Raw genomic sequence first — 288,358 nt, forward strand, 5'->3', positions numbered from 1 at the left:
GGCATCACATTATTCTGTGGTCATCAGACTGGTGGCTACCACAGCTAGGCACTACCGTCCAGTATACTCAGCAAATAGTCTTGGTTTCATGATGGACATTCAACTCACCTTCACGAATCAGGTAAACAAGTTGGCCTGTACATGCTTCAACATACTACGTATGTTAAGAAATTCCCCCCTTTGCTACCTGATTCAGTAAGACATACCGAAGTACACTCTCTTCTGTCACTACTGGACTATGGCAGTGCCTAATATCTGTGCCTACCAAAGTACCTTCTCCAAAATGCTGCAGAATGTTTAATCCTTAAAGTTCCGAATACAACTTCGGGGTCTAGCAACCTCAAACCTTAGATTGTCTCCCCAATAAGAAACAGGGAGCCTATTTTAAGCCCTTTGCTTGGACCAAAGAGCAAAATACAGCTCAGGCCCTTCTACTTGAGAAACATCTTCATTTTCTACCTGCCTGCAAGTCTCCTGGGATCCTCCTCTCAAAGATCACTTCAGATTCTCATCATCCACAGGGTACATGTGGGAGGACGTCCCTTAACCTATCTTACAGCGACTCTTTGGAACAAGCTTCTATCTAAACTCAAGCACCTCATTAATCATTTTAAGTGCTGCAGGTAATTAAAAATGTGGATGTTCTAGTTTGTCCTTCCAGCAGTTGGACCCCTTCCTCAATCTCTTAGCGCCAGGACACCCCTTTTGGGTTATCACAAGCTTTAAAAATATATAAATAAAGAAAATCTAAAAATCTCACACATGAAGGGAACTGGAAATACACATTGAACACGGGATTTGTTTCTAGGAGAAATGACAAAACACAAGGGAGAAATCCCAACCAGATTGAAAAGCGCCAATACTGTGATTTTATTTTCAACTGTTACAAAAGTTCACAATTTTCATTAGCTAGTAATGAGGTCAGTAACGAGGTTTGCATTGCAAATAAAGATAACCCTTTGTCAAAAATAGACAAATACAGTAAATTTAACTGTGTTGGAAAGAAGCCACCAGATTGTAAAATTATTTTTAGTTTAGAAAATGCTAACTAAAAAGAGAAAGCTATACCACTACTTACAGACATCAATAAAACAACATGCATATAAAAAAAAATCACCAAGTCAAATATAGCTGTTAGTTATAGCAGGACAACTGTCAACCTAAAGTTAGCAAAGAATGCTGTTGATCTTTTATCAAAAACAATAAAAAACAACTAAAAATAATTAATAGTTTGAACAAAAGACAATGCTCCAACCAAGTTAGCAATTACTCTTGGTCGTAACCTTAAAGGCCCAGGTTTGGCCATTCTGTGGGAAGTCGTGTTATAGTCTTTAATCTGTCAGGATAACACAGAACTTATCCTGCTTGAAGAAAGGGCCTTAGCGGCCCAGGCAGTTTGTAAACAGAGATAGTCATGAGACAGGTAAGGCATTGCCTTTTGTGAAGTGAGCCGATTTTCTGTTTAAATGAAACTCTACTTTAACATCCCATGTGCTGTCTCAAATGTATGGAACAGACTTTAGAGAGGATGGGTAAGACGAAATCTCCATTAAAATGTTTCAGAAATGTAGATGCTGAAAATGTATTGTCAGCCTGTTAAAGGGAAGATCACTCCAACCAATGCAGTTTTTGTGCAGAATATGTAACTAGCACTACCTGTAAATTTGTAAGCAACTGTTCTGCTAATCTATTAAAATTGTAGGAACTGGTGACCATGAAACATATACCATTTGAATTACTATAGCTCGACCTCTAAAATATATATAGCAAAAATCAATTCAAATGTACAATTACAAATAGTGTGAAGCATTGCATCCCGTAGCATGAAATTACGGTAGGAAATCAACTGCTCTTGGTGGCTACAGTTTTTTGTGCTGCTCGCCAGCCAGAACTGTAGTATGCGTAAAGTCTCTTTTTTTTTCTTCTTTTTTTAATAAAGATAACTGTTCAGAACTCAGGGAAGTAGGTTTATTGCGGGAATATCAGAGTGTACACTATTCCATGATATTGAATTGTTGCCCCAATGCAAGTCATTGTGTCTGGCTGTATTGCTTTAAAGTTTATTTAAATGTACTTCTTCAAATGCACACCAGATCGTACTTCCCTTCCTTTTCTTCTAGGTTATTACACCACCGAACCATGTGGACAGCCATAGCTCAAAACGAAATCACTGCATTATCCTCCAAGAAATACTTTTATATAGTGAATTTCTTCTAAATTATGTTCTAGACTTATTGCCCAGTAATTTGCATTTTCGGGTAAGAGGCTGTAGATAATAGCCCCATCTGATTAGAAATGTACGCAGAAGAAGTATATGACTTTCTTAGAGAGATGTTAATTGCACCATTATATTCTGTAGTGCTGTCTTTTATCTACATTTTCATTTGAGATGCTGGCCAAAGAAGAGCTCACTTTCTGAAAAAATAAACTGCAACACAATGTGTCAATTTACAAAGATTACTTCAATTTCGAACATAGCTCTAGAATGTATATGCAGCAATGGGTTGGATTCAGCTGTAGAAAATTAATAATGTCCACAAGACTTCCTGTAACACAAAACAGGGAGGGAGTTTGGTAATAAGCTTCAGCTTGTAATGCTACAGAACATTTACCACCCAACAACTTGCAACTGTATTATCGGCTGAATACTAAGTCAACATTTAAAAAAACCAAAATCTACATTTTTTACCAAAAAAAGTCAGTGACTTTACCATACTTACAAAATACAAATAGTGCTTTTTACAGGCGATTTTACATGTGTTCAATTAACAGTATATAAATACAAGAAGATCCAGACTCTTTGTACACTAAAAAATGATTAATCTGTCAAAATATTGCTGTGTGATTTTTAGGTCACAACAGGCACAATAGGAAGTGGATTTACCAATATGTGTATTTTCTGTATTCAATATTGCACCATTGGAAACATGGCTTTGTTAAAACAGTAAATAATTTAAGCAAAACTGTAACTAAGGTTTAATATTTACATATAGATGATACGAACTAGACTTCTCAGGAGGACTCTAGGAGAGTTTGAATACACAAAAAATGACTACACTGAGTTGTGTAGGGTCTTTATGGCTCGTTTCCTATAAGAAAATTATGGTGTTTTCTTCTGATGGAAAAACAATATGAAATTGCAGTTTTGTTTTCTTATGAAAGCACAGGCAGGAATCAAAGTGTTCGCCTATTTCGCTGCAAAACACATCAATTTGCGTGTTATACACTTTAAAATGCACAAAACAGATATTTCTCTGATTTTCGAAGCCATTTCTGCTGAAGAATTACCTTCTGCTTTACAGACTTGTAGAGTAGACCCTATACAGTCCTATAAAAAGATCAGGCGGGACATGTGATTCTGTTTCCTAAATGCATTTTTGGTTTCATGTTTTGTTCACTGACTTTATCTTCCCCTACACCTTCTTCCAAATATCAATGTAACAAAGGCATTTACACAAGTCAGTTTTAAAAAAAATACTGCATCACTATTGGGGAACTTGTTCACATTACTGGATACAGTTTTTAGACAAGAAATAAATATGCTGTAGGTACTGCCCTTTTCCTTGTGAACAATCCATAAATACAGTAAGATAATTGGGCTGGTCTTCTGCTGACACTATAGTGTGGGTTTTAATTTCTTCTTTTTTGCCTTCATGACAGGAGGTAATGAAATCTTGAAAGCAGTCCTGAAAGGGAGAGCAAGAACATATATGAAATCATCCTCTACACCACCATCCAGCATTACAAAAATTGCAGATAGATACATCCTTCTAAATCACAATAATGGGAACAGCCACACAGAGGCACGAGGACCTATGTTGTTGGAGTTTACCCTGACAATAACATCGGAGAACTACCAATCCCATCTAGTATGACTATATTTTCTGAGAATTCATAGATCACACACCCCCTTTTGAATTCCAGTTTCCCACCCTCTCTTCAGTATTGAGGATCAACACTTCATTCTACAGTCATATTATTATTGTAGACACATTCCTTACTGACAGTGACAAAGACCCACTACACACAATAATACATTTTGGTACAAAATCATAATGTAGTAGTCAGAGATACCAAAATAAGAAAGCCCTGCATTCTTTGCCGTAATTCACTTTTGTTCTGACAAATCTTCAAATTTTATTATATGGGGCATGTAAAGCAATCTCGCCAGGCTTTCTTTCAGTGAGAAATGAACAAGACAGCCTGGTATGATTGCATAGAATTCTGGTTAGTGTGGCAGCCAGGTGTGGTCCTGTGCTGAAGCAAAGACACAGGTTAGAAGTTGAATGGAGGCACATTAAAATGTACTTGTCTGAAGCAAGGTTTTATCCCAGGAGAAATGATAATTGCAGCTAGAAACTTTTTATCTTCGCAAGGGCAGCTTTAGGCAACTTAAGACAGACAAAATATTCAACTGTTAATTAGATTGTACTACATCCTGTATTGCAATGCACATCCATTGAAACTATACAACTTCCAGGCTGAATCTGATTGTGTTAGTAATAAACAACTACCATTTAAGATCCTAAAAATTACAGGAGATTTCACAGCCTCTGGCCATCAATTATATAAATTTGGTCACAATTCTTACCTAGTCTCAATTATTTACCAGTTCATTTTTATCTTACAACATTCCTTATCATGTCTAAATTCATGTAAAGTTTACAATGCGTTTTTCTCTCAGTTGGTGTATTTTTGTGTTTAATGTTCTGCTTTTAGGTCTTGCATTGTTTTACATGTTTGTAACTGTATTTTATAGAAGTTAGTTGCAGTTTCTTTATAATTACTTTTTGTCATTGATTTGTAATGGTTTCATTTTTGTATGTCAGTTTTATTATGTTTTTTAATGGGTTATAATTTGTCGTAGACTTTAAGGCCGTAATGTATTTATTTGTTAGCTGTTTAACGCTTTATTTCACTGATAGAGGACGAGTGGAGTTTGCATTATTATTGAAACTTCTGAAATGCCATATTTTTTAAGTTTGACTAATTTTACAGGTTCAAATAATGTCGACTGAATACATGACTTTATTTTTTAAATATTTTTTTTTCAAATGATTTGTTTTTGTCGGTTTAAAATAATTGACAGTGCAGAGGAAGTCCTTATGGGGTAACAGAGAACATCACGACCAAGTAGCACCCTTTTGTATGAACATATTTAAAATGTATGTTATACATTACAGACAAGGCAATGTAGATTGTTGTTATAGTTTGTTTTTTTAAATAAAATTTTTATTGAAAATTGTCATAGAAACAACCAACAGAAATAACATTACATCTTTGGCTCAATCATATAGAATACATTGCGGTCAGTCGATAGAATACCATGCAAAGTAGAGCAGCCCTGAAATACGGATACATCTGAATGCAAATGAATCATACAGTTCAGGCATTTGGAATGTCTTCAAGCAACAGTATTGGTCAGCATATAGGTAGTAAAAGGACCCTAGATGTCCCGCGGGCGGGACACACTTGGCAATTCCTCTGCATAGCAGGTAAGTTGGTCCCGGCAGTATGTTATGTCCTGTAACCAACACGTCAACTGCGGCGCAGGGTGCCCATCCCAATGTAGCGAGACTCTGCGCTTTGCCAATTGCAGCACCAGTGCCACAAATTTACGACATGTAGGCTTAACATGAAGCACATGACCTAGCAAGCAGATCCTCATAGTACAGTCAATAGGTTCACCAACCATTTTCGTCAGCGTGCCCGTGACCTCACCCCAGAAATTCGCCATCCTCAAACAGGTCCATGCCAAATGTTGAAAGTCTGTGTTATCAGCCCCACAGCGTTTACAACAGTGCGAGTTGCGCAATCAGTACTTACACAATTGTACTGGCGTATAATATACCTGGTGGAGATATTTATAGTGAATATATTTAAGATCGCCATTTGCAGCAAATTGCCCCGTCATCTGACAGCAGACCTCCCAATCTTTTTCTGTGAGTGGGTGCGGCAGGATAGCATTCCACCTGGCCAGTGAGCCTCACTCCGCAGGCCCCTCATCCTGTTGTGAGGCATTATACAATCTAGAAACCAACTTCGCACTAGTTTGCGTGGTGTATAAAAATTGCAAGGCGCCTAGCACCAGCGGTTCATCCGTGAAGCTGGAATAATGTGATTGCAGCGCAGCCCTCAGCCTACAATAAATGAAGGTCAACATGGGAATGTGCTCCCTGTCCCCCACAAAATCCCGAAGGCCTAGAAACCGCCCACTTGGAAAGATGTTGCCCAGAGTGTGTGCCCCAGGAGTGTGCAGTGCTTTAAGGGATCCGGCCTCCCCAGTCACCGAAATAGCCATGTGATGATCTAGCGGCATCGCTGGCGCATATAATGGCAGCCTCCCGGACCGGCGGGCAAGCTCCTGCCAGGCCAGATAGGTACATTTCACTGTGTCTATTTCACCCCGTTCAAGAACTGTGGTGATATTTGCTATCATTGCCCTAAGAGGAATGGGATGCACCCGCCTCCACCGCAACATGCGGTGTAAAGGGGGGAGCATTCTGCCAATAATAGGCATAGTGTGCCTGAGCACACAGGTAATACAAGTGCATGTCAGGTATAGCAAAACCCCCCCCCCATCTCATACGGCCTCGTGAGAGTTTCCCACCGTATCCTCGGCTTCTTGCCCCCCCATGCCATCGTAATTAGTAATGATCGCAGCGTGGTAAAAAAATGCTGTGTGAGGCGAATAGGGATATTCACAAAAATATATAAAAATTTCGGCAGGACCACCATTTTAATGAGGGCAACCCTGTCGGCAAAGGTAAGGGGCAGCCTAATCCATCGGGATATCTGGTCTTCTAGCCTCGAGACTGCTGAACCATAGTTGGTGCTGAGAACAACCTGAGGGTCCTTATGCACCCAAATGCCCAGGTACTTAACGGGCTCATCAGTCCATTCTAGGGGATAATCAAGTTCAACCTGCGTAGTGCTGTCTGTTAAGGATAATACAACTGATTTGTTCCAATTGATGGCGAGGCCCGAATACCACTCAAACCACACATACTCACGAATCAGGCGCGCCATGTGGATCGCTGGCTCACGCACATACAAGACCATGTCGTCCGCATACATGGACGCTGCCAATGGTCGCTGCAGAAAATGTAAAGCAGCCTCAGCATGCCTCTGCCGCAGTATGCATGCCAACGGCTCCATCACCACCGCAAAAAGCAGTGGCGATAGAGGGCATCCCTGCCGCGTACCGCGTTGAATGGGCAGCGGGTCTGAAGTCTCACCGTTAACCCGGACCCGGGCCACCGGATCCGTATAGAGTAGTTTAACCCAATTCGTAAATATGTATGGTACCCCCATAAGGTGCAACACCGCAAACAGATAGCTCCAGGCAATGGAGTGAAACGCCTTCGCGGCATCCAGTAGGACAGCCGCTGCCCGCAGTTTGGGCTCCAGAAGGTGTATCACCGCAAACAGAGTCCGAAGATTGTGCGCCGTGGAACGGGCCGGGACAAACCCTGACTGGTCAGCACCATCACCGAGATTAGAAGGCGCAGTCTGGTTGCCAGCACCTTCGCAAGGATCTTGACGTCAGTGTTCATCAAGGAGAGGGGCCGGTATGAGTCACAGCTGTCGGGCGTTTTCCCAGGCTTCAGGAGTGTTACGATTAAGGCCTCTCGGAGCAAATCGGGAAGCCGCTGTTGTTCATGCGCTTCCGCAAACATGGCCTGCAAGTGGGGCACCAGTAGATCCACATATTCCTTATAAAATTCTGCTGGTAACCCGTCGGTTCCAGTAGCTTTACCATTGGGCAGCGCAGCGATTGCCTCCCTGATCTCATCGGACGTCAGCGGGTGCATCAGAAAGTCTTGCTGTCTCCGCGACAGCCATACCAATGCTACATCATCCAGGTACTGAGTGATATCGTCCTCAGTAGCCGTCTGACAACCACTATACAGCTCCCTATAATGCCTCACGAAAGCTGCAAGGATCCCAGGCGCATCACAGTGAGTCTCCCCTCCCTCCACTATAGAGTGCACTGTACAGCTTTTCATGTGCGGTTCTGTAATTCGCCTTGCTAAAGCGCGCCCAGGCCGACCCCCCTCCCCATAGTATCTGGCCTTCCAGCGCCGAGACATATGTCTCGCTTCCTGATCCGCCAGATCATTGTACGCCATAATTTTAGAGCGCATGGTCGCCAAGGTAGTAGGAGCCGGCCTCTCAGTATAGTTTCGCTCTAGCTGCCCCAGCTAGAGTTCTAAACGTCGCATGGAATCCCGCAGCGACCGAAGCGCTCCTGCCTGAAGGCCTATACACACCCCCCTCATTGTTACCTTAAAGGCCTCCCATAAAACGCCTAAAGTTTGCACTGACCCCACATTCTCCGTAAAGTAATGCTCAATAGCATCACGCACACCTTCCCGAAATATCGTCGACTGCAAACGCCATTGGAACTGCGGTGACAGGTACGTGGGTATGGTCATAGTAAACCACACCGGGGAGTGATCAGACAGTGTGCGAGGAAGATGTGCCACTTGTGTAGTCCAGGCACTGACGTCTTCCGTTGTCAACCAGTAATCGAGCCGCGACCACGAGTTGCGAGCATACGAGTGACAGGTGCCTTCCTGCGCTGCTGGGTGCCGCAAGCGCCAGACATCCAGGAGACCCAGAGTGTGCATACCAGTTCGAATCGCATGCGCGGCCTTTTTAACGGCAATGTCTGCGGTGGTGCGCCGATCCAAAGCAGGGTCAAGCACCGCATTAAAATCCCACCCACATACAATAGCAGCCGCAGGCAACTGATAGACCTTGTTCCAAAGCTCATCATAGAAACCAGGGTCATCTACATTCGGCCCATATACATTAATTATGGTGACTAACGTTCCGCACAACTTGCCTTGTATAATTATGTATCGTCCATTAACATCCGCATCTTCATAAGTACTAACAAAGGGGACGCCCTGTTTTATTAAAATCATAACCCCACGGGCATAGGACGAATAGGAGGAGGCGAAACGAGCACCGGCCCATTTGGTGGATATCGAAGAGGCAGCAGCCCCAGTGAGGTGCGTTTCCTGCAACAATGCCACATGTATTGCATGACGATCAAGATACGCCAACACTTGTCGGGTCTTTTTGGGGTTATTAAGACCCCAGACATTCCATGTAATCCAATTCAGTGTGCCTTCAGTGTGCGGCAGTTATTCTAATTAAGGTGCCGCTCATTTTTTAATCACTCTACCTGCCACAAGGAAGGATCACGGAACGCTGCTCACGGAGGGCGCATTGCCACTTGTCTTGATCACGAAGGGTCGTGCCGCTGGTGGGAGCTTCTCCGCAATCGGCGGACAGCCTGCACGCTCCCAGCGTGCACCAGACTCCAGGGCTACCTGTTGGCTTCACCGGGGGACTGCGAGGACCAGCAGCCCCTACATCCAACAGCTGGTGCCTCTTCCCCCGGAGGCCACGCCCCCCTCAGACGCCTACTTACTTTTCGCGACACCCGCTTCGCGGGTGCCGCTCATTTTTTAATCACTCTACCTGCCACAAGGAAGGATCACGGAACGCTGCTCACGGAGGGCGCATTGCCACTTGTCTTGATCACGAAGGGTCGTGCCGCTGGTGGGAGCTTCTCCGCAATCGGCGGACAGCCTGCACGCTCCCAGCGTGCACCAGACTCCAGGGCTACCTGTTGGCTTCACCGGGGGACTGCGAGGACCAGCAGCCCCTACATCCAACAGCTGGTGCCTCTTCCCCCGGAGGCCACGCCCCCCTCAGACGCCTACTTACTTTTCGCGACACCCGCTTCGCGGGTGCCGCTCATTTTTTAATCACTCTACCTGCCACAAGGAAGGATCACGGAACGCTGCTCACGGAGGGCGCATTGCCACTTGTCTTGATCACGAAGGGTCGTGCCGCTGGTGGGAGCTTCTCCGCAATCGGCGGACAGCCTGCACGCTCCCAGCGTGCACCAGACTCCAGGGCTACCTGTTGGCTTCACCGGGGGACTGCGAGGACCAGCAGCCCCTACATCCAACAGCTGGTGCCTCTTCCCCTGGAGGCCACGCCCCCCTCAGACGCCTACTTACTTTTCGCGACACCCGCTTCGCGGGTGCCGCTCATTTTTTAATCACTCTACCTGCCACAAGGAAGGATCACGGAACGCTGCTCACGGAGGGCGCATTGCCACTTGTCTTGATCACGAAGGGTCGTGCCGCTGGTGGGAGCTTCTCCGCAATTGGCGGACAGCCTGCACGCTCCCAGCGTGCACCAGACTCCAGGGCTACCTGTTGGCTTCACCGGGGGACTGCGAGGACCAGCAGCCCCTACATCCAACAGCTGGTGCCTCTTCCCCTGGAGGCCACGCCCCCCTCAGACGCCTACTTACTTTTCGCGACACCCGCTTCGCGGGTGCCGCTCATTTTTTAATCACTCTACCTGCCACAAGGAAGGATCACGGAACGCTGCTCACGGAGGGCGCATTGCCACTTGTCTTGATCACGAAGGGTCGTGCCGCTGGTGGGAGCTTCTCCGCAATCGGCGGACAGCCTGCACGCTCCCAGCGTGCACCAGACTCCAGGGCTACCTGTTGGCTTCACCGGGGGACTGCGAGGACCAGCAGCCCCTACATCCAACAGCTGGTGCCTCTTCCCCTGGAGGCCACGCCCCCCTCAGACGCCTACTTACTTTTCGCGACACCCGCTTCGCGGGTGCCGCTCATTTTTTAATCACTCTACCTGCCACAAGGAAGGATCACGGAACGCTGCTCACGGAGGGCGCATTGCCACTTGTCTTGATCACGAAGGGTCGTGCCGCTGGTGGGAGCTTCTCCGCAATCGGCGGACAGCCTGCACGCTCCCAGCGTGCACCAGACTCCAGGGCTACCTGTTGGCTTCACCGGGGGACTGCGAGGACCAGCAGCCCCTACATCCAACAGCTGATGCCTCTTCCCCCGGAGGCCACGCCCCCCTCAGACGCCTACTTACTTTTCGCGACACCCGCTTCGCGGGTGCCGCTCATTTTTTAATCACTCTACCTGCCACAAGGAAGGATCACGGAACGCTGCTCACGGAGGGCGCATTGCCACTTGTCTTGATCACGAAGGGTCGTGCCGCTGGTGGGAGCTTCTCCGCAATCGGCGGACAGCCTGCACGCTCCCAGCGTGCACCAGACTCCAGGGCTACCTGTTGGCTTCACCGGGGGACTGCGAGGACCAGCAGCCCCTACATCCAACAGCTGGTGCCTCTTCCCCCGGAGGCCACGCCCCCCTCAGACGCCTACTTACTTTTCGCGACACCCGCTTCGCGGGTGCCGCTCATTTTTTAATCACTCTACCTGCCACAAGGAAGGATCACGGAACGCTGCTCACGGAGGGCGCATTGCCACTTGTCTTGATCACGAAGGGTCGTGCCGCTGGTGGGAGCTTCTCCGCAATCGGCGGACAGCCTGCACGCTCCCAGCGTGCACCAGACTCCAGGGCTACCTGTTGGCTTCACCGGGGGACTGCGAGGACCAGCAGCCCCTACATCCAACAGCTGGTGCCTCTTCCCCCGGAGGCCACGCCCCCCTCAGACGCCTACTTACTTTTCGCGACACCCGCTTCGCGGGTGCCGCTCATTTTTTAATCACTCTACCTGCCACAAGGAAGGATCACGGAACGCTGCTCACGGAGGGCGCATTGCCACTTGTCTTGATCACGAAGGGTCGTGCCGCTGGTGGGAGCTTCTCCGCAATCGGCGGACAGCCTGCACGCTCCCAGCGTGCACCAGACTCCAGGGCTACCTGTTGGCTTCACCGGGGGACTGCGAGGACCAGCAGCCCCTACATCCAACAGCTGGTGCCTCTTCCCCTGGAGGCCACGCCCCCCTCAGACGCCTACTTACTTTTCGCGACACCCGCTTCGCGGGTGCCGCTCATTTTTTAATCACTCTACCTGCCACAAGGAAGGATCACGGAACGCTGCTCACGGAGGGCGCATTGCCACTTGTCTTGATCACGAAGGGTCGTGCCGCTGGTGGGAGCTTCTCCGCAATCGGCGGACAGCCTGCACGCTCCCAGCGTGCACCAGACTCCAGGGCTACCTGTTGGCTTCACCGGGGGACTGCGAGGACCAGCAGCCCCTACATCCAACAGCTGGTGCCTCTTCCCCTGGAGGCCACGCCCCCCTCAGACGCCTACTTACTTTTCGCGACACCCGCTTCGCGGGTGCCACTCATTTTTTAATCACTCTACCTGCCACAAGGAAGGATCACGGAACGCTGCTCACGGAGGGCGCATTGCCACTTGTCTTGATCACGAAGGGTCGTGCCGCTGGTGGGAGCTTCTCCGCAATCGGCGGACAGCCTGCACGCTCCCAGCGTGCACCAGACTCCAGGGCTACCTGTTGGCTTCACCGGGGGACTGCGAGGACCAGCAGCCCCTACATCCAACAGCTGGTGCCTCTTCCCCTGGAGGCCACGCCCCCCTCAGACGCCTACTTACTTTTCGCGACACCCGCTTCGCGGGTGCCGCTCATTTTTTAATCACTCTACCTGCCACAAGGAAGGATCACGGAACGCTGCTCACGGAGGGCGCATTGCCACTTGTCTTGATCACGAAGGGTCGTGCCGCTGGTGGGAGCTTCTCCGCAATCGGCGGACAGCCTGCACGCTCCCAGCGTGCACCAGACTCCAGGGCTACCTGTTGGCTTCACCGGGGGACTGCGAGGACCAGCAGCCCCTACATCCAACAGCTGGTGCCTCTTCCCCCGGAGGCCACGCCCCCCTCAGACGCCTACTTACTTTTCGCGACACCCGCTTCGCGGGTGCCGCTCATTTTTTAATCACTCTACCTGCCACAAGGAAGGATCACGGAACGCTGCTCACGGAGGGCGCATTGCCACTTGTCTTGATCACGAAGGGTCGTGCCGCTGGTGGGAGCTTCTCCGCAATCGGCGGACAGCCTGCACGCTCCCAGCGTGCACCAGACTCCAGGGCTACCTGTTGGCTTCACCGGGGGACTGCGAGGACCAGCAGCCCCTACATCCAACAGCTGGTGCCTCTTCCCCCGGAGGCCACGCCCCCCTCAGACGCCTACTTACTTTTCGCGACACCCGCTTCGCGGGTGCCGCTCATTTTTTAATCACTCTACCTGCCACAAGGAAGGATCACGGAACGCTGCTCACGGAGGGCGCATTGCCACTTGTCTTGATCACGAAGGGTCGTGCCGCTGGTGGGAGCTTCTCCGCAATCGGCGGACAGCCTGCACGCTCCCAGCGTGCACCAGACTCCAGGGCTACCTGTTGGCTTCACCGGGGGACTGCGAGGACCAGCAGCCCCTACATCCAACAGCTGGTGCCTCTTCCCCCGGAGGCCACGCCCCCCTCAGACGCCTACTTACTTTTCGCGACACCCGCTTCGCGGGTGCCGCTCATTTTTTAATCACTCTACCTGCCACAAGGAAGGATCACGGAACGCTGCTCACGGAGGGCGCATTGCCACTTGTCTTGATCACGAAGGGTCGTGCCGCTGGTGGGAGCTTCTCCGCAATCGGCGGACAGCCTGCACGCTCCCAGCGTGCACCAGACTCCAGGGCTACCTGTTGGCTTCACCGGGGGACTGCGAGGACCAGCAGCCCCTACATCCAACAGCTGGTGCCTCTTCCCCCGGAGGCCACGCCCCCTAACTGTCTCACTATAAACTGACCAGCCCCAAACGCAACGCGGGACGCGCGCGGGGAGAAGCGCGGGCGAAGCCCGGGCCAAGGGCGGGCCCGTTTAAGCCCGTTCAAGACCGGGCAGGACTGGACTGGGCCACCCCATTTGCAGTTCGTGCTTTAATATTCTGCCAATGTCATTTCACATTAACTTTTTACTATTGGCTTGAGAATATTCATTGTTCCTCACTATCGTAATAATTCTCACGGTACAATGTCCCCGAGAACCACTAGGAACACAGTTAAAAAGCAGGCTCAATCCGCTGGTGAGGTCATTGGCCCAATTGACCAATTTATAACTAAAGCCAACGATGCTATTGAGCAGGGCATTATCCTACTGGATCGGAGGATCTCACAGGACTTGATGATTGCCAGACGCTCTTCGATGGGCCTACTGGCCACTGCAAAAAACCCCTTACGTCCTGTTGATCTACCTCCTCCAGTGACAGTGCATGCAGAAACGCACACTGTTCCCTGTACAGTGGACCTTTCTGCATCTTTAGACTTGTCTGATTCCCATCTCTCCCTGGAAAAATCTCCTGCTATTTTTGTTACTCAACTAGATAACACCCCCTCTTCCTCAATGGCTAGGGGTATACGAGAAGGAGCAATCCCTAAAAAATCAAAGAAGAAGACAACCACTAAGTTCCCCCATTCCACCATTCTTCCTGTTACAACCATCCCTGTAACTCCTCTTGCCTCTAATTTTCCCCCGCAAAACCCTAACCCTTCATCCCTCCATCATTCTCCTTCACTGTCAAATGTTCAAATAGTGGATTCTATTCCTGCTAATCTGAACATTAGCTGCACCAGCTCAAGTAGCAATTACAGCGGAGGAGATATGGTAAATGGTAATCTTACAATCAATGCATGTAGCAACGACAGCCTATTGCTCACCAGAATTGGTGATCTATTTAAATCTCACTTGGAACCCATAGAAAAGGCCCTACACATGGTTCAGTCTCAACTTACCCAACTGTCCCTTGCACTATCCCAAAGTACAGGAAACAAGAAGGATTCCAATTTGGCGAAAGGCAGGCCCACTACTTCAAACACTCCAAACGCCAAAGCGTTAAAACCTGGAACCTCCGCGCAGAACCCCAATTCTAACAAACAAAAAGTCCCTGAGAAGCCTACTCAAAATTATTCCCTAGCATCTACAAACAAGCCGCAACCACCTCCTAAATCCTCTAACCCTTTACCACCCCGCCCCGTAACCAATCCTAAACCAACAGCACCTTCCCTACCAAACCCTCCTTCTTCCCTTCCCACCTCTACAGCCCCCTCTCCCGCTCCTGTCCAATCCAATAATGCTACTGGATTCAACACCATTCCTAATAATCGTAAGAGAAGGATTCCCCCTATCCATCTCCCACCTGAGGCCTCTCCATATGTAGTAATAATGACCGTGGTTCCGGAACTCCTCCCAAACCAAGATGAACCAGTTTGGTCCCTAAAAAATAAAGTAATATTCTGGTTGTCCAACAATAGACCGCTCCCAATCTTTATGGACAACAGAGTTACTACAGTGCGTAGAGTGCCTTGGTTAGGCAACCTACCAAAAAACACACAGGGCGACTGTATTATAGTAAATTTTGAAGATCCAAATACAGTCGAGCATATTTGCTCCTGGGGTGATCAAATCTCTACTGAAGGGATAGCTACCCATAATTTGTCGTATTTCTATCCCCCTAATACACGACGTAACGCAGGTCCTCCGTGGTCCTGGACGAGGGTAGGAAACTGGGGCGGAATCAGAGACCGAAACCAGTGGTCGGGGTATGGCTTTAGCAACCCACCACCAGGCCACTTTAGCAATTGGAGAGGTCCACTACTATCCAATCGATACGATTGCCTGGATATGGTGGACTGACTACCATCTCTACCCATGACAGACAGCAGTTACAACAGCGTCTTTCCTAACCCAAAAGACCCCTGTAAGAGCATTCGGGCGGCTGGCTCCTTCTCGCCATCTCTGTATGGTACCCAGCTTGAGTCTTCCCCTCCCCAGTACACCCTGACCCAACAGCAGTCATTTTCTCCCCACCAGGTCGCGTGTCACACCATGTCAGCTACCCCCGCAGACCCGCTCCCAAATCTACAATCTACTACTCCTCAACCCAGTGAGCCTAAACCCAACCCTCCTCTTTCTGCTATAACCACTCAGTCCCCGTCCCAACTCCCACATTCCTCTGCTGAACCTCAGCCTCCAAATTCTACTTTTTCATCAACCCAGGACCTTCCAATTTTATTCTGGAACGTAGCTGGCTTAAGATCGAAAATCCATCTTCAGTCTTGGGTGGAAGTAACCAACAAATTTAAGTTAATCTGCCTAGAAGAAACTTGGGCAATTGACCCTATTCATATTCAGGGTTTTAAAACATTTCACCTCCCTTCCTTACCGTCCACTCATGGTAGATCCAAGGGCGGCTTAGCCATCTATGTTTCCAACTTAATTCCCTTTACGATCACGGAAGTTCCGTTAGTCTCGTCAATTTCTCAAATCCTCAAAATAGTTCCAGACAATAACTCCTGTTATTATCTCATCAATATGTATAATAACTCTTCACCTAGCGACTGTGTAAAATCTCTGTCGGAAATTACCTTGTATTTACAAGACCAAAAAGCTATGAATCAAGAGTTAAATTGTCATATTGTGTGGGGTGGGGATTTCAATGTGTATTTGTGTAACAATCATAGCAAAGGTATTTGTGGGCTTTTAGACGAGCATGATGTCCCCCTGGCCCACTTCACCCACAGTACAGTGGGTCACGCACTAAACACCTGTATTTTTGCACTAGAACTTGAATTCGCGAACATTTTAGTGTGTCCTGCTGTAGAGTTCAAGACGACTTTTCATGGTAGAGGTGCTACCACAATCATCGATTTTATTTTATGCTCTCAATCCCTAAACAACCGACTGAAGCAATTTACAACTGGCACCGACCCCTCAAGCGACCACTACTCAAATAGCATAACCATAGTATTAAATACTCCATCCTTAGCCTGCCCAAAAACAAGCCTCTTAGCGCAGCACTCTCTGGAGATGAATAAAATTAACGGTTATACTGTTAAGTGGACGATGACCAACCCCACAGAGATCACCAGTAAGATCATCCAAAAAACCCTTCCTTTAATCCACCACTGTCTGGAGACGTCATCTTCCCCCCAGCTGATCCTCTCCAGCTTTGTCAAGATATTAGAAGTCATCAGACAAGAGCTTACCCGTCCCCATAGGACTCACGACAATGATAAGGACTCAAGAGGGTGGTTTGACTCCCGTTGCCGTAAAGCGCAGCGTGCACTGAAAAATGCTCTACACAATCAGACCAGGGACCAGCCCCAAATCGCCTCCTTAAGGAAAAACTATAAGATGGCACAGCAATCCCGTAAACAGGAAATAAAAAAATAATCTCTGGGCCCAACTACACCAGAGCACTCTAACCAAGGACTCCACCATGTTTTGGAGAACAGTTAAGGCCCCTTTCCTAGCTGATGAAACCGCGATACAGCATCTAGATGTGGCAGTACCCGCTGATAAATGGGTAGCACACTACTCGCAGATCTTCGGGGACAACCCCTTGACAACCGAGGCTCCCAGACCAGATGCGGAAGCTCCCACTAGCAATAACATCTTCCCTATTGACCTCCACTTCGATCTAGAGGAGATAATCACAGCACTGACTGCCTCAAAGACCGGTAAGGCGCCCGGTCCAGACGGGGTCCCCTTAGACATATTTGTGAGCAATATAGATCTTTGGCCTCCAATTGTCACACAGGTCATGTCTGCAGTTACCCAGATCGGCCTTATTGATTCTTGGTCTACTTCTGTGCTCCTGCCCATTTTCAAAAAGGGAGATCGGGACAACCCAGCCTGCTACAGGCCCATCTCCCTTTTGGATTCCCTAGGCAAGATTGCCGGCAGACTAATCCTGGAGCGATTAAGGGACTGGGCCACAGAGAATAAGATCTTAACTGACTTACAGTTTGGGTTTCAGGAGGGCCTGGGCACTGTGGAACAGGTCTTAAACCTGACTTTACTCATAGGCAAATACGCTGGGGCCAAAGGCGGTAAACTTCATCTAGTCTATGTGGACTTGAGTTCCGCATTTGATTGCGTAATTCATTCCAAGCTATGGGCGATCCTGAAAAATCTGGGCATAGATCTTGCACTGCTGAATTTTCTCCGAGAGCTATACTCGGACGCAAAAGCTTGTGTGAGATACGGTATCAAAGGGGAGCTTACTGAATCCTTTAACATCGAAAAAGGCGTAAGGCAGGGATGCGTCCTTGCTCAATTCCTATTTAACATCTATACTAATGGACTGGAGCAAGCGATGCTAGCTGATAGCAAAGATCTCCCCTGCATAAGCTCCCGCCCTATCCCTGCATTACTGTATGCAGACGATTCAGTCATCCTAGCAAGGACACCTAATCAACTTCAGACCCAACTAGAAAAATACTGCGAATTTATGTCTTCTCTTGGTCTCAAAGTCAATAAGTCCAAGACTTTCGTTATGAATATCGGGAAGAGAGCCCAAAAATGTAAATCTCTCTTTATTGAGAAGACCAGATTAGAAACTGCCACTACCTACCCCTATCTAGGTATCCTTATTGATAACCACCTGTCCTGGAAATCTGCCATATCCAGCAAAAAATTGCAGTTTCAACGCACAACATCTGCACTGACCTCGTTCTCTAGGAAACTGGGTAAGCCCGCTCCTACTGTGCTTTTGAAGATCTACCAAGCTAAATGCATGAGTGTGGCTACATACGGCGCCGGAGTCTGGGGCTATGTGTCCGCAGACGAGCTACAAATTATAGAAAACTACTTTTTGAAATACATATTAGCCCTCCCCCGTAGTGCTCCTACTTACGGCACCCATGTGGAACTCGGTTGGGAGTATCTGACTGACATCATTAGATACCAGCCGATTCTACTATGGCATCGTATATGGACTCAGGAGCAATGTCATTTAACTAGGTCACTAATATCTGACTGTCTCACTTTGTCCCATTGGAAAAAGATTCCTTGGCTGTTATATGTTTCAAAATTTTTGACAGATTTGAACCACCCTGCATATTTCACTGACCCTGAATCTCTATTGGACATATCCAGAAAATCTTTGATAAAGCTATGTGCTGACCACTTAAGCGATCTTCGTTTGTGTTCTGAACTTGTCAAAAAGCCAAATGTTCATTTAACGATGGTCCAATCTTCTTATGGCATTCAACCTTATTTGTCATTTTTTCTGTCAAATTATGAGAGGTATGTTTTAACCAGATTTCGGTTTGATGTATTTTATCGCCTTGTCTCACTGCCTGTGCCCTTAGACTGGTCACGGGAACTAACAAACTGTCCCTGTGACGGTCTTACTCGCCAGTCAACTCTGCATGTAACCTTTTTCTGCGGTTTCTATAAATCCCCGCGGAAACGATGGCTGGTTCCATTGCTCCGACACTTAGGACTGAGAAGATGCAGACCGGCCCTTTTGGCACTTCAATACCTAGACACCCCGTACGTTGCCAAAACCGTAGCCTGCTTTCTCAAAGCCTGCTTGAAAACTAATTCCCAACTATTGGCAACTGTTTCCTAAGATTTTACTGACTACTGTGCTATTATTCTTGTATATAGAGTGTTAGTGTTTACTTGTAAAATGCTTGCCTTCCTTAGCAGCCAATGAGCAAACCGAATTTTTACTGACTACTGTGTTATTATTCTTGTATTTAGAGTGTTAACATGTAAAATGCCTGCCTTCCTTAGCAGTCAATGAGCAAACTGAATTTTTATAATGTTGTAATGTTTTAAATGTACTTTTTATGATTGTAAATTCAATCGAAATAAAGTTATTTTTTTTTGACTTTTTGAAGTTAATCTGCAGCGTAAACGCGTTGTACTGAGTGCATGCACAGACTACCCACCAGACCTGTATTCGACATGTAATCGATTGAATAGAAAACATTCCCCCAAACTCCCCCCCACCCACCCCAGCATCCCAATCATACTGGAGAGACCCATGTAACTGAACAGCAGAACCAGTAACTTCCACCTAGTCTCCTGCAGGCGGCTAGCCCACTTGCATCGACCACTGTCAGTCATCAACAGTGTGGGGTGCACCCTCTGACAGGACACCAGCTGCCCGAGTACCCCCTCAGCATAAGAGGGGGGGGGGGGTCAGGGCCCATTCGGAGCTCTCTCTATAGCTCGTCCCAACAAAATGGGACTACGATCACCTCCCACCAACAGCCCCCACAATCAGAGCTCATCCATTGAGGACCTTCACAGCACCACAACTCCGTCAACACTGGACTAGCAATGCTGCCCATCCAACAACCTCTGACCACGCAGCACATCCATCCAGCGTCCCATCTGGCGTGAATAATAGCAGAAGCGATCAACTGAGCAGCATGGACCAAATCTTTAAATATGTTCTTACCGTGGCGCAGTAATCATACACAAACCCAGCATCAAGCCAGCTCATCAGGACACATAAGCTAGTGAAGGAGTAGAAAAGTACCCCAACCACATAGAAAACAACACGAATTATGGTGTACAGTGTAGGCAACAGACCAGGCATACATATCTCAAATATCACTAGTCCTCAACTTCCACGTCGTCTCCAGCCACTCTGTCGGTTTCCCATCGTTCAAGCTGCTTGACAAATTGCATAGCGTCCTTCGGCGTCGTGAACAGTCTAGGTTTACTGCCCTGATGTATCCTGAGACGCGCCGGGTACAGCATGGCGTATTGAATCTTCAGCGCTTGCAGCCTCTTCTTAACTGGTTGGAATTCCCGCCTAGCCTGCTGCACCGCTGCTGTGAAATCCGGGAAAAGCTGGACCTCGGCGCCCTGATATTGTGTAGCGCCCCGCTCTCTCACCATCCGGAGCGCCGCGTCCCTATCCCTACAGTTAAGGAGCTTAACTATGATCGGGCGGGGGGGCGCCCCCGGAATCGGGCGCGGGGCAAGAGAACGGTGCGCCCTCTCGACCACCAGCATACTGGAGAAGTTCTCCGCACCAAAGAGAGTCTTAAGCATGTCCTCAATATACAGCTCCATTTTCCCAATATTGGTGGACTCGGGCACCCCTATAACTCGCAGGTTGTTGCGGCGGGACCTCGCCTCCAACTCCTCATTCTTCGCAGAGATCACCGAGAGTACATTTTCCATTTGGGCGCAGGACGCACCGATCCTCTCGACTCTATCCTCCGTGGAGGAAATGCGCTGCTCCGCCTCTGCAATTCGCACACCATGCTTGTCCAGCTTGGATGCCATGTTATCCATGCGGAGATTGAAAGCATCTATCCTACTGTCTATGGCCTGTAAACTTTTCTGCATGGTGAGCATCATCCTTTCGAGTTTACTAGTGCCACCCGCCCCCAGATCCATATCAGTCTCCGAGTCCATCTCCGCAGGCGGGGTAGCTTTTTTGACGCGTTTGGTTTCAAACGACAACTTAGGCTGCACCTGTTTATCCGACTTCCCCATCGTGGCAGAGGATAGGCTGCGCCACCGTCGAAGGCCTGCGCACAGTCCAGGCAATCTTGTTCGAACCCCTGCAATCGCAATAGAAGGATAGTATGCAGCAGAGCAGTTCACACCAGAGAGCGATAGCTAGGAGTATCCAAGGCACCCCGATCCTCTCAGCAAGCTGGGGCACGCACTTTATCACACTGCACCACTATAGTGCGCTACTAGATCTCCTACAAATGCACTGCGCACCAACAGAGATGGGCCGCTGAAAACGTGATGGCCAACGATCCGGCAGCAAACCATGGATTTCAACACACCACTCCAGCGTCTGTGCGCCCTGCCTGCGTCGCCAACGGAGTGCAGCCAGTCCATACAGCCCTCAAAGACAAGAAGAGCCCTCCTCCAGCCGCCGCCGGAGCTCGCGCCCAGACTTCAATATGGCGGATGCAGATGGACCCAGCAGCCCCATCGAAGGCACAGCACCTACAGCATCAGGGCAAGCCCGCATCCCCCGCGGTAGCTGGAGCGCTCCGTGTGCAGTCCCCCGCCTCAGCCGCGCCGCCGGTACACTCCCCGCCAGAGCCAGGACAGCCCCCCACAGCACCGGGAGATCACCAGTACCCCGCAGCGACGCCGACAGTCACCGCGGAAACAGCGCGCACCAGCGCCGGGCAGCCGCTCACTCTCCCTCAGGCTGGACGTCTCCACCGCAGGGACGCACACAGCGCCAGCAGCACCGCAGGCCGCCGCCCCGCTCCGCAGCTCAAAACAGGCTCCAATGTCACCACAAGCCCACCGCTGCCCAGGAGCCGCCACTTCCGGAGGCGCCAGCAGCCACAGCCACGCAGCGGAGCGTCTCGATGGGCAACGACTGTCAGACTCATCAGCGCACGCCGGCACCTCCTCGCGCAACACTAGGAAATGCGTGAGGAACTACACTTCCCGATGGGCAGTGCGGGAGGTGCGCAACGTAACGCGCGCCACGCCCCCAACACAAGACGTCAAAAGGCGAGAGGTCGCCGAGCACGGAGCCGATAATTCTTCGACCCAGGAGACGAGAAAGGAGACGCCGAGAGACGAAGGTTCGGACGAGCTCATCCCCCAGGTAGCGGCCCGAGACATTCGGAGGTTCGTCGTGACCGAGGTAGGAGTACTGTGGCAGTATTTCCATCGGGGCTCGACCCAGCTTAGTCGGAGACAAGCTCTTCGATCTATAGAGAATCCCAGGAGCGCCCCTCTGTTGGCGAGACCGGCTGGTCTCATGCAGGAGAGCGAACAAGTATTATAGAGATACTAGACTTACGAGGGCAAGCCTCGCTGTTCAAAGACAGGCAGTGTGTGAGCCCGAACATTGTTCAAAGAAACACGAGACCGAGAGGGTTGATACGCGCAACCTTCCGACAGAGCGGAGACATAGGAACGCTTAAGGCTTTTAGGAAGTTGGCGACGCGTGTTTCAGCCGCACAGACTTCAATTCCCAGGCAGACACTAGCAGTGTGCATCCGCACCCCGTGGTGGCCAGGTTTACACTTTTGATTTCTTCTGTTTATATTCCTAGACATATGTGCGAGTCAGGAGAGAGGGTTGGTCCCAACGCCGAAGGCATGGAATGAACAAGTGGGTATTGCTCCCCACGTTGATATTTGGTGTGTGTGTCTGTATGTTGATCCCTGCCATTTCTCCCCATGTGTGCCTTTCCTTGTCGTTTGTATTAGTGCCTGCAACGAAAAGACCACGACCCATAGCTCTCCCCCATATGTCCGGGCATTCCGTATTTTCCTTTTCAGGTGAGAGGGCAAGCTCGCGTTTACACAATCCTGCTAAAAGTAACGTGTATGGTTCCCATTGAGAAACTGGAAACAAAACGTCTTATGCTGTGTTCTATTGTCTCTTTTGCCTTCACAGATCTCCCTCCCTGCAGTCCCCACCCTTTCCTTCCCCCGCTCGATCACCCCAAAAGTCCGTGGTTTCAATAGCCGGACTTGGGGTCATCCAGAGGTGGGCCCCCATAGAGCATCAACACAGCCCCGGGGACATCGGAACGAGGAACCTGACAGAATTATCGGCCCACGAATTCTCTTATCCCCCTGGTTGTGTTAGAAGCTGGCCATGTCTACCTTAGACGACGTGATGGCGATGTTAGCGCAGATGCAGGTAGACCTAGCCGCCTCACGACAGGAAACAGCGTCATTGCACTCTCGTGTTGATTACATGCAAAGGAACCCGTTTAGCATGGGTAGCCCGTCTTCCCCTACGTCCTTAGTGGTTGAAGTGCCGGCTGCCATTCCCCTGGCCCCCCCTGAGAGGTTCCATGGTGACCGGAAGAAGGTTCAGGTGTTCATGACCCAGATATTGCTCCACTTTACTTGCAAACCGAAGATGTTTGTCACCAACCAAGCTAGGGTCGCGTTTCTCATATCCTATCTGGGGGGCGAAGCAGCCCAGTGGGCTGTCCCTATCGTAAGGAACGACGACCATCTGCTGTACGATTGGGACGCCTTTCACATGGCCTTTGAGAAAACATTTGACCGCCGAGACGTTTTCGGCGGATAAAGATCTAATGGAGCTGAAGCAAGGCTCTCTTGATTTGGTGAGCTACCTAAACCACTTTCGTAGACTGGTGGCCGAGACCGATTGGCCGGAAGCCAAACAGTTGGTCGTCTTTTACCATGGCCTCACCGAGGAGTTGAAGGACGTCCTGGCCCAAATCAAGCCGCAACCGAGCACTTGTGCGGCCCTTATCGAGTTGACGCTGCGGTTGGACCATCGCTTGAGAGAGCGGAAAGGCGAGCATACCCGCAAAGAAAGAGGTACAACAGGGAGTTATCGTACCGGACCGCCGGAGAAACCCCCTTCCAAACCCGAGCCGATGGAGATCGGAGCAGTGAGGGCCTCGTTAACCGTGAGCGAAAGGGATCATAGGCGCAAACAGGGATTGTGCCTCTATTGTGGCAAGAAAGGCCACTTCATCAGAGAATGCCCCGTGAAACCGGCATTTGGACGGCCACGGATCGGCCAGGCGGCAGTTGCAACCACGGATAAAGGGGAGGAAAACTGCCGTACCTGAAATCGGAAGGAGGGAAGGTTTCAGGGACACATACCATCCCTTCAGTGGATTTCTTTTCCTTTCGGGAAAAAGAACATTTTTTTATAAACATGCAGTTAGACATCAATAACGTGCTCCTCCCGGTCCGAGCCATGGTTGATTCCGGAGCCACAGGTTGTTTTATGGATAGGCAGGAGGCCAACCGACTAGGCGTACGGCTCCTCCTAAAAGACTCCCCCGAGCTGGTCTACGCCGTGGACGGAAAAGAACTGGATTCCGGACCCATACGGCATCACACAGCAGAGTACGAACTCCGGTATGAGGAGGATCACCACGAATGGATATCGTTCAACGTCATCCACGCCCCGCAGTACGGGATCATCCTCGGGCTCCCGTGGCTACAGAAGCATGAACCCAGGATTCACTGGGCCTCAAAGACCCTCCAGCTGAGGTCGGAATTTTGTCAAGCACATTGTAACCGCGAACCAGTGCAGCCGGCGGCGGTGCTAGCCATCATACACGGGATAGCCACGGCGGCTGAAAAAGAGACCAAGCTACCAGAATGTTACCTTGCCTTCCAAGAAGTCTTCAGCGACAGTAAGGCCGAAGAACTCCCTCCACACAGGGAATTTGACTGTCGGATTGATCTGGTACCCGGGGCGGTGATACCCTGTGGGCGAATATATGCTCTAACCATCCCAGAAAACCTGCACCTACGAGCTTACCTTGACAAGTACCTAGCACTCGGCTTTATTCGTCCGTCTAGATCACCTGCGGCATCGCCACTCTTCTTCATACCCAAGGCCAATGGGGAATTGAGATGTTGTATCGACTTTCGAGCGATCAACGCTATCACGGTGAAGAACCGATACCCCCTCCCGTTGATCCCGGTTCTCTTGGAGCAGGTGAGAGCTGCAACGATCTACACCAAGTTGGATCTGAAAGGAGCTTATCACCTCGTGCGTATGCGCGACGGTGATGAATGGAAGACGGCATTCAAAACGAGGTATGGGCTGTTTGAGTACCTCGTAATGCCCTTTGGGCTCTGTAACGCCCCGGCCGCCTTTCAGTTCTTTCTCAACGAGGTGCTGCATGATTTTCTGGACGTCTTCGTAGTCGTCTACATCGACGACATCCTCGTGTATTCCCTCACCGAAGAAGAACACATAACACACGTGCAAAGAGTGCTACACACCTTGTTCACAAACCACCTATTCTGCAAACTCACGAAGTGTGAGTTTCATGTGACCACCGTGGAGTTCCTCGGGGTGATGTTGACCCCTTCAGGACAAGTGATGGCGGAGAGGAAGGTGAAGGCAGTGGCGGACTGGCCCCGTCCTCAGAACGTGAAAGACATCCAAAGCCTACTCGGGTTTGCAAACTTTTACAGGCGATTTATACAACATTTTTCCAACACGGTCGCCCCGCTGACCAAGTTGACCCGAGTGAAGGTTCCCTTTGTTTGGACGGTGGCAACCCAAGGGGCATTCGATCAACTGAAACATGCCTTCAGCTCAGCTCCTATTCTGGTGCATGCCAAACCGGAGTTGCTGTTTTTTGTGGAAGCTGACGCCTCGGAAATCGCGGTAGGAGCGGTATTGTCGCAGAGACAAGAGAATACCGGATATCTGCACCCCATTGCCTTTATGTCTAGAAAACTAAACCCCGCAGAGCTGAACTATACAATCGCTGAGAAAGAGCTCCTAGCGATCAAAGATGCATTCAAGGAATGGAGGCATTGGCTGATGGGGGCGGTTCATCAGATAACCGTGTATACCGACCACCGCAATCTGCAGTTTTTGCGAGCAGCCCGACACCTTACACCGCGTCAGTTACGCTGGACGCTGTTTTTTGCGGAATATAACTTCATCGTAACATTCCGCCCGGGAGTCAACAATCGGAAGGCCGACGCCCTCACGCGGCAGGAAAACGCTCCGCAGAAAGAACCAGTGAAGGAAGCATCGATCATAGAACCTAGTCGAGTGGTGGGTCTCGTGGCCACGGACGACTTCCTGAACGGCGTACGGAGAGGGATCCGCAACACCACTTGGAGGACCTGGCTAAGGTTCCACCCCGAATGGAGAATCCATCAAGGCCTCCCGGTAAAAGGGAAGCAGCTACTTATACCCACAGGAGCATTGAGGAAGATGGTCTTCGAATGGTGTCACACCTCTCCCTGTGCCGGACATGCTGGGCGCACCAAGACCCTCGAAAGAGTGCTTCGTCAGTTCTGGTGGCCCTCGGTTCGTCCCGACATTCAGCAGTGGGTGCAAAACTGTTCCATCTGCGCCCAAATGAAATCGGACCACCAACCCGTACAGGGCTTGCTACATCCTCTACCCACACCAGAGCGACCCTGGGAGCGGATTTCAGTAGATTTCATCGTGGGACTCCCGAACGATCACGGAATGACTGCCATCATGGTGGTGGTCGACTATTACACCAAGATGGGGCATTTTGTAGCCTGCAAACAGGCTCCCACAGCGGGGCAAACGGCCATCCTCCTGCTAACGCACATCGTTAGGCTTCATGGACTTCCACAGGTCATAGTATCGGACAGAGGGGCCCAATTCACCTCGGGATTTTGGAAAACGTGGTGTTCCAAACTCCAGGTCACCTCTTCTTTGTCAACAAGCTTTCACCCCCAGACCGATGCCAAACCGAGAGACTCAGACTCTAAAGCAATATCTCCGTTGTTACGTGAGCTCAGCTACAGAGGAATGGGTGGAGTGGTTATGGGCAGCAGAGGTAGGGTATAATAGTGCCACGCATTCATCCACGAAGTTCACTCCGTTCTTTAGCACGTATGGGTTCCATCCCAGGTTTACTCCCCTACTCCTGCCCAACACGGACACGCGACGCCCTGAACTGCGCAACAGGCTGAAGGTTATGCGTAGGGTGCTTGAGGTAGCCAGAGGAAATCTGTTGAAGGCAAAGGAACAATACAAGAAACAGGCGGATAAACATCGGAGACCAGGGCCAGTGTATAGTAGGGGTGATTGGGTGTGGGTTTCAACACGTAACATCCGCTTCAAGAAGTATAGTGTGTTCAACCCCAGATACATAGGCCCATTCAGAGTGCTGGGGCATGTAAACCCGGTAGCAGTAAAGGTTCGTTTACCATCGCACTTTCGGATCCACCCCGTGTTCCATGTCTCCCTTCTGAAACGTGCCCACCAGCCTCGGTTCAGGTACTGCAGGACCAGGAGTACGAAGTCAAGGCCATCCGGGACGCGAAGACAGTGCGAGGCAGGTTGTGGTACTTGATCGCGTGGAAAGGGTACGGTCCAGAGGATGACTCATGGGAACCCGCCACAGCGGTCCATGCGCCCAGACTGGTCGCACGGTTCCATAGGCTGCACCCAGACAAGCCTAGCGGCCGGCGGTGATCCTCGGAAGAGGGATGTGCTGTCAGACTCATCAGCGCACGCCGGCACCTCCTCGCGCAACACTAGGAAATGCGCTAGGAACTACACTTCCCGATGGGCAGTGCGGGAGGTGCGCAACGTAACGCGCGCCACGCCCCCAACACAAGACGTCAAAAGGCGAGAGGTCGCCGAGCACGGAGCCGATAATTCTTCCACCCAGGAGACGAGAAAGGAGACGCCGAGAGACGAAGGTTCGGACGAGCTCATCCCCCAGGTAGCGGCCCGAGACATTCGGAGGTTCGTCGTGACCGAGGTAGGAGTACTGTGGCAGTATTTCCATCGGGGCTCGACCCAGCTTAGTCGGAGACAAGCTCTTCGATCTATAGAGAATCCCAGGAGCGCCCCTCTGTTGGCGAGACCGGCTGGTCTCATGCAGGGGAGCGAACAAGTATTATAGAGATACTAGACTTACGAGGGCAAGCCTCGCTGTTCAAAGACAGGCAGTGTGTGAGCCCGAACATTGTTCAAAGAAACACGAGACCGAGAGGGTTGATACGCGCAACCTTCCGACAGAGCGGAGACATAGGAACGCTTAAGGCTTTTAGGAAGTTGGCGACGCGTGTTTCAGCCGCACAGACTTCAATTCCCAGGCAGACACTAGCAGTGTGCATCCGCACCCCGTGGTGGCCAGGTTTACACTTTTGATTTCTTCTGTTTATATTCCTAGACATATGTGCGAGTCAGGAGAGAGGGTTGGTCCCAACGCCGAAGTAATGGAATGAACAAGTGGGTATTGCTCCCCACGTTGAAATTTGGTGTGTGTGTCTGTATGTTGATCCCTGCCATTTCTCCCCATGTGTGTCTTTCCTTGTCGTTTGTATTAGTGCCTGCAACGAAAAGACCACGACCCATAGATCTCCCCCATATGTCCGGGCATTCCGTATTTTCCTTTTCAGGTGAGAGGGCAAGCTCGCGTTTACACAATCCTGCTAAAAGTAACGTGTATGGTTCCCATTGAGAAACTGGAAACAAAACGTCTTATGCTGTGTTCTATTGTCTCTTTTGCCTTCACAGATCTCCCTCCCTGCAGTCCCCACCCTTTCCTTCTCCCGCTCGATCACCCCAAAAGTCCGTGGTTTCAATAGCCGGACTTGGGGTCATCCAGAGATGGGCCCCCATAGAGCATCAACACAGCCCCGGGGACATCGGAACGAGGAACCTGACAACGACAGTCACCGCAGGTCCCGAGCCGCCATTTTCTCGCTCAGGCCAGAGCGTGAGTCACACGGGACGGTTTCTGAGGCTAGAGCGCACCGCTGGTCCCAGCTTCCAGATCGATCCGGTGTCTGCAGGTAGGGAGATCGAGTACACACTAGTCAGCCAGAAAATAGATCAGAGAGAGGCAGGATAGTTGACGGATGGTGGCCCTGACCAGCAGAGCTGCACTAATGTGCGGCCATTTTGCTTCGGGCTCACTAGCGCCCCCCGGATTGTTGTTATAGTTAAGTTACATTTCCTGTAAGAAATAGTTTTTCTTGATTGGAAAATAATTGTGGTGACAAATTTATATCAAATTCAGAAATTGATTCATGCTCCCAGCTTATTTTTCATGAGTGCATTTGAGGGAGAGTGAGAGTTATGGTTCCAATGCTCACTAAATGTTGTGTATTCCGGTAGAGTTTAGGTTTTGAATCAGAACAATAACATTGCTTGAAGGTCTTTTAATGGGAACTTCAATAAGTTTTTATAATAAACAATATTGTCTCTCAGAGTAAAGGCCCTTCACTTTCCTTTGGCCTTTCAGTGATTCATATATTCACTCATCTAGGTATACATATTACTCTGTGGACCTGGCATTTAAATACCATTAATAGTTAATTTCTGATTGTGATACTAATACAAGAACAGAAGCATGCTTATGCACAAACACACTTCAGTTTGCAATATGATTATGAACAGGCAATAGGAATTTGAATGTCATGAGCACCGCTCAAAATAAAGTGGCAGGCGAACTGTTCGCTTTTCTCCAACCTCTCATATACCCGGCCAAAGGATATATGGCAACCCCTCCAAATCTTTCTACGTTCCATGGCTGCCGATTGCCAACCTATAAATGCGAATGTGACACATCCCTCTTCGCCATGCTCTGTCAATACCACCCTACGGGACACTCCCGAACACCCTACCCATGATTGCCCTGCTCCACAGCTCATTTCTTCCCCATTCCCTGGTTCCCTCGTCCTCCCCCGTCCCCCTAGACTAAGTCAACGTCTCCTCCATGTTTTTTATTTATGATGTGGTTGTTTGTATTATGCAACTCACTGCATTCACTATGGAGAAAATTAGTTTTTGAATTATGCTTTTGATATCGCGTTGCCTTTTTTCACAATTGGATTGGGTAAGGCACTTATATACTGCATTCTGCGACTGTATGGAAGGATATTCCATGTTGTATTATGTTATGATCCTCTCCTTTCTAGATAACCTGCCCGGTTGCTATATATGCTTTTTTCCATTCTTGGTCATGCAGTCAAGGTTTTTCATCTGATGTACCTGTGTGGATTTCCCCATTATGCCTTATAACTAAACACTGTGTAAACTATGGTGCTTGCTGTGTATATCTCCTAAAAACCAATAAAGACTTTTAAAAAAATACAAAATAAAATGCCAGTACTTACTCGCACGTGGTACAAATAGGGCTGAAGTTACAGAATACTGAAAGGAGGAGAAAACAAAGTTTAGATTAAACAACTGGAAATAACACTAACTAGTAACTTAACACAATGTCTACTGGCAGACTTACTGGACAGGCACACAGAACAGACGTATCCGATTTCAATGAGGTTACGATGACAAAAACAGGCAGCCCGATAGTCCACATGCACTGGTGGTGGCAGTATTAACTGGGCCCTTTGTTCTGGATCAGGAAGGAAAACCCACTGAAAGGGAAGCATGTTATTCACAAAGCAGAGTTAGTGATGCAAGGGCTTCTATAACAAGGATATAAAATAGTGGCTGCATTCAAGCAAAACTCTACCAATTTATGGTTGGATGTACAAAAGGCAGATCACAAACCAGGTGGTGCATTTTTCCACACAACCGATTTGCAAACTGCCATTCGTTTTTTGTAATGCCACTAGTGTGCTAATAGTTTGATTCTCAAAACGCACATTCATTGGAGGTCGCACAACCTCCTACCTTATTAATATAAACGCTGGAGGCACTTTGTGACCGTCTGACAATGGAGGAATGGACATCACCATTATGGCATTTGCAGTTAAGGTATGTAGGGATTTTTAATCAGCCCCTGCTTTGCAATTCAGAATGAGCCTCAAAAGACACTTTGTGAGTTAGAAAGACTTTCCAACTTGCCACATACCTTTGGTGTATTGTTACTTGTACTTCTGCAGTCACAAAGCCATTCTAATTTTGTAAATCACTGGCTTTGCGACCTCATAAGCATTCGACTGAGCCCTTAGTCCCCAAAACCTGACACGTGCTCTCCTTTTCGCCAAAATGAATATACGCAGTAAAAACGCAAGTCTATGCTTTCCTCTGCCATTCACAGTGCATTTATTTCTTCAGATCAGTTGCCACCTGCTGCGCTACACGACTTGGAAGACGGACTTACGTTGTCTGATTCAAAAGTGTCAGTTGTGGCTATAATACATCTATTTTATATGAATGTGCTCTCTCTAGAGACAAGAAAAAAACCTTTCCCCAGCTGCGGTTTCCTCGTGAGGGGTCATCGCCCCCCACCCGCCCGCCCGCTGCATCGCTAAACGTGAAAAATAAAATGGCAATGAAATAACTTAATTGCCATTTTATTTTTCACGGTTAGCAGCACAGCAGCCTGCAGCAGGGATTAGAGGGGGGAAGGGGTGTTCTCCTCTGCCGCCGATTTGTAGCAGGGGAGGACTGGAGGAGCATGATGGACCCCCCAAAGTGTGCATGTCACTTTGGCCGGCTCTCTTGAGCCAGCCAAAGTTACATGCTTACTTTGCAGCTCTCCACTCATCTGTGTTAGAAAGCTGGGTGGAGACGAAGCACAGGCCTAAAGGGCCTGAAGGAGCATTCAGCTAGGATGCTCCATCCAATCCTGGCGCTGCTCTCATGCTGGTGAGAGTAGCACCAGGATTGGTTAGTGGAACTTCCTGGAGTCTGGAACCCGTGGAGCTGATGGAGGAGGGATCGAAAAGGACTCTGGATGTGCAGCAGGCAAGGTAAGTGACTTTATTTTTTATTATTTGCCACTCGTCTTGCCAGCATGCATGCATAATTTCTCCCCCGCCTGCCAAACTGAAGCCCATATACGTGCCAGCCACCCTTGCCTTTTCCACTCCTGTTTCCTCCTTGATCACAAAGGGAGTCTACCAGTAACCAAGCTTTCTCTACAGGCCAATGACCTTTTCTCAGGATCATGCTTGCAACTTGGAAAGAAACTCAAGAACCAAAACCTCAGACAAACACCTTCTCCATCAAAAAGGGCCATCTGGTTCCTTCAGCCTAGTAGCTCAACTTCTTCCCCATTATGATATACAATCCTGTATTGCTCCTCTACCTGGATTGGTCATAATCTCTTCTGCTATATACAGCTCTTCATTTGGCACCCCACCACCCATCAGAGTTGTGCTATGTTAATGCATGTATTTCCTGGAAGATAGAGTCTGACCTTTAAAAGATGATGTAAGACTGCTTTAGTCTATTGCCATTAGGTATCATTGGGTGTTTTCTCGGTTTGTTTTAAGAGATGCACAGCAAGCTAGGTAGGTCCTAGTTCCTACATTAGGACAGGGGCTGTTTTTGAACCTGAAAGGCACTTACAGCAACCAGGACCAGGGCTTGTGCTTACCTAATGCTGGTAGCAGAAACAGATCTCAAGCAATCGAAGTATTGTTTCACAGGATGGAGTCACAGATGGAGTCAGTGTATTATTTTTAATTCTATATGAATTTCTTTGTCTCTATTCTCAGCCACATATAACATTGATTATATTATTATACAGTTTTTTCTGTCCTGTTGAAAACGTATTTTAGCTCAAACTTCAAAAAACATATTCTGAATGCTTAGGCCAGATAAATGACTATGCATGTTACAAAAAGCAGCAGAAATTTGCAACCATTTTTTTTGCAACCAGTACTGAATTTTCTGAACCAACTTATAGATCATTTTGTAAAATTGTGAGTCAGATTAAACATTAGGTCGACCTACCTCCTAAATATATATCAGGTAGGTTGCCACTTGTGACTCGCTCTGAATGGGCAAACTGACAAGGATAGTAGTCAGCGGGCCTCCAGGTCTGTGACTGATTTAAATAAAGAATATATATGTAGACAGTATTTCTTAAAAGAAACAAGTCTGCTTTTAAAAAAGAAATGTGTTTAAAAAAAAAAAGAAATATGATTAACTGAGCATTAGACCCTGCAACACACCTACTCCCCATAAAACTTTTTACAAAAATTCACAAACGTGAAAGGGTCTAAAATGAACCAGTTCTTTGGGAATCAGTTACCAATTCAACTTGGGAGTCGGAAACTTTTAAATGGTTTGTGACCGGAATTATAGTCATAAACCATTGACACACTGGATAATAAATCAGTATCCAACATGCTCCATCTAAATACAGAATCGGTATCCAGTCGCAGTCCAATTTTAGGAGGCAGTAAAACTTTACCAACTTCTAAAATTGGATTGGTACATATGGGAAAACCTGTTTGCAGCTGCATACTAGGATTGTTTGCAAACGTAAATAGTTTTGTACATCTGGACCTTTTTCTTATTTCATCAGTATTCCAGTGGAGGCAAACAATAATTAAACTTTTTCTACATAACATGAACGTGGTTTGCTTTTGTAAAGTGGTGACATCACTGTATCCTAGAGCAGAGCTTTAAGTGGGGACGGTCTTGCCGGTGCTCAGCACAGGCAGTTCTTAAAAGCAGGTGCTGAGACGGGTTCCTATGGGGCTCTCCCTTTTTGCCCTCAAAGTCAGGATGGAAAAAAATACATCCTACCTCTGCAGCAGTACCAACCTTCACTGCCTTTGATGTAACTTCAAAGAGACTCCTTATAGCTCTTTAACAGTTTCATCATTTCAGAACGGAAGCATTTTCAATATGCTATACTGCGAAACCACGGTTGTTGCTTATTCATGTTATGCAACTAACACCCATTGACAAAGCCAATAGTACTGGCTTGTTGTAAGTGTAATGTTACTTGCTCTATTATAGATCTGGATGTAATGACAGAAGTAGCAAAATACCAGTCGGACGGCACACTAAGCTAAGCATAGATTTTCAGCTTTGGTGCGGTTAAGCCACGCCCTTAATCACACTGGTCACGCCCACAATCATTCATTGGAGCAGCTGCGTCCCTCTGGATCCCCCCACAGTTGACCTTCCAAAAGAAGAAAAAAAACATAGGTTAGAAATATCTGGCTAGCTGCTGCCTCCAATCTTTCCACCTTCGCTTATCCACCTGCTTGTGTTTCTCTTTGTATCCCTAGGACAACCTGCGGTTCATCACCCAACTCTACCTTGATTCTTTACCAAATGTCGTCCTCTCACATATCTGTACCCCTCCCTCATCTAGTTTTATTCTTCTCTCATGCTTTCTGGTTCCACTTTTCTACTTTATTACACCTTTTCACCCTTCTACTTCCTTTCACCTCCTCATTCTAGTCTTTTCCTTTCCTGTTCATATGGTCTAATTGTAGCCCTCTATGCTCCTACAAATATCTTACTGCCCGTTATGATTGGCTCCTGCACTAATCCATATTGGTTTCAAGATGTTGCTTTTCTCAAACTGTTCTTTCTGGTTTACATGATATCATTATGTGATGGTTCTCTATCAGAAAAGCTGGGTATCTTCCTGCTGTTTTGCTGTACAGAATGCTGGTACCTTTTTGGTAGAGCAGAGCTTCACAACCAGGCCAAAAAAAACTATCCATGGGGAGTTCAATGCTTACATAAAATATTCTAATTGTTATGAAATATCTCCCTCCATTGTATGGAGCCATTGGCCATATACCTATCATAACAAGGAACAGTATTCAGATGTTATTGATGGACTCTTCGGAGAAATGAAGCATGGCACGTTTTAATCTGAACTGGGCTATACAAATGTCTAAACATTGTCCTGTTTCAAATACACCATGTTTCTTTCTTCTAAGTGGGTTTTCATGTGTATTTAGTGAGAAAAACAAGATAGGGTTGCTTACATTTTCTAAACAAATAAAATATATGTCCAAGCTTACCAGCAAATACTGCAGCAGGGATGTCATCTGAGGAACCTTCAGGTAGATCCCTCCAGTGATGTCACAAGCCTGCACACATTTCAAACAAATTTCTGAATTAATGGCGTGCAAAAACGATTAATTTGTGTAATGAACACATTTCATACTCCACTTACGGCATGCAGAAGCACAGTACAAAAAATTAGCAGCAATCGCTGCTTCAAAATTCACATTACATACTTCAAAATTCACATTACACAAACAAGAGTGGTAAAAAAGATTGGTAGAAGGAAAGTCGTTGAAAATTTGTTTTAAGTATTTTGTAGGTGGAAGCCAGCTGCTATGGTGCCACGGTAATGTATGGAGCCAGGCTCATTCAGGAGTCAGGATGGAGGCAGAGGTTTCTACAGGCGAGAAGGCAATTTTTAGCACTCTCTTCTGTGGGTCAGGAAATGTAATCAAGCTGAAAAGCCAGATTTACAAACTGGAGTGATAATCTCACAACACAGTTGCCATGTTATCTAGACCATGTCGCCTAAGACTTGTCCAAGACCACGAAGGGTGGCAGTGACAAATGAAAGTGTCTTAGCAGGGCCCCTTACTGGCCCTTGGGAGGGGCTGAACACAACCAAGCTAACTTAGGAAAACTAATGACCACAACGTTCTCCCTCTAAACATCAAGCTTAACCAGTAGAGCAGTCTTGAAGTTTGAAGTAGTCTACGGATGTAGGTCTCACTACTCTGATCACATTTGTTTACTCTGCTTTTTTCCCCATCATTCTTGTGATCTAGAAAGTGTGTTTGTATTCATTTACAGACCACATGCAAAGGTCATTACTCCAATAACTAAATGCAGGCAGATAAAACCCATCAAAACCCTATGTTAAACTGGATAGGCATCTTTTTCTGTAACTGTTCCCGATAGTTTTTAAGTGACTAGTCTGGCTGCTCTGGATAGTACTAGGTCAGAGACCTGCAACTGCATTAGCGACTAAGACGACAAAATGGTTTGCCTCCAAAGGAGAGCCAGCATACAAAGGTGTAAAATGACATGACAGAAGGCAATATTTACCAGTCATAATGTTAAGTGCTTAGTAGACCGTTTCTCGGCCAACACAGAAAAAATTAACTCCCCATGTTTTTGAGATTTATTTAAAAAGATGAAGGTGCCACACATTTTGCATACCTTTACCAATGGCTGAGGCATACATTTTCCAAAGAGCCAAAAGCCATCATTTTGCGAATGGACAGGTGAATCAGTCACAATAAACTCAGTACGCTAACCAGACCCTCTGGTGCCGCCACTACTGAATGTGGTGGACCTTCAGTGTTACTTTGTTGTTTTCAACTTGCAGAATGCAGTGTGCTGGCATGATACAGTCAACCTGAAGCCTCATGTGTTTATATAAGGCAGCAGTTTGGTTCTGAGGGTTTGGTATACCAGGCTTTCCAGCAAAAGTGTCAGAATGGACCCTGGCTGAATGAATGCTATTGAGTCTGGACAGGAATGCTAAAAAACACTGGGTTCAGAGACACTACATCGGAGCATTTGGAGCTTTATAGCTAAGCCAGAGCAGGGGCGTAGCTTGAGCAGTATGATTGGGGGTGTTTGAACTTCAGATTTTCCAACAATCACACTGGGACATCTTGTTGAAACACATTATATGAAAAGCAGGACATGAGGGGCCCTAAGAGGCAGTGGAAGAGAGAGGACTGCAGATGGTTAGGGGTATTTCAAACACAATATTTTTTCAAACTTATCAACTCTTTTATACGGCCTTCAAAACATAGACGAGACACCCCAAACACCCCCCTGGAGCTACGCCCCTGAGCCAAAAACTATTCATGCAATGATATGCAAACTACATAAATAAAAAGGCTGGCTACTTGAAGCAGGTCCCCAAGGTGTTCGACAGGGGCTGTATGTGATTTCATAGGAAAACAATTTCATTGAATACCATTAGTGAGTAACCATTTCACTGAAACGGTTTAATCGAAATTTGCATGATAATTTGCATTTACCATTTCAAAGAAACCAATTCATGGAATGTCTTTTTTTCGAAATTGGCTTTTCCATGCAAATTTGTTAAGGTGTAAATGCAATGGTTGCAGGTCTTACTTTCAAAACCATTTTTGTTGGAGGTATTGATCTCATTCCTTTACTTCAAGGGACATTATTTTGGATTTACATCTTCTATATTGTGAATTACTCTGGATGTTTTTAATTCACTGATCACACACCACGCCATAAAACCATCCATCCCTACCCCAAAAACACCTCACTATAGCTAAGCTTCACATATCCCAGACCTCTAAGCTCCACCCATCCTAAAAGCCCCTCACCACCCCTAAAACCAACCCATCCCTAAAGCCTACAAACACCTCACCACCTCTAAACGTCACCCATACCTGAACCCTAAAATAAGCCTTGCCACCCCTAAACAACATCTGTCTCTGACGCCTAAAAACAACTCAGCACCCCTATACTCCACCCATCTCTGAACCCTAAACAACCCTCACCACCCTAAACCTCCACCCATTCCTTAACCTTGAACCTTTTTCTACCCATAAACGCCACCCATATCTGACCGCTAAAACTACTCACCACCCCTAACCTCTACCCATCACTGAATCTTAAATACACTCACCAAAACTAAATTTGGCCCATCCATGAACCCTAAAAACACCTCAACACCCCTACACTCCACCCATCTCTGAACCCTAAAAAAAACAGCACCCCCAAACTCCAGCCATCCCTACTCCCTAGAACCTCACCACCACCTGTAAACTCCACCTATCCCTGAACCCTAAAAACCCCTTTCTACGCCTGAACTCCATCGATCCTCCTAAAACTCATCATCCCTTAACATCACCCATCAATGAACCCAAAAACCTCCCTCACTGCCCCCAAACTCCACCCAACTTTAATGTAACTTTGGATCTTTCCTTAAAATTATATTTCCTTTAAAATGCTCCCTTTAATTCTCGATTTCCATGTATTTCCTTAAAATTATCATCTCTTAAAATTAGTTTTCCATGATTTGGTTTCCGCAAATGTGGTTTCCCAGTTTGTTTTTTCCATTAATTCATATCGGTTAGTAGACAGACTCTCCACTTCCCAATACATATTTACCCAAGGCAGCTGTATGAGTGTACATAAGAGATAACTTTTCTGTTGTTACCTAGTAATCACTGCATTGTCTGATCTGCGCAATGAACATCCAAACTCCTACACTTTGTTCTTAAGTGACTGATGTTATTATGTACCAAAATCAAGGTCTGTAAAGATTTTTTCAAATGAGTGTTTTATGCCACAAACCAATGGATAGTTCTAAAAACAAAACTGCACCTGCTGAAGGAGTCCTGAATGTGAATCTAATACGCAGGCGTCAATCAAAACATTCTGAAATAGAACAGACAGTGGGGAATATCATTAAAAATTGCAACAACAAGGACAGACAGCATTTGCAAAGACCAGTATTCACATACATTAAAAGTTAAATTCCATTGTGCTGGTTAAACAGACATTATGTCATATGTAGGCATCAACGAAGCGCAGAAGCCTAAATATCGGCAACCACAATAATGAGAAGAGAATAATATAACGATCTTTGGTCCTCAATACTTTAGCAGAACAATATTAAGAACTCCATATTCTGGTAGATCCTGCCCGAAACTTTACCTCAGTGTTTTATGTATTTATGGGAATTTCTTGGCCGCGCACTGTCACTTTAGGGGAGTCTCCTGCCACTGGAATCTAGCACAGGCGGTAAGGAGATCGTCCACTACTTAATGAATTACTTCACACTTGTCCGAAAGTGGGGCTTTAATGGTTTTCTTAAAGGTTAGTAGATGCTTAATGCTGCAGATGGCAAAGGCAGGATTACTGCAACGTAGGGCTTCCGGTACCCTGAAGGCAAATCCAGCCCATCTGACCAATTTTGTGGACAAGATCACAAATAAGGCTTTGTCACCAGACCAGAGTGTTCTAGGGAAAGATTTTTTTTTTTTAAATGTGTCCTTCAGAAATCAGGGGCATTACCATAATACATTTTGAGCTTTAGGCAATATGATCTAAGTAAGATATGTTTATGTATTGAGAGTCAGTGGAGTAGTTGTCGATGAAAAGACACCAAATCATTATTTTCTTTTGCATAGAAGATTACTATTATAGGGGGATTTTGTATTTTTTTTGTAATCAGTGAAATTTTTGGGAAGGTCAATGTATACCGAATTACTGTGGTTCAATCAATCGTATAAAGGCATTGGCCAATGTTACTTAATCTGAGAAAGGTAAAAAGGTCAGGATCCTTCTAAGCAGACTAATCTGAACTAATAGATGTGGGTAACTTTGGTTATTTGATGATCCATATTTAGGTTAGGGTCAAGTATAATTTCTAGATCGCAGACAGAGGTGGCTTGTTGAGGACATAGGACACCTAAAGAGGGCAGCTAAAGTGAGTTCACTTGTTAATTGTGTTAAAGATTGGGAGAATATCTGATTGTGGGGTTTAGTTTTAATAAATTGCTTTTGAGATGCCTCTTGGTTCTCTGTTTATACTCACTTATAAGGCAATGGTATAGCTGCCCCTGCCTCACTGAAACGAAAGCTTTTTCTCCAAGAGTGAATCTCTGTTTTGCTAAAAATCCACATTAAAACCTTAAGCCTGAAACAAATGTATGTGAGAATATTGAGAATAAAAATATGGTCCTGCCAAAATATTGACTACTACAACATTGAGAAAATAAGAACATAATTATATTTTGGCCACAATACTCTGTGGGACAATATTCAAAACTCAATTCTCTGGTAGAGGAACACCGCCCGAAAACTTTCCTCGATGGTTCCGAATCTTGTCTTGAATGAAATCTGGTAAGAGCATTGAGGAATAACTGTGGGCACTCATGCCAGAGTTTTGTCTTCATAGTTCACAACAAATTCTCACACATGATCACTGCCGACCTCAAATACAACATAATTGTTGGGCCCAAAACACATTCCTCCATTAAAACATAAAAAGATGAAGAAAAAGGGAAGCTATGAAGGTTGCAGCCTAAAACAATGTTCACCTCTTTCAGAAATCCTCAAGGGAACCAATTGAACACTTTTATACTGCGAAAATACTCCTCATACAACTACAAAACTAGATTTATTAGATATTTTAAAAAGGATTAATTGCTTTATAGCATTCCTTCTCATCAAATTATGCTTGTCTGGTTGCTACCTGCAGATACAGAAAAGCATATGAAGACGAGAAGGCACACAGATAAACTTTTTAGTTAAAAAAAAAAAAGGAATAAAACTAGGCAAAGCATAGAGAGCTCTGCTTATCCCATGACCACACGAGGTGAACACCCCCCTCTTTCTTGAATGAGGGAAGTAAGATGGTGCTTCATGAATGCGAGTTGTAGGCTGAAAATACTATTGTGCGGGCTACCTATAGGGGCAAGACACTCTTTCATAATATAATGAATTAAAGAGGGTTTGGGGCAGCCAGCATGAAAAGCTGTAACAGTCTACCATCCAAAGCAATTGCCTGCTATGATGTGAAAGGAATGTCTGAGGGCGGAGGGGAGAGCTAAAGAAGCAAACCCAAGTGCCTGGGTTCAGGTGATTCTATCCATACTCACAAAGTTATTGTGGATCTGAATTTTGGAAATGAACTGGGTTCCTGACCCCAAGCAGTAGTCCCTACGATGCAGTGAACATGTATTCTATTTGTTTACAATTATTTTAGTGAAGCTGTGCCAGGAATCAGACTAGGCAACAAGGGACATTTTTCTACTACAAAGATTCCCATTCAAGTAGTGAAACCAGAGAAGATTGGAAACACTAAGTACACAAAATACATGAAAGTTTCAGGTTGAGTCCTTATCATCAACATATGAACTCAAGGATTTATAAAATAAATTTCGGGGAACTAATCGAAGGTTACTACTATGGAAGTAATGTTGATCAAGGAGACCATGACTGAAGCAAAAAAAGAGAAGGAAATGCAGGGTGCCTTAGAAAAGTAGATATAGTGAATCCAAGTATGAACAATCTGGGACTAAATAATGGTCTCTAGTAGGACCCTTATTATTCAAATTGACTTTACATGAATTAAACTAAAATAAAATGCTCAAGCAATTAATCTTTAAGAGTTCTTGGCACTGGGAAGCAAACCAATTGTTTCTGATCACAATACTGGTGGCATTGACTGCAACAGAAACTCCCAAGATAAGCAGTGCTTTCAGACTTCTCACCAGAGGACCCAAGGACCAGACGTTGAGTAAGGACACAATCATACCACAACTGAGAAAGTCAAAGGAAAGATAACATTGAAAAGGGAGTTAGCTTTCTTCCAGGGTGCATCTTTTATAGGGTTTCTGTAGAGATCTATTTCACACGGTTACCTCCACAACAATCTTCCCAAATTATTGACTGATTTGGACCTGCAAGTATCGCCCAACAACTTCCCCCAGAATTGGATGGGTTCCTGAGAGAGGGAGGTAGATGTTTATTTTACAAAACCCTGCAGGAAAGATAAGGCACTGTGCGGAGGAGTTCATCATCGTTTTAAGTTCTTATAAGCAATGTGAAGTACAACATGGCTTGGCGGTGCAAGGCATCATCTACCCATAATAACCTAGGTTAACAACTGAAACAAAAGCAAAATATCACTTTTTTCTCTATACCACTTCTAACCATCTCTCATACACCAACCACAACCCATCCCCCTCAAGTGCCCACCAACATCCCCAACCCTGTGTACAAACAATAGGTAACCAATACAATGAAAGGAAGTTTGTGGATATATTCCATTGGTAACCTGATCCATCTAATGGGTTACGTGATAATAGATTGTGTATACAACATCAATCCCATCATTTAAAGTAAAGCAAAATATATATAACCTTACCTGTTTCTGTGCTGCAAAGATCACGTTCATAAAGTTCATGTACTGTAAGGCACTATCTTCTGCGGCTTTAATGACCTACAAGGAAGCAGTGCCAGCATCAGTTACCAGTCTCTGGAACATATATATATTATGGTAAAGGGAGGGTGGAGCCGGGAAAACAAGCAGGATCGAATGTAAAGAAGACTGCCTTCAAATGTTAATGGTAACTGTATTTCACATATGTATCAACTGGCGTTATTTGGATTACTCCTACATACGGTCTCTTTTACAATGTTTGTAAAGTAAATCATATCATGATCAGAAGGCCATCCCAAAATACCCAAAAAATAAAAAATATTATTTTATAATCCAACAACCCTTTTTTTTCAAAATATGGAGCTCATAAAGACTTACCAAAATACGGGAATTCATTTCCTGGCCAGCTGCATGTTAAAAAGTGAAAACAAACATTTAGCTTTTAGCAAAGAGGATTATTCGGGACAACTAACAGCACAGACACAAGCTACAATGAAGTAGAACCACAAACAATGTCTGGCCCCACACCACAATTATCTTTGAAGATTCAAGTGTGTGAATCTATAAAAGACTCCAAGTTCATAAGATTCTGTGTAAAACTACAAAACAATTTACAGAAAATGTCACCCATCACACAATGAGGAGGAAAGTATCTGGCAAGGTCTGCAGGAGACAATTAAAAACAACTTTTCTTCAATGCATCTCACTCTTGAGCTCAAGCATTTTTGCATTATATTTGTATACTAAATCACAATATTGACTGATGTGCAGTACTGCCTTGGAGAACGTGGAAACACCCTCCAATCCTAAAAGAAGAACTCCTCTGCTCACCCTCTTTCAACCAGGACTTAAAAAAAAAAAACATATCTCCCTGCAGTAGCAGGTTGGGCAAAAAAGGGCATGGTTAACCATTTCCATGAAAATACCTTGGATACGCTTGATAAATAAAAAATAAAGTTGCATTAGCAGAGAACTGTTTACACTATTTCAATCATCTGCACTGCTAGTTGAGTACAGTTAGTGCTGTTTCCATAACTTAATTCAAAACAAGCATTGGCAAAGTCCACAGATCAGCCTATGCAAGAGGTATTGGGTTTGCCAATATGTTTTAGCCATGTTGTACACCGGTGTCGCTGCTGTTCCTCATGGCTAAAAGTGAGTGGAGTAGAGTGAAGTGGCATAGAGTGGAGCAGAGAGCCATAGAGTGGTGAGAAGAGAGATGTGTAGATTGGAGGAGAGTGCTGCAGAGTGGCATAGAGTGGAGTACAGTGTTGTAGAGTAGAGAGGCATGGAATGCCATAGAGCGGAGAAGAATGTCGTAGAGTGAAGAGACAAACAGTGTTGTAGAGTGGAGGAACACAGAGTGAAGTGCTGTAGAGTCGAGTAAAGTGTTGTAGAGTGGAGTGGAATGGCATAGCGTGGCTGGAGTAAAGTGTCAGAGAGGAGTATAGTAGAGTGGAATGTTGTAGATTTAAGTACAGTGTTGTGTCGTAAAAAGGAGAAGAGTGTTGTGTCAGAGAGTGGTGTGGCATAGAGTGGAGTGAAGTAGACTGGAGAGGAGCAGCAAGGAAGAGCGGGTCACAGAGTGGCATACAGTGGAGTGGTATAGAGTGGAGTGACAGTGGAGTGGCATAGAGTGGAGTGACAGAGTGGCGTGGCATAAAGTGGAGTGACAGAGTGGATGCGATGTCGTAGAGCAGAGTGCAGTGACATGTCGTAGTTTGGGGTGACGTGTCATAGCTTGGAATGACGTGTGGTGGAGTGGAGTGACATGTGGTGGAGTGACGCGTCGTAGAGTGGAGTGATGTGTCGTAGAGTGGAGTGACGTGTCGTGGAGTGACATGTCGTAGGGTGGAGTGACATGTCGTAGAGTGGAGTGACATGTCGTAGAGTGGAGTGACGTGTCGTAGGGTGTTGCAGAGTGGAGGAGCATACAGTGGAGTGCTGTTAAATGGAGTGGCATAGTGTGGAGTATGTATGGTATGGTAGCGCACTGCCATTACAGACAACACATTTTCAATTGAAATTAACATTAATTTGCAGAGACATACTGTTTTACTGATAACAATATACAGAACACGAACAATAAATGTGTGGAAATGTCATACCCTAGTGTATTGATTTGTTTTGATTGTAATAAAATGTTTGCTTCCATCACACTTCAGAATTACATAAAGATTTGCCTCATTTGTGCTTTCCTAACTCTGAAATATCTGAACAGTTAATTTACAGACATTAAAATTTTGTTTTGTGAAAGGAAAAGCTTTTTTTCTAGCACACGATTGTCACCTAAATCTTCTCACTTTCAAGTGATAGAAAGAAAAGTAAACACAAAAAGATGATGGACGGATTGATGAACATTGTCAAACATCACACCCAGTCAGAGATCTTGGTTTAATCCATCATTATTTTGCTTGCCAAACTATTCCAGTTTGGACCCAGCCATATGCAGATCAGCCTCGACCATGTTCCCCATGGGAACAGTCCAGCCCGAACTGCCAGGCCAGATCCTCCCTGGACCGGAAAACAAGCATCCTGGGACCGGTTTCGAGCATCACCCAGGCTAGCTTGAAATCGGTGGCGTGAGAGCACGGGATCCACGTCTGGGCATACCCTTAATGCAACAAAAAAGATGATGTATGGAATGTTGAACACTGTCAAAGATTCACCATCAGTCATAGTTCTGGGTTTAATCCATCGTGATTAGCATATGGCTGGGTCCAAACTGGGGTGGCATAGTGAGCAAAAGAATGGATTAAACCAAGATCCGTGACTGGGTGTAAGGGGATGAAAAGTTCCAGCACTCTGTCCATCATCTTGTTGTGTTTGTCATGTTCGCCCTAAGTGACCAAGGGTATGCCCAGATGTGGGTCCTTTGCTTACTGTCCCACTGGATTCAAACTTGCCTGGCTGAAGGGGTGAAACTCTGAAACTGGTACCAGGATTCCTATTTCCGGTCCAGGCCTGGCAGTTCGGGCTGGACTGTTCCCATGAGGAACAGGGTCAAGACGGATTTGCAAATGGCTGGGTCCAAACTGGGGTGGCATAGTGAGCAAAAGAACGATGGATTTAACCCAGATCTGTGACTGGGCGTAAGTGGTTGAATGTTTTCAGAACTCCATCCATCATCTTGTTGTGTTTGCTAGGGAAAGAAAAGTAAATACCAAGCTTCCTCGGAAGACAGAGTCTGAAATTTGGCATCTGCCGTTGAATGCGCAGCAAATGTGACAAGATGAGAACAAGATTTAAATGGCTGTTTACAGAAAGTGAACACTCATGGGAAAATACAGTAAATAGGCTAATCTCCATAGGAGGGCAAGCTCAAGTTGGAGAGCCTGAAACAAAGAAAGTCACCAAATAGAAAGTAAGCAAATGTGAGTTATAAAACACAAAACTAATGGTAAGCAATGAGCAACATGCATTCTCAGGGACGCTTTCAGAATGTTCTGAAGATGATGTTGACAAACCAGACAGCTGCACTGTCTGGTAAGCTTCGACCTAAAAATGGTATCCTCCTGTTTAACTTTACACAATCAGGAAAAAGTAATAAGGAAGGTGTGCACTGTACATATTGACCTAGTAGCTTAACACTAAAGTTACCTTTTAACTCCTTGTTCATCCTGTGAATATCTGCATCATGTGTTCAGGATTTTCTTTTTTTTAATAATTCAATATCTTTTCAAGCATTCTAACAGCCATATTCAGGCCAAGCAGCACTCTGAAAACACCACTGGGTGTGGTCAATAAAAGAAGGTATGGTTTGTGGTACAGAATTACTCTAATGCAGTATTTCACAAATGGACTGCCCTGCTAGGTGTGTCTGCCATAATAATTCTGCTAGAATTTTGATGCCCAACGATGCCGCCCTCTCCTACCTCACCACATTGAATAACTCCAAAATAGACATCACTCAAAGTCTGTGCACGCAAATGTGTTGCTAATGCAATCTGGAATCAGCATATCTTGAGACATCAACCACTTCTTAACAGCCAACAGTCTCAGACAGAAACTATAATTTCGACCACATCAAAAAGGTATGGATATACTATCCGGTCAGGACAGGGTCATGGAACGAAGGGTGAAAACCTATGCATGTCAGAGAAGAGGTGAAAGTCAATATGTGGTGTGTTTGGCAAAATGTAAAAAACAAGGGACTGCAAAGCCTGGTGTTTCAGGATTATACCTCCATTGCTTTTGCCTCCTGTGCCTACGCAGGGTAGCGAGAGAGAAGAGTCTAATGCTGAGTAGACGTTCTGAAGGACAAATGTACACAAAAGAACATGGACTGCGGACAAAGTGAGGGCTGTGCATATCCCAGACAGCTGAGGTATGCGGGAATTGGGTACATTTCCTCAGAACGACAGATATTAGTCCAGGATTCTGTTAGATTATTTTTAGACTCTAGGAATTTTCTTCACTTTTTTGTTATTCACCTTTGCTAATCCTCTAGAAATCATTGCAGTAATTGCTTGACACTTTATACCACTGAAAAGTACGAAATGAGGTACTATAAAAAGGGACCACTGTTGTAGTCTCTTACTTCTTAAAACGAAAGGATGGCCCAACTGAAGCAACTTTACTAGGGTCTCTGGCAGGCCTGATACAGTTTTCATGGTCAGGCTGGGCTGTCTGTTTTCCCAGTCCCACATCCTATCTGTAGTCTTTCGTAGGCTTCCATATTGATATCACATCCTATTTTATACATCATTGTATTATGTCTAAGCGCATCATCATGTTTACATTTTTAAATTTCTGTAATGTACATGCTGAAGTAAAATATTCTCCAACGTTAACCTCTGTCTCGTTGCAGAAACAGGGCACAGCTTATTCATGTTTCTCCCATGAGCTCAGGAATGTGTGTCTGCAGAGACTGCCTTTGGAAGAAGAGCCTCTCCTTTGTGAAGATGTACAAGACTCCATCTTCACTCCTTAATCTCTTCAAATATCCCCAAAAGAACAGTTACTTCTTAATGAACTGCATCCCTGGAATTCACATCTCTACTCCTTCTTCCCAAGCCCATGTGTCATTTACCGCGTGCAGATGGTACAAGAGTGCACACAAGCTAAATGTCCTTCTCCCAGCCTCACAGTGAAAGTTAGGATAACGCTTCTTGTGGCTACATGCGCTGTCTTTGTTTAACTTGATTTATAAAAGACATGCCTTCTAGCTCAGCCACCGGAAAAGCGGTCTTGTGTTGTATGCTGATCGGCATTAAATATTCACTCTAGATTCCAATCTTTACAGTTGTGGTGTCTTGCATTCTGGGGCACATTGAACCTTGATCAATGCTGTATTTTACTTCCTCACCAGCAGTCAAAGAGGCCATTTTCATTGCTTGCATCAGGGCCAATGGCAACGTTACTGATCCACAGCCCATTTACACAAAAGGGGGAAATAGAGGCAAGGTCTCTGGAACTGGAGATTCTTGAATCCATCCTTTCTCCTGACAGGAGAATGGACCATCATTTGTATTGATAAGTGTTTGCTAAAGACACTTCCTCAAGAAGGAATAGGATTTCCTGGTAACTCCAGAGGGAGAGCAATCAGCAGTTCCCACTGGAGTTGGAATACAGTGTCAAAGGTAAAGGTTCTGGGCACACACTGAAACGGAGGTTATTCTAAATTCCCAGTACTCTGACACCGTCTCCCCTGGTCCGAAGGCCATGGAAAATCTACCAGAAAGGTCAAATAAATTCTTGAGACTGGTTGTGCCAGCTATTAAGAGGTTGGCTACATGGCTTGAGAAAGGCTGCCAAGAAGAAAAACAAAACAATGCTACAGACACCAATGAGAAATTAGTAATAAGGAAGGGATAGTGTGCCTACCATGACATGGCACGCCCTTGCCTAGTGGGAGCAAGAATGAGTGCACTGCAAGTGTGTGGTTACTGCTAGCAAATAGCTAGCAAAGTCAATGGATGATGCAAAGCATTCTGTGTGGTGTGTCAGGGAACAGACTATAGACCTCAGCTGTGTACTGCTGGGATGGGACAGCAATGACAATATGTTCCTTGTTTGTGTAATAGCAAAGTCAATGTGCTTTGTGCAGTGTCTAACAGAGAAGAGGATGCAGAATCATCCATGTGTCGACAAAGGAAAAGAAAACAAAGCCTGAGTGCGACTGCAAGAGGCAGTATGGTTTGTGTGATTTGAAAGAGGCTTTACAGGCTGGGCAGAGCGGAGTCTGAACATAGCAAAGATCACACTGTAGGTCTTCTTTCTACTGTAAAGAAATGCACGTTTTAACTTTTCTTTAATTGGTTTCTAACCATACTGGATTGTTGGTAGGAAAGAAGACCTTTCTGAAGTATACACAAGAACATGATGTCCCATATGAATGAACTCACCCAAAACTCTGGGGTGCCATGAACTAAGGGATGCTAGATTTCTGTTGGAAATTTCACACATTGTGTTACTACCTAGGGGAAGGTGCGGTTGGTGCATTCTCCTAGGACACCAAAAAATCTAGTACAGTCCTGGTCCCAAAACCTTATATACCAGAAAGCCTTGTTTTGCAAATTCTGGTATCTAACTGTTATAGAGCAAACACAACCACCAGTTTTTTTTGGAAGGTGAAACATCCACATTGATGATGAAAACAAATGTATAATGTGCATTTGTACAATGCCTAAGCAGTGCCCACAATGGTATATATTGATGTTCATCTGCCTTAAACAGATCTCGGTAATTTGCAATTGGCACAAAGAAGACTGGATGATCACAACAGCGCTCAGGAGTCCGGGTACTTTAAGGCTACATGAAAATCATTCATCCACTTACACTTCGACCTCTTTCATTCGACTTTAAAAGGATACAGCAGAGAGCTTTCGCCAGTGATCCGGCCAGCAAGGTTTCGGTGTGATGCGCTTTCATCTGACCTGCTGAAACATTGTAAGTAACTCACAGAGCCTACCAAGTTTGCAGATTTAGATTTGTTTCAATAATTTATACAGTGCAAAGTATAAAAATATTCCTGCAAACAATAGTTTGCAATTTCACCCCTTATTAACCAGCCCTGGACCTATATAAATACACCAAAAGATGCAGCCCAATTCTTTATAAGTAGTAAGTAAGCACACAGCTATAACCACACATAGCTTGTCTTCAATGGTGTAATGAAGAATACTGGTGCTTTTTATTGTACTTCTACAGAAGTTGACCTTACACATAATCTGGTAAGAATTTTTGAAAAAGAGGATTTTTTCCATTTTACCATACTTAACAACAATTCTTGTGAAAGCTACTCTTAATCCTAGGTAGGGCAAAAAAGGGCAAAACCCATGCATTATTGTGTTTTGAATGGATGGGGAAAGAGCCTTCGTAAAAAAGTTTATTAACATTTTATTATCACACGCTTCAACACATGATAAATGCAGTGTCAATCTGATGATAACCACTGACCAATGAACTAACAGTCTGCTCAGAGACAACTAACTGAGCAAGATGCATTGATCGTGGAATTTCTGTTTCCTGAATACAATTTTCCAAAACATTTTCAGGATATTCACTTACGATACATTTACATACAATGAAACTCATCTAGTTGTTAACGCATGTCATTATCCTGAAAATCTAGCATGGGTCCGGCCTTCCTTGACCTACGTTGGATATCTTGCCTTAATGTCAATGCCATAATAGTATGGGAATATTTTGCTTTCTTTTGCAAAAGGAGAAAATCATTTTGTTTGTGAATGAGCCGAGCTAGAGGTTACATAAAGACACCAGCTAAGAGTTGTTCTTCTGTCCCAAGCCCTAGCTCCCTTGGCGTTTGTCTTGAGCTGAGCATACACCCAACACTCCTGCATCTACGGAGACAGAGCCTAGAGTTCAACGGGTTTGCCATGACTACTCGGAATGCAACCTGCACAGGGCATTCAGAAGCCAACAACAAAGGGGGTGTAATCAGAATGCAGTTTGAGTCATTGACTGGTGACTGAAAGATTTAGGGCAGTACATGAACTAGGCATAAGAGGGGTTTCGATGAACACTGTAATGCTAAAAACTGGACTTGGTCACGGCTGTTTGATCAAGCAGATTCTCTCCTGGAGAGGGCATTCCTGGACATATCAAGGACCATGTGGTCTGCTCCCACTTTTCTCTCACAACTCTCTTGATTGTTAAATGGGAATAGCGAGAGACACCACCCGGCCAGTAGCTTGTGAAACTTACTTCCCAAGATTTTATGGCTACTGGCTGGGCTATCATTTGCTAGGAAACTACAGCTGTCTCGGTGCTGTTACCTAGGAAGGGCTGCGGGATCAAACTAGGAATAACAATTGCTGGCTGCATCCCCAACAAGCCAGGGCAGCCTACTGTCAGGTCTCAGTAATACATCCTGCTGCCCCAGGCCAACAGAGATTTGTGGTTCAGGCCCATCACCAGAAACAAAGGCCAAGTAAGACTACCTTCAGCGACCAGAGCAAGAAGTCCGAAGAATGTAGGTTCTTGCGTGGGGTAATTTCCCACCTGACAAAACCTGATATTACTTTAAACCTGCAGGCAGCCAGGAATTGTAGTCTAGTCCCCAGCCTATCCTCCATTCAGCTCATGAGCTCCTTGGGTGAGCCAGTGCCAGCTTCCTGCATAAAAGTCTGAATTGGTGCCCCATTGTACAGAACAGTACTCCTTGCTGCAGTAGGAGTATAGATTAATTGCCCTCAATGTGTCTATATGCCGCTGTGTGCTTCAAAGCCTCCACCACATGAGCATTGCCACATGGAACCTACATTATCATATTGCGCTGGAAGATTATCTCTAATCTGCTGATGTACGTACTAGATACCCCCTTGTGCCATTTTCAATTGGATAACATTTACAGATATAATATGTTCCTGTTGTTACCTACTGCTGGTAGCTGCCAGCACAACCTAAACTGTCCGGAGTGATAACTTAGGAATGGTTATAGCTAGAGACATTTAATAGTCTTATTTCTGCCTTATTTGCACTATATATTAATTGGGTTATGTACTAACAAAGGTATTTCTGTTACCAAGTACTGACTATGTAATAACTGTTTTATAGCGTATTTGATTGCAAGCTCAAGTCATCTCCTGCAAACCCCAAGTCCTTGAACTGTACTACACCCTTACCATAGGCAAACCAAAGCATTTATGGAGCCTTTGAGCATCCTCTGCAATCTTTCTACTCTGTCTTCAGGCCATTAGGCAGCAAATGCAGGACCAGCTTCAGATTTGCTCGGGGCTCCCAAGTCGCTACCAGGATCTGGGGCATAGTCTGGCAGCAAAACAGGATGAATGTCCAACAGCATTCCCAGAAAGCAAAGATTGTGAAAGGATGGTGCAGGAATCTGGCCAAGGAATAAGTAGTATTATAATGCTTCTCTATGCGCGTAACGCAACCTTTTGTGGCTATACTACCCACTGGGATAGTAGAGTTGCAAAAACATTGGTACGTAGCATCAGATTTAAGTCTGAAATATTAAGAAAAGAGTATTTTTACATTTGTATGTATACATTATCGAAATGAAAGCATATTTGATGCATGAACTGCCTCCCACATGGGAGACGAGGAAGAACAAAATAAAACTGAAGGCAGAGTAATGCTTTTGATTATAAAAATAGGAAAGTACTGGACATACTAACTGTGCATGGGAGAATAAGTAATGCTATGCTGAATCAATGTGTGTCTAGATCTCCACTCAATCAACTGCACAGTTCCTAATAAAGACTCCAAAATTTGCTATGCCTCCTCAAAGACATTCAGCCTGGTCCACATCACAAGTTGTAAAGGACGCTAACAAACAGCCATGCCAACCCCCCCTCCCCCCTACAGGAGTAATCGAGGTATATCTATCACCCGCATAAAATCTGATGGCCTGTCTGGAGTATCAAAGTCTTAAAATTACATATCTAAATACATTTAACAGGCAGATCCTACTGGATAATGAGCCCTACACAAAAAATAGCTTTCAGATCTGCTAAATGACCTCAGATTCTTACTTTTTGTCATTAGATCTTTCACATCTTCCATGACGATCTCATTTGCAATGCTCAATAATTCATATTTTCCATCTTTGCTTCCAGAACAATTAGACTCAAGGAAGTCATTTGCAGAATCTCCTAGTAGTTCCCCAGTCTTCCAGTGTTTCCCAGGATAGAGAAAGCGGCTGTAAAAAGAAATAACAAACAGTAAAATTGCAGCATTTCACATGAAGCAATAAGATCATCAAGAGACTTGATTCTTATATTTTCTGAGTTCTTTCCATCTTAAAGGACCCATTTTAAAGTACATTTATATTAGAGCTTGATTTTCACACTGAATCAAACGGCTACTGGAACAACGAATAATGCCTTTAAAGAACCTGTTTAGGGTGGGTGGGGATTTTTAATTTTCCAGTCTGAGTTTATTTATTTTAATTGGGTTCAATAATAATTTTTGTTGTATTTAGTATAATTCTTGAATACAGTTCACACCACTTTGCAGAGGACGGGACCAAGTGGGGCTCACCATGACACATGCTTCATGTAACGAGTCTTGAGGTGTAACAATGTCTAGTGGCCATAGACGATCTGGAACTGCTGGTTTTCAGAACCACTGTGGAATTTCTGAATGTTGACTTGGAGTACTAGATGCGTCAGAGGGGAGTTCTAAAAGGCAAAGCCTTGTATGGGAAGTGTCATGAGCTAACAGGTTCAGGGCGGTCAACCACCCTGAACCAACTCGGCTGGCATGGGCAAGCCAGCTTACCCATAAGGTAGTCCAGTGCTTTCCATGCTGAGCTTTGTGGATTAGGCAGACCATCTATCTTTATTTTGGGTCTAGGCAGAGCATGTATGTTTCTCAACAATTTCAACGTATATTGGGGTAATGCAAATAGTAAACACTTTCTGGCACTAAACAACCTTATCTCATAATATCTGGCAAATGGTAACCTTCCCCACTCACTGAAGGCAACACACTCAAACTCATATTCAATTACTCCAATGAAGTCGGACCCCCACCCCCCCATCAACAGACTAGTCTGACCACTAGCCTATTTCCCCTTATCACTAATTTCAGTCAACATGTGGCAAAGCCAGATGACTTGCTCATCCACTGTAAAAGTTAATTTCATTCGCCCTACAAGAGCACGACGCTACCAAAAATCAAGTATCTTGATCCTTACAAAAGCATCCAAAATGTTACTTGTAACTATGAGAACATCATTACAGCTACTGTAGACAAACTGATGCCCCAGCAGTTCACAAATTATCACAGACTACCTTGATTCTCCAAATCCTCAACCTAAGCTAGAAGCAGGCTCAGACCGTGGAAAGTGAATGGAGTAAGCCAATACTGCCCTAATTATTATCCAAACTAAGAATACTAATGAAAGAATAAAAATAGGTAATCTTCTGTACGATATCTACTTATATCCAGGAGTAAATAACGTCCTCTGCCAACACCAGCAGTATATGAAAAACTTTGAGCCTCACATCCTGAACATTATGGACCCTATATAACAAATATGTGAAGAATTCTTCAAATATGTAAAACAGAAAATTCAATTGATAAAAAACAAGCATGGACGCTTTTTATTTTTAACATTTTGCGGGGGTGGGGAACAACAGAAGAAGGGAGGAGGAGTGGTGGGGAAACAGACAACGGGAGCAGGCGGGAAAAAGCAACATGAGGGAGTAGTAATTGCAGTTGGAGGACTGGAGTTGGGCAGCGGGATTGCAGACACATGAACGCTGTAAGACTGCATGTACAAGTTAAAAAAAGATTAATTTGTTTTAAAAAGAGTACCCACAGGAGTCTGCGGCTAGGGGAAGGACACTAGCTGCAGACAGGAAGCAGTACTTGGCCCATACTCCATAGCAGGGACACATACGAAGCCCCAGGAGGAATCCAAAGATTGGGAGGAGGTACTGACCAAAAAGAAGCTCGGAAACAAGAGTGAGGGAGAAGCCAAGTAATGGTAAATAAAGGGCGGGCTCTAAGACCGTTTTAAGATTTTTTGTTTACAAGATATTTCAAAAGCACTGGCAGGAGAAACCAAAAAGTCGCACCATATGCTCCTTCTCCTAGAAAATATTCTTACAGATGGTACACCTTTCCACCCACCGCTACTCAGAAATTAGCAACTTTCAGAAAAGACCTAAGACCCACAAACTATTTTGGCGACTCCATACCAACCAAAATATTTAAAGCCAATTTTCTTATCATTCAAGATACATGTTGTAATTTTATCAATGCCTTCTCAGATCAAGGTCTCATCCCAACTGCACTGAAGACCAGCCAAATCACATCCACAATCAAAAGGCTCAAACTCAATCCCACTTGAGCATCAAATGATTGACCTGTATCCAATCTACCTTAAGTTGGGAAAGCCATAGAAAAAGTACATTGGCCAACCAAGTAAACACCACAATATCTAACACCTCCTAGCCAATTATCAATCGAGATTTGGGATGGGCTTGAGCATCGAAAGAGCAACTGTGAACAATTCAGTTCGTATTCTGGACAGAGGCTATTCATGCTTACTAGTGCTATGCGAACTGTCAACACCCATCAAAATAGCTGATCTTGGAAGACTATTTCAGACACTTGACCACTGCATAGGCTTTCTTTCATGAGAAGGTCCTAAGATGGTTTAAATCCTTCCTGAACAGCAGGTCCCAGTTAGTGAAAATTGGATATCACACCACTACCACCATCAAAGCAATTTCTGGTGCTCCTCAGGGTTCAATTCTACCACTGACTCTATTCAGTTTCTACAAGGAGCCATTAAGCCTCACCCTAAATAAACCCAGGTGTCTTTTCTCCAATAAGCAGACAACACTCAACTATACTTAAAAACATCAACCATCATACCTCCACTCTAAGATCCTGCATGTTCTAACCACTACTATGGATGCAGGAGATCTTCTGTCTACTAAATCACTACTATAAGAATGTTTCCTCATCTCAAAATGTTACAAGTGTAGATTCTAGCCCAGACTCTTGGGACTTTCGAACATCTGAGGGTTTTTTATTAACACCAACTCCATCTGCCAAATACTTAGTCATCACTTTGGGCTAGACTATCCATTATTCCCTCATATCAACAAAGTGGCTAAACCTGCCCTCACCTTAAACACATCTATCACCTCATCTCCCCCAATATCTTAAAATAGCAGACTATTCCTGAGTTATCTCAAATCTAGGCTTTAGAGATGCCAGTATAGAAAGAGCCCACCAAACATTCATTGTCCCACTGAAAGCTAAATTTAGCTGTGAGACATGTTCTCAATGCAGACTACATTATCCCCCATACCTCACAACCTTCAATGGCTACCCATCTCAGTAAGAGCTACTTTTAAATTGGCTGCTTGAGCAAAGAACCATATACAACAATAACCTTCTCTATCTTCATGATCTACTCAACATCTTTGGTGGCTGAAGTGATCCCAGATGTCAATAAACACTTCTCCTTTAACCTAACTAATTCAGAATATCAACTGCATGGAAGCAATCCTCTGGTACAGCCACTGCAGCCTTGAACTCTTTACTTCCCAATCTTAAAACAGTAAATCCATTCTCTTCCATTAGCAGCTCAAAAATCATTATCTTTTCAGACAATTCCTAGATTAAGTTCTATAAATCAGTCTCTGAACTCTACAGCAAGCATGTTTATGTTTCAAAGTTGTCTAATTCTCTTCCCCTCTCTTCCTAACTCAATATAATTCTTGACATGTTAGCACTGTTGGAATGTAATGAGTCCTCAAAATTGCTGGCTCAGGTGCGCTATATTAAAATCAATAACATTTCATAGCCGTGGCAAGGCAAATGTGACAGTCACTTTTAATGAGTGAGTGGACTTGAATAGTAAAAGACTTTACGAGTCAAACAAGTTTGCGGAGCAATGTTGATGGCAAGCATTGTCTAGGCCCAGGAACTAGATCAGTCTTAGGACTGTTGAGGCGGATCATGCTGGGCTTCAACCATGCCTGATGTGGGACAAGCAGGCTCTAATCTATTGACAGTCTCTGTGTGCTATGTTTTTCCACGTAAAACAGTGTAGTTGTTAAATCCAATTTAGATTTGAAAGCAGTCTACTTATGAAAGTTGATGATCTGGATAAAGTGGCTGTGTATATGTTGAAATGGGTTGAGGGTAAGGCACATCTTTAGTGTACTCTGCAGAGTTTGGCTTGCGGTCATGTTAAAAAGAATAGGGTTTGATAGGTTAGCATGCATCGGTTTTGTTGTCTCATGTAATCAACACAGTGAAAGACGCCCCCCTACATTTGATCCAAGTGAGGAAGAGACATAATTTAAAGGTAGTGAATTTAAACATCCTGAATGCAAATCCTCACACAGGCATGGACAGATTGCAATACATGCAACTTAGGCACTGGGCCTTATTACCATCAAACAAGGAAGCAGATACTAGAGACCTGACACTATTAGAGACATTTTTGAGAATACATCTAGGTTCACGAGGCAAGGTGTCAGGTATCTATTAAATCCTTGGGAAGAATAAATGCAAACATGGATGGAGATACCAAACAAACTGGGAAAACTCTCTACAGACAATGACCACAGAAAGAATGGAAAAGGTTATGGAGAGATTTTCCAAGGCACTTTAAAACGATAACACCTGCAGAAATGACCTACAAACCACTCTTCCAATGGAACATGACTTCCAAGAAACTTCATCACATACACCCAGAGGCCGAACTCCTTCCCAAGCTGGAGATACAAGACAGAAATGGGAAGGCTCAAAACTAACCTTGTACTTAAAAGAAACTCAAAGTCAAATCAAGGATGTACTGGGATACCAGATCCCAGAAGACCCAGGATTAGTGTTTCTGGGATACTGGGGAAGAGTCCAAGAACATTAATTTCCCACAAACAGCAACTTTCTTGCAAATGAAGGGCCGCAAAAGTTCTAACTGCAATACACTGGACAAACAGTGAACCTCCAAACTTTTCACAGTGGTTCCAGAAACTGTGGTAATTTTTAGCTATGGAAAAATGTATATACAATCTCAGACAAGAAGAAAAGGCATACAGGAGAAAATGGGCATTACTATTTTAATACTTACAAAGAACTGAACATTTGCACTTAGTCCCAGTACGACTAAGTTTGTTTCAATTATCTGAAGATTAACACAGTTAAGATGTGGATTATGTTGGGTAAATTATTGCTTCTAAAGTAAAAGTTTATATTGAAGGACTGGGAGCTTCTTAGGGATAAATTAGCTTGCTCCCCTGAGGAACCTTTTTAGCCACAGAGTACAGGAATAAATCTGGGTTCATACATACAAAACAGTTTGCTGTTGGTGGGGTGGGAGTTAATGAGTACAAAATAAATTAAGGAGGTAAGTAAAGAAGTAATTTGCGCTTTAAATATCCTTTAAAACGTAATAAAAGAGACAAAGATTAAAAGGCATGCCTATGCTAAAGCAGAAATACAAATTTAACGAGCAAACAAAAGTTGGCAGAACACCAATATCATTGGTTGTTCTACTGAGATCAAATGAACCATTTCCAAATCGTACAAAGGCACTGGTGGAATAGATAGATAATTCCTTGTCTGAATATCACAGAAAGACACTTGTATTGTGCATCTCTAAACTGCTGTTTGTTTGGAGACATAAAAGGATGTTTAGGGGACCACAGAGAGATCACAAAATGTTTCAGAAAGCGCCTATTTACAAGTCTTAGTGTTCCCTACAAAGTGGCCTGTATATTCTTTAGGGTCCTTCTCAATTCAAGCCTATGGACTGCATTTAAAAAAAGTAGTAAAATACCAGACTATAGTTTTGTTTCAGATCATACCTTTCATTTGTGTGGCTGGCGATTATAGCAAGCTTGCTGCTGCGGCTCATAAATAAATGAGAATTTCCCATCACCATCACAGCATCGATGCATTTTGGCAAAGTAAACTGTAGAAACATGGAAAAGGATGAATTTGGTCAGTGAAAGTGTGATGAAACGATCTGCATTCAGATAAAATAATGAAGTGGCTGTCTTGGTACACTTTGAAGGTATTCCACAAGAATAATGTAAAATATATAAAATTTAAGAAATGCAAGTGAAAATAACTGAGGGTAAAAAAAGACTATGTTAATATAGGGACAAATGAAGTAATAAATGTACATTCACAAGTTTGTTATCTGAGTGCAAGTAGTAACTGGTATTTATATTCGACGTCGCAGAACAGGGGAACACATCCTGAAATGTAATGCTCTCATACTTTATAATTTCGATGTTGCTTCATTCAAAGTCTGTGCTCCCCGCTGTAGACTTTAGGATTATGCAGATAGTTCTGTTGATTTTAATTTGATACATCTCATGTGTCCCGAGAGATCAATAGTCAATTTGCAGAAAACATAGTTCTAAAACATATTTTGAGTTGCAATTATATGTCACACCAGATATGAGCAATCAATTTCCACAGACAGGTAACCTAGGTGTCATGTTTTGACATGGTCATCCCCACTTTGTCCATGTTAAACCCTCATCTACTTTTCATTTTCCAATGGTGATATACCTGATGTCAGTGCCTAAACTAACAAATATCTACCCAATGGGACCCATATATCTTCAGGTCTTGAGGTTCACGGGATCAATGAACCATATGTGACACTATTCTTGTTACAATACACCAACTCCAAAAATCAACTATTAGCTGCAGGTGCAGGATGCTTCCCCCAACATATCACTACCACTTATTTGGCCAACAGGAGAGCTACTGCACAAAATCAACAGAATGAGGTCTGCAAGACTCTTACTTTGCCCAGTAGTGCTTCCAATCAGTGTTTCGGAGATGTCTGACATTAAAAACACTTCTCATCTGTACTTCAGAACTACAAGGCACATTCAAGAAAAGATCATGAATCTGTTCTGTGATTGTGATACCTTGTTCAGCTAAGGTTCATATCAAATCCAAATAAGTGATGGTGCATAGTGTATCCTACAAATGAATTTAAAATGTATGCGTTGGTTTTCGATTTTTACACGTATGCGCTTTTTGTATGTTCACAACAGAATGTCCACTATTCTTCTCTTTGTTGGTAGTTCTGAGGTTTTTTCCCATAATGTTCGCACAACGTTCACCTTAAGAGACCTTAGATTCATATTATATTGTATCGTCAGAGTAAAGGAAACGCGAATCCAGATAAGCCCAACACACTCAGGTCTGTCTTCCCGCCCAGATCAGCAAGGATCATAGAAATTTAAAGAAGGCCTTGGTGAGGGGTACTGGGTTATTTATATAGGGATATGAGAATTCGGGAAGGATCACCATTTTAATCAGTGCATGATGTACTGTATATTGGTAGCTTGATTCATTAGTTCACACTATCCAAAAGTGCATCAAATGATCTGCCATAATTCTCCTTGTGCAGCTCTCCCCAGTTGTTGATGATATGTGGACGTTATCAGGCAGCACACTTCCATTCTTAATCCTTTGTTATAATGATGTTGTATCAGAGTGCATGCTAGTGGTACCACTGCAATGGCATATAGCAATGAGGACGGGGGTAACCGTGCCTTTAGCCCCTGGAAATGATTTATAATGCACTATTTAGTCTCACCCATACGGTGAAGCTAAATACAGAAGGGATATCCATCTGATCAGCTGTTCCACAAGGCAAACTTTACTGAGCACAGCTAACATAACATTCTACTCCAGGAAGTCAAAAGCCTCAAGTGTGAGAGTGTGTTCAATCACATAGGCAGTGAGAGCTGGGGCACTATTGCAATTTATCACTTTATGGACCTGACAGAATGCTTTCAAAGAGTATCCTTTGTTTTACTGGTAGCTAATCAAATTTATGCATGGCCTTAGAAATATGATCAAATGTGCGCAATTCAAGGATTAGCCTTATGGCTCTGTTCTGGATCCGTTGAAATCGGACAGAAGTTTGTCATGCAGACCCAAAAAATAGACGTTGGCATAGTCAAGTCTGGGAAAAATTATACTACCATTCTCATTGCCAAACATTCATGTGGGATAACACTGACGCGTCCCTGAGAAGTTTGATTTTATAGGCACCTACTGACACTACAGAATTAATCTGTGTTTCGAGAGAAAGTCCTTTCTCTATTGTGAAACCTACATTTTACTTCACCTTAAGGGCTAAGACGGAGAACTTGGCTTTCCAGAGGCTATCATCACGAAGAGATTCAAGGCCTTATCTCAGAATCTCTGTTTTTTTTGGGTTTGATTTGGTGCCCAGATGCACTACAGTAAATGCAGTGCATGTCACTAGTTGAAAGTATTTGTATTATTAGTCATGGTTAGTGAAGCCAGTGCTGTATATTTCTGGACACGTTTCAGGATATTTGTCCTTTGCTAGAGAGTAACTCTTAAATTTAGGGGTGTTGGAAATACTGCTCAACGTCTGCTCAGGTTTCTGTACCACCACACAGCGCAGGTGCATCCCAATGAGCTTGTCAGAACAATAACTCAAGATGAAGCCAACCACAAAAAAACAAAAAGTGGGGAGGGAGCTGACTGCCTGGTATACAAGCACACAATACGCTCAGATGTATTGTGGTAAATACAGTGCATAAAAACACTCACTTTAGTTGAAAGTCTTTACAGTGCTCGCGGTTGTTGCCACGACTTGCTCCATCCCCCCCTTTTTCATTCGATGAATCTCTTCAGTGGGTCGGTTGGAACAAAACAGGAGCAGAGCATCATCAGCATGTGACACACTGTCCAGGCCAAAGGGTGGGCGAGATGGATCAAAGGCTGCATAGCATACTAAACGGAATCAGAGATAACCAGGAGCATTGAGGAACTCCGCATTTCACCTCGGTCACTTTGGACCTGAAAGGTGTCCATGATAATGAATGGAAGAGAACCAAGCCGATGCAGAGCCCGAAAGGCCTATATCTGTCAAACGGTACCCATGGCCTTACAGAGAGGGAAAAAGAAGAATTAACAGAAGAATGGCTTCCAGAACCTCTTGTTCCTCCTGTGCCAAAAGATAAACCTGCACTCAACTATAACATTGTTTCAGGGTAAGGACATTTCAGGCACAGTTCTGAATTGCGGTGCTTGAAGCAACATAAATTTAAATTAAATTAAATTAGAACACATGAATGTTGGGAGCTCCAGTGAAGACATTGGAATAGCTCTAGGCTTATTATGGCTGGTATAAGCATTCTGCTCCAACATTCCAATGTTTGTCTCTGTTTCTCCCTTTTTAATTTAAAATGTTGTACCTTTTAGTAGGTGGAGGGTTCTATTGGCCTTATAGCCCTTCTGCCTTGGACTATACCACTTGCTAATCTCTTTGGTGTCGAGGACGGCCTGGAGCAGGACGGTTCCAGGCCGTCCTAGCAACCGTTCAAGGAAATACCTCTGGCGTGGGCACCAGAGGGATTTCCTATCTTTTATTTAAGCCTCGAGAGTTGGGGAAAGAGCTTCCCCAGCTCACGAGGCTGTGTATTTATTTTTTCTCTGAAATTATGATTGGTGCGCTGACGTCATTTCAGTGAAAGGAGCAGATTGGCTCATTTCACTTTCACTGCTTCTGCGCTTTGGGCATATCCCCCCCAAAAACCGAGCAAACGGGAGAGGTAGCATTGGAAAGGGAAGACTCTCTCCTCTCACCTTTTCAGTGGTACCTTTCCCTAGTGGATCGGTGCTTGGGGAATCCTGGAGGTGGGCGATCCCCAAGCTGAGATACACCCACTAGACCCCCCCCCCCCCCCCCCCATGGGACTATTTTTAAGGGGGAGCGCTCTCGCCCCGGCAATAGGCAAATACTCTCCTCTCCCAGGCCCAAATCAAGCCAGGATCAATGACAGTCGCCAGGGCCGGCTTTAGTGCTGGTGGCGCCCTCTGCGACAATGTTTGTTGGCGCCCCCCCAAATGACCACCTCCACCACGGATTCTCTCACTAGCACCCTTTAACAGTGACCAAGTCTCCATAACCACACTCTCTCAGATGCATTGAATTAGTTATATAGCGCCATTCATACCAGTGTAGGGTGTTTGAGCACTTTGCATCACACACACATTACACAGAAACAATCAATCATACGTGTGTAAATCAGTGTATAGGAAATGTTACATAAGCGAAAGGACTAAAAGTGTAGGAGTCACATGTCATCCATACTGGTAGGCAGTATAGTTTAAGAGTGCTTGGTGTGGAGAAGCACAAACTCAGAGTCGAAAAAAGAAACAGCGTAGTTGGGAGTTTTCTTTAATAAGAATCGATTTCTAGCCAAATTAACCCTTTTTACAACATTAATCAATGTTCTAATAATGTATACTTTGCAGTGTGTATGCAGTTCTAGGATGAAAGTTAATAGCTCACTATTCTATGTTAGGACTTTAAGTTATAACAAGTAACAAAAGGAGGTCTCTTTTGAAAGCAGTAACCTGCTGATCTGTTTAAATCATACACACTCTGTAATCTACTTGGTACACGTTCTTTGCAGCAGGCATATTAACCCTCTGCACTAACTTCACCTAAGTCAACACCTCAACTATCCAAAATGCTGATCTCTCTCCAGGAAGATAATTAATCACACGAGTTATCTTGACATTTATGTGAGGCCTGGTAATTGCCGGGGAAAGAAACGCTGCAGCAGGTTCTTCAAAAGCATAATAAACTTTCAAACACAGCGCCCCCAGGAAGCCAGCCACTACCCACATTGCCATATCCGATCTTTTTTAGGTCGAGGACTACCGGTCTGCCGAAGGCAGAACCGGAAGTCGGGAGATTTAATGATTTCTAGAGTGGCTATTTAGCCCGCCTCTCTTTTAGCTTCTCCTCCATTGGCTGGCTTCCTAAACGGAGGCCAGCCATTGGAGGAGAGAGCCGTCCCTCCAAATAGGCTCCGTCTTTTTCAGATTCGGGGGCGTGATTTTTGCTGTTCTTTCCACTTTTTAGCCACGCCCTCTTTAGAACAGCAGGAACACGCCCCCGAATCCGAAAAAGTTTTGGAGCTTCCATCCGCCATTTTTCAGGTATCGTTTCGTCTGGCCGTGAGGATCTTCTTGCTGTTGTGCACGAGTAAGGTAAGCCATCTGCGCAGATCAGAGGCTGCTGTCCGCAATCCGATGCCATTCGCACACCGCCGCCGACAAAATCTCAATTGCTGGTGTGCTACACGAGGTCAGTGATCCCCATGCAGTTTTATTACATCGGACCACCTTTCCAGCGATAGTCCGCTTTACAGTGATGCCACGATTTACCCCGCCTGAACATCTCTAGGGACGCTGCACCTGGACAACGCATGGCTCTCGGTCCTGGGGGTTGTGAAAATGTAGGTTTAAATTCACTTGTTGAATACTCCCTGCCTGCTGTGCCACACGCGACCCTGGGTTTACTAATGAAGCTTACAACGTTATGTATGTGACACACTTTCAAACTCAGGATAAGCTCTGACATTCTTTTTCCGTTCCCCCCCCCACCCCCGATCATATGCATGCGCAGATCAGAGGCTTCTGTCTGCAATCCGATGCCATTCGCACGCCGCCGCCGACAAAATCTCAATTGCTGGTGTGCTACACGAGGTCAGTGATCCCCATGCAGTTTTATTACATCGGACCACCTTTCCAGCGATAGTCCGCTTTACAGTGATGCCGCGATTTACCCCGCCTGAACATCTCTAGGGACGCTGCACCTGGACAACGCATGGCTTTCGGTCCTGGGGATTGTGAAAATGTAGGTTTAAATTCACTTGTTGAATACTCCCTGCCTGCTGTGCCACACGCGACCCTGGGTTTACTAATAAAGCTTACAACGTTATGTATGTGACACACTTTCAAACTCCGGATAAGCTCTGACATTGACCGTCGGACTGCCGACCAGGTTCCCTTCATTGTATAGTGGTGAGCATCAGGCTACTTGGATACAACCTCCCTGGGGTCTGGTGCACGCTATGCCTACCGTCTAGGCGGCACTGTCGGGAATGCATGAAACCCGATAGAAATAAACAGTCACAACGCACTTCTGAAATACATTGCAGGGCTGGTGCCATCGACGTTTCCCTGCATTTGGCTTGGGATCGCCAGGGCTGCTGGACCCCCCACTCCCCTGCTTCTCATAGCATCGCTATTGCTAGCTGCAGTCTTTAGCCCGGCCGCCAACATCCAAATCTTGGCTTCGTTGATGCAGTCAGGCTGGGTGGCAACGCACGCACAGGCTAGTCCAGCAGGTAACCCGATACATCCCGTCCTCCACAGATCCGGAGGCAGCAGGGGCGTTCAGCCACAGAACACCCATTACAGGCCCAACGCATGTCCAAGAGAGCTAAATCTATGGCCCATGTTCAGGTAGATACAAAATTAAATAAATGAGTCGTGTTTAGTTTGTATTATTTACCACTGCATCTCGTTTAAATATGTCTTCAGCCTGAACCAACACTGGGCACTCCTGACTTAAAAAATGAGGGGAGACTGCAACCGGTTGTATTTTTTTCTTTATTTTTAAAATTTATTTACCATCCGCGAAAATCTAAAGTGTTTAACCAGCACCACACAAGCGTTCCTTGCACATAAATAACTCTAGTCACCCTAGCAGCTCTGTGGAAAACCTTTAGATATAATTTGCAACAACTGCTGTTGTCATTTCGAAAATAAAAAAAAGGTTAAGGGTGGTGCACAATGCTCGCTGCATTTTGGCACTGTAGACCTTGTTTTCAGACAGTGCTTTTCTGGTATCAAGCATCCTTAATAATGTGCCTGCTGCGCCACTTGTTTTAGTGGAAGCAACCCAAGACTACATTTCCCAGAATGCATTCCTCTGACCGGTCCAACAGAGAACTGACTGCACAGAGGCCCCTTTCCCTACCCTGGCTCCACAAATACCCTATCCTGGCTCCACAGATGCCCCTTTCCCTACCCTGACTCCACAGAGGGCCCTTTCCTGGTTAACAGATGCCCCTTTCCATACCCTGCCTCCACAGATGCCCCTTAGCTCCACAAATCCCCCTTTCCCTACCCTGGCTCTACAGATGCCCCTTTCCCTACCCTGGCCCCCCAGAGCCCCCGTTCCTGGTTCCACTGATGCCCCTTTCCATACCCTGACTCCACAGATGCCCCTTAGCTCCACAAATGCCCCTTTCCCTACCCTAGCTCCACAAATGCCCCTTTTCCTACCCCCACAAATGCCCCTTTCCCTACCCTGGCTCCACAGATGCCCCTTTCCCTACCCTGTCTTCACATATACCACTTTTTCCCTGTCCTGGCTCCACAGATGCTTCTTCGTTCCTGCATGGACCGCTTTGCCTGTCCCTCACTCTCTATCTACCTCACTCTCTATCTCACTACCTCACTCTCTATCTACCTCACTCTCTCTCACTACCTCACTCTCTATTTCAATACCTCTCTCTCTCTCTATCTCACTACCTCACTCTCTCTCTGCTAATGCAATAGGTATCACATATGCAAAAAAAAGCTAATGACAATGCCATTTATTTAGGGATACAAAAATGATAAAACAATAATGAGCAATACCAATAGCTCTACCTATAATATTGCCGAGACCATTGCATTGTAAATGCTTGTTGTGACTGCAATTGTTCATGTCTCCACATCGTGTTTTGAGGCCTTCCTGTTGCAGGCACTAGCCGTACCCACACAAGTGAGGTATCATTTTTATCTTAACACTTGGCAAATGCTGGGTGGTAGGAGAAATGTGTGGCTCCCCACAGATTCTAGAAGTTTTCCTCACAGAAATGTGAGTAAAATGTGTGTTTTTATAGTGACAGTTTGAGGCTTGCAAAGGTTTCTGGGTAATAAAACCTGATGGGAGCCACACGTCACCCACCCTAGATTCTCCTATGTGTCTAGTTTTCAATATTGTAACGGTTTGCTAGGTTTCCCTAGATGCCTGCTGAGTTAGGGCCCAAAATTCACAGGTACGCACATTGGGGGGAAATGGGCTAGTTTTTAGTGGAAAAAGATTTAATGTGTCCATGTTCTGTTAAGGGCCCTTTCCTGTCATCAAAACTAGGCCTGCCCACACAAATGACATGCCATTTTTATCAGGAGACATGTGAGAGTACAGAATGGTAGAAATGTTGTTATTACTAATTGTATTTCTCTGCATTTGTGCCTTCCAAATGTAAGGCAGTTTGTAAGAAAGTAGACATTTAGATAAATGCCCTCTAAATCACATGGTAGCTTGGGCACCCACAAATTCGGAGATGTACAAATAACCACTGCTCATAAACTTTGTATCTCGTGTCTATTTCAGAAATACATTGGTTTCTATGATACCCATTTTTTACTCTTTTTAAATTTTACCATATGAATTGCTCTATACTCAGTACATAATGAAAAACCATTGTAAGGTGTAGTTAAGTTGTTGGCTATGGGTACCGCAGGTTCTTGGAGAACCTACAAACCTTACATATCCTCACAACCAGAAGGGTCGAGTGGACGTAATGGTATATTGCTTTTGTATATTGGCCATCATGACAAGAAGTCCCAAGTGAAAATGCTGTCACAAATGGCTTTTTTTGTACTCATTTTCGATTTTTTTTTTTATTTCAACATTTTAGTTTGTTTAAGAAAGCCTTGAGGTATCTACATAAATGACCCCTTGCTGAATTTAGAATGTTGCCTACTTTTCAGAAATGGATAGATTTCCAGGATCACATATGGGTTCGCCCTGGTTTTTATCACAAACTGGAAGTAGGATGAAAGCACAAAAGAAGGAAAAATGGGCTACCTCTTTGAAAAATGCCAAAACTCTGGTAAAATAAATGAGTTTTTTGATTCAGTTCTGCATGTTCCTGGTAGGCAGGAAAATGTTGGTTTTAGCACAGCAAAAATGCAGGTGATGTCATTTTGAGGGGGAAAAACAAGAGCTTTTTTGTGACGCACTTTTCCTATTTTTACCCCCAAAAACCAGTATTTTGCTATATTTTGGCTATTTACATAGTCCCCTCCTGGGGAAGTATTTGAAATAACACCCCCAATAAAAGGACACAAAAATCCAGAAAGCATCAACGACTACACTGACTGGATTTGAAAGTCACTTTTCAGGTTTATTAAGATTGGAAATTTACTACTGTAATGTAGTGCAAGGATCCAATGGTGCAGTAGGGACTACTTGATTACAGAATTTTTTATGGGTTTTACTAACATGAACAGCGCTTAAGCCTATAGAAATATATTCTGTGGTGGTCATATATGTCCTTATGTGTTCATTTTTATTATGCTGGCTCAGTGCTTCCTTTAAGAATCTTGCTACATGTTGCAGTTTTTTCTGACTAACAACACATTAGCATATTTGGACTGCGTCAGAACTTTGAGCACATTATTCTTGTAAACTTCTTTTTCTAGGGTGTCAGATCACGACATGAGAGTTGTTCTCTAGATGAAGATTACACTGTGACAAAACTGATTGTGTGCTGCAAGCTTCTTCCAGTGACTAGTATCTCAAAGTTCTACAGATTGGTATTTGGGTGAGATTTGCAGAAATTAATTAGGCAGCAACCAAGACAGGGCATGTGGTAAATATCTCTGAAGGTATTGGGGGCATTTTTTGTTGGAAAGTGGCGGGGCAAGATGGCGGTAGCTTAGCTGCAGTGCTCCTGGCCCCACGCCTGAATATCCTGCACCATCCTGCAGTATTCACTCAACATTGACAGTGAATGGATCCCGACCTGCACGAGGCTTGAAGCAACAGGGAAATCGCGCGCACTGCAGTGTGAATGGCCTGGTGGGAGCTGATCAACTACGGCTGGGGACCACTCCAGGCTGAGCCAAGATGGCGACAGCAGCGAGGCCCGCCGGGCTCCAGTGAGGAAACAGCGTGGAGCAGGCGGGGGTGGGCCAAGCTTGCCCCGATTTTCAGTACATTGGGTGGCTAGCAATTGCCAACCTGTATGCCAGGTCTGTTTGCTGCCCATTTTGACTCTTTCGCTGCTGTGTGAAAGCCCTTGAGGAGCAGGTGACAACACCTGGAACCTGAAAACTACCCTCTCCTCCCGGTGCGGTCTTTGGAGCACCTCCTGACCTCTGTGATTCTGCATCCCACAAACACTAACAGGGCAACGCTGGATAGTTAGGGAGGAAGGCAATGGAATTTGGCAATATAGACCTGGGCCAGATGGTGTAGTGGAGGTGAACACATCGGGGGTGGTGGCTGGCTTCTGGAGGTGATGACAAACCAGAAGGAGATCTACCAACACAGAGAAGATGTGGGGCCTTTTGTGGTATCTCTTAAACCAAGGAGGTCAGACATTTGACCAGCTGCAGCAGAAGGGGATTGAGACATTTAACTACAGGGCACAGTGGATGAAGCTTTTGCATCTAAGACCTTGGACCCACAATAAAGGGGACCTCACCCTGTGAGGCCGCAGAATGTTCACACTCCATCTGTGGGACAAGCACAACCAATTCCATTAATAAACCGCTTTTGCCACTCATACAAGAGGGAGGCAGAAAGGTCTCATCAGCCACTATACCACTATACTGGGGCACGCATTCAAGACCACATGAGAGGACCAAACCGGGACACCCAAATCATTCATTATTCTTTGGGGCTGCGGGCAAAGCCCCAGGGTCCTGCGACCTCAGCCAGCACTCATCGAGGGTGGTTGCATGTTTTTTTTTTATAGTGGTTGCTCCAGTGCCCATCCAGTGTACTCACAGCTCCATTTTTTGGGTGGGCTGCAGTGGCCCTAGCAAGCTCCGCTGGTGGGATTCAGCGACTACAGTTTTTGGTCGGAGCACTGCTGCCCACCTGGGGTACCCACAAAGTCTTACGTGTTGGGGGGCCATTAGGGGAAGGGAGAGCCCCCAGCCAGCGACCTGGCCAGCACCATACTCGGTGCTGGCTCGAGCCAGCACCATTCCATTGCCCCGGAAGAAAAGTTTTGTTCCCTGTGCTCAGGAGAGTGCTGGAAGGGTATGCCCGTACTCTTATGGGTAGGGAACCACGGTGTCCCGGAAATGGGATCTCTGGGATGCTACAATCGAGCTTTTTATAAAAAAAAACAAAAATCAAAACTCAGAGGCTTGGCTTGGGAGCATGTGCCCCTCTCCCAAAATAATACAAATGCACCATCCCCTCGGGTCCTGACCCACCCGGTGAAGGGGGGGGTTGGGGGGTCAGGTTTTGTAACGAAAGGTGGGATACCATAATTTATTTTTTATTGGAGGACACCCTCCCCAACACCATGCCTAGTAGCAGGCAGGGGATCTCTGTGGCCAGGCCCTGCGACCAACTGGCTGCAGGCGCCCATTGGCCATGCGCAGCATGGGGTTGAGTGCAAGGCCTGGCCTGTGGCCAGGACCTATCTTCCACAGCACAAGACTTCTCGCATGTACATCGCGCAGTTGGTCTCAAAGGTCATGGTCGCATTCAAGACGACTGACTGATTTTTTCCAAAGGGTCACAACACCAAAATATAAAAAGTATGCCTATTAGCTAGCTTTATCAAGGGGGAGGGGAGCGTATCAATATATTTGAAGCAGATCTATCATCTTTGTCCAAAAATCTCCAATATTTTCAATCAAATCTATTTTCCAATAATTCATTCAATGCAATGTTTAGTAATGGCGATTATTGTAAAAATGTATAGTAAAGAGGTCATTAAAAAATTAAAATCAAGATGTCCGAGTATTTCTTTTTTTTTAATCATTGATTTTATGATTGCATTTTGTGGGCAGAAAAATAAGACCATGTCAGTCTTTCTTTTAATATTTTTCATCCAGCAAAATGCAAAACAACCACAAGAGGGCCTTGCAGTCCAGCTAAAGAGCATAGAGCTCCAACTAGAAGTGTTGTTGAAAAATGTTAAGCCCTCCTGGAGTCATGGATTTAATGATCCAGGAGCCCTAATGTTTTTTTTATGTTGCTGGAGGAGCTGCTGCATACTCCCATTAAAAAAAAAAAAAGGTAAAAAACGCTTGGTGGTGCCACTGCCACATCTAGGGACATTACGAAGCTGATAAGAAAAGTGTAAACAGTCCTCGCAGGGAATTCTGATGTGCTCTGTCAAGGAGCAGTGAATAATAAATGAAGTGCTCCTGACACTCATTTATTATACATTGTTTTTTGTTCTTCTACCTGGGGGTCATAGTGTCCACCCTAGACACTTTTTTCTTTTTTTTAAATAATTATTCAGGACGGGCCGGATTCACACATCTTATAGCTAACAATTTTTAATGTTAATACTTTTAATGTGAATAAAGTGTAACAATATTCACGTATACGTCACTAGTGATAAGTAGTTTTGTCCTATATCATATGTCATGCTAAACTGCATAATTGTAAGGAGTTGAGTAAGTTAGTATTAAGTATTAATTCTGTACTAGTGGAGTGTATGTTCCAGACGGAGTGCTGTTTTATCCGTACCATAAGAGAAATGCTAAGGTAAGTCAAAGCCACACTCCACTTCCAACATGGCTAATATTATGGTAAACCCTCCTAAAGAATTCAAAATTTGCGAACATTCGTGACAAGAATTTTCAATTCTATTAAGGACACGGAGGCGAGGATTATGCTTCTCATTTTCTTTACTGAAAATTCTCAGCAGCCAATAAGAAAAGTAAAACAAAAAATACACACTACCATACCCATAAACCCTAGTGGGTATCACATGACAACCATAGAGTAGACCCCTATATAAGAAGCATAAGAGAATACTACATCCTCTTTTTTTGGTGTGAAATAACAGTAAGTCCAAAATAAAAACAGTCTGATATCTGGGAACAACGTGAAAGAAGAATCCATTCTTCATAAGGAAATCCACAGGCCAACGGGCAGCAACGAAAACGTGAAGTCAGCTTCAACGAAACAGCATTCCCTGGGAGACGACGAATACCCTCCTCAAAAGGTGAAAGGCAGCAAACTTTATTTGAGATCAGAACCTAAAATAGAACATAAAGCCGTAATACCACACTCCCAGGAAGAGATATAGCAGTAGGGAAGGGTAAAAAACAGCATAAATATACATTGCTGTATAAAACAATTCAAATCAGACAGTACAGTACTGATTATGGGTGGGATAATCCTCACCTCCGTGTCCTTAATAGAATTGAAAATTCTTGTCACAAATGTTCGCAAATTATGAATTCTATGTCAGGACCGGAGGCTCCGATTATGCTTGTTCAAAGCTGCGCCACCACAACAGATGCAACATTTACAATAGGTTTATAATAAAAAGTTTTAAATGTAGAGTCAGAGGACAAATCAGCTGCATTCATAATGTCCAACAAACTGACTCCCACAGAAAAGGTCTTGGATGCCATAGCACCACGAGCAGAATGAGCACCAAATTTGGAGACATCAATACCAGCTTCGCTCATGAGCCAACGCACCCACCGTGCCAGTGTAGCTGGGGTCACTGGAAGAAAAGGTTTCTGCAGACCAATCAGCAATTGACCCGCCATATCATGACGAAAACCTGCAGTACTCACCTCATAATCCCGGATACATTGTACCACACACAATTTTGGATTGTCAGGAAACGCAGGATAAGTGACAGAAGTGGTGTTACATTTAGTGCCTCTGGTGACCAAAAAAGTAACACCCTCCGAGAATCTGAGACCCGCTAGGGTGCGAATATCAGAAACGCGTTTGCAGGATACTAGACAAAGTAGCATAGCTAGCTTGGCAGAAAGCGGTTTACGAGACAAACACTGATTTACAGGCCAGGAGTCCAAGAAACGTAAGACAATGGAGACATCCCAAAGCTCCGAATATTTAGAACATGGTGGTTTTACCAACCGGATACCTCTGAGTAATTTACGTACTAATGGATGGTCACCAAGTGGCTTGCCCTCAATGGCCACGTGACCTGCCGAGATGGCCGACCGGAAATTATTGACAGTGCAATAAGCAAGGCCTGAAGCGGCTAAGGACGCAAGAAAGTTCACTACCAAGGAGACATCCGCTGCAGCGGGATCCACTTCCCGTTGAGAGCACCAATCACACCATCGTTTCCATGCTGTAGCATAACGTTTGTGTGTGTTGGGCGACCAAGCCTCACTGATAAATCTGGTAGCGTCTCTCGAAAGGCCTGGGACTTTCCAACGATCCCCGAAATTCGCCAAGCGAACAGTAGGAGCTGCCCTGAGGTTATCAACGGATGTGGAGATTGGAGAGGGTCTAACAACAGATTCCACCGCCGGGGAAGAAGAACTGGAACCGCACATAACATTTCCAGAAGTACTGGGAACCACGCTTGAGCCCTCCACAGAGGAGTGATCAGAACCAGTTCCGAGCGATAACATTTGGTTCGGGCCAGGACCCTTGGAATCATTACAAACTGAGGGAATGCATAACAAAGCGCTGGAGGCCACACTTGCAGAAAAGCACCCGTGGCTAGAGCCTCCGGATTCGGACGCCAGCGGAAGAACTCTGGAATCTGTTTGTTGAGTCTGGAGGCAAACAGATCGATCTGACAAGGGCCCCACATCGTGTTCAACAATCGGAACACTCGAGGGTGAAGCCTCCAATCGCTGAAATCCCGGAGATGTCGGGAATTCCAATCGGCAACTTGGTTGCTGCACCCTGGAAGGTACTCCGCCACTACAAACAGTTTGTTCTGAAGGCAAAAGTGCCAAAAGTCTTTGGCAATCTCCGCTAGAAGATGGGACCAGGTCCCGCCCAACTTGTTGACATAACAAAATCTGACACGTTGTCCATGCGGAGAAGGATGCAACAATTTGTCTGACTGGGCGAGAGGCACCGAATTGCAAAGGAGCCCGCCAGAAGTTCCAGGCAATTGATGTAGAGATTCAATTCCTCCGGAGACCAACGGCCGCCAGTGGACACTTGACCGCACCGTGCTCCCCAACCCCATCGACTGGCATCGGACTCGATCACCACCTCCGGGGTGGTGCCGAATAGGGCTCGACCGTTCCACGATTCCATATGGTCTAGCCACCACAACATCTCCCACATTCGCCTCCTCTGAGAGAGGAATCTGATCGGAATATTTGAGGCCTTTCCGTAGATGACGCATCTTGAGCCGTTGAAGTGCTCGGTAATGAAGTGGACCCGGGAAGATCGCTTGGATAGAAGAAGCTAACAACCCGACGACCCGGGCTACAGACCTCAAGGACACAGTCTGCTTGTTCAAAATCAACCTCAACCTCAACTCTCTCTTGATCGATCTGATCTTCTGATTGGGCAAGAGGAGTTGACAAGTGATGGAGTTGACTAGGAAACCCAGGAACTCGATAGACTGAGATGGAATCAACACAGATGGAATCAACACAGATTTCTGAGGGTTGACCAAAAAACCCAGATTCTGCAACAGATCTATGGTCCAGGCAAGATGCTGCATTACTAGGCGAGGACACTGGCCCATGATGAGGATGTCGTCAAGATAAACAATGAGCCGAACGCCCCGGGCTCGAAGAACTTCGACTACAGGCCTCAGAAGTTTCGTGAAGCACCAAGGTGCTGACGAGAGGCCGAAAGGAAGGACTGTGTACTCGTACCATAGACCCTGCCATTGGAACTGCAGAAAACGCCAATGTGGTTTGTAAATGGGCACCGACAGATAGGCATCTTTCAGATCGAGGTGGACCATCCAGTCCCCTTCCTGAAGAAGATCGCCAAGCAGATGGATCCCATCCATCTTGAAGTGACGATATACAACCCATCCATTGAACTCCTTGAGATTTAAAAACAAGCCTGGTTCCACCCCCCTTCTTCTGAACTAGGAAGACGTTGCTGACAAAACCCTGAGGGTGACGAGACGTCTGCACTATGGCTCCTTTCTGAAGTAGAGACTCGATCTCGCTGGAAATGAACAGTTGATCTTGAAGGGAAAAAAGCATTGGACGAGGAGGGAGAGTTTGAGAGGGGGAATGAAAAAAACTCTATATTGTAACCCTGAACCGAACGACCGCCCCCGATGTCGTCTGGCCCGGCCAAAAACCAGGCAGAAAACCCGTTTCAGGGAACCTTGCGCCTTGTCAAGGCCACTGAAAGTAGTGACAAATTTTGCCAGCTCCTTCAGAAAAGGCTGCCCAAAGAGAAGACCTTGTGCTAAGGGGCCTGACTCCGAGGTAGATGACTCCGCCAACTTAGGGTCAAGTTTTAAAAGAATAGAGCGGCGACACTCGCAGGACATGGCACAATTAGCATTGCCCAATAGACAGATGGCACGCTGAGCCCATCCGATCAGATCATCAGGATCAATGATTTGCCCAGAGGCTTTAGATTTGAAACCAAAGTCCCAAATTTTTGTAAGGGGACCAGTTAAATCCAGGAGCTTATCCTGACAGGACCTCCATGCATGATCTATTCCTTTTTAGGTCTCGCCTGACCCAGCGCATGCGCTGGTCTGGCGAGACTTATTGAGAGGGCTCCAAAATGTGCTACCAGCCCAGCCTAGAGCTACAGTGCATGTGCGCGGGCGCGCTTTACCGCGATTACTTTCACTTTCGCTTAGCCAATAGGTCTCGCTTTTGGGACCTTATAAGTATTTAGTTATGCAACTGTTGCATGGCTAAACACTTATAAGGTCCCAAAGGCGAGACCTATTGGCTATGCCAATGCTTGTTTAGTATCCTTCGTGTATTTCTTTAAATAAGTAACCATGGATGGATCCACCTCAGGGGTGTCCGCCACTTTGTCTGCCAAATCTGGTCTGGGACATTCTGAGCGCAACTGCGCTCTGACATCCTTATCAAAGGCTTGACGCAGATTCGATTGCACATACTCTGCAACCTCGGTAGAGGGAAGCCAGGAGGAGGAGTTATTGTGGACAATGGCAGTGGGTTCAAAATTAAGTAAATTGGGATGGGAAGGAGCATCAACAAAATGTTCCTTGCGTTGTTTCTTAGCTGGGGGAGGGGAAGCCTCCGGCTCAGACGCCGTACCAGAGGAGGTATTACCATCATCCCTTTGAGGCGAGCTAGGAGAAATATCCCTGGTCGAAGAGTCATAAGAATGGTCCGCAGCAAATGTCTTGGCTAATTTTGCAAAATCTGAAAAATTAATTTTTTGGAACCTTTCCCGCCAGATAGAGAACGGGATGAAGACCCAGAAAGCCAGCCCTGTTGCCGGGCATAATTACACAAATGCCGTTTTAAGGGTTCAATAGCCCTGACCATGGCCTTATTTACGGAGTGCTGGACTCCCACATCAAGAGCCTCAACCAGCTCATGCTCCAAAGACCCAGAGGGGTCCTCCTCAAAGTATTCCTCATCATCATAATATCCAGACATAATGTCACTTATAAGTGAATGATAAAGTATTGACAGTGATATAATAAGGGGGAGTGGCAAAACCCCAGGCAAGCCACAGCAACACAAGGACGCAAGACCCACTGTGTGCAGGTAAATTTTAATGTGGAGGGAGGGCTTGCCTAATAACACCACTCCAGGCAAAGCCTATGCAGTAGTATACAGCCCAAGTCCTTAAATTGTAAACCTGAGCGTCATGTGAGGGAGGCATACACTGGTGGGTAAAGAGCAAACGTCAGCGCTGCCCCTGCGCTCATTAAATCCAGAAAACGGAATAGGGGAAAAAAATAAAATGGCCGCCGCGCAGGCACGGAACAGCCAGGTAGAGATGCCAGAAAGAGGACTACGCGTCGGAACGACGCGCGTCCTCACCCTCTTCTCCCGCTCCACTGATACAAGAAACGGGCACTCAGCGCCCGTTGAGGTAGGCGAAGAGCGCTCCCAACTAGATCCTGAAGGATAAAGAAACAAATGCTGAATACACACACAAGCGCACAAACAGCGCTAGGGGCACAAAGGAAAGAAGCGGCAGCGGAATAGAACCGCAAACTAAATCAAGCACCCCCTGCCAATAGGGACGGCATCGCGACAGGAAAAGAGCATGCAAACACGCGAATAGCGCCGGCACACAGCAGAAGCAAGCAGCAGAGCGCGAACAGCGCTGCTCAAAGCATAAAACAGAGAAACAGGCAAGTAAATGCAAAACTCAGTAGCACAAACGGAAAACAAAGCGCAATGAATGGCAAGGTAATCAGAAAGAAAGTAATGCACTTCCCTGGCTGCGGAGCAGCAAAGAAAGAGGATGTAGTATTCTCTTATGCTCCTTATATAGGGGTCTAATCTATGGTTGTCATGTGATACCCACTAGGGTTTATGGGTATTGTAGTGTGTATTTTTTGTTTTACTTCTCTGATTGGCTGCTGAGAATTTTCAGTAAAGAAAATGAGAAGCATAATTGGAGCCTCCGGTCCTGACATAGAATTTTGTGCAGTCCAGGTGAACCTCCTATACCCTTGCTACAATGGAGGGAGTATTTTTTTAAACTACATAGCGCCTATTGATTTAGAGGACAAATTGCCATATGAAAGAAAAAAAAGCCTATTACTAAATTCATTGGTTTATGAAGGATTAAGAATGTATGAACTTCATAAAAGAAATAAAACATCAAATTAGAAAGCTGCAACGTGCCTGGCTCAAAACAAACACAAGTTTGCCTACAAAAAATTAACAGATAATACAAGTCAGCTATCAAAAAAGCTAAGAAAAGATACTATTTGGACAGAATTCAAAATGCTAAATGTGCAAATAAAGAATTCTATCAAAATCTCAATGAATTTCGTAAACCATATTGCCTAGAAGGAGCTCATCCCATTACTCAAGATTTTACAGACAAACTGGCAAATCATTGCACGGCCAAAGCAGACATGTTGGACTCATACTTAAAACAAAGACAAACCACTAGCACTGACCCTTTTCCAAAACAACAATCCAAGTATACTCTAACCCAGACTCTCGCTCCTTCCAACATATTTCACACAATTACTTTGTGGACCTGGTCTAAGCAGGCTGGCCTGCCGGCAGTCCTTCAGACCTGTGTTCACAGCAAACCTTTAAGACAATTCTTCTAACAATCTCTGCTGCCACTCCAGTAAGAAGAATCATCAACAATTCCTTAACTACAGGAATTTTTCCAGAAGAACTCAAAAAGTCATTAAAAAAAGTCCATTACTGAAGAACACAAACTTGGACCTGCTGAACCCTGACAACTATAGACCAATTACAAATGGACCTTTCCTGGGCATTCGCCCAGATGTCACAATTAATTGAATATAATGCCATACTTTCAGACACTTTCAAACGGGATTCCTTCGAGGAAGTCGCACAGAATCTGCCCTCTTTGCTATCTGGGAGAACCTGAAAAACACAGTTGACCACAACAGGGTTGCTGAGCAACTTCTCTTAGACCTCTCGGCTGCCTTTGACATGGGGACAATGACACTCTGATACAAAGACTCTACGAAGCCAGAATAGAGGGGACTGCTCTAGACTGGATCACATCGTACCTACGCAACAGAACTAATTTAATCCGTACCCCCCCTCCTTTCTCTTCCAATATGTACTTCAAAAAAGCATGGGTCCCTCAAGGCTCTATCATCTCGCCCATGCTTTTCAACATCTACATGAAGTCATTACCGGCACTGATCAATCAATTTCACCTCATGTGCTATAACTATGCAGATGACACACAAATACTCCTTCAACTGGAATGCCCCAAAGACATTGGAAACTTGGCAATTTTCAGTTGTTTCAGAACCATGGATCAATGGATGATATGGAGCCATCTCAAATTGAATGCTTCCAAAACGGAAATACTCAAATGTGGCGATTGGAAACATTATGACCCGCTCACCACATGGCCTGGTGATCTGGGAACACCGCCTAATGTATCGAAGGAAGTAGGAAACCTCGGAATGACCATTGGACTCCAAGCTATCAATAAATGCCCAAGTGGACAAACTAGCAAGATCAAGCTTTGTTATTATAAAAACTCTGTGAAGAGTCTCCCCCCCCCCCATTTTGGATTTCAACACAAGGTCCAGGCTACCATCTCCCTTGTTCTGTCTAAACTCGATTACACCAATAGCCTCTACCACGGATCACCTTTAACAACCATGAAAAGACTACAACGGATTCAGAACTCGGCTACCTGACTACTCTTACATATAAAGCCACAAGCCAAATAGGACCACTCTTCGTCAGGAATAAAATCACCAAACACCTTCAACAAAGGAACCTCCGCTCTAGAGTGGCACCTTGCCTCACAATCCTAATGTACAAGAAAAAAACCATGGGTGGCACATCCTTCTCTGTTCAAGCATCCAAACTATGGAACTCTTTATCCCCTCCAACATAAGATCCACGGATAACCAACCACCTTATCTTCGGAAAAATACTCAAGAATTGGCTCTTCCCCATATAACCACCATACACAAACAGAAATATACAGCATATCCCTCTGTATATAAGCATTTATTTGTGCTATAGATATGTACCTATATATGTGTATTGCTTTGTATAAACATGCAGAATAATTATTTTTTTTTAATATATATATTTTAACTAGTTCTGCTCAACAAATGTATATTTTACTGATAGTTAAATTATTCTGTTTTAAACATGTATATAAGTGACTGCATAAAGAAGAAAATCTTTTATCGTAACTATTTATCTACAATTGCTTCACTATAGAATTGCACACAAAAAAAATTAAAGTACAACACTTGAAAGCTGGAGTTTATTTATTGAATCTTTAATCTACATATACTACCTTCCTTTATGCATCTATATACCTCCCATGTACTTATGGTTCTATATATTTATTACTTTTAATTCAGCATATTGAATGCACTACCCTATTTCTCACCCTATACCGCTCTCAATATATCCTCTTCCTCAACTCCCTGACTCATCTCAAATCTCTTTCCACTACATTTTCCAATGCACTACCCTATTTCTCACCCTATACCTTGAGCAATATATCCTCTACCTTCACTCTCTCATTCATCCCAAACCCCATACCACAATGATCCCCAAAATAACCCGTTCTAGACTCTTCCTTACTCAACCCCTCCTTGAATCATCTCCTACCTCTTTTACTACTCTGATCTCCCAAAACAAGCCTTTCTAATCCCTTCCCTCGGACTCTTCCCTCTCCACCTCCCTTTTACTGATCCCAAGCCTCCTCCTACTGCTGTGAGTTCCAAAACAAAGAAAAAAGGTTCTAAATCCTTCCCTCTTCTATCCCTCCACAATCATTTTCAATCCAAATAACAGACTAACATCTCCACCACTCAAATTAATTTGAGATTTCACTATACTACTTCATCACTAATTCTTTATGGGTTCCGGAGTAGTGTGCTACTTGCCTAAAAAAGCACTTCAACACCTCATCAGGAATAGCAAGTGCTTTATAAGTGCAAACCTTTTTCCCTCTTGAATCCCTCCACTATCCTTCTCAATCCAAATAACTGACTAACATATCCTCCACTCAAATTTCATATTTCACTATAGTAATTCACCACTAATCCTTTATGGGTTCCGGAGTAGCATGCTACTCGTCGAAAAAGCGCTTGGACTTCTAGTCAGAAGTAGTAAGCACTATATAAATGCAATTACAATACAATGATAAAATGATCCTTTCTTTCAAATACCACCGAGAGGTCCAGAAGGATCAGACCCGCCAGGTGTCCTCTGTCCACGTTCAATCTTAGCACTTTATAATCTGTTTTGTCACAATGATCCTCTCTAGATTCGAAGGCTTCCCACCACCCCAAATAGCTGAATATCATCGTACGTTTCAAACTTCTGTTATGTGGGGAAGTGAGGATAATAACATGCAATAGAATAGTTTGTCAGAGGCCCCGCTCACTGTTCACCAAATGGCAGTCTTGTTGTACTCGCCACTGTGTTTCCCATAACCTCCTGATCTGACGCAACCATGTCTGAGGGCCTAGGTTTATTCTGTCTCCCGCTCCCCACTCACACAGTCCATTGGGGCAGTGGCAAATCATGTGCTACTGTCCGCGATGCTTCAAACTCCAATGTTCTTTGCCAGAGGAGCTCAGGGCTCGCTGCCTCTTTCTGGTATTGGGTAATACACAGAGAGTCTTTTCAGCTGCTCGTGGCAGGTGGCAGAGGCAACCAGTGGGTCTCTGGCACAGGCACCATCTCAGGTTCACCACTGGCCCTTGTCGTCACTGGGCCCCCGAGGTGTAGGTCAGCTAGGCCGCCCCATCTACCTCATCTTCCCTGCATGGTTTCTTCCTCTCATCAGAACCCATTGCAAAGTTTTTATTTCAAAGTGTAACGATCCAACTGGATTCCAGTCTGTTCGAATTACAGCATGCTTGGTCAAGATATTTCACTGGAATCACAAGTTGGAGTTCAGAGCCTCAGCTTCAAGCGGCCATCTTGGATGGCAGTTTGCCATGTCCCCCCTCCCCCCACCCCCAAATTATCTTTATAAAAAGTTCATGAAGATAGTAAAAAATATATATTTCAGTATATAACTTTACAATGTTATAATTTTGAGGCACTAGCAGTCTAAAATTACAGTGGGCAGTCAAAGAAACGTTACATGTCCTCACAATGTTTGTAGGATTTACTTGCCTCAGACTGTGCAAGAGCTTGCTGACCCCACCAGATGGGATTGACATCAACGACAATAAGTAATAGATTTATTTCTTCATCTGAAAAAAAGTGATACAATCATTATTAGAACTAAAACATAAACTGTCATCCACTGACATCTCCTAACATAACCCTTCAGTAACCAAATTAAAGTGTGCAATTGTGACAGTCATTTGTAGTCTTGTTTTTGCACATTTTAATTCTTGGTCCTAATACCATGTAGCAACTGTCCTCTCAAATGAAGCTCCTGGGTCTGGCTTGGAATCTATGTGAATTCGTAGGCTTGTAATGCCCAATTCCTTATGTTGACAACCTGTATTCAAGTGTTGAAATCTAAAAGAAAAAATGTAGGGTTCAGTTAAACTGTAAATATGAAGACAGAGAAGCACAGAAAATTAAATAACGAAAGAAAGAAAAAATATATCACAAACATATTTTAGACGAAAAAGAGAGCAGGAATAGAAGAGGAGGATTTGACCTGAAGGATTGTGAGCTTGATACTGTTTTCTGTGTATTAGGGGTCCAAGTGGACATTCATATATGCTTTAGTGTGAAGAAGTCGCTGACACATGTGTAAGTAAGATATTATAGGAAAGCCGACATGATGATAGGGAGAGGAGATTAAAACTAAAGTAAAGTGAATTCAGAGCTGGTTAGTGGACGTCCACCATGAGGGAATGTGGTAAATGATTGGTTTGTGTTTTAGGAACATACACTCATGGTGGTATCACTCTTCATAAATATAGGCTGTCGGAGTGGTTTCCCATCATATGCTGTGTTGAAATTTTGAAGTAGGGGGTTGTCACTTTACCGGACAAAGCGGGCTCAAATAATATATTGATAGAAAACAGCAAACAGTTAGTACAAGTCTACATGTAAGAATGCATAATGGATTATATTTAAAAACAAATTATCAGAATGAAGTTCAGCAAGTTCCAGAAAGAAAAATATGTGGAATCTGTACCCCTAACTTTCTTTCATTGCTGAAAGGCTGTCACAGATGGAGACATTTTCTGGCACCAGTTCTCCAGGTAAAGCATTTATCAACCAATTGTATTCCACTTGCTGCAGTCAGGGCCACATTCAAGTTAAGGGAAATGAGGAAGAAACAATAAAATGGGCTTACCCACTTCTGTTTCTGTGTTCATGTATTAATAAGGTAGTCGAGTTTGTTTAAGGTCATACATATCATGCACCAACATTAGGAGGCATCAAGACCGGTTGTCTGCAGGGGGTGTATTAGTTTCCTGTATGCCAAGAGGTTTACACGTTTTCCTTTATACATTGGTACATAGTCCTCACCATACAGGAGGCGATTCCCAACAAGTAATGGAAATGCAGGTACACTACACATAGTGATCACAACTCCTCAGCATCAGTTTGTTAAGTTGTGATTATCCTGCATATAACCAAGATATAAGAACAGAGAAAACAAATTATGTAGGACTTGGTGCAGGGGTAAATCAAAGGATGGATGTTGAGGACAATAGAACAATGCTCACTTCATGTATATTGAAAAGTGCAGAAAACATTGAAGTACAATTAAAAGAGAATCCTTAACTTGTGCATGGGCAGCTGATAGATGAAAATCCCTTAGGAGGGATATCACTGTTTTCTGTACACTAACCACAAACCCTTGATTTATTTCTAACATATGAGAGGTTATTCGCAAAGCAACTTTGTCATTGGCATATTTAATTTGTACCTTTCAGATATGTACATTTTATGGTTAGGTTTCTATCAGGTGGCAGTAGATTTCAAGCTAATTTTCCTTCCTTTTAATGTGATCATATGACTGATTATACGTTCGATTTGTTTTGCAGCTTTGATGGATGGAATGAAAAAATTTAATGAATTAATTGAGGCTGTTGCTATTGAGGAATGAAAAGAAAACTTTGCTTGTTCTGCAGGCATTTAATAAATTCCGTTTGAAAGGCTGACCCGCGAGCATCATTTGAGATGACCGTTGCAAAGTTTAACACAGGTTACTTCTAAATGTAATTTGAAACAGCTGTATTGTTAATATTGTCTTTGTTTGTTTCTCCTGCAAAGACCAGAAATAGATTAATTGACGTTGCACATAAGGGCATTAATATATCACAGCCTCAAGTAAGGGTTTTCACTCTGACCAGCGGTGGTCAGTAACAGAGAAGAATGCTGGAAGTCTTTGTTGATCAATAATGTGTGTTGTTGTTGTCAGACAACCATAGGAAGGTGTGCAAAGCACCTTTGCAGGGTGTGGAACGTCCACAGAAACTCTGGAAGAAAATTGCTATTCATGCTGCTTTACTTATGTACACCAATGGCATCACTGCATAAAGACAACTCCTCCTTTAATTTCCAAAATGTCAAACTGTCCACTCTCATCATTGGTTCACTTGGCCATCCATTGGTTATAAATGTCATAATAATCAATTGCAATTCAGCATCCTTTTCCATTTCTTGTCCCCAGACTTCCTCTGATAACAATAACTCATGATCCATAATTCCACCCAAGGCACTCACCACATCTTCGTATGTGAATGCTGCATCACAATCCACTCGATTACTCTCCTCTTCCCTGTCCTTACATCCCACAGAAAGACATGAAAATCCATCCGCTATCACATTATCCCTGCCTGGAAAAAATTCTATTTCAAAGAGGTACAGCTGCAGCTTAGAAGCCAACCTTGCTAACCGTGGAGAAAAATTTCCCCCACGACCCCTGGCCTAAGTATGTTCACTAAAGGTTTATGGTCCGTACATATTTTAAACTTCCTGACCCAAATTAACACCCTAAACACCTAAGCCGCTACCCAGCGCAAGATGCTGCTAAGAAATCCTTTTAAATCATGGAATAATTTATTTCCGCCTGTTTTCATGTACGCGAAGCATATGTCACAATCCACTTGTCCTTTCCCTTGTTCTGAGCCAAAACCGCACGAAAGCTGTAATCACTCGCATCCACAGAAATAATAAAGTCAACATTCATTTCAAATGGTTTCAAGCAGGGAGCTTGCACAATCTCTCTCTTAATACATGCAAATCAATCCGCTTGCTACTGTCCACACTCAAATTTAACATTTCTTTGAAGCAATTCCCATAGTTGCTACACTTTCATAGAATAATGTTCTATAAATCTTGAATTTAATTCTGTAAAAGCCCAAATAAGCCATCAATTGCACCCTACAAGTTGGTTCAGGAGCATTCCATACTGCGTCCACCTGCCCGACTTTAGGACGTATACCATCTTTAGAAATGTCATGGCCCATGAATTCTACCCCATCTTAACCAAACTTGCACTTCCCACTATTTACGTTCAAACCCTGTCTAGCCTTTTGGCAGAGCATCATGCAGTGAAAATTGGAATACGCAAAGCGAAATAATCACACATGCACAATAAAAGACTATTTTGATCTATAGTCTTGTGCCAATTCCAGACACACGAGGAAAGAAAAACAAAAATGTAATCTTACCTGTAGCCATCTCCACTCCGTTTGACACTTCCCACAGAGCTCACTTGCATTTTGTCCCCTACCGATGACGTCGCAAAACGCTGTAGGTGTATGAACAGACTTCTTTTCTTTCATGGATAAGGAAGCCAGACTGAATAGTTGCTCTTTAATGAGCAGTATTAAAATATTTATTTTCCTGACACTGATTCGGAATTTAGAATCACGAATACCTTTTGATCTCACTTAAGTATTTGGCTGCATCTGGCTGGTAATGTTCCGTTGTCGTAGAAGTGCTCGCTGGTTTAATTTTATAAAAGAAAGTACAGGACTCACTACGGAGGTTTACGCCCATCTTGGACTAGTACGTTTGATATGGTAGTTTGTAAGTCAGGACCCAACGGGAGAAAGCAAGTCACTGTGATATTGTATGATATTTCCAAAGATATTTTAGTTAGTGAATATGACCTATTAGGTGCCGACACTTCAAAAATATGCAAATGAATGGATGTACGTACTAAGTTGCAAAACAGAACACAATCTTGGCGCAGCTGTATATTAAAACACTACAGCCTTAATGAACAGAATTTACATAAGGCATGTTTCTTCTTGTACTATTTTTTCCAAAGTGATTGCATCATTCAAGATGGCGCCCCCGTTTAATGACACGAAGTCAATGATTTGCGTGGGTAGTCCCCTTTTTATGTCACTTTCTGTTTCCATGCTGCTGTTTTCACCGTGCCGCTCGTGTATATTGCCATTAGAGAGTTTTTAGACAGTTGTAGGTCCCTAAGAGCTGTCTGATAGTAAAAGAGAGAGTGCAAACCAGTAGTTGAGCTAGCCACTGAGTGTCAGCTCTCATATTTGCACCGAACCGATGGTTAGGCATCTGTGTTACAAACCGTTCCACGCATTGACCTGTTTCTTCAGTTTCTGACCTAGAACAGTTTTATCCTTACACACCTGTCAAGCATCAGCAGGAAAAACGTATGCATATTTTCCAAATGAATCACCTTACTTTAGAAGAGAGCGTGGACACCCGGCACGACCATCAATAGAATTAGTGTCCTCAGCAGCTGACGCACTCTAAACCGAGCCATTGCTCATCTGACCTGGGCAACAGCAGGAGAAACGTCTGCATAAGTGCAGCTGGACTTTCCATTCTGGGAACACTTGAACGCACGGCCCTACTAACATGAATAACGAAGGTAAATCTAATTCTAATAATCGTAAACTAATTCCACACCCTGTCTATTTTTATTTGGTAGTATGTTTAAGGATGATTGGTCAGTACAAGCCATGAGCTGCTTATTGCCATTCTGTAATCCAACTGCTTATTTGAGGGAGCGAGGAGAACTTTACACACCTTTTTTCGTTTTTAAAAAAAACGTACCGTATGCAATTTCTGTTTAGCGCCTATAGTCCCTTTTAAATGAATGGGCTATTTCAGGAATTCGCAGCGAACCTCTTCACCCACAGAACAGCTGATGCATTTAGGATTTCCACAAGCGAAAAACACCGATCATTTGTTCATGTTTGAAATGTCCGCAAAGGCCCAAACGTGATACTTGAATAGAGTCTATTCTAAAGATATCTGTATTCATTTCTTACACGACCTTTCAGTTTACTTTACTTATCAATCAGGGATTATAAAAGCGTTTTAAAGTGCTTTCTTATTTTTGCTATTTGAAGTTTGTACTGATCAGGAGGAACAATACAGGCTTTCGGTGATTTTTCTAATTTTTGTACTTGCTGGGACATTAAAAATACCGGTTATGCCGGTAGAAATCCGGTCAGGTGGCAACCCTTGATGCAATATGTGCTTATTCACTAAAATTGGAAAAGAAACGGTGTAATAATCACTGTCGTGAAATATTGTATTTGACCGTATGAAATGTTAACCTATGGAATAGGCTGTCCTCTAAGTATGTACTTGCAGCCTGCGTCAGCATGTTTAGGCTAGAGTGGATAAGTTATTGGCGACGTCTGACGTCAGTAGCCTCCCAAACACCCTGTTGTTTTTTGTGTTATACCCTTTAATGTATGGATTTGTATAGTACAAACCCAGTTTAAAGTAACACAATATTGTACCGAGTAGGGGATGGTATACAATTAAGCAAATGCAACTTTTTACAGTGGTTGAGTGTTATGCCCCAGGTCCGGGTGCAACCAATCTGTTTATTTACGGACAGTATAGTCTTTAAGGTGATGAGTATTGTCTTCGTTTTAGAATTGGAGGGAAAAAAAAAGATGTCAGATTTATGTTACAATGACTCGGAGCGAAGAAAGCGTTACTATCTAGATTTCGGTTTCTTGTACTTCCTTATCTCAAGCCTGGACATGTTGTGGCTGCTGGTGTTTCATTGTTCAGTAGGCATTTTTATCTTGCATGGCAGAAGTTTCCAACCTTGAAGTGAAGCATAGTACCTTAAAGGTGAAATGGGAGGGTAGAGGGAGCTAGTCAATTTCTTTGTGCTTAGGGAAGGTCCTGTAATATTTTCTTGACTCCTTGATAAGTTATGCCACTATGTGAAGGGTGCTCTTGAGGGAAGTCGGGTGGGAGTTAGAGATAATGGCAAGCAATATTTTGCCTCTGCCCAAATGCGAAAAAGGAATAGTATTTGGATATCTTTTTTTAAAGCTGTTATCCAGAAGGAATTCCTTGAATCCCCAAAATTGGGGAAGTTATTGCCATGCTATGCTGTAAGTGTTACCTTTCCAATGTATCTTCACGTTAAGACTGGTGTTGATGCAGACTTAATTGATTGAGCACTGACATTTCAGGTTGGAATCCATTAAAGTCATTTGACAAGAACAATTCTTGAATTTGTGCTTGCTTTTTATAATTGGTTAATTAATATAGACTTTATCTTCAGGGCCTTGATCTTAAATTCCGAGTATGACATCCAGAATTGGATGTTGGAAAGGAAGCCCTTAAGGAAGTTTGTTTCGTGGCCATAGTAGATCAGGTAGAGCTAAGTGTAATCTTTCTATTTAAGGTTCTTATTGTGTGCCATGTGTATTCCCGTGGAGCTTTGTACAATAGCAGTCTTCAAACTTTTTAGGCCAAATCCCCCTCGCGTAAAAGATATAGGGGCATATTTACAAGGCGGCGCTAAAAAATTATCGCCGCTTTTGCGGCCGTTTTCGGCCGAAAAGCGGCGATAATTGTATCGCCTAATTAGCAAGGTCATGCTAACGTGTGAAACCTTGCATTAGCGCACGTATTCTTAACGCCCAGCTTTGCATCTCTAATGAGATGCAAAGTGGGCGTTCCTGACATGACAGGAGAAATGTCGCTAAGCGACATTTCTCCTATCATCAAGCCCCATGCTATGTTTCCAGCGATAATCTCACGTTAGGCAGTTAGCGCTAGGGTTTTTATCGCTTTTGAGATAAGCGTTGCTAATAGCACGCTATCTCAGCGATAAAAATCCACGTTACCCGGCTATAATTATCCTAGCGCTAAGTGCGCTTAGCGATAATTATCGCCGGTTGTTGCTGATATGCCCCATAATGTGTTGCCCTCCTACTCCTACGAAGTGTAACCTGCAAGACTGTTTAATTGAGAGCAAGCACTGAATACTGCTGCCATTGCGTGTGTTAGCCTTAGTCCTGGGAATGTCAAACTGCAGTGCTATTTGATGGACCTGGAGCAGTGTTAATCTCCTAAAGATTTTGTTGCTCCTCAACTGGATCTGTACAACAAAATTAAATGCAAATTACGATGTAAATAGTAAACTGCATTCAGCTTTATAATGAAATCGAGACGAATTTAAAATGAAACGGTGAAGGTTTATTAAAGGATTCAGATTCATAACAGAAAGCAAATAAAATAGATAGAATCAGTCAGTCAAACATAGTATGATGCTAACAATAAAATGCAGGTAACATTCGGAACCAGATATCATTTAGCTCTAAAAAAATAAACCAAAGTTATGAATCAGAAGTCGAACCTATCGGAGTGTCACCGCCTAAACATCAAGGGAGAGTGAATCCACAAGCATCAAGAAAAGACTTCTTTTATAATCGAAACACAACAAAACCCAAAAACGGATACAATTAAAAAGGGTCCCGGAATTTGGACTGATCACGTTAAAAAAAGAACGATACAGTTTCTGAAATGATGTTACTCGCCACTTTCCCGCAGATTCAACTAATGCAGAGGCATATTATCAAGAAACGGCGTTAAAATTATCGCCGCTTTAGCGGCAGAAAACTGCCGCTAAAGCGGCGATAATGGGCTTGGTAATATGCCCTTGAGAATTCCCATCGAAGCCCATGTTCTGGTGTCAACATGGGCTTCTATTGGAATTCTCTGCAGCATATTATCAAGCCCATTAACGCCGTGCTTGATAATATGCCCCGCAGTTCCCATCCCTGGTGGTTTTCAGGCACCTCAATAGTTAGTACAAAGATAATTACTTTAAATACAAGGACAAGTTCTCATGAGAATCATTCGATGGTCCTTAGAGGTGAGGCCTAGAAACAATTCACTTTCAGTGGAACATTGTGCTACAGAGTTAAAAAAAAGAAACATCATTTTATACCTTAGAAAATGACATTACACCTCAAAGAAATGTTCACAAAGTTACTTATGCATGAATTGTCTGTGTGCAGAGTATGGCAGGAACAATGAAAAATCACACACTGAAAAGATGGTTGCAAACTGCACCAACCATTTTGAAATTGTCCTACATTAGCCAATGTTTAAAATAAATGAAATCGGGGCGCGTCCTGGCGCTGCACTAAGATGGCAGCGTTTTAACTGGGGTCCACCGACCTGAGCAGATATTCTGCAATTAAAAATTTGCAAACATTCGTGACAAGAATTTTCAATTCTATTAAGGACAAGGAGGCGAGGATTATGCTTTCTCATTTCTTTATTAGAAATGCCCAGCAGCCAATCAGAACCGTTTATGAAACGAAAAAACTACAGTACCCATGAGTACCGGGTACCACGTGACAACCATAGAGTCTCTCCTATAAAAGGTACAACAATAGATAGTACGTCCTCTTTCTTTGGTGAGGAGCAGTTCATATGAAAAACATAAAATCCAATGGAAAAAGAAGCAAGCCAGGAACCAAGTCCATCAGCCACAGTCGGTGATCATCCTGACGCTAGAAACACAGCAAACGCCGAACAGAGGCAGGCAGCAGATGATCCAAGCGGAGTGAACAGGATAAACAGTAGAAATCACTATTTCGGGTCAGAACCTGAAAAGAAAAGTATAGCCGTAATACTCATCCAATAAAGAGAGTGAAGGCAATAAAAGGGAAGGGTAAACATGGAGAAATACAATGCATTGTCATAAATCAAATGCCACTGTGACAATGATAAACATGAGAATCAAACATGAATTTGGGTGGGATAATCCTCGCCTCCTTGTCCTTAATAGAATTGAAAATTCTTGTCACGAATGTTTGCAAATTTTTAATTCTATGTCAGGACAGGAGGCTCCGATTATGCTTGTTCAAAGCTGATCCACCACAACAGAAGCAATATGTTCAATAGGCTTGTAATAAAACGTTTTGAACATAGAATCAGAAGACCAATCTGCGGTTTTCATGATGTCCAGTAATGAAACACCCATCGAGAACGCTTTAGAGGCCATGGCCCCGCGAGCCGAGTGAGCACCAAAAATGGAAACATCAATTCCAGCCTCAGATAAGAGCCATCTAACCCAGCGAGCTAATGTAGCAGGAGTAACAGGACGAAAAGGTTTTTGCAAGGCAATAAGTAGTTGACCCTGTGTATCAGAACGTAAAGGTGCAGTACATACCTCGTAATCCTTGACACATTGAACAACGCAAAGGTTGGGATGATGAGGAAAGGAAGGATAAGTAACCGAAGAGGTAGCAGTCTTGGTGCGTTTAGAGATTAGAAAAGTGACACCCTCAGGTGTAAATCTTCGACCTGCCAAGTCTAACGCCCGCACGTCAGACACTCGTTTACAAGAAACGAGACATAACAGCATAGTCAATTTAGCAGAGAGCTGTTTACGAGAAAGTAATGAATTAGGAGGCCAAGCCTCCAAAAATCTCAAAACAATGGAGACATCCCAAAGCGAGACATATTTAGGGCACGGAGGGTTCGCTAGACGAATGCCCTTAAGCAACTTGGAAATTAAAGGATGTTCACCCGCCGGTTTGCCATTAATGGGAACATGGGCGGCAGAGATGGCGGAACGGAAGTTGTTGACCGTACGATAGGCCAGACCAGAAGAAGCGAGAGAAGCTAGAAAATTAATAATCAGAGCCACATCCGCTGAAGCGGGATCAACTTCCCGCTGAATACACCAGTCACACCAACGCTTCCATGAGGCTCTATATCTTTTGTGAGTACTGGGAGACCAGGCGTCACTGATGAATTTGGAAGCGTCTCATGAAAGGCCTGGGAGCGACCAGCGATCCCCGAAATTCGGCACGCCAACAGTAGGAGATTGCCGGATAGAACCAGGGGATGCGGATCGCCTAGGGGATCCAGCAACAGATTCCACTTCTGGGGAAGAAGGAACGGAACCGCACAACACATCTCCAGAAGGTCCGGGAACCATGGTTGAGCTCTCCACAGCGGAACAATGAGAATCAGCTCCGTTTGAAAACGTTTCGAGTAGGCCAGAACCCTGGGAATCAACATGAACGGGGGGAAAGGCGTAGCACAGAGTGGACGGCCAAGTCTGAAGAAATGCATCTGTGGCCAGGGCTTTCGGATCCGGCCTCCAGCTGAAGAATAGAGGGAGTTGAGTATTCAGGCGAGACGCAAACAGATCTAGGTGACAATGACCCCAAGTCCGACGGAGAATGCGAAAAATGCGCGGGTGAAGGCGCCAATCGCTGAAGTCGCGAAGATGGCGAGAGTTCCAGTCCGCAATCTGATTGCGGCAACCGGGAAGATATTCGGCAATAACTGTGATCTTCTGTTGAAGACAGAAGTGCCAAAAATCCTTGTCGATCTCCGCCAAAATCTTGGATCGTGTTCCCCCCAACTTGTTGACATACCGGACCGCTGAAACGTTGTCCATGCGGAGAAGAATACAACAATTGGTCTGATGAGGGGAGAAACACCGAATCGCAAAAGACCCCGCTAGAAGTTCTAGGCAATTGATGTGAAGAGACAGTTCCTGGGGAGACCAGCGACCCCCGGTGGAGATTGGTCCGCACCTGGCTCCCCAACCCCAAAGGCTGGCATCCGATTCTATCACCAGATCCGGAGCGGAGCCGAACAGGGCTCGTCCATTCCAGGCCTCCATGTGGTCCAACCACCATTGCATCTCGCTCTTCGCATCCTCGGAAAGAGGAATCAGATCTGAATAGCGAAGATCTTTTTGGAGGTGACGAATCTTCAATCTCTGAAGTGCTCTGTAATGCAGCGGACCTGGGAATATCGCCTGAATGGAGGACGCCAGGAGACCTACTACCCGTGCTAACGACCTCAAGGACACAATCTGTCTGGAAAGAACAGACCTCAATTCTCTCTTGATGTACCGAATCTTTTGGTGAGGTAATAAGAGTTGACAGGAAAGGGAGTTCACTTGAAAACCCAGAAATTCGATTACTTGAGTAGGATTCAAGATAGACTTTTGCGGATTGACTAGGAAACCCAGGGATTGTAGAAGGTCGATAGACCATTCCAGATGGGTTAATACTGTGAGGGGTTTGTCCGCCATGAGAAGAATGTCGTCGAGATAGATTATCAGGCGGACACCCCGAGCACGCAGACATTCCACTACAGGCCTCAGAAGTTTCGTGAAGCACCAGGGTGCTGACGAGAGGCCGAATGGGAGAACTGTGTATTCGTACCATATTCCTTGCCAACTGAATTGAAGAAAACGACGATGAGGCTCGTAAATGGGAATGGAAAGATAGGCATCCTTGAGGTCGAGCCGAACCATCCAGTCCCCTTCGCGCAGAAGATCGCGCAAAAGATGGATCCCTTCCATCTTGAAGTGTCTGTAAACTACACTTCCGTTGAAATCCTTCAAGTTGAGGACCAGACGATTGCCACCCCCTTTTTTCTGAACCAGAAAAACATTGCTGATAAACCCGTGAGGGTGGGGGACAGTTGACCTGATTGCCCCTTTGGCGAGAAGGGAGTCTATCTCTGCCGAAATAAACTTTTGGTCCTGAAGAGAAAAATGGAGAGGAGGAGGGGGGAGGGGTTGATGTTGGGTCTGATAGAATTCTATTTTGAAACCTTGAACAGTTTGCAGAACCCAAGCATCGTTGGAGATTTGACGCCAGTTCTGGAGAAAAAAACGTATTCTGCCCCCCAGAACCACGTCGGAAAAACAAATCAAACTCACCTGAGGTATTAGAGTCTTGGTAAGCACTTTGGTTGCCACCGGAACGGCCTTTCCGGAATTGACCTCTCCCTTTTCGGGAAGGATAGAAATTTGAGCGGGTGTTGTAGCCGGAGTCCTGACCCCCGCCTCTCTGGGACTGATAACCTCTCTGGGAGGAGTTATTGGAGCCACGGCCGAACGAGCGTCCCCTATGTCGTCCGGCCCTGGCAAAAACCGGACGAAGTGCACGCTTGATAGAAGCTTGCGCCTTATCCAAACCACTGAAGGTTGCTACAAATTTAGTAAGCTCCTTAAGGAACGGTTGGCCAAATAAAAGACCCTGTGCCACCGGACCAGACTCGGAAGTGGAGAGTTCCGCCAATTTCGGGTCAATCTTTAGAAGAATAGAGCGGCGACGCTCACTAGAAATGGCACAATTTGCGTTGCCCAACTGGCAAATAGCCCTCTGAGCCCATTCTATGAGTTCATCTGGATCCACAAGAGATTCTGCTTCCTTGGCCTGAAATCCGAGATCAAGGATCTTGGTGAGGGGTCCCATTAAATCCAACATTTTATCTTGGCAGGACCGCCAAGATCTGTCCAGACCCTTTTTAGGGTCCTTAGCAAATTTCTTCAGATAGGAAAGCATTGTGGGGTCAATTTCAGGAGTGTCTGCCAGGTGATCTGCAAGATCCGGGCGAGGGCACTCGGAGCGGAGGCGAGCTCTAACCTCTTTTTCAAAAGGCTGACGGATGTGCGCCTGGACATACTCAGCTACTGCAGGAGAAGGAAGCCATGAAGATGAATGGGGGTGATATATCTCTGAAGGCTCAAAGGTTAGGACTTGCGGGTGAGTAGGAGCGTCCACGTAATGCTCCTTGCGAGCCTTCTTGCGTGGTGGAGGAACATCCTGGTCAGATGAGGAAGAAGGAGGACCGTCAGAGTCAGTGTGACAGGCTGCCGAGGTAGAAGCGCCTACCAAAGGACTGGAGGAAGCCTTTTCTGAGGCTAGAGTTTTAGCCAAACGTTTGAAATCCGCCCTGTGTGGATTTATGGGGGATTTGGAAGAGCGAGAAGAAGGCAACCAACCTTGCTGCTTTGCATATTGCGTCAAATGACGCTTCAATGGGTTAATAGCGTGGACCAGGGCTTTGGTAACGGAGTGCTGAACTCCTTGGTCCAATGCTTCGACTAAATCTTGCTCAAGGAAACCTGAGCTCTCCTCTTCGTAAGAGTAATCATCTTCATCAAAATACTCCTCCATTATTCTTAGTTTCACTGGAAAAGTGAAAGTAATGCCCACCAAATGACAATTTAATGTCAATTAATATTACAATGCCAAAGGCACAATTCAGGGGGAGTGAAAAACCCCACAGCAAGCCAATTAATGGACAGAAAAAAGGCTGACCAAAAATAAATAATTAAATTAATTGTGGAGGGAGGGCTTGCTGAGTCACTCTAGGCAGAGCCTATGCGTAATTATACAGCCCCAGGCCTTTAACCAGCAAAGGGCGTCGATGGGGCTGAAGAGAAGCTGAGGCAGTGGGCAGCGGTGTGGAGAACAACCGATTCCTGATCTCCGTGTGAAAACACGGTTTGTAAACAATGAAAATGGCCGCCGCGCATGCGCGGAACGGCCGCCTCAGTTCGTATGTAAATAGAGAAGCACGCGCGTTAGCGCGAGCTTCTCAGCCCCTATTCTCCCACTCCACCGAATTCGGACACCGACGCTCGAGCGAGCGTCACGCCCAAGGGAGGTGAGACCACGCTCCCTGCATGCGCGCCGCGCGAAGCGGAGCAAACGAAATAAATAAACCGGGACAGCGCGCAACAATGTAGCAATAGCTAAATACAATTTGGAAGCGAGCGCGTCCCAACAGTAGTGCACAGACAATAATGCAACAATGTAACAGTAGTAAAACGAAAAAGGCACTTAACTGGCTGCGGAGCAGCAAAGAAAGAGGACGTACTATCTATTGTTGTACCTTTTATAGGAGAGACTCTATGGTTGTCACGTGGTACCCGGTACTCATGGGTACTGTAGTTTTTTCGTTTCATAAACGGTTCTGATTGGCTGCTGGGCATTTCTAATAAAGAAATGAGAAAGCATAATCGGAGCCTCCTGTCCTGACATAGAATTCATCCCGGTCCTACCTGTTAGCTGTTGGCTCCGTGATATGAGTTGAGCACCAGCAACCTAGCTCGACTCAGGTACAACCTAGCTTGACTCGGGTACAACCTAGCTCGACTCGGGTACAACCTAGCTTGACTCGGGTACAACCTAGCTCGACTCGGGTACAACCTAGCTCGACTCGGGTACAACCTAGCTCGACTCGGGTACAACCTAGCTCGACTCGGGTACAACCTAGCTCGACTCGGGTACAACCTAGCTCGACTCAGGTACAGCCAGTATCCATCACAATGCTGGACTGGCAAAGGCTGGAGGAAGACCACCCACACTGGGCCTGCATCGCTGGACTGCTGTTTGGGGCCGTCGGTCTCTGAGGTGCGAAGCGAGCAGCGCAATGCACGGTGCTAGGAGGGGGCTGTCGGACTGCTAGAGGGAGCCACTGGGGGTGACGAACTGGCCGAGGCCGACCGGCTGAAAGCGCCAGTGCTCATGTGGGCTTGCATGTCTTCACTGCCTGCTGTGACGAGCCTTCAATCCGTGGGAGTGACGGCTGCCAGTGATGCATGGACTGATGATATATACTGGTGTCCTCTCCACACAACTCTTGTCAGTAATGGCAACACTCTTTGGCTTAATATTTTGACTCTGCATGCATTGATATTGGCACAGCTGTCTGGGCAAACGCAGTGTGTGCTGAAGGGACCCCATCCTGCACTGTTACGCCTCCATCAACTACTATTGATATTACGTACTTTACAGCGCTGTGTCAACAGTTCCTGCACTATTAATGGAGGCATTCTGGTGGGAGACCCCCCCTCCCGGCCTGGTTTGTTGTGATGGCCAGTCTATCTATACAGGTTTAATTATCATTAAGCACTTGTCTGCTTCCCGCTGAAAATGGGTAAAACAGACATCAAGCAATAGCACCTCACATTTGAAACTAATCTGCTGACCAGCAGCCAGTGGGAGAAGAGGACAGGGGGAAAGGCACCCCCCACCCCGACTATTGAACATATCAAAGCGATTCTACTGGAAATGAGAACCCTTCTTACAGCAATTGACTACAAACTAGACTTCCTGTCTACACGCATGGAAGACGTGAAAAAATGCATAAATAAACAACTCGTGTGCCAAACAGCCGCTGAACAGCGTATTTCCGATGTATAAGATGTGCATACACAACAGACCAAATCTCTGGAGGAGGTGAAAAGGAGTTGCACAAAGTGCAAATGAAGAACGAAGATTTAGAAGCCAGGTCTTGGAGAAACAACATACGCATTCTTGGCGAGGGCTGGTAGGCAGCCCAGTATTGGGTGGCGCACTCTGTAGCTTCCATATCTAAGTGGTGGGTTTGCGGCTCCCCACTTTGAAGCGTATTATTTAGTGGCATAAGCACAATTTATCCACCGTTGGTTTCATAACCTGCTATGTTATTATTGAGAGAGGCCTGTTGGCCCCCACCCTTCTCCCCAGACCAACCCAGGAGATTCACACAGTGTGTTCACTCTTTGGGCCTGGAATCGATTAGCATATCTATGTAATATATCTATACCTTACTCCACACAAATACCCATTAGGCACTATCACAGGCTACAAATGGAGTGCCTCCCTGGGTTGATACGTCTCTTCCCCGTGGACTGTATCATTTATTTCTTGCACACATGTTTAAAACATCCCGGAAATATATGGGTGATGCATCTGCCACTATGCTAAATGTGCTTACTTACAGCAAAATAGCACATGAAGCTCAACGCCTTTTTGATCCGGATTGGTCAGTATTGAATATCCTACTCACCAACCCACAGCCATATAAACTCATATCCAGATAATATGCTGCAGTAATGGACGGTTTGATTCCAGAGTTTTCCAGGGCTCGCCGGCATGGGTGGGTGATGTGGGCCAGATGTTCAATGGCATTCTGCTGCCAGCAAACTAAAGCGGTATTCACTAATGGCATGTACAGCTTGATTCATTATAATTATCTACAGAGATTGTACCTTTCCCTAGTGGACCTTGCATGCTATTATCACGAAGTTGACATTAAATGCAAGCGGTGTGGTATTGTGAGAGCAGATTTTTTTTTCATCTAGCATGGACATGCCCAGCAGTGGCCACCTTTTGGTCTTGACTCACAACGGCACTACTCGAGATAACCGGGAATCTTTGTATCTTGGAAATGCTTCTAAACAATTTTGTATACTGTGGATTGGGCTTTTCGGATTATTTTGCCCAGACATCATGTCATGTTTTGTCATACTGACCCGCTAACTGTACTGATGAGGTTTTCTGAAATGTATAAATAAAAAATCCTTCCTTCTTGGAAAGGATCAATCCTGCCACCTATCTATATAAAATAAAAGTATCCAATTCCATCAAATAAATAAATGCAATCTGTAGCCCCGACCTAGGACTCTTTCAGATGGAGCATTAGCTTTGGTCATGCAGTGGCCATGTTATAAGTACTTCTCTTTTTGACTAGACTACTAACTTGTCCTGCAGCCCCACCCTCGACAGTGGCCATATTTGTGTTTCACTACATCCTGAAACATCAAAAGACAACCTCTATTCACCATTCTACACACTACCACTCTTGTATCCTGGCAAGACCTACATTGAGAAAAGATGCTTTAATACATAATTAAAATACTAGTGATAATATTGTTAATCCACTGGTACTGTTATCAAGCTATTTCTATTTCGTGTGTTCTCTTGTTAATCGGTTTATGTAATCTGTAACAGTCCATATCTTAAATCTGCATGCAAAACCTTTCATTTGTAAACTGCACTGGCAGTATGTAACTATTTTTATGTAAAGTGCTCCTATACCTGTTTCAGTCTGCATAGCACTAGTTCAGTTCAGTTCAGTTCAAATTCTTTATTTCGATTGTTAAAAAATCATCATAAAAAGTACATGTTAAAAACACAACAACACATATAATCATACAATTCATTACAAAATAACCATCAACTGAACTGTTACACTTTATCACAATACGAAAAGTAAGCTAATCTCTAGTGTTCCTTAGTCTTACGGCAGCTTTCAAGAAGCTTATTACTGAGCATAGAGTATACATATCATTTGCTCTTTGAAGGAACAACAAAGCTACCTTCGCATGTCGAAATTTCCCACATTTTAAAATATTAATTAAAAACATGCGTCTAGGGAGACAATAAAATGGGCACAACAATACAAAATGAAGGGTGTCCTGCGGAGACAAATTGTCGCAGCCGCGGGCCCCCTTCTGCTCAATAGTCGCAGAAAAACCCGATGGATAAGATAAAATATTATGCAACAAATTGAGCCTAAAACGACACATTAAAAATCTCTCTTGTTGATTATGCAGCAGAAATAGATAGGGTTCCATACCTACTGTCTCTTTAGCTAAACAGTGGGCTACCACTGAGCGTTTTGATATGAGAGCTTTAGTTTCCCTATGGGATTCCATTTTGTCCAGCAACAATCTTTTAATTTGCATTTTACTATTTCTTGTAATTAAAGTAGGGTTACTAAAGAGTGCGTGTTGGCCTACAGATTCTAAGGTTGCTTTAACATATTTCAGCCATGGGATTGACATTCCTTTGTCCCTTTGTAAACAATCATTAATAATTTCCTTGCTTAGTTCAGCATCCGGGTTAGCCCATATGCTGAGCCACGCCAAAACTGGCTTAGTTTTAACCAAATCGGCAATATATGGGATACCGAGTTCAGAGTGTGCAATTTCTGCTGGTATCGCATGTGGGATCTTCAGAATTCTACGGATGAATTTATTTTCTTCCAGTTGCAGCTGTTTAACATCCCTGAAGCCCCAGACCTCTGCTCCATATGCCGCTTTGGCTATACTAATTGAATTGTATAAGGTCATTACTTGCTCAGGGGACCAGTAGCCTAATCTTTGTGCAAAATTCATGATTGCACCACATGACGAAGCTAATTTAGTGCAGCGTTCCTCCAACAACTTATCAAACTGAATTTTGCAGTCAAACAGTAGACCTAAGTACGGGAAGGTGGTTACTATTTCCATAGCATGGGTCCCAATATTAAATGTCGGTTTTTTGATCGTTTTTTTGCCTGCGATCAGCGCAAAGGATTTAGTCAGATTGACTGACAGATCTAATTTTTTCATAAAATCTACAAATCCATTGATCAGTATTTGGAGACTACGCGGTGTCCGGGCAAGGAGAACCGCGTCGTCCGCATAAAGGAGGACTGGTATATGGCGCTTTCCTACCCTAGGACAATCGGCTGCCTTAGCTATGAGGGTTGACTCCAGGTCATTTATGTATAATGAGAATAGGAAGGGGGCAAGAATGCACCCCTGCCTTACGCCACTGGAACATTGGAAGGAGTCAGTTTGCCCCCCCTCCATACTATATCGGACCCTCGCTGTAGTGTTCCAGTGTAACTCTCTCAAGATGTTTATCAGTCCCTGGTCAATCCCCAGGGAGGTCATCATTTCCCAGAGCTTACTTCTATTCACGTTATCAAAAGCAGCTGCTAGGTCCATGAATCCCATGTAAATGGTCCCATTACTTGCAATAGTGTATTTAGCGACCAGGAAATATAAGTTTAGGCATTGATCGCTGGTCGACTTTCCTGCTCTAAAGCCATACTGGGTGTCAACGATTGTGTGCTGCTCTTCAGTCCAGGCCATTAAGCGATTTAGGACCACCCGCCCCAGTATTTTAGCCGAAACATCAATTAATGATATAGGTCTATAGCACTGGGGATTGTCCTTATTTCCTTTTTTAAAAATAGGAACTATTAAGGCAGTGGACCATGACCTCGGGAGGCCTGTTTTGATAGCTGCATTTAGCACTCTCATTAAAATTGGTGCCCACAAGTCAACATTGCTTCTGTACAAATCTGAGGGAGTGCCATCAGGTCCAGGAGCTTTATTTGGTGTCAAACCGTTAATTGCTTGCACAATCTCGTTGAGTGTGAAGTCCTGAGCCTTATTCCTATTACCAACCCATTCCCCTTCTTGTTTGCAAGCCTCGGTATGATTATAAAGCTTCTCAAAGTGAGCTACCCATTGCTGTGGAAGGATATTTGTACTAAGAACCGGTGTATTGCAATCATAGAGAGAGGGCCTATTTATAATCCTCCAGAATTCGGTGAAATCCCTGTTTTCACCAGCCTCTCTTAGGTCAGCCCATAATTCCACTTTTAAGGTGGTTTTTCTTTCTTTAATCTTAGTTCTGTAGATTTTCCTATTTTTAGCCACCTCCACTGAGTTTCTCGGGATTGTCTTAAGACTTGACTTAAGATTTCTTAGTGCTCGCGCACATTCTACATCAAACCATCTTGGGTGGGTCACTAATTTTCTAGGGCCTTTTGCCACTAATAGTTGCCCAGCACATTTAGTTAGCTCCTTAAAGGCGGCAGTTAAATCGACTCCCTCTATTTGCAGATCTAAACACTCCTCAAGCCACTTTCTCCCCTTTTGTACTAATGCAATATAAAAATCAGGGGCATTGATTTTTGTCCATTTTAGACGCCTTCCCTGATCGGTGGGTTTTAAAATGGTATCCAGCTGCTTATTTATTTCAGGAAGATCCTTATATGGTATTTCTATAACCAAGGGGTTATGATCGCTAAAGGCACTCCATTTAGCGTTTACCTTCCTGATCCGATGTTTAGCAAAGGTGGATATAAAGATGTAGTCTATAATAGACGAACATCCCCTTCCTTTAAAAGTTGGTATCAGAGTGCCCCCTGGTTCAGGAGTTACCAGATCAATAGTATGCGCTAGTGAGTGACTCCCTAATATTTTTGTTATTAATATACCCTCAGCTGTGTGCTCCAGATGTGGGCCCTTTTTAATTGGGCAGAGATCCCAATGGGTAGTTACCGGTGTCAAGCGTGGGCAAAGATGACAGTTTAGGTCCCCCATTAAAAGTACAAATACATTTTCAACGCCTTTTCTTAAATCAAATTCTTGTTTTAGTCTAAGCTCTAGTTCCTCAAGTGCGGCATTAATGCCGCTTCCTGGGGCAGGGTTATAAAAATTGAATAATTGTACCCTCAGCCCCTGTCCCTGGAAGGTTACTGCTTGCAAGTTATCTGAGGTCCAAGATGGCACAGTCCATCTCCCCTTCAGATTTACATCAGCATAAATTATTAAGCCTCCCTTTGCTCTGCCAGCCCTGCTCTCCTGAGCTGGTACAAAGAAGGACTTAAACCCCTCTAGATGATAGTTATCGGGATCAACTGCCCATGTCTCCTGTAGGGCTATTATATGGGAGTCCCTTAATTGGTTCTTCCACTCTATGTTACTTATTTTCCCCGCTAAGCCTGCAATATTCCAGGATGTTATTACCACCCGTGGTCCCTGTGTCCCAGACAGCCTTCGACCATAGGTATCCAATTCATGTGCCTCTTTCCCCTCTAGTGGTGGGTTTTGCCTTTCCCCAATCTGGCTTTGCGGGCAGATTTCTCTGGGGTTCAATGTGTGCCTTCCCACTGATGTTAGTTCAATTATTTTTGTGGGTGTCCTTGTTTCCGTCCCTGCCAAACCTGCCTCTGGATTAGTCAGTCAATCATTTTCATCCAACGACTGGAGGGGACTGAATCTATTCTCCCACTGTGGGCCATTAGAATGTAACAGTGGTAGATTAATATATTCACGATTTCTTCTCCAACCTCCATCTAATCCTTCTCCCTTCCCACCCAAATTGTGAGCCAAAGGATATGTAAGGATGTGTCTGGGATAGAAATAGGCCAGAGGCATAGTTTGAATAGTACTGGTTACATTTTTATTATAATTTCCCAGTATATACTCCACTAACTTTGGGTTCCTGAAATTTGCAATAATGCAATCGCCTTCGATGTCCTTTCCTCTGTTGCCCAACCATGGTACTCTTCTCACATGGATAATTTCTCCCCTTTCCTTCCCTTGAAGAGGTCTGTGTATATTTAGCCAGTATATAATCTTATTTTTTAGTTCAAGGTGTGTCTCCCTTTGACCCCCCCTGAGTTCGGGGACCCCGGCGAAAATCACAACATAGGGGCTTGCTTCAGGTGGTAAATTTACTCCAGGGGGGGGAGGGGGAGATTTTCCCTTGCTAACAGGAACTTTCTGCCATACATCCCTCTGCTCATGGGACACATCCTGACCTGACTTTAACTGCGGTCTCCTAAGCTGGTCCTTATTTATAGGGAGACAATCTTTCATACTTTCAGGGCGGCATCTATCCTGTAACTGGTCTACACTTATGGGTGGAGCATGAACCTGTGCAGTAGTGCGTAGCTCATTTCTGGTACCAATATTCTCCATAGGCAGTAGTTCTGGGGGGGGGGGGGGGGGGGGGGGGGGGGTTACAGTTGAAGTTAAATTTCCAGTAGAGTTAAAGTTACTTTCCTTCAGCTTCGTCTGTTTGTGGAGCTCATTAGTGATTTTGTCTAGTTTGCTGCAAAGAGGTTTTATTTGAGCGATGATGAAGGTTTCTATATGTTTTTGCAGATCGACTATAACTAATTGTAGCCATCCTGGAGGGCTTAATGGTGTTGACGTATCTACTTCTATGAGCTCATCCTCCCTTAGTTGTTTCTTCCCCCCTTTATTGGTTGGTTTTAGCTTCCTGGCTTGTGTATTCTTGGGACCTCTTTTAGGCAGCCTAGACTTAATTGGGTCGGGTCTTTTTGTTACCTTGCCAATTAATGGGTCGGCCTCTATTAACTGTTGGCCACAAGGTAAATTTTCAATTGAGATATCCGGGCTTTTGTCCAAAGGACTGTCACAAAGGTTTATTTGTGGGGCTAGCAAAGGACTGCTGTGTCTTTGTATATGGGAGTTGTGCCTAGGGGTCAATGATAAACGTCTCTGAGTGCGTTCAATTTCTCCGTTTACTGCACCAATGACCTTCCGTAGCATTAAATCTATGGCCGTTGGGGGTGCAGAATAGCCGGCAAGAGTATCTGTGTTAGATTGGCTATTTGTCGTAATCAGCGGGGTACATGCTTTACGCTTGGTCGATCTAGTCTTCGGTTTAGAAGCCATGACACCCTTTCTGTTGATATCCCACTTTTCCCCTAATACAAGCAGGACTACGTGGTCAGATATTGGTCAGCATGTATTTAAACAACAATTGCCTACTTGTGGAATCAATGGACCTCGTATATGTCAATTACAATATTGTCCAACGTGCTTCACAATCACCATAGTAGTCAACCTATAGGTGCTGCGCAAACCGAACACTGCTACCAGTTCAACAAGTTAGCTACAGGGCTCTGATAATCTAGGCAACTCCAATGCCCAACTTTTGCAACAATAATTGGTGGGACAAGAAATGGAAATGGCCCAGCCCGGCCTCCTTGTGCGGAGCTAACAGCATTAATAAGCGCCCATAGTACGTTACTCTATATGAGAGTTCTAAACAGTACCTCAGAGGTCAAGTTCCTTCGTGCCGATGTTAGGGAAATGGCCCAGCCCAGCCTCTGTCTGCCCCCTGACGGCCACAGACGGCCCGCCCTTTACCCGGGCTTAGCCCGGCGCCGCCCGCGCGCGGTCCCGCGACGCGGAGGATGTCACCGCATTTGTGCGCCTCCGGGCGCGTGATTGTTGTCAGCTGGTGCAGAGGCTGACGGTAGTTGTGGTCTCCCCCTCCTCACAGCGGCCGCAGGGTGTTCTACTGCAGCGGCGGGAGGGAGAGCAGGACAGCTGTGGAGGGTCGAGGGAAACAGAAGGGCAGGTGAGGGTCCTCCAATGCCCCCAGCAGCAGCAAGCGTCCAGGAAAGCCCCGCTCCACCGAGGATGTCACCGCTTTTATGCGCCTCCGGGCGCGTGATTGTTGTCAGCTGGTGCAGAGGCTGACGGTAGTTGTGGTCTCCCCCTCCTCACAGCGGCCGCAGGGTGTTCTACTGCAGCGGCGGGAGGGAGAGCAGGACAGCTGTGGAGGGTCGAGGGAAACAGAAGGGCAGGTGAGGGTCCTCCAATGCCCCCAGCAGCAGCAAGCGTCCAGGAAAGCCCCGCTCCACCGAGGATGTCACCGCTTTTGTGCGCCTCCGGGCGCGTGATTGTTGTCAGCTGGTGCAGAGGCTGACGGTAGTTGTGGTCTCCCCCTCCTCACAGCGGCCGCAGGGTGTTCTACTGCAGCGGCGGGAGGGAGAGCAGGACAGCTGTGGAGGGTCGAGGGAAACAGAAGGGCAGGCGAGGGTCCTCCAATGCCCCCAGCAGCACCAAGCGTCCAGGAAAGCCCCGCTCCACCGAGGATGTCACCGCTTTTGTGCGCCTCCGGGCGCGTGATTGTTGTCAGCTGGTGCAGAGGCTGACGGTAGTTGTGGTCTCCCCCTCCTCACAGCGGCCGCAGGGTGTTCTACTGCAGCGGCGGGAGGGAGAGCAGGACAGCTGTGGAGGGTCGAGGGAAACAGAAGGGCAGGTGAGGGTCCTCCAATGCCCCCAGCAGCAGCAAGCGTCCAGGAAAGCCCCGCTCCACCGAGGATGTCACCGCTTTTGTGCGCCTCCGGGCGCGTGATTGTTGTCAGCTGGTGCAGAGGCTGACGGTAGTTGTGGTCTCCCCCTCCTCACAGCGGCCGCAGGGTGTTCTACTGCAGCGGCGGGAGGGAGAGCAGGACAGCTGTGGAGGGTCGAGGGAAACAGAAGGGCAGGTGAGGGTCCTCCAATGCCCCCAGCAGCAGCAAGCGTCCAGGAAAGCCCCGCTCCACCGAGGATGTCACCGCTTTTGTGCGCCTCCGGGCGCGTGATTGTTGTCAGCTGGTGCAGAGGCTGACGGTAGTTGTGGTCTCCCCCTCCTCACAGCGGCCGCAGGGTGTTCTACTGCAGCGGCGGGAGGGAGAGCAGGACAGCTGTGGAGGGTCGAGGGAAACAGAAGGGCAGGCGAGGGTCCTCCAATGCCCCCAGCAGCACCAAGCGTCCAGGAAAGCCCCGCTCCACCGAGGATGTCACCGCTTTTGTGCGCCTCCGGGCGCGTGATTGTTGTCAGCTGGTGCAGAGGCTGACGGTAGTTGTGGTCTCCCCCTCCTCACAGCGGCCGCAGGGTGTTCTACTGCAGCGGCGGGAGGGAGAGCAGGACAGCTGTGGAGGGTCGAGGGAAACAGAAGGGCAGGTGAGGGTCCTCCAATGCCCCCAGCAGCAGCAAGCGTCCAGGAAAGCCCCGCTCCACCGAGGATGTCACCGCTTTTGTGCGCCTCCGGGCGCGTGATTGTTGTCAGCTGGTGCAGAGGCTGACGGTAGTTGTGGTCTCCCCCTCCTCACAGCGGCCGCAGGGTGTTCTACTGCAGCGGCGGGAGGGAGAGCAGGACAGCTGTGGAGGGTCGAGGGAAACAGAAGGGCAGGTGAGGGTCCTCCAATGCCCCCAGCCGCAGCAAGCGTCCAGGAAAGCATCCAGCATAGCACTATATGAAACTACACAAATAAAATGGGGCAAATTTGCTTCAATGATGACTTTCTTGTATGTTGTATAAGGAGTTTTCATATCTCTGAGGTCCACCTGAAGCTGTCACATAAGCATGCTGTGTTTGTAAGGTGCACATTCATTCCTTTTTGTGCTTTGGTACTCACAACAGATATTTACGGTTGCCCAGTTTACTAGTGCTCATTTTTAGTTCTCGCTGAGCCAGCGCATGTGCTGCTCTGCGAGACATTTAGTGAGTGGCTTTTTGAAAGTGCTACCAGAGGCTTTTGCTGGCCTCAAGCTTGCGTTCACGCGCGCAGCTGCCATGTGGGTTTCTGTCAAGGCTTGCGTGCCTCTCTCTTGAAATCTCTTTGAAAAATCCGTGCGCCTTCTCCTCGTGTTATCTGTGCCTCTCCTCCTGTTATCCCTGGCGCGAGCGGCACCCCGCCACTAGTCCGTGATAAGATCCTTCTGTGCTCGACCAGCGCTCTGACTCTTCGCCGTATTTCGCTATCAGACCGCAGCTTAGACACCCACCTACTGTTTTAATTATCCGGTCAGCTGCGCACTTGCTGTCATGGTTGAAGATGTTTTGAAGTATGGCCCTTCAGCTGGCAGCCGAGTACTGTTTATTGCGTGGACATCCTTTAATTTTCGTGAATCGATTAATTTCATCGAGTCTACTGTTCTCTGCAAAGCTCTGTCTGTTTATTCTGCGGTGCTCATATTAACTGTTGTCGTCGTTATTAGAATTCAGAGACAGTAGCTGTCGATAAGGTTGTTGCCTGATAGATTTACCATTGGCTACATCAATATGATATTAAGTCACTTTTGTTTTACCTCAGACGTGTAAATAATCAAGAAAGCTCATTAATTAACTGCAGAATCATTTTTTTCCCCACGTACAACGTTTAGAATTGACAAGCTAATGAGCCCATCAAAGTTACATTGTTGTGCCACTGAGACTTTCGGAAGGTATTACATGCATTTTCGGACACTATAAGGGACATTTCATTAATAGTTTGGATAAAAACGTTTTTTTTCCCCCTCATTTTTCTTCAACCTCATCTTAGTGTTCATGTTCTGGGTTACTCGTCCATAGTGTTGTTCTAAAAATTAAAGGGGGTCATTCAGTTTGTGGCCATATGACCTGCAGTTGTCCATTTCTGGAGGCTACATGTGCATTGATACCAAGTATGTGCCATCCAGAGAAAGTAGAGAAGGAGGATCGCAGAAATTCAATATTTTGCTTAGATTTTGGAGTGATGGGTGACAAGGAGAAAGGGCTACTTTTGCACAATGCATATTTGCTTTATTGAGCGCCACATTGTACTGGAGGAGGATTTAGCACAGCGGCCAGAGCCGCCAACTCGGGAGCTGGAGACCTGCGTTCAAGTCTCCGCATCGGCCCAACATCCAATCATTCTGGGTAAATCACTTAATCTGCCCGTGCCCCAGGAAAGCACCTGGATACCCTCACTGGTGATAAGCCACTCTATATAAATCTACAAACTTAATAACCTGATGATTCACAAAAACATTATGATTACAGGAGGTAGGTTTATAGACGTACTCCTTTACCTACCCTTAGCTATCTTTCTGAATCAGCCCCAAAATGTCCAACTCTCTATTGGTAACATTTCAAATAGGCTCTGTCCTTTCTAATTGTACTAACTGTATGTGAACATTCTATGAATAGTCCCATTTTAGACGTTTTGGGGCCAATTCACAAATATATTCAAGTGTAGTTCAGAGTACTTCATGCATACTGCTTTCCGCACTCTTAAAATACCTTTATGACTAAGACCCAATTTGTTTAAAGAAAACATGTATATTTTAACAGTGTTAGTAGCTGGTTCGTTGTGCCTGTAATGATACACTTTTTAAACATGCTTTTGACTTTTATTTCAACAAGCAGTAATGTATTAAAAGTTACAGTTTCCTGTCAGAGGCTGTGGGTTGCTCAAACAGCATACTATGTCATTTAAACAGCACCTGTGATTTGTAGGAAATGCTGCTTTTGCTTACATTTTTTTAAGGGAATAACTGACGATGGAGACATAATGTGAAAAATTAACTGAGAGAGTGTGTAACAATAATTGACAAAGCTGCAGCATAAAACATATAATTATAATGCCATCTGGCTACATCCCAAAATTATCAAACAATACTCTCATAGGAGACCCTGGTATGTTTGATCTGCCTTGATCCATGTCTTGGTATTGGACTTTACCAACAAAGTTGGTGCATATCTACTATAACTCTCCATTTTCATAGTGAATATAATGAACGCCTACCGCCTATGTTAAAAGTTTTGATCAAGAAACTTCCGTTTTTGCAGTAACATAAAACAGGTTTCTATTAACACATGTTAATCTAGTGATCTCCAATTGTGTGACCGCACTACACCGTAAAAGAAACAAGCATTGGCATAGCCAAAAGGTCTCGCCTTTGGGACCTTATAAGTGTTTAGTTATCCAGCACAATATCCTTGGTGCAACCACATCAACTGTTGCATGGCCAAACACTTATAAGGTCCCAAAGGCGAGACCTATTGGCTATGCCAATGCTTGTTTTTATTATTATTATTATTATTATTATTATTATTATTACTGGCATTTGTAGAGCGCACAGCTACCTCCAACGGAGGTGTCCCGGCGCTAGCAACAGAGCACGAAGAAAAAAACGAAAAAAACCACAGAGGTGCTAAGAGGGTCTAGGTCCGGTCAAACAGCCATGTTTTCAGGTTTTTCCTGAAGACCCATTCTGAGGGGGATTTACGCAGATGTTCCGGCATAGAGTTCCATAGCATGGTTGTTCTTACCGAGAACGACCTGCCGCCCATCCTGGCTTTCTTGAAATGGGGGATTACCAGTAACTCCTGAGAATTCGAGCGAAGGGTCCTGAATTGATGGTATTTCTGGAGTCTTTTCTTAAGATATATTGGGCCTGAGTCTCAAGAAGCTATGAAGGCCAAGGTTAAAGCCTTAAATTCAATGCGTCTTTTTACCGGTAGCCAATGAAGGCTCCGGAGATGCGGAGAGATGTGATGGCGGAAAGGAACATTCCTAATCAGTCTTGCTGCTGCGTTTTGTATAATCTGCAGCTTTCTGACAAGGTACTCTGGCATGCCAAGATACAGACTGTTCGCATAGTCAAGTTGGGAGATGACCAGAGCATGAACTACGGACTTTCTACAGCTGAGCGGTATTAGCTTCAGGAATCTTCTCAGGGTTTTTAGCTTCCAAAAACAGACGGCAGAGACCTGGCTGATCTGGGATTTGCTTGACAAAGAGGCATCGAATTTAAATCCCAAATTCCTTACCGAGGTTGCTGGCACCGGGGGGGGGGGGGGGTCTAGTTCCGCAGGCCACCAGAGTTCTGAGCTGGGGGGGGGGAAGGTTGGTTAAAAAAGAGTATCTCAGTTTTGTCTGCATTTAGCTTCATACAGTTGTCATTCATCCAGGAGGCAACTTTCTGTAGGCAACTCCTGAAGTTCGTAAATGCAGCCGCGGAGTGTTCCCTAAAGGAGAACACAAGCTGCGTGTCGTCCGCATAAGAGATGACTTTCACCCCCAGTTGTTTGATTATAGGGGCTAGTGGGGCAAGATAGATATTAAAAAGGGAGGGACTCAAGGCTGAGCCCTGTGGAACTCCAGATGTCAAAGGGGTGGAAGAGGAGACATATGGGTGCAAAAGCACTTTTTGGGAACGTCCCTCCAAGAAGAAGCGGGACCATCTCAGGGTGGTACCCATCACTCCAAGCGCGGCGAGTCTTTCTAGGAGGATCTGGTGTGACACCGTGTCGAATGCTGCGGATAAATCCAGCAGCACTAGCATCGCACTGTTCCCTTGGTCCATCGTCTGCCTAACTGTTTCCGCCACTTCAAGTAAGGCCGTCTCGGTGCTGTAGCCTGTCCTAAAGCCCGACTGTGAGTCGTGAAGGAGTTTGTGATTCCAGGAATGCAGCCAACAGTGTTTGAACTTCCTTCTCTAGTACTTTAGCAGGGACTGGAAGGAGTGAGATAGGCCTGAAGTTTTTTAAGTCTGCTGGATCAACATCCTCTTTCTAAAAAATTGGCTGGACAAACGCCGTTTCCCAGTTAGTAGGATAAATACCTACTTTCAAGGAGGAATTCCAGATAGGGTTAAGTACCGGGTTCGGCCATGGGGCTAGGATTTTAAAAAACTTAGGAGGACAGGGGTCGGCTGGAGAACCAGATTTAGCTTTACAAAGTTCAGACAGAGAGATGTCTGGGCTGAAAGGGTGGAATTCACTCCAGCCCTCCGTGGGGAGGGTTGTCGGCAAGATCTCAGCCGGTGGCCTTGGGATGGTTGTTTTAGGGAAAGATGCGTAGATGGTCTGAATTTTTGTTTGAAAGAAGGTAGCCAGATCCTCACATAAGTGCAGAGAGGGGGCGATCGAACTTTTCAGGACTTGCGGTTTTACGAAATCTTTCACAATTTTAAAAACTTCTTTAGAGGAATTATCCGATGCCATAATTAGATCTGCGAAATAGTCCTTCAGGGCTTTTCGTTTTAATTTATGGAACCTTTTTTGTGCCACTCTATAGGTCTCTTTTTCCCCGGCCTCATACTTTTTCCTTCAGAGCCGTTCAAGCCTCTTGCATAAACTTTTCTCCCGCTGGAGTTCTAACGAGAACCAGGGGGATGAAGGTTTTTTTCTAGCAGGTTTTATGATATTGATGGGGGCTACTTTGTCTAGAGCCGCCGTGATCCATGCATCAAAGGCCGAGATATCTTGATCGGGTTGACCTGTTAGAGGCGGAAGTGTGTTTTGAAGTTCAAGACCCATGGGCTCGGGGAGAACCTTCCTCCAGTTTCTTCTTGCCTCAGGCTCCAAACTGGACCCACTGGGCGTCATCTGGCCAGTTAACGTGAAAGGGACCAAGAAATGGTCAGTCCAGGTCAGAGGAAGAGGGTCCTTTACACTAAGGGAGAGATCATTTGAGAAAATCAAGTCAAGTGTGTGGCCTGCAACATGCGTAGGGGAGGATACCCTCTGAGTCAGGTTAAGACCGCAGAGAGTATCCGTAAGTGTTACGGCTGAAGGGCAATTTGACTTGTCCATATGGACATTAAAGTCCCCAAGGACAAAAAAATTAGTATATTTTAGGGAGAGAACAGCAATAGTGTCAAACAACTCCTGCCAGTGTGAGGGAGTAGAGTCAGGGGGTCGGTAGACAAGTAAGCCTGCATATGAAAGAGTAGAGGTGACTCTAATACAAAAGGACATGGCCTCAATGGGGCCTGCCAACTTGATTATTTTTGATGAAATTTCCCATTCCTTCCTGAGAATCACCGCTAGTCCCCCCCCCCCCCCCACGTTTGGTGTTTGGCCGATTGGCTATTGCCATCCTATAGCCCTCCGGGATCGCCAGGCAAAGATCAGGATTGGAGCTATCTTGAAGCCAAGTTTCCGTCAGAAACATAATATCCCAAGAATTCGTTTTTAAGTTGAGCCAAATGTCTTCTGTGTGTTTAGGTAGAGATCTACAGTTAATCATACAAGCCTGTAGTGTCACAGGTGATTGTACGATGGCTGTAGATGATAATGCCCCCAGCCTACCACAACTTTTGACCCCATTGTCAGGTAGCTTCTCCAAGCGGAAGGGACAGGAATCACAACAATCCTTTGATTGTTCCTTATTCCCCCCCCACCCTGAGACATCTGTACAGGAGGGCGTCAGACAACCTCCTCGGGCAAAGCTGAGGAGTTCATTACGTAGCCAAACGATTCTTGGAGCCTGGTATTCCTCTCTTGCAGCGTGGCCAGCGCTAGTCGCTAAACGAGTGCGGACGGGCGCAGACGGGCTTGCCTTTGGCGCGCCCGCTGCGCGTGCCCGCTGCGCAGTCGATTAGACATAGTACTAATATGCAGTGTCCAGCCCCCGGAACTGCTCGAGGGGGGAGGAGCCACGTTCCTCTGCAACAATCGGCATTCCCAGGAGGGTGAAAAGTAGAGTGATTTTAGTGGGGTTTAAACTCTTGACCATGAGTTCAGTAGTCCACTTAGCCACCAGACCATGACTGTACATGATATCTTTTCTGGTCTCCAAGGGATTGGGTTTTAAGTGCAGGTCTATAGTGGTGCAGACATGTTAATTTTCGGATCAACAGGTAATGCAAGGGTTATCAGTTCTTCCTGGAGGGCATCAGTGGAAGCTTTGGCTATCGCCAGTGGGACGGTCACTTATGCAGGAGGCCAAAGGAGATGGTGGACAAGCTTGTCCCATCCAAGAGCAGAGGGGGGGGGGGGGTGTGTGTGTGTGTGTGTGTGCGTGTGTGTGTGTTTTTGTGTGTGTGTTTTTGTGTGTGTTTTTGTGTTTCGTTGCAGCATCTATAGGGAGACTGAATATGCCAAGGAAGATGTTACAGTAGCTGGCAGATGATGAGATTAGAGAATTCAGGGGAATATGGTTAAGCTAGTTTTTGGAGGTCTGTAGATGGGTGGTGGGTGGTAGGTACAGTCCAGGCTGCACAAAGCAGGAAATGGTGTATGAAACATTGTAAGGTTTTGTTTGATGTTGTTGAAGCCTGCCGACCAATGTCGATTTGTGGATGATCACAATGCCACCCCATCCTTACAGTTCATGTGCTAGATTCAGTAATCTGAAGAAACCAGTACGAGAAAGAAGGATGTCCATGGGGGTGGGGGGGGGCGGGGGGGGGGGGGCAGGAGGCATTCCGGTCTTAATGAGGTATAAAGCACAGAGAAGGTTGCTCTTGAGCTGCCAGTAGCTTACAGGCTAGTACATAGTAATTGCCTGTCATCCGGGTTCAGAATATGCAGTAACCTTCCTATTAAAGTGACTCCAGGCTCTGTGAAGCTGGTGAAGTTCAGGATTATTGATTGTGCATCTGTTCTCAGTGATATGGGCTGAATTTCTATCTGTCCTGCTCTCCTTATTCTCCTTTCCTCTTCCTTTTCTTTCCTTCTCTCTCATCTTTTCCTTTTTTCTTTTCTCCCATCCTTTCTCTCACTTTCTTCTCCCATCTTCATTTTCTCCTTTCCATGTCTTCCCTTCTCACCTTTCTTTACTGCCCTCTTCTTTTTTCTCCTTCTCTCCACCTTCCGGTTTATACTGTCCTTGTTTCATTCTGTCCTTTACATCTCTCCATTTCCTCTGGTCCCTTTCTTCCTATCCTTTTATCCCTTCCTTCGCTCCTAATTTCTGTCTCTCTTCTTTCTCATGTAATTCTCTCCTGGTTTTCTCATTTTCTTCTTACTTTCTATTTCTTCATTTTTGCACCTCTTACCTCCATTTCCTTTTCTCATTTTCTTCTTTACTTCTCATCACCATATTCTTTCATTCTTGCCTTTCTTCTCTCCTCCCCATCTTTATTCTTTCCCTATCATTCTTTCCTCTACTCTGCCTTTATATTTTCTCCTTCGTTTCTCACCTTTTTCTCTTTCCTTTTCTTTTTTCATTCCTTTCTTCTCACTCTTATTTGTTCCTTCTCTTTCTTCTCTATTCGTTCTCTCCATTTTCACTTCTTCATTGTTTTTTTTCCTTTTTGTCATTACTTCTCCCATTTTCTATGTGCCTTCTTATACTCCTTCCTTTGCTTCTTTTCCTATTCCCTCCTTTCCTTTTTTTAAGATAGCTTAGCATCTTAAAGCAATCATTTAATGCATTAATTTGTTTTTAATAATTTTCTGACATGTATACCCATAAACATCGGGGTGGCTGCAGAGATATGTGTGCTGATTTTAGAGCTGTAATATCCGTCTGTACCTTCCAAAATGTATCATGCTATCGTTCCTAGTTAGGGTATATGTATATGCTGAAAACAAATCACTTTCTGATTATTTTGTGTAGGTCAACCAATGAAATTCATGGCAGTTAACCATTTATAGTGGATGCGCTAGCTCTCAAAGTGAGATAAGGGTCATCCCACGTACTGCATGACTGAGAGGCCAACACTCCCAGTTAGGCACTCGCAACTCGGCTTTGATTCATAAACAAGAGCATAGGAATGAAATTGGTCCTTGGAGACCGAATACCTAAACCTGTCTTGATGCTGTCCTTTCGCCGCTAGTGCTGTGTGCCAACTGCAGCCGAACAGGGTTGTCCAGTGGCAGCAATTCAGTTGCTCGGTTTTATTTATGTACCCTTCTTTCATCCACATGTTAGGCTGTACCTTGGGGTGGTCTCATCAGAAGTAGCTCTCACTTTAATAAAAGTTAGAGACCCTACCCCCTCCCAACTGGTGATTATGTGGGCACTAGAGTAATAAAGAGATGAAAAAAATATTTACATCTGCTTTGTATTGGAGCACTAATAGTACAAGACCCATCCAAGTTGACATTGTCTATGCAAAAGAGTGTGCTCATAATAGTACCATCTGCACTTTAGGATGGAGTTCAAGAAGACCTCATAGAATCTCCACACAGACCAGAGCACCAGCTGTCCCTGTTGTGGCAGAATGGTGGATTCCCATAACCCTGCGGATTGGGCCTGAAATCATGGCCACATTTAGTCCAATCTTTGTTGCATTTTTGTATTCAGAATGATATTGGGACAGTTTTTTAGAATAAAAAATAAAACCTAGTTAGTAATGTCATAGGGTAGAAGTATTTTTATTGGGATATTTTAAAAATAGAAGACCTGTTTGCTTTACCCAACCAATGACCAGATCTGTGTCCTTACAGCGCACATGCGAAGCGCCATCTGCTGGATTTGTAGACCACCTTTGTGTTTTATATCAAAAGTACTGGATTCAAAGTTATTTTTTTCCCAACTGACACACCATTTATCTTTAGCAAGTCCTGTTATCTCAGTGTGAATTATAAATTGATACAAATCACGTTTGTGTCTGCCCGAATGAATTCCTATACAGATAAGGTTGTTGTCCTCTTTAAATAATAAAACTAACCTGCTTTAACTATTTTAGCATTCTGCGTCAATCATACCTTTCCCCATCCCTATTTTATTTAGTATTTTGTACTTTTGTGTTATAAACAGCCTTTTAATTTTGTCTAACCAATTTGGATAACTGCTCCGGCAAATGGAATACAATAAAAAGACTTAACATTATCTCTTTCTGTTTTTTATAGAAATAATCGAGTATTTTAAAACTCAGTTGGCCGATGGCACAGGTGTGGCCTGTGCTGTGGCTGCCATCCATTCATTGCTGCAGTTTTTGAAGAGAGACGAAGGTAAATACAACTTGTGTCAAACAAAATCCATTGATGCCAAGTCCGCCAAGCAACGCTAGACTGTTTGTCACACCTTCTGTCAGTCCTAGGTTTTTAGGTCGAGCATTCGAGACCTCTTGTAAATACTTTAGTATATACTTATATGTGTATGTACTTTGTGGGCTCTGGAGATCAGCCCTAGGACTTGTCTCCTTTCGCTTAGGGATATTTTTTTCTGTTCAACTGCCTCTATTTAACTGTCTTGATAGAAAACGACCAGTAGAGGTCAGAACAATACCAGAATTGATTTCTGCTGAGGGACTTTCTTTTTTTAAATTTTTCTGGCAACTGCCTCTATTTAACTTTCTTGATATAAAACGACCAGCAGAGGTCAGTAAAATACGAGAATCACTTTAGCATTCTCTAGATTCCAGTCCATAGAAATTGTCTTCCACTATCACCCGTAGACAATAGTATTTTTTTTAAATCTTGATTTTTCAGTGATATGACCACCGAAGGCCCTGATTTTATATTAAAAACAGAGCTTTGGACTATACCATTTCCAGCTGAAAGCAATATTTCTCTTCATGTGTTCCCATATCTGGCATGTCACGCATTTAGGTGCTTACTTTTCCTCCATGTTAAAGAACAGTAGATGTTTCAGCACCCAGGCTTATGTGCTGCATAGCTAAATACATATAAGGTCCCAAAGGCGAGACCGATTGCATTGCAAATGCTTGGTAGACTTTGTTCTGGGGCTTGGTGTGTGAGACTTGTTATAGATCTCTCAAGTTCCTACGTTCCAGATTTTCGCTTTGTATTTTTTATTTGTAACGTCTTCCTTTAGTTGCAGTGGGATAAAGCAGGATTATGAGTGCCAAAGAAATTCTGGACTGGGTTTGCTACTGATGCATGAACTTGGAAAACTTTCCTTTTCATACAATGGGGAAAGCAAAGCTTCATATCTTAGAATGTAAAATATTGCTGATCTAAAAGCCAGGACTGTCCACATTTGGTATATGTGATCAAGAGTCACTTGGCAGAAGTATCTTGAAAAAAAAAATAATATATATATATATATATAGTCTAATTTTGGTTGCTTACAAAAGTGATACAATAACTACCGAAATAAGCAGTTTTATGGCCCTTCTACCAACGCCCCTAAAAGTCCTTTATTTTTTATGCCGTGTTTTAACAGGGGACAGAAGAATCAAACTGACTAGGCCTAGATCTCTGTGTATGTATTGAAAATGTATGCTTTTAATATTACTTCATGGATTTTATGGGTGTTATACGGGCTTAGTTCTTTGCAAGCTCATTACCTATTGAAGAGGAAACCATTCTAAATGTGTTCTCAGTGACAATTTGCAGGAGGTCCCCTAGACCTGTTTTTTGGAGAAGATTGTGACAGAACTTGGAGTCTTTTTAATGAGTGGCCATTTTTGGCACAGCAAGGGGTACAGGCGGTAAAACACAAGATTGTTGTGCCATCGCACCTGAAACACGAAAACGGCACAAGTAGCTCAATAACTAATTCAGTTTATTGGGAACTTGGGGCGAACTTGTACGAAGCTTTTTAGCGTGCGCAAACGGGTCTTAGACCCGTTTGCGCACGCTAAAAAGCATGGGCCAATTTACAAACAGTATTTTGCAACTTGAAAATAAATTGCGACTCTCAAAATACTGTTTTGCGACTCTCAATTAGGAAGGGGCGTTCCCTTCCTAATAGCAACTGCATAGCTATGTACCAATGTTTTGCGGCCACAATTGCAGTCGCAAAACACTCGCAAATTACCACCTACTTCAAGTAGGTGGTAATGCATTCGCAAATGGGAAAGGGTCCCCAGTGGACCCCTTCCCCTTTGCAAATGCATGCAATATTATTTTTTAAGGGCAGGCAGTGGTCCCAGGGACCACTGCCTGCCCTTAAAAAATGAAATGAAAACGTTTATTTTTTTCTTTTTTAAATGCATCCCGTTTTCCTTTAAGAAAAACGGGCTGCATTTAAAAAATAAAAAAAACTGCTTTATTTAAAAGCAGTCCCAGACATGGTGGTCTGCTGAGCCCAGCAAGCCACCATCCCTGGGAGGGCCTGTCATTCTCAATGGGCTCACAAATTGCGAAAGGCTCATTAATATTCATGAGCCTCACAATCTGCGACCCCAATCGGAATCGCAAACAGTGTTAAACACACTGTTTTACATGCCAAATTGCGAGTCGCAAAATGCGACGCAATTTGCAAGACGCTATTTTGCAGGTCGTACATCTGGCCCTTGATGTTTTAGTTACACTTCATACTCTCTCAATAGTGAGCGCACTTCACACGGCCACAGTCAATGGTTTTTGGTTAGCCAATGTAATTTTTTTAATTTGTTTTTATTTATAATGGGCATTAGAATGGTTTCACTTCGACTCCCACTTCACTGACAAAACTGCTGGTTCACTTTGTATCATCTATAGGGGCATGTTGTGTATAGGCTTTTTGGTTCATCCTTAATTAGCCAGTTTATGCTTTTTTGATATGTGTAAGAAACTGTCATGGTTTTATTTAGAGTCTGTTTCACTGGCAGGCTTGCTACTGCACTTTGGAGTGCCCTATTATGTATGGGTTTTCTGATGCATCACTAACCATGGTATTTTTTTTATTTTGTTTGATGAGCAGAGGAATTGCAACCTGATTTAGCCACTGGTCAGCTTGCTTGTGTTATACTGATTTATGTAAACTGTCTTTTTTTCACGATTTTACAGGTGAGACGATTAAAGGCTTGCGAGAGAACCTTACTGAGGCCATTCAGACTCTGACGGGAGTGGAGTCCTCTGTAGCTGTGTCCTCAGGAGGAGAACTTTTCCTGAGGTTCATCAGTCTAACCTCTTTGGAAGACTCTGTAAGTTTTCTATTACTGTATTAATTTTTTCTCATTCATTCCTGGATTTCAGTGGCAAGAAACATTTTTTAACTTGTTTCTGCAGGATTACTCGAAGTGTAAAAAGATTATGATTGAACGAGGGGAGATTTTTCTCGAAAGGATATCGCTGTCTAGAACAAAGATCGCCAAGCTGTGCCACACATTTATAAAAGATGGAGCAGTAAGTGGATATTGACGGTATTACCATATTTGTTTCTGGGCCTTCTCCAAAGTCTTTATTTTTATGTTAATATATTCATTGTTGCCTGTTGATCCTTTAGTCTGCTTGACATGCTGCTCATAGTAGTGTAAAGAACAGGTTGAAGTATTCATTGTAAGGGTGAGCACATAACATTAATTTGTACATCATGGAACTTGCAGTATCTCACCTTGAAATGGTACGAGGGAGGTTGTGAGATGGCGGAGGATTTATATCAGAACGACAAGTTCATGGCCTTTCAGGATGCACAGGCCTGATTTCAGGTGCCTCCATGACACTTTTTACAGTACGCCAAGATATCGCATACTGTCCGGGAGATGTGGACAACATTTCCCGATGAACCCGAAGAGGCCAGCACACTGGTAACACTTCTGGACCCAGGTTCCAGTCGAGGGCGGACCGGGGGTGAACCTAGACCGGGTTAGTGCGTTTTGGGACAACTATCTCCCAGCCCCTTTGACAGATGGTGAGTGGAGGAGAGCACTCGCACAAGTAGCAGAATCCACAACTAACGCAGGGTTCAAGTTAATCCAATTTTATTATCTTCACCGCACATACTTGACTCCCTAGCGACGAGCTCGGTTCACCGCAGGGTTGTCCTCCGCACGCCCAAGATGTGGCACAGATCCCACCACATTTGTGCATATGGTCTGGAACTGTCCGCGTCTGCAGCGGTACTGGCACTGTTGCAGGGATTCTGCTTATACACAGAACTATGCGTAGAACCCCAGGACCTCAGTGAATTGTGGTGTACCAGAAACTCACCTCAGAACCCAGAACCCAGTATCCGGCTAGCATAAGTGTCCCATTCGTTATCCGAGATTTGGCTCAACGATCCCAATGAAAAGACAACCCACAACAAGCGACTCAGTGTACTCTCAGGAATGGTGGGAATCGGAAATACCTGTTCGTATATTATTCTCACATCAGTCCACAACAAGAATCAACAGAGACACGGTGAAAATAAAAAGTGTTTATTTTTATAGACCACGTGTCCTAAGATGCAGTACTTTGGCTAATACAAGCAGACAAATGATTATAATCAAAACCATCAGCATCGTTACAATACCATAGAATATAAAAGGAGTGATCATGTTATAAATGACAGTGGATGCTACCACCTTCCCTTTACTAAGAAGCTAATATTATTATTATGCTAATAAAAGGTCTCTTAGGCTTGAATGGGGGACCCCATACCTCAAAGATCAGCTTAGTGAAATCACATCACAGGAGCATCAGGAGTCTTCTCGCAGGAAGGCTCGTCTTCGGTCTGAATATTAAACATGATGTCTGCAATATTAAAAGCACCAACTTTCAGGTATTCGCAGCTGCCTGTGTGTTATGGCTAAATAGTGAGTCGATCAACCTAGAGTGGAAAACATGCATTGTCTAACGACCCAGACTGTTTGTTACACCATGTACAGACCAAGGTCGCTGCGCAGAGCTCGGGATGGTAACAACGGATTGCTCTCGTGTGAGGCAAAGCGCGAGTCAGCAGTTTGTTTAAACAATAACATGTAGACGCAGTGTCGTGTGCAAAAGCAGCAAGATGGCTTTCTAACATCTAACGTGGTTATGCTAACTTAACAATGTATGTACGTAATAAGGGAGTCCTTACTACATGCCCCCTTGATCGAAGCACTAACCAGTAGGGAAGAAATGAGAGAACGCAGAGTTCAGTTTCGGCAGAACAAGGCGTATTCAATTTGAAACTAATTACCGGTTCAGATAAAGTTCGAAAAAGCAAAAAGTAGAAGAGAGAAAAAAACCACAAAAGGGGAGAAAAAAAAATGAAAAAATCCTGCGCTGGCCAGCAATCCAAAGGCACAGGTAATGTTCAAGACATGGGAGCACAAAAAAAACATAGCGGACAACAGTACACTCAATCCATGAACGTGTAAGCAGCATACGTGGCAACTGCTTCCAACAGGAAATCGTTTGCAGAGCCACTAAAAGTTTCAGCCATCCAGTTAAGCAAAGAAAAGGAACAAACATGTTCTTCAATAAGCGGAGCCTCTAGCACGATCAGAGGGCAACCGACGTGTTCCTCCAGATAGCTCATAGTCATAGGCAGCCCTTGCGATGTCCCAATTACCCAGGATACCACCACAGGCCATAATCTGAACACCAGAACAGGCAAACTCGTGAGACACTAAGGGCCTCATCAGTCGATCATAATCCGGCACCGGAGACACCGTGTTGGTTAAGCACAAATCCAGAGGCCATTCAAAGGGACAATCTAGGCAGTAAAAAACAGGTTGCACGCAGGTGAAGTAGGAAAACCGGAAGGATAATCCATACGCCAGGCTCAAAGTCGCCAATGGCAGCGTACCATAATATTCAAGCATCCTGTCACGAAGAAGATGTAGACGGGACAGGTTGTCGTGTGGCACAGAAAGAGCAGCCATTTCGTAGTATGAAAAGTGAAAACAGCACACCTGCCACCAGCGCCAGAATCAGCGGGACACCGCCAAAGACGCTCGAGAAAATAGAATGAAAAATTGCCGGAATCACACCAAAAATAGTTTGGAAGGAGGTCACGAGGCCTGAGCCCACAAGTTTAAAAAAATGAGCCAGGCCAGTCGTGGACGAGGCATTGAAAATTGTTTGGATCAAAGCTCCAAAATGCAGGGGGAGGTCAGTATTCAAAAGCGCCTGTACCTCAGTACGCGTATTAGCTACGTGAAGGATAAACGTTTCCCGGGAGGAAGTCAATGGCACCTCCTTTTGGGACAATAGAGCTCTTATTCTGCTCATCTTGTTGAACTCTGCTTTCAAGGTCGGAATCGAAGGCCAGATGGAAACATCCAGCCGCCCATGCGGGGGAGGAAATAGAACATTATTGCAGCAGACTACTCTCTGCGATACAGTTACTATATATGGGATTCCCACTAACATCCCGCAGCAAGCTTCATTATTCAAAATCAAATAGCTACCGTTTGCAAGCAGCGTGAAAGATGGCGTAATCACTGGCACTGGGATACCTTTGAGGACGCAGGCCAAATTCGGGGCGTGTACATTGCAAGCACCGTGTAACTGAATGTGCCGACATACTACAGAATGATCAGGTGTCGAGGTACATTCCTCACCTTTCAGATAAACCTCAGTACCGTCTCTTGTACATCTATACGTAAAAGGGAGGGACCAAACCTCATGTATGAAAGCGGTACCCAGCTGTTCAGATCTACCCAGAGCATAGTGTTTCATACAGGACGTAAACTTAAAAAGCGCGAAAGGGAGCGTGATCAACCCATGTACTAACCACACGGCTGAATTCAATTCCGCCACAGAGAAAGGTAACGGCTCCAACTTTTCAATGTGTAACAATGAATACGTAGCATCTTTCATGGACATGAACTGTTGCTTTACAGTAAGGTTAAAGGGAAGGAATAATGATGTCGTATTCAGATAGTCCCAGGGGACCTTTCCTGCCTTTAACGTTTGTAAAGTCCATGCAAACTGCATAACAGAACGTAACTGGTTTTGACCATGGTACAATACAGACATATCATCATGTACAATATCAACAATTGAAGAAACAATATTATCTAATGTATAAATTCTGGAAGAAAGAGTGTTAATGCTGTTATCTATAACTGCTAATACCTTTTCCATATTCGCTTGATCAATAGACCTTAATCTGGAAGCCGCCTCAATTTGCGACAATTTCCATACTTCGTTGTAAATAGCATAAACGCCCACCTTTTGGATCTGCCACCCACAGGACCTTTAACAAAATCATTCAAATCTATTTTGTCATGTAATCTTGATAAATGAACTTTGACAGATGCCAAGGTGGAATGTCGCAGCCAGGACTGACATAATTTCCCTACAGAGTAGGTAGTTACTGTATGAGAGGACTCAAACCGAGGGTCTACGCGTTGCTGCGTATACCCCGGTTTCAGACCCAGAAAACGACGTTGACAGGTATCGGAACTGCTTTGCCAAATTAACCATCCTTCACTACTAAATTTCGAAATATTGAAAGATGTATTAGAAACCAATGACTGCAAAGCAGGAAGGGACAGATCTGTGAGGTTATCCCAATTTGGGTAAGCGCCCAGATCTGGAACAGAAGGGGAATTTAGTTTTTTAGAAGTGGCCAATCCGAAACAGGTGGTCTGGAAGATGGTCGAATTTAAAAACAACATATGATTCGGTACAAGACAGGCACGATGTAAAGCTTCAGTTCCCTGAACCTGCCACGGTTTGGAACCCCAAACCGATTTAAGATCAATAGTAGCCTTCCACAGATCATAACCTTTGATTGACAACTCATCCATAAAGGACTTAGAATAGAGTAATTTGGTGTGTGTCAGTCTAACCTTCGAGGCAGACTCAGGCATCACTTTAAAATAAAAGGATGCCGGGTCGGAAACACTGAAATCAGTAAAATAAGTATACTTATCAACTAATGTAGGTGAACTGCCGAAAGAGGGGGTGGGACAGTGTTCCCATTGGATAAAAGTTACAAAATTACGAAAAGTGTTTGCTTTATGCAGGAAGTGATTGCCATAATGCTAAAAACAATACTGTTCTGCATAGTTAGCCGCATTCTCATACAAATCTTCTGCATCAAAAGCGGCATAATATTTTAAATCAGAAAACAGTGCTTCAATGGCATGAACATCCCAATCATCAGAACGGATGTTCTGCTTAACCACATCACCCATAGAAACACGAAATACATTAGGTACATTGATGACCTCTGTAGGACCATGAATTTGGAATTTAACAGCATCCCACGCAATTCCATCCAAAACGGGCCAGGCAGTAATATTCACATAAGTCTGGTCCCTTTTCATGATGTGGGACGATGAGTGGGGGGCCAAAGTTCCATTGATAAGTCTAATTGTAGATCTTTCTTTAAGATAGTGGCCATTCACCAGACGGAAAAATACTATTACAAATCCAATGGACATAAACAAAAAAATACTTGTAAGCACCAACCAGATGTATGTCCAAGGGGGAATCAAAAAATGTCTTTTGAACCAACTAGCAAAAATAGCAATGTTCGAAGGGGAAGTATGAGGCAATGAGTTAGTGTCAAAGGAGAAACGTGACTGGTCAACCGCCGTAGATTGTAAAACAGGCAAGTGACCATTTGTAGGATAAGCATACTCAGTCTCTTCGGGCAGACCACCAGCCGGCGGTATTAACAAGGGATCAGTAACTGACTGCATCTCGATGGCAACATCAGACAAGGTGTTAGAAGCAGGAACCAACACTGAATTTCTTTGCATCGTCTGGCAGGAAACTGCTGGAGTTAGACTAAGAAGTATCGGCCACTCGCTGAAGTTTGACATTGTCAATAGAGATGTACCTGTTTTCTTTGCGACCAGGAAGTGGAGGTAAAATGACTGTTCTTGTACCCTGCACTCCAAGCACTGGAACCGGTGCACGATAAGAGGGGCCGAACTCCTTCTTGTTCTCCACCTTCTCACGGACCAGGTCTCCAACTCGGGGTAGCCAGCCGACTACCGGAATCTGAACCTCAGCATCAGACGTGGAGGGCAAGTGTTCCTTCGAAAGATCGTCTCTGGCTTCTTGTAGGGTCTGCAAAACAGCACAGTGATCATCTACGTCAAAGGGTGCGGTCGACGCCGCCATGTCTAGACCATCAAGGTCTGGGACAAACATTCTGATTCCGAAGAGCATCATGTACGGGGTCCTCCCACCCAGAGACCTTCTAGGGAGATTATTAAGTGCACGTTGGACGTTATACAAATGGGCTAGCCAGTTCTGGCCTGTGCCTAAAACACGTGCTGTCAAAGATTGCTTTAAGTCACGGTTCATTCGCTCCACCACACTATTACCCTCAGGTCGGTAGGGGGACGAAAATTTGACTTGGACCCCCAAATTTCTCATAGCCTCCTTGTAAGCCTTAGAGGCGAACGCAGGGCCCTGATCAGAATGGAAGGTACCACACGCAAAAGTTCCCACAAAGACACGCAAATCCCTGATGACAGTCCGCGAGTCAGCACTCCTTTGTGGCCATACCCAGAGAAAATGTGTGCACGAATCCACTGCAACCAAGATATACTTGTACGCAGTATCAGAAGAAAAAGGACCGCAGTGATCTAGATAAACACAACCAAACGGTTTATTAGATATGTACAACTGTGTTTGTGGTGGGCGCGCAACAGTGGAAGGTTTAATCTGTTGGCAAATGTCACAATCAAGAACATAAGCGCGCGCTTGTTTATATAAACCAAACCACCAGTAACGTTGTTGTAACAGAGATATAGTAGCGGACACGCCGGCGTGGGCTGACGCCAACCCCTCGTGCGCTGCTAGTATCAGAGATGGTCTGCAGTCCGCGTTGGAAATAATTCTGTCACCAACGTCGTTAATCCTCACTAACGGGACGTTATCAGGACTTAAGTGATAAAAATAACGAGAAGGAAAACCCTTCGGGTAATCACTTCCCTTCTCTGTAGCAGCAATAGCTGCCAAGATGTCATCATCAATCTTACTTTTGGATCTTGTAACTGCTGCCACTAAGTATGTAGCCACTGCGGTTTTTGCTGCCTCGTCAGCCAAGCTGTTACCGACAGCATGGACACCAAGTCGTTGGTGACCAAGAGTGTGAATAACATTCACGAGAGGGAGACGGTCTTTAAAGTCTGCCAATCGAACCCAAAGCAGTTTATGCTTAATTGTGCTACCTTTGGTATCTCGATAATCGTTTTGAGACCAGAAGTGTAAGTTGTCATTGTAGGACTGGACACAATAAAAGGAGTCACTTACTATAAGAGTCGTGACTCGGGGATCAGCAAACTCCAGTGCAAGCACCAGAGCCCGGAGCTCCGCCAATTGCGCGGTACAATCACCCAATGACTGCGTATGCATGGCATCAGATTGGAATTCACTATTTACGAATGTACCCACGACAATAGCGTAAGCCGCAGAATAGGCATGCTTTGATCCAATCGCCGGCTGCGCCGAGCCGTCAGTGTATATGACACAATGGTATTCTTCGAGCGGGCACAAAGACAGAGGAGCCGGATGAACGAATTCATACTGTAAGTACTCCTGAGTCTGTAAAGAAGCGTCAAAGATATAAGTGACATCTGGTGACGTCAGAGTTGTGGCCCATTGTATCCACCGTGGATGCAAAGCTTTAGAATTTGGTACACTTGCTTTTGTCACCGCCTCTAGGGCAGGATATGGTGTTACAACCAGTATCTGTTTTCCATGCGACAGTGCGCGTTCCTTAAGGATCGCCATCTGTACTGCTGTAAGAACTTTCTCGACAGTGGAAAAACGCAATTCAGCAGAGGTGTACAAGTGTGATTTATACGCAATGGGGACTGTATCGCCCTCATTGAACGTCAAATACGTGAAACCCACTGCGCCTGGTACTATTCTTATTACCAGGTTAGTGCGATTATCACGCGTCAATAAGTATTGTGAAGCAAGAAGATCAGCCTGTAAAGACTGAAGAATAGCAGAATGTTCTAGCTGCCAACTAGACTTCGAAAAAGAAGGTTGTACCAAGGCGTAAAGCGGCTTGATACGCTGGGCATAATCAGGAATATACGTACGTCCGAAATTCAGAAAGCCCAGCAAAGATTGTAATTTTTTCAGTGTTGTAGGAGCACGCAGGCATGCGCACTTCTCCAGAAAGTGAGGAGCCAAACCCTTACCTTCATTGTTGAGCTCGTAGCCCAAAAACAACACTGTATATTCCGCGATGTGAGACTTCGCAAAATTAAATTTGTAGCCATAGTCTGCAAAACTCACTATAATATTGTCGACTCGAGACAGATGTGGCATCAGCTCATCATCCGTCAGGTAGATATCGTCAACATAGGAGTATGCGTCGGGGTCTATTCTCTCTAAGAGAGAGACCACACGAGCGGAAAAGACGCCAGGGCTATTTTTATAGCCCATGGCTAATCTTGTGAACTGTTTTTGTTTGCCGCCCGAAGTAAACGCCGTCCACTGGCTACTCAGTGTGGACAGGTTATGGCTGAAAAAGCCATTGGAAATGTCAAGTGTCGTTTTAAATCTCTTACGCACGAGACTGTCGACAAGAGCCGAGCTGTGAGTATTTTGTACCGCGCAGGTCCGGCAATGCGAATTTAAGTGCCGGTAATCCAAAACTAAACGGTACGACCCGTCTGGTTTCGTCACAGTGAATAAAGGGTTATTCATAGGGGACACACAAGTTTCAATAACACCCTGATATTCCAATTGTTCAAGGATTGCAGCGACGTGCGGTCTAGCTTCACGAGACGCATGGGATATTGGGTTTGAGGCTGGGGCATAGACCTCAATGGAATCTCATGGCAGGGGGACAAACGGTCCCAACCCACCTGAGTACGATACACCGCCGGCGCAAGCGCCAGTGCCCACTCCTCAGCGTACACTTCAGCCCGGTCCTTAGGCACTGTGTGCGCAAAGGACGGGAGGATTACCTCCTCCCCTCTAGGAGCTTCTAAAATGAAAGCTGGGGGCCAATTTGCCTCCGCTAGGAGGATATCATAGGTGGTAGTCAGATTATCCCAAAAAATCCCCTTTATTGTACGTTGTATGTCACCCTCAATTAATAAGACTATTTCGTAAAGTCTGTCAGGGGGAGCCACTCTGGTGTCAGCTGTTTCAACAGTAACCAATATATCAGTTGCTGTCGCTGCCAGAAATGGACGCAGAGCTTGACGGACTATGGTAATTTCCGCTGCACTGTCCAGTAGCGTCAGCGCCCATGTCCGGTTCCGAAGCTGTAACCGCACTATCTGAGGCATACCTTGCCGTCAGAGCAGCCACTTTCTTCTTCTGAAACGGGGGTCTTTGTCGTGCAAATTCGTCCTGCTTGCCTTTACCCTCAGTCTGTCGGGGCTGGTCACGTGTCTGTGGAGCACCCCGACCTTTGCCACCGCCTCCACCACCGGACTGTGAAGCCGAGGAGAACGTTGTTCAGAAACCTGAAATCTATCCGGAGACTTAATAGTAGCACGATCACGCAGATCATAAGTGCGCTCACTACCTGACTGAACGGGAGAGGCAGGCCGAGACCCCTGTTTCTGCTGCTGCTTTCCCTGTTGTTTTGACCGCCAATTCTGTTTCGGAAAGCTTGGACGGTCATCCTTACCAGAGGCTTCCGCCTTACCCTGCTGCTTAATTTCGGGAGTTTTGATCACAGGTTTAACTCCTAAAGAGCTACGACCCAAATCTCTGTACGCCGACGAGATTATTTTCGCAAACTCCCGCGGCTTATCCCCATCAGCAACTTTCTTCAGTTCATTACGAACTTGGAACTGCATAGCATCACCCTTAAGGTTACACATTATCATGGTAGCCACCAGGTCAAACTGTCCGAGGAGCCGCATTCCTAATTCTATCGCAGACTCTGCACCGTGGTTATCTTGAACACGTTTAATAACGGAGGGTAGTACCGACATAGACGGAGTGCCAAAGCACTGCGAGTACGTCGCTGCAAAGACCTTGCCCCAGTTTACACAATCATCAATGTCGGGGACCAAGTCTTTAGGCAAACTAATGGTAAGGATCCTGTGTTTCTCCACAGGAGATGTATTCGGGTATACCGCTTCTATTTGGTCAAATTTCTCAGCAAGCCAAAAAGGGAAATCATCCCTAGTTTGGGGGCGCTTGCCCATAACAGAATTAACCATAACAGGACTAATGACCACCGCGTGGTGGTCAGTAGGCTGTCCCGCAACAGCAGGTGCCCCCGCCTGCATATTGTGTGACACGTACTGTACCAACGCCCTATATACTGTAATAAGGGCAGTGTGTAGTACACGCAATTCAGCCACCGTCACCGTGAGGTAACGGGGATGAGGCGTAAATCCGGCTAGTACCGGCCAAGTGGCCCCTGCAATTGATAAAGGGCCCATTCTCGGCGGTATAACCACATGGGGAAGGGTGCCATTAAACCAAATAAGATGTTGCCAAGCAGATATTGGTATTTCCTGTGTCCTATACGGTGTATAGTTCGCTGGCACGGCAGTGGCAGTGTAAGAATGAAAGGAGTTATCGTCCTCACTCACTGCCGGAAGCGTCACCCAAGAGTAGAACAACTCATAGGGATGAGCCGCATCGGCTCCTACCACAAAGATGACGTTCATACCAGTGTCCGGCACCCCATACTGCGTCAAATGACGTTTCAGAGCTGCACGGCTATGCGCCGCTATTTCTACCGCCATAAGGACAAGCTACACTCGAAGTATTCAGTAGCACAAGGGTTCAATAACCTTTTTAATGATCAAGCTTGAAGAAACCTATATCAACAGAAATAGGTAGGTTTAAATCCGTCAGACTTGTTATCCGGAAACAAGAATGAGGGTGTTGTGGACTAATATAAGCACTACTAAGGCATCTCAACTCATAGACCAAACGTTGGGCGCCATGTTGCAGGGATTCTGCTTATACACAGAACTATGCGTAGAACCCCAGGACCTCAGTGAATTGTGGTGTACCAGAAACTCACCTCAGAACCCAGTATCCGGCTAGCATAAGTGTCCCATTCGTTATCCGAGATTTGGCTCGGCGATCCCAATGAAAAGACAACCCAGAACAAGCGACTCAGTGTACTCTCAGGAATGGTGGGAATCGGAAATACCTGTTCGTATATTATTCTCACATCAGTCCACAACAAGAATCAACAGAGACACGGTGAAAATAAAAAGTGTTTATTTTTATAGACCACGTGTCCTAAGATGCAGTACTTTGGCTAATACAAGCAGACAAATGATTATAATCAAAACCATCAGCATTGTTACAATACCATAGAATATAAAAGGAGTGATCATGTTATAAATGACAGTGGATGCTACCACCTTCCCTTTACTAAGAAGCTAATATTATTATTAGGCTAATAAAAGGTCTCTTAGGCTTGAATGGGGGACCCCATATCTCAAAGATCAGCTTAGTGAAATCACATCACAGGAGCATCAGGAGTCTTCTCGCAGGAAGGCTCGTCTTCGGTCTGAATATTAAACATGATGTCTGCAATATTAAAAGCACCAACTTTCAGGTATTCGCAGCTGCCTGTGTGTTATGGCTAAATAGTGAGTCGATCAACCTAGAGTGGAAAACATGCATTGTCTAACGACCCAGACTGTTTGTTACACCATGTACAGACCAAGGTCGCTGCGCAGAGCTCGGGATGGTAACAACAGATTGCTCTCGTGGGAGGCAAAGCGCGAGTCAGCAGTTTGTTTAAACAATAACATGTAGACGCAGTGTCGTGTGCAAAAGCAGCAAGATGGCTTTCTAACGTGGTTATGCTAACTTAACAATGTATGTACGTAATAAGGGAGTCCTTACTACAGCACCAAGTGGTGCTGTCCCTTAGCACAGCGGCCGCTATTGCGAATAGACGTCTCTATAAAGCACTGTCTTCTGGGAGTACTCCAGATACCCAAGAAAGGGACTAAGATGGCGGATAGCGATCCACTGTGTACACTCACGACCACCCGCGTGGAAAAAATGGAGGGATGACTTACGGGAATGGGGTGTAGCTGAGGAATGTCACCTTAGAGTAGTGCGGACAGATGACAACACGGAGAGCGATCTTCTGGAATGGGGGCAAATGTTGACTGAAATGTCCACAACAACATATGAGAGTGAGACTGAGAGCGCACATAGCACGCAGAGCACCATGCCCACACTAACACCATCCCCAAGCACCGCTGTCATACGCGCCCTCTCACGCCATGAACGCATGACTCGCGAACAAGCTGTGAGTGCACCACTAGTTCTCTACTTAGGTTAAGAATGCTGTGCCACCAGTCTGTCGCTGTCACGAGGGTGGGGGCAGGGTGGTAGGGGTTGGATTCGGGCGGTAACCCAGATTCCCGGTTGTGATTATTGTTATTCATTTGTTAATTAGGATGTTGATCATATAGTTTAAAAACAGAAACAAAAACTTGCACTGTTGTAATGGATGAGTAATGCTGCTCACGAATAGTGAGCTTGTGCGTAAACATGATACGACATGTTAACATCTCTGGCTGTATACGGACTATAAGATCCTGAAAATGTACATGTATGTCCTTTGTCCTCGATACAGTGGAAACAGTTTTAATAAAAACAAGTAAACCCTCTTAAAAGTGTTGCTGGAGCTGCTGGGTTGGAAAATTAAAAAGCGTAAACCTGAATGGGTCTAAGCAATACCAGATGAGCAAGTGGCAGGATAAGCAGGGCACCCCTCGCAGTCATACCTGGGAAGAAACTGATGTAGATGGATCTTCTACAAGTGTGACTAAATGGTCAGCACCTGTTGTGGATCTGCATAACTGGCTTTTGGGTAGCGCTGCAAAACTGGGTGGACAAGATGCACACAATTTGTTGCGTGGATTCTGCGGGATCACAGAAATATGCTTGGGATTATGGGACCTTAGTAGGCAGGGACTGAGTTCTCCTGCCACCTTAGTACCCATGAGCCCGAGATCTGACTAGCTATAGTGTCTCACTTGACCTCCTACTCACTCAGAGGAACAAGTGATTAGACACTCAAGAACACAACACTCCCAACTCTCTCAGGAATCGCTGTTGAATGACACACCCTTTCACTCAGGCTCTTGTACTCGTCCACAGTAAGATCTGACAGACATGAAACAGTTTATTTTAACTAACGTGCTCTGGTTTGCAGTATATGTGCCACAATTAGTAGAAAAATCCTGACACACATACGGTCAGCATAGCAAGTAGTCCGAAAATCATAAAAGGAGCTATCATGATAAACAGAGTAGCCTAACCTCCCTCCCCTTGTATAGAAACAAATTGATTATTTATTAGAAGATCTCTGGGTGTTATCAGCAGGCCACGTACCTCAGTCTATAGATGGAAGTTCTGCATCACAGGTGCTGCCATGCTCTTCTCCCTGGAAAGATCCCTCTCCAAGTGCCCTTACCTATCTGTGTAGCCCCATATAACCAAAGTACGTGCTTCCAAGCAACCACTGCATCTGCATGTTTTGTCTAGCTGCTAGGACCTGATCTGAACAAAATAACAAGGAGCATTGTTGTTCGACCTTGTTCACTATGTGCAGACTAAATCCCAGGAACAAGCAAGGCGTGAAAACAGCAGGATGTTCTAAGTGAAAGTTTCAGAGTAGCACAAGCAAACATATATGTGTAGTAACGTGTGCAAAGCAGGAGACAGCAACGTGCTCATGCTAACATAGGGAAGACGACAATACCCCTATGGGCCTTGTGACAAATTTACATTGACAAATAGAGATAATGTGTAGATAAATGTATTCTTGCCCAGGATCTAGGGATATTGAGCCAACATCTTATAAATACTTCAAACTTGGGTGGGGCTAACTTACCAACTAACTAATATTGGTACACAATGGACTTAAGAAGAACCATATATAACCTAAACAAGGAAATAAAGAGCTAAGGCAATTTGAACCTCCTGAGGTCAGATAACGGCTTTGCAACAATTACATAAGACGCCCCTCTTGAGGTCTGTAAAGACAAGAATCCCAGGAAAATTCTGGATATATATATATTGTTTTACCAGTGATGTGCCTGCATTTATAGTAAACGGGTCACTGTAACCTACTGCTAAGTTTGGGAGTTAAGCTGCCTTGAATTCCAGTTCATCTTTGGACCAAGAATGAGTCTAACTTACTCTTTAAATGGAGCCCTGTGTCTAGTGCCTCAAAATCCTCCAGCGAGTGGTTCTTTTGAGTCCTGTAGCTGTTTTCGAGTATTTGTAAAGCAGAGACCGCTGCTCTTGTAACCCCTGTTGATACCCCGAGGCCTAGGGTCAACGTTTGGGCAAGAAAGGTCTGAACCGAGGCTGGGGCCACAGACTAGATGTGCATTAGTTGTCAGAGGTTGAAGTCTCAGTTTTCTTGTAGTAAACTGCTCTTTGTTAACGGGTGTTTTACAAATATTCCAAAACAACCCCTGTACTGCAATTGAGTAATCCAATCTTCAACTTGCATTGAATTAAAGCATAGTAAAATGTTGATGCTATATATGCACGGCAGCATTTACTGACTCAAACACTGAACACATTCCTTATGTTGCCTTTATAGCATTTGATAGAGACCCTATTTCTGCAGCCCACACTGTTTTGACTACACTGGTTTCTGAATATTTCACTTTTCTACCAGCAAGGCCTATCCATTTTGGTGCTCTCAGCCTACATTTCGGATACTACCATAAGGACCGATTACAGTACAGGCTATCCACTTTGTAGACTACATTATCCTTAAAAAGTCAGAGTGGGGAAGCATTTGTTAGCTGTATTTACTGTTGTTCAAATATCCACAGTGATTCCCCATGACTTACATTATCATACAATATCTGTGGCAACATCTTTGTGCCACATTTGTGGTACCTATGTGTACTGTGTAAAATGAATACCTAATGCACTGTACGTTGTTACTAGTAGACCAGCTGACCATCTATTGATATCATATAGAATAAATTAACTTTTTTGTTTTGCTTAAACAAATAATAAGTCGGTCGTATTACTTTGTGCCACACAGACGCGGCCTGTGCTCCAGACATTCGTTCTTATATTGATGCTATTATAATCCATACCTTATCTTCTATTTAACCCAGTATTTGTATTTGGACCTAATGCTCATTTCATGGTGCATTGTCTTTGGTTTCTTTGTTTCCTAACAGAGGATTTTAACTCATGCCTACTCCAGAGTGGTACTGTGTGTGTTGGAAGAAGCTGCTGGTGCGAAGAAACGCTTCAGTGTCTATGTTACGGAATCCCAGCCAGACTGTGCCGGGCAAGTGCTTTCTTCCGTTTTGTTCCCTTAATACACAGCAAAGATGTAACAGCTTAACACTGTGCTTAATACTGCATAAATGTACACAAAGAAAACAAAGAGTTGTTCATATACAATAATGCATCCAAACAGCTGTACAAAATAAATGTGTTAATAAGGTAGCAAGTATTAACTTCCATAACTGAATGTGTGTATGTTTATGGATTATATAGCATGATTCTAGCTACAAAGCAATAGAGAGCTGTTCCTTAGATATTTACAATACAGGACTCGTCCATGGCAAGTGAGTGCGCATTAAGTTACAGGTGGCAGAGAGGCGGGAGAGAGTGGTCGAGGAGGAACCTTAGCCTTTCTTATAGCTATTTGATAAGTAACACTGGGGGTTGTTGACCTAACAGCCATGTGTGCACTGCCTGACTTTGGTCACAGTTGCTACCCTCACAGGCATTCTCTTTTGATGATATTATCTAACATGGTCGGGATGCTGCTAGGTAATGACTCTTAATTTCCCAGAAGTTACCCATTACATTGAATAATTTCATTATTCAACTTAGGCATTTTCTAAATGTATCATGGCTTGAAAGTTTTACCTTTGCTTTGCACAATGTATATAAATCAACTTTGCTCCATCTCAGTATAGAATTACATATGATGTAGGATTTCTTACTCATACTATAACTGAAGATCTCATACAGTTGTCAGACTCCATTATCTTCGGTAATTACTTTCACACAGCAGATAGAATTGGCTCACGTTTGTTAACTGATAACTAAGCTCCTTTTTGGGAATTTTAAACAGTTAAAGTTTCAATAAACTTTATTACATTCCAACAACAGAAATAGCAAAAGGAGAGAAATTAAAGTTAATCACTGCTTCTTGAGCATAAAAATAACATGGACATTATCCATTGACTTATAGCCGCCAAGAAAAAGTGATGAGCTCCCCCACTTACCTGTAACTACCCTCGATGCATTATCTTACTATTTTATGGTAAGCCCCCAATTAAAAGATTCTTCAAACCAGAGTGGTTTGAAATGAATTGAAGGCGAGGGGCAGTACAGAGACCAAACATAGCTACATAAAATTGCATTCTGAAATCTTCCTGGTTTCTCGCTCTTTCAATCGCGCGATACACACATCTCAAAACAGTTTCAGTCCTTATCTCCCCTTTAACGCTGCACTCCGTGTGAAATTACATCTTTTGCCATTGTGTTTATCTCTAAGTTCTGCATGGAACAGCAAAGGTCCCACAATGCCCCTTTCTCAGAGTTACTTCTTAATGCCTACAAGTTTCTTATTATATTCCTGAACAGAGTATGTGGGGCTCCATTGGAGAAGAGGAGATGTTAATGATTCTTGATCAGAAATCTTCCTATGTTATTTTTTTAGTGCAAACTTCAATGTCGTCAGTCTGTTGTCATTCCTGCTCCAACGCTCAGACGGGGGCTTGCTCCCGCTGGCATCCAGTACGCTTTTGGTACTACCCAGTGGATGTCTCCCCAAGTCGGCTCATGTCTCAGTGAGTCTAACAACTGTTCCAAATTCCTCTTCAGGGAATCCATAGTGGCAGTGGGTGGAGCTCCAAAGTCTTTTTAGACAGGAGTCTTTTCGAACATGGCACACATTTTCAGATCGCCTTCCTGTAATACAATAGTTTTAATAGTACAATATTTAAAGCAGGGATCTCCAACCTTTTCTGTAATAACAGCTACTTATGTTCAATGAAAATTATCCAGCGCTATTAATATATTATTAGTGTAGTAATACTAGTCAAGATTACATTAGTAGTGCCCTTCTGCAAGATTATCAGCAGCGACCACGTCACCTCACGCATCAGGCAGGATTGCCACCAATAACGTAAAAAAGGCTTTGTCAATTTGGAATGTCTTTACATAGATAATGCATAACAGCCATAGCTGCAAAGCTTGTGGCACCAAGGCAATAACATTAGTTATAAGTCTTCCCAGTGCCACATGACTTAGCACTCAAATATCAGCTTTACAATTATTTTGGAAATTTAACCATTTTTCACCAAACAATGAGTTCTGAAAATACCCACATTTCCATCTGGAAGACACAATTGTGTTATAAATATATTAATCTAGCCAAGCAAAAGCTTCTAGTTTAGTAGGCTAGGCTTAAGACAGAGAGCTACTAGTAGTTCACGAGCTACTCGTTGGAGAAGGCCGATTTAAGGCTGCCAGTCTATTCAGCTCATCCTTGGTGGTTTGTTCTTGTCTGTCCAGCCTCTGTAAACTCGGTGGTGCAAGTGACTACATCATCTTCTGCTGAAATTCAAAGTACTGCAGATTATCTCAAATTGTTTTCATGGCTGGCTCCACCTGGTTGATGTTCGCTTGATAGTTTGTTCTCATAGCATTAATGGACATGACCAGGAGTTCCCACCAGCCCGATTATTCCACCCTGATGTGATTTTTACAAGAGGGCTGTAGTGCTCCTTTTGTCTGGAGCTATCATAGAGAGAAGAACAAGTTTATTTTCCCACCATTACAGGCCTCAGTGCAGAGCCCTGTTCAGTATGTGCTGGAAAGGCAGGACTTCCCCTCCCCCCCCCACAATGTCCAAGTTGTCAAGGGGTATCCAGGGACACTATTTAAAGTACTCCTCAAATGGGGCCTAATACCCTGACGTCCTCGATGTCTGCTGTTCTGGCAGACTTTTTGTATTTGCTGTCCAGGCTCCAAGGTGACTTCCAGTAGGACAGGCATGCTGGAAGACTGGTGCGTCAGCGAAGCCTGCAGTAAACGCACCATCGTGCTTTCCAACTGATCCAGCACCCAATTCCAATTTCTTTTATCCAATTTGTACGTGTTGTGCTATAATTGCTATCACTACAGGTTATGGACGATTTTAGGCAGCCATGGAGGGTGGTACTACCAGAGCAGTGCCAGAAAGCATCTAGAGGCAACAAAAAAGAGAAGTCTTCTACTAAAAAGGTGGGAGGCAGAAGTTCATTTTTCCTATCAAAGCAAAAATTATTGCACCAGCCTCGCTATAATAGACGCCCTTATTCAAAGGCTTGGATATCACTTCAAGTCTGTTTTTATCAGGGAAATGAAATAGAGATGTGCAATCCTGTCTGTTGGTTTTGCACTGGATTCGTTAAAAGGCTCAAAATTTCTTCTTTTTGTAATCCCTGCGATTGTTCTTAGTGCAACAATAGTAGCTCTTTGGACTATTGTATTATCACTTGTCTGTGTCAAACAAACATAACAATACAACATGCTGTAAGGACAGAATCCTGCTACCGCACAAAGAGTTTCTTCAAAGTTCATAGAGGTGGCTCATGGACAATGTTTTCTTTGTATTCTTTAGAGGAAGATTAAGTGGGGTTCTTGGCAAATTCTGTTTTTGTCCTCTGCTTTGTAAGGAAAATAGTTCTAGTCTGTCAATTTGGAGTCTTTTGAACCCTTACGTTTGACAAGTAAGGCATGCCTTAGCTGTTTGGAAAAAAACCTATGATTAACCCCTGTTGCAATACTCCAGATCCAAATTTTGGCTCTGGGAATGCTTGTGGGGAAATACATACTGTGATAAGTTATCCGTCTGAGAGTATTGACCATAAGAGGCGGGCAAAGCTGCATGAAATTGGGCGCCTAGAAACCTCTGGGTACTAGTGCATGGTATAAATCACATTTTCATTTCAAGTCTTCCTCCATTGGATAATAAAATTGGACTTAGCTAATGCATGACCTAAAATGAAGCCAGATTAAACCAAATCTAACAAATAGACCTTGTTTGGTTAAAAAGACGTGGAGTGTAGAGCCGAACATTTTCAAATGGTCAGAATGTGGGCAGTTTCCACTGGTTATTTGTTGGGAAGGATGTCACCTTGGACTCATAACCAAATACAGGGAAGCCCAATTGTTTCTGCCCCCAAATGCAACTATCCTACTCACCAGTCCAAGCGCAGACCTTACAATTCTTGTCTATAGAGCGATTCTGCCAAATTAAGGGGCATATTATCAAGGCAGGCGATCAAATTATCGCCGCTTTAGCGGCAGAAAACTGCCGCTAAAACGGCGATAATGGGCTTGATAATATGCTCTATGGAATTCCAATTGAAGCCCATGTTAGATGTGAAGGACATCTAACATGGGCTTCAATTGGAATTCACTAGAGAGTATTATCAAGCCCATTATCGCTGTTTTAGCGGCAGTTTTCTGCCGCTAAAGCGGCGATTAATTTTATCGCCTGTCTTGATAATATGCCCCTAATTGCTTTCGTTATGGGGCTATGTGTGTTTCTTGAAGTCACAGCAATGATTAACTTTATCTTGAAGAAAGTTTCAAATTAGTTCGTGGGTGACTCCATTTTTAATGGAATGGTGGCTGGTGTAACATGTAACAGATCCCATAGTGAGCAATATTTTCCTTCCCCACAAATCAAATATATAGCTAGAGGGTGTATTAACTCTGGGATAAGGAGCAACGTCAGTCCTGTGAAGCGTAGGAACAAAAATTCCACCTTTCAAGATGGCCGCCTCTACAGACTATTACAGCTGATCAATAAAGCAAATTTGACCCTCCAAAGGGACCTCAAAACAGAAAGGGCTCTGTGAAGTGTTCTGCTTTTCAAACTGACTTGGATACATACCGACTAGAAAAGAAGGAAACCCACCTGTCTGGAATAGCTCCCCCAAAGTTATAAAGTGCACATTCGTTTTACCCAGCAGCCATTGTATATGCTAAGGGTGTGTGACTAGTTTTGTGTTTCTAAACCTTCTAAATGTATGCTTATAGGAAAAACATGGCAGAGGCCCTTCGAAAGCTGAACGTGCCAGTGACTGTCATTCTCGACGCTGCTGTTGGGTAAGGTATTACTTCAGTTTATAGTAGCTAGTATGCAACATACATTAAAGAGAACCTTCTGTAAACATACCTTGTTTAATTTAGGGGCCAGCCTGGTGGCTTAGTTGTAATTTTGTCCACACCAGGTGCGAACCACATTCAAAATTATTTTCAGTGGGTGATTGGGAGGAGGGATCAGTTACTTTCTTTTTTAATAATAATTTGTTAATATGAATTCAGTAGTACACGTAAAACATATTTTGGAGTTCTGTTGTGGTAGTGCGGAGGGACATCATCCATGATTGTGCCTTCTATGGTCTCTACTATGCAGCTTTGTGAATTAAAATATAAGTACAGAGGTTTCTTTTGCTGACCTTATTGCTCAGTCATTTTAATTCCGATTAACAGTTACATCATGGAGAAGGTGGACCTGGTAATTGTTGGTGCTGAAGGCGTGGTTGAAAATGGAGGAATTATCAACAAGGTAACCCTCAACACATGTAATGTATTTGAGTGGCTTTAATCCTCTGGTTATGATACCGAATGAAAATGCATCTTATGCACGGTATAAAAGATGACTTGCTGCTCATGTAACGAAAATCTTGTTGCTTCAGCTCACTTATCAGTTTTTAAATCTTATATATGTTTGCTTTCCCGTGATCCACGGTAGGCAGGATTTTGCTATTATTTGTTACTTCACCTTTATATTCCCAGTTCTAAAGTAAGCATATTGTATGAAAATAACTCAGAAACCTGCTGTGTATGGGAGGGATATTTCACCCATTCTGTGAATTTTCTTTCAAGTTTTATTTGCACATGCATGGTGACACAGCTAGCACTGCTAGAAAAAGACACATGATCCTTTACGCTTAATAAAGAAGTGTCTCCTACTTCTGTTGTTTTTAAGTAATCTGTTCGCTTGCATGCTCCATGTTCCCTCCTCAGTACTTTATTTCAAATATTTGGAGGTCCCATAGAGGGGCAAACTACCTCAAATAAATTGTAGTAATCGCAGGATTGTCACAGATGTTGGCCTTTTGCATTGCCAGTGACTTCTTCCATCCTTCAGAGTGTGGCCGCTCACCTATTGATTTCTTTCTAATGCTTAGTAGCAATTTCGTTTTGTCTAGGCAGTCAGCGCTGTGTATTTCATTCGTTTTTGATAGCGCCATGCAAACGCTTTACTTTGCATTGAGTTGGGGCAGTGAAATCTAGAGGGATAAGGTTGCTGATTGTTATTTGATGCTTGCATAAATGCAAACGGGTGTGGCCTTAAGGCAATATGTTGATGCCACATATAGAAAAAAAACACTGCAAGGTTTCTTAAAAGTCTGTTCGTCTCCCAAAATGTCAGAGAATGCAAATACAGGCATGCTAGTGCCTCCTGTGACAATACAAATGTTTGTGCAAAGAACACATTTTAGGATTGAAATTATTTGGCAACTTAGAGCATTGATTAGTGTCACTTAATGAACATGGACGGTAAGAACATAGTTGGAAAATGTTTATCTTTCTTAAAACAAAACCATGTAATTGCTAAAAAGTCTTCTTTTTGTCCCCACAGATTGGAACAAATCAAATGGCAGTTTGTGCAAAAGCTCAAAATAAGCCATTTTATGTGGTGGCTGAAAGTTTCAAGTTTGTAAGACTTTTCCCTTTGAATCAGCAAGATGTCCCCGATAAATTCAAGGTTAGTTAAAAAAAAGAAAATAGAAACATTTTAAACAGAAATATTCAATCATGTAGCGTATTACCTGCTTTCTGCAAATGTTCTAGAATGTTGTGGGAGCCAGAATTAAATGAAAGTCCAATTTTTGGAGGACCCTACAGAGTGATATCATGAACAGTTTCTGTAGTGGGCTTTTCTGACGTTTGGAGGAGGAGGAGGAGGTTTGGGGGTTTGATAACGACAAATTAAAAGTTGTACAGTGCGAAATGAGTGCATTGGACTTACCCAACTAATGCGTTTCTACCACAGTACAAGGCAGACACACTGAAGACCATCCAGAACCTGGCAGAAGAGCACCCGTGGATCGACTACACCGCGCCCTCGCTCATCACGCTTCTGTTCACAGATCTGGGGGTACTGACCCCCTCTGCCGTCAGCGACGAGCTGATCAAGCTCTATCTATAACAAAGAGATTCAGCCTGCAAGAACTGCAAACAAAGAAGTTTATTTGGAAGTTGATGAAAGCTTGTGGGAGGACTATTCTCCTGGTCACTGCGGCAGCCGTAAAAGGAGACCAATAGAGACAGTTTTTTTAATTGAATTAAAACTGAATAATGTAAATCCTTAAGCAGTGGAATCAAAAACAGCTGTTTGGCAGTAACTTTCTTTTATGTAAAAAATATTCCAAATAGAAAAGTGAAACTTTGAAATGCTTTTTTAATCTGCAGCCATTTGTCAAGAATGTTGCCTGGCACAGTCTTCATTTATCAGGTAATGTTGGTGGTTTGTATAATGTGTACGCTGGCCTGCACCCTGACGATCCTGCGGAAGATCTTCAAATTGCTTCCTAGCAACACTAGAAGAAAGGTCACTCACGCCCTAGTCACCAGCAAGTAGGACAATAGGAACACCATCTACACCTGGATCACCAAGCAGCTCATTAGATTAGAAGACCACAAGCCATCCAGAACTAATCAGCCAGACTCATCCTCAACCTCTCATCACACCACACCACACCTCTGGGAACTTCACTGCCTCCCGATACACAAACGCGCTCAATTCAAACTCTTCACATGCACATTCAAGGCACATTGCAACTCAGGCCCCACGTACCTGAACAGTTACATCTCCTTCCACCAACCACCCAGACCTCCTCTCCTCCAAACTCCTGCTCGCACACATCCCATACATACACAGAACCAGATCAGGAGGACCAGCATTCTCTTAATTGCTCCTAGAGAGTGTAACGGCCTCCCTCTCTACATCAGAATAACCTGCTTCTTTCTTGAATTCTGCAAGAAGCTGAAGACTTGGCTTTTCAATTAACCACGCACCTGCTCAGCACCAGGATACCTTCACAGCACCAGGATACCTTCACAGGTGAAAGTGCATTTTGCAAATACACGTAACGTAACATAACATAGGTTGTTTTAAGCAGTGGGAAGGGATGAAGCGGTCGTGGGCAACCACAAGATATAGGAGTGAGCATAGTCATGTGCGGGTGATAGAAAATGGGATCAAGCCTGAGAAATAGATTAGGAAGAGTACATTTGGGACAAGGCAATATTTTGGGCAAACTCCATGTAAGTTTTGCTCTTTGCAAATATTAATTAACAATAACAGTAGTAAAAACTCCAGCAACCTAGGGGTTAACAAAGAGGGAGAATCCTTTCGAAAAAGAAAGTTGACAAGTATTCAGGGCAGAAATGGGGTTTCTACGAGCAGTGGCTCGTGTATTTTTTTGAGTGAAAATTCCCCACCTCATGTCCTGGCATTCCAAGGGCCAGGCACACTCTTTTGCAATAGTTGCTGGTAGCCTTTAGTCTCCATCTCGCCTGGATGAGGTTCTTTGTCCAATTACTGCTGCAGCCCTTAAACCCCAAGGGGTTTCAGTTGCCACTCACACCACAGCCAGGCCCTCAAATCATTTTGCCACAGATTATCGTAGAATTTCTTTTACTAGGTCATCCATATGCTGATAAATATCCATTGGGAAGTCTTTGTGACAAGTCAGGATTGTTGTGATGAAAATGGAGCTCCAGTCAGTTTTTTTGACATTGTAGTCCTTCATACACTCATGTATCACATAGGTGGGATTTGACAGGGTAGGACATAGTATGCTTTTCTTCATAAGTGTGCACAAAGTACACCAGGCTTCTCCAACTAGTAGCCTGTGAGCTACCGGGTGCTCTACAGCTACCTGCAAGTAGCTCTACTGTGTGCAGCCCATCCTCCTACATTAGAAGCTTTTTCAGAGTTGAAATATATTTATATCGAAATTGAAAAGTGTGTAATTGATATGAAACGGAGCATGAAAAATGGTTGCATTTCAAAAATATATTTAAAACTGATATTTCTTTGATATATCATGCATCGTTTGGGGATATCATTACCTTGGTGCCAGATGCACTGCATATATGGCTGATTAGGTACTAACTCATAAGTAGGCATTCCGGATTGACAAAGCCATTTTACATTACTTCTGGCATTCATTCCTGACGAACTTAGGGGCATATTATCAAGGACGGCGTTAAAATTATCACCGCTTTAGCGGCAGGAAACTGCTGCTAAAAGCGGCGATAATGGGCTTGATAATATGCTGCAGAGAATTCCAATAGAAGCCCAGGTTCACACCAGAACATGGGCTTCTATTGGAATTCTCAAGGGCATAGTCCGGCAGACCAGTGTTCAGTGCATTGGCATAGTCAATACGTAAGGTAATAAGAGCATGCATGACCAATTCCCTTGCCGAAAGAGGGAGGAGAGGCAAGAACTTTTTAAGTGATTTCAGAATGCCGAAACACATTCCAGTCAGCTTAATGATCTGGGAGCTGAAACTCAGTTTTTCATCTAACCAGATCCCGAAGTTCTTGACAGGCAAACCCAGAGGGATAGGCCGGGAGCACTCATTTGACAAGAAAGAATACCAATATTGAGGAGGAAAATTACTGAAAAGGAGGATCTCAGTTTTTTCCTCATTGCATTTCAGCTGGGCCACTGAGAGCCAGTCAAACACAGCTGTCAGACAGATTTTCAAGTGGAAAGAGGATGTCTCATTTTTCTTCCATATGAAAAGAAGCTGGGTGTCATCAGCAGCATAGGCTATGACTTTGGCACCCAAGCCTTCTGCCATACCAATAAGGGGAGAGAAATAGATGTGAAACAGCAAAGGGCTCGGGGCCGACCCCTGCGGAACCCCAGTCAATACATTTTGGGGGTTAGCTGCAAAAGGGGGGGGGGGGGGATCCACACTTGCTGAGTTCTGCCCTCAAGGAAAGATTTCAGCCATTTCCATGCAGAGCCTGTTATGCCTATATCCCGGAGATGAGACAGGAGCAGGTCATGAGGCATGGTGTCAAATGCTGATGACAGGTCCAACAGGACCAAGGCTGCCCTGCCCCTGAGTCTAAAGTTTTGCATATAGACTCTGAGATTTCCATACTATAAGAGGCTCTGAAACCTGATTGTGCTAGGTGTAGAAGATCATTCCCTTCCACAAAGGCAGAAAACTGTTTGTTGGCCAATTTCTCATAAACCTTGGCAATAGCAGGTAGCAGAGAAATAGGACGATAGTTGGCAGGAAGCTTGGGATCCAGAAAGGATTTTTTCAATAGCTGGATGATCCATGCTTTTTTGCACAAAAGTGGGGCAGTGGCCGATGCTAAGGATGCATTAATCAGTGAGTTCATCCTCAGATTAATCACTGCAGATGAGCCAGCCAGTAGTTTGGCAGGATAGGGATTTGCTTGTGAGCCAGATTTAAGGGTGGAAAGGACAGCAAGCGGGTCCCCAATCGAAACTGGTTCAAAAGCAGATAGTTTAAGGGTGGAAGGAGATGACCCCAGGGCAGGAGGTACGGCTGCTGAGCATCTATCCTTGATGGCAAAGCACGGACATTATTAATGAAGATGTTAGAGAGTTCCTCACACAAGGGAAGAGACAGGGCAGGACTGCTGGTCTCTGCTTTGGGGACTACAAAGCTTTGAACAATATTAAAAATAGCTTTTACATTATTGCCAGATTGAGTAATGCGCTCCGCATAGTGTGCGCCTTTAGCTTGAACAATAATGGCATAGTAAGTCTCTAGCACCTCCTTGAGAGCGGTTTTGCCCAAGGGGCAATAGCTCTGCCTCCATTTCCGTTCCAGCCTTTTACATTGCTGTTTCTGCAATTTCAATGCACTAGAAAACCAAGGCTTAGTGAGGGGTTTCTGAAAACGCCTAGGCCATAACTCCAGGGCGAGGAGTACCACCGCGTTATCAATCCAATTATTAAAGTTCTCCAGCGCTGTATTCAAATCATCGGTAACCACCGGAAGAGTATCAGCCTACGCGCAGCTAAAGGCCACTGGATCAATTCTATTCGCAGCTTTACCTTGCTGTTCAGTCAGTGGTCATATTGGCATAGAGGTATTAGGGGTTTACCATGAGAAAAAAAATCAGAAAGTGGTGAGATCTCATTGTGACAAACCCATGGCTAATGTTCGGGTGGTGGGGGAAGGGAGGAACTCTGGTCATTCATGTATACGTTAGCTTGGAAAGGCAGACAAATAAAACTCTTGCAACCCCTTTGTCTGTGCGTGATTCAAGCCTATTGTCTTGGTACACCAAGCTGGCCATGAAACCATGAGGCTTCTGAAAGAGGGTATAGAGAATGGTATTATTGGCTGGACAATGCAGAGACTGTGTCTACTCCGAGAGCAAACGCTCTTTCACTCACTTTAATCTATTGAAGCAAGCGATTAGGCTGTCATGACACCTGTACTAGGATGCTGTCTAAGCTTCCTGTCATTAACAGTATTCACTCCAGATTAGGTAGGAAACCACACGATGCTCAAATTTCCCCGAAGCATTTGCGGCCCTGTTGTGATTATCCTGCATACCTTCCCACTTAATGTTCTATATCTGGCCTCCACCATACCATGTCATTACCCGAGCAGTCCATTCCTGCCCTCGATAATATGAACAGACCACCCCAGGAATACGTCCACCTCTGGTTCAGAATGGATCTAGTGTCCAGCTCATGGTGCCCCTATTGCAGACACGGGGGTTGGGAGGGCGGGGGGTGGTGCACACATCCTTCTTAGGCAGAGCCACAAAGGGAAACTCCTGCAGGGTGCTAAGCATCAGTTTCCATGGGGGCTTCCTCTTTGTCAAGACTTCTGCTTCTAGCTATTTCACATCCACAAAACATTGCAGTCCTGGCAGATTTCAGGTGTACCTATCCTTCTACCTGACCAGTCACACTCTAAGGGGCATATTCCCAAGGAGCTATAGCCGAGTTATCAGCACTTTATCACAGCCAAAGTCACGATAAAAATACCGCCCCATTCACAAGCTGGCGCTAACCGCCGTTACCACCAGTTTTCCGGCGATAGCATCCTCAAAGAACATCGCCACGGATGACCCTGGCAACTATCGCTAATGAGATGCAGAGTAGGTGTTCCCAAGCAAAAAGCCGCGACAACACCACACCTCAACATTCTCAACAACCAGCCAGATCGGCGATAAGATCACAAAACATGCGATAAGGCGCGTTAGCAGCAGGAAATGAACACCTGCCCTGACCTGGTGCAAAGTCGGACAACAACCGGCACCAGACAAGGGAGCCCAGAACACAGCCACACTTGAAGAACAACAGATGCCATGGAGCCACTGATCATGCAGCTCAGACCCCCAACAGGGCCACTGCACCCTCTGCCACCCCACCCCTGGACAAACACTGAGGCATTGCAGACAAAGACAGCGACCTCATGAAAACGCACCAACTTCACAGACCCAACACCAGGAAACATCATTGCCCACCGCAGGCTCAAAAGGACAACCAGCCCACGCATCCAGACCACTATTGCCCACAGGCTGACGTCACCAACACAGCAGACAACCAACATCTCACGTCAGACCAAGATGCTGGCTGTCCTGCATCTATTGGCCTCTGGTACCTTCCAAACAACAACTGCCAGAGTCGAAGGAGTCTCAAAGCCAGCACAATCCAAGTTCCCCACAACTGTCTTGGATGCCATCATCAGCTTGGTACCACACTACATATCCTTCACCCACACTGCGCAGGAACGTCTGGAGACCAAGCAAGGCGTCTACGCCATAGCTGGATTCCCGCACGTGTCAGTGGGCAATTGACTGCACACATGTCCTAAAGTGCCCCCTGGCAACACTGCACACAATATCCGCTACCGAAAGCACACGTATTCCATAAATTTGCAGGCAATAGTGGACAACCTCAACGCCAACCACCCAGGCAGACTGCATGAGTCCTACATCTACCGACAGTCCATCATCAACCAGCGCTTCTAGGCTGGCCCCTATGGAAATGCGCAGCTCGTTGGCAAGTACCAGATTAACACACCACACACCTCAACTCCACAATCATGCAACTCACAACACTGGTAATGCACATGTCACAAACTCACATACAAAATGCCAAACAACATGCCCACCCACCAGACACGACAGCACAACTTACTGTGGCAACCTGGGATAGCCATGCACATAAGCCATCAACGGCATGGCATCTCAGCCACACGATTGCAGATTGTGGGAAGAGGTGGGGACCAGGCATGTGCAAAGGAGGCAAGTGACCGATGAATGAGAATGTACACAATGCCAAGTGTGGCATGGATGCGATGGCCAGACTGCAGTATGCATGGCACAAACATATCCATGTCGACATACACCGCTGGTGTTTGGATTGTAGTGGACACAACCATGTCACTCCAGCCAGTGGGGAAGATCCTGGAAATGTTGCTTGTTGCGACCCCCCCTGCAAGCGTGAGAGGAGTGGGCTGGCCTGGCTGCGGCTACATAACGTCTCTACCAGATGCATCGTTACCGAAGGTAAGTAACTCGTACATCTGATAGAGACATCTAGCCGCAGATTCCTTAACTTAGAATAGATACCACAGCCATACCCCAAGGAGGGAGGTGGGTCTGCGACAGAACAACAAAAAGTGCCCGAGAGCACTGAGTCGGCATCAGGGTGATGGACTATAAGGAAAGATGTGGCGTAGCAGCCAACCAGCAGACCAAGCAGCTCGGAAGAGCAAATGACAATGGGAGCCAAAGGCACCACAAGACGACCTGAAGGGCACGAGACCACACCCGTGTGAATACGGGATGGAATAACGGCACAAGGCCATATCCCAGTATGGAAGAGAGAGTTCATAATGAAGGAAGGAAGGAAGGAAGAACTACTCCCAGAGCCCAATGGTGCGCTAAGTTGTTACCAACCAAAATCTGAAGGACAATATGAAATGACATAATCAGAGCCTACCCAGTGGGCCTACGCAAGGGAGGCCGGACAGGCAGCAGCCAGGAGGCGAAGGGCAAGAGGCAGGAACTGAGCAACGTCCCAGAAGCACAGGCGTCATACATAAGACACGCCAAGTGCAAAACTCAGTCACAAGAAAATGTAGTTAAGATGAGTACAGGACTCCCCAACAAGGCAACTGGAAGGCCAAGGGGAAGAACGCACCCAAAGGGAAACAGAGATGCAGGGCGCAGCACCCGGGACGACCCTCAGAAGAGGAACTGTCCCGCAGGCACACCAGACACTGATAAGGGTGACACCCGAAGGAAAAATACACATCTGAAGGGTGCATCATCCGAGGCACCAAAGGTGCCTATAGGAACTGTGAATAAGTGCACACAGAGCTGTGGGGAACAACATCAGATCCCCGGACCCACCACCTCCGACCGGGGGGAGAAATGCACCCCTACAGAAGAGGGACTGTTTAGTACATGAACGGGACAGACAAGACCCCCTAGAAGAAGGGAGCGGAAGCATGGGAACGGTTGTTGCCGAAGCAGCATGAAAAGGCACCGAAGTGTACTATAAAACGTGCAAAGGAAAGTGTCGCCGCACAGAAGGACGGAAAACCCTGAGTACAAGGCACCCAACTGTTCCCGGAAAAACAGGGATATGGGACCAGACCTCGCCAGATAGGCAGAGACGTGTAAAAAGGGTACCCAGTGGTCAGTAACATGCAGGTATGTATAGAAAGGACGGGCCACGAGACCAACGCAGTTGCGAGCGCTATAGCAGGAACCCGCCTAATGCACCCGCGGCAGCCTCGGAAGAAGCGTGTTGAAACACACTGAAAAGAGTTAAGTACAAGGAAAAAACCTCACACACACCAGGTGCAAGCAGGGCGAGACCTGTGGCATGTGGGAGGCAGTGCCAGAAGGCACAACACGAAAAGGATAAGGACACCAGGAGACGGGGGGAGACCAAAGGGACCTCCACACCCACCTGGTGCGGAGCAGAGCTACACAATAGCATACAGGTACCCCACCTGGGGTATATCACACCCCCAAGAAAAAACAGGGGAACACCTCTTAGGGTAAACCACAGTCAGAGGTCAAGACACAAACAACCTGTGGAACACCGCCACAGTCGGCTTACTGTCAGCCCAAAAACGCACAGTCTTGTGGATGCTGAATGAAAGTTGCAAAAAGAAAGAAGGGGTAACCACCCTAGGATAGGACGACATGAGACCCGTCAAGTACAGGCCTATGGTGGAGAAAGCCCGCAAGGAGGCGCTGAACCGCTGTGTCTGCGTGGGTATTAACGAAAAGGACCCCATCAAAAGGCAGGTCAACAAGGCGCTCCCGAATATTCTCTGGGAAGACGCCATCACGCAACCAAGCATGGCGACGTAGTGCAACAGAATCGGCCATAGCCCGGCCTATGGAGTGTCAGGTATCCAGGGGCGACCGGATAGTAAATTCTGCCAGATCACATCTGTCACGGATATGACGGAGGAGGTCAACACGAGCGCCCTCATAGGTGGAAGAGAGAAGAGACTCGGAAGAGTCCCAAAGGGGAGAAGTAGCCCAAGCCAAGACACACACTGTATTGAGGGAGCGCTTGTGGAGGCGAAAATATTACGACCCCACGACTCCAGCCATCTGGACTCCCGGGAGGGGGGGAAGTGGCTGCGGAGGCAATGAAGAAAAGGCAGCTTGCAGAACAAGCCCCTGAACGTCTGGATGAACAAACAAGCAGACCGGATCGTTCGGGGCAGGGCGGTGGCGGTGCATGATGGAACGAGACACTGGATCACCCGACGCCGGCCCAGCCCAGGTCCCCAGAAGGGCATCATAAAGGGAGGCTTCGAAAGGAAGAAGCGGCTCTACATTTCCCAAACTGTGGTGAAGAACATCCAACAGGGTGTCGATAGGCAGGGGAACTGAAGGGGGCTGCATACGCAGAATGCGGGCAGCCATGGAAACAACCCTCATAAATGCCACACCAGCCTCAGTAGCCCTCTGAGGAGGGGACAGTAAATCATCTGTGGGTGAGGGCTGTAAGCTGAGCCTCCCACTCCAAGGGGATTGTCCGGTGAACGGAGGATTAGACCAATGTCCAAAGGGGGGAAACCCCATGGACGAATGAGGGTCCTGAAGGGGCTCGTGAGGAGGCGGATAATCCGCCGGAGCCACAAATTCCAAGGGAGGAAGCGACAAGGACGGATCTGATGTCGACAGACATCGGGGTGACGCCGAACCGCCTCCGGAGAGGAGTCGATGATCCGGCGGTGTCATGGCGTCCTCGGTCGGCGCCGACTCTGCCTCGTCCAGCGCTGACTCAGCCTCCTCCGGCGCCAAATCGGCCTCAACCACAACAGGCTCCGGTTCCGAACTAAGGAACGGAGCCGGAGCGGCAAGTCTACAGCGCCGGACCGGCACCGACTCAGCTGCAACCACAACAGGCTTCGACTGTGAAGTAGGGTACGGAGCCGGAGCCGGGGAAGCAAGTCTACGGAGCCAGACCGGCGCCGGCTCGGCCTCCGAAGAGACAGCCGCCTAACCGGAGGGCCGAGGGGGACTCGAAGATAAGCTGCGAGTACCAGCAACCACCTGCGACGCCACAGGGAGCCCCACTGGACTATGCGGTGCAGTAGGGGTGTTACGGGCCGAAGAGGGGGACCCAGCCGTGCCGCGCCCTGACAACGCCACACCTCCATCATCCCTAGAGGCAAGGGGCTCAGTCACCACCGGGGGCGAATCCGCCGGCGAGCCCACCAGAGACCCTGCACGCAGCGGGAGAGGTGGGGACCCAAAAGAGACTTGCAGGGCCGTGGCATACGCCGCCATTTGGGTTGGAGTCGCCCCCGCGCCAGGAAATGGCAGATAGGGGAGGGCCGACTCTTGGGGGCGCACGTCCGGAGAAGACCGGGAACTAGCGCTCCTTCGGCGACAGGCGCCAGGACTTACCAGGAATGAGCGAGCGACGCACACGGGAACCAGACGGCGCCCAACGCCGCAAACTGAACCCTCCGCCACTGGGACCTGCCGCCGAAGAGGAGGCCGGAGGCCGTGACGACTCCAACCCAGGCAGGCGAGCCGAAAAGTTTTATCCAGCGCTCTCGCTGGGACTTCGGCTTGAGTTGTTGGCAGGCGTCGCAATCCGTTGAGTCGTGGTGTTTGCCCAGACACCACATGCAGATAAGGTGTGGGTCCGTCGCGGACATTTGCCGCGAACAGGTGGCACACGTTTTAAAGCCCAAAGGCATCGCACACTGTTCCAGACGCAAAGCGTCAAAAGGGGGGTAAAAACAGGCCAGAGGAACCGCTTACTCCGGATCCGCGTTGCACACGGAAAAGAAGGAAACTGACGTCAGCGCTCTTGGAGGGACTTATATGACCACGCTGATGGCATGTCCGTGGACGACGTCAGGGTGGGGTCATGTGGCGCCGACGCGCAGAGGTGCTGCTGCAAAACATTTTCCGGATCCAGTCTGATGCCTGGGGATAATTCTTAGTTAAGGAATCTGCGGCTAGGGGGCAAGATGGCGGCCGGCCACTCGGCTGTGTGAGCAGACGCTATGAGCTCTCCTGGTTAATTCCACCCATCAAGTGACCGCTGCGATGGAATGAGCTGAAGGCAGTATAAAGCTTAATTAGCATTTTTAGGACTATGTTTTGGCGACTGACTAAGCTACGCGGAGAATCATCAATCAAAATACCTCTGCTTGGACTGTTCCCAGCCTGGCTCAGCTTCCTTCAGGCATCCTGGTGTGTCTACGGTGCAATGGCCCCAAAGGCGCCGCCGAAGATTTCGAAGACCCGTGCTGTCACTGCACAATCGGCGAGCCCCGGGAAAGCCCTCAGCGGGGGGAAAGATCTGGAAACCGCCTGCGGAGCAGAGGAGATGGTGGCAGGAGCTTCGGGTCAGATTCAGGCGGCCGGTGCCGGTTCAGGCAAAACGAAGCAGACGCTCCCCTCGATCTTCAAGCGGGGAAATCCAAAAGTCAGAAACTCCGGTGAGCGGGGGACCCGGTAAGCGGGAGCAGGCGGCAGCTGGGAAAGCTCGTAACAAGCTTAACGTGACAGACTTGAAGGCAGGCTCACCTACCAGCGCGGAGGCTCCTAATGGTAATCTCTCAGTCCCTGTGTGGAATAGGCCTCCTCATGTTGAGCAGACTGGGGTTGATATTTTACCTGTTGGAGGTAGTGGAGACTTTCCCGAGACAGCGCCCAAAGACAATAATGTACTCCATACCACGGCACCTCTCCCGACCAACGGAATTATGGGAGACGTAGTTCACCTCTCTTTTGTAGCGCCCAAGGGGGCCCAGTCAAGTCAACAGAATTTGGAAGAACTCAGTAAGGACATTGGTATGGTAAGAACTGAGGAACAAGAACCTAGCCTACAGACCCTTGTCGATGGCAGCGGGTCAAGTAAAGAGATGGAAGGGGCAGATAAATTCTATTCTATGTCGGATCATACAGGGTCCTCAGAGGATGAAGATCCTGACAAAGAGTGGACGGATGACAATAGCGATTTAACCGACTGGCAGTTGGGGGGGGGGAGGGGGGGGTGAGTACAAAAGGCCGAACTCTTATCCCGAGGTGAGGGAACTGTTCGAAAATCTGCAAGACCTATACCACTCGGTCAAGGGGGGCCTGTTTCAAACAAGACATCTGGTCTAACGGGGTCAGCAGGATCAATGGTATGGGATTATTCGTTCTCTACCGAGCCTGGCTCTACCGCTGATGTCTGCAAAGCTATTGATGGTGCTCAGGGACCACCTGTAGAAATAACGCTGTCAACCATCTATCAGACCATCATGGCCCATAGGGAAGAGACACGCCAGGAGAGCTCTCGGACACAGGGAGCGTGTTGCAGGATGCAGAACTCAATCTGGAGAGTTGCCAAAACATGCTCTTATATAGCTTCTAGAATTGTAGAGACCGAGGAAAGGATCTCTGCCTTGGAAGATGACCTGGCAATACAAAAGGGTCTTACGGATATGGTCAAGACACAAAGGGACGATATGATCTGGAAGCTAACTGACTTGGAGAACAGAACCAGGAGGAACAATTTAAGAATCTTAGGAATTCCAGAAGGCAGAGAGGGGTCTGATGTCAGGCAGTTTGTTGTCGAGCTTTTCTCGAAAGCATTCCCCGACTTAAAACCGTGGGATTGGCAGTCGGAGGTCCAAAGGGCACATCGTTTCCCTTTCAAGCTGAAGCAGAAGTCGGGTTTAGCTATGGACAAGCCCCGGGCTATATTGATTTGCCTAAATAACTTCCTAGCAAGAGAGGGAGTTTACGATCTAGCAATACCAGATAGGAAGAGAGCAGGGAAATGTAAATGTAAATGTAAATGTCAAGGTACTTATAGAGCGCACTGTCACCAGACGGCCACCTTGCGGTGTCACCTTTGCGGTTTCCTGGCGCTGATACTCATACCGCTGTGCAACCCCTCCTGGCTTTCCCTGTGAAGTGTCCACTCCTGGACACCCCCAGGGTGAAGCCAGGCATCCTTAGCGCTGTTGGGGCCGGTGTGGAGGCTAAGCAAGCTATTGCCCAGAGTTGCAGCGTGGGGCCCGTGATTAGAATAGGCACCGAGGCGAGAATAGACAGGTCCGAGGAAATTGAGCCCGAGCCCCGCCGAGGCGGGAATAGAACCCTGGTCCCTGGCCAGAACTCTGCTTCAGGGTCTGCCGCTCTAACCATTGAGCCACACTCCTCCACAAAGATTGTGAGTTTTTAGTCAGACCAGATTTCTGTCAGGCAACAGTTGAGCGGAGGTGGCAGCTCTGCCAGTTGATAGCGGCGTTCCAAGCGAAAAGGGCGCAAGCTTTTTTGCTCTTTCCATCAAAGTTGAAAATAATCTATCAGGGTCAGACAAGATTCTTCCTATCTGAAATCCAGGCAAAGGAATTTTTTAACTCTATGTAGGTTTATATTGTCCTTCTTGTGGCTCGCCATCACAGGGGTCATTATTCTCTTTAGGTACAGATGTGAGGGGGTGTTTCTATTTCTTTTGGTTGATATTTCACTTGCTTATTTTGATCCTCCCCCTGCTGTTTTTTTTTTCTTTTTTAGCTAAGATGGGTGGAAGGATCTAGGGGAGAGCGGTGGGTAGCCTGCTCATTTAACCATCATAAGGACCCAGGTCCTGTTGTCAAGGGGGGAAGGAATGTGGGGCTTTGGTGTTTGGGTTTTGGTTTTTGGTTTTTAATTGTAGTCATGACAATCGTAACATTAGTGAGGAGGTTGTTATAGAGGGAATGAATAAAAATGGTGGCGCTTTCATAGCACTTTTCAGTGATAAATTGAGATTGGGACTTATGCTTTGTTTAAATGGTGCAGGGTAGGCTGCGTATAGCTACATGGAATATCTGTGGTCTGAATGATGGTAAGAAGCGGGCGTACTTATCTAAAGTTTTACAAACCATGCAACTTGATATTCCATGTCTACAAGAAGCACACATGCCATGGGGGAAGCGGGAGTGTCTGAAACTCTTGGGGATTGATCTAGTAGCCTGCAAAAAACAGTCTTCAACGATCAGAGGTGTGGCTATACTGTTAAGGCACGGGGTTGGGACCTGCAAAAGAGCAAAAGTGGATGGAGCTGGAAGATGGGCGGTAGTTGAAATTTTGATAAATAATAGGCCTATTTCGGTTTGTTCCATCTACGGATCAAATTTAGATGATTCGGCAATTTTAAAATGTTTAAATGTCGAACTAGCATTGTAGTCGCACCCAATGATTGTTTGTGGGGACATGAATATTCACTTGCCAGGCAATTTTATTCTTCTAGGTAATCAAAAGTATCATGGGAGGAAGCCAAGGGTTTTTCAGGCCCTTCAGACGGTAATCTCTGAACATGGACTGGTTGATGTTTGGCATTGGTACAAAAAAGCTGAGGATGGATTTACATTTTACTCTGCCCCCCCACAAACAAATGGTACGGCTGGATTATCTTTTTATTTCAGATCAACTGCCAGGGGAAGCTTCGGTCGAAGTTCCTCCGCGAACTTTATCAGATCACAATGCGGTGATTGTGGAGTATTCATGGGGGAGGTTGGTTAGAGCCCCTAGACCGCGGACTTTCGAAAAAAAACTTCTTTTGGATCAGTCTTATCAGGATCACATGACCAAATGGATAGCAGAATTTTTTTGTTTTAACCGAAAGACTGCGTCGGATAGCATAGTATGGGATACATTCAAAGCCGCAGTGCGGGGAGAGACCAAGAGCTTCGCAGCTTATTGCTGGAGGACCATTCAGGATCAGATTAAGGGTCGTATAGAGCAGTTACGGGTCGCAGAGATGGCGCTGACACAGATTATCAAGGACTGTCTTAATTTTGAGCAAAGTCAACAGACGGTGGCCATGGTCAAATCCAAGTTATTGGAATTTTTTGGGAAGGATTTGGCTGCAAAATATACTCAATATCGTGCGATGATGTATGAATTTGGTGAAAACTGTGGCAGAGTTCTTGCCAAACGGCTCCAGCAGAGAAGTATGGCAAACAGAATTACTAGTGTTTTGGATCAGCATGGCCATGTGCAGGACACTCAGGATGGGGTTATGGATGTTTTTGGGAATTCAATTGGTGCGCAGACGGAACGATGATAAGGCGCTAGAGGCGGCGGCTGCATGGGAGGCGCTAGTACAAACATTACGAGACTCTGAGTCAAACGATGACGGAGAAGGGCAGGTCATGGACGGGGGATAGCCCCGGAACAAGAGGGGTACATCGCATAACTCAACACATAGCTATTCCTAGGACTGCATGATACGAGAGGACGGAGACGGCTACCTGCGTTGGTTGGTGGGGACTGAGGGAGGGGGAGGGAATGTAAAGTTTTCATAGTGGTTCAGTGTAGGGACTTAGTCACGAAGGTTTCTTGGTTGATTTGACGCACAGCCCTGGAAGGACTCACATATCCTCGTACTATGCACTACATAGTTGGTGGGGGGCTTTGGATTAATCCTCATTGGAGTATGCTGATGAATATTGAGTATGGAGTTGTATGTGATTGTACAAAAAACCAATAAACTACGTGTTAAAAAAATAAAAAAAAATGGATGTTTTTGGGAAGTTTTATACTCGGCTGTACAAGGACGAGAGGGATATGACATCTATAGAGTCTTTGGCCGAAGGATTCTTGCAGGGGATAGATACCTCCAAAGTTACAATAGACCAGAATGAAGTCCTCTCGGCCCCAATTGTATGGGAAGAGGTTGAATTGGCCATAAAATCTTTGGCTAATGGGAAGGCCACTGGTCCGGATGCTATTCCGCTAGAATTTTATAGGGCCTTCGCCCAAGAAATCCGACAGTACGTCCTATCAGTTTTTAGGGACGCCCAGAGGGGCATTATAACTGAATCTTGGAGGCAAACAACCATTGTACTCTTTAAAAAGAAGGATAAACCTGCGCTGAATCCGTCATCTTATCGCCCTATCTCATTAATCAATACAGATAGTAAAATGTATTTGAAAATTTTAGCTTCTAGGCTCGCTGAAGTTATTACCCCATTAGTGTCTATCCGGCAACATGGTTTTATTCCTGGAAGGGACACAGCTATCCATGTAAGGCGGGTTATCGCCCTGTTGGATTGGGCGCAGGCCACGGAATCTGCCCTTGGGGTGATCCTATTGGACGCTGAGAAGGCGTTTGATAGGGTCTCCTGGGGGTTTCTGTGGGCAGTGCTCCGTTGGAAGGGATTTACCATGGAATTTATACAGGCACTCCAAGCACTTTATATCTCTCTAGTGGCAACAATTCATATTTCAGGGCAGGAAACTGGGCTATTCAACATCGGTAGGGGCACAAGGCAAGGTTGTCCGTGTTCGCCGTTGCTCTTTGCTCTGTACATTGACCCGTTCCTTAGTAAAATTGAAGAGGATTCAAATATTTTGCCGGTTAGGGTTAATGGCACAGACTATAAGACGCTGGCTTACGCGGACGACATCGTGATTTTAACAAGGGATGTCTCTTCGGCGTTTGCGACCATAAAAAATCTGTCAGAGCAATTTGGATTACTGTCAGGATACAAGCTGAACGTCGATAAGACGCAGATTTTACATTCAGCCTTTATGCGTCCCCCTGACGTCTCTCTTACCACAGAAGCGACGTATCTGGGGGTTAAAATTACTGCCTCAGTAGCTATTATGTAGCTATTATCCCTGACTTGAATATGCTCCCAGTGGTCAAATCGATCAATATAAAACTTGGAAGATTAGATCATTTGCATCTTTCTCTGTATGGTCGATGTAATATTCTTAAAATGCTGGTCCTTCCGAAATTAATGTATTTGTTTAGAACTATTCCGCTAGAACTCTCTCAAGCATCTCCGAGCAGTGCTGAGAGGGCCTGCTTTAGATTTCTCTGGGGATACCGTCGATCACGTAGGGCAGCCAAATGGATGCGTCTCCCTAGAGACCGTGGGGGATGGGCGGTCCCTAATTTTTTAATGTATTATTAGTCAGCTATGTTGCAACACTTTGGAATACTTTTAGTTGGCAAAAGGGCTGAGGTCCCGCTAGCAAATAGGCCTACCATCTATGAAATAGGCCTGGGTGATGCGGCTAAGGGTATTCTAGTGAAGATACTTGAACCGAGTTAATTTAAAAAGACAAGGTTCAAAGTAATCCAGGCAGTGTCTGTGATTTGGCGGAAGATTCGTCGCAGGTGTGCAATTCCAAACATTAATATATACACGCCCTTCTCTGCTGCTGGAACGCTGCCTTCGATCTTCCATGACCAGGTTATCTTTAGATGGCAGTCATTGGGCTTGCAGGTCATTGGTGATTTGTGCTCGGGGGCAAATGGCTTCCTTTTCTTTTCTTAGGGAGAAGTTTAATTTACATACCCATGACTTTTTAAAAAAAATATTTACAGATCAGAAGCTTTCTTGACAAACCCCGAAATGAGATGGCTATAAAGCTTGGAAACGTAACTATAATTGAATTGGCCCGAAAGAACGCAAGAATAGGTACATTTTATCAGTATTTTCTATCCTGTTTACCGGATGATTTGGATATGCAGGATACGAAATGGGTGGGGAAATTTGGTAAGACGGGGTGGATATTAGGCTTACGGTACAGCTAGCAAGGCAGATCTCAGCTTCCGGTAGTTTACAGACGCAATGCTATATGGCGATGTTTGATCTGTACCATACACCTGCAAAGATTGCAAAGTGGGGTGGACAGAAGGGTGATAGGTGTGGGCTTCAAGGTGCTAATGCAGTGCATATGGTTTATTTGTGTCCTAAGCTGGGGTATTCCTGTATGAAATTGAGCACTTCATCAATGCAGTGCTAAAGATTCAGGTTAAAATCTCCCAGGCATTTATGATAATGGGATGTGATGGCACCGGGTCTGCTGGTGGTTACAGATACACTGCCACATTTCTTTTTCTAGCAATGACAAAGATTCGGTTATGTATTACATCTCAGTGGATCAGCCCGGAAGCTCCAACTTTTCTTAATTGGAGAGCCAGGATGCTTGCATTATATAACTTGGAATCGTCTGTCTATCTTTTAAGGGGGAGGAAGAGGCGGGAGTTGGGAACCAGAACTTGGGCCCCCATTATGAAGTGGTCCAATAGCTGATGGGAATGATTGAGCTGGACTAATTATTGGCTGTATAGTTGTACAGATATATCTTATGTTGTGTTTATGTCTGTCATTTCCGCACTCTTTATCTGGCTTCTTAATTATTGTACAAGTCTTATTACGTCAACCCCTGACAGTTTCCTGGCTTTCTAGCTCTTTAGGGTATAATTTATTTATTTCTTGTTCCAGGCTGGCTGTTTATGTATTCTCTTCTTCTTTTCTTTTTCTTATTATTGTTTTTTGTATATTATGTTTGTCATGACCTGTGTTAATTACAAAATATAAGATTAAAATAAAGGTTTTTTTTAAAAAGGAATCTGCGGCTAGATGTCTCTATCAGATGTGCTGTTTGTCACTCTGCAATGTGGAGGGGAGATGCATGTTGACATTGGGTTGACATGTATGTTGGCACATTGTTCTTGTTTACAGGCAGACTGTATGACTATGTACATTGTGACTGTTTGGGAGGTGCTGGATTTTGATGCGGGACAGTGGACATTTGGACTACATGACGGATGTGAGGTTGTACGCGTACATTTCCTTCTCACAGTTCCCTACTCGGTTAGATGTGGTTGGTCTGTTTCAGCACATGAGTGCAGCCAGTTGTGTCCTCTGTTCTGCAGTGATGGGTGTTGCACTTTGTGCCACATTGTCCTCAATGTGGATGTGCTGTTATTGCTATGTGTGTGTGCTGCAGTGTGCCACAGGGATGAGGGACATGATCTAGGGTCATTATGGGTGTGCACTGTGCTATACACATCTTTGTGCATGTGTGCCATTGTGCCCATCCCCCCGTCCATGGTCGCTAATCACCCTGTTGATGTTGTGTCAGGTCCTCTCGAGCGGTGTTCTGACTCCCACCTCCATGCAGCGTCTCCACACTGAGGACTGTGGCCTCAGTTTCCTCCTGCGGCACAGGACTCCCACTTTCTGTTGACGTTGCTGCCTTCCTGTTGGTAGCAGGTTTGTGCTTGGTTTGGCTTTTCACATCATGCCAGCGCCTTGTGGCCTCCTCCATTGCCCTCCTCGACACTCCGACTGCATTCACGTTGGTCTAATTGTGTGTCAGTTGATGGTAGTGTTCTGTCACCTCTGTGACACTGATCTGCTTTTCCTGCGGCTTCACCCAGTCTTCCTCTCAATCTTCTTGGCCTTTCCCAACCCCGATGTTCCTTGCTGGTGGTCTGTGTGGCTTGTGGGGTTCGCGTTGGCCTCTGCACGGTGTCCGGGTGCATCCATGGTGCTCCACAGATGCTTTCTTTTTCTCGCTTTTTTGCCTGTTGCTTTTATAGTGCATTTGCCCGTATGACGCGTGGGATTTGCAGGCCTGTGGCTGGTTTTTGTATCACGATTGGCCTCATCGCAACGTTTTTTGCGTTAGTGTTTCACATTTTTGCGGCGGCGCATTATCGTGGGTCAATCGCATGGCACCACCGGCTTGGGAATGCCATGTTACCACGGTGTTATTTTCCCGCGATAGACTGCGATGTGAAGAGTTGCGTTAGGCAACTTTTACGGTAGTTATTGTGAGAAGTTGGCCTGGTATATGCTGTCCACTAGTTACAGTGGGAATCTTGCACCAGTGCAAACAACCCTTATTGATGATTAGGTTTAAGACCACCTTTATTGAAAACTATCCTAGTGGTAGCTATGGAGAGCAGCCTTCAGGCTAAGTCTCGAAGGAATGTAAAGCAGCTTGGTTTACCAGATTATAACCTCTTGAATGACCAAATGAAAGGAGAACCACACAAGGTATATATATAAAATATATGTATTTATTACTAAACACTCTCTACTAACCTCTTTATGAGATTAGAGAGCAAGGCACACAATATTACAGTTCTGAAACGACAGTAAATAGCACAATATACAATGGGCCCCAGGGGGAGACCAAACCATATATTAAGAAAGTGGTATAAGGGGGGAGGAGCCTAGCGCGGGACCAAGATGGCTGCGTGAGCACAGAGCTCCCGCGACCCTCGTTCCCTCCGGCAACTATCCTGGAAAAATCCTGTGTCAAATATCCGGAATATTGGAGATGAACCATTGCTGAGGCGAGCGTCGTTGTCTGGACTGAAATTGTACACCGGAGACCGAAGTTGTGACAAGTGGAAGTTCGCGGCCTATCCCCGGGAGGTGCCCGGGTCTCACGTTGGCATGGGCCCGGACACTAATTGAACAACAGCGGCCGTGTGTGGTGCAGACCATCGGACGGGGGCTGTTTTCACTTTCGTTTTCTTCTACAACTGCGTGCCTCGGCCCGCGAGTGTCTTGGACAACAGTCGCCTGTAGCTCGGCCTGCACATGCATGGGCTTGAATCGGGGTCCCGGATCCAGCGGACCTCGTGCCAATTGTGTGGCTGAGCGGCCTGGCTTTGACGCTGACTGTTCCGGTGTTGAGGATGTCGGCCAAATCGGAAGCTGACAAACAGAAGCCCAAGAATACCAGGCGGGGGGGCTACACTCAAACTAACAAGATGGATCGCTATGCCCAGCAAAAGGGATCGCCAAGCGGACCGGGGAAGCCACAGGAATTACCGAGAGACGGCTCGGTCCCCGCACCGGAATTGACACTGCAAGACATCATGGGCGCCATTGAGGAGATGAAGTCCTCTATTGGGCAACAGTTCGAGACCCTGGCACACAAAGTGGACACTATCTCAGTTGACGTTAATTTGCTTCGCGCTGACCTGGGGAAAACTAATGAGAGAGTTAAATCATTGGACCAAAAAACCTCTAGCCTCACGGGGGACGTCTCTGATCTGCAAATAGAGGTCCGCACGCTGAGGACTACCAATGACCTCTTTGCCCGCAAGATGGAGGATTTTGAAGGCCGGGCGAGGCGCAATAACGTGCGCATTGTTGGCGTTCCGGAGAAATCGGAGGAGCAATCGGGGGACTTGTTTGTCGAGGACTTGGTGGTTAATCATTTGGCGCCTAAGGGCCTCAGCAAGTTCTTTGCAGTCGAGCGGGCCCACCGAGTCCCGGGTGGGAGGCCCAAGGTGGGAGCCCCCCGAGACCGATCAACGCCAGGATCTTCAATTTCAGGGACCGCGATGCCATTCTGCAGGCGTCACAAGTGTGCGGACCAGTCACTTTCCAGAACACTGCAGTGAGTTTTTATCCTGACTTCACCCAGGCGGTGCAGAAGCAACGGCAGAATTTCCTGGGGGTTAAGAGGAGGCTACGTGAGATGGGCCTGAAGTATGCCATGCTCTTCCCAGCCAAGTTGCGCGTCGAGTACGAAGAGCGAACCTTTTTCTTTGACTTGCCAGACGAGGTTGGGGAATGGCTCGACACATTGCCTCAGCGGCGGACTAGCGGGGATCATGCTGGCGGAGCGGAAGGTGGTCATGTCGCAAAAGAGTGAGGACTCCGGTGATTGAACATTCTGGCTAAGCTCAGGACAGTGGTTCGCTGATTTAGTTTTCATTGCTAGCTATTGTCCGGGGGTGGCGAGGGTACAATGGGATCTCTTTCCTCCTACGGGGTTTCTTCTTGTAGATTAGCTTCTGCTAGGGCGACAGGCACACTGCAAGTTGGGGGGGCTTTTTAGGCTTACGCAGGGGTGCAGGGTGGGGGGTGGTATGGGTTTGTTGGAGTGTTTGTTGTTGTTTTTCTTTTTGCAAGGTATCGCAATGCAAGTCTCGTGTGCTGTTCTCTGGGGGGGCAGGGGTCTCTTGCCATTCTGTGATGTGGGTAGGGGTTTGAATATACTTAGTTGGAATGTTAATGGCTTGGGGGATCGTATTAAGCGGGGGATTGTTTTGCAATTTCTGAAGAGGTGCTCTCCTGACATAGTTTTGCTGCAGGAGACGCACCTGATAGGCAACACGTGTCATGCTCTCAATAGAAAGGGTTATAAATTGTTGCGCACTCTGGGTTTTCCTCGGGATCTCGGGGGGCTGGAATACTCGTTAGGACCTCGCTGCCGTTTGAGATTGATTCTACTACTGTCGATGAGAGGGGGCGCTTTGTGGCTGTTGCGGGGAGGTGGGAGGGCAGGACACTGGTTTTGGTTTCTGTTTATGTCCCTCCTGGCCTGCAGACCGCCACATTTGCTGACTTGGGGAAGGCTATGCTGGATCTCCCCGAGGGCGTGTTGCTGGTGGGTGGTGACTTTAATGCAGTTGGTTCCGGATTACTAGACAGACATCCGCCAAGGGACCCCGGGGGGGCGCAGAGATGGCTCCCAGATTTTATTGATACACTAGGTCTGGTTGACTGCTGGAGGCTGCTGCACCCCGCTCAGCGGCAGTACACTTTTCACTCTGGGGCGCACAGCAGTCTCTCTAGAATAGATTATGTTCTCACCTTGGCTGCCCAAGCTTCCTTGGTGTCCGAGGCTAGGCACATGGCTAGGGGCATCTCCGATCATTCGCCGGTGTGGATTTGTATGGATTTTGGCCGTGGAGCGGCAGGTAGGGTGGCTCCGATTAACCCCTGGTATTTCCGTGACCCTAGGACTCGTAGCGCGTTGCTGAAAGCGGTCGATCTCTACTTTTCGGAGAATCTTGGCTCGGTTACCGCTGCGGTGTCTTTGTGGGAAGCGTTTAAGACAGTACTGAGAGGGGAGGCCCTCTCCTTGATAGCGGATGTCAAACGTCGGAGAGATGCGGAGGTGGCGCAGATCGAGGCAGAGATAGTGGTATTAGAGTCAGTCCTGGAAGACGAGGTTACGGCGGAAACACTGCATAAGTTGAGATTAAAACAGTCTGAATATAAAGCACTGGTGACAAACGCGGCTAAGGTTCTTAGCAGGGAACAACAAGGGCGATTGTATGATGTAGGTGACAAGGCTGGGAAATTAATAGTGTGGTTGGACAGAAAAGAACGAGTGAATAGAGTTGTGCCAGAAATAGTGACGGTCTGCGGGGATATTGTCACAGAACCCGACGGGATAGTCCAGTGTTTCGCGGACCACTTCCGCATGGTCTATACGTCCGTGTCGGACAAGCCGGAGGAAGACTCGCACGAACTGCTGCGAGATATTGCCCTGCCTTGTCTCTCCGACGTAGACAGGGAAGACCTTGATGGTAACATCACCGCGGATGAGGTTGCAGTTGCTATCCGCTCGCTACACCCGGGCAAGGCCTCGGGTCCGAATGGCTTGCCGATCGAGCTGTATAAACTCAGGCCGGATAAGATTGCTCCGCATTTGCGAGATATGTTTGTAGAGGCGCGGGAGCATGGGTGTCTCCCATTTGACCAACGTCTGGCGACAATAGTGGTTATACACAAAGATGGCAAGCCCCGGAACAGATGTGGATCGTATAGGCCGATCTCCCTACTCAACGCTGAGCAAAAAATCCTCGCCAAACTGTTGGCTAACCGTTTGATCAGGGTCATTGGGGATTTGATCTACCCGGACCAATCCGGGTTTATCCCACACCGCAACATTGCGTTGAACCTCAGGCGACTCCATGGCGTGCTCGCGAGGGTTGGGACGCTGCGGGAGTCGGCCATCTTGGCGTCACTTGATGCCACGATGGCTTTCGACACTGTGGAATGGCCGTATCTGTGGGCAGCGCTCACAAAATTTGGCTTCGGACCGGGTTTTTTAGGCTGGATTAGGCTACTCTATGAGGAACCTTTGGCTAAAATCGCGGTGAACGGTAGGGCGTCATCTCCGTTCGAGCTTGGGAGGGGCACCCGGCAGGGTTATCCTCTGTCGCCGCTATTGTTCGCCCTCGCCCTTGAGCCGCTGGCGGCATGGATTAGATGGCAGCCAGACATAAAAGGGATCCGATGGTCGCCAGACCACGAGGACCGCATTTCTTTGTATGCAGACGACATTTTGTTATACTTGACCTCACCTAGGAAATCCCTCATAGTGGTCTGTGATGTCTTGAATTCTTTTAGTAGAAACTTGGGTCTCGCCATTAATTGGGGAAAGTCGCATCTATATGTTCTCAGTGGAGACACCCCTATCGTCCCGCGGAATTGCTCCATCCAGATCGCCCAGCAGGGCTTTCTGTACTTGGGGATATATATTTCCACCGATCCCTCTGTCCGATACGAGAAGAACCTACTCCCTCCGTTGTCACGTTTGAGACGGGACGTTGCGGGTTGGAGGCGGCTGCCGCTCTCCCTCCTAGGCCGCGCCGCATTGTTTAAAATGATGTCTCTTCCCCGATTTCTCTATGCCCTACAGAACACCCTGGAGTTAGTTCCGGCCTGTTATTTTCGTGAGGTGGAGAGCCTCCAGCGCTCGCTGTTATGGGACGGTCGACCGCGTATAGCTATTGCAAAGTTGACCCTTCCATGGTATGACGGGGGGATTGCACTCCCTGACATCAGAAGATATTATTGGGCTACCCAATTGGGAGCGATTAACCACGGTGTTTATGGTCCGGCGTTGAACCCTGGGTTTGCTATGGATCGGTGGTTATTGCGCGGGGGTAATTATCTTAGGGCGCTGTATTCCAAATCACTGGATGGGTCCCTCACGGGACCAACCAAGACGGCAGTGCATGTGTGGAAGGCGGTTACAAACTCGTTGGGCTGGAAGGACAGACTTACCCAGGCTACTCCGCTTTTCGAATCCGATATATTGGGGAAATTATGGCACACGAAAGGGTTTGAGAAGTGGGACCTAATTGGGATTTCTAGAGTTGGGGATTTGCTGACTACGGGTAAGGTGAAATCGTTTGAGATGCTGCAGACGGAGTACGAATTAGGGGGTACTGAATACTTTCGATATGCCCAGGTGCGTCACGCTCTGCTATCTGTCTGTGCCGAGGGGGAGGTCGTGCCTGAGTCTTCTCCTTTGGAGGATCGGATTCTGGATGGTCATATGCCGGAGAGTACAATCTCCTTGATTTACAAGAAGCTTGTAAATGTTCGGACCGACCTCCTCCTTGATGTGCGAGAACAATGGACTAGGGATGGTCTCGAGCTGGACGATGAGGACTGGCAATATGCCATCTCCTCTCCGAAGGAGGTTGCGATCCCGGCTAGACTGCGGCTGGTGCAGCTTAAGATACTTCACAGGGTTTATGTCACGGGGCCCCGCCTGATTCATATGGGTTTCTCTGATGATGGCTTATGCAAGAGAGGCTGTGGGATGTTGGGCACCTTTCTACACATTATTTGGGAGTGTGGGGAGATCGTGAGAGTTCTGGAAACAAATTCATGACGTGATGGAAGAGGTCACGGGTATCGCACTCTTCCCGGAGGCAAGACGATGCCTATTGAATGTCTGGGGTCCCACCGACTATGATGCCGCTCAGACCCAATGGGTGACCCTGGGGAATATGGTGGCGAAGCGAGATATTGCGCAGCTGTGGGGATCCCAGAGACCTCCCACCTTGGTAACATGGATGGAAAATATGGACTGGGGCATGTTCCGGGAGAAAACGGTGTACAGTGCCCGAGGTCGCCCTCAGAAATGGCATAAGATATGGGGGCAATGGAACCATTATAGGGGAGATATTTGTGTGCCCCCGGTTACTGAGATGCTCGATGTGCAACTTTCCCCCTAGCTCTACTCCCAACTTTGGACGTAAAACTGTTCATAACCTGGAGTCCGTACCTCTGCTTTCCCCTCACTTCTTTGGCGTGGTGTACTGCTCCGCTGATGGGAGTGGGACCTCGCCCCGGCTGAGAACTAGCGCATGCTTATTATATGCTCTGCCTTGCTTGTGTTTTTATTTTTTGGTTTACATTAAAACTAAACCTTTGTTACTCCCGATTTATAGCTATGGACCTTCCTAAGTATTGTTCTCATCGTGCTGCCGGACCTCCGGGATGTCGGCTGAATAGCTGTGTACCATGTTGATGTAAATAAAGGTTTTAAAAAAAAAAAAAAAAAAAAGTGGTATAAGAACCACGACTTTACTAGACACCGTGCCTAGAGCATGTAGAATCGCTGGGACCCCAAGGAACCACCCATGTTAGTGACACAGGGGACCCATGGGGGATGTGTGCAGTGTGAGAACACAGCCGCGAGCTCCATACAATCCTATGGGAAAGTCACGGTTGGAATTTTAAAGATTAAGGACAGTTAGGAGAGAACTTGGAGCAAACCCTTTTAGACTTAGAAGGTTCTAAGGCCAGCACCCATGTGAGCACCAGAGTACTCGTGTTACCTAACCCAGGGAAGCCGGGTGCATAGGTGTCAAATGGTGTCGGGAATCTTCGCTGTTTTCAATAGCATATTGCTGCAAAGTGCTGCTGCCGTGCAAAGGAGAATTGTCCGGTGTGATCCAAGCCTGGATCGAAGATGAGACGAACCTGAAAGCAGAGGGGACAGAGTCTGGGTCACTTGCCAGTGACCAGGGGCACGATGGACGAATGCCCACCGATGTCGGGTGTTTCAGGTGCGATGAGGTGAAGCTTGACTCCACTGCCAGGGGGACCAGGAGGCGTCGACGAGTACCACAGTCTGCAGGCGAGCTGTCCCACGAAGGATGTCAAGTGCTGGGGGGGAGAGTCGGTGTCTGGATTGGAGACCAACAAGTCTTGGCAACGGCAACCCACGCGGTGAGAGTAAAACGGCTTTGGTGTGGACCAGCAAGGTCCTGTGGACTCCCCAAGCGATGGAGAGTCAGGGCACGTCTGGAGCAACCAGGTAAGCCCATTGAAAGTTAAAATACCCTTCTCAGGGACCCACAAGTGACGGACAAGGGATCGCAAAGGGACCTCGAAGGGAATCACTAAATACCAGCCCACGGGACACTCGAGGAGTGTAGGCCAGTAATCTTCAATGGAATCACTGCTCGGGGTCTGGACTACAAGTAGCCCAAAGCACAGCCTCATGGATCACCAAAAAGCATATGCTGCTGCAAATGTGCACAGTGTCCAGGGGTTCGGGTTGCACGGTCCCCACGAGGGCTTTGGATCTCAGGATTGCCGAGAGCACGGATCGGCCTCGGGGAAGCTTGGTAACCCACCTCCTGTGTTGCAAAGTCTTCGGAGTCCTTCAGGAGCTGCATAGTGGCAAACTGGACAGATGCGTCTTTGGTGTCTGCCTTGCAGGGGAGTAACTCCTATACTCCAAGGGAGATTCTTCGGTCATCCAACGTCGTGTAGATAGTAGAAGCTCTGGGATTCTGTAGCAGAGTTTCGTCCAGGTAAATCTAAAGTCCTGTAGTCAGGGGTTCCTACTTTATACCCAAGTAAGGGGTGGGACAAACTCTGGGGACCCACCTATGGGAGGGTCAGGACAGAGGGGTGGCTACACCCATGTCCTTTGTCCAGTTTCACGCCAGAGCAGGGGATGGTAGCCCCTGCAACCGGTTTGAGCTGGACTATGCACAGGGATACCAAATGTGCCCCCAGTGCATACATCAAAGCACTCTTGGAGTGCACCCACCCGGCCCCAATACACTAAAGTCTGTCTGGGAGGTGGTCACACCTCCCTGTGACAGGAAACCTATTGTCCAGCCTCCCCTGCCAGAGTTTCGTCCAGCAGCAGGAGGGCAGGATCGTGTCTGTGGCTGGCAGCATTCATTTTGTGATGCCAGGGTTCAGTGAAGCTGGTACCGGGTGTACCGGTGAAGTCATTTTTCTCCCTCTAGTAGGGTGGAATCATACCTACCCCACCAGTTACTGGTGGGAAGGTATGATTCCAAGATGTTTGACACCAAACACAACATGTTTCCATGCAGCCATTCCAAAGTTAGCATTTACCGCGAGGTTATAATGCACTTAAGAGTATATGGTTTGGCTGCATCACAAACAACCCCGGAATAGAGGTTCCGAAGGCTGCAGAGGGGCTCTGCTCATGCATGGGCACCCTCTCACATAAAACCCAGCACCCTGCCTTCAGGATTGATAAGGCCTTCCATAGGGGTGACCGATAGGTTTATATGTGCAGTGATATGGATAGATATAGTGAACCTATATCTTAGTAAGGGGTGCATACACCACCTTACACAGGCTGCTGTAGCAGACCTGTTGTGTCATTTTGAATGGTCTCCCAGGGGTGGCATAATACATGTTGCAGCCCCTGAGAGGCCTCTGGGGTACCTATGCCCTAGGTACATAGTATACCATATACTAGGGACTTATAGGGGTACCCCAGAATCCAATATGTGGTGTACCTAAAGTACATGCAATCAATTTAGAGTGGAAGCAGCTAGGCTGGGGCCCTGGATAGCAGGGTCCCTGCCAGACTAAAGTCGTGAAACATCAGTAAAGTGGGGGTAACCATAAGAAGCAAATCCTACTCTCCTACAGTTATCACACGTTCTTGAGAATATCCCCCTTAGTGTGCTATTGGTGGTGCACAACAGTGCATTGAGTTCACTACACTGATGAACAATTACATAGCAGGCAGTCCATAAATGCTTACAACGTTCTAAAATGCAGTGCACTGAATAAAGAAAGTACAAGAATAAGGAGGCGGAGTTAACTTAGTGTTAGAGGTAGACTAAGGAGTAGGGTTATGGTTATTGTAGGAGAGTAGGGTCTGCAATCCTATGATCACCCAGATTTTTTGCTTTTGCTTCATTGGTTTACGACTTTCTCCGGCTGTGGGCCTGCCAATCAGACCCACAGCCTAGCTGTTCTCTCTCGAAATTAACACACATGTACGTTAGGTGCATCCACTAATTGGAACTGGGCCGCCTTGTCAGTCCCTGTCTCAGCATACCACAGGTATCCAGGGCATCGGTGTACCCAGGGCCTACCAGGGGCTGCAGCATGTATTATGCCACCCCTGGAATGGCCGCCCAAATCTGACACAACTGGCTGCACGACAGCTGGGGCCACGTGGTGTAATCACCCGTTGCTGTAGGTGTAGTATTCCTACACCTAAACCCTAAAATGGACACATGGATTCCTATCAGTCACTCCTATAGCAGGCCTTATCAATCCTGAAGGCAGAGTGCAGGGAATCATGTGGGACGGTGCTCTGGCGCGAGCTGAGCCCGTCGACGGCTTGCGGAACCAAGCCCTAATAGCCGTTCCATGGTGACGCGGGCCAACTACTTTTAATGCATTATAATCCTTGCGGTTATTTGCTAACTTTGGCATCGCATCACCTATACATGTCGAGTAAGGTGTCATACGGATGGGAACACGAACCCCTCGCCAGTCCTGGTGACGGGGTTAGCATTCCCCCCTTTTAGAGGGACACGACATGGAAGTAACCCTGAACCCCGGTTAAAGTTGACTCAAGCCTCAGCATCACAAAATGGATGCTGCCACCAGACACAAGTCTGACCTCCTGCTGCTGGGAGACCTTCCAGCGAGGGGAGCTTGGACAAAGGGTTTCCTGTCAAGGGCGGTGTTAGCACCGTCCCAGACAGGGTTTGTGTATCCCAGGTAGGCAGGGCTGAAAGGAAGGTGACTGCAAGTGGCACCCCGGTGCTCACTGTGCATAGCCCGGCTCAAACCAGTTTCGGGGGCACACCAGCCCTGAGCTGGCGCGAAGCCGGACAAAGGATAGGGGTGTAACCACCCCCCTCCTGGCTCCACCCATAGGTAGAACCTAGTCACGGGCCAGCCCCTTTTTCTTAGAATAAAGGTAGGAGCGAGTCCCCTTCCCAAATTGGATAATCAGATAATCGGATAACTCCGAATCACGAACCACTTTCCACGAAAGGAACTCTTGACTATTTCTGAAGACTCTCCCTTGTGGCTAAGGAGTAGCCACCCTGCACCAGCAGGCACCACCTAAGCGCTTGCGGTTTGCTGTACGTCTCTCCTACGGATCAAGACTGCCCAGCTCGACGAGACCCGAGTCCCTGCCATCTCTGACCTTTTACCTGCCTCATCAGCCCAGCTGAGAGTCGTAGGTGTGACGAGACTGCGGGACCGGCCATCTTCAGAACCTGCACGACGCTTATCTAGCACGCCCACCGAGGGACCCTCGAGTGAGTGCACCTAGGGTTTGAGAAACCCTAACCCCGAGCAGCTCCAGCATCGAAGTCTGCCTCCCCAGCATCTCCGAGATCTGCGTGGGGGCCCTTCCGCTCCTTGCTGTTCACCGCGTTGTCCGACCACTTGCCGACCGGCTTGTGGCCCTCTACACGACGCGCCAAGATCGTTTTCATCACCGGTCTGGTTGCTCCAGACTGGCTCTTGCTTCCCTCCAACAGAGGAGTACCACGGACCCTCCTGGTCCACTCCCGACGCCATCGTGACTTCCCCGCTTGGGTTGCCACTGCCAAGATCCGCTGCCCCTTCCTGGGCTCAGCATCATCGACAGCAGACACCTTCGTGGGACAGCTCGCCCTCCATCCTGGTCGCCGCCGCGCCTCCTGGTCCGAGGAACAGCCGAGTCCGACGTCACCCACTCACCTGGTCGAGGTGACTTCAGCCGGTACCCTCCTGGTACCCACACGATCGCTGGCTAGCGGTTAAGAACTGAGTCCCCTCTGCTTTCAGGTTTCCTTCATCACCGATCCAGGCTTGGATCTCGCTGAATATCGACACTGGTCGCCTGCCAGCAACTTCTTCTTTCAGGCTCCTGAGACTACACGAGGACTCCCGACATCTTGCCGAACTTCACGCAGCCGCAGCCTCTGGGCTAGGTAACTCGAGCATCTCGGTGCTCCAACGCAGGTTCGCTCTACAAGTGTCCAGTTCCTTTTTCGTTTAGTCCCACTGATCGGATCACTCCGGAATCAGTATTTCCAGACTCTAACCATTCGCATTTCACTGTTAGTGTAGATGGTTTCTCGTGCCCCTCGGGCATTTGTGTAAATTGTGCAACTGAAGTATTTTCCTAAGAGTTTTGTAGTGTGCTTAGCTCCCTGACTCATAAAGAGCCAGGGTAGTCTTGTCATAAATAAATATCCTTTTATTTTCATAACAACTTGTGTGGTGTCCTTTCACTTGGTGTTCAAGGGGTATATGTGATGGTAAACAGCTGGCTTAACACGCCCTCTAGAGTTTAGCCTAAGACTGCTCGTATCCACGCTACTAGGATAGCTGGTCTAAAAGGTTGACTTACAACCAATCATCAATAAGGGTCGTTTGGAATGATACACAGTGATCACTAGAATAGTGATCACTACATATCAGGCCAACTTCTCACATTGGTGAGCAGCGGTTGGGATTTGAGCTTGCTGTTGTTTACCACACACGTATCCTAAGAATATCGCAGTGAAAGATCACATAAGTACCCAGGTACATATAACTTAACTTAGAATACTCCGAGTTCTACTGAACCGGCTGTTGTAGTGTAACAGGGCTTAGCACACCCTGACTACAACTCTTAGCAAGGGATCAGTAGGTAAACCCATAGTGTAGGTAGGTGCAACACTTACACCTCACTAGAAAAGCATGTCGGTCCACGGAGAGTCTGCAGGGACTCCCCTAGTGGTCAGTGACCCTCCACAGGTCGTGTCACGGTATGCAACTCTTAGCTTCAAGGAGATGAGACAACTGTGTGCCTCCAGGAAGCTAAACCAGGGTTCTAACCCTACCATCGCAATACTGATAGGTCTCTTAGAGGCGTACGATGCTAGGAGGTCCTCTAACCCAGGTCCCCCCAGTGCAGATGGGAACATGCCTCCCTTAGAGGGAACCCTCGGTGACCCAGACCTCGACCTCCACACAGAGGAGGAGGACGAGGACGAGTTATCGGGAGACGAGGCAGACAAAGGTCCAGTGGTAGTCGGCAGGCTTACAAGGACCAACTTAAGCAGGCATGAGAATGGAACTGGGGGAACCCCGGGCCCACGCTCAAGCAGGCTTAACCTTGGGAACGGACGAGCTAGGTCTCTCTCCAGAGGCTCCGGCAGATCGGTTCATACACATGTCTCTCAGGCATCTTCTCAGAGAGGAATGACGTCCCCTCAGAGAAGGGAGCATGAAGCGAAGATGAGGGAGGTCAATCTGAGGATCGAGCGGGAAGAACTTGCCCTCGCCAAAGAAAGACTTGCCCTGGCCCGAGAGCAGAAATTAAGTGGGTTAGATCCCACTGGTGGCAGCAGTCTCAATAGAGAGAAAGACAGGGGTATAGACACTAGACACCTGAGTAAAATAGTGCCACCCTTTAAACAAGGGGACGACATCCACAAGTGGATAACTGCCTTGGAGAGGGCCTGCACTGTCCAGTGCGTCCCCCCAAGTCAGTGGGCAGCTATACTGTGGCTTTCCTTTGAGGGTAAAGGAAGGGACAAGCTCCTCACTACAAGAGCTGAGGATGCTAACAACTACCAGGTCCTGAAGAACACACTGATTGATGGGTTCGGCTTAACTACGGAACAGTACCGGGTGCTGTTCCGGGACACCCAGAAAATTCAGTCTCAGGATTGGACTGACTTTGTTGATTGTGCCACTAAGGCTTTGGAAGGCTGGTTGCTGGGTAGCAAGGTTACTGATTACACAGGATTGTACAATCTTATCATGCGAGAACAGATTTTAAACAACTGTCAGAACCAATTGTTGCATCAGCACCTTGTCGACTCGGATCTGACCTCTCCCCAAGAATTGGGAAAGAAGGCAGACAGATGGGTCAGAACAAGGGTCAAGCAGAACCAGAATCAGAACCAGGGTGGTCAGAAGAAAGCAGACCAAAAGGGTAACAAGAACGAACAAAATGACCAGAAGTCTTCGACAGGTCCCCAACAAACCAAAGAGGGTGGGGGTCAGGCTTCACAGAAGAAGAAGACTCAAGAAGGCCAGTCAAAAAGGTGGTGCCAATACTGTAAAAGTAAGACCCACTGGTTTAGTGAGTGCACCAAGAAAGGAGGGCAAACTCCTACCACTGCAGCCCCTAAGGCACCTGCGCCCCCTAGTACAGTCAGCAGTGGTAGTGCGCCTCCCAAGGCATTAGTTGGGTTAACCTTGGGAACCGAGGGGAGTGACGACTTAGTCGGCACGCTCACTCAGGCCGTCCTTGTCTGTACAGGGGATATGGATATGTCCCCTGACGCCAGTCCCAATACTTTGGGCAAATACAGGCAGACACCTTTGATAAATGGAAGAGTGGCCCAGGCCTACAGGGACACGTGTGCCAGTGTCACCATGGTGACGCCTAACTTCGTGGACCCTGGACAGATCATGCTAGGTACCAGTTACCTAGTGACCAATGCCAGCAACGTCACTACCAATCACAGTATGGCAGTTGTTGATTTCTCCTGGGGAGGGGTAAGTGGCCCGAAAAAGGTTGTGGTTAGTTCAGACCTCCCCGTAGAATGTCTGTTGGGCAATGATTTGGAAACGTCACAATGGTCAGAAGTGGAGCAGAGGACTCACATGGAAATGTTAGGTTTGCCAGCACATGTCCTTGCTGTGACCAGGTCACAGGCCAAAAGATGCCCCACTGAACAGGTGCTGGATCCTGGAAGAACGGACCAGACACCTTCCAAGAAAAGGAGCAGTAAGGGTAAGGCTTCGCCTTCCCCCTTGCCCCAGGTCGTGGATCAAGTCTCCGAGGAGGCTGACCTTAAGGAACTGAGGGAAACTGAGCCGCAAGAGCTTGAACCTGGTCAGGTTGAGTTTCTGGGCTCAGGGGGACCCTCCAGGGAAGACCTGGGGAAGGCACAGTTAGACTGCCCCTCACTTGAACCCCTCAGACAGCAGGCTGCTGCTGAGGCTGCAGGGAACGCCACAGGTACCCACAAAGTGTACTGGGACGATGGACTCCTGTACTCTGAGGCAAGAGACCCCAAACCTGGTGCGACCAGGAGGCTGGTCATCCCCTTGTCTCTGAGAGGTTTCCTTCTCACCTTGGCCCACGAGATTCCCCTTGCAGGTCACTTAGGCCAGAATAAGACTTGGGACAGAATTGTTCCACACTTTCACTGGCCCCACATGTCCGAAGATACGAAGGAGTTTTGCCGCTCCTGTGTCACTTGCCAAGCCAGTGGTAAGTCAGGTGGCACGACAAAGGCCCCCCTCATACCACTACCAGTGGTGGGGGTACCCTTTGAACGAGTGGGGATCGACATTGTCGGACCAATGGAACCCCAGACAATATCAGGGCACAAGTTTATACTGGTGGTGGTGGACCACGCCACCAGGTATCCTGAAGCTATTCCCCTTAGGACCACTACGGCACCTGTGGTGGCACGGGCCCTACTTGGAGTGTTCTCCAGAGTGGGCTTCCCTAAGGAGGTCGTCTCAGACAGAGGTGCAAACTTCATGTCGGGATATCTGACTGCTATGTGGAAGGAATGTGGTGTCAACTACAAGTTCACCACACCCTATCACCCACAATGCAATGGGCTGGTTGAGAGATTCAACCGGACCCTAAAAGGGATGATTCACGGACTACCTGAAAAGCTTCGGCGGAGATGGGATGTCCTGATACCCTGCCTCTTGTTCGCCTACAGAGAGGTCCCGCAGAAGGGGGTTGGCTACAGCCCTTTTGAGCTTCTGTTCGGACATCCTGTAAGGGGACCCCTTTGTTTGGTAAAGGAAGGATGGGAGAGACCTCTCAGAAAGCCGGCATCAAACATTGTGGACTATGTGCTCGGTCTCCGCTCGCGGATGGCGGAGTACATGGAAAAGGCGTCTAAAAACCTTGAGGCGAGCCAAGAATTACAGAAGGCTTGGCACGACCAAAAGGCTGTCCTGACTGTGTACCAGCCTGGACAGAAGGTGTGGGTGCTGGAGCCAGTGGCCCCGGCAGCACTCAAAGACAAATGGTCTGGGCCCCACACGATCATGGAGCAAAAGGGAGAGGTCACCTACCTGGTAGACCTGGGAACTCCCCGGAGCCCCCACAGGGTGCTCCATGTAAACAGGCTCAAGGCATATGTCGACAGGGAGGGCATGGGCTTGCTCATGGCCACAGATGAGGGACAGGAAGAGGAGAGTGACCCTCTCCCGGACCTGCTCTCTCAGAACCCTGACGATGGGTCAGTAGATGGTGTTGTCTTTTGTGGCAGCCTCTCTGGACATCAACAAAAGGATTGCAAACAGGTTCTTCAATCCTTTCGACATATGTTCTCTCTGACACCCAGTCAGACCAATTGGTGTACCCATGAGGTCGACACTGGGGACAGTCTACCCGTGAAGAGTAAAATCTATCGGCAACCTGATCACGTCAGAGACTGCATCAAGACGGAGGTGCAGAAAATGTTGGAGCTGGGAGTCATTGAACCCTCGGACAGCCCCTGGGCTAGTCCCGTAGTGCTTGTGCCAAAACCTCACACCCAGGGCGGTAAGAAAGAGATGAGGTTTTGCGTGGACTACAGAGGCCTCAATGCAGTCACTAAGACTGACGCCCACCCGATACCGAGAGCAGACGAACTTATCGACCGGTTGGCCTCGGCCAACTACTTAAGTACGTTTGACCTGACAGCTGGGTATTGGCAAATCAGGTTAGCTGAGGAGGCCAAGCCCAAAACAGCATTTTCTACCCCGGGTGGGCATTATCAGTTCGTGGTAATGCCCTTTGGTTTGAAAAATGCACCTGCCACCTTCCAAAGGCTGGTGAATCGAGTTCTCACTGGGTTGGACGACTTCTGTGCGGCGTATCTGGACGATATCGCTGTCTTTAGCTCCACCTGGGAGGATCACCTGGTCCACCTGAGGAAAGTGTTAGAGGCCCTGCAGAAGGCAGGCCTCACTATCAAGGCCACCAAGTGCCAGATAGGGCAGACACAGGTTGTATACCTGGGCCACCTTGTAGGAGGAGGTCAGGTTCAACCGTTGGAGAGCAAAATACAGGCCATCCAGGACTGGGCTCCTCCAACCACCCAGACTCAGGTTCGAGCTTTCTTGGGCCTGACTGGTTATTACCGGAAATTTGTCAGAAATTATGGATCCATTGTGACCCCGCTAAACGACCTGACAAGTAAAAAGATGCCAAAAAAAGTTCAGTGGACAGCAAGCTGTCAGAAGGCATTCGATGACCTAAAGCAGGCCATGTGCACAGCACCTATCCTAAAGAGTCCAGACTACTCCAAACCATTCATTGTCCAAACAGACGCTTCGGAGCTGGGTGTGGGAGCTGTTCTATCGCAACTGAATTTTGATGGACATGACCAGCCCATAGCTTTTATTAGCAGGAGGCTGACCCCCAGAGAGAAGAATTGGTCAGCTATTGAGAGGGAGGCCTTTGCTGTGGTTTGGGCCCTGAAGAAGTTGAGGCCATACTTGTTTGGCACTCACTTCAAGATTCAGACCGACCATAAGCCCCTCTTGTGGCTAAATCAAATGAAGGGTGAAAACCCCAAACTACTTAGGTGGTCCATTTCCCTACAGGGTATGGACTTCACAGTGGAGCATAGACCTGGCACTGATCATGGCAATGCAGATGGGCTCTCCAGGTATTTCCACTTAGAGCAAGAAGACTCACCTGGTCAAGGTTAGCTTATTGTCCCAAAGTTTGGGGGGGGGTCATGTAGGAGAGTAGGGTCTGCAATCCTATGATCACCCAGATTTTTTGCTTTTGCTTCATTGGTTTACGACTTTCTCCGGCTGTGGGCCTGCCAATCAGACCCACAGCCTAGCTGTTCTCTCTCGAAATTAACACACATGTACGTTAGGTGCATCCACTAATTGGAACTGGGCCGCCTTGTCAGTCCCTGTCTCAGCATACCACAGGTATCCAGGGCATCGGTGTACCCAGGGCCTACCAGGGGCTGCAGCATGTATTATGCCACCCCTGGAATGGCCGCCCAAATCTGACACAACTGGCTGCACGACAGCTGGGGCCACGTGGTGTAATCACCCGTTGCTGTAGGTGTAGTATTCCTACACCTAAACCCTAAAATGGACACATGGATTCCTATCAGTCACTCCTATAGCAGGCCTTATCAATCCTGAAGGCAGAGTGCAGGGAATCATGTGGGACGGTGCTCTGGCGCGAGCTGAGCCCGTCGACGGCTTGCGGAACCAAGCCCTAATAGCCGTTCCATGGTGACGCGGGCCAACTACTTTTAATGCATTATAATCCTTGCGGTTATTTGCTAACTTTGGCATCGCATCACCTATACATGTCGAGTAAGGTGTCATACGGATGGGAACACGAACCCCTCGCCAGTCCTGGTGACGGGGTTAGCATTCCCCCCTTTTAGAGGGACACGACATGGAAGTAACCCTGAACCCCGGTTAAAGTTGACTCAAGCCTCAGCATCACAAAATGGATGCTGCCACCAGACACAAGTCTGACCTCCTGCTGCTGGGAGACCTTCCAGCGAGGGGAGCTTGGACAAAGGGTTTCCTGTCAAGGGCGGTGTTAGCACCGTCCCAGACAGGGTTTGTGTATCCCAGGTAGGCAGGGCTGAAAGGAAGGTGACTGCAAGTGGCACCCCGGTGCTCACTGTGCATAGCCCGGCTCAAACCAGTTTCGGGGGCACACCAGCCCTGAGCTGGCGCGAAGCCGGACAAAGGATAGGGGTGTAACCACCCCCCTCCTGGCTCCACCCATAGGTAGAACCTAGTCACGGGCCAGCCCCTTTTTCTTAGAATAAAGGTAGGAGCGAGTCCCCTTCCCAAATTGGATAATCAGATAATCGGATAACTCCGAATCACGAACCACTTTCCACGAAAGGAACTCTTGACTATTTCTGAAGACTCTCCCTTGTGGCTAAGGAGTAGCCACCCTGCACCAGCAGGCACCACCTAAGCGCTTGCGGTTTGCTGTACGTCTCTCCTACGGATCAAGACTGCCCAGCTCGACGAGACCCGAGTCCCTGCCATCTCTGACCTTTTACCTGCCTCATCAGCCCAGCTGAGAGTCGTAGGTGTGACGAGACTGCGGGACCGGCCATCTTCAGAACCTGCACGACGCTTATCTAGCACGCCCACCGAGGGACCCTCGAGTGAGTGCACCTAGGGTTTGAGAAACCCTAACCCCGAGCAGCTCCAGCATCGAAGTCTGCCTCCCCAGCATCTCCGAGATCTGCGTGGGGGCCCTTCCGCTCCTTGCTGTTCACCGCGTTGTCCGACCACTTGCCGACCGGCTTGTGGCCCTCTACACGACGCGCCAAGATCGTTTTCATCACCGGTCTGGTTGCTCCAGACTGGCTCTTGCTTCCCTCCAACAGAGGAGTACCACGGACCCTCCTGGTCCACTCCCGACGCCATCGTGACTTCCCCGCTTGGGTTGCCACTGCCAAGATCCGCTGCCCCTTCCTGGGCTCAGCATCATCGACAGCAGACACCTTCGTGGGACAGCTCGCCCTCCATCCTGGTCGCCGCCGCGCCTCCTGGTCCGAGGAACAGCCGAGTCCGACGTCACCCACTCACCTGGTCGAGGTGACTTCAGCCGGTACCCTCCTGGTACCCACACGATCGCTGGCTAGCGGTTAAGAACTGAGTCCCCTCTGCTTTCAGGTTTCCTTCATCACCGATCCAGGCTTGGATCTCGCTGAATATCGACACTGGTCGCCTGCCAGCAACTTCTTCTTTCAGGCTCCTGAGACTACACGAGGACTCCCGACATCTTGCCGAACTTCACGCAGCCGCAGCCTCTGGGCTAGGTAACTCGAGCATCTCGGTGCTCCAACGCAGGTTCGCTCTACAAGTGTCCAGTTCCTTTTTCGTTTAGTCCCACTGATCGGATCACTCCGGAATCAGTATTTCCAGACTCTAACCATTCGCATTTCACTGTTAGTGTAGATGGTTTCTCGTGCCCCTCGGGCATTTGTGTAAATTGTGCAACTGAAGTATTTTCCTAAGAGTTTTGTAGTGTGCTTAGCTCCCTGACTCATAAAGAGCCAGGGTAGTCTTGTCATAAATAAATATCCTTTTATTTTCATAACAACTTGTGTGGTGTCCTTTCACTTGGTGTTCAAGGGGTATATGTGATGGTAAACAGCTGGCTTAACACGCCCTCTAGAGTTTAGCCTAAGACTGCTCGTATCCACGCTACTAGGATAGCTGGTCTAAAAGGTTGACTTACAACCAATCATCAATAAGGGTCGTTTGGAATGATACACAGTGATCACTAGAATAGTGATCACTACATATCAGGCCAACTTCTCACAGTTATTGTTGGAGTTGTTAATGGTTAAGATTGGGGTTAGGAATGTGTTGCTATAGAGATGGAGGCTGGTGTTGGCAAAGGGCTAGGTTTGATGTTAGTTTTTAGGATAAGTATGAATGAGGTTTGTGGGTAAGTATTAGAATTAGGCGGAGGGTTACTGTTAGGTGTTAGTGTTCTTGGTAGGTGTGGAGCTAGCCATAAGGTTGGGACTGGTTTACATAGACAACGTAGTGGAGGCTATGTAATGACTCAGTAACATAAATGAAATCAATCAAGCCCCCATGTGTTTTTGGGGCAGCCTGGAGTTGGACAAACCCTGATTAAGGCATGAGTAACTATGCCACCTAAGGGTGCCAGCAGGAACATGCGCACAGATCCCTTATCCTACACTTGTTATCATTTGCTCCAGTAATCTAGTCACAGCATTCACCAGAGGGCTCACTTTGTTGGGAAGGAGCACAGCAATATTTCAGCTCATTTTCAAATTGTCTCCTCATGATGTGAAATTGCGTGCTCAGAAACATCATCACTTTTAATACCTCATGCGATCAAGTCCCTCTTCTATCCCTCCGCTATCCTTCTGAATCCAAATAACTGACTAACCTATCCTCCACTCAAATTACTTTTTATATTTCACTATACTAATTTAACATTAATCCTTTATGGTTTCCGAAGTAGCATACTACTCGCCAAAAAAGCGCTTTGAAGCCTCATCAGGGGTAGTAAGCGCTATATAAATGCAATTACAATACAATAACAAAGTGTATGTTGGGGGGTCATATGAACACATGGATCGGCGGCGGTCTGTGCAGGTAAGGGGGGGAAATCGAAAGACGACTGAATAGGGAACATTGAAAAAAATCATAATCCATTGTCTGTCGACATCCATTTCCCCCAAACTCCCCCCACATACCTGCACAGACCGCTGCTGCAGGAGATACTGAAAACATATGATTTCAACTTAAGCATGGGAAAACCACTTCAGAGTGATGGACTAAAATATATGATTCATTACACAGCGAGATTTAAAATCTGCTTTATTATTTGAAATGTGATTTCACAAACCAAAATACGTGGCATCTGTGAATCATTTAATTATCTTCCTAATATAGGCAGTAGAACAGGAAATGATAACTTGCTCAGTTCGTCACAACCAACCACACACAGCAAGTGTTCAGCGAGGACAGTAATCCTTTTGAGGATCCCTTTGGTGTTTTTTGCAAAGTACACCATCTTCACAAAACCTCACAGTAATTCTATGAAAGTGGTTTTTAAGGTGTCATAGAAATGAGGCAGAAACCAGTTGTGGTTTACTAGTAGAAGGCCCCTATCTAGGGTGGTTTAGCTACAGTTAACCGTACAGATTTGCTAGTCCCGATTCCTGTAGAACACGGTCCAGAACATGTCTCAGTGGTGCAGCTCTGCGTCTGTAAAGCGCGATTAAAGGGCGCCATCGAGGATATGTAGGTAGGCTTCTTTATCATTTCAGGAGGCGATTTTAAAATACAACACCATTTTCACACCTTTCTTGTGTTTACAACGTTTTCAGGGTGAATTCCAGAATGATTAAACATTGTGTTTCTCAGCCTGTGGAACTTTCACAAAAACACCAATGCCTTGGGTTAGTTGAAGTGTCTGGGCAGGTGTGAAGTGTCTGTCTTCATGCACATGTGAAAACCAGGTACCTATGAGACTCCCACCAAAGGTGGCCCGCAAGCCCCCATCTCACAGTAATTGAGAGACAGCAGATGGCAGAAACAACGTGACACGGTTTTCCTGCCACAGTCCTGCCTTCCCCGACTCTCCAGAGTTACCATCTGGAGGCTGAGTCTACAAGGGACTTAAGGGACAAACGCCACACCGGGGGGGGGGGGGAGGTGGGGGGTAATTGGAATAACTGTTCATTTATTTTGCTCCAAGAAATACGCTTTTTATGCCACGAGTAGAAAGGAATGAATTATAGCGCTGCCGTAACCGCTCAAATCTAAAACAGGAAAATCTAATGCACTTGCCACCAAGATCTTCCTATAATATGTAGCTACATAAATTCAAATGTTGTTACTCGCCTTTCATTTCTGACACAAAAGTGGAACCGCAAGCGCTGTAAACAAACTTGTATGTCCTGCCATCAATATAAAAATTCTGAGTTGCTAGGTGTCGCTGATCTGGATAAACAACACAGTTATTTGAGCATCAATTGAATGTGATGTTTTGGGGCATTTTGAAGGGCAGAGCACATAACTCACTTAGGCAACTAATGTTATTGGACTATCAATTTTAACTATTAACTGTGGACGTAGTAGTATCCTTTCATCAGGTTGGGAATCTAACATAATAACAAATTCTAGAATCTTTACAAGAGGAAATAGTGATGTTGTGCAGAGGTAAGAAATGGAGGGGGGTCAGAAGACAGCTTAAGGATAGAAAAGATGAGGGTAAAGAAAATAAGGAAAAGATAAAAGAATGTCGAAGAAAGAGTTTGATGAAATAAGAGTAACTGACTAGAAAGTAAGAGAAGAGATGTAGTGACATGGTGGTATACTAGCAAAGAGAAGGATTGTGATGCAAGTCTAAGAAAAGAAAATAATTATGATGCTGGAGGTGAATGAAGGAGGAGTCTGAGGAAGTCGGATAATGGAGCGGGAGAATTATGATCGAATTTGGTAATGGGAGGAGGGTGATTGATAGGCATGTGCTGAAAAGGGAGTTGAGGAAGAGGAGTAGGGAATGATAAGGATGAGGCTGTAGGAGAGCGGTAGAACCGAAGGGAGCAGAGAGTGATGGAAATCGGAGATACTGGTGTCTGAAAGGAAGAGAACAGAAAAGAGGAGAGAACATGCCAGACACAATTTAGAAGAGACATTTTAGATTTGAGGATTTCACACGAGCTGTATTTTTCCACCGTGTTTCCCATAAGATACATTCTGCTGACAATCAAATCTTCCCCCAACATACATTCTGCTCAAGGAACTTGCAGTCACAAACTGAATCACAAGTCCTTTTTGGAAACTGTACTGTTGGCACAACGGGCAGCTAAGGTTGGAAAGAGGTCAACATGTGACATTTGGTCGGTTCTGCTAAGGTAGCCAAATCTGATTGCTCTTCCAATTGTTATTGTGCTTTTTTTTTTTTTTAAACATATTTTATTTTGTCAATTTCACTATCACAACGCAGGGCTCTGTACTCCAGAGACGTCTGCCATATCTCTCATACATATACATGCAAGCAAATGACAGTTGTGTATGCGAAAACACTTAGTTTCCCCTCCCTTAACCCCCCCCTCCCTCCCCCAACTCCCTGTGATCGCACTACTTCTTTCACCTAATCTTGCTCTCCTGCTCCCACCAACCAAATATCCCACCCTCATTGCTCGCACCCCCACGTACCCCCTCCATGGCCACTGGAACCTACTAGCAACTACCCCAATGTACTGGTCTCCTCCTCCACCGGCGGCTCTAACTATATTCCCCGATAGTCCGCCCATCGTTTCCAGATCTTATAATGTTTGCGTGGCCACCCCCTGGCCACAAAGACGGGCTGCTCTAGTCCCATACAAAAATCGAATCCATTCTTCCATACCGTCATGGAGGGGGCTCGTGTCGCCTTCCACTCCCTAGACATATCCCGCTTAGCCAGCGTAAACCCCAACAACATAAATTGTCGTTTGTAGATATTAACCTCTATTCCTTCCATGACATGAAGTATAGCCAGTCGCGGCGATCGGGGGAGCTCCCACCCCAGCACCTCCGAGAGGCACGCCAACACTCACCTCCAAAAATTATCTAAAGACGTGCACTGCCATATAGTGTGCAGGAAAGTGCCTTCCTCCCTACCACAACGCAAACACTCTGGGGAAGCAATCAGTCCCGCCCACCACAATCGTGTTCTTGTAAAATACACCCTGTGGAGGTACTTAAACTGAACCAGACGGAGCCTCATGGCTATAGCTGCGCCCCGCAGCGCTGCCAGTGCCTCCATCCAGTCCTCTTCCTCTAGGGCACCCACGTCTGCCTCCCAATCCCCCCGAAGTTTGCTCAGTGTGGAGGAACTGTGTGTGACCAGGGATTGATATATCTTCGAGATCTTTTTATCCTTTAGGTCCCCCATAAAGACTTTCGCCTCCAGTGGGCTAAATTCCGGGAGTGACTCCAGGTCCACCAGACTAGGTGACAGGGTGTGCCGGAGCTGGAGATATCAAAAAAATTGCGCCCGTGGCATATGGAACTCCATCTGTAGATCCAGAAAGGATTTGAGTGTCCTACCCCTTATTACATCGCCCAGTGTTGAAATGCCAATATCGTCCCATCCCTTGAAGCTCTGCAGTGCCGCCAATTGGGGCAGACGCTCATTATGCCTCAGGGGGGTCTCCCGAGTCAAGGTGTGCCACCATCCCATGCGGCGCAAAGCAAGCCTCCATTTCTGAAACACTATCCGTGTGACTGGTGGCAGCGCCCCTCTCAACAGCGCCGAGTATAGGAGCGTATGTAGTGTGTGACGCCCCATAAGCTGCCGCTCCAGCGCATATGCCGGATCGCCCCTATCCCCATACCACCATTCCTTAAGAACTAGCAGGTGCGATGCCTGGTAGTATGATAAGATGTCCGAGGTCGCAAGCCCTCCACAATACGTGAACAAAAAGCACGTTCGTATTGCCACACGTACCCTACCCCCTTCCCACAAGAATTGCCCGAGCACCGAATTCACCAGCCTAAACCAGCCAGGCAGGATCCGGTATGGGTGGTTCTGTAGCTGATAAAGGAGCCGAGGGAGCGCTACCATCTTGAATATTGCTGATCTTCCAAACAGGGTCAGGGGCATACGAGACCAAGATTTAATGTCTGAGCAGACTCGCTCCCACACCGGAGCCACATTCCGTTCCCAGGAGACTGCCGGCACATCAGATAGAAATACCCCCAAGTACTTCAGGCTCCCCCACCGCCAACTGAACCGAGGAAGCCCACGCACCCACTCTCGTGCGTTCTCCCAGAGCCCACAAGGTGGACTTGCGAGGGTTCATATGCAAACCCGACGTTTCCCCAAAAATCTGCATGATGCGCAGAAGCCGCGGCCCTGTCCTGTCCAAGTCCGTAAGAAAAAATAGGACATCATCTGCATATAACGCGATCCGGTCGGACAGACCCGGGGCCCACTCGAATCCCCGGACCTGCACATCAATGCATACCCACGTCGCCAACGGCTCTATGGCCAGGGCAAAGAGGTACGGAGACTGGGGGCACCCCTGCCTCGTACCCCGCCCTAAGGAGGTGTGGGAGGACGCGCCAGCCACCCAAACCGAGGCCGTGAGCTCTGTGTAGAGGAGCGTTATATACGAGAGGAAGCGGGGACCAAAATTAAGTCTAAGTAGCAATGCGAAGAGGTAAACCCAGCTGAGGGAATCAAACGCCCTGTCCATATCTGCCAGGAGTAGAGCCGTCGGCTCTCCCGTCATCCGTATAGCCGCCACTGCCACGTGTTCCCTCCGTATGTTGTGTCTGGTCGCCCGCTGGGGCATAAATCCCGCCTGATCCGGGTGCACTAATGCAGTGATACGAGGCAAAAGATGATTTGCCAATGCCTTCGCCAATATTTTAGCCTCCACGTTTAATAGGGATATAGGGCGATATGAGGCATGCTGATCTGGGGGCCGACCTGGCTTATGAAATACCACCACTTCCGCGTGCCTCCAATCCGCCGGGGTTATTGTGCTTTTTTTGAGTAAATATTTAGCAGTAGGCACTATCCACATTCTTAAAACGTTGTGTAGGCCATTACTATCTCTTTAAAATACGCATGTCCCCCAAGTCTTTGTAGGTCACCTGCATGCTCAGGGGTGCACTCTATATATAATCCAGGCTTTGGTGCTGCCGCTGTCCAGGATGCTGAGACCCGCCAGTAAAGACCAGGTACAGAATAGAAGGTTTGACACACCAGTGCCCCCCACCAAAACACACACACACACACACACACACACACACAACCAATGTGCGGAAGCAGCTAAAGCTTCCTTTACATACACAAAATCGTTACCCAATATGCAGCAGTAGAGAAGGTGGAAAGAGGTTGGCGATTAATAATAGACGGGAGGGTTATAGATAGGAGGGGGGGAGGCAAAGAGAGGGAGAAAAGTGAGGAAGAAGGTGGTGAGAGGGCGACTGGGGAGGTAGAGCGAGAAGGTGGAGGATGGTGGAGGCACAGTATGAGGATGGCGAGAGAGTGAGGCCGACAGGAGGGTGAGGTGAGCGTAGGCTACGACAGTAAGAGGATGTAGAGAAAGAGGGTGAAGTGAAGAGAAAAGAGGTGGGAGGATGGGGCAGGCAGGCGAGCAGGTTGAAGTGGAAAGAGGAGAGTGAGGAGGAGAAAAAGATGATGTGGCGGCAAAAAAGTGAGGCACAGACAGCAAAAGAGAACAAGAACATTGGTACGAAACACAGAATTAACACTAATAATAATATTTTAAATTAATAGGCATGCTCCGTGAAGTAGATAGAGCATGCAGCTCAGCCAGCTTGAAGACACCTGGAAGATACGAGGCAATTCCATTTATCTCCATGGTCCACCCATGCTTCTTCATGGCTATCCCATATCACGGATACTGGAGCCGGGCCTGCATAGGACCTTGCCCAAACCAACACAACGAGCTTGTATTCATCCATGTAAAAAAACATAAATATCTCTACGCTATCACAAGAAATAGCTTCACAGTGTTGAGGAATGTTGTATTCACTGTGACAATCATAAAGTTGGGAAACCCATGAGTCTCTGTGAATTGAAAGAAGTCTGTGGAGTCTTTCTAACAAAGATAGGAACATTTTCGGGGATTCAGTACCGTTAAGAGTTGGGCAAGTGTGTCTGAGGCCACTGCAGACTGGTGACAATGCATGAAGGAGGTCCTTTCTATAGCTACCTTTAACTCCAAACTCAATTGCAGGCATACCAAACTTTCAGACAGTTCAACGATGTCCCTTTATTACAACCTGCTTGTGCACCACTTGTATGTGGGGAGGAGGGGTTGAACTTTGCACTTTAACACAACAGACTGTAGACTTTATCTTTTCTTTTGGGTTGTGACTTGTGTATTAAACCCCAATTGGAAATTGTCCGTATACCCACATAGCTACTACGTTGTGGGTGTTTGATGAACTCTTGTTAGCCAATCCCTTCAAAAACCATTATTGCCATACCTAGCGCTAAATTCAATACTCCAGACTTTTTACTGTACTTAGGGGAAGTTGGTGGTGGAAAATATTTCGAGTTCTGAATGTGCGAGTAAATACAACTTTTGTTTGCATCTAATTTGCACTGGGACATGCAAAATCATTCTGAATCGGACCGCAACAGTTCCAAAGATTCAAGCATAATTTTTTTATATCTTTACTATATTAATAAAGCAAATACTAGCCTAGAAAGGCATAGGCTCTGCTAAATGCACCAAGGAGCCAATACAAGCAGGTTTCCTTTTTTTGTTGTTGTTGATATTTTTTTTATTTTTTATTTTGACAAGCAGGTTTCCTGCGGAAAAATATATCAATCATTTACATTTTTGGGAATATCACCAAAATAAAAAAAAGCCTGAATTATATTTAACAACAATTCATCCACATAAAAAAAAACCAATAGGCATATATAGAGTTACAAGGAACTATCACCATACCAAAGAAGGCTGAACTTACCGATATGTACCAAGACTTTCAAAGAGAAGGAAAAGGAATTTCAAAATTGGCACTACAAAATCACGAGGAAATGAAAATAACAGCGGTGTAGGCCATATCAACCAGATAGAGATTGCAAAAATATAAGGGACGTTGTCAGGCAATTGAAAGAAGCGGGTAAATGGTAGCAACACCTATATCTGGTTAAAACATACATCTAGGGGCATATGGAAAGCTAAAAGTTGTATTAAATAAGAATGCGTAAGTAAAATAAAGACATTGGGAAAATATGTGACAAATAGGGAGGAGTCTCCTCTTGTTTGGAAACAATGCAGGTTCCTTCAAATGAATTTGGATCCAAGTAGCCAACAAATGCTGAGTTTGTGGCCGAAAGCAAAGCTGAATTCCAAATATCCACATGAAGCATCAATCGCAAAATTGGGACATTAAAGAGGTTTGTTCACACTCATTTCTCAAAATGTGTTTTTATTGATTTTTAACAAAATAATGTGTACAACTCCAATTATTGTCCTTTGTATGTAGATAAAGGGAACATAAACAGAACACATGTATTATTCCTTTTAGAACTTGAAATGTTTCCCTCATACCGTCCCCGTGAACTTTATATTTTATGGTTCTCATAATTCACAAGGGATTATTAAAATATATTCTGTGATTCACCCCCCACTTACTAGCATGTCCTCTGACTGGTATTCTAGCAGAGGTTTAAACTGTTCTTTGAAAAATGAGTGTACATTTTCTAAGTTGCTGGCCAGTTTCTACATGGACAACATCCTCCAGTGTTCCATCGTGAAATAGATGGTCGGTATTTCCGTTTTCAGTGGAATGCAATAGCCATTTTCACAATTACCAACATAACAAATATTTTTAATTGGCCTTGGAGAGAAGCCTAAGATTTTTGTGTAGAGTGTGAGCCACCTCCCTTTAAAAAGAAGCTAATTCTGGATAACGCCACCATGTGTTTCACTTCTTCTATATCTCCGCATCCTCTCCAACATAGCTGCGTGGCGTTAGGGAAAATCATGTGTATTTTGTGGAGAGTATAACGTCATGTTTTGAAATCTTCTCCTTATTCCTTAATTTCTAAGGCTCGGATCTTTTGTAGTTAGAATGAGTGTGATACGTTTTCTCGTGGCTGCTTCTTTAAATGTGTCCTATATTCCCTGGGGATTGGCCCTCTTCGCTATCAATTATAAAGCATTATTCAATTTGTTTAGCTATTTTCTTCCTAAAAACTGGGCCTCTTAGTCGTCTAGGGTTGAAACGCCACGTGGGAGGGGTGGGGGTGTTCTACAAGGTTGTATTTAAGATTTCTGTCAACAATGGCAATACAGCTACATAAAAGGTGGGTGTTTGGTTGTATAATGGATTCTCTAATAAGGAAATTCCACTACTGGTACTGCTGCCAAGTCTAGGTCCTGGGAGCCAGAAGTGCACCAAGTAGACTCACCTACACTCCTTTCTCTTCCCTCACCCTCACTCCGAGGACTCTCACCAGTATCCATGTTTCTGTTAGTGTGGACGCCTTCAATGGGCCCCAAAGTTCAGAGTAGCCAGCAATTTACATGTTCATGTTTGAGAAAGTCCTGAGTTCCTTTATTTCTTTTATCTAAGCTCTCAGTTTATTTAGGGATCGGTGTATGCTTGGCTTTTAAATCCATGATTGTGAGCTTGTACTCCTCGTAGCTAAATGCTCTGCACCGACACATTCTGCAATGTTTGTCTCCTCCATCACCAGAATTAGTTCTATGTTCTGGATCGATGGTGCCTGTTTTAGTCTGTCACAATGATGGGTGGTCTTGTTCAAACTGTAGAGTATGTTGGAAGAATGTGTACACAGGTACCAGATGCCTTCTCTCAGTTAATCAGTGATGCCCCAAAACATTTCTCTCTTTTTAATTTGGCCTGCAAATAGTCTTGGAAGATAGAGCAGGTGTGATCTTGGTGCTTAATTTTGAGTAGTTTTCTGGCTGCCTTTAAAACCTCCTCCTTTTTTACTAAAGAAGTACAATTTGGCCAGAATGTCACACAGCCACAAATGTGAGTGTGTTTCTTGGACCCTCCCAGTGGGTTCTGTGAAGATTGACCACAAGATGTTTCTCCCCCTAGAAAAGATCTAAAGAGACACGACAATGTCTGGCCACTCTGCTCCATCTGTGAGCCCCCTTCATTCATAGATTCTTTCTATGGAACCTGTTCTTCAGGCCTCAACAGAGCCATATCCAGTCTCATTAATGTCACTTTCATACGTCTTTCCTTGGTATTTTTAAATGTCTGCTATCTCTTCTACCTCTAACATTCTAGTGCAAGTGGAGTTAAAGTATTTTTGAAGATCATCAATTTTTGTGTCCAGGGTTGCTTTAGGCCCATGAATGCTTTTGTCAATTTCTTTTTGGATGCCCCCCCGCCCCCCTTTTAAGGTCTTATCTGAGGCCCTGCAAGTGAAGCAAGCCGATCAGCCTTGCAAATCTCAATTTTTAGGTACTACCGTTGTCAATGTGGGCCTTGATTTGTGTGTTTATCTTTATTTGGCATTATTGTCTGTTGTGCTACTCATAGGAATTTTTAGGCTGCATACGCGAGTGTGACCTTCTTTCACTGAGTGTTTAGCAAACACAGTTGGCTTAGTCCTGGTTCACCAACTATAGTATAACATATACAAGATAGCTGTATTGAACCCAGCTAAGAGATTCTTCAAGGCCATCTGGATCATAAGCCTCTAAAGAAGTTGGTTTGCCCCAGTAATAAAGGGAGATGTTGCTGGTAAATCAGCATTTTAAGCTTTCTCTTAATATCTCATGATAGAGATTTGAAAACAGTTTTTCTCCCTTTGCAACAAGCCTCACCGGGCTGAGCTTGACGTAGTTTATCAGCACAGACCTCTGCCCTTTTCATTTAAATCGGACCCTCTAGTATATTACTATATTGAGAAGGAACATAGGTGTGCATAATTTTCTTTTGGAAGATACCTATCCAGGACAGCTTCAAGCACATTTATCGCTGCCTAACACTTGCATTTCATAGTGCTTGTGCAGTACTAAGTCTTTTGTTAAAAACAATTTCAAAAGTTGAATTGTTTAAATAAATTATAGTCATGAATTGACTAATGAGTAGCAAAAAGATTCATTTTTGTATCAAAATTCTCTTTCCATTCCTGTTATCTAAACTACTGAAGTAAAAATTGTATGCACCCTGTGCATTATTGCTTGTTCTGAATTTCTAAAATAAGTTATAAATAGTTACCTACAGTGTGCCCAATATCCCATTTGTACTCCTCAAACTGTACAAAATGGACCTGATGGGAGGCCTGCTTTCTTTTTGTGCGAGTACACAATTTCATATTCAAACTTTTCGGCAGATATCTATTTTGAAAAGTCCTAGCTTAATTGTATGTGTTTGCACTTTGGTTCTTATAACTTCAAGGCATTTTTATGTCTGCTGATCAATTACAACAATTCCAAGAGGTGCTGCATCTGGTGTTCCACATACCTAAAAATTACAGCAGTTCCTTTAATAAAAACAATAGCTTTATAAACAAGAGTTACTATTACAAAACTCAGTGGCAAGTCTTTCATTTTCTTCAGAAGTACTGAAGACTTATTTGGTCGGTCACTTGAGGTACAACTCAGTAACCAGCAGGTTTCACACAGTTCTTGTAGATGATTGCACTGACCCAGTGTCTATTTAGTCACTCCCACTCTCTCTCGTCTGCTTTCTCTCTAGCTCCCTCTCTCTACTACACAGCTGACATCTTTCAAAGACATACACGGTGGCAGCTGTCGTAAACACCACAGTCTAAAGACTTACACTGGAGTAGCTACTGAGGGCAGTTCATTATATACTTCATTTCCAGAAGCTAATTTTTTAAGTTGATACTGTCAGATGATTTGAGCTGTGTTTATCACTTTAATCTGAATATTCTCACCCTAATCTTAGTAAATTTAGGTTGGCTTTAAAAAAAAAAAACAAGAGAAGACAACTTAACCCAGGTATGTTCCTTTTCATTAGGACATACCTTTTTTTTTTGTCCTCTGGAAATGAATCATTGACAAGTTAATGTGCATTCACCAGGACCCAGTGTGCATGGCTTGCTGAGGCAAGCGTTGGTGGAAGCCATGCATTGTTCGGTTGATGGGCCCTTACCATCTTTTAATAGAGCCAATTCATAAATTGTCTTTTCTTGGCCTAATTTCCAACAGCTCATTTATCCAACTGAACTGCAAAACACGAGAGCAGGTATTTCTGTTCCATTATTCAGAAGTCTCGGAATCAACTCCTTCGGCTGTGCCTCTTTTCCCACCGGTCAGCTGTTTTTCAAACTCTTCTTCACTGATTTTACCTTTCTTCAACTTTTTTAGAAGCCTTGTGTCACTAAGCAACTCGTCCATATCTGCGTCCTCGATATCCGAGCCCTGCAGAAAGGAAACAAAGTACATTTGAAGAAAAAGTTATCAAAACACCCATTTTTATGAAAAGGGAGCATCTTTGTTCATTACAACCATTTATTGCCTACCATTGAGAAACACAACAATGGCTTATTAGACCTGTCAGAAACTAAATTAATTAATTTGTGAAACAGAGGATAAGGCAGAAGTCCACAGAAAATTTGTGATCAGGACATGTACCATCAGGTTCAAAAGCAGCACTGTTCTAAACCAGTTTGAGTCTCTGGATGGAGCAGGCTTGGAGACCAAGATATAGAGTACTAGAATAATCAAGAAGTGTTCTAACCACAGCTTGCATGACAAGATAATGTGCCAGTTTGGAAAGAAAAGGAAGGATATACTTTAGAAACTTCATGTCAAACTGGCAGCTGTCCAATCAGTCATTGCTCAGTTTTGGTGTTGTGTGTGAAGTTTGAAGAGGATTCTCAAGACATAACAGAGCAAAACATCGCTAATTGTAGGCAAAGGAGTGCACTGATAGGATCATAAGCAGCATATATGAACCACTCCATATTGGAGCAAGGGACGTCATTCAAATTCAGTATTTGGAAAGTGACAGATCTTCATTCCTCTGCAGAATTCTTCATGATTGTCAATGGTCCTTAGTCTTTTTGTGGGTATATTCCAGGGCTTGCACGTTTGTAATGAGAGTTACCACCTAGACCAGTTTAAAAAAAAAATGTATAAGGGCAATTATCAGGCATGGAGCTATACTTGATCGAAGGTTTTGCTTTTGGTTGTATAAACCGAGTTTAGCTTGTAAGAAGGTTGGGTCCCGACCCATGAATCACCCAGTGTGCAAGGCAATGGGCTCTGAAGAGTATTCTTTGTGCCATTGTGACCAGTGAAGAGCTTTTACAGCTAGACTAATGTAGCTGAGTCTATTTAGATAAAATACTTTTCTGGTTGCTGTATTCTTTGTACCATGCAGATTTGTTTTCTTGGGAGCGGTACAAAAGGGGGTGGTGATGGACGGAGCATCAGAACCAATCAAACACTCACACCCAGTCAACAGATCCGGGTTTGATCCATCACCGTTCTTTAGCCCACTCTGCCACCCCAGTTCAGACATGGCCATATGCAAATCAGTCTGACCCTGTGCCTCATGGGAACAGTCCAGCCCGAACTTCCAAGCCATGCCTTCCCTGGACCGGAAACAAGCTTACTAGGACCGGTTTCTGGCATTTCAGCCGTCTTCAGCCAGGCTTGCTTGAATCCAGTGGCAAAGTGAGCAAGTGAGTCCCTTGCTACTTGCTCACTTTGGCATGGCTTGGCAGTTCGGGCTGGACTGTTCCCATGAGGCACAGGGTCAGACTGATTTGCATATGGCCTTGTCTGAACTGGGGTGGCAGAGTGGGCTAAAGAACGGTGATGGATCAAACCCAGATCTGTTGACTGGGTGTGAGTGTTTGATTGGTTCTGATGCTCCGTCCATCACCACCCCCTTTTGTACCGCCTTGTTTTCTTGGGAGTCCGATGTACAGTCCATTTGCATAGTTTAGCCAGAATGTCACACTAATGAACTCCAACGAACTCAAGAACTACTGCCCCATCTCTCTGCTCCCGTTTCTACCACAGTCCTCCAAAAACCATAAGCCCCAAACTTACTGAAAACCTGGGGAACAACAACTGGACACCTCCCAATCCGGATTCTGCACCAAACACAGCACTGAAACTGCCCTGATTGATGCTACACACTACATCAGAACCCTCCTAAACCAGGGAGGAACAGAAGCCCTGATCCTCCTCGAACTCTCACGGGCATTCAACACTGTGTCCCACCACACCCTTATAAAGAGGCTTCATCACATCGGATTCCAAGGTAACACCCTCAAATGGATTGCCTCCTTCCTCCCCGGAGGAACCCAGAGAATCCACCTCCCACCTTGGAACCCAAAAGCATAATTTGCGGCATCCCTCCAGGCGCATCATCCCTCAGTCCCAAGCTATTCAACACCTACTTGAACCCCTCCTAGCCAACATCATCAGAACCCATGGACTAAACATCATATCCTACTCTGACGACACCCAGCTTATACTCTTGTTGTCAGAAGACCCCAGCCCCACACTACTAGAGCCAACTTCCACAGGTGCATGACGAACGTCACCGTTTGGATGAAAGACAACTGCCTGAAACGCAATAGTGACATAACTGAGGTGCTGATCTTCTTCGGGAAGAACACCTACCTGTGGAACAACTCCTGGTGGTCCTTCGAATTAGGATCTTCACCCACACCGACAGACCATGCCCCCAACCTTGGCATCATCCTGGAAAGCAATCTCACCATGAAAAGCCAGATCAATGCAGCCTAGTCTGCCTGCTTCCTCATGCTTTGCATGCTCTAGAAAATCTTTAAATGGCTCCCTGCCAACACCAGGCGAACCATCACTCAAGCCCTAGTCACCAGTCGGATGGACTACAGCAGCACACTCTACCTAGGAATCACCAATCACCTCCTAAAGAGACTGCAGACCATCCAGAACGCAGCAGCAAACTTATTCTGGACCTCTACAAAGGGACCCACATCACCTGCCACCTCAAGAAGCTCCACTTGCTACCCATCAAGAAGAGATGCCAATTCAAGATGCTGATCCACGCCTACAAAGCCCTCCACAATCAAGGACCAGCCAACAACAACCACCACCATCACCACTGCAAGAACTTCCACAAACCCTCTAGACACCTAAGCCTACTTCTCCTATACCCGCTGCATCTGCCAAAGCAACAGTGAAGGATGCTCCTTCTCCTACCTCGCTGCCAAGTCCTGGAACTGCCTTCCCCTTCACCTTCGTACCTCCCTTCTCATCTAGAGTTCAGGAAGGGACTCAAGACATGGCTTGCAAATGATCGACCTAAGAAGCAGCCCACAACGCCTGGATGCCCTCATGAGTGATTTGCCGCATTTCACAAATCCAGTTTTGATTTTTTTTATTTGATTCCTGTATCCTGTGTGAAAGGCCCAGATAAGGGAAGATACATAAAAAAAACATCATAAAAGTAATATCTCGTCACTATTGATTTAGGATTCAACAGAGAGCTTTAAGTCCATGATCAGGCCAAGGTTTTTGACTTCACTGGACGTCATAGGTGGGTGTACCATTTTGAAGGTCCAAGAGGTAATATGGTTACAACTTGAGCAGGCTACAAATGTCAGTATTTTGAGTCTAGACGTATTGAGATTCGAAGATTGTTAGGACTTCAGATGACCTTGGTATCGTCTGCACAGCTGCACCATGTAAGATTGAATGATTTTACAATATCAAGAGGAGGGGCTAGAAAGTCATTAAAAGGTAGGGGGTGCAACTGTCGATCCTTGTGGGACATCTACTTGTGTGGTGAAAGGCAAGGACTTGAATAGGGGTAGTGTGACATTTTGGGACCTAGCTTTGAGGTCGGATTTTATCCATTTCAACGCAGTGTCCAGAATTCATCTTTTGTAATCTTTGGGCTAGCATTTGGTGACAGTCTCAATTGCTGACAGCAGGTCGAGTAAGAGTAAAGAACAGACTCCGTTGGCCTCAACTAATTTCTTGAGGACATCCCAGATGGACATATGTGCTGGTTCAGTGGAGATGTTTTTGCTGAGATTTTGTCAGTCGTGGATGAACAGTCTCATCTGCCAGGCATCAAGTTCTTGTTGAAGTTCCTCGAGGATGGGAGGCTCAAAGTCCTTGGCTCGAATGTCGACAGAGGCTTCGAAGTTAGCTTCACTTCATCACAGAGTCTTGTGGCAAGGTGCACATCATTGAGTCTTTGGCGCTTGCTTCAGGTGTGAGCCATGATGCTTGGTGCCCTTGTGGTAGCTCTGGCTCGACACCCCTGGATGGAGGTTTGCCAAGTTCCAAAGCTTTTTGCCAGTGCCAACCAAAGGCAACATGGGTCCTTGGCTTGCTGTGTTTTTGGGTCCATGCTCGATGGCCACCTCCTATAGCAGCGGTGCTCTACCTCGGCGCAAGACTTCTTTTGGTACCCTGGCATGGTGGCATGGGCCTCGGGGGACGAAGGCATACTCATGACTTTAGGTGTGGTCTTGGTGTCCTGGCGCCAGTCTTCGATGTTAGCTCGATGTCCTGCATTTTCTTGAGGCAGACATGACTGGAAGACACTGTCTCCGGGCTGGGTGTCTGTTGCACAGCTGGGAGACTGACAGGCCGGCCTCTTGGTCTTTGGCGGAGAGAGAGACTTCTTTCCTGCAGTTGCCAAGGGGGATTTGCAGACATCCTCTGATGTGTCCAGCACCACTCCCTTTGGTACCAGATTGTCTTGTTTATCTGAAGGCAAGGCAAGAAAACAAAACAGGAGGAGGGTTCGTCAAGGGACAGAGACAAATGACACATTTAATGGTGATCCGTCTACAGGTATTTCGAACTGCAACAAGGGCAATTTTGAAAGGATTCAGGAGGACAGGAGATGACACTCTGCGCTTGAGGCCCAGGGTGTCGATGACAGTCTCCAGTGTCTTTACACATCAGGGAGATGAAAGGAATAGGGTTTACTTAAATCAGATGTAACATAATCAATAAGGAACTGAACGGGCCAACAAAACATGTTCAGAACACGAGCTCGGGCCCCCTCAGCATATGTTTGAACCCAATAACAGAAAAAAACCCATATTTTTTGACTCGCGAGACAGGCTGAAAGAAACACAACTTGCAAATGTTCAAGCCCAACACTAGATGGCAGGAGTATGCTAAGCATGCATATCTACAGCCACACATGCTACGACCATTATGTTTTTAGGTCTCGCCTGAGCCAGCGCATGCGCTGGTCTGGAGAGACATTTAGTGAGTGGGCTTTAGAAATCCGACCACAGGCTTTTGCTTGTGACCTAAAGCTTGCGGGCACGCGCACAGCCGCCATCTGCCTTTCCGATCTCTCCCTCATTACGCAAATTGCTCAAGCGCATCGCTCGCGGACTTCAAGCCTCAAGCCAGCCCAGCTGCAAGAGTTGTCTTCTGTGTATGCGCGCGTGCACTCCCCCCACCCCTCCCACTTGTTTGGCAATGAAATCAAACCAGCTCTGCCAATTCTTTTCTTCACACTCGGCATTCACGTTTATTTTTGTGGGGGAGAGACACACTAGTTATTGGTTTGTTTAGGCTCTTAAACAAATGTGCTTCGCTGATGGCATTGTTTTAACATATGGCTTTCACTTTTCATTTTAATTTTCAATGGGGAGAGCTGATGCCGAGACCCTGCCCACACTCCGTTAACACGGGGAGGTAGTAGAGGCTAGATGCAGCTTTCCACTCTCACCGCTAGCTTCAGCCTCCCCTTTTGCGTTCCTCCTCTCCCAGACTTATTTGCTCGTCACCGCTAGCTTCATCCTCCCCTTTTGCGCTCCTCCTCTCCCAGACTCATTTGCTCCAGAGCCAAAACACCGGCCAGGAAAGCAGACCAGCACCTCCTGGTGAAGTCTGGACTCCTGGCTTCAGCATTCAGAGTCCCCTCCCACCGAAGCTGGTTCTCCCTCCGAAAGTTTGAATGGATTTGGGCTTCTCCAGAGCGCCTTCCTGCAGCTCCAATGAAGGCAGGTATGTTATAAGCAGCTGCCTTCAAGTTACAACTATGCACTGCAAAAGGGCGCACATAGAGCAAGGACCACTTTTACTCCAGCCTGGCCGGAAGAGCCATGTGCTGCGCACAAACACGCTGTGCAGGGCGGCTCGCCGGCCACTTAATAATCATTACCAGCAGTGCAGCGCATGAGTCAGAGCTCTATTTTATTGTTATCATTGAGTTGGAATGACTTGTTCCGCACTCTTCTAAAGGCAGCTTCTGAGTCACAGGTATGCGGAGCCGACTAGAGGGCCGGTGTTTTGTGGCGAGTGATGTCTGTATGTTTAAACTATTCTGTGTTTTTAGTCGTTTTCACATGATGTTTACTTTTTCGATGTAGCATGACCTCGAGCAGAAGCTATTGAAGTGCTTTACAAAAGCAACACTTATCCCCCATATAGTTTTACCAACACACCTGCGATTCCCTACAACCCCCACTACCTATAGCCCTTGCCTCCCGTTCCACAGTTTTTTTTCTGTACCAGTCCAACTCAAACTAGCAGGCAAAATCTTTTTTTATTTAAAACTGCCTGTGTCATGTTGTAGTTCTGATCACATATGCTGGTGATACTGAGAGAGCCTTCAGTGTCTCTGTATCACTTGACGGTTGTTTTTACTACACCCTGTGATGTCCCTTCGACTCCACTCTGCTGGCCGCCATGTCCGTCCTTCCTCCCTTTCACACTAGGCGCCTGCACTTTGCCCCTCCCCCACCCCCACCACAGAGCGCGTCTCGTATGTTGGTCCCTTCAACTCCACTCTGCTGGCCGCCATGTCCATCCTTCCTCCCTCTCACACTCGGCACCTGCACTTTTCTTTTACAACTTCATCACTGTCGCTGTGTTAGTTCAGTGAAAAATGCATATTTATGGCCAATGACAGTCAGATCTGAACCCACCCATGTCCTTCCTGGACCGTCTTGCTTTTGACCTTCACATATATTTTGATCGGACCATATTTCATATTTTCAGTGTCGCATATCGCTGCAAAGGACCTAAGTACAGCGGTATACTTGGGAAAACGATGTGGCTTATAGGCATGAGCTGCCAACTTTTAAAGTCGGGAAACAGGTTCCCGTCTGGCGTCAGCTCACCCTCATGTGATTCTGGGCAAATCACTTAATCTTCCCATTACTAAAAAAAAAAGCTGACCCTGTGTAATGTAATCTGAAGCTCATGTAAAGTGCTCCAATGCCCTTAGGTCAAAATTGCACTATATAAAACTGCAAAAAATACATTCTCTTCTATTGATTTACCATCTTCTGGCTTCCTTGAGTAGAATTTGTATCTTTCCATTACGGTATTGTCTTTCCTTTCATATGACATTTATTTGACTGCATAATCAAATACATATCATTCTCCCAGCGGATACAAAGGTACCTGAATCCTTTTGAGTCATTCACAGCCATGGCTTTCCTAGAGATAACTTTCTCTGATGAAAATACCTTTCACCCTCTAATACTTCCACATGAGCTAGGAAAACCTCAAACAACATACTCCTCTCCATGGGATGTTCACCGATAGATGGTAGACATATAGTAAGAATGTTGGGACATATTTAAGGGTGTCAGCATAGAATCCTCTCAAGAGCAGGTATCAAAGGGTTAGAACTAAATGTACTCAGTCGTGTTGTTTGATGGTCGTGACGTGTGCACAATCATAGTTCACTCACCAGCTCTGTTCTTTTGTAGTAATTCGGGTCTGCCACTAGGTGGTGCTGTAAGGTTGCGCCTTATTTCGTATTACGGAAGTGCCAATGTCTTATCTGATGCGGTACAAAAGGGGGTGGTGATGGACGGAGCATCAGAACCAATCAAACACTCACACCCAGTCAACAGATCTGGGTTTGATCCATCACCGTTCTTTAGCCCACTCTGCCACCCCAGTTCAGACATGGCCATATGCAAATCAGTCTGACCATGTGCCTCATGGGAACAGTCCAGCCCGAACTGCCAAGCCATGCCTTCCCTGGACCGGAAACAAGCTTCCTAGGACCGGTTTCTGGCATTTCAGCCGTCTTCAGCCAGGCTTGCTTGAATCCAGTGGCAAAGTGAGCAAGGAACTCACGTCTGAGCATACCCTGCCAACTTATGGCGAACAAAGCGGTCCATGCCACTGGAATCAAGCTATCCTGGCTGAAGAGGGGTGAAACCCCGAAACCGGTCCTAGGATGCTTGTTTCCAGTCCAGGGAGGACCTGGCTTGGCAGTTCGGGCTGGACTGTTCCCATGAGGCACAGGGTCAAGACTGATTTGCATATGACTGGGTTCAAACTGGAATAGCATGGTGAGCTAAAAACCGATGGATTTAGGCCCAGATCTCTGCACTGGGGTGAATGTATGACATTGTTCTGCATTCTGTCCATCAATTGTTGTTTTTGCAAATGTCTTATCTGAAACGCTCCCTGGGAACAGTTGCACCTGGCTCTGAAGGAACTTTAACCCTTCACCTTTCACCATCCCTCTGGCTTCTGCTCTGTCTGGCCACACTACACATCGTGCGTGGCCCGAGCACAAGCTGTTTTCTTCCACAGCAGCACCTGCACAATGCAGGAGGGGTGTTCCCTCATCTGCAATGGACTGGTCCTCTCTGTGCTGGCACAGAGGGTGCACAAGTCAGTGCCAGGGCACTACAATAACAAGCATTGGCACTGCAATAGCTCTCGCTTTTAGGACCTTATAAGTATTTAGTTATGCAGCACAATATCCTTGGTGCAACAACATCAACTGTTGCATGGCTAAACACTTATAAGGTACAAGGTTTAGCCATGCAACAGCTGATGTTGTTGCACCAAGAATATAGTGCTGCAAAACTAAATACTTATAAGGTCCCAAAAGTGAGACCTATTGGCTATGCCAATGCTTCTTGGTAACTAGCATTTGCAATGCAGATGCTCCAGTGGGTACTGCTATACTGACAAGTGTTTGTGTCTTATTGCTGAAAACTCTCATGAAAATGGTTTAAAAAAATATTAAAATGCGCACTTTGAGGCTTACAACTCCATGTGCAATTGGCATGGTAACAGATAGATACATAAATCAGTTATTTCATCTACCAAAGGCACGAGAACAACTAATATGCTCAAATGAGAACATAGCTTGAACAGAGTAATACCTGATGAAACATGGCAGCAGGCTTTGCTTTGGGAATCCAAAGCAACTACTCGTGCACAAAACAGACAATAGTTAGAGAATCCTAAACAGATTGAACCTGATCCCCCCCCCCCCGCTCCTCCTCACTCCCCCAAGCCTTTGCCCTATATATATATAGGAAGGCAATCAAGAATTAGATTACAAGGTACACACATGGTGGAAATGTAAATAAACACAGATGTTTGAGCAGCAGGCACTCCTTCACATTAGAAGGGCTGCTGATGTACAGCTGCTTCTGGTCCCGCCTGATATGGTGTTGATTTTTCAACAGCAGCTATTAACCTGTTATTAAAAGGTGTTCTTGGGGCCAGGCTTAAGTTCACAGAGGAGTGGATATTCCAAGTTAGACATTCGCTAGCCTTGTGGTGTAAAAGAATTTGGCAGTGATTTAAAAGTAACAATGAGCTTCTAAAATACCCCCACAAATGCACCTCACGAACTCTTCTTGGAAATGAAGTGGGTGGGAACAGCCATGTGTAACAATCATCTGATGAACATTCTAAATGGCCCAGAAGGGACAGCCTGACAACCTTAAGGCTACTCTGACAACACACTGAAAGGCTCCACATCTTACTACCTCTGATGATCTCTTGCCCCCAAGTACTCTACATGTGGCTTTTAAGACTTTGTTTGTGACACGTTTTTCATTTAAAAAAAGAAAATATATTAGGCTGATGAAGCATATGCACCTCTTTGATGTCTTTCTGCACTCAGACTACATGTATTTTTTCCCAGTAGACTCAGTAGTATTTATTGGTGCAAACACTGCATCAATAATATCTCATAGAGGCCAGAAGATATACTGAAACTGTGTTGCATTTCTCAAATGGACAAACCTAAATCCCGGGGCGCTAATCAGGGAAATGTTGCCCTGAATATGTGGAATCTGACAGTACCACATGCATGAGGATTTTCCTCAGGAATGTAGACTGCACAATCAACTATGCAATTTAAGTGCAGATTTTCACATGATGTTACATATAGCTAATAATATGACATCCTAATACTTTATATGGGTGTCCTGGCGGTACCTTATTGCGGATTGTGTGTAATTTAGGCGGGATGACAAAGAAGTAGTAAATCCAATGTGATGTGGTGTTTGCCTTCCCCCTTCATACTTTCTACCAGTGGTGGCTGGTGACATTTGATAGTGGTGAGGCGTAAAATTATTGTTGTACTGCACTCTGGCGAGCAAGCGAGCCTGAACAACCTACGGAGGGTTTTCCCTTGAGAACATTTTGAACAAGCATTTGCAATGCAATAGGTCTCGCATTTACGCGAGTTTGAGCTATTGGCATTGTAAATGACAATGCCTTTTATTTATGTTTTGGTTTTTAAAACATAAAATAAAAGGCATTGTCATTTACAATGCCAATAGCTTAAACTTGCGTAAATGCGAGACCTATTGCATTGCAAATGCTTGTTACTCCAGTTATACGCTCACTCAGCTTCTGCTTTTGGCCAGTCTTTGCCGCTTCCTGTTTTCCTCTGGTGTGCTTCTGCAGCCCTGTCTCCATTACCTCGGTTTCCCTATCCCCTACATCTGTGTCATTCAAGTCTGAAAGATTGTGGGTATCAGAGTCTCTCTCATGGAAAATAGATGCAGCATTTGCATGGAGCATCACAAGGCGCCTTCTACGTTGCCAATCTTCTAGACTACATTGAGCAGGCGTGTATTAAGGTTTGTGGGAATATATTCTGAGATGGAATAATAGACAATCAGATGATTTGAAAGGACTTTGGGCTTGATTACAAATAGTATGATGTAGGTGTGTCGAAATTACTTTGTCTGAGAGTGATGATTCCGGCTGATAATTTCTTTCCTCCACAGTCAATTGCGAGTTATTCCACCTTAAATAGGCAATAATATGTGGATCAAAAATTACATGCAGTTTCCCATTGCAGGCCAAATAACTGGCCCTTTTCCTCTGTCACCTACCACCCCAGTTGAGGTGCTGATAAATAGGAGTGGGGAGGTAGGTGCAGGGCAGGGACTGGGGTAAAAAGGCATCTGGAGCTGGGGAGGCTGATAGCAGGTCGGAGGAGCGTTGCCTGCGTGCTGCAAGGAGTCCCTCGCTCGTCAACGGGCAGCCATTTCTGCCTGGTAAGATTGGACACAGTGCGTCTGTACCGCTCCAACCAACCTGTTTTTGCACCCTAAGTAGCCAAATAAACTGCTGTCTTGTGGCCACATTCATTATAAAAATGTTTATACAGGATGTGATTGTAGAGACCAGCCTAAAGTAAGAGTTCAAAAGAAGGTGAAGACTACAACGAGTGGGAGGGGTGTATTCAATTACATGTAGATTCTATGCATATTAATATCTTGCACCCACTCGCCTGCCATCCTCCCTCGTTTCCCCACATTACTGGGAGCAGCATCTGCGAAAAATCTGTATATAACAGTAACTTGTGTTTTTAGAGCTCTTCATGTGTTGTAATTATTTCCCAGTTTATGGTGCTCAACTTAGCCAGCATCCCTAGCACCACGTTGGTTAATTGATGGACTTTTAATTAATTGAGCTATCTCTCTAGAAGGCTCACAGGCAGCTTCACAGCTGGGAGCAGATTGCAGCTCAGAGTCGTGCTTATAAATACATAATGCAGCATTGTTAACTGTCCCATGGCTAGGATCCGTGTGTATCCAGTGTACTTTAAACATACACACCTAAAAGAGAAAATAATGTCCTAGTCCGGTCAAAAACATTATCTGTATTCTGCTTCTGAGATTGGTTGTCATTGCCGAGCTGCTTCAAGTGATTGAGGATTAGGCCTGTCCCCATGGTGCTTGAGCATTTTTTTCTGACACCCTTGTCCCTGGGAACTGTCCAAGTGTAGACGGCAGCTGCTGTGAGGTTTGCAAGCGCCTGTTAGTGAGAGCTTTTTGGTGGTCCCTCTGGAGCCGGCTGAAGGCTACAGTAAGCCTGGTGTCGAGTCTGATGATTAATTTTCGGTTGTTTGAGACAGCTATGGTGCCATATCTCGTTTGGCATTTGAATACGTCTCAACTCCCCCACATTTGGATTGATGTCACCTTCCGGCTCATCTTTAATATCCAAACCAGCACAATTCTTCCCATTGACTTCAATGAGATTACACACCCTAGTAACATTTCTCACCCTTTATATAATTTTTAATCGCTGTTGATTTCAATTGAATTGCCCTCCAAAGTCACTCTCTTCGCTGTCCTTGGAGGCTCAAACAGATGAGACTTGTGTTCTGTATAATACTAATGCCGCCGCCAGGGTCTTTCACAGCACTGCAAATAAGAGAGAGTGTAAGAGGCATGATAGGAGGCGGGGCCGACGGGAGCCTGAAAAGAGTGCAGAGGGAGGAAAGAATGAAAGGAACATGGTGCTGTGGCGCTATCCGGTTAGAAGCGGAAAAAAAGTCCCTGGCGCAATGTCACAGTCAGCAAGGTATGTTTGCATGGATTAGTAGTGCTAGTAATCTATTTTAAGTGAAGCTTCTTTGCCTTGTACAAACGTTATAAGTTTTCCTTGCTTTAGGGATTTCGTTTACCATTTTTTCGCATTCTTTGTGTTTAATGCAAGGACATATTCCAGACCCATTTTTTATTCTGCAGCACACCTTTAGGGTCAGCACACTGGGGGTAGCACAAACAGGTAATTCATATTATGAGTAATTAAATGCAGTCACTGCGCAATATCCTATATAATGGCGGTAATATACTAATATCAACATTAAATGCAAAAACCGTGACCTCAGTATTCGTTTCACTTCTCAAGACTGCATTCCACGGCTAGGGTGAACCTCATATGCCCAGCGATGTGAAATGGGGGCGGTTAATGTGTCTGGCACCACCTGGAACGATACTTTCATCCAGGACGATTTTCCATATAAATAAAAAAAAATGCTTTACCTTTGGTATAATCGCAGCACCCGCGCTTTACTTGTAACATTAAAAGTAAAGCGCGGGTGCCGCGATTATACCAAAAGTAAATAAATAAAAAAAAAAATCATTTCTTTACCTATGGTATAATCGCGGCACCCGCGCTTTCCTTTTAATGTTATAAGTAAAGCACAGGTGCCGCGATTATACCAAAAGTAAAGAAATAATGTTTTTTTCAATTTCTTTACCTTTGGTATAATCGCGGCACCCGCGCTTTACTTATAACATCAAAAGTAAAGTGCGGGTGCCGCGCTTATACCAAAAGTAAAGAAAAACAAGTGGCGCGCACGATCATAGCTCCTCCCACAGTCTATTAGTGTCTATTACGCGCTTGGAGCGCGTAATAGACACCAATAGGCCATGGGAGGAGCTATGCGCGCGCCACAGGCCAATTGCGTGCAGTCTTTTAGAATAAGACGCACGCAAAGGCCAATGGGGGAGCTGAAAAGGAAACGCACACGCACGAGCGTGTGCGATTCCAGGGTCCATTTCTGAACCCCGGACAAAAGGACTCTCGCCTGCGCTAGCACTGCTGCGCAGTGCAACGCGGGTCACGAGACCTAAAAAAGAGTGGACAAATGGTGCATTTTCAAGCAAATTTGAGGAAGCAGGAAGGTTAATAAAGCACTACGATTGAATTATTTATCATTTAAGAAATTGCCAATTTTTATGAGCTATATGGGTGATGGGAGATACGTCGCTCCGGAATTATCTAGTGTTACCATTTTACAAAGTGTGCATTTCCTGTGTTCCAATGTCGCTTTTAACAGTTATTTTTGATTTTTTTGCATCTTCTACTTAAGGAGGGACTTTTATTTACTCGTTGATATTGTAAAACATACAAATAATATTTTAACATGCAGCGCATCCTCCTGAATGATGCCACAAATGGAATGAAATTATATGCACAGAAAGAGGAACTACAAAACTGGAAATTAGGTAATCCACTTACAAATCTCTACTTGTTACATTACAGTTCACTGCATGTAAATGAAAAAATAGTAAGAGGGGTTTGGGAGGAAAAGATGCTGTGGAAAGCACAAAACCACAAATCCCATAATGCACCTACGGCCCCTATCCCATACATTGAACTATATGAATCAGGGTTATAAAAGCTACAAGCTATTATTAATTACTCCACCATTAGCATAAAGGCTGTGCTGCTTTTTTAGGTCTCGGCTCGAAGGCTGCGCTTGCGCAGTCTCGATCCGAGATTTAATGACTTGGAGAAGAGGGGCTTGAACCCGCCCCTCTTCTCCCCTGTTCTCCATTGGCTGGCCTCTTGAATGCTGGCCAGCCATTGGAGAAGAGGTCCGTCATTCCGATCAGGCCCCGTCCTTTTCGGATCGGGGGGGCGTGTTTTTTGCATAAAGTCTAATTATCTCCTCCAGCCAATGGCAAGAGGAGATAAAAGCAAAACACGCCCCCGAATCCGAAAACGCCACTGCGTTTCTCCGAGGCATTTCTGCTTCGCCTCGGAGAAAGGCAGTGGTGTGCTCGTCCTCTCCCCCACTCCTTTCCGGAACAAAAGAATCTAATGCATGAATGAGACTAACCGAGAGTCCTGTAAAGTGAGTATAGAACACAATATGTTTGCCTTCTACATAAAAAGATGAGCCTCCACAACGAGCAGCCCTCGGACCCGTCACGGACCTACGGTCTCCGCCTCCCCCGGGGATTCCCAGGCCAGACATTTCACATTGGCTTAATTTCGGTCTTTCAACTGAACCGGCAAAAGGAACAACCCACAGTCTCGCATTCCGGTTAGGTAGCACATCTGTCACTCACGTTACTGAGTTCTGCTAAACTTAACGCCCACTGTCAATCTTCCAATCCATCCCGTACGAAACGAAAACTTCTGCTTTTATTGGTTCACGGAATTATGCCTACACCCGTAATAGTGTCGTGGGAGGTGAGGGCAGACGGACTGAATCGGCCGTTTGACAGGGTACCGCTGCTGTCAATCATCTAGTGGGCGGTGGTGAGAAAGACCGCTCTCATTACAAATAGATGGACATGACTGTAATCCAATCGATGTGAACAATCGGTTAGAGTAACGTTCTTCAGCACCGCCTGTTATAGTCTGACAATAAGGGTATCAAATCAGGACTTCAGATCAGTCACACAGTCTCTCTTTTGTACCACCCCTTTCAGTCAGACCCCGCCTCCGAGGAGCTCCCGAGACACCGCCGCCGAGTCACGGGGCCCAGGGGCGAGACAAGCGGGGAGACCCCCGAGGAGGATTTTCTCCCGGGGCTCCAAGAGATGCACCTCGGGCAGACAAGGGGTGAGTGTGGCTGGGGCCGGGGGTGGCAGAGGCTGATACGGGGTAGTAGGGGCTGTAGGAGCAGGGCCGCGAGTGACGTCACTGGGTTAGCGGTGGGAGTGGAGGCTTCAGTGAGCTGCACTCACCCAGGGCACTGGAGTTCTGCAGACGCTGCTTTGTCCACGTTATGTTATGTTTACGATGCTCCATAAAGCGCACGCAGACGGTTTCTTGGCGCTAAGCCACATAAATGTACATTTGTCGCACTGGTGACTGGTCACATAACCCACAATCAGCTGCATAGTTAAGATTTCAACACAAACTTGTTTCTAGTACGCAGGTAACCAGGAGTAGGCCTAACGGCTAGGGCGCTAGGCCGGGGAACTGGGTTCGAGTCTCGGCAATGACGCTGAACCTCCTGTGATTCTGGGCAAATCACTTAATCTCCCCGTGCCTAACAAAACAATGAATGTGTGTCCTCATGTAACGCAACGGGTGCTTGTGTAAAGCGCTCCGATACCTGATTGGATTCGGGTCAAGATCGCGCTATATAACAAGCATTTACAATGCAATGGTCTCGGCATTGGTAAAATAAGAGCTATTGGCATTGCTCATGACATTATTTTTGTTTATGTTTTTGTTTTTAAAACATTTAAAGAAACGGCATTGTCATGAGCAATGCCAATAGCTCTAACTTTAACAATGCCGAGACCGTTGCATTGTAAATGCTTGTTCTATTACCCACATGTGTCACCCCTTCTCTCTTGAGTCTTAAATTCACGATACAGCCCTGGCTCAGACACATATGCATCCTCCATATTGAAGCTCCACTCGGCAGTGACAAACCCCGATGAACAACCACAGCTGAGCACAAACCCATCAACCTGATTCCGGATCCCTAGCTCACAAGGAAGGCAGGAGACGGAAAACTTTTTGAGAGAGGGAAAAAAAAAGCACAAACGCGCTGTTCGAGTCTTGGCACCGAAGAACCTTGAATACATCACTAATCTAGGTAACGAACGTTAGGGATTTTTTTCTAAACTTGCGTTTATGCCCTAGCCCCATTTAGTGGGAACTACCCACCGATAACTAAGCGTGGTGGTCATTCAGACAAAAAGCCCACTCGCCCAAAGCGATCAGGCTAACGTGACAACTCAAATGAAGCATGCCACCTAAGCTGGTGTTTAAGGGTTGTCAAAAGTGTGAGATTTCAGACATCGCACTAATTCTCAGGTGATATCCAGTGGACTATTTACACTGTAGTCTTGTTGCGAGTGTTTTTTGGACTACGAATGATGGTACCCCCCCTGCCTCCTCTTAATCGTATATTGGAGCCGTTTCTTGAGGCATTTGACACAGAAGCATTTGTATTTTTGAACTAAGCAAATCTAGCAGATTGAGAGTTAGGTGCAAGTTAAATAGAATTATGCACAGCACTGCAGCCACAGGCCATTAGCTGGAAGGCAGAGTTAAACAACTTTGTGCGAGGTCTTTTATACAATGAACTTTAGCAAGCCACTGAAGCAGTAAGCTTTCTGTATGTCGCACAGCCATTGCCCTTCTAGCTTCCCTGGAAGAAGTGTAGTACAACATTTTTTTTTACCACAGGAGGAATACTGACACTGCTACAGTAAAACAGTCTCAGACCAGTATCTGTGGACAGTATCCACTATGAACTCAAACGTTCAACTACTTACTTTACCACGTTAATCGGTGTGTGTACAGCATGCACAATCGATCAGTTTTACCCTGGTTAGTCTGGATATTGGTTTACCAAACTTCACACAATTTAATAGCAATTGTATTTGTACTCCTTTCTCACTGCACATTAGAAATGTAATCCACACGGCCAGCTCTTTCCAGTTGAATGTACATGTCAAACTTAGACAATTCCAAAACCAAGTAAACAAATCACATTTGAGTCATATCTTGTATGGAAAAGTTGAGTGATAAAAAAAAAAGAAGAAGATCATGAATGCGAAAGGGCTGACTTTCAGGAAACACTGAACTCTGCCATGACACAAATGCCCTTTATCAATAAAACTGGCATTCATAACGCCACGCTAACAAATCAATTTTGCAACTGGCCTTCGTACAGGTAGAAGGCGCATGCAAAGATTGAGGCGCACTACAACTTACCACCACCTACCCAGTACATAAAAATCTTTGGCCACGAGAATCCGGTCAGCATAACCTGCTAACAAGGTTACACCTGAAACCCCTACGTAAAGTTCACATGTAGCAGGTACTGGCTCTTCCACACGCACTCACCCAGCGCCGCAGGGCCCTTCCTGTGCCTGCAGGTCTTGAGGCACTCTGTGCTGGCCCCGCAGCCCCACGCTGGTCCGCATGGCTCTCCCTCCCCGGGGGGGCACAGAGCTGGCACCAGCCGCAGCAACGTGCCCTGCACGCAGCCCACCTCCGCCTTTGACTGGTGAAATTCAAAGCAAAGAATGGCCTTCTTTACCCAGAGGTGCTGAATATGCACATAGGAGATTCCAGCTGCTCTCCTTTCACACAGGCCTGCCCCAGAGATCATTCAAGTGTGCACACAGACTACCTGCCATTCACTTCATTGTGAGTCACAGCAACAAGGACAGCAACTTAGCAAGGAGGACCCACGGAGCCCCACGACTGATTAACTCCCTCCCTCCTTCCCTTCCCTTCCATGACTGATAGTCGCTTGTTTTTCGTTGTTGTGAACTTGCGAGAGAAATATGTCGGACTCTGGAAACAAATGAAAGTATTTTTCAGTAATCTGGCTTCCATTAACAAACTACTTCAACAGACAGAAAAATGTGCAACACCAAGTGCAGAATTTTAATTAAAACAAATTTGAGTCAAAACACCTAACGACAGTCGCAGCTTGCATCGCAATACTCGTGGGGGGTGGTGGTGGTCTTAAAGAAAACGTACCTGACCGCAGGTCCACGCCCAATGCTTTATGTGCCTGCCGCGGTGTCTCAGCCAATCCAGACGCTGCATTAGCAGCGCCAGGATTGGCTAGGGCATGGATATGGCCCACCCACTAGGAGACCGGGGGGAGGGGAGGGGACGCTGCGACGGCCTCTAGGGTCCGCCTCCCTCGCTCTCCTATGAAGGTATGAGTAGTGGCTGACAGTCCGCATGTTCGGGATGGTCATAAAAATGACCAGCCCAAACCCGAACATGCGCACTACGTGCCGCTGTCAGTGACAGTCTGACTTTCACTCAAACCGCGTCCGTGTGAGCGCTGCCAGCAGCCCCGCCCCCACCCCCTTCAGCCGATTGCAGCGCGTATCCCATACATGAACCGAACATAGTAGCGTCTTTTTTTCAGCGGCAGCGCGAGCGTGGAGAAACTTAATTATGATGATTATCAATTAGAATTTTGCACGAATTTAGGGCGATGTGGCTAGTGGGGTAACACCCCAGCGCCCCAATGGACGCACCGCCCCTGCTTTCTACTGCTATATCAATCTTGTTTCACAGTAAAACAATGTTGAAATAAAAAGCAGGTATACTTTACACATTCTAAAACATACATGGATAGCATTGTTTTTGTTCTAGAAGACTCACTCAAGATTATGTATTCAAGCAGGCAACAGAAGTGTCTTTTGGCTTCAGACCAAGGTCAGTGTTTGTCTATGATCTCCTGGAGCTATTCATTTAAGCATTGGTGTAATGTGACAGTCCTCTGACAACCGATTGTCAAGGACTGCCTACTTTTAGCAGCATATAGAGCAAAGTCATTAAACTATTAACACAAGATGTAAGACATGCAAACTTGATCTAGCACAGTGTGTAGACAACGACCAATACAAGATACAAACTAATTACATTCATTGTTTAGTTCTAGTCATGTTTTACTTTACCTCATCTATTTTCCTTTTTGCAGCCACTTTTTTCTTCTTTTCCTTTTTGGCCTTTTGTTTCGACCAGGCTTTATTTTTTATGAACTTTCTCCGCTCTGTCTGCTGCTGCCTTTGCTGTCTTTGCTCCTCCAGCATTTTTCGCCTTTGTTTTTCTCTATTTTTATCCTTGTATGGAATGGCATCTGTATCTAGAGTAACTGGAGTGAAGTCTGGAAACTGCTTCCCCTTGAGCTCTGGCATCTTTGGCAATCTCAGCAAACCAAAGCCACGGGCTAAACTTGCAAAGTCCAGGTCTTTAAAACAAAAAAAAAGTATAATTTACATTCATAATTATCAATTTGGGATTTATAATATCTGGTCACATAATGATGTACAATATTATGTGACTCAAAACAAGGAAGCCATGACATAAATATACACATACACACACATACACACTAAAAAAAAGACAGTGAATGTTTTTTTGAAATGTATATAAGGTGGTGGAATAAGAGAATCTGGAATTGGTTCACACTGGAAAACTCCAAATCTATGTTTCCCCATTCTTTAGAACTTCTGTTTTTTTTTTTTTTTTTTTTAAATTTCTTTTTATTTGCAGAAATAAACAAATCAACAACATGGTCAATGGATTCGCATTAACGTCATTCGAACACCGGTGACACACAGAGACAGTATGAGTTAGAGTTTCCTGTGAATTAGCTAGGAGCGGTCAATATGTTAGTCTATGGCCTCCAAGCCGGAGCGGCGAGCCTGCGGGGGCTCACAGATGTAACCTCTGTATTCATTCCATTTGGACCACACCTCCCCCCACTTCCGGGGGCACCCTCGTGCCGTGTATACAGTCTTTTCCTGCAGCATACACCAGTCCATGTCTCTTTGCCATTCGGCCAATTTCGGCGGAGCGGGTGCACCCCAGAGGCGGGCAATGTTCCTTTTAGCCACCATTTGCCCCAGTGTGACCCAGAGTTTCCCTTTAACCGGCAGGTCCGTGGGTTCCCATATGTTGAGGAGGAATCTCTTCGCCTCCGGGCGTATTTCTACCTCCCATACCTCCTGCATGCAAGACACCACCCTCCTCCAGTACCTCCGCACACTCGGGCAGTCCCACAGGATATGGAAGAAGGAGCCGGTCTCTCCGCAGCCCCGCCTGCACAATCCCTCCCCCCCCGTCCCATCGCCTGCAGTCTAGTGCAAGAGATGTATACTCTGTGCAATATCTTCAGTTGTATGAGCCGGAATCTGGCCGAAATTGCCACCTCTCTAGGGGACGCCAGCGCCCATACCCAGTCCTCATCGTCAATCTCAAGTCCATCCGCCACCCATTTCTCTTTTAGGGACCCGAGTGGGTCAGGGGAATTATTGATTAGTTTTTTATATGTGAGGGAGATGGCGTGCTCCGGCATGTGACCACCCAACAACCTGTCCTCGAGTGGGGAGGCCTGTGGGGGCTTAGTTCCTGGTGGTATGTTGGACTGGAGGGAGTGCCTAATCTGCATGTATCGGAAGTATTCAGTGCGGGCCAGGTCGTATGTGTCCTGAAGGTACGAAAAGGGTCTGATCCCCTCGGGCCCCCACAAATCTTTGACCTGTGAGATGCCAATAAGGTCCCAGTTACGGAACCCCTTGGTGTGCCCCAAGCTGCCCAGTCTCTCCGATGCCCACAATGGAGTGGCCAAGGTAAGAGTATCGGACCAACCTAGTTTACGCTGTGCGGCATGCCATATTTGCACAGAATGTTTCGTCGGCCCAGTGAGCTGATGTTTACCAAGTTTAGAATAGAGCGCAACCTCATAGTTCCCACCTGGGAGTAACCATCTATCCATCCCGTAAGCCGGGTCGTTACCGTCACTGTACGTCCCCTGGTTTATCGCAGATAAGTGAGCGGCCCAGTAATACTTGCGGATATCAGGGAGTGCTATCCCTCCGTCATACCATCCCAGCGTGAGTTTATGCAACGCTATTCTAGGTGTACCGGACCAGAGGAGGGCTCGCTGCGCCGCCTCTATTGCCGCAAAGTAAGAGTTCGGTACTAGGTCCGGATAGTTTTGGAGGGCATAAATAAACCGAGGGAGTGCCATCATTTTGAAAAGGGCCGCACGGCCCAGCAGGGATATAGGAAGCTTCTGCCAAGTCCTTGAGTCGCTTTGGAGCCGGCGCAAGGGGGGTAGTAGATTCCTTTCATACAGAATGGACTTGTCAGTGGAGATGAAAACTCCGAGGTATTTGAATCCGTCCTCCGCAACGGTGAGCGGGCAGTCGCTAGGCAGCCTGGGGGGGGCTGCCATGGAGGACATATAGGAGAGACTTGCTCCAGTTGATGCGGAACCCCGAGTTCTTCCCGAAGTTGGTGAGAATATCCATTGCCACCACAATAGACCTCCGTGGTTTGGACAGGTAGAGAAGGATGTCGTCTGCGTAGAGGGAGATTTTGTCCTCCCAGCCATCCGCCCATTGTATCCCTGTGAGGTATACATCCTGCCTGATCCACGCCGCTAGCGGCTCGAGGGAGAGCGCAAATAAGAGGGGTGAGAGCGGGCAGCCCTGTCTGGTACCCCTCTCCAGGGCGAAGACCTCGGAGACCTTCTTGTTAACAACCACCTGGGCCAGGGGCTCCGAGTAAAGAAGACGGATCCAGGCTATGAAGTGTGGCCCGAAGCCCAGTTTGCGGAGAACCGCCATCATGTAGGGCCATTCTAGGGTGTCGAATGCCATGGTGGCGTCTAGCGACACCACCACCGCGTCTTCTTGCATCATGTGGCACCTCCCCAGTACACCATTCAGGCGTCGAATGTTAAGCGCCGTGTTGCGCTGGGGCATGAAGCCGGACTGGTCCGGATGGACCAACGTGGGCAGGACGGAATGGAGCCTGTTGGCGAGTGCTTTGGCCAGTATTTTCGGTTCTGCATTAAGCAGTGAGATGGGTCTGTATGAGGAACAGGACTCCCTCGGTTTACCCTCTTTGGGGATAGCCACAATTGTGGCCAGGCGTTGGTCCCGCGGCAGTCTTCCTGTCGCTCTGCTCTCCTCAAACATCTGTTTGAGGTGTAGACTAAGGGCGTCAGGTTTGAGCTTGTAAAGCTCGATTGGGAGACCATTAGGTCCTTGAGCTTTGCCCGAGCGAAGGTCCGTTATCGCACGCTCCAGTTCGGCCGTGGCGAGTGGAGCCTCCAGGGCATCCCGGTCTGCGTCCGACAGGCATGGCATACGAATGTCAGTAAGCAGGGCGACCGAGTCCTCCTCCGGACGGTCGGACCCTCTACTATAGACCTGCCGGAAGTGCCTTGCGAATTCCGCTGTGATCTCCCTGGGCTCTGTAACCATGTCCCCGGTAGCCGTTCGTATTTCTGGTACCACTTTGTTAGTCCGCTGTTTTTTGTCTAGCCAGGCTATTAGTTTGCCTGCTTTGTCGCCCTGGTCGTAGATCCTACCCGCCCTGTGTCTGGCCGCCGCTTGGGCAGGCTGCGCGACAAGCTCCCTGTACTCTGCAGTTTTGAGTCGCAGCCGGTGCTGCGCCTCCGGCTCACTGTGAGCGCATGCCGACTCCTCCAACCCCCTTAGGTCCGATTCCACGGAGGTAATCTGTGCCACCCGTTCCTTACGGCTGCCCGTGATGGCCGATAAGGCCTCTCCCCTGAGCACCGGTTTAAAGGCTTCCCAGAGAGTGACCGAGGAGCTCACCGACCCGACGTTGTGTTCAAAATATTGAGTGATGGAGCGGGAAAGCTTTCTCCTAAGATCCTCGTTTTTTAGATACCAGGCGTTTATGGGTTGCACACAGCCCTCCCGGCCAGTCCCCATCGTGATGTGCGTCCAGACCGGAGCATGGTCGGAGATACCGCGGGCCAGGTGGGAGGCCTCCCGTATGACCATGTCATGGTGTAGTGGAGTCAATATATAGTCCAGGCGGGAGAAGGAGTGATGCGGGCCGGAGTACAAGGTGAAGTGCCTATCCGCGGGATGCTTCAGCCGCCACACATCCGTAAGCTCAAAGGCGTCGAGGAAGTCAGACAGCCACTGCTGGCCCTGGGGTGTGTCCCTGGGAGGGTGTCTGTCCTGGATCCCGGAGACCACTGCGTTGAAGTCTCCCCCAATGATCACCGGCCCGTCAGGGAGGGAGAGTAGAAGTTTGCCCAGGTCGGTATAGGATTGGGTTTGAAGGCCAGGGGGGATATAAACAGAAAGGAGAGTTAAACTACGGCCCTCCCACCGCCCTGTCAGCGCCGCAAAGCGGCCCAGCGGGTCTGTTTCCAAGTGGTCAATGTGGAGGGATAAGGAGCGGCACAGCAGGATCCCCACGCCCCTAGAACCAGAGGTGAAGCCGGAGTGGACCGCCAATGTGTATCCCCCTCTGTTGAGGGCCTGGCATGTGTTACCCATCAAGTGTGTTTCTTGCAGGATGACCACATCAGGGAGGTGTCGTTTAACAAACTGCAAGACAACGGTACGCTTGAGCCCATCACCCAGCCCGTTCACATTCCAGCTGAGGACCCTAAGACTCTTCTCCCATCTACTAGCCATATCCGCTACTGTATGAGCTGGCCTGTCCCTGTGCATCGGTGTTGTCCGAAACTGTGTACATAGCAACAATACGTGACCATAAAAACCTTCCAACTTCCCCCCCTCCCACCTCCTCTCCCAACAAATCAATACGATACATAGAGTGGTTGGGGCCCCATGTTGTGGGCCCGACACCTTCTGTAGTGTCATCCCTTTCGGAGATACCCTCCCGCCCCTTCGAACCAACCCCCCCCCACCCTGCCCCCTGCTCTGTAGGTTTCAAACTACCCACTACCCCAATTAGCAGAGCGCCTGTCGCCCGACCCCGCCCCGGAGAGAGTAAACCGCCCCCCCCCCCCCCGGAGGAAATTCCGTTTGGAGAACGTGGGCCGGCTCCAACTCCGGCCACCGTACCGGTGTTGCCCCAGACTATAAGTCCCTTAAGTTTATGGTGCACTATAGGATCAGTAACAAAGTCACGGAGGCAATGAACAGACGGGTCTGCTTCCCACACCCTTGACACCACCCATTACCCGGTGCCAGTTTTATACATTACAGTTCGACGAGGCATGGTTCCACCGTCTGAATCCTCATCGCGTCGCTGTGTCTGGGAGCGAGTCCCAGCGGGGACTGTTCGACCTTGAACGCCATGACCCTTGGCTCTGTTCGGCTGCTGCTTGCCTCCCGGCCGCAGAACCGGGGGAGGCGGCCCTGGTGTCTCTCAAGTGGTCACGGTCGTGCCCAACCCGCTCTTCCGGTGTCGCCGTGTCGAGCCACTCCTGTACCGCCGCTGGCGAGGTGAAGAAGTGGGACTTGCCCCCCGCAATGATCTTCAATTTTGCAGGGAAGAACATCATGTACTTGATGCCCCGTTCCCTGAGTGCTGCCTTGACTCCCATGAAGGAGCGACGTTCCTGCTGGACTCGCAGCGTGAAGTCCGGGAAGAATCGGATAGTTGCCCCGCCATAGTGCAGGTCCCCCTGTTGCCTGGCCACCTGGAGGATGGCGTCCCGGTCCCGATAATTCAATATCTTGGCGATTATTGTTCTCGGCGGAGCCCCCGGCCTGGGTCTAGGGAGCAGGGCACGGTGCGCACGCTCGATTGTGAAGAGCGTAGAGAGTCTCTTAGGCTTCAAATGTTTGAGAATTAAGTCTTCCAGGAATAACTCCACACTTTGCCCCTCCGTTCCTTCCGGCACACCAACCACGCGGATGTTACTCCGGCGCGCCCTCCCTTCCTGGTCCTCGAGCCGCAGAGCCATCTGGCGATGTTGGAGAACGAGCTCGTTTATTCGCCCCTCGAGCCGCTTTTCCGAGGCCTGTAGTGCCTTGATGGCTGTCTCGTTGGTTCTCGATCTCTCCGTGGTCTTGCCCAGATCCGTGCGCAGCAAGTTAACTTCAATGGAGATCTTGTCCATTTTCGACTCGAGATTCGTGCCCAGCGTCTGTATTGCGGCCATTATAGAAGTCAGGGAGGGCTCAGTTTGGTCCGTGGCGTGTCCCACCGTCGCTCCAGACTGTGTCGGACCAGAGGGCACCGCGTATTTATCCAGTTTGTTCGTTTGTGTCGTCGTTCCCGCCTTGGGCCGCATGTTGAAAACAGGCACCCCTACCACCGGGGTCAGGGCGCCGGCCCGGGCGGCGGCAATCGCTAGTCGCGCCCCGTCACCACCTCCTCAGCTGGGCAGGCCGTTAATCTGTGCGGGAGGCTGGCTCCGTCGCCGTATGGGGAGTCGGGGTGCGCCGCACCAGGCCACCAGGGGCTCGCCTTGCGCCAAATGCAGTTCAGTGCCCTCGGACCGGGGCTCAGGTGTGTGGGCCGGACGCGCAATCCGCTCTCTCACCCTTCGTGGGGGTCCCCCCGTCTCACGAACGTCACTGACACCAGATCACCAGCGCCGCCGTCGCGCCCACCGCCAAGGCGCCGCACCCAGACAGTCGATAGCCCCCAGGCCTCAATTCACCTCACTCACGGCAGGCCGGTCGCATCCTCGGGCCGGCCGCGGCGTAGGGCGAGGTCCACGTAGTCCTCCACCGGCTGCAGCACCCCTTCCCAGGGGCGTCTCCCGGATAGTGCAGAGTCTCAGGCGGGAACGCGCCGCCGGAAATCGGGCCTCGCTCCGACCCCGCACAGGATACAGGCCGCAAGCCGGGGCCTCCGTTTGCAACGCACCCGGCCTTCAGGCTCCACGCTGCGTCCACGGGCCCGCCGCGGCACCGTTGATCGCGGCGATAAGCCCCCGCTGGGCGCTCCAACTGCGCTCAAAGCGCCGATCACCAGATATTGGTCAAACATTAGTTGATTTCAAAGAACAGGCTTAAAGAGAAAGGTTTTTAGATTTGTCTAGAAAGGAGTACAGCTACAAGGCAGTCTAGGTGGTGGTTGCATCAAAGGAAGACTGGGTTTGGATCAAGCTAGTTTAGAATTTAAGAAATGTGATCACTAAAATGGCATAGTTACCCAGGCCTCTGCTACTGCCAGAGATCCTCCGGTGTTCTGCATGGACAGCAGTGGCTGACAACTCTGATAGAAGAATGCATGGGAATTGGAAGGCCTACCTATGGGCAGTGAGTTGTGGGTGTATATTCAGAACATTAGTTGTGCTCAACTGATGGTTTACAACATCTGTTTGCCTCCACATAAATTTCCAGGTGGTGAACAAGAAACAAAGATATAGTACTAATTCAAAGTAATCCACTTAGGAAAGGCCGATGGGACATTACACCTTGTGGATCACTTTATTTTTCTTAGGGTGATTTAGTACCCAACTATATCATTCAGAGGTGCACAATGCTAATGGACAAGACGATTAGAAGAACATTCAGTCATGCAGGTTGAGGGAAAATTTGGAAGGAAAAGCAATAACTTTGGAACAAACATTTAAAAAAATCAACATGTGTGAAATGCAACTTTTAGGAAGCAAATTGTTTAAGAAATGCAGGTTTTCAAAGTTTAAATGATTGTGTAACAAATTACAAACACCCAAGTTAATTATGAATTTGAATACCAAAATATTTTGGGGTTGGACTTGGGAGTGGTTTGCTCGATAGGGGTGACCTATAGGTTAGTTTCCATTAAATGAGCATTATAAAGAGGTGGATGTATAATAGAGGGGTATTTGGGGGAAAGGTGTGGGGCAGGGGCAGGGTGGGATGTGGTGTGGGAGTACGGATGCTGTCTGTAACAGTTCTCCCCCCCTCTTTTTTTACATGAAATACAATAAACACAAACTATGTAATACTAAGGGGTCCTAGTGGACAAACAATAAGGTTAGCTTCCTCAGTAATATTCACTATTTATTTTAGGACCTAAAAGAAGGCGTAATAACCTTTGTAGACGATATGTGTTAGACCTGTCAGCCCTTTGGGTGGTCCCTCCTCATCATTATTTATTTTGTCCCACTTTTGCCTCAAACCCTGTTAGTATTTTTCCTTTTTGGGAACCACCAGACTTTTTCGTATTGATGCAGATTCAGGGAGCCATTTTATCTACCCCTGGAACTTCTGTCTGAGGGCCTGGAGCACAAAATGGTGGCCACCTGTGACATCATCAGAACCCACTGGAACCTACTAGAACCTTCTGCAACATTCTGGAACCCTGTGACAGTTGGAGGCGGTTTGGAATGTTGGGAAGCTAAGCCAGAGTTGACAGTTGGAGCTGGCAGTTGGCACCTGACTGGTGAAGAGAGAGGAGCAGAAACCTGAAGGAGGAAGGAGTGAGGCAGCAGGGGTGGAAACTTGTGCCTGGAGTGGGGTCCATAAACCCACCCTTGATACTAGTCCCTACTGACTGAGCCCAGCCTGGAGCCCTGTGTGGGACAAAGCAAGAAAAACCATCTTAAGGACCTGGACAGCAGGAACAGGCCTTAGAAGTAAAGAAAAGCAAGAATCTGACCTGTCTATTGGTTTCCCTGGAGTCCGACGTCGAGAAGCCTGAGACCTGGAGCCCGAGGTGGAGAAGCGGCGCTGACTGAAAAGCAGACGTCGTACCCGGAGCCGCCAGAGGTCGAGAGAGGGCGCCGACGGAGGTCGTGGAGAGTACCAGAGGTCGAGGAGGAAGACACCTGAGGTCAAGTGAGCGGCGTCGACGGGGGAGTGAAGTCCGCCCTCCGGAGTCGCCGGAGACCGAGGTGAAGCGTGCCGGAGGTCGGGAGTGGAGGTCGCACTCCGGAGTCGCTGGAACCTGAAGAGAATCGTGCCGGAGGTCGGGAGTGGAGGTCGCACTCCGGAGTCGCCGGAACCTGAAGAGAATTGTGCCGGAGGTCGGGAGTGGAGGTCGCACTCCGGAGTCGCCGGAACCTGAAGAGAATCGTGCCGGAGGTCGGGAGTGGAGGTCGCACTCCGGAGCCGGCGGAGGTCGACATCGAGCTAAGGCCGACCGACGTCATCGAACCGGAGCCGCTCGAAGTCGTCATCGAGCCAAGACTGCCCGACGTCATCGAATCGGAGATCGACATCGAGCCGAGGCCGCCGACATCGAACCGGAGCCGCCTATCGACGTCGTCAAGAACTGACATTGCGCCGAGGCCGCCGACATCGAACCGGAGCCGCCTCACGGCGTCGACACGACTCCAGCGGCGTCGGAGCTTCATAAAAAGGGCAGTAAGTGGAATAGAGGGCGCCTAAGGCCCTGTGGAGCCCTGAGAGACTAACCTAGGGTGCTGGAACCAGCTTGATTGTGCCAGGGGTGGACTGAGACTGATACAGTGACCTGTGTGAGGGGTTGTGTAGTTTGGGAGAGCCAGATTCCTAGATTACCCTTGATCTACCTCAGTTTTAGCCTCAGCCTTTCCCAAGCTAGGTGAGACACCCTCAGGCCATCCACCTAACCACAAGCTGTGACTGGGCCAAATCAGCCCATAGTATTTAAAATGTGATCTGATTTTACAAATGTCATTGTTGGCTGATATTATTTATTGAGGGTACTGTATTTATTGTATTTATCTAAATTATTCCTGTAATGTATTTATTGTCCTGAGCTAACTTATTCCTGCACAGTATTTATTCCCTCACAGTATTTATTTGACCTGAACCTATTTATTGCACCTGTAAAGTGTTATTATTTATTTGACCTGCACTTTGTAAGGAAAAGCCTTGTGTTCTGTGATTGTATTATTATTTATTTAATCAGCAACTAAGAGAAAAGAAGATAAACACAGAGATATTTTCATAATTTTTAAGGTGTAGTGTCGTTTTTGGAACGGATGCACGCATGGTTATTGTATGGGTATTGCGTATGCTTAACACGGTGCCTGACCCCTGACCACTCGAGCCAAGCTACCACTGTGTGTGTCAGGAAAGACCCCGTTACCACCACCCTTTCCGGTGTGGGAGTGGGGTTTTTCTAACATAATTGGTGTTCAGCGGTGGGATTGAGCTGTGCCTACGCATACTCGACAATAACTGTGGGTAGTCCATAGGCCTACACCTGGAGTTTTCTCAAAGCGGCCTTCCTAATTGTGAGTTTTTGTTTTTTCCAAATTTACTCTGGTGGTGGGAGGAGGTATTATTAAAGGTACCCCCCTGCATTGCTTCTGTAAAAACCTGTCTTCTGACCTGAGTGGGCAAAATGGAGTTTGTGCTAGAAGACCTGGAAACCTATACTGTGGCCCAACTCAGGGAGTTTTGTCAGCGGGAGGGGGTGTATTGTCCCCCAGGAGCAAAGAAGGGTGCACTCCAAACCAGCTTAAGGGCTTGGGGGGAGGCACGACGAGAAAGCAAGGCTGAGGAGGAGGACAGGGATAGAGAGCCCGACAGCGAGGGGGCTGGGATGTACCAACCTGAGGTGGGGAACCTAGTAGCGGGGCCCAGAACCATTTCCAGGAAGGGCAGCAGTGCCTCTAGCGGTGGCTTGTCTGAAGTGGAGTTAACAGACCGGAGGGAGAAAAGACAGCTCACATGGGACTTAGCAAGGCTGGAGAAAGAGAAGGAGGAACAGAGGATGGCTCATGAGTTAAGGCTGAAAGAGATAGATCTTCAGATCCTAAGAATCGGGACACAAACTGTTCCTAATGGTGGCAGCAAAGACCAAGAAAGAGAGTTCACCAGGGAACCCAAACCCTACCTGCCAAAGGACATAGTAGCTAGCTATGGAGTGGGCGACGATATTGCCAAGTGGCTAGCGGCCTATGAGGTCTCGTTAAGGGCCCATGGGGTTCCAGAGAAGTACTGGGGAGCGGGATTGTACAAGTACATGCCTCCAGCTGGTAGGGATGCTTTATTGGCCCTAGAGGAGGATGAGCAGACCCCCTACCCCACCATGAAGGTGGCGCTCATAAGAAAGTTTGGACTAACACCCGAAAAGTACAGACAGAAGTTCCGGGGTAGTCACAAACTGGGCACACAGAATTGGGTGGACTTCCTGGACTATGCAAAGAAGGCACTAGAGGGTTGGATTCAGGGCAGTGAAGTGAGGAACTACGAGGGGTTGTTTGATTTAGTACTGAAGGAACACCTGCTCGAAAAATGTTTCCCTGAACTGCGTCAACACCTGGTGGATAGCAAGCTGACCAATCCCCGGAAGCTTGCTGAGGAGGCGGACATTTGGGCTAGTACCCGGGTGTCCACAAGGGGGACTGGAGGGGATACTCAAAAGGCCGGACAGGGCGCCCCCCAGAAGAAAGAGGGAGGGGAAAAGAAAAAGGAGTTCTCCAAAGGCCCCCAAAATAACTTCCAAGGGAAGGGAACAGGATTCACCCCTAGGGCTAACCCACCCAGAAACCCTAATCCTGGCCAGAGTCAGCAGCCAAGAGTTGTCCATTGCTACGAGTGCGGTGGCGTTGGACACTATAAGGGTGATGCGAAGTGCCCGAAACGACCACCCCCTCCCATTGGAGGAAAGACCCCCGGAGTAGCTAGTGTAGTGCTCGGGGAGGAGATGCCTTTAATTAAGGGAAGGGAGTGGGCGGGTGTCACTTTAGTGTCCCTGGGAGAACGGGAGATGGTTCCCAAGATCCAGGTGCCCGCAAATACCGTAAAGTATGGGCAGTGGGTCACCATCAACGGCCAAAGAGGGGAGGCTCTGAGAGACACAGGAGCCAGTATGACTATGGTACGTAGCCAACTGGTGTCTCCAGAGCAGGTAATTCCCGATGTACTCCACCCAGCCGCGATGGCTGACGGCAGAACAGGCCACTATCCGGTGGCCGAGGTTCCCTTTGAATGGGAGGGGGTTGCAGGTTCACTTCGAGTTGCCGTAAGCCCTGCCGTGCCAGTTGATTGTCTGCTGGGGAATGACATGGAGCACAATGCTTGGAAGGAGGTGGAATACCGGACTCATACTGAGATGCTGGGTACACCTGACTGGGCCTGTGTGAGCACAAGGTCCGCGACTACCCGGAGAGGGAGTTCGTTTCGGCTGGAGCCTGGAACAAAGGCCCAGCCAGCTGCCAGTCAAGGGAAGAACCGAGGACAGGAGGAGCCTGCCTCGGCGTCCACACCCCGTAAGACGGATAGGCCACCGGAGGTGGTGGACCAGGAGTCTGCGGTGGGGGAGGTCACCGAACTGGAGGACCTACCCATCCCGGCCGAGTGGCACGTGGAGGGAGGCCCGTCCAGGGAGGAATTCTGCCAGGGCCAGAGGGAGTGCTCTACCCTTGAGGGGCTGAGGTGTCAGGCCGCAGCCCAGGCAGCAGGGAACGTTGAAGGGAACTACAGTGTTTACTGGGAGGATGGCCTCCTCTACAGTGAACCCAAGGCACCCCTACATGGATCGTCACGAGCCTTGGTAGTCCCTCAACGTTATCGAGCCTTCCTTCTGGAGTTGGCTCACGAGATCCCCTTGGCAGGACACTTGGGGCAAGACAAGACCTTCGCCCGTCTTGTCCCACACTTTTATTGGCCTCAGATGAAAGTGTCGTCCGACACCTACTGCCGGACATGTGTGTCTTGCCAAGCCAGTGGGAAAACAGGGGTGAAGCTGAAAGCTCCCCTGGAACCACTTCCTGTCGTTAGCACCCCCTTTGAAAGGGTGGGCATCGACATTGTGGGTCCGTTAGATCCACCTACTACAGCTGGTCACAGGTTTATCCTGGTTTTGGTGGATCATGCCACACGGTACCCAGAGGCTATACCTCTGAGGACCATTACAGCACCTGTTGTGGCTAGGGCCCTGATGGGAATCTTTACCCGAGTGGGTTTTCCCAAGGAAGTTGTGTCCGACAGGGGGACCAACTTCATGTCAGCGTACATGCGGGCGATGTGGAAGGAGTGTGGAGTGACATAACGGTTCACCACTCCTTACCACCCCCAGACCAATGGTCTGGTGGAGAGGTTTAACAAAACCTTGAAAGGCATGATCAGAAGTCTGCCTGAAAGCCTGCGGAGGAAATGGGACGTCCTCCTACCCGGTCTACTCTTTTCTTACAGGGAAGTGCCACAGAAGGGAGTGGGCTTCAGCCCCTTCGAGCTTTTGTATGGGCACCCTGTACGTGGATCTCTCAACCTGGTGAGAGACGGATGGGAAAGAACTCCCAGAAAGCTTCCCCAGGATGTGGTGAGCTACACGCTGGCCTTCCGGAGCCAAATGGCTAAGTTGTGGAAGCAAGCTTCTGACAACTTGGAAGCCAGCCAAGCAGTAATGAAGGCGTGGTATGACCACAACGCTCACCCGGTGGAGTTGGAGCCTGGCCAGAAGGTGTGGGTGATCGAACCAGGAGAGCTTAGCGCCCTCCAGGATCGCTGGTCAGGACCCTTTGAGGTGTTGGAGAAGAAGGGTAAGGCTACCTACTTGGTGGATCTTAAAACCCCTCGTCAGCCCCTACGGGTGCTGCATGCCAACCGCCTCAAACCCCACCACGAGAGGCCCGAAGTCATCTTGATGATGGTGACTGACGGAGCAGAGGACGCGGAAAGCGAGCCTCTCCCCGATTTGTTTGCGTCTCAAGAAAAGGATGGGTCGGTGGAGGGAGTGATTCTCTCCCCATCTCTAACTCCTGAACAGCAGGAGGACTGCCGCCAGGTCCTGGGGCAGTACTCTTCGTTGTTCTCCCTTGTCCCGGGTAGGACTCACCTGTGCGTCCATGACGTGGACACAGGAGACAGCCCACCTGTGAAGTCCAAGATCTACCGGATGTCAGACAAGGTGAAGGCCAGCATTAACAGTGAAGTCACTAAGATGCTGGAGCTAGGAGTGATCGAACCTTCTAGCAGCCCCTGGTCCAGTCCGGTGGTGTTAGTACCAAAAGCCGCACCACCGGGTGGCCAACCGGAACTGAGGTTCTGTGTGGACTACCGGGGACTGAATTCAGTAACCAAAACTGATGCTCATCCGATCCCTCGGGCGGATGAATTGATTGACCGGCTGGGAGCTGCCCAATATCTAAGTACCTTTGACCTTACTTCTGGGTACTGGCAGATCTCTTTGACTGATGGAGCAAGGGAAAGGTCAGCCTTCTCCACGCCCAATGGCCACTACCAGTTCTGTGTGATGCCCTTTGGGCTCAAGAACGCACCTGCCACGTTTCAGCGCCTGGTAAACCAGATCCTCACCGGAATGGAGAGTTTCTCTGCTGCTTATCTGGATGACATAGCCGTCTTCAGTAACAGCTGGGAGGATCACTTGCGTCACCTGCAAGCTGTTCTCCAGGCCCTGAGACAAGCTGGATTGACGATCAAGGCCAGCAAGTGCCAGATCGGGCAGGGGTCGGTAGTGTACCTTGGACACTTGGTGGGTAGGGGAGCGGTGCAACCCCTCCAGGCGAAGATCAAGGCCATCATGGCCTGGGAACCCCCCAAGACTCAGACTGAGGTCCGAGCTTTTCTGGGCCTCACGGGATACTACCGCCGCTTCGTGAAGGGGTACGGAACCATCGTAGCCCCCCTCACGGAGCTCACGTCCAAGAAGCAACCTCGACGGGTAGTCTGGACGGAGGCTTGTCAGCAGGCCTTCGTGAAGCTGAAGCAAGCCATGTGCGAGGCCCCGGTCTTAAGGGCCCCCGACTTTTCCAAGAAGTTCATTGTCCAGACGGATGCATCAGAACATGGCATTGGGGCAGTGTTATCGCAACTCAATGAAGAGGGTCTGGATCAACCCGTGGTCTTCCTATCCCGGAGACTACTTCCCAGGGAACAGAAGTGGAGTGCAATAGAGCGTGAAGCCTTTGCAGTGGTATGGGCTCTGAAGAAGTTGCGGCCATACCTGTTTGGCTCGCACTTCCTAGTTCAGACCGACCACAGACCCCTTCGTTGGCTGATGCAGATGAAGGGGGAGAATCCCAAGTTGTTGAGGTGGTCTATTTCCCTACAGGGAATGGACTTTCAGGTGGAACATCGGCCTGGAGTGGACCACGCCAATGCAGACGGTCTCTCAAGGTATTTCCGCCTTAGTGATGAGAACTCCCAAGGGGTTGGGTAGCTCTCCCCACTTTCAGCTGGGGGGGGGGCGCGTGTTAGACCTGTCAGCCCTTTGAGTGGTCCCTCCTCATCATTATTTATTTTGTCCCACTTTTGCCTCAAACCCTGTTAGTATTTTTCCTTTTTGGGAACCACCAGACTTTTTCGTATTGATGCAGATTCAGGGAGCCATTTTATCTACCCCTGGAACTTCTGTCTGAGGGCCTGGAGCACAAAATGGTGGCCACCTGTGACATCATCAGAACCCACTGGAACCTACTAGAACCTTCTGCAACATTCTGGAACCCTGTGACAGTTGGAGGCGGTTTGGAATGTTGGGAAGCTAAGCCAGAGTTGACAGTTGGAGCTGGCAGTTGGCACCTGACTGGTGAAGAGAGAGGAGCAGAAACCTGAAGGAGGAAGGAGTGAGGCAGCAGGGGTGGAAACTTGCGCCTGGAGTGGGGTCCATAAACCCACCCTTGATACTAGTCCCTACTGACTGAGCCCAGCCTGGAGCCCTGTGTGGGACAAAGCAAGAAAAACCATCTTAAGGACCTGGACAGCAGGAACAGGCCTTAGAAGTAAAGAAAAGCAAGAATCTGACCTGTCTATTGGTTTCCCTGGAGTCCGACGTCGAGAAGCCTAAGACCTGGAGCCCGAGGTGGAGAAGCGGCGCTGACTGAAAAGCAGACGTCGTACCTGGAGCCGCCAGAGGTCGAGAGAGGGCGCCGACGGAGGTCGTGGAGAGTACCAGAGGTCGAGGAGGAAGACACCTGAGGTCAAGTGAGCGGCGTCGACGGGGGAGTGAAGTCCGCCCTCCGGAGTCGCCGGAGACCGAGGTGAAGCGTGCCGGAGGTCGGGAGTGGAGGTCGCACTCCGGAGTCGCTGGAACCTGAAGAGAATCGTGCCGGAGGTCGGGAGTGGAGGTCGCACTCCGGAGTCGCCGGAACCTGAAGAGAATCGTGCCGGAGGTCGGGAGTGGAGGTCGCACTCCGGAGTCGCCGGAACCTGAAGAGAATCGTGCCGGAGGTCGGGAGTGGAGGTCGCACTCCGGAGCCGGCGGAGGTCGACATCGAGCCAAGGCCGACCGACGTCATCGAACCGGAGCCGCTCGAAGTCGTCATCGAGTCAAGACTGCCCGACGTCATCGAATCGGAGATCGACATCGAGCCGAGGCCGCCATCGAACCGGAGCCGCCTATCGACGTCGTCAAGAACTGACATTGCGCCGAGGCCGCCGACATCGAACCGGAGCCGCCTCACGGCGTCGACACGACTCCAGCGGCGTCGGAGCTTCATAAAAAGGGCAGTAAGTGGAATAGAGGGCGCCTAAGGCCCTGTGGAGCCCTGAGAGACTAACCTAGGTTGCTGGAACCAGCTTGATTGTGCCAGGGGTGGACTGAGACTGATACAGTGACCTGTGTGAGGGGTTGTGTAGTTTGGGAGAGCCAGATTCCTAGATTACCCTTGATCTACCTCAGTTTTAGCCTCAGCCTTTCCCAAGCTAGGTGAGACACCCTCAGGCCATCCACCTAACCACAAGCTGTGACTGGGCCAAATCAGCCCATAGTATTTAAAATGTGATCTGATTTTACAAATGTCATTGTTGGCTGATATTATTTATTGAGGGTACTGTATTTATTGTATTTATCTAAATTATTCCTGTAATGTATTTATTGTCCTGAGCTAACTTATTCCTGCACAGTATTTATTCCCTCACAGTATTTATTTGACCTGAACCTATTTATTGCACCTGTAAAGTGTTATTATTTATTTGACCTGCACTTTGTAAGGAAAAGCCTTGTGTTCTGTGATTGTATTATTATTTATTTAATCAGCAACTAAGAGAAAAGAAGATAAACACAGAGATATTTTCATAATTTTTAAGGTGTAGTGTCGTTTTTGGAACGGATGCACGCATGGTTATTGTATGGGTATTGCGTATGCTTAACACGGTGCCTGACCCCTGACCACTCGAGCCAAGCTACCACTGTGTGTGTCTGGAAAGACCCCGTTACCACCACCCTTTCCGGTGTGGGAATGGGGTTTTTCTAACAATAGGTGTCTGAGGTTAGTGATCAGTTCAGTGAAAACAAGCATTTTATTGTGTATTTATTCAAGCAATTTGTACAAACCTATTACTTTTCTCACATTTGCATGTAGGACAGTTACCTTTTATCCTGAAGATGAGACTGCACTCATGCTTGGCGTAGGCCTGCACAAATGACACAAAGGCTTTCATTCCTTTCTCGAACACTGCCCGGTCAGCTTGTGCCATCACTCTCACCTTCGGCAGAACATCTGCAGAATTTTTGAAGGGCTGCATTTCCTGCAGGGGACACTGAAGAAAAGAAAAAGAGGGCTAAAACATATTCTAAAAGAAAACAGTGTTCAGCTCACCAGGTTTTAGATGCACAAACAACAGAATTTGGAGTAAAACAATTAGGCGTGACCCTGCACAAAGTGGAGATGCAGGCCTTTATTTATTATTCCAGCACAATTCTTTGGTAGGCATTTCATATATACATTAAACATCACATTTTAACTTTAGTGCAAACTGTTATCCTACAAAATGCTAAGGAGCAACCGAATCACTTCAAGATTAAGCTGAGGACAGTTGATCTATTTTTATTTTAAATGGCAAAGCCTTTTTTCCCGGTTAAGGTGGCTGCACGGAGGCCTAGTTGTTTGTGAATGAGCTGGCGGGTAATGGAAGAGAGGTTACAATGACCTTAGAGCCTAACATTAAACACCTACTTGAATTCTTCCTACTCCCAGAGAGTAGTGAAGTTGTACAGCATAGTTCCACGGAAACTGTTGTTTTGTTTGAGGTAGATGCAAGGAAATTGTCACACGCACACATTCAATACTTTGTGTGTGCAGTAATTAGTTCAATGACTGTGTGAACTTACCAATGATGAGAGATGCCAGGCAGACAGCATAGGAGGCAGAAGTCCTTGACTGCAGTCTATTACCCTGAATGGCGGTACATAACCACACACAACAGGTGCTGCAACGGGACTCTGGCAAAGAGACCGAGTAAGTCATCAGTCTCTCCCGCTGTAAGATACCCGCCAACAAATGGCTTAGCACCATAGGTATAGTAGAGGAATGCAAATAGTTGGTAGACACTGCAGTTACAGGTATGGATCACACTCTGAGCTAGAACCCTGCGGTTGTGCAAGGTGTTTCAGCTCAAACTCTGCAGCAAGCAAACTGTAGGCAAAACATAACTGCAGGTTAATGCATCTGCTGCAATTTCATATGCAAGTAAACCTGAAAGTGACTTGATTGAATTGCATTGATGCCCAGTCAACCTTTCAACACTTTAAGGATTACAAAATCAGTGCCATAGTTGCTATTAGCACAAATACATATTTCCATTAGTCATTTGCAACATAAAAGAAAGACAATAAACTACATGTCCACGAAGAAAACAATGCCAGCCCTTAGGAGAAAGCTGAATAACTTAAGGGAATTAACATGAAGGGAACAGCCCTTACAGTATTGCATGCACTTCATTTTAGAGTAGATACTCACTTTTTGGTTTATTGAAAGGAAACTAACATAGGACTCTTCCATGGGAAGAAGAAAGACTAGGGCGCTGCCTTGATGGCCAATTCTTGCGGTTCTGCCACATCGATGGACAAAAGCACTAGAACAAAAGGACATGTATCACCACAGTAAGCCAAAGCTGCTTGCTGTTAGCAGTAAAAGTTATTGTCACAGCTGAGTGTAAAAGAAAAAAAATTACATCTTAAAAGATGGTTTATATGGATGGGCAATATATTTTACATAATACAGCTGTGGCCAAGAACAGATTCGTGAAGCAACACTTTCGCAGAAAGAACTTAAAACGGTTGCACTGGAGCACGGAAATAGGAACATACCTGGCACTGCTTGGCGGGTCATACTGCAAAACCCAATTCACTTCGGCAATGTCTATCCCACGGGCCATCACATCGGTGCAAACCAAAATACCACTGAAATGTTTCAATAAACAACTATATCATTAAAGTACCAATTGTATTATTTGTAATAAATTGCAATGAGTTACATATTTAAAAAGATGGATCAGAGTCCATCAGTGCAGCACTTATACCGTAGACCCCCATAAAAAGTCAGAGCATAAAATCGGAGGAAAGCACAACATCCAATATGAGGCGCACTACCCTAGTGCAGCTTTACTTGGTTTCCTGGTCCCTGTCTACTCCACCCCAAATCTCCCTTTTGCTCTGTGTACTTACCCTCTCCGTCAACTAAAAATCAAACACAGCCCATCCGGCCCCCCCTCCCCTTCTCTGCTACTCCCTCCATCTGCTCTACAGATCCTCCCTACTTTCACAAGAGCACAGTTGAGAAAACAGGAGCCTTACTTGGCATGACTTGAACTGAAAGGCACCATGACAGACTGTGTATGTCCACACTGGTTCCCGTCTTTCTGTAAATCGACGGAAGAGGACAAACAGTAAAGAACTTTGCTCCTGCCTCTTTGGAGATACAGATGTGCTTACCCTACAACCAAATTGTCACACTGGTAAAAAGGAAACCAATTTCTGATGACGTGCCAGTCACAACAAGAGAAATTAAATAATTGCACTCGCTGCTTGTCAAGAGCCAAAGAGGCATAGAGTAAAGTGGCTTAGAATTGGGGGGTGGGGGGGGGGGGGGGGGGGTGCGGGGAAGGGGAAAGGTGTAGAGCTGCATGATAACTTCCAATAAAGACATTCCAGAGGTGCGCAACATCGTCAAATTACACCATTTGGACAGTCCACAGCACCAAGAGCCAACAGGAGGGCAGTATACAGAGAGACGCAAGAGAGTACTAACATTGCGTTATTAATTAGAACCAGTGTTGAGGTTCCGAGATGACACATACCAATAGGGACAACATTTTCCAGCCTGAGACATTCGTCTAACAATGTAATGGATTCTGGGGGTTGAGGTCATGATTTACAATGATATGAAGAAGGAAAATTGCACTAGAACACGTTGTTGCTTGGAGTCATTTGTAACCTTCACCAGTGTGCCTCAGCTGACACCCCGTTTTCACTTTCTCTTAAAACCTCGGCTGTGAAAACTATGCAGCCCCTCCTCCACAGTTTTTAACACAATGTGTTTATGGACAAAAAAAACAGAGTTGCATTAAAGATAGTTCTTTTCGAAGCCCGAACATTGCGTCATGCTTGATGCACTAAACATTTTTAAGCACGGAAGCAGCTTAAACGTTCATGCTTAATATGTGCTCCAAAAGTGAGATTGACATACATTTCATAACAACTGTATTTTCCATCTAATTAATGTTTTGATATTATTTAAACATATGGCTTAAGCACCACTACACTTTTAATTAAGATATGTGATGACGGAAATGATCGCTTCTGGGTTTCAAGCTTGCATGCTTGGGAAAAAACACCTGAAGGAACGATTGTATTAATTTACACATCAACCTTGGGCGCTCTTAAGTGCAGTGTAATTACCAAACCATGTATAGCCATAGACACAAACATTTTAAACACATCTGAAAGCTTCCTCAATAGTCAATGGTACACAAGTTATCGCATTATCACGAAGCCAGCATTGTCCCCGTTTTAGCGCTTTTTTTTTTTAAAGCTATGTTACGAGGGAGGTGTAGGGAGGTGCTGGGATGGCGGCCAGTAGGTGGCAGGGGAAAGTGGTGGTAGGGGGATGTGGGATGGAGAAGAAATAGATCCTGCATGTGATTGGTCCGTGCTCCACAGAAAGAGAAGAAAGACGCTTGGCATGCGGTGGTCAATTAGGCGGTAGTACATAAAAGCGAGACACAAGCCAACAAAGGGTATGCACTGGGTGGGTTGCAAGATACTTTTGTATACAATAGTCGCAAGAGCATGTGCGCAAACAGTGCATGCACTCTTGCAGGCTTGACCTAAAAATGAAGGACAGCCATACTGGGTAAAAAATAAATCTAAGGAGTAATTGGAAAAGAAACAAATCACAAACTTATAAAGGATCACACCCATGATTTCTGGCAAGATTTCTTTGGTAGACATTGATTCAGACATTGTTATAGAAACTATAATAATTAGTATTTTGTCCATAGTGCAATTGATAAAGCACACATACCTGTCCAATTTCCGAAATTCAGTGAAGATTTTGTTACGCTTATCTTTCATTTTCCCATGAATGCTCATCAATTTCACATTTTTAACCAAGGCATCAAGGATTTTTCCATAGTATTCAACACACGCACATGTGCTGTTAATCACGAGGGAAACAATAAAAAAAACAAAATACTATAACTATTATAGTTAAATGCTTTTTAGCCCATAATATGAGTCTGTAGATTTAGAAGTCCTTTTCTGATCATGAAAAAAACATTGTTCGATCTATTGCACATAATAAGGCTCTTGTAAGCACAGTAAATAAAAATATTCCATCCAAAACTAAACAGTTCTGAAAAGACTTTGAAAAGATCTTTCATATTAGAGAATATAAATCAGGAGAAAGTTGCTGGCATATCCATGTTGAGTGCAGCTATCCAGTCAAATCTTTCAGTTTTCACACCAAGGATTTACTTGATGTCAATTCACAGCTCACTGCTGTAAACATATCCAACCGCTCAATACAGACTCGTGGCCATTAACAGATTAAACTTTCAAGCATGACCCAAAAGGATCAAGCTCAACATATTTTTTCTGATTGGTAGCCTGTGGGTAACAGTAACAATCTAATGCCCTTTCAAGACCAAACCACTCAAGAACTAGATGTATGTGTGAATCAAAACTCACATTAAGGTTCCCGAAATGAATATGAAAAGCAGGATGATTCGAATTGTGACCACAAACTTTCAAGTATGTGTCTCGCACATTAATCTCAACCATCTGATTAATTGACACCAACTCGTCTTCCAACAGATGGACAACCTGCATATTCAAATTCTGCACATTGCTCAAGCTCTGAAGCTAACTGAAGCAATGTTTGAGGTTAAATCAATGGCAAAGCTACTTTGAGGAGCCTTCAAGATAAAAAAATGTAAATAGGGCAGAGAGCATTATTGGCATTGAGCTTGCTTTCACACACAAATATGACATGAGAATGAAGGCTACAAAGCCATGCTTAACATCTGGCTTCAGGACATTTAAAATTAAGGGATTTAGCTACTTTATATTTCACATGAATTGCACTTTTTATGTGCTCTGTCTCTGGAAGCCTTGCATTAACAAACAGGAACAGCTGCAGCACAACAGACTAAAATTGACTGTGTTCCAAGCACAGAACTTTGCTCGAGAGCTAATCGACAATTGTCCCTGAAGGATATTTCAGAAACCTACCTGAAGAAGACAAGATGTTTTTCCTGCTTATGTTGTCGAAGGAAGCCAACAAGGTGGTTAAACTTTTCGTCTGCTTTGCAGATCTGCACAAGGAGCAATCAACGTGCAAAAGGAAAAAATAGGTAAGTGTAACATAAATTGTGATCAGTGGCACTATTAAAGATAGATTCCTAGGTTCAGAGCAATGTTTTAGTTATATTTGTTTTTTTGTCATTAGACAGTGTTTGAGCAAACCCCCTCCCTTTCAGCAGTTAAGGAAATGACCAAACTGACCATGAGATCACCTCTTTCATCAAATACGCAAAAGGTAACATGTCATTTATAAAAAAAGTTTAATTGATGCCTTTTTCCCAACCCCCTGGAAAACAGTCAATTGCCATGGAAATTTCTCAGGCATCCTTGTTCCACTGAGAAATCTAATAGAAATAGCACAAGAGGGACTTAAGAGGCACTACAGCAAAGTATAACAAGTAACACAATACTGTAAATAAAGACACAATATATAATAAACAAGCATTGAAAATGCAATAGGTCTCGCCTTTGATTAAGTTAAAGCCATTTACTTTGCTAATGGTTTTGTATAGCAAAGTAAATGGCTTTAACTTAATGAAAGGCGAGACCTATTGCATTTTGAATATCGGCATATTCTTGTTGCCAAGGGACTCCTTAATGCTGGTACTGCACTATATAATGTAATATGTTTTAAAATGCCAATAAAGTAATCCGACATAAAATACAAGAGGAACTTGCTTATTGATTTAGAAAAACAAACTGTGATGTATTTTCTTATTATTTTAATACCAGAGTATTGCCATAGCTCTCAACCTGTCAGTGGGGCCGTAGGCCCTCAGACACTGCAATGCCACTGTAGCTTTTAATTGAAAACCTGAGATCTATAAGTGAAACAACTCGCTTTTTGTCTTTAAAATAAAAAAAAAAGTTTGTTTAACAATTATCCGTTCCTCCAGTGATGCTCTATACTGGCAATGAGATGTCAAACTACTAAGTACACTGAAACACATATCAAACCGGGAAGAACCTGATCCGGTCCCCACCGAGCGCTACAATCACAGATGGGAATCTTAACAGAACAAATATTTTGATTCTTCCTTCGGAGGTCGACAAAACAAGTACTATTACCTGGGTCAACAATCACGTTTATTAAGTGCAAAGAGGCATACGGTATGTGGAGTACGGTATAAAAACCACGCATTACTTGTATAGTTCCGTGGTGCCTTGGCTTAATTTCTGCTCGGCCAACTATAAACACCGTTTCCTAACCAGTTGCTTTTGGCACGCCAAGGGCACGCTGGTGTCTACATGGCAGCAAGAAGGCCCCAGAGATCCTTCAGCAGGGCAGCTCAGAGCATCACCTGCATTTATTCACTGGTCAGTTTTACAAATGAAGGCCTACAATCTACAATGGGGTCATTGCTTCCCCGCTTGTATGTGGGAATGGTCTACCTCCTGGTACAAGATGTCAAACGACCAAATTCCGTAAATAACAACCACTGTGCCGAGGTACTCAGTGTGCATCGCACCCTCAAAGTAAACCAACACGCGAGTGTGAGAGAGTGAGAGTGAGTGTTGAAGTGAGGGAGGGAGAGAAAGAGAGAGACATTGTGAGAGAGTGGGTGAATGAGAAAGGGTGAGTGAGTGAGGGGAGGAGAGAGGGTGTGAGAAAGAGGGAGAGAGAGAGTGGGAAAGAGAGGAAGAGTGAGAGGAGAGAGTGAGGGAGTGTGAGAGTGAGGGGGGAGAGAGAAAGAGAGAGTGAGTGAGAGAGTGTGAGAGAGTGAGTGAGTGGAAGAGAGCATGAGAGAGAGTGAGAGAGTAAGTGGAAGAGAGAGTGAGAGACAGAGTATGAGAGAGTGGCGGCTGCCACAAAAAGAGGTGGAGGGGATGCAGGGAGCGCGGGAGGGGCATATAATAAAACAAATAATAAAAAGGACAACTTACCTGGAGCTGCCTCCCGTGTCTCTGTAGGTCCGGTCCTTCCCGGCCACAGCACACACGGGGGCCGCGTCACAGACTCCCTGCAATCCCTGCTCTGCTCTCATGTGAGAGCAGTGCTGGGATTGGTCTGAGTGGGTTTGAAAGACGCTCCACTGAGACCAGGAAATCTACAGTAAATTAATGCATGCGTAAATCACATTAGAAGTGAAAATTCACCTTCTGTGACTTACAAAAGTAAATCTGCACTCATTTCGAGCTACAGGCACCTGCAAGTTTAATTTGCACATGCAAATGGCTTGGTGAGTGGGTTCCAAATGCCCAGAGTTAAAACATGGGGGGGCAAGTAAAACTAGATTTCTGCACACCACTTTTAAAGTTGGATGAAGTTACTAAACTAACTTCAGTCGTGGTGTGACAGGGGTAAGCGTTTGGTGCAGTGGGGTCAGGTGCACATTGAAATGTTTGTATGGTGTTTACCCAGCCTATAGTTCTGTTTTCATTACTATTGCCTTTATATACATAGCCTATGTTTTCACATGCTACCTTAACTTTTGTCTTTATCATGCTAAAAAAAAACATTCATCTGAGGCCTGAGAGGCAGACAGAAAGACTGTAAGTTCATACTGTACACTTAAAAAGGCGATGTTTTTATTCCATCACAATTGTTGGCTGATTACTACGTATCTAGGCCCACGTCACAGTTTTTCTAGCAGATAGAAACATCTACGACTTTTAGACAAACCCTCGTCATTGTGGTATTTGTGAATGTTTAAGGAACCACAAATTTAAGGAACCACAAACAATGCCCATGGGTACACAACTAAATTAAGACGAACCACAATGGTCCGTTTGTATTCCACCAACACCATATTCTTACATGTCGGTTCATGGTGCACAATTCATGCATTAGGTTTACCAAATGTGTGTACCAGCACAGAAAAAAAATATCTAAATAGTCAATAAGTTTTGCCTGGGGAAATAATCCTCCACCTGACTCTCCCACCCTGGGAACACACTTATGCCATCAGAGGGGTTACTTTTGCGCGTGTTTCTGAACCAGGAAAGTTTTGTGAACACTCAACTTTCGAGATTTGCATTTTGTTAGAGCACTCCAGCTGCTCCTGTTTTCTTTTGACAAACTTATACTGCATATATTACCCAATGTTCTGGCACAATGTCTGCAGGGCGCCTGCGGGCACATCTCTTCGGTGCAGAGTCTTGGGATAAGGATCCCAGACATACCGCTACTTCTCAGCCCCGCCTGGAGCCAAAACACTGCTTTTTTAAAACCAACTCGGCTGCTCTCGGTTTACAATGACAACATGCCTGGTCTATACGCTCAAATGTAAGTAACGCTTCTGCTCACGACTGAGCTGCTCCTAGCGCAATCAGACAGCGGCTAACCTGAAGAAACACAGGCATATGGCCTCACCACTCCAGCAGGCATATATGGCCCGACTGCTCCAGCCGGCATATATGGCCTGACTGCTCCAGCAGGCATATATGGCCTGACTGCTCCAGCAGGCATATATGGCCTGACTGCTCCAGCAGGCATATATGGACTGACTGCTCCAGCAGGCATATATGGCTTCACAGCTCTAGCAGGCATATATGGCCTCACAGCTCTAGCAGGCATATATGGCCTCACAGCTCTAGCAGACATATGGCTTCACAAGTCGAAACAGGTATATGCATTCACAACTTTAATCGAATACCAGGTCATTTAACAGCCTTTACTTTTAGAAACATAAGACTCTGGGAGAAAATGGTTTAGGGATCATGTTTTATGTCAACCTATTAAAGAGTCACCAGACATCACAAAGCGAGGGACTGCAGGCCAATTCCTTTGTGACATCACGGAACTCCAAGGTGGCTTGATACATCACTAGGACACAACCCGATGTCATATAGTTATACTTTACCACATATTAAACAGTTAAACAGTTAACTTCGTAAAGAGTTACACATATTTTGTTATTTTAATACCAGACAAGTTTATTGCATAGATTTATGTTCTAAAACGTGGTTTGTAGCACATTAGTGTACACTTGATTAAATAGCGGCCACCACAATCATAACAGATCTGGAAGAGACCTTCTCTGCCCTCTTCGCGCCCACGCTTGGGAATGACAATCTGTCTAAACACATCCAGCGTGTTCCATGTTAGCCACTTAATGACACACTGGCTCAGTGTGTGTGCTTGTGCTTTGTGTACACAGTCCAGCGCTGCCTGGCAGAAGGGTTGAGTAAACAAACAATCTGAGGGACTGCTGCTCATAACGAGTGACATTACACAACAGTGACGTCACAACGTTCTTGTTAACCGTGTTTACCAGCTGTACAAATGACAAAACGGCACTCTTTCTGGTAAAATACATCTGAAAGTCCACTTCTAGACCGCCACGAGCTCCCACTCGCTAGATGAATGAGTGTGACAGACAGCAAGCGCTTCCATGCTAGCTTCTGCCAAGCGCTACATGCCAGCGTGAGTAACTCTTCCAAGCCAAGGTTAATTATATGCGCGTAGTCGGTGCAAACAACACAATGGCATTTCTCAAAACTTTTAACTGATCTTCGCGACCCAAAATAGTTTTACTGACATGGGATATCAGTATATGCAATTTTCATATTATCTGTTGACGGATTACCATATACATTTTATAAACAATGACACTCATCCTTAAACGTGGGTCAAAAGTCAAAAGTAGGCGCAAGTCAATCGTTTACCAATACAGCCACAGGTGAAATAAGTTTTGTGAACTTTTTGTAGACCCGTTGCGCCTCGCCCTCTGTACTTTTATGCTCATTAGCAGAACGCTTCTAAATACACCAAACTCCACTTTACTAAACCCATCCAATCCCAGAACGGCTTGCAGGTACCGGTACTCACGTTTGACCTTTCACGCAGTTTTAGAACATGACTGCAGCCCCGCAGCGGCTGGCATGCCCCTGCCACCGCGCTGCCCTTATCAACGCCTTGCACGCGCTAGCAGGCTGCAGACACCGCGTCTCGAGCGCCCGCACGCGCCCTGCAAGAGCCGATACAATTACAGGCCAGAAAGCAATCCTGCTGTAAGGCCCGGGCCTCAGCTGCGGTGGTGTTGGCAGACCTCCCTGGGCACGCCCCCTCCACTCCCCCTTCCTGGGCCGCACGCGTCACGAGGGCCCGCTACATGTGTTTGCTGGATGCAACATCTTCCTACAGGGCAATGCAGCGCCTTTGCAATTATTATCCTCCGAAGCCCCAAGTTGTTGCTGTGGTAATGTACCGCGTGAGTGCTAGCTGAGGGAGGCAGGCACGCCAATGAGTCTTCCTGAAAATGGAATACAAACCAAGCTGCAACGTGAAACTCCGTTCCATAGCGTTCAGTTTTGTAAAGAGGTTAATAAATCACGCCTTTGGCGAACAAAACGGCACTCTTGAAACACATGGCCTCATAAAGATAAAGCTTTTGCGACGGGAGGAAGGCAGACGAGCCCGTCCAAATGGGACGGCTCAAAAAGACAAACGAAAACATCACTACCAGCTCTTTTACAATGGCTGGCCACCGTTTAGCATAAACGGTGACGACAGCCAATGGAAAAGAAGGGCGGGGCTTAATGCCCTTTACCGAAAATACCCAAAATCATTAAATCTCGCCAGCGAGACTGCGAATGTGCGCAGCCCACGCCAGGCGAGACCTAAAAACTAAATTCCTCACAAGAACGAGGGCAGAGAAGGCAGGTCTGCTTCCACTCATGGGAGCTTTAAAAATGCTCCTATCGGGTGGCCGCATAACTTTTGCTTCCCTGTCAGTGCTCTCGCTCTTATTCATGTTCTGGAACTTCCAACCTACCCAGTAATACGACAGATAGATAGTAAACAAAGTCACTCTCTAGGCCTAATTCCATGGGAACCCCTTCTCTAGCCCCACCTACAGGAATAGGTAGCACAATTCCCAGATGTATGCCAAAGTCCTCCATCTCCACTATCACATTCCTGGTAACACTTGTAATAGTTAAAAAAATCTTACAAAGGCTTCAAAGCTACCAACTTAGGTTTTATTTTTAATTTCTGTACTTTTTTGACAGACAAAGTAACCAACTTAAAGACAATATAGTGGGTGAAATTAGATCTCACCATGTAGAAGTTTTGAAGGCGTGCTGGAGTTTTCTGGGTGTTGCTGGCAGCGACCCCTTTTTCTTTCACAGTAATCCGCACAGGATTGCGGAGACCTGCTCTGACCAGGTTCTCCACTTCTTGAGTCTGAGTTGCAGAAAACAGACCAGTTCTCCTCTGCTTTGGCAAAAAGTCCAGAATTGTATTTATACTGTAAACCAAAAAGATTTTTTACTTCACCATTTAAAGCGTATTTATGGTGTAAAATCTGTGTGACAAGATACACTTTACTGTGCCATGACAAGAAACACATCAGTATTGTTTAATGTGTAGATGTCCTACAGTTTGAGTAAACCAAACATACAAATCACCTGTTATACCTGATCTAGTTTTGAAAATACATAATGGTATGAATAATGAAAGGGAGTTGTGGCATGGCATTAAACAGAAATTGCAAGCACAATGCAATCATATTTGCCTCTGTGTATCCTACTTGTGATTCTCCGACCACTAACAAAAAAAGACTCACCACTTCTATAGACTTAACCACTGGCACCTCTACCATCTGTGTAAAAAAGTGTTTAAGTGCTGCACCCAGGCACGACCTTGGCTAACTTCCTTGTATTAAATAGAATGTGCTCACTGCCTCTATGTGAGATCCTCCACATCTAAACAAAGAATAAAACAGGTCTCTCAAATCCACTTCCGGAAAAATAACTTTTTGCCTCCAATTTACTTCAACTCACTTCATCCCTATGCAAAAAATACTCTGGAGCCATATACTAACAGAGTGATGTGCCTAAAACTCTTCATTCCTGCCTATTTACCATGTGCTAAAAAACAGAATCCGATCATTTGATTCATCCACATGTCCACTGATAACCAAAAGGTAGATCAACTATTATATGCATTACAATAATATGCAAATCCACAACACATAAATGGTCCAGCAAATGAATGAAAGCTTCTCTGCATGAATAAAGCCTGATCCTTGTAATGGGAAAAGATGCGCAGGTCTCGATTGCTCTATAGGTATTTAAACCTTAAACCCCTCCTATGACTCAAATTGCAGTAACGAGGGCTCACTTTTAAGTCTTGCTCCCTTCACAGTACAACACAATAGTCAAGGAAATCAACGTTATGCTCTCCATACATCATAAAACCCTCTCTTTGCTTCAAGAGGACCACCAGGTGGAGATGACAAAAGCCCTCATCATATCATGTGTGGATTAGTGCAATGTTGTCTACGATGGTGTCCACATGAAACTCATTTGCAAGTTATAAGGATCCAGAACCACAAAGTCAGTCTGTCCAAACATCTGCAAATATGCCAGCATTAAGCCTGCACTAAAAGTGCTTTACTGGGTTCCAGTAAACTCCAAAAATAAATGCAGGGTTCTCTGCATGGTACATAAAGACCACAGGCCCAAAGGCCCAGGAATATTTACAGAAAGTAGTTCCACACTCCACCCAACCTAGAAGCTTCTGATCATCATTCACCCACCCGATCCCTCAACGATTTAAGAGGATGAAACAAACAGTTCTATCCAAAGGAATGCAAGGTCCAAGGCAGAGAAGCACTCTTAACCCCTTCCTTGAAATCAGAGCCGAACTGCAATCAATTCAGAAAACTCCTTCAGACAGGACTATTTAGATGTGTTTTCCAATCAAACACTGCTCAGTTCAGGAGTCAGAACTGAAACATTTCAGTCACTGGTTCTCTCATGTGATCAAACACTCCCTGTCTCACCTCACTCCTCATACCGTGCACTTGGTTTACTTCTGAGTACTTCTGAAGTAATTGAGCGTAATAGGCAGCGCTTTCTAAAATTCAAATCCAAAAGAAATGTAATGACTGCGTGTTCCAAAACAAATGTTTTTCATTGTATTCCTCTCTAGCAAGGCAGTCACCATGTTCTTTGCAAATGAGGCAGGCAGGACAGTTCATATAACAGAAAGCAGTGGCAAGTCAGTGGAAGGTATCAGGGTTTCTCCTTTAGCACCTTCTTCCCGAGCACAGACATTATTATTCTAAACTCCAAAGAATACTTGGGTACACTCATTCCAGCACCACTCCCATCACTGCCTGGTTACTGAACATATTGCATTCCCAATGTGCCTTTTTTACTGGCTAAGTTGTGAGTGTGTTGCACTATTCATCAAAGTGCTCTCAAACAGGACAATTCTGGACTACTTAATTTTGCAAAAAAGTACCTTGCTTCAAATCCCATATCCAGGAGTCTGTCCGCCTCATCCAACACAAGGACATCGAGGGTTTTTACTCGGCTTGCTAGATCTAGTCCTTCGGACCTTCTTCTGAACATATCCACCAAACGACCAGGCGTGGCCACCATGATGTGTCCGCTAAGTAAATATAAGGGAATCTTTGTTAATTTCTTTACATAGCAATAGGGATTCTTTGCTAATTTTTAGTACGTTTTCACAGCCAATACGACCAATCTAGCATTTAAAAATATCACTGAGCATAAAACCAAACATGATTTTAATTAAAAACATTATTCATCTATAACACTATTTTCATTGGTTATCAATGGACATATAGAGCAATGTTCTGCTTACGTGGCTTGTATTTTGCTGTGCATTTCCGCTGGGACTCTAAGTCGGGACTTATGCAGCTAGCAGGGTCATAAAAACCCATAAATAAATGATAGGCTGAAAGTCTGATTGCAATTTCTGTACTTTGGAACACCTACTCCAGACTCCCTATAAACATTAATTACCTGTACACACAAAGAAATATTGCTTTTTCTTTGCATTTCACTCTGTTTGCAGCTTAAGTCACTCAAAAACTTTCCTAGAGTTATTAACAGCTCTTCAAATACCTTCGGAGTTAGTGATCACAGTATACAGAAGCAAGTAAACTTGAGACAACAGAAACATATGATTGTAAGGGCAAGTCTTTGTCTAACATACCTTTCAATGAAAGAGAGCTTATTATTAAAGGAGACACTATTCAGAAGGGTATTTTTTGGCTTAAATGTTCTTATGGGGGAATGTTAGAAATGGGGGTCTCTAGTTGGCAGAGGTAGGTACCTTTGTCCAAATAGGGAACCTTGCTTCTAGTCAGGGTAAGGGGGATACACACTCTAGATAACCCCTACTCACCCCCTTGGTAGCTTGGCACAAGCAGACAGGCTTATCCCAAAGGCAATGTGTACAGTATTTGTACCAACACTCACAGTAACACAGTGATAACACCACAAATGGACACCACACCGATTTAGAAAAAATAAAGTATCTTTAGCTAAACTTCAACAAGACCAAAAACAACAAAAATCCAACATACAAGTATTAAGAAAAATTACTTTTAAAAGGTTTTAGCATCTGAGTCCATACAAAACTATGGATGCGTGATTTCTTACAAAGTACCTGTTGTTGCGACAAAATTCACCAAGCCAAACAGCCGCAGCAATGGGAAGCATCGAAAAACAAAGAGATGCGTCGATTCCTGAGACCTTTGTGCATGCAATGCAACAGTTCCGCTGGACACAGGGGAACGGTGTGCCGGTTCCGGTCAGTAGGGGGAAGCAAAGCATTGATTCTGAGACCACTCCGATCTGCGGGTGATGCGTCGGGGAAAACTTGCCGCCCAGGGACGATGCGTGAAAATCCGGGATGCGTCGGTGAACGACGTGGCAGCGGTTTCTTCAGCTGCGATCCCTCGATACGTCGATTTTTGCAGTGGCGCAGGTGCTGCGTCGGTTTCAGCTGCGGCGGTGTGGGGAGATTCTTCTCGCACCACGGCGTTGCATCGGAAGAAGAGGGATGCGTCGATTTTCTTGATGTTGTGTTGCTTTCCAGCTCCCAGCAGCAGAAACAACCTCCAAAGGTCATACACAGTCACTGGCACTCTTGGCAGATCAGAACTCCCTGGCAGATCAGAACTTCCAGCAAGGAAGTTCAGGGGACCTGGGGGTGAAATCTTTGTGTTCCTGAGACTTCAAAACAGGAGGCAAGCTCTACTCAAGCCCTTGGAGACTTTCCACAAGCAGGGGACAAAGCACACAGCAATGTCCTTCTCCTTTCTTTGGCAGAAACAGCAACTGTAGGCCAACCCCAGACACACAGCAAGGGCAGTACTTCTCCTCAGCAAAGGATCCTCTTGGTTCCAGAAGTAGTCAAAGTCTGGGGTTTTGGGTCTGATACTTATACCCCAAAATGTCTTTGTTCTCTTTGTGCAAGGGGCTCTGAGCCCAGTTCAAACCAGTTATGGGGGGCACTCTGCAAGTGCACAACATCCATTGTCAGTGTGAGCCTTAGCTCCAGACACACCACAGTGGGGTGGAGCCAGCATTGTGGAAGGCAGGCACAGCCTTATTCAGGTAGAGGTGCTACTCCACCCACCACTTCAAATGCAGATCAGGTCTATTCAACCTAGTGCAGACTCATCCGGACTCCTGGAACACCCGCACCTCCCCAGCCCCTGCCACTCCAAAGCCAGACAGTCAATCCACAAACAGGCAGAGGCACACAGGATGGTTGAACAAGAAAATAGACACTTTCTAAAAGTTGTATTTTCAAACTCAGAATGTAAAAATCACCTTTCCTAAAAGATGCATCTTTGGATTCTGAGTTTAGGCATACTAAACTTTATTTTCCGATCTGGTCCCAATGGTAAGTTATATATTTAAGATGTTATAAATGAACTCTCATGCTTTTCTATGGGGACAGATAGCCTTAAAATAGTGAAAAACGAAATTGGCAGTATTTCACTATCAGGACATGCTACACACATCAGGGCATGTCCTACCTTTCAAATACACCGCACCCTGCCCACAGGGGTAACTTGAGCCTACCTTGGGGATGACTGATATGCAAGAAAAGGGAAGGTTAGGGCCTGGCAAGTGGGTGCACTTGCCAAGTCGACATGGCAGTTAACAACTGCGCACAGACACTGCAGTGGCAGGTCTGAGTTACCGTTTCAGAACTACTCATGTGGGTGGCACAATCAGTGGTGCAGGCCCACTAGTAGTATTTGATTTCCCTGCACACTCAGGGCACTTTACTAGGGACTGACCAGAAAATCAAATATGCCAATCAGGGAGAACCAATCATAATAACAATTTACAGAGAGCATATGCACTTTAGCACTGATCAGCAGTGGTAAAGTGCCCAGAGTCCTAAAACCAACAACAACTGGCCAGGAAAAAATAGGAGGAAGAAGCAAAAGGTTTGGGGATAACCCTGCAGAAAGGGCCAAGTCCAACAGGGGGATAATGCATTAAGTATTTCATCCAGCCCTCAAAGAAAACTTTCCAAGAGACCATGTTGGGTTGAATTACAAACAGATGCTCTAGAAACTACACCAACCATGGTTAAGACTAAAACTTGTATGATGAGATACAACTTAATGAAAGTCTGAGCCCTGTAACTCCAGGCAAAGCCGAACAAACTTCAAGGGGTCGCTTTTGTATGAACATTAGGTAATCTCAGAGACTATGATCCAGAGAAATGTCCATCTTCATCAAGCTTGTGTAGATTTTGCACCAACTTTGTTTTTTTTAAAGAATAAAACATGCGTTTGTGCATTTACAATCACACTACCTGTTCTGATTTAAACATAATTTCTCTTCATGCACAGTTTAAGATCTGATGCCACTTCAGACTTGTTTGAATTTCTAGAGTTACTATGTTTATGAGATATACTTATTTTTCTTATTCTAGCACGTTACATACTAAGTGTATTACTTTTTACCATCTGGATAGATATGGCTTTAGTAGACTGTTGCAACAGTTAATGTCATCGTTACAGGGGCACAGAATATCATGGGTGGGTACACTGTTCAATTAGTTCCTATAGTCCTTTTGGATTTAAACATTTCACATGCACTGAATAACGGTGTCTCCCTGTGTCTACTTGTTTATATTACAGGTATGCATTACAATGGAAGGCAGACTAGTTGCCATTGTAAACGCTTGTTTATTGACAGAGTATCCGCTCCTTGCCACATGCCCGTTTTGAAAACCCAATAAAACTCTTTGATTAGAAAATTCTTATTCTCAATGGGTCTTCTATAAATGAGTATACACATTTGTAAAACGCAATTAAACTCTACCCCTACATGTAAAGCAGGAGAAAGTAGATTACTAATCACTAATGGATATTCAATTAGGAGATCCTGAAAAAACAAATCTACCACTGCGAATCTATCTGTAATGCTCCAATAGTTTGGATCATGTAAAAGGTCTTGACAGACCACTTCTCCCACAGATTGAGTTTTCATACATTGCACACACTTTCAAGAGCATCCATTTGTCTTGTGAAAAGTTAGTGCTGGATTAGGAATTCTGGATGCTAAAGCTTCCTCAAGCTGTACAGCAGAGTTATTAAACCTGCTCAAGCATGCAGTTGGTTCAGGCTCCCAGCTCATTTTTGACATCTGTACTGGGACTGATACTTAAGAGAGCAAATGTTGAGGATAGTAATTGTACTTTTCCAGGACACAGACACATTCTGAAGCATAAACAAAATATCATGTAAACTACAGTAAATATATACCCGTGCTCTTTCAGCTTCTCGACATCCTCCGCTGGATTGCTGCCGCCAATCAAAAGGGTCTGGCTGAAACAAGACAGTGTTTAATGAAAAAATATAGAAAGAACGTCAATCTTTAAACATCTTCCCTGTTAATGGTCAAGTGTCTCATTTCCACCTTGTCTAGGCTGGTAATAGTGTTGGGTGCAGCTGTGCAGCATAAAGTAAAGTACAGAGTCAGGCCAGTAAGTGTAGCTGCAGATTACTCCCAGCATATGCTCTACTGTCAAAGTAAATAAAACCATGGTGCGCTAGACAAATATGGAGTGGCTTTATGACGACAGGCATAGAACCTTCACTTAAGTAATGTACTTTACGATACTGGGTTTTCTACCAGTAAAGCCCTGGAAAAAGAGCTCAAGACACTTCAGCTATATAAGCAATTACAAAGCAGGAAACCAAGAATATTCACCCATTTTAATGTTGAATTACACAATACCTGCAGCCATTCCCTTACTTCTGAAAGTCACTGCAAGGATCTGGTCAGGGTGAAATTAGCTTCAAACTCACTTCAATCAGTAACAAGAAATTAGATAGTAGTAACCTCTGTTATGTATAGAACTTTCAAAGTGAAGAAGAGAGGGATCTTACAATTTTTTTTTTTTTAAACAATTACTATTGTTAACCACCCAAAGGTGGATTAAAATAAGGACTCACCTAAACTGGGGAAAAGGTTTCATGAAATGGGCCAGCACCTCGTCTATTTGAATTGCCAGCTCTCTAGTTGGTGTAATAATAATGGCTCCCACCTACCACAATAAAAAAAAAAACACAATTATGCTAATATACATCAGCTTCTAATGTAATCGCAGTTTGAACACAAACAGAAATAAACAGATACATAAGATGCAAAATTAGACAGCTCATGTCAGGAAATCAGAAACAGAACGCAAAAAGAGCACTTGAAATGATTTAAGCTGCAACTCTGTGTAACTATGCTTTAATCAGATAGTGAAAATCGGTAGGAAAAATGTAAAAAATTTTTTTTAAGTCAAATGCCTTTATAGAATTTTTAGTAGTTCAGCCGGTCGTATGAGTCTTAATGAAACTGGGGCAAATCTGTAGAAACATCAACATTGTTTCAATAGTGAAACTTACTTCAAAATGATGTGCAAGGGGTCATTCAATTAGCCCAGTAATGGTTACTGAAAAGAAAATTATTTGAGTTAATACGTAAATCATTAAAGAATAAGAGCAAATTATCTATATTAAATGTAGAGGTGAAGATCCTGGCAAAGTGTTGGCCACATGATTGGTTTGGGTGATCAGGTCACTAATTCACCCAAATTAGTCTGGCTTTATACCGGTAGTAATACAGCGCTTAACCTGCAACAGCTGCACAGGGAATGGAGGCGCACGTCAGAAATCTGTGAGGAAGTGGTTGTGCTATCACTAGACGCGCGGATGGCATTTGATACGGTGGAATGGCCCTCTATGTACGCATTCTTAGACAAACTGGGATTCAGTCCCTATTTCATCTCCTGGATCAGACTGTTCTACTCAAACCCCCTGGCTCAGGTGGTGTTAAACGTCAGCACCATCTCCTCTTCGGTGGGCCATGGGGCAGGGTTGCCCACTCTCCCCCCTGAATTTCACTTTAATCCTGGACCCACTGGCGGCTTGGGTCTGGAGTGATTCCTTGATTAGGGGGTTAAGATGGACTGCAGATCGGGAAGATCGTATCTCCCTTTACGTGGATGACATCCTACTCTAAGTTGTCAACCTCTCCTCTACACTTGACAGGGTAATGCACATATTTGCACTCTATCGTAAATACTCTGGTTACACTATCAACTAGAATAAGACCTTGATTTATGTCCTTCATGGGGAGTCCCCAGTTCTCCCCAACGACTGAGGCCAGGGTGGTTGCGGAGGGATTTTGTCACCCAGGCATCTTTATCACAAGAGATCCCGATGCATTTTACACCCACAACTGTGAGCCCCCAATCACATGCTTGAGGCGGGACATGCAAGACCGGAGGGCCTGACCTCTTTTTTTTCTGGGAAAAGTGGCTTAATTTAGAATGATGGCCCTCCCTAGATTTCTGTATGTGCTTCAAAACACACCCTATCTAATACCACAGTCTTACTTTCCCGCCAGAGATAGTGTGGCCCGCGCACTATTTTGGGATGGGGTATCGCTTGAATAGCACTCCAGTAATTTGACAAGGGGTTGGTACAATGGTGGAATAGCCTTCCCTGATATACAGAAAGATTATTGGGCGTCAGAACTAATTGTTAATGACTGGGTGCACTTCCCGGAAGACGAACCGGTTTACAGGATGGATAAGAGAAACATGCACCCTGGAGGTTACTTGCAAACCATCTATGGGGTGCAGGCCGCACATCCCTTTTCAACTCTATGGGCGTCACTATCTCCTTGTGGCACAAAGAACTAGCCACTATGGGTTGGCGAGGAAATATTACACATCACACCCCCTCGTGGGACACAGCACGACACAACAAAACAAGGCCTATAGATATTTGCAAATCTGCCATGCTCTTTATAATGTAATTCCGAAGGGAGAAGACCCTCCTGAGTCCTCCCCTCTCGTAAACACTACTGGATGACTACCTATCCAAAAAGGCAATTTCACTTACATACCAGAAACTGTTAAATAACTCCCCCAATACTATGATTCGAGTGCAAGGGGCCTGTGAGTGGGACCTAAATGTTTGGTGGAGGACACGTGGACTGAGACACTAGCTTCTTCACTTGAGGTGGACATACACTAGAGCTTTCGTCTCATACAGATAAAGATCCTTCATAGGTGGTACTACGCAGCCACAACACTAGTGAAAATGGGTAAAATAGATGTGACACTTTGCCCCAAGAAGTGCGGACAAAAATTATTCATATCATATGGAGCTGCTCAGTGCTCCAGGGCTTTTGGGTTGCAGTGGTAGACTGTCTTAATAGTGTTTGTGGAGGTGGGTTGGAGCCCTCTGCAAAATGGTGTCTCCTGAGTGTTTGGGCCGAAACAGATCTCACCAGAATGAACTGCCTCTGGTCTACGGTGGGAATGATGGTGGCCACACGCAACACAGCCAGGCTTTGCACTCCATCGTAAATACTGCACCACAACTAAGTGAGTAGCAGTGGCATAATACAGGCCACGCAGCCCCTGCGGTGCGGGGAGGCCCCTGAGCTGCAGGGGCCCCCCTCAGGACAGTACTCAGGCCTGAGAGCTCCGGATTAAATCCGGAGTGGGCCCCTCTATTTACCCTACAGGGGGATCCTCCTCAACTTTTGTTACGCCACTGGTGACTGGAAGAGGGACATGGACTGGTAGATGCATGAGGAAAAGGCAGTCTATGAAAATAGGGGTTGTCAGAACATATGGGGGAAATGGAATGCCCATCAAGGGAACCTGTGTACTCCTGTTTAAGTGCCACTCAAAATGCTTGGGACTGGGAGAAGATAGACATTTTTGCTGTTTAAAGAGTTGCTGGGAATAGGACGGGGAAACATGAGACCTTAATTGGAAACTTATTGCTACATGCCAATGTACCTTTTTACCATCATGCTTGTACCAAATGCCACTTATGACACAAAAAGAGATGGTGGTATTGTATAGGATGTCGGCGCCCACGGGGTAAGTTCACTAAGCATATCTCGCCCTATCTATAGTGGTACGGAGCTACAAGGTGGAGAGAACCACCTACCTCCCCAAATCCTGAGGCCCAAGCTGCAGCTCTAGTACATTCAAATCCCTAGCAGTACTCGAGGAGACGGCTTTGGGGTTTTGTACACAGCACAGGAGATTGTAACATGATTTGATGCGTATACTGAAGAGGGAGCGTTGTGATATTGGATCCTGCAATCTATTTTTTCACCACGCCTGTGAACCGTGTGGGCTGGAATTATCACCACATGATAAGTCCAATTGAAGACAGTGAATTCTTGAAAAAGTCGCATGTATATATAAACTGAGGTGATGAAACAGGTGTTGGCTGTCGATCTGGCTTACTGAACTGCATATGAAGTTTCTTCAAAACAAGAATAAAAGAATGAAGACACTACTATGATATGTGTATATATTTGTGCTGACACACTATTGCTACTGCTATCAGACTGTATAAATTGAATTTTATGTGTGCTAGGGATTTGAACGTACTTGTACCAAATGCCACCTGGTTTCTTTTTGGTTTACATGCAAATAAAATATAAAAAAGAAGAGCAAAATGTATTGCTATTTTGAGCACAACACACCGTGAAATAAAATACACAAAATGTTAAACTAGGAGCTAAATAAAACTGCAAAGGACAGACTAACACTAGTAACTCCGGCATCAGTGTCAAAAAGTTGAATTGCTTACAACAAATCCTATCACAAAGGGATAACCTTTCAACCCAGCCTGGATGTCATCCCTCACTGTTAACACAATCAACCATTACCTTGTCCTAAAATACAAACAGCAGATTTTATTGACTATCAATGAAAAGTACAGATGCTAAATGTGATAATCAATGTAATGTCCCATTTATTTTAATGTTTCTAATTTAGTGATTTCTAAAATCAAGTATGCCTTTACGTCTGAATAAGATAGACATGATTTAAAACAATTAAAATCACACCTAGCTATCGGTTTCGTTTTGTACTTGTAATACTGATAAATAATATTTTGACATTTTGTTTAACGCTCAAGAAGTAAGCAGGCTGGTTTGGAGATGACATAAAAATATATCACAAATTTCATACACATCACACTTGTTAACCCCTTGCATGCTCCTGACGGAACCACTCCGTCATGAGCCACGGGCGCCGTGTGCTCATGACGGAGTGGTTCCGTCATGCTGCGGCCGTTGGCGGCCGCTCCGCCCACGCGGCGCTGTTTCCCCGCCTGTGCGGGCGATCAGCGCAAGTGGGTGGAGTCATGACGGAACCACGCCGTCATGAGCACAGCTCGCCCGTGACTCATGACGGCGTGGTTCCGTCATGAGCATGGCGGCGCCGCGCTCACCCCAAACCCCCCCAGCGCTGCGGCGGAATTCGCGCCGCAGCGAAGGGGTTAATGTAACAATTTGGTGAGTTTGAAATGTAAATAGCATGAGTGTTTGGTTTCTTAAAGCAATCTGTAGAAAGCTGGCTCTGTATATACTATACCAAAGTGAGTTATACTATGCACAGAGTCCAGTGGATCCCCAGAGGTATAGCAGAGGCTCAAGTAGATAATACCCTACTCTATTCTGTGGTATTGTGGTTGAGCAGTCAGGCTTATCAGAGGGTGGTGTTAAGCACTCAGGCAAGAAATGATTTCACACACTCAAAGACTGAACTCTGACCCATTGTTTGTCTTAAAAGTGATTTTGTTGCTTTATTTCTAGAACCAAGATTTACTTGGTAGCAGGTAAGTTAAACTATCCATACAATGTTACTTTTCAAAAGACAATGAATACTTTGTGTTGCAGAACAAGACAGTTCAACACTGAGAGAAAACACACCATTCAGTCCTATGGAGAAAAGCGAAGTTTTGAGTTTACAGGCAAGTAAACGTTTTCAGGTTTGGAGTTTTGGAGGGTAGAACCAAGGTTTAGGTTGGCTCTCAAGGTGCACCACCAGCAGCATTAGGACAGCCGGGTGCAGAGTGCCAATGGGGCACCTCGTTGGGGGCAGCTCATGGGCAGGCCACTCGGTCTCGGGAGTCAAGCTCCTGGGGTTAAGGCAAGGGCAAAGGGGGTCCCAGGTTGGCAACAAGCTCACACCACCAGCGGAGCAGGAGCAGCCGGGTGAAGGGTGCCCAATGTTTTTCTATGAAGGATGTCTGTTGCGAAAAAGAACTGCAGGTTGGAGCCAGAAGACTGGAGGATGAAGTTGCAGAGTTGATGGACACCAGGACGCTGTCGGTTGGGCACCTCAGGACTCCAGAGCTGCGAGTGCAGGGGTGTCCTTTTGTGTTGGGTTCTTCTTAGCGGTTACGGTCAGGGGGGTCCTTTCAGGATGAGGCTGTAGGCATCAAGGAGAAGGTCGTGGAGGTCGTCTAACGTTGGAACACAGGTCAGGGTCACTGTGGGGGGGAGCTCTCTGGGGTGGTGGGCCACTCGAGCCGTGGGCGTCGGGTCCAGAGTGGTGATCACTTACAGATCCTTTAGGAAGGCAGGGTAGGTACCCGGAGTTCTTAGAGGCTGCTGGCTGCAGGAAACGCCGTTTTTTGGTTGCAGGGGTTTCAGAGCAGGAGACCAGTGGTAGGGCTGGGGCCAAAGAAGTTGCCTTTGTCCTCCTCTTTTGCAGCACCGCTCTTCGTTCCTTCTTCTTGTAACGTCGAATCTGAAGAGGCAAGGTTCAGGGGTGCCCCTAAATACTAGATTTAGGTGTGTTACAGGGGATTGCAGGATGGGACCAATGGTTCACTTCTAGGGGGTGTCTACACCCCCTAGTATGCCACCCTCCATTGGGAGGGGAGCATAGGCCTCTTCCTGATTAGACGGGTCCCCTCATTTCCAAGTAGCCCTTCACTTCGCTTCCCCCACCTGAGGGGTGGGGTTGGCAAAGGTTGGCACACCTCCCTTCCTGGCTAGAATTTTCCATCAGTTCTCGCACCCAAACTGAGGGTAAGAACCGGTGGGACCCAGATGCTGATAGCAGCAAAAGGCTGCCCATTCTAGGGGAGGAGGCATGACACCTCAGCCCAGAACGTGCTTTATTTGCAGACACAGAAAGAGGAGGCTATCCACCCAGGGATCCAGAAACCTGTCTGGTGGTGGCAGATTGCTGGGAGCCAGCCAGGAACCACACCAGTGTTGATCATTTTTCAGGGGGCTTCTCTAAGATGCCCTCTGAGTGCATTTTTCATTAAATCCCACACTGGCGGGGGGCATGGCCAGGAGCGTCAAGATGGCGGTCGCACTTTAGAAGTGCTCTGGACCCCTCCGTCATCCACTCCCTTAATCCGCCACCATCAAGAGAACTCACCTCCCAACCTGCTGCCTGGCTGCCCAGGGCTCCCGATTCATGCCTGGGAGTGGTTTTTCTGACGTTTAGGTGCCGCGGGCGAACCCTGCATCACAGCTCCGGCAGCTGCGGGCCTAAGATAGCGGTCCTCGCCAGGGGTGACTCTTGGTCCTTCCTGAAGTCTGGGTGGTGCCCGGCGGTATCAACTGCCGCGTGAGGGAGAGCGGCCCCGCCGGATTCTCAGCGCTGGTCACGCTGCGTACCAGAGATCCGCCCAGTACTGCGACGCACACCCAGGCCCCCGGAGGTGAGGCACCGGAGGCTGCTGGGGCGGGAAAGCTCGCCCTGCCGAGCTGTTGATCCCCTGGGGGGGCGGAGGGCTGGAGAGGGTGTTCGGCCGTCACTTCGGTCGGCATTGGCTTCAGAGGCCTGTCCCTCCCCGCCCATCCCTACCTCATCCTTTGGCGGCAGTAGATCTCCTGGCGCTGCCCTGCGTCCCGACCGAGGCCGATACCTGGTCTGCTACAAGAGCGGATCGCGCTCCTTGCCCTGCACGCTCCTTCCCTGAGTACGGCAGCGGGAGGCTGAGGACACCTCGGCTGTCATTTTTGCACAGCGTCGGAGGAGCCGAGTAGCGCTCTGGCCCCCCCCCCAAAACCCCCGCCAATCAAACTAAAATTGACCAATTCATGATCACCGGACCCGGCGCGACAGGGGGAACCATGGGCAGCGAAGCCCACAACCTCCACGGACCGGACCACCATCCTTCAAGCCATCCGCACCTCCCAATCCTCGGTGGACGGCAAGATTGAAGAAGTCAAGACCTCCGCAACGCCACGGCCCGGATCAAGGAAACCAAATCCCGCATCTCCACGGTGGAGGACGATGTCTAGCAGCTCAAAACGCAGGTCGCTCGTCTTCAGACTCATTCCCAGGAGCTACATAGACGGGCCGAAGATGCAGAGGAGAGATCACGGCGGAACAACCTCCGCCTGGTGGGATTTTCGGAAGGCTCGGAGCAGGGCCGAACAGCTGACTTCATTGAATGCTGGCTGCGCTCATGGATGCCCAAGGACTCCCTCTCCCCATGGTTTGCCCCTAGGTCGCCGCCGGGTGCGCCCATCGCCCCATAATAGTGCGAATCCTCAATTTCAGGGACCGGGACTCGGTTCTGCCTGAAGCACGCAAGAAGCAACACCTCAAATATCAAAGCCAGACAATTATGATCTTCCCTGACTATACTCGGGAGGTTCAGGGCAACGTCGCTCTTATGGAGAAGTAAAACAAAAGCTGCGTGCCCTCAACATCCAATACAGGCTTCTCTTCCCAGCCCGACTCCGGGTGGTGTTTCAAAACAACACCCTTTTCTTCTAATCCCCTGAGGAAGCCTGGACATGGCTAACTGAAGAGCGCCCTTTCCGACTCGGCGCCAGGGTCCCTCCCCCAGGGCCCCCACCGGAGATTCACACCCTGGCCCGGGACCACAGCGCAACTGCTCACGAAGAAGGCGAGGCCCGAGACGGGCCCGATCTGACTCGCCATTGGGTCCCCCCAGACTTCCTACGTCCGGAGCACCCCCAAGTAATCTTCCCACCGTGCGCCGCTCTGGCTCCTCCGGACACTCAGACCCAGGGGGCATCTCACCTCGAATCTTTCTGCCGGACTTTGCGGATACAAACCTGTCCCGGAGCCCAACTCTTCTCACGGGTCCACCTTGAGCCCACACGGACACGCCGACTGCAGTAAGCACGAAGGCTTATGATAATGTCATTAACTAGACCATCAATTCCTTCTCTCGATGTACTTTACAACAGAACATCCTACTGTGAGGAGGGGTCCTCCACGATTCCCCAGTCCCAAGTGTTTTAGTTTGGTTCTTTTCTAGTTTTCTGCTGTTAGGGCCGACAGATGCTTCCGTTCCTAAAGTATTGGGGGGGGGGGGGGTTGGGGAAGGGGGCCGCTGTCCCTGTTTTCTAGTTGTTTCATTTGTTCATTGCACCAGCATTCCTCTCCAGCGGCAAGATGAGTGCGTACACGTCCAGCACTATAGAGTTGTACCCACTAACTCACATAGGTGCAACACTTCACCCGCGCCTGCCACCCACACTGGGTGTTCTATCCTATACTCATGTCTGATACCTGCACCGTGACGGCATTGCCCCATATAATGTCCTGGAATGTTAATGGCCTGTTAGACAGGGTCAAGCGCATAGCAGTCCTGGGATATGCACAGCGTCACACTATAGACATTTTGCTGCTCCAAGAAACCCATCTGGTAGGCAATAACTGCCCCTTCCTGGCGAGATAAGGCTATGGCGGAGTCTGGCACTCCAGTTTTAATCGGGGATCGAGGGGGGTGGCAATCCTGGTGCGCCGTGCCCTCCCATTGTTGTTGAGAAAGGTGACTCATGACACTCGGGGCTGCTTCGTCGCCTTGGAGGGGAGCTTAGGGGACCGGACCCTGAGCCTGCTCTCCATATACTCCCCACCTTCCCTGATGACCCCCACATTTCAGCGAGTTGCCACACTGGTTGCCGCCCTGCCCCCGGGGAGATTTCAACGCAGTTATAAATCCCGAGCTTGACATCGCCAGGGCCCCCTCAGCCTCTAGGATCACTCACTCTAATCTCTTATCGAACTGGGCCGCCGCACTGGGGCTCGGGGACGCTTGGAGACTTTGGCAACAGACGACCCGACATTACACCCACACATCAGCATCCCACCACACACATGCACATCTTGACTACGTTTTCATGCCGGCCCTGGATTGTCGGGTTATTCAAGATATCACCCTCCTCCCCTAAGGTATATCTGACCATTCCCCTGTGGCGATGCTGGTGGGTAACCTCCCTGAATCTTCGCGCCCCATCTAGCGGTTGAATGCCTGATTTCTACAGGATAAGGAATTCAGGGCCTCAGTGGGCAATGAGCTCTGTCACTACTTTATCACCAACCAGGGTTCGGTTCCCTCCCCGGACACCCTGTGGGAGACTGGCAAGGCCACCATACATGGCTTCACCAAGGGCCAAGTCAAACTTAAACGAGTGGCGCAGGACTCCCGACTTACGCTCCTAGAAGCCCAAGCTGTCTCCACGGAAGAGAGAACTGAAACCCTGGATAGGAGACCAGCGTTCCTGAGGGACGAGATTAAGCAGGCCTCCCTGGAGGCCACCAAGCTGCTGTGGAGGTCCTCTGTAGCACGAGTGTATGGATGGGGAGATACAAAAAGGGAAATTTCTTCACCGACTAGCCACTTACCCGATGGCCAACCGTATCATTCCTGAGGTGATCGCCCGGGACGGAGCGGTCCAACGATCCCCAGTAGCGGTGACCCAATGATTTGCCGCATTCTACACCACCTTTTACTCCGCGCAACCTCCCACTCTCTCACTCTCGGAACTACTCCATCACGAGCGGTTCCCTCTCCCGTGACTTAGCGAACCTGAGGTGGAGGCGCTGGACCTCCCCATCACCCCAGAGGAAGTCAACAACACCATAGCGTGCATGGCCTCTGGTTAGACACAAGGGCCAGACGGACTCCCGCAGGAGTTTTACGCGACCTACTGTGACACGCTGGTTCCCCACCTTCTGGAAATGTATCAGGAGGCGGCTGATAAAGGCTCGTTCCGCTCCGAAACCGATGTGGCCACCATCGTGGTGATCCCCAAGTCTCAGCCTCCCTCGAAGCACTGCTCTGACTACCGCCCCATCTCTCTCATTAATTCGGAGCTCAAAGTATTTGCCTCTGTCCTAGCCAACCGCATACGACTGTACCTGGCCAAACTGGTCCACCTCGACCAGTGCGGTTTTATGCCCTCTCGGGGAACCAGACACTGCCTTAGACGTCTCCACCTGGCCAACAGCTGACTCCATACTTGTCCCTTCTTCTTGTTGATTTCGAGAAAGCGTTTGATTCAGTGGACTGGCAGTACCTGGAAGCGGTGTTGACAGAGATGGGATTTGGAGCCTCCTTCCATAACCTAGTCAAGCCACTCTATGGTAAACCGTGGGCCCGAGTACTGGTTAATGGGGCCTTGTTGCTGCCCTTTCCCATCAGGAGCACCACGAGGCAGGTATGTCCCCTCTCGCCCCTCCTCTTCTCTTTGGGGATGGTGCCCTTTGCCTGTCTTATCCGGTCCGACAAGCACATCAAGGGTTGGAGTTTGCCCGGCCTGGAGGAGGACAAAATCGCCCTGTATGCAGATGACGTTCTGCTATTTTTAGCAGACCCAGCATACTCTGGACCCCGGTGTCTCCGGGCACTGAGTCTCTTCGAACAATCCTATGGCCTTCAACTAAACTCTGCCAAATCAGTCCTGGTCCCCCTTCACCTTTCGTGGGAGTGCTTTGTTTGGCAGTCATCGATACCTCTTCGACAGCAGTCCTTCAAATACCTGGGGATCTGGGTTGCCCTCCTCCCATTCCTTGCCTGGTCACTCAATGTAACCCCGCTAGTGAAAAAGGCCCGTGCTGGTCTCCTCAAATGGCAGGCGCTGCAGTTGAACCCTATGAGCAGAATAGCCTTATTTAAAATGATGATTCTGCCCAGGTTCCTCTACATGCTTCAAAACACGCCCCTATCCTTCTCATTGTCATGGTTCCGGCAGATAGACAGCTTGGTCACCAAGTTCCTGTGGGGTGGCCTTTGCCCAGTGCCAGATCCAGCCCTTCGATGGCGTCCTGGGGCTGACAAATGTGTACCTTTATTATTTAGCTACTCAGCTCCTCACACTGCATGACTGGTTTAATGGTGGCTGGTCAGATCTGGCAAATCGCTTGGAACTGCACACCCTGGGATTGTATACCATCCAGGGGGTGTTGTATGGGAACATCATTCCTCAAACTCTGCCGGAGGTCACCCGTGAGGCGCTTTTGGCCTGGCGGGCTTCTCTTCGCCACACCCGCTGGTCAGACAAACTGACTCAATATACCCCACTGTGGCGAGGTGCCTGGCTCTGGGAGGTCGCCAACCTATCTGGCTTCAGAGCATGGGACCTCGTTGGGATTTCCCAATTAGGAGACATCTGGGGTGGGGGCCACATACGCACCTTTCAAGACTTGCAAAAACGGTACTCTCTCCACACCTCCTGCAGTTGCGCCACGCCCTTCACTCTCACATGTCAGAGGGAACATCCCTACCCGAATACATCCTGCCTGAAGCTCAGATTATGACTGGCAACTTGGGGAAGGGGGGTGGGGTGGGGGAGGATCTCCCGTATCTAATGCACCCTTACAACACACTATCTCGGCTCAGGGACAGATGGGAGGGATGGCTTGGGTCCCTGGAAGACGACGATTGGAGGGACGCACTAATGGCCCCCAAAACAATCAAAGCCTCGGCAAGTCTCCGCCTAGTCCAAGTATACTATCTCCACGCCGCCTACCTCACACTGCTGCGCCTTCACCGTGCTGGGCTCCGGCCCGATGCATCCTGTCCCCGCTGCAATCACCCAAAAGCTGATTTTTACCACATGGTATGGCTTTGCTCCGCAGTCACGCGCTACTGGGAATCAGTAATAGGGGAGCTCACTGAGGTCCTGGGCTGGGAGGTCTCTCTCAACCCAATGAATGTGCTCCTGGGAATCACAGAGGGGATAGCTGGCTCCAGAGATGACAAACTCTTTCTAAACACGGCCATGATGGTGGCCAAGAGGGACATTGTGGCAAACTGGCTGAGCTCGGCCGCTCCCACCATGACACGTTGGCGTAGGGGGGTTGATTGGTGCGCTGCACAAGAACAGCCCCTGTACGAGGCCAGAGGATTCCCGAACAAGTTTCGCAGAATGTGGGGCAAATGGGTTGGAGTGATAAAAGACTGACACTTCCGTTGTGAAACCGAGGGCTGGGGTGGGTGCTGCTCTATCTTTCCCTTGCATGTCAGGGTCATGCACGCTGGTGTAATGTCATCATACTTTTACTTTGCACTGATATTTGTAGAAACTGCTGGTCTATTGTTCTCTTTTGTTGGTCTCTCATAAAATCAATAAAAATTGGTTATAAAAAAATAAATCCCACACTGGCATCAGTGTGGGTTTAATCAGCTGGGAAATTTGATACCAAACTTCAGAGACATCAGTTAAGCCATCATGGAGCTGTGGAGTTCGTGTTGACAAGCTCCCAGCCCATGCATTTCAAAATGGATTCACTGCACTTACAATGTCTGTGAATAGCACAGGCACTGTAGGGGCATATTGCTCTTGAAGCTATGCCCTTACCTAGGTATGGTGCACCCTGTCTTTAGGGCTGCAAGGCCTGCTAGAGGGGTTACTTATCCATGCCACAGGCAGCGTTGGTGGACATAGCACACAGGGATGTGTGCCATGTCGATTCTTCAGTTTGGTCTGCACCAAACATGCAGCCATGGCAGGGTGGGGGTGTTAAGGTGAGTGGTCTCTGACGGTGGCACAATACATGCTGCAGCCCGCAGAGGGCTGCTCTGGTCACAAGGCCCTTGGTACCAGGGGTACCTCTTACAAGGGACTTGCATGTGGCCCAGAGATGTGCTAATTATGGGTACAAAGGGATAGTTTGGGGAAAGAACATAGGTGCTGTAGCCTGGTTTGCAGGATCCCAGCACACACTCATTCAAGTTGGCATCAGGTATCTGGCAAAACGTCAGGGGGTAACCATGAAAAAAAGGGGCACTTTCCTACACAACCCCCCACCCCACAAAGGAAAGGTGATGAGACTTACCTTTCCCAAGAGAGTCTTCATCATCTAAGTGGAAGAACCTGGAAGGGTCATCTGCATTGGCATGGGCAGCCCCAGGTCTGTGTTCCACTGTAAAGTCCATTCATTCCCTGTAGGGAGATAGACCACCTCAACAGTTTGGGATTTTCCCCTTTCATTTTCATTAGCCATCTGAGAGGTCTATGGTCAGTTTGGATTAGGAAGTGAGTTCCAAACAGGCAGGGTCTCAGTATCTTCAGGGACCAAACCGCAGCAATGGCTTCCCTCTCAATGGCACTCCAACGCTGTTCCCTGGGGAGTAGCCTGCTGCTTTTAAAAGCAACAGGTACATCCTGGCCACATTCATTGGTTGGGAATAGGACCGCTCCTATCCCTAGCTCAGAGGCATCAGTTGGCACAATGAACTACTTGAAGTAGTCTGGAGCTTTCAGAATAGGTGCCGAGTTCATTGCCAGTTTCAGGGTGTCAAAAGCCTTTCAAAATGTCACTGTCCAGTTCACTTACTTGGGCAACTTCATGGAGGTAAGTTCTGTGAGTAGGGGGGGGGGGGGGTCACAATGGACCCATGCCCCTTCACAAATCTCCTGTAGTGCCCAGTCAAGCCAAAGAATGCCCTGACCTGGGTCTGGGTTGTTGGACCCTCCCAGTCCAGAATAGTCTGGATCTTGGGCTGTAAAGGTTGCACTTAGCCTCCATCTACAGGGTGGCCCAAGTATACAACAGTTCAATGACCTATCTGGCACTTAGATGCCTGGATAGTTAGGCCTGCAGATTGCAGGGCCTGTAAAACCTTCCCCAGGTGGACGAGGTGATCCTGCCAGGAGGAGCTAAAAACAGCAATATCATCATGATATGCTGCACTAAAGGTCTCCAACCCAGCAAGGATTTGATTCACAAACTTTTGGAAGGTTGCAGGAGCATTCTTTAAAAAAAAAAAAGGGCATCACAGTAAACTGATAATGCCCATCAGGTGTGGAGAATACTGTTTTTTCTTTGGCTCCTGGGGCCATGCCAATCTGCAGTTAAGTCAAAGGTGCTGAGAAATTGGGCTGCCACTAATTCATCAGCTCTGGGTATGAGGTGAGCATCTGCCTTAGTGACAGCACTGAGCCCTGTATAGTCCTCACAGAACCTCCTCTCTCTTTTTCCACTCTGGGGCTGAGGTTTGGGGACTAAGACCACTGGGGTAGCCCAGGGACTTTCAGAGGGTTCAATAACCCCTAACTCAAGCATCTTGCCGACTTCAGCTTTGATGCTCTCCTTGACTTGGTCAGACTGTCGATAGATTTTGGTTTTGACAGGCAAGCTGTCCCCAGTGTCCACATCATGGGTACACCGGTGTGTCAGGCCAGGGGTCAAGGAGAAGAGCCCAGCATACTGCTTCAGGACATGCCTGCAATCAGCCTGCTGTAGGACAGTAAGGGTTTCTGAATAGATAACTTCATCAACTGACCACTTTTGCGGACTGTAGCAGAGGAGATCTGGGAGAGGTTCATTCTCTTTCTCCTGATCCTCACCCTCTTGGTGTGCTTGCTATTGCCAGGTCTACCAAGTAGGTGACCTTACTCTCTAGGATAAGGTAATGGCCACTCCACTTGTCCCGGAGAGCCCTTGGTGCCACAAGCTCCAAAACCTATACCTGTTGCCCTGGTAGGAATCCACCAGTGCAGCTTTTTGGTCATACCACAGCTTCTGGAGTGGTTTGCTGGGCTCAAGATTTTTGGATGGCTTTTCCATGAAGTCTGCCATCCTGGAATGTAGGCCTAGTACATAGTCCACCACATCTTGTTTAGGTTCATGGAGAGGTCTCTCCCACCCTTCTTTTACAAGAGCAAGTGGTCCCCTCACAGCATGGCCAAACAGAAGTTCAAAGGGGGAAACCCTACTCCCTTCTGCGGCACCTCTCTGTAAGTGAAAATCAGACATGAAAAGAGGACATCCTGTCTCCTTTTGAGTTTTTTAGGAAGCCCCATGATCATGCCCTTCAATGTCTTGTTGAATCTCTCAACAAATCCATTGGTTTGTGGGTGGTAAAGGGAAATGAATTTGTAGTTCACTCCACACGCATCCCAAATGTGCTTCAGGTATGCAGACATGAAAACTTGACTGACGCCACGCTACCGTGCCGGCTGACCGAATCCGAAAACAAATCAGGAATCAGAACAGGAGAATGGTTGATACTGACTAACTCCCTACTGTGAGGAACTCAACAATCAAAGTTTATAATAGCTACCATACATGACATTTGAATCTTCAGATACATTCAGATTTTAGAAGGAGAAATCCTATTTATGAATGAATTCAGCGCAGACCGCAAGAAAAAGTTTCTTTTGCCCTGAAGAAGTCCGTGAGGATGAAACGCGTTGGCTACGGTCTTTTTATCTTGCTGGAAAGAAGTTCTGAATAAAGAATTTGATGAAAATAATTCTGCTGAACTGTTATTTGCTCTTATGAAATGTGATTCACAAATGCATACTTGAATTTAAATACCTCCTATGTACCTTGATTGAAATTTGAGTGCTGGACCATTGTGTTTTGTTTACAGACATGAAGAAGATATCTCTGTCTGAAACCACCGCCTTAGGAAACCCTAGTGAAGACACCAATGAGGGCCTTGGCTACTGCAGGAGCTGTAGTAGTCCTAAGGGAATTGCTCCAGAATACCTGGTAGCATGATCCACTAGTACCAGCATAATTGTGTTTCTTGAGACTGTAGGTGGCTCAAGTGGACCCACTATGTTCACACCAGCCCTTTCAAAGGGAACCCCAACCACAGGCAGTGGAATTACGGGGGTCTTTGGGTGTCCACCTGTTTTGCCATTGGCATGGCAGGTTACATAGGAGCTGACAAACTCCTTCACTTTCTGGGACATCTGGGGCCAGTAGAATTGGCTGACAAGCCTTTCCCAAGTTATAGTCTGGCCCAGGTAACCAGGTAGGATGTCATGGGCCAAAGTGAGTAAGAACTCCCTATACTGTTGAGGCACTACCACTCTCCTAGTGACACCGGTTTGGGGTCTCCAGCCTCAGTGTACATGAGTCCCTCTTCCAAAAAGGCTCTGTGGGAGCCACTGGCATCTTCCTTATCCTGGTCAGCAACTCGCTGTTTCGGGCTCTCAGGAGTGGGACAGACTTGCGGCCAAGGTCATTTCCAAGCAGACAGGCAGCTGGAAGTGTTGGAGAGACCACTACTTGATTCAGGCCAGTAATCTCTTCCCACCCCTCCCCCCAAGTTTAAGGTCATCATAGCCATAGAATGGACTGTGGTAACACGGTCAGCATTGGTGACTGGATATGCTTTTCTAGTCAGGTATTGTCCTGGGGAAACCAGTGTATCTCTCACCATAGTGACACTGGCACCTATATACCTCAGGGCTTCTATCCTAGTCCCATTCACTAAGGGGTATTGCAAGTTTTTAAGTTAGGGAGCCAGACAGCTTAAGTGGCCACTGCTACCTCCCCTTGAGAAACTAAGACAGCTTCAGTGTGGACCCTGATTTGCTCTGGGCATTGTTGATCCCATCTGGAGATTTGCCACACCATTACTACCTGGAGGGGGACATGGGGCATTTCTGTTGAAAAAGGCGGCATCTCCAGTTGGGTGTCCAACCTTCCTAGAGTTGCGACACCATTTCTTTAGGCGACCAACATTTTTACACTTATTTCCACCAGTGGGCTAGGAGGACTTCTGGGACCTACCCTCCTGAACAGGGCCTTTAAAAGACTCTTGCTTTTTATCTTTTGGTGGGGGTGGGGGGGAAACACCCCCTTTTCCCTTCGGCAGGTTTTGTGACCCTTTTCTTTTGGTCACCCCAGTGGAAGCTTTGGTCACCCTTGTCTTGACCCAATGGTCTGCCATCTTTCTCAATCCTTGGGTAGAAATTAGACCTAGGTCCACCAGATACTTATGCAACGTTTCATTAGTGCAATTACTTAACATGTGCTCTTTTATCAGGAGATTGTAAAGACCAACATAGTCATGCACATCACTTCCAGTTTAAAAACCATCTAGTGTTTTTACTCAGTAGTCCATGAAATCAACACAGAATTGGTTTGGGGTTTGGTGAGCCACCCTGAATCTAATCCTATACTCCTCAGTTGTGAGCCCAAAGCCCTGAATCAGTGTGCCCTTTATGAGGTCATAGGCCACAGGGGGTCAGGACTCTGTCTCTGCAGTTACAAGAAAACAGTTGCCAAAGTAAGCCTCCCCCAGTGGGACTTCTTCCCTTGCCTCATTCCACAAGCCCTCTCAAAAGCTGTGAACCATTTGGTGATGTCATCACCTTCCTCATATTTGGGGACAATACCTTTGGGGATTTTAGGGTCATAAGAACTTTCTTTCTCCCTAGGTTTGATATTCCTGCCATTGATGGGGGTAGGCCCATCTCTAATTAATCAGTCAGTCAGTCAGTCAGTCATCATAGGCTTTATTTCGATATAGACAATATCTTAAAAAGCAGTACATTTAGTACAGAACAGTAAGAGAATAAAAGGAGCCAGTACATTAACAAGCAATTCATATTACAAATGACCCCAATAAATTAAATAAAATCATTTAAGAACAAATTAAACAAGATAGGAACGCCTAGATGATCTAATGCGCCATGCCCAACCCAGGAACTTAGCTATACCACAAGCAAATAGTGGGCGGGGATCATTTTTTAGAACACGTAAGGCCTCCTTAGAATGCCTTGTCCCAAGTTCTCTGCATAGTGGTTTTAACCACCTACTGCGGGGAAGAGCATAGGCCGGACATTCAAAAAACAGGTGTGGGATTGACTCTATCCTATGCTCACAAAATGGGCACATATCGACAGTTTGAGCCGAGGCCTTCCACCTAGAGGTAAGTTCCCCTACAGGAAGTAGGCCTATCCTGAATTGAAAGTACAATGCTCTATCACTGCGCTTTATAATGATGTCCAAGTAGGGTTCGCAAAGGGGCATATCTTTTACTAATAGGAAGTCCAGGGAGGTCCTGCACAAATTGGAATTACCAGATCTACTATCGGCTACCCAATTCCAGTATAATTTCTTTAGCACAGGTTTAGGGGGGGCAGTTCTATTAACCCAGGCATTACCGAGGCCCATGTTGAAGAGAAGACGCTTGACTTCCCTCAACCATTGTATCTTAGACCAGCCCGGTGACTCCAACACATCAGTCAGGCCTTCCGCAAAGCAAGACAACTCTGGGACTCTCCAGATTCTTGCCCATAGAAGGAGAGGGCGGAGTCTAGCCTGATCACCAATTGATCTTAACCCCATATCCAAAAGCAGTGGGAGTGTTGGGGTACTATAAGGAAGTCCCATTAAATCTTTCAGAAACTTATGTTCCGAGCGAGTTAGCTGGTCCGCCCTATGTGTACCCCAAAGTTCTGCCCCATATAAAACTGCATTAACGCCCCTTGCCTTGTAGATGTCAAGAATTGTTACAATAGGTTTTAGGGTTGAGGCACGTTGTTCCTTGAGAAGGACACCCAAGACCCTTTTATGGGTCAACAACATCTTTTGTAAATGACATTCCCAACTCATCGAGTCACAGAGGCGGATGCCAAGATAGTCGAACTCAGTAACCCTCTCTAAAGGGACAGCATCTAAAATTGGTGGTTTGACTGTCTTTTTCGGGGGATTGAGAACTAAATACTTAGTTTTCCCAGTATTAATAACTAGCCCCCTTGCATCACAAAAGGATTTGAACCTAGATAACAGGCTCTGCAGGCCTACAGGGGTCTTGGAGATCAGGAGGGTATCATCTGCAAATAGAAGAGTAGGTATTTTTCTACCGGCCAGGGATGGTGCATCTGATGGAACTTCCGATAAAAATTCCACCACTCCATTTACATACAAGGAAAACAGAGTGGGGGCTAAAACACACCCCTGGCGTACTCCTCTATTTACAGGTATTCGATTTGTTTTTTGACCCTGATTACTCCACCTGATCTGGGCAAAGTTGTCGGCATGCAACTTTATCAATAGACTTAGAAGGTACGGGGGGATGCCCAGATCATTCAGCACACCCCAAAGTTGGTTGCGCGGGACCAGGTCAAAGGCAGTCCGCAAATCTATAAAAGCGAGATACAGACTGCCTTTGCCCAGTACAACCACTTTCCAATAGAGCATCAAAAGCCGAAAAGATTGCTCTATCGTCCCCATACCTGATCTAAAACCGGCCTGGAAATCAGAGAGAATACTTTTTTCCTCCATCCATTGCAGTATCCTACCCAAGATCACTTTGCCTGCCACTTTCTGTGAGGAGTCTAAAAGACTTATGGGGCGATAATTAGCGGGATCGACCCGACTCCCTTTTTTAAAAATGGGAACAACTTCGGCACCCTTCCATGAGCCTGGGAAAGTTGCCCCACTGAAACTAGCATTCAGTAGGGCAGCAATAAGTTTCCCCCACTCTACTGGGTTGATACGTAATAAGTCCCCTGGCAACCCATCCGGGCCTGCCGCTTTATTGGGGACAAGACATGTAATTGCCCCCGCCACTTCCTTAACTGTGAACATATGCTCCTCAGTAAGTTCACAGGGTTCTACAGAAAAGCATTCTGTCTGACATGTCCCCGCACTCAGGGCCACAGAGTAAAGCAGGGAAAAATGGTCAAACCATGCATCCTCGGTTATATTGCATGTAATTAAGGAGTCCACAGGCTTGTCCCTTGCTCTTAGTAAGTCCCAGAAACCCTCGGAGTCCTTCCTTATGCTAGTGGCTTTTAGATCGTGCCAAAACTGGTACTCCCATGCAATTTTAGCCTCCTTTATAATTCTCCTTTGATTACCCCTCGCAGCACTAATCAAGGCTCTGTTCTTAGATTTAACTGCCTTGATTAGTTCCCTTTTGGCCTCTCGGCAAACAGGAGTAAACCACCCGACGTTGCCCTTTGTGGCGCCTCTTGGATTACGTCTCTTACCCACATTGGGGACTAAGAATAAATCGCCTAGTGCATGCGTGGTTTGGTCGAACAATAATGAGATCTCCTGTGCACTAGCAGGGGGAGAATCTAGGCGTTGGGGAATATTGGACATTATTAACTTTACCTCCTGAATCTTACACTCCCTGGCAGCAAAATTATTCCATTTTAGGCGCCTACCACAATTTGAGGGGCATACTTCATGGGTAGCTCTCCACATACGAGGGATTCGAGGAGGGGACTGGCCCAACCAGAAGGGGCACAGGGATAGTGACAATGGATTGTGGTCACTGTCAGTAGACTGCAAAACCACCATATCCAACAAATAGGGCCACAAACAATAGTTCAGCAGAATGTAGTCAATCCGTGAGGAATGCCCTACTCTGTTGAACATGTGGGCCCCCATTAGGTCTGAGTTGGATCTGCCATTAGTGGCTCTAAGGTTATACTCCATACAAAGTGCATTGAGATCAATAGCACCTTGATTCCATCTCCTAATAGGAGGAAGTTGCAATATTGGAATGCCTCTCCTAGTGTCGTCTTCTCTATTGCCCAGCACATCATCCGCAGCAAGGGGTTCATACGTGCAATTAAAATCCCCCGCTAGCAAGATATAGGCATCAGATTTAATATTTCCGAGTTCCTCGTCAATGCCAGTTGAGGATAACGTAGAAGAACCCCCCCGTGCTCCTCTAATATAGATATTAAAAATTTCAAGTACTTTCCCTCCACAAGGGCCTCTAACTATTAGCCTTTGGAGATCAGGAGACTTAGTGGTAATAGACTTGATAGAGTAACGCAAGGAAATATTCACCCAAATTGTCAGCCCTCCCGAAGGACGGCCTTTCCCTCCCTTAGGGCGTATGGCAGGGACAGAATAGGTGGTAAAACCCATCTTGTGTTGAGGTTCCAGGGACCAGGTCTCCTGGAATAGACAGATCCCAAACGATTCAATCAAGGCATTCCAATCTGGTATACCCAAATTCCGTCCAAGACCTGCTATATTCCAGCTAACAACCTTCAATGAGACACTGCCTCCCTCTTCCCGCCCTAACTCCATATTACTAACAAGGGGGGGGCTAGCAGTAATTGGAGTTGTCTCAATGGCCGGCAGCGACAAGGTCTCTATAGTTGTGATAACCTCCATCAGAGCAGCCTTGGTTTGGGAGGATGGAACTAGCGCTTTTGAATAAAGCAGAGATGAATGCAATTGCTCCCTAGGGGGATTTATATTAGCTAGAGTATGAACAGGTGACCTCAGCAATTCCGCACCAGTCAATTGACTAATGCTTGGTAGCTCCTCTATTACCTCGATATATATTTCCCTTGTTGGGCTGGTGGTAAGTCAATAATGTTGCAGAGGCCAATCTCGTGGCTGGTATGGAGGCTTGACAGAGAAGCTAGGGTGGAGAAGGGGTCCATGGAACTGTCTGCCACCTCTCTCCTCCCGCCCATAGAAGCCAGTGGTCTTCCCAGACAAGTTTGGGGAATAAAAATAATTAAGATCGTATGTATCAATTTGGCCCCCACCAACGGGTGAACTATACACCCTCCGAGGCCTACTGCAAACATAACTAGCCACTCTTGGGTCGTCGAAATTTACGATAATACAGTCGCCGTTTATGGTTTTTTGTTGAGGACCAATCCAACCAACTCTCCTAACATGTATAATCCGACCCCCCAAGGGTTTAGGCAAAGGCCTATTTTCTTTGAGCCAAAAAAGGGTCTTATTGTATAGGTCCTCAAAGGTCTCCCGCTTACCCGGGCTAAGCACTGGCACCCCAATCAAGACAGCTACATAAGGCTGGCAGGCAGGGGGGAGGTTGACATTAGACGCCCTTCCCTCGCCTAATCCTTCGCTTGACGAATGTAAACCAGCTATTGCAGGATTCAATTCTTCAGGGTTTAGGATCTTAGGTGGGCTTGAAGCTACAGGCCTAATAGCAGGGGTAGTGGAACTATCTTTGGGAGCAATACCAGAGGCTACGATGCAAGTCTTCATTTTTCCTAACGTAATATTGGTGGTTTTAGTAGGCTTGGTTTTATCTGCAGATTCAGTTGCCGACAGACCTTCCTTCCCACCCTTGTAGTTGTAGAAGTAGGCTGTGGGACACAAGCAGGCGCCTCGAGTACAACTGCTGTGGTGTCTATTGAAGAGACTAAGCTTTGAGGCACTAAAGATGACTCCCTACTAGTATTCCCTCTCCCTTGGCCATCCTCCCTATTTCTCAGCTGTAGTTTAATAAATGATTTTAGCGAGAAAAAAATTGTCCAGGGTTACCTGCTCCATTTTGTCCACCCTCGATTTTGTCCAACACTGGGAGAAGTAAGGATTTCATCAATTTCTCTAAATTATTAACAAGTAGGGAATCAGAAGGTGGTTGTGTTAAGGAGTTTCCGAGCGGTACTCCACAACCAGTATTCAATGTCCCACCTAAAATCTCCATCTCTAGAGCTCCCTGCGGTGGGCAGGAATCTTGCCCCACTTTCGCCCCACCCGACCTGGTGCCAATCCGCCTGGGCCGCTTAAAAACTTTAGCCAGATTGCCTTTCTGCGGGGTGAGCAGCCTTTTCCTTTTAATAGGGGCAGGATGGATTTCCGCCTGTACCACTAAGGCTGGAACTACATTTGTTTTTGCGTGGGTGGGAAGACTGGCCAAGGGCAAAAGCAAGGTGTCTGCCTCATTAGTAGCTGTATCTATGACCAAGTTAGATTCAACTTGGAGCACTGAATCTGTCAGCACTTCAAGATCATCTAAATTGGCTCTCAGGGCAGCCACCCGGGGATGGTCCAGGGGAAAGGGGACAAGGGAAGGGGGCTCCTGGCCACGTTCAGGTGAAGGCACCAATGCAAATGAACCCAACGATGAGCGTCGGCTACTATGAGGCCCTCGCGACAAGCGGCGCTCGGCCATGCCAATTTCCTTGTCAATTACGTTGGCCACACGTGTAATAAAACGATCCATGGTGCCAATCATACTCCCCCCATCACCCTCCCCTCCCCCCCCTCAAACTTTTACCGGAGCGAGTTGACATTTGCAATTAAGAACTCTGTCCAGATCAGGTCCCAAGGCACACAGCACAGTCCCTCAATCGCCAACAGAAAATGAAATTAAAATGTACTTATCCACAGGACCACAGCTAGATGCACAGAGGGCGGCCCAACCCGACCTTATTCGACCACGGACGGCCACAGACGGCCTGCCTTCTGCCCGGGCTCAGCCCGGCATCGCCCGCGACGCGGAGGGAGCCTCGGTAAATGTAGCGCCTCCGGGCGCGTTCTCCAGCGGAAATGGGCGGAGCCAGGGAGGATGCTGGGACCTGTAGTTTCCCCCTGCTGCGGCCTCAGGTGACGAAGGCGGCAGGGGAGACAGGCAGCCACGAAGGATTGAAGGCTACGGGCTCCTCACTGGTGACCAGGATAGCAGGTAAGAACTGCGCTATTCACAATGATAGGCTTTGCAGCAAGGACCCCCCGCTCCACCGAGGGAGCCTCGGTAAATGTAGCGCCTCCGGGCGCGTTCTCCAGCCCATCTCTAATCATACTTTTTCTAGAGCCAGGAGTCTGGACTCTAGGTCTAATCTTTGGGCCGACCTCGCTAGAAGGTTATCCTCTTCACTGAGGCTGTCCTCAGTGATCTCACCAAGACCTGATCCACCTGTGTGGGTTCAAGGGGTGGTGAGTGCAATTCTTGGAGTCAGGGGCACATGGGCCCTGTTCTCTCCATCTAGTGGTGGGGGTTGGGTGAGATCCTCCCCATCACTGGTTTTATCGATTTCTGAGGGGGGGGGGGGGGGGGGATCTTCCCTCTCAGAAGGATGGTCCCTGGAGTACTCTGCCAAGAGCGCCTGAAGCTTGACCTTGGAAGTGTGTATTTTCTTGAGTTTGCATAGAGATCTTAACTCTGCCATCTCTATATGTCGGTCTCATCCACTCTATTCTCTATGGCAGTTGTTGGTGAAATACCTCTAAACCCTTTCACCCCTAACTACAGTGAGATTGAGACTTTTTCAAATGCTAGAGGGACTTAACCAAAGCCCTAACAAGACTTAAGAATTTGAAAACAAATTGTCAATTCAAAAAATGACTAGAGGCAGTTTTGGGATTGTCATGTGATCAGGTGTTGACCAAGTGGTCCAACAAATACAAAGTTGTAAATCTCACTGCTGATCCACCAACTCCTAGATTTAGGGGCATTACAGGGGTGTGTATGTTGGGACCAATCGGTCCTTTCCCTGGGATTTCTACACCCCCTAGTATGCCACCCTCTGGGGTGGGGGGGCATAGGCCTCTTTTTGATTGGAGGGGTCCCCCATCTGCAAGATCGCGTGGACTGAGAGGTGGCCTTCACTTTGCCACCACCACCTGAGGGGTGGGGTTGGCAAAGGTGGGCACACCTCTCTTCCTGGCTAGCTTTTCCCGCCGGTTCTCGCACTTAAACAGGTGGGAGACAGCTGCTGATAGCATCAAAAGGCTGGGGACAGCTAGCAAAGGCGGCAAGCCTTTGAAGCACCCTCTTTGAGGACCCTGCCCATCCTTGGGGGAGGAGGTATGACACCTCTGCCCAGGAGGTGCTTTGTTTCCAGACACAGAGAGCGGAGGCTCTCAACTGAGGGGTCCAGAAACATGTATGGTTGTAGCAGATGGCTGGGAGCCAGTCAGGAACCACACCAGTGTTGGTAATTTTTCAGGGGGCACCTCTAAGATGACTTCTGAGTGCATTTTTCATTAAATCCCACACTGGAATAGTGTGGGTTTTATGTGCTTAGACCTTTGATACAAAACTTTCTAGACTTCAGTGATATGCATTTCAAAATGGCTTCACTGCACTTACAATGTCTGCGAATGGCACAGGCACTGTAGGGGCATATTGATCTTGCAGCTAAGCCCTGACCTGGGTGTGGCGCACCCTGCATTTAGGGCTGTAAGGCTTCTAGAGGGGCGACGTACCCATGCCACAGGTAGTGTTGGTGGGCATGGAACACAGGGATGTGTAACATGTCGACTCTTCAGTTTGGTCTGCACAAAAACACGCAGCCTGCCATGGCTGGCTGGGGGTGTTAAGATGAGGGGTCTCGGAGGGTGACACAATACATGCTGCAGCCCTCAGAGGCCTTTACTGGTCACATGGCCCTTTGTATCAGCTTTTACAAGGGACTTACATGTGGCCCAGAGGTGTGACAATTGTGGGTACAAAGGTCCAGTTAGGGAAAAGAATGTGTTTCATCACTGCATGAAACGCTCTCAGTGATTGCAGTCACAACAGTGGCTGTTGTCCTCGTTGTCGAGATACATTTATTTGTAAATACCTATGAGATCTATGTTCTCCTTGTGCAATGTTTTCATTGTAATGGTCGCAGGTAAGGGTGATCAAATATGTTACATAACTTGTTGCTTTGGTGGGTGTGTTGTTCATGAGTGCAACAAGCACACTGAGGCAGGGAGCCATAATGGGGCATTTGCACTTACAACGGTAAAAAGAATTGGAGGGTAGGCCCTTCTCCATGGTGCCTGTTGATCGTTCAAGCTTGATTGTAAAGGCAAAAAAAAAGGCAATTTGATCTTCAGCAAATACAGTTTTGTCCTCGCATAAGCATGAAGAAAATTACTAGCAATCTGAAGTTCTGCAAAATAATTTTAGCATTTTCTAAAGAATTCTTACCTGCATTTTCTTTAACTTTTCTTCCCGTCGGAGTAAAATTTCCAAAATGGGAATCACAAAAGCTAACGTTTTACCGCTGCCTGTAACCTAGGATGTAAATAGGATGGTTCACTTTAGTTCTTAACACAGAATAAGAACATCAACCATAATTTAAAATATATACTTACTGCTTCTGCAGCAATGTCTTTATTGCTCATAAACAATGGGATAGTCGCAGACTAAAACAGAAAAAACATTACATTAGTACGCCTTGCACTGCTAAGGATGAAGAAAAACATTTACAAAATAAGTACTGAAAAAGAAAAATGTCAGTTTCTTTAGTAAAGCGTTTGCATGGGGACTTTGAGAATAAAATTATTTTGAAACCAGAATAGGGGTTTTGAAAACCAATTTATTTTAAATTTCGAGTAATCCCATAATGTCAGTCTTATGCTGCACCAGGCACTATGCAACAAATATGGTATACCATCTAATATATGCTCCCCAACAGGAACCTCACACAGCAGTTATCCTGTTTTATGTTAGGCACACATACAGGCACTCTCTAAATCTGCAAAATATTAGTTCGATATCAAGCTGTGCTGGTCAGTTTACACTTTAGTATATATATATATATATATATATATATATTTTTTTTAAAGAGTTTTATATAGCGCGAACTAGACCCGAGACATCGGGTATCAGAGCGCTTTACATAGCACCAGTTTTGTTACAGAAGGACTCATTCATTTTTGTTAGGCACGGGGAGATTAAGTGATTTGCCCAGAATCACAGGATGTTGAGCATCGTTGCCGTGACTCGAACCCGGTTCCCCAGCTTCGAGGTCGACCGCTCTAGCCTTAAGGCTACATCCTCTACCCTGACCTTGTGATTTATAAGTTGGGCTGATACCATTTTAAAATGTTAAATATTTCTAAGAATTCATTATAAAAGGATGAAAGCAGATTTTTCATGAAACAGATAATAGGTTACTATGGAAAAATCCGAATTGACATTACGTTGTAGATCTATTCCTAAAAAACGTTTATAGGGAAAAACATATTGGTTTGGTACCAAACACAAATTAACAAATTTTACAAAAAAGGCTAACAAAATATTCTACAGCCACCCTTTCGATTCAGTCCCAACAATAAAACATGCAAGAACAAGCATTGGCAAAGCCAACAGGTCATTCCTATGAGAAAGCTATTGGCTTTGTCAATGTCTTTTAGACATACTAAAATTGCTAAACTGCTAGACACCCATGTTGCGCAACACTTCTGTTCTTTCTTGGAGAAGTCTGGAAATCTCGATTCCCATCAGGCTGGCTTTTGTCCTGCCCGCTCAATGGAGACAGTCAATTTCTCTGTGTTGGATGTTAGGAGGAAACAGGCGAATCATGACTTTACTCAGGCCATGGTTTTGCTTGACCCCTCGGCAGCTTTTGACATGGTTGCCCATACTATATTGGTCGACCATGTCAATATGGCAGGATTGCAGGGTATTGATCTGCAGTGGTGACTTCCTTTCTTACACATCGAGTCCAATCGGTCCATCTTCCACTGCTTTCCTCTGACAAGGTTCAACTGAGCTGCAGAGTGCCTCAGGGTTCCTCCCTATCCCCTCATTTATTTAAAAACTACATCCGCCCATTGATCCACTGTCTCCAGGAGCAAAAGGTGAAAGTATACAACTATGCTGATGATATGCAGCTGATATTCACCAATGACAACAACAGGTTCTCTTTGGTATTTTTCCGAAAATACCATGGTCTTTATAAGAGACTGGATGAATGGCCACCAACTGAAGTTGAATTCAGACAAAACTGAAATTGTGGTCACAAAATTAACCAATTACATCAATGGAATCCTTTATTTTGGCCTTTGAAAATGGGACACCCCCTCCCGCCATGCTCAAAAGACAGTGAACAGTCTTTAGACCTATCCTTGAAACATCAGATAGGAGCAGTGTACTCTGCGTGCTTTTTCCAACTCTGGAAAATAAGGAAAATCAGAAGATACTTCACAGTGGATGCTGTTATCCATATTCTGATGGCATAAGTGATATATAGGATTGCCTATGCTAACATACTCTATCTGGGACTCCCCTCTGGCCTCAATCATAGGTTGCAACTAATCCAACATCAGGCAGCCCGGTTGGTTTTCTGTCAGCAAAGACATTGTCACACTAAACCTCTGTTGAAAAAGTTACTGGCTCCCTGTGGCTCAGAGAACTATCTTTAAAACAACCTGCATGGTTTTTAAATCTCTTTACAGCAAAAGCTGTCCAGAAACCAATGTTATACCCCAAATCGTCATCTCGGATCTGCTCATCAGAATTTACTCACAGTCCCAAGAAGTAAAACAAAGAGACTAGGAGGGGCTAGTTTATCTGCATTGGCGCCTTCAACTTGGAATACTCTTCCTCCAGACATTAGATCGTCCACCAATTATATGGGCTTCAGAATGCTTTTGAAAACCTGGCTTTTCAGACAAGCCTAGTAATTCATTCTGACTGACAGGTGTTGCCTTTATTACCTTAGCGCCAAGAGGCTTAATGGTGTATGTGCGCGTTGTAAATGCGCTCTAAAATAACGTGCTGTAAAGCAGAGCGGCAGCTATGTAGCATGGCTTGGGAAAAAAACAGTATGCCATGGCCAGAACTGGAGCAGAAGTGGACTACTACAGCATCATGATGTAGTGTTCTTTAAAGAAGTGTGTCTTCTGCTCTTTCCTAAATTGAAGCAGGGTTGGGATGGTACAGATGGAGACCGAAAAGTTGTTCCCGAACCTGGTTGCGGAGGTGGAGAAGGCCTGTTGCATTGGGATTTTAAAAAATATATATCTTTTTTCAATTCTTTGCTTTCAGTCTAATGGTGCCATGTCTGCAGGTGAACCAAGAACCGCAAGAGATTGTGAGCTCGTGGGGTGCTGGTCATGATGGCTATATATATGGTGCAGCTAGGTTTGAAAATGGTGCTTGCCAGTGGGGAGAGCCAATGTGCTTTGATCAGTATTGCAGAGATGTCATGTTTCTTCAGGCCATGCATGAGATGTGCTGTGGCATGTGGGATACCCTTAAAGGCGGGGCAATGTGTAGTCTTTCTAAGTGACCAGGGAGCATTGACTTGCTATCATTCAAATGCGAGTGTACGAGGGCTTAAACAGGGGTACTAAAGTTGCTTTCTGAAGAGAATGGTTCCACTTTATTTAGCACAGAGAGTTGATATCAGATCATCTTTGGTCTCTTGGCAATGTGTTCCTAGATGGGGGGGTTGCTGCCCAGGGTGATTCTTAGTGACTTGGGAATGGCGGAAAGTTGGAGTGGGGATTCCATTCTCTATGAACTTTCATAAAGACTCTGAAAACCTGTTGTCACTGCCAACTATAATTTTCCATATTGGTCATGCCTAGGGGCCATTTCATTTGTAGTGTGTTCATTATCAGATTGTTCGATAATTAAAAAGAAGTTCATTCTTTTACAAAAGAAAAGGCTTCCACTGATCTGGATTGTACATATTAATAAGTATTCTATTAAAACGCTTTGAATAAGGATTTATCACAATAGGTATTAAACTGCTGTATATAAAATAATATATTGTACTTACACATATATTGCTGAGATAATAGCGATACATTTTCTTCATTTTTTTATTTTTTAAAACATGTTTTTATTAACTGTTTGCTCAATCGACCACAAGTAACAGTAGTTACAGTAATCTGTACCAAGTTGACAATTCAATCTTGCCACCTTATGCTCCTTGGTGGACATAAAAACATCAATAGTATTCATTTCAGGAGGCACAACCCCTACTAGTATATACATACAGTCGGCAAGGTCACGCCTTTGACATAAACAGAGCTGCACTTCCTTGCCTTTATGGGTGATGGTCCTGAACGCCAAAGCCCAGTCTATACTGTCGCCATACCGACCATATTTCCTCCCACTTTTTTGCGCATCCTCTTCATTTATAGACCATTTCTCCTGCCCTCTGGCACCAATCCAGGTCTCGTTCCTACTCTCCCAGTGTTGGCGGCAAGGGCGACCCCCACCTCCTTGCAATGTTCCTTTTGGCTATCCCAGCCGCTAGGGCCAGCCATATTCCTGTGTACCGGGGCCAATCAAAGTCACCTTTAATCATCAGGAGGAGCCATTTGCATCCATAGGGACCAGCACACCTGAGACGATGGAAAGGGCTTACGTAACCTCCTGCCAGTAACTAGCTATCCTCAGGCATTCCCACAAGATATGGAAAAAGGTGCCTTCTTGCTGACACCCTCTGATGCAGAGCGCTGTGTGTGTTTTACCCCAAGTGTAGAGATGCATGTGCTGGTTGTATGTGCGGTGTAGTATTTTAAGTTGTACTAACCTAAATCGCATCTGCACTGCTGTAGGAGAGTAGGATCTGCTTCTTATAGTTACCCCCACTTTTTGCTGATGTTTCACTGTTTTCGACTTACTCTGGCTGGGATCCTGCTACCCAGGACCCCAGCCTAGCTGCTTGCTCTCTAAATTGATTGCATGTACTTTAGGTACACTTAAGGTTGGATTTTGGGGTACCCTTATAAGTCCCTAGTATATGGTATACTATATACCCAGAGCCTATGTAACCCAGAGGCATCTCAGGGGCTGTAGCATGTATTATGCACCCCTGAGAGACCATTCAAAATGACACAACAGGTCTGCTACAGCAGCCTGTGTAAGGTGGTGCATGCACACCTTACTTAGATAGAGGTTCACTATATCTATCCATATCACTGCACATATTAACCTATCAGTCACCCCTATGGCAGGCCTTATCAATCCTGAAGGCAGGGTACTGGATTTTATGTGAGAGGGTCAACTGCATGAGCAGAGCCCCTCTGCAGCCTTCGGAACCTCTATTCCAGCTCAAACCGGTTGCAGGGGCTCTCAGCCCCTGCTCTGGCGTGAAACTGGACAAAGGACATGGGTGTAGCCACCCCTCTGTCCTGACCCTCCCATAGGTGGGTCCCCAGAGTTTGTACCACCCCTTCCTTGGGTATAAAGTAGGAACCCGTGGCTACAGGACTTTAGATTTACCTGGACGAAAATCTGCTACAGAAACCAAGCACTTCAACTATCTACACTACGTTGGATGACCGAAGAATCTCCGTTGGAGTAAAGGAGTTACTCCCCTGCAACGCAGGCACCAAAGACGCATCTGACCGGTTTCCATCTACGCAGCTCCTGACGGACTCTGAAGATTTTGCAATACAGGAGGTGGGTGCCTAAGCTTCCCTGAGGCCGACCAGTGCTCTCAGCAAACCTGAGACCCGTAGCCCTCGAGGGGACCGTGCAACCCGAACCCCTGGACACCGTGCACATTTGCAGCAGCATATGCCTTTTGGCGATCCCTGAGGCTGTGTTTGGGCTACTTGTAGTCCAGACCCTGAGCAGTGATTCCACCGAAGATTACTGGCCTACACTCCACAAGGGTTCCGTGGGCTGGTATTTTGGGATGCCTCTCGAGGTCCCGTCGCGATCCCTGGTCTGTCGACCTGTGGGTCCCTGAGAAGGTAACTTTAACTTTCCGTGGGCTTTCCTGGTTGCTCCAGCCGTGCTCTGACTCTCCATCGCTTGGGGAGTCCACAGGACCTTGCTGGTCCACACCGAAGAATCTTTTCTCTGACCGCGTGGGTTGCAGTTGCCAAGGCTTGTTGGTCTCCAATCCGGACACTGACTCCCCCAGCACTCGACATCCTTCGTGGGATAGCTCGCCTGCGGACTTTGGTCGCCGTCGACGTCTCCTGGTCCTCGTGGCTGCAGAGTCATACTTCACCTCATCTCACCTGAAACACCCGACATCAGTGGGCATTCGTCTACTGAGCCCATGGTCACTGGCAAGTGACCTAGACTATGTCCCCTCTGCTTCCACATCCTTCTCAGCTCCGATCCAGGCTTGGATCACACCGGACACCTTTCCTCTTCACGGCAGCCGCACTTTGCAGCATCACGCCATTGAAAACTACGAAGATTCCCGACACCATTTGACACCTATGCACCCGGCTTCCCTGGGTTAGATAACACAAGTTCTCCGGTGCTCACATGGGTACTGGCCTTAGAACCTTCTAAGTTTGAAAGGGTTTGCTCCAAGTCCTCTCCTAAGTCTGCTTAAGCTTTAAAATTCCAACCGCAACTTTCCCATAGGATTGTACGGAGCTCACGGCTGTGTTCTCACACTGCACGCATCCCCCGTGGGTCCCCTGTGTCACTACCTTGGGTGGTTCCTTGGGGTCCCAGCGATTCTACGTGCTCTAGACACTGTGTCTAGTCAAGTCGTGGTTGTTATACCACTTTCTTAATATATGGCTTAGTCTCCCCCTGGTGCCCACTGTGTATTGTGTTATTTACTGTCGTTCTAGTCCTTAAATATTGTGTATCTTGTTCTCTAATCTCATAAAGAGGTTAGTAGAGAAAGTTTAGTAATAAATACATATATTTTATATATACCTTGTGTTGTTCTCCTTTCAGTTGGTCATTCAAGAGGTTATAATCTGGTAAACCAAGCTGCTTTACATTCCTTTGAGAGACTTGGCCTGAAGGCTGCTCTCCACAGCTACCACTAGGATAGCTTTCAATAAAGGTTGTCTTTAACCTAATCATCAATAAGAATTGTTCGGACTGGTACAAGGTGCCCACTTTAATTAGTGGACAGCATATACCAGGCCACCTTCTCACAACTGCTAAGCGACATTTCTCCTATCATCAAGCCCCATGCTATGAAGCATAAGACCCCTGTTATCCCTACTTTCTTTACGCCTGCTTCAGGACTGACTTAGCCATGATATCCTATGGAAGGTTGATATCATGGCTAAGTTTGTGAGGCCCTATCAACAAGCTAACGCCACATTTCATGAGATTATCGCTGGGTTTCCAGAGATAATCTCACGTTGGGCAGTTAGCGCTAGGATTTTTATCGCTTTTGAGATAAGCGTTGCTAATAGCACGCTATCTCAGCGATAAAAACCCACGTTAGCCGGCGATAATTATCTTAGCGCTAAGTGCGCTTAGCGATAATTATCGCCGGTTGTTGCTGATATGCCCCTTAGTGTTTGAAGCAAGGAAGCTACAGAACATAGGAAGGTGGAGGGTTACTAGTTATAGCCAGAAGAACTGTTGACTAGAAGGTAGGTTTTTGGCTTTCCCAAGCTCTATACAGGGCCGGCTTTAGGGCGGTGCGACCGGTGCCATCGCACCAGGTGCTGGCTTCCTGGGGGCGCCGTGCTTGAAAGTTTATTATGCTTTTGAAGCACCTGCTGCAGCGTTTCTTTCCCTCAGCAATTACCAGGCCTCACATAAATGTCACAATAACTCCTGTGATTAATTAACGTCCTGGAGAGAGATCAGCATTTTGCATAGTTGATGATTTGACTTATGTGAAGTTAGTGCAGAGGGTTAATATGCCTGCTGCAAAGAACGTGTACCAAGTAGATTACAGAGTGTGTATGATGTAAACAGATCAGCAGGTTACTGCTTTCAAAAGAGACATCTTTTTTGTTACTTGCATTTATAACTTAAAGTCCTAATATAGAATAGTGAACTATTAACTTTCATCCTAGAACTGCATACACACTGCAAAGTATACATTATTAGAACATTGATTAATGTTGCAAAAAGGATTCATTTGGCTAGAAATCGATTCTTAGAGAGAACTCCCAACTATGCTGTTTCTTTTTCGACTCTGAGTTTGTGCTTCTCCACACCAAGCACTCTACAACTATACTGCCTACCAGTATGGATGACATGTGACTCCTACACTTTTAGTCATTTGGCTTATGTAACATTTCCTATACACTGATTTACACACGTATGATTGATTGTCTCTGTGTAATGTGTGTGCGATGTAAAGTGCTCGGACACCCTACACTGGTATGAGTGGCGCTATATAACTAATTCAATGCATCTGAGAGAGTGTTGTTATGGAGACTTCGTCACTGTTAAAGGGTGCTAGTGAGAGAATCCGTGGTGGAGGTGGTCATTTGGGGGGCGCCAACAAACATTGTCGCACAGGGCACCACCAGCACTAAAGCCGGCCCTGGCTCTATATGTAAGAGATTTGCATACGCAGTAAGAAGATCTGTCTAAAGGAGTACGGGTAGCACCAATAATCATTTAAATATAACTTAGTAATAAGAAAATGTTACTATGCAAGGTACCATTTATAGAAATCACAGAATAACGAAAGATTGAGAACAAAAAAATATGGAGTTCTGAACCTATGTCTTGCAGCTAGCATGTAGCTTTTAGATGCCGGTTCATTTCTAATTTAGCTATTCTGTAAGTATTGTAACTTTTTGTCTGCCACATAACACACGGATCTCTACAACAAAAGTTGTAACTCAGTGAGCTAGTAACACAAAATACAATTCCGTGATCTGCAAGTTATACACTGTGCTTTGCAGCAATCACATTATCCCTTTTAACTATTGTTTTCATTTTATGAGCGGAACCAATGACTAGACTGCACACAGAACTCTCCAGCAATTGCATTAATCACCAGAATTATCTAACCACTATTAGGGACTAGGAACACAAAGATATTGGCAGTAGGTATCATAAAAAAATGTAAATATACTATGTGGCCATTTATGTACAGCAACAGATTTACTAACACATGTATCCTTGTTGACAATGTCTTCGTGGCAGAGATTTTGAAAACAGATTTCTAAACAGAATCCATTTACCTGGACTGGAGTCATATGTGTGAAACCCAGATCCGCTAGGGTCTGCAGCACCTCCTGGTGTAGTTTCACAGGCAGGCTCTGCCAGCTGCCTTCAGTCACAGACTCCATCCCCACTTCGTGCAGTTCTTCTATGCCTGTGCTGCACGTGGGCGCCACTTCCGGCTCCTCCGAAAAGAAACACACGCTGCCACTACAGTTCCACCTTCCGAGTTTGCTGTCAACATAGAAGAAAGACAAACATTGCGCCTCATCCAACTGCACTTAAAATATGGCGGCCATGTTGGAGTGTTTCGTTCTGTTTAAATAAATACAAAACCTTTTACAGATCGATGCTGAAAGGGTTTCGATTGTACGGAAGACGAATCTTGTAGTTTTTATGCATAAATATATTCGTCAGTATTGTTTAAAAAGTAGAAATCAGTCTAATTTGCCTTTTCATTGTGGAACTTAAAATGTATTAATTTCGGTAAAACAAATTCAGAAACTCCCATTCTAATATGGATCTTTCTTTAGCACGGTAATATGAAATATAAGTATCGTGATCCTTTTTTAGTGTGATCATCTTTGATAGGGGGGGCATTAGGATTAAAATAGTGCAAACATTTGTGACAAGAATTTTCAATTCCATTAGGGACACGGAGGAGAGGATTATGCTTCTCATTTCTTTACTACTTATTCACAGCAGCCAATGAGATAAAAGTTTTAACAACACTACATTACCCATGAATACCAATATGTCACATAATCAACCATAAGGCACAGCCCTATATAAGCTCTAACAAAGGTGACAGTGTCCTCTGTCTTTGAATAACAATCCAACAGGTAAGTCAGTTCAACCTAGTAACTTGATCAAGTTGATCCAGCCTTCACCAAAGAAAAATCCTCCTCATGAGGAACCAACTTGGGGCCCAACGGGGCTCAACTCTCGAACTTGTGCTTGGACAAACGAAGTCCGGTAACTGCCTTGTGTAAGGGAGGCGTTTTTCCACCGCAAACTTCAGAATGAGTACGTCGCGAAGCACTTAATCACGCCTGTAGTGAACAAGCCACTTTTGTGGTCTGATACGCTATGATGACCCTCAACCACCACCATTTTACCTGATTTCAATGTGTTATATTACCCTAGCCTTAACGTAGGTTGGCCCTGCATATGTCTGCTTCTCTTCTGTCCTATAATCTTGGTGTCTTTCAGTAGAATAGTCTTGCTAAGAATAGAAGGTATGGGATGTCGAGGTGCAGTGTTGTGGGTGGTGGTGCACACGTGCTCAATGTTGTATACTGAGGGATAAAGTCTATAGTGTTATTTGGGTTATGTGAATTATGTGTTGAACTATTGCCTTTGGCATGGCTTCATGTCATTCTGATTTCTGACTTTACCTTGCTTTATGGCAGTGCTGACTATTGCCTTTGACATGGTTTCATGTCATCCTTGCTTTTCTGATTCCATCTTGCTTTGGGCCTTTCTGTGTGCATGGCTTAACTAACTCCATTTTCATGACTGAAGCTATTTTCTGTGCCTGCACGAAGCTGCAGGGGTGGGGAGGGCATGTTTTGCTCTTCTCCTGTTTTTCGCACTTTACTGACTAGAGAGAACTGGTTCTTATCAGAGGAATGTACATGGTCTGTCTCGGAGACATAGCAAAGGCCTGATCAACCGATGCAGTGGCCTTGGAGCAGGCTGGTACGGGCTCTCATGAGAACGAGGGGGTGAGGCTTGCTAGAAGCTTCGTTAGGTTTGAATTTGTATTAAAAAGGGGAGCCTACACTGGCCTGGTGGAAGTTCACGCCATGGAGCAGACGTGTTGTCACGGAAGAGTGGGGGCTGGTGGCACCTCTGAGCTTTCACCCGGTTCAAGCAATGGACTCCCCTTGAGCGAAGTGGGGTGAAATGATGAAGCAGTAGGTGAGGTGTCTCTGCTACTAACTGTCTCTTGATTCTTTACTGATTCTTTCCATTCCTTCTTATTTTCTGATTCTTATATCCATACATATATATTTCTACATATATATTTGCTTTGATTGTGTATTTCAATCGGTTATTTGATATGTGAGAGTCTGCCATGATCAATATATTTATATTCGGCCTGCCCGTGATTGAAGTATTGTGTTAATAAATGTATATATTCCATATTCGTCTTTTCCTTGTCGTAGGAGGTGATGAGTGTGCCCTCCTGGCAAGTGATGTGCAAAGTATATCTCGCTCTAGAGAAGTGTTATGTGTGTTACCTTGGTCTAGAGGAGACTCATGTGATATTGTTTTCTTGCCTTGTCTTTGGGGGAGTGTTGAAAGTTTGCCCACCTTAGGAAGTGCTGTGTATATGTTATATTCCATAAGTTTGGAACTGATATTCTTGCCCTGGGAAAGTGCCGGTACATACCTTGGTCCAGGGGAGATCTGAGACCTTTCATTACGTCTCACTAGTTATCTGCACCTGAAAAGAAGAGACTGTAACTCTGGTCTCAATACATACGTCACCAATCATGACAATAAGAAAAGGGAAGGGAGAATATAAGAAAACCTCTGCAGTATATCAATACAATGCAAAGACATATAACCTGGTTGGGATAATCCTCGCCTCCGTGTCCTTAATATAATTTAAACATTTTGTCACGAATGTTTGCACATTTTTAATTCTATGTCAGGACCGGAGGCTCCGATTATGCTTGTTCAAAGCTTAGCCACCACTACAGAAGCCACATCAGCAATAGGTTTGTAATAAAATTATTTAAAAGTGGTCTCTGTTGACCAATCAGCTGCATTCATGATATCTGCAAGGCTGCCTCCCCCCCCTCCCCCCAGGTGAAAATGTTCGGGGCTATGGCCCCTCAGCTGAATGGGCTCCAAACTTAGACACATCAATGCCTGCTTTGCCAATAAGCCAGCACCCATCTCAACAGGGTGGCTGGGGTCACTGGGCGGAAAGTCTTTTGCAGTGCAATCAATAGTAGACCTCTCATGCCTGAACGAAATTCAGCAGTACTCACCTCATACGCTTTTAAGCATTGTGCAACACACAGTTTAGGATTATCCGGAAAAGCTGGATATGATACTGAAGAGGTATTGCATTTAGTTTGTCTTGTGATGTAGAAAGTCGCGCCTTATGAGGAAATCCTGCGTCCCGCTAAACCCAAGTGCCGACATCTGACACTCTTTTACATCAAATCAGACACAGCAACATGGTCAACTTGGCAGATAATTGCTTCCTTGACAAATACTTATTAGAAGGCCATGATTCCAAAAATCTCAGGACAATGGACACGTCCAATAAGATGTCCTAAAACATAATACTTATGACAAGGGGGTCTGACCATCCGGATACCTCTAAGGAGTTTGCACACAAAGGGATGTTCTCCCACTGGTTTACCAACCACTGGATCGTGGCCTGCCGAGATGGCCCACCGGAAATTATTTATGATCCTGTAAGACATTCCAGAAGAAGCGATGGAGGATAAAAAATTGACAATCAAGGAAAAATTTGCGTTAACAGAATTGACTTCCCGTTCACTGCACCAGCCACACCATCGTTTCCAAGCTGAATAGTATCGCTCATGGGTATTAGCTGAACAGGCCTTGCTGATAAACCTTTTAGCATCTCGTAAAAGGCCAGGGACATTACATCTGTCCCGGAAACCCGCCAAGCCACCAGAGAGAGTTGCCTCACTATCATTGGATGTGGAGATCCCTGAGGGTCCAGCAACAGGTTCCACCGATGTGGAAGGAGGATCGGGCTAGCACAGGACATTACCAGAAGTACTGGGAACCATGCCTGCGCTCTCCAGAGTGGGGTAATCAATACTAACGTCGCCCGTTGACAACGTGTCTGCGCCAACACTCTGGGAATCATCATAAATGAGGGAAACGCATAACACAGTGTTGTTGGCCAGTTTCGGAGAAAGGCATCCGTGGCAATCGCCTCTGGGTCCAGACGCCAGCTGAAAAAGGTGGGGATTTGTCTGTTGAGACATGAGGCAAACAGGTCCAGATGACAGGGACCCCAAAGATAGTTCAGTGCCCGGAAAATACGAGAATGGAGTTTCCAGTCTCTGAAATCCTGTAGATACCGGGATTGCCAATCTGCCACAGAAATTCTGTATTGTAGGCAGAAGTGCCAAAAATCTTTGGCAATTTCCACTAATACTCGGTACCTCATCCCTCCCAGCTTGTTCTAATATCGCACCACTGACACGTTGCCCATGTGAAGCAAGATGCAACAGAATGCCTTTTTTGGGGAAAGACTGCAAATCGCAAAGGAGCCCGCAAGGAGCTCCAGGCAGTTGATATGTAATGACAGTTCGTCTTGGGATCAACTACCCCCGGTGGAGATCTGTTCGCAATGGGCTTCCCAACCCTAACGGCTGGCATCCGACTCGATCACTACTTCCGGAGTGGAACCAAAAATGGCTCTGCCGTTCCATGCCTCCATGTGGTTTAACCACCACAACATCTCCAACCTCGCCTCCTCTGAGAGGGGTTTCTGTTCTGCATAACCGAGGCCTTTCCCAAGATGCTGTATTTTTAGTCTCTGAAGTGCCCGATAGTGAAGGGGACCCGGAAAAATTGCTTGTTTCGAACCATCCGGGCTACTGATCTCAATGATACAATCTGCTTGTTCAGAATCAATCTCAACTCTCTCTTGATTGATCTGATTTTCTGTGCTAGGAGAAGTAGCTGGCATAGACAGGAATCGATCTGAAACCCTAGAAACTCTATTGACTGTGTCGTTATCAGGATCGATTTCTGTGAGTTCACAATGAACCCCAGGATCCGCAGGTGACTGATTGACCAGTTGAGGTGGGTTACAACTAGTTCTGGGCAACATGCCATGATTATTATGTCATCCAAGTAGATGATTTGACGTACTCCCTGAGCCCTCAAGCACTCTCCCACTGGACGAAGGAATTCCATGAAGCACCATGGTGCCAATGAAAGACCGAAGGGGAGAACCTTGTATTGGTAGAAAATCCTTTGTCAGTGGAACTGTAGGAAGTGCAGATGTGGCGCGAAAATGGTGATAGACAGATATGCGTCCTTCAGGTCCAAACGGACCATCCAATCCCCCTCTTGGAGAAGGCCACGAAGAAGATAGATGCCCCTCCATCTTGAAATGTTGATACACTACCCATCCATTGAAATCTTTGAGATTTAACACAAGTCTGGATCCTCCTCCTTTGTTCTCGACTAATAAAATACTGCTGGTAAACCCCCTGGGGTGAGGATCCGTGGTGACTATGGCCCCTTTCTTCAAAAGAGATAGTATTCCAGCTGAGATGAAATCCTGCTCTTGTCAGGAAAATACATCTGAGGGCGAGAAGGAACCTGACTGGGGGAACTGTACAGCTCTAACTTGTAGCCCTGCACTGTCTCTAGAACCCAAGCATCTTGTGAAATTGTGCACCATACCTGTAGAAAGGACTGGATCCTGCCCCCCAACATTACTTCTGAACATGAGATCAGTCTTACCTGTGGCTCCGGCATCCCGGTTTCCACCCTGGTTTCCTTCACATCTGCCTTTCCTAAAGAGATTTCTGGAGTGCCGGGTTGGGTAAAAGGACGAGTTGCTATTGTTGGGGGCCTTGATAGCCCACACGTTGCTGGTGGTATTGACCACGTGGGACACCCTGATTATAACCTCGGCAGAACGTTCGCCATTTATATTGTCTGGCCCTGCCAAAAACCGGTCGGAAGGCACGTCTTAGGGACTCCTGCGCTTTATCAAGATAGCAAAATGTAGCAACAAACTTGGTGAGCCCTTTGAAAAAAGGGTATTCAAATAGTAGGCCTTGAGCTAAGGGACCAGATTATGACGTAGAAAGTTCTGCCAGCTTAAGATCCAGCTTTAAAAGAATAGAGCACTGCCTTTCGCTGGACATCACGCAATTTGCATTTCCAACCTGGCATATAGCCTGTTGAGACCATCCTATTAGCTCTTCTGGGTCAATAGCTAAGGCAGATTCTTTTGTCTTAAAGCCCAGCTCCAATATCGTTAGAGGGCCCGCTATGTCAAGGAGCTTATCTGTCAAGTCTCCACTCACCTGAAATCCAGGATGTTCGATTTGAGAGATGAGACGCTTGTTCTCTATGCCCCCAAACATCTACGCCTATCAAACCGTATGTATAACACAGCTTAACAAGAACAGATCTTCAGGGGAAGGGGGAAATGGGTCAAAATAAGAAAGAAAACACTCTGCTGGACGCGGTTCTTGGCACTACTGTGGCGCTAATCGCGATAACTTAACCAATCTGTAAACACAGCAATTCTTCTGGGAAAATATCTATGTACAAACGATAATGATCAATAAACATTCATTAACCTACTTAGTTGAATACATACACTAGTATCCTGATTTACATTGCACATAAAGATAATACATTTCACTTTAATTTGCTGCTCACCATATAGCAGAGATAATGTCTACCTTTTATCATCAGATGCATCACGTGCTTAAAGTAACGTTCTTAAACATGTATATAATGCTGCTCTCTGTAGTGAAATAAAAGAACACCTTGTCACCTTTTCAGCATAACACACCATTAACTGAATTTCAAATGTTCCATGAAACACTTACTAACAAAAACACCTTTTTCTTGTCTTCAAGAATATCATAAAATAAAAGTAATACAACAAAAAAAAAGTTACAGCAGAAAATGTCCACTTATTTCTGAGTAGGAAATGAGTCTGTCTCTCTTTAATTTTAAAAGTCTTATTTGTCTTACTCTTGAAATACAAAGAAACTATGATTTAATGAACACTGAAGCATTGCCTCTGCGAGCGCAAAAGTCGTCAATTATCAGCCTTTGGAATAAAACAGAAAAGTACCTGTTTAATCTTTGACGCGCTTCCACTGCAAGCTTTGTTAATTAGAAATGCCTTACTTGATTGAGCGCTGATTTTTCTGTCTTTGTTGCATGCTGAAGTTATTTCCTGGACGGAACGAAGGAGGAAGTCGTGGAGTTGTCCTGGAAACCACCAAGGACTGACTGGAGCCGAAGAGGAAGAATGCTGCCTGCGGTGCGGGAACTTGAAGGAAATCAGGAAAGTGGGGAATCGTGAAGACGAGCTCAAGCACGTCTCATTCGGCTTTCAAGCCTTTTATAGGCTTCAGGTGGGTGGGGTGGTTTAACAGAAATGCAAATTGCCAACTGTAAAGCGGGTGAGGCAGGCACATGTTAACTGTCATACTGGCTACTGAGCCATGGTTTCCTATGCAAATTGCCAACTTTAAAGCGGGTGTGGCAGGCACATGTTAACTGTCATTAGTTCTGCTGAATCAAGTTGTTTCAAGCTAAATGAATTCAGATACCAAGAACTACTTAATGTTTATAACAGTATTACAGCATACCATACCAGTTTCTACAAGAAAAATAAAAGCATGAAAGTTCACACTTGTGCAATTCCATAAACCAAACCAAAATATAGCAAACCAGAAATAAAGACTGAACATGCTACATACATATTGGGTCAATTCTAATACACAGTATGAGGATTAGCCATGTTTATGGCGCAAATCCTAACACTTATCTTGGCACGACCGCCATGCCCTATCTATGCCCTTCTTAGGGTATTTTGAATATTTCTTCAAATAGGTCACCATAGTGGGGTCCAGATCTGGTGTCTCCGCCACCTTACCTGGCAGGTCAGGTCTCGGGCACTCAGAGCGCAGCCTCGCTCTCACATCCTTGTCAAAAGCCTGTTGAAGGTGGGCCTGGATGTAATCTGTCACCAGGCAGTGGACTTAATCTGTAACCAGGCAGTGGAGTTAGGATGTATGATCTCTGCTGGTTCAAACATGAGCAGCTTGGGTTGAGGAGAGGGGTTCACATGACGCTCCTTTTTTGAGTATTTAGAAGGTCAAGGGGCTTCGCCTTGGTCAGACGTATAGCATGATGAGGTATCCGCATCGTCATCATGGAGGGATTCTGTGGATGCCGTCTCAGGAGGGGGGAGTTAAAATCGTGGTAATGCGACAACCACGTAAATTACATAACTAACAGAACTGTTATAACCATGAACAATCTGACAGCATCAACGCACTAACACAAAGAAAGAGGACACTGTCACCTTTATTAGAGCTTATATAGGGCTGTGCTCTATGGCCGGTCATGTGACATATTGATATTCTTGGGTAATGTAGTGTTGTTAAAACTTTTATCTAATTGGCTGCTGTGAATAAGTAGTAAAGAAATGAGAAGCATAATCGGAGCCTCTGGTCCTGACATAGAATTACCTGGCTTTAGAGCTAGGAAATAAAGTGAGCGGGCCATGGGGATGTAACATTTTCTATTTTTATTTTATTTTATTGAAGTGCTTAAGTGGCATGTGATTTTATAATAATTTTCCAGTAACTTGGGTTTTTAATGTCACTTGGAAAGTCGTTATAAAAAGAGATTTTGCTTAATTGGAAAGATAACGGTGTAGTCGTGCCTTCCTTATAGAAAATCTCTTCACTTTAGATTGGAAATTCACCCACTGCAATATAACGGACAACGTCATGGAGAGATCCTAACACTTACAATGATTGTAGCATTTGCTTTCAGTACCACCAACAATTTGGACCCGATCGGTGTAGTCCCTAATTAGACTTTTGGTGCTCCCCGCTGGATACATCTTTCCTGTTAGTTAACACATTTAGCATTAGGGAAAATAATTTCTGAAAAGAATGACAGACAAGGACTAAGCTTTAAAGGTTTACGCAAAGAACATCAGTTACAGAAATGCATAAGCTGTGCCATTAATCAATTAGTACATTCAGCGTACAAATATGTAATACAGAGAAAAACTCAGTAATGTTCTCCTGAGAATACAGCATAGATTTACCTTCTAAGAAAGGGAAAAGGTGTCCATTCAGCATAGAGAAACCACATCCTATTATAGGACTTTAGACAAAGGATTTAATACATTCATTACTCAAGTACATTGTTCACAGGATTTCCACCAATAAGGAACAAGCAGAAAGAAAGATTTTACTACAGAATACATTTGGAGATTCTCTCACAATTCTGCCACATTAGACTCTACGTTCCAACAATTCTATACATGTGACATGACTTTCACATACCTATTCATGCCTACTACCCCTCCTGGGGTATAGGCCATCATACAGGACTCTCCAGCCATCTCTGTTCTGGGCCTTTCTTTCAATCTGACTCCAGGTGTAACCCTTCTCCTTGCAGTCAATCTCGAGGCCTCGACACCAGGTGTTTATTGGACTTCCTCTTTTGCTTTCCCCTTGAGGGTTTCAGTTGAGGGCCTTCCTGGTGGTGTTTGATGCAGGCTTGCAGAGGGTGGGACCTATCCTGCCCCAGCGACTTTTCATGATTTCTTTATGAGCAGGGCATTGGAAAGTCTGCTGCCATAGGTCATTGTTGCTGATGGTGTTTGGCCACAGGATTTGGAGGATTTTCCTCAGACAGGTGTTGATGAAGGTCTGGACTTTTTTGGTGGTGGTCACTGTTGCCCTACAAGTTTCTGCTCCATACAGAAGGACCAATTTTACGTTAATTGTTAAAAAGCCTGAACTTGGTGTGCAGCATTAGGTCCCTGGAGCCCCAGATCTTCTTTAGCTGAATGAAGGCAGCCCTTGCTTTGCTGATTCTTGCCTTCACATCGGCGTCTGTGCTGCCCTACTTGTCTATGACACTGCCCAGTTAGGTGTCTTCCAGTGTTTCACCAGCAAGAGTGACTGCAGTAGTGCATGCCGTGTTAGTCTTTAGGATCTTGGTTTTCCCCCTGTGGATGTTGAGGCCAAGTTGTGCTGATCTTGCTGCCACATTGTCAGTCTTCTCTTGCATCTGCAGATGGGTATGGGTGAGTAGGGCCAGGATGTCTGCAAAGTCAAGGTCATCAAGCTGCATCCAAGGTGTCCACTAGATCCCATTACTTCTCCTTGCTGTGGATGTCTTCATGATCCAGTCTATGGCCAGCAGGAAGAGAACAGGCGACAGCAAGCAACCCTGGCGGACGCAGGTCCTCACTTTGAAGGCTCTTGTGAGTTGTCCTCCATGGATTATCTTGCAGGTCATTCCCTTTTAAGAGTTCCTGATGATTCTTACAAGATTATCTGGCACACTGTAGTGGCAGAGAAGTTTCAAAAGGGCCTCTTTGTCCACACAGTAGAATGCCTTCTTATAGTTGATGAAGCTGGCATAGAGGGGGTAGTTAAATCCATCGACTGCTCAAGTGATGATGCGCAGTGCTGCAATCTGGTCTGTGTAGGATCTATCTTTGCAGAAGCCAGCTTGCTGGTCTTACAACTGAGCACCGACTCATTCCTTTATTCTGTTCAGGAAGACAAAAGGTAATGGAACAGTCGTGTGGGCTATATGGGTTGCACCAGTAAATAAGTCCTCAAAATCTGATATAGCACATAGGTGCTCACACTTGACTTGACCCCACTACTGAGCGGTCAAATTTCAGAGAAAAGTAACTTCTCTTCTAATAGCAAAGATAGTATCAAGGAGCACACTAATATCTGAAGCAATTCCCAATGTCAAGTACAATATAATCTTTTAAATCATGGCATTCATTAAACATATGTAGACAGGAGTCTTGATAGTTCTTGAGTTCAGTTATGTTGCTTATATTTTCACAATTAGAAGAATGAATACATGCATCAGCCCACCCAACGCATTTCGTCCGTAAAAGGACTTCATCAGGGTTAAATATGGCGTGGTTCAATACCAGTGGAGCAGGCCTACCGATGGAGATTAGTTATATTTCGTGTTGTGAATCCCCCGTAGCGTGCTATCAATCACCCAAATTAAAGCCTCGGTTCTTCGGTTGAGATAACAATTTCCAAAAATTGAGTTATTCTTTATTGATTAAGAGATTCAGTTGAATCTTATCAGAAAAAAGCCTTCTTTATTAATATATAATTGCTGGGATTTCCTGTAGCATAAAGAAGGTAAGGTCTCATGAGCAAATATCCTCAGTCTTCTTGCCAGTCGTCTATCTGATCTGACCTCAAAGATAGACGACTGGCAAGAAGACTGAGGATATTTGCTCCAGAGACCTTACCTTCTTTGCGCTACGGGGAATCCCAGCGATTATATATTGATCTAGAAGGATTTTTTCTGATAAGATTTAACTGCAAGTATTTATCAATAAAGAATTACTCCATTCTTGGAAATTCTTATCTCAACCGAAGAACCAAGGCTTTATTTATTTATTTTTGTGTTTTATAGAGCGCAAACTTGACCCGTTAGGGTATCAGAGGGCTTTACAGAATCATAGAGTTGTACAAAAGGCATGGAATCATAAGAGTATGCAATCGATTGGGAGGGGGCGGGGTGCTGGATACATAAGGGATAGAAGGATAAATATGTACAGTTTACATTACAGTTACTCAAGACAAGGCCCCAGGTTTCTTGGTGGGGTGACTAGGTCATCTGAGGGAGGCAATAGCCGGAAATTGATCAGGGTCTCTGTGGTGGTTAAAGGTAAAAGTTTAAACGAGGAATTTACCCATACAGAAGGTTTTGGCTTCCTTTTTGAA

General features: G+C 46.3%; 3 protein-coding genes across 5 annotated transcripts; 1 reads left to right on the plus strand and 2 right to left on the minus strand.

The window, feature by feature from the left end:
* Positions 1-846: 846 nt before the first annotated feature.
* GTF2H3 (general transcription factor IIH subunit 3) lies at positions 847-83,753 on the minus strand. Of its 2 annotated transcripts, none has more exons than XM_085634147.1 (13): positions 83,453-83,753; positions 79,977-80,056; positions 57,452-57,558; positions 51,644-51,810; positions 48,500-48,562; positions 45,285-45,314; positions 42,063-42,091; positions 41,670-41,744; positions 38,117-38,170; positions 34,789-34,857; positions 30,339-30,474; positions 30,214-30,250; positions 847-3,686 (listed from the first exon to the last, which is right to left on the minus strand). In XM_085634147.1, the coding sequence occupies exons 1-13, from the start codon at positions 83,460-83,462 to the stop codon at positions 3,617-3,619; spliced, it is 927 nt and encodes a 308-aa protein (XP_085490273.1). In that variant the 5' UTR covers positions 83,463-83,753; the 3' UTR covers positions 847-3,616. The 2 variants fall into 2 exon arrangements, with proteins under 2 accessions (XP_085490273.1, XP_085490272.1); XM_085634146.1 differs by having other exon boundaries at positions 48,500-48,565; positions 83,453-83,735.
* On the plus strand, positions 83,580-138,928 carry EIF2B1 (eukaryotic translation initiation factor 2B subunit alpha). The gene is made up of 9 exons (XM_085634148.1): positions 83,580-84,636; positions 113,280-113,381; positions 116,109-116,245; positions 116,331-116,447; positions 131,108-131,220; positions 135,984-136,052; positions 136,440-136,515; positions 137,596-137,721; positions 138,010-138,928. Exons 1-9 carry the CDS (start codon positions 84,624-84,626, stop codon positions 138,163-138,165), a joined length of 909 nt encoding a protein of 302 aa, XP_085490274.1. The 5' UTR covers positions 83,580-84,623; the 3' UTR covers positions 138,166-138,928.
* A 45,607-nt stretch (positions 138,929-184,535) lies between these two features.
* DDX55 (DEAD-box helicase 55) lies at positions 184,536-277,589 on the minus strand. 2 transcript variants are annotated; one of them, XM_085636360.1, is made up of 15 exons: positions 276,866-277,031; positions 268,349-268,399; positions 268,182-268,268; positions 243,123-243,169; positions 242,682-242,773; positions 241,989-242,051; positions 237,683-237,832; positions 235,490-235,679; positions 229,417-229,499; positions 228,209-228,340; positions 225,994-226,086; positions 225,644-225,758; positions 224,276-224,444; positions 207,276-207,568; positions 184,536-188,499 (listed from the first exon to the last, which is right to left on the minus strand). In XM_085636360.1, the coding sequence occupies exons 5-15, from the start codon at positions 242,702-242,704 to the stop codon at positions 188,338-188,340; spliced, it is 1,473 nt and encodes a 490-aa protein (XP_085492486.1). In that variant the 5' UTR covers positions 242,705-242,773; positions 243,123-243,169; positions 268,182-268,268; positions 268,349-268,399; positions 276,866-277,031; the 3' UTR covers positions 184,536-188,337. The 2 variants fall into 2 exon arrangements, with proteins under 2 accessions (XP_085492486.1, XP_085492485.1); XM_085636359.1 differs by lacking the exon at positions 243,123-243,169 and having other exon boundaries at positions 276,866-277,589.
* Between the last annotated feature and the right edge of the window lie 10,769 nt (positions 277,590-288,358).

The sequence above is a fragment of the Triturus cristatus genome, chromosome 11, assembly GCF_964204655.1.
Source record: "Triturus cristatus chromosome 11, aTriCri1.1, whole genome shotgun sequence".
NCBI classification, from domain to species: Eukaryota; Metazoa; Chordata; class Amphibia; order Caudata; family Salamandridae; genus Triturus; species Triturus cristatus.

What these genes read in the sequence shown, in the direction of transcription:
- GTF2H3 (XM_085634146.1), bottom strand. An exon ending in GAAAGATCTAATGACAAAAA is followed by an intron (nt 48,566 to 51,643) that starts GTAAGAATCTGA and finishes ACAATGTTTCAG; the next exon opens with CAGGTCAGATGAAAGCGCAT. An exon ending in CCCTGCTGCAGTATTTGCTG is followed by an intron (nt 30,475 to 34,788) that starts GTAAGCTTGGAC and finishes CTTCCCTTTCAG; the next exon opens with TGGGTTTTCCTTCCTGATCC.
- DDX55 (XM_085636359.1), bottom strand. Translation starts at nt 276,973, where the DNA reads ATGGAGTCTGTGACTGAAGGCAGCTGGCAGAGCCTGCCTGTGAAACTA. An exon ending in GATATGGGATTTGAAGCAAG is followed by an intron (nt 235,680 to 237,682) that starts GTACTTTTTTGC and finishes TTTGGTTTACAG; the next exon opens with TATAAATACAATTCTGGACT. An exon ending in TCCTTTCAATAAACCAAAAA is followed by an intron (nt 224,445 to 225,643) that starts GTGAGTATCTAC and finishes TCTTTTCTTCAG; the next exon opens with TGTCCCCTGCAGGAAATGCA.
- EIF2B1 (XM_085634148.1), top strand. An exon ending in TCCCAGCCAGACTGTGCCGG is followed by an intron (nt 131,221 to 135,983) that starts GCAAGTGCTTTC and finishes GTATGCTTATAG; the next exon opens with GAAAAACATGGCAGAGGCCC. An exon ending in ATGGAGGAATTATCAACAAG is followed by an intron (nt 136,516 to 137,595) that starts GTAACCCTCAAC and finishes TTGTCCCCACAG; the next exon opens with ATTGGAACAAATCAAATGGC.